General features: G+C 41.9%; 2 protein-coding genes, 1 long non-coding RNA gene and 1 other non-coding gene across 9 annotated transcripts in view; 3 read left to right on the forward strand and 1 right to left on the reverse strand.

Annotated features, from left to right (window-relative positions):
• The window catches only part of RELT (RELT TNF receptor), a 19,376-nt gene extending 1,304 nt beyond the window's left edge, over window positions 1-18,072 (forward strand). The window contains exons 1-11 of one of the 3 annotated variants that reach the window (XM_025927948.2): window positions 8,281-9,395; window positions 11,353-11,421; window positions 12,452-12,526; window positions 12,621-12,787; window positions 12,988-13,067; window positions 13,707-13,964; window positions 15,291-15,371; window positions 15,597-15,678; window positions 15,843-16,100; window positions 16,520-16,718; window positions 16,860-18,072. In XM_025927948.2, the coding sequence (XP_025783733.2) occupies window positions 9,294-9,395; window positions 11,353-11,421; window positions 12,452-12,526; window positions 12,621-12,787; window positions 12,988-13,067; window positions 13,707-13,964; window positions 15,291-15,371; window positions 15,597-15,678; window positions 15,843-16,100; window positions 16,520-16,718; window positions 16,860-16,907 (1,419 nt within the window). In that variant the 5' untranslated portion in view covers window positions 8,281-9,293 and the 3' untranslated portion in view covers window positions 16,908-18,072. Of the gene's footprint in view, window positions 1-8,276; window positions 9,396-11,352; window positions 11,422-12,451; window positions 12,527-12,620; window positions 12,788-12,987; window positions 13,068-13,706; window positions 13,965-15,290; window positions 15,372-15,596; window positions 15,679-15,842; window positions 16,101-16,519; window positions 16,719-16,859 lie in introns of those variants that run through there. The other 2 variants (XM_025927949.2, XM_086678265.1) reach the window with 2 other exon arrangements.
• A 4,179-nt stretch (window positions 18,073-22,251) lies between these two features.
• Window positions 22,252-229,158, reverse strand: FAM168A (family with sequence similarity 168 member A). 4 transcript variants are annotated; one of them, XM_086678270.1, is made up of 10 exons: window positions 229,058-229,158; window positions 214,194-214,267; window positions 89,198-89,285; window positions 49,518-49,598; window positions 44,492-44,518; window positions 39,413-39,538; window positions 32,085-32,227; window positions 30,190-30,364; window positions 28,757-28,887; window positions 22,252-28,045 (listed from the first exon to the last, which is right to left on the reverse strand). In XM_086678270.1, the coding sequence occupies exons 3-9, from the start codon at window positions 89,265-89,267 to the stop codon at window positions 28,775-28,777; spliced, it is 735 nt and encodes a 244-aa protein (XP_086534396.1). In that variant the 5' UTR covers window positions 89,268-89,285; window positions 214,194-214,267; window positions 229,058-229,158; the 3' UTR covers window positions 22,252-28,045; window positions 28,757-28,774. The 4 variants fall into 4 exon arrangements, with proteins under 4 accessions (XP_086534396.1, XP_086534395.1, XP_086534398.1 ...); XM_086678269.1 differs by lacking the exons at window positions 214,194-214,267; window positions 229,058-229,158 and adding an exon at window positions 212,768-213,011; XM_086678272.1 differs by lacking the exons at window positions 39,413-39,538; window positions 214,194-214,267; window positions 229,058-229,158 and adding an exon at window positions 212,768-213,017.
• TRNAM-CAU (transfer RNA methionine (anticodon CAU)) lies at window positions 34,603-34,675 on the forward strand. The gene has a single exon. It is a non-coding gene; the product is annotated as a tRNA-Met (tRNA).
• On the forward strand, window positions 65,441-75,671 carry LOC147576747 (uncharacterized). The gene is made up of 2 exons (XR_015241071.1): window positions 65,441-66,275; window positions 75,449-75,671. It is a non-coding gene; the product is annotated as an uncharacterized LOC147576747 (long non-coding RNA).
• Window positions 229,159-232,410: the final 3,252 nt, after the last annotated feature.

A 232,410-nucleotide genomic window follows, 5' to 3' on the forward strand; every position in this document is an offset into this window, starting at 1 on the left:
TGGCAAAGCTTTGTCCCCAGTAACCTGTATTCTCACTGGGCCTATCTTCCTCTCAGACCCTGCCCCCACTGGGCCTCAGTCTCCCTTTCTGCACACTGAGGTGTTGGGCTGTGAATGGACTGTGAATCATCACTTTGGGATCCTCTATTGTTTTTGGGTCAACCGCCTCTGTTCTCCCCTCCCTCCCTCCAGGCAGAAAGACTGCAGTGGGGGGTGGGGGCAGGTTGGCTGCTGGGGACACAATGGCCCAGGGGCTGCTGGCGACAGGGATGGAAGTACAGCTTCTCTGACAAAGCCCAGAATTCCGATCCATAGACATTGACCTCTGTGGCCCCGGTCTCCTTCATTTCCCTTTGTTGGGGGAGAGGGGGCATGGAGTTGTTCCCCACGAGTGGTCTCTGATCTGGAGAGCTGAAGCACCATCTGGGCTACCCTCTGAGGCCCCCACCCCCACAAGAGGGTCTGTTGGGTCCATGCAGGGCAGAATGGAAATTGGGCTCTCTAGACCAGGGGGGGTGAGGAGGTATCTGCTAAAGGATCTGGAAGTTCTGTCCTACTCTGAAAATGTTGGTCGCATTCTGTGTTGGGGCTGAGGGCAGGGGGACAGTACCAGGTGCTATGCTGAACACTTTGTGGTGTACTCTTGTTGAATCCTTGCAGTGGTTCTGAGATGGGACTATTTTTCAGAGAAGGAAACTGAGGCTCAGAGAAGCAAAGTGACTTGGCCAAGGTCATGCTGAGTCCGGACACTGCCAGGACTGGAATTCAGGTCTTCTGCCTCTGAAACCCTGTGAGATGCTTGGAGAGGGCCACCTATCTTTCGAATATCTGTTCATGGCTTATGTAGGCTTCCCTCTCTCAAACCCGGACTGGCAAGCATGGCCTTGCCAGAGTGTGCCTTTGTGAGTTCTGAGTGTAGTGTGTATTTGTACACGTGTCTGTGTGGGTGGGTAAGTTATGTGGTCTTCCTGTTCCTCCTCTTCCCTTCCCCCAGCTCTCACCCCTAGCGGGAGGTCACCAGAGAGGCCTGTCTCTTGCCTTTTAGAGTCTGCAGCTGGCTTTGGGAGCATCCACACAGCTACAAAAAGTGTCAGGAGTCAGCAGCACAGCCCAGGCTCCAGGGGTGGCAAGGATAACTGAGAGTCCCAGCTGACCTTCACCATACCGGAGAGGCTCTGTTTCACTATTTAGAGTTGCCCTGGGCGTATTTTCCCAAATCTACCCACAAGCTGTGGTGTGGGGGCAGGCTGGGGGTGACCTGGGGTTGCCCCACCCTCTCGGTCCTTCAGTCTCCCCATTCTTCCCAGAGGCCCCGCAGGTTCTGACCACTGCTGCCGCTGGGCCGAGGGCTGTTGCTGGGGGGTCAGGGTGTCTTTTGGTCCTCCCTGGAATGACTGGGGCTGTGCTTCTTGGGGCTGATCAGAATAGCTGTCTTGGTCTCCTGGGGCTGAGCCTGAGTTATTTCTATCCCCAGCAAACAGGGAAATAGCTCTGGGCCCAGGGCGGGAGGGAGGAAGAGGGGAAGGGATAGCCTCCTCTTCTCATCCTAGCCCTGGTGGAGGCCCTCCCAGCCCTACCCTGCGCCCTGCCCAGGCTAAAGCTTTCTGGGAACTTGGACCTCCCAGAATGACAGTGGGGCCAGGGTGGGTTTCCACATATGGTCCCAGTTGGGACTGATGTGATAGCTGCTGGAGGGAGGTACCTGTGTTTGGCCAAGGAGGGGAGACGTTGAGGGGCAGTCATCACTCCATGCCTGCTCATAGAGTCAGCCTCATTTTACAGAGGGAGAGACTGAGGTTTGAGAAGTGCTGGGACTTACCCAAGGCGTCCAGAAACCTGGTATTCTGGCTCTCACCCTCCAAACAGGGTACCTTTCTTCCTTCTGTCCTGCCACATGTTCCCCGGCAGACTGGACGTGGCCCAAGACTGGAAGCAGGCTTCAGACACACCTTCACAAAATCAGGCCTCCCTCTGTTGTTCCACTCTGGCCTTGCTGTCCTGCCCCAGACTCCCATACTGGCCTCTCTGCCTCCATTTCCAGTTCTTCCACGCACTGTCAGAACATCCTCCCTAAGGCAACTTACTTTTTTTTTGCCTGCATAACATAGTCCAGACTCCTCATCTGAGCATCAGCACTTTTCCTTCGAAGACCTTCTGAACTTATGTCTTCACCTTCATCTCTCCCTGCCGTGTGTCTTGGTTCGAGTCTGCCTTTGCTCTTGCTGTCTCCCCTTTCTGGAACCCTCCTGGCCATTCAGGGTACAACTTCCCCTCACCCAGGACGCCCTCCCAGCTCAATGTTAGCCCCTCTCCATTGTTGTGGTCCACCTGTCAGGTGTCCCCCCCTCCCGCCCCCTCACCTTTGGGAATGGGCACAGGTGTGGGACACTCATGGGCACTACATACCCGGTTGGGAAGGGCAGGCCTGGTCAGCAGCCTGCCCTGTCTTGCCATATTGGTGCCATATCGGTGCCGGCCAGGCGTCTTCCTGAGGAACGACAGCCACTGTAGGCTGAGGGCCTATTGTGTGCTGGGGGGCTTAGAGGTGTAGACCCATGACCATCCTTTTTGAAGGGGAACATCTGGTGTCTGGGCCCTCCTCAGACAAGACTCTCATTCAGGGCCAGCACATTCCCTGCTGTTTGCCAGGCCCTGGGCTCAGGTCTCAACAGTACTGACAGAGGATCTTATTCCTTCCCAGGCTGCTTACTGGGGAGCTGAAACTCAAAGGGCAGAAGGGACCAGTCCTAGTTTGAGTCACACAACCGTGGTGCTGGAGTCTGGTGCCCAAGCTCTTACCCAGCCCTGTCTCCCAAGTGGAGGCAAGGGTTGTCTGGCATCCGTTTCCACAGAAAGATCATGCTGGCTACCTGCACTGGGAGGAGGAAGTAGTGGGGCTGTTCAGCACCTGGCCTGGCTGGATAAGGCCAGACCCCCTTTGTTACGGGGCTGGCCCTTCTGCCGGTGGGTGGGAGGGGTGCACCAGAGAGGGCGGGGTTTTGCCTGAGGTCAGCCAGTGGGGCCCATCTGGCCCCACCCCCACTGAGCATTGAGTGTTGCTGGGACCAGGTCTCTGGCAGAGCTCAGTACCCATTCTTTGCGGAGGCCCTGGGTGCCTGGGCCTGGCCCTAGTGCCACTGGCTGGGGCTGGGGTTGCAAGGAGGACAGGAGGGACCCAGGGCTGCATCCCTACTGTGTGCTCAGCCCTGGGATAAGGACCCCAAGGCTCTCACATCTTTAGCTTTATGCCCTGAGGGTCAGCAGTCTCTTCTAGGTATAGGTAGGGAAAAGAGGGCCCCGAGAGGGGAAGGGACTTGCAAGACCCTAGTGTAACTGGGATCTTAACCCAGGTCTGTTTGCCTGGAAAGCCATCCTGGGAAAGATGAGAGCTCTATAAATAAACTGCCCATGTGGCTGTGAGTGTGTGCCCTGGCTACTTGGCACAGAGAGAGGGATGGAGGGGCCTCTGCAGCCAGTTAGAAGCGGGGTCTGAGTGTGTGGGTGGAGAGAAGGAAGGAGGGATCTAAACTTGGATCTGTATATTGTAGTCACTGTGAGAAGGAGCAATGAGCTCAGGGAGTGGCCTGGTGCCCCTATGTGCCCACCAGCCTGCCTGCTTGCCTGCCTGCCTTCCCTCCCTCCCTCCTTCCTTCCCTCCAGGGAGATCACAGGTGGCTGAAGGGGTCAGGAGAGGGGAGGGTCCACCCAGACAGGGAGGCTGGGAAGGCTTCCTGCAGGAGGTGGCACCTAGGCTGAAGCCTGATTGTAAGAAGAGCCACTGTTCTCCTGTGAACTCTGGATCCTCCAGCCACACCAAGAGGTCAGCTGAAGAAACACAACTATCCCAAATTACAGAGGAGGAAACTGAAGCTTGGGGTTGTGGGGCTGGGTCCTGACTGCTCAGCACCCTTCCACCTTCCTGATTGTGGCTTTAGCTGGCATGGGAGCAGGTGGATACAGGCCTGGTATAGCAGCTGGGAAATGGGCACCCACGGGCTTCCCTGGGAGGCCAAGGCTCCTTTGTCCATGCTGCTGGGACTGATGCTTGGTTCCCCAAAGCACCCTTGCTTGCTCCAAAGCCACTAGATGACCTTGGCTGGATGCTGCTTAATTCTGAGCCTGGCTCCTCCTCTGGCCCTTGTGGGTTGTGGTGAGAACTGATCCTCAGGAGAGGTTTGGTCAGGCCAGGCCCTGGTCAGCCCTGTTTACAGTGGCTCCACTTATCCCTGCAGCATCCCCAGAGACAGGAACCAGAGCCCTTGTTTGCAGAGGAGACCCCTAAAGCTCAGGGAGGGTAAGTATTTTGCCCAAGGTCACAAAGTCACTAAGTGACAAACAGCTTGAACCAGGAGTAACTGTTCTGGAACCCAACCTCCTGCCTTGTGCTGACCCCAGTCCTCAGTCTCCATGGGTTGGGGCCTGACCTAGAATTGCTGGGGAGAGGGTTCTTTTCCCCCGCACCTCAGGTCTAGAGGAGTCTGAGGACAGGGCAGGCTGGGCCTGTGGTCTGCCCTCAGTCTCTTGTGAAGCCTTGCCCAGGTCAGGGTGACGGGGGGGCCTGTGCTGAGCAGACTGTGATTGAGCACGGTACCGTGATTGGTACGGAATGTGCAGCTGGGGTTGGCGGCAAAGGTGGCTTCTCAGAGGAAGAAGTAGCAGTAGCATGAGTGAGTGGGCCATTGCCATCCTGCCTTGGGGCCAGGGAGACGGCCCAGGGCTGGCTCGGGCTCCCTGCAGGAAGCCCAGGGTGCTAAGTGGTTGGGTGTCAGGCTGGAGAGGGCCTATAGGAGCAGAAGTGCCAGGCCTGGGGTGGCAAGGACAAGGGCTGCCTGTCCTCACCACTGGGTGGGTTAACCCTGTCTCCTTTGAGACCGACTTGTTACAGGGTACTCCTTAGTCTCTCTGAGCCTCAGTTTTCTCATCTGTGAAGCCTGGGACGCCATCTTTGAGGCCTGGGATGGGATTGAGGCGCGCAGTAAGTGCTTAGGGGGTTTGGGGAGGCCCAGCTCTGCCCCAGAGATGACTGTCTGATTTAGTGCCCCCCTCCCCTAGCCCCAGACTCAGCTCAGGTAAGGGATCGGGTTTGCAGCTGAACTGCACCAGACTGGGAGGAGCGGGGCTGGCCCAGTCTGGCCACCTCAGCCCTTTTCTTAGCCTCAAGGGCCAATTAGCTCCCTCAGCCCCACCTGCCCCCATCACTTCCCTGAGCCTCTCAAGTGCAGGCCTGGGGGCAGCCTGGAGGTCTGAGGGGCAGAACCATGCCCAGCCCCCGGGGTGGGCCAGGGAGCAGCTGCTGTCTGGTGTGCCCTGGTGTGGGATTTGGGGTTCACACGCATGGAGTCCTTACCCAAGGGTTGTGCCCGGGAGACCAAGGCCCAGTATCCCAAGGCTGGGCTGGGAACGGGGGTGCCCTTCCCACTGAGTGGCCCTGACATAGCCTCTGTACAACTCTAGGCCTCAGCCTGTCAGCAGCCTGAGGAGCTGGGCTCCACCCTGGGACTTGCTCTTCAACCCCCTGGGAATTCCCAGCCTTCCCCGGGCTTCCTGCTTCTCAAAGGTGCCACTGCCTTTTCCCACAGGAGCTGGTACACAGGGCAATATGCAAGTTAGTGTGGGTGGAGGCAAACCCCAGAGACCCCCAGGAATGGGGGCAGTACCTCCTTCCCTGGGACCTGCTTGGGTGCTTTGTAATAGCCTCTCAGTGAGCCACTTCTGTATGCCACTACCTCCCTAGCCTCTGCCATCTGGTTGGTAAACACTCAGAGACTATCTGCTATATGCTGGACCCTAAGCTAGGCTCTAGGATTAAGAGGGGTCAGGAGTGAGGTAGGAGGCAGAATCAGACAGACCTGGGCCCCTGCATCACCACACACTGGCTGTGTGACCCATTCAAGTGATCTCCCGTGGCCTCAGTTTACCCAGGTGTGAAACAGGGATACTCCTTTTTTTTTTATCTTTTATAAATAGCATATGTATTTAAAGTAATGTTCTTTTTTCTACTAAATGCTATTTGCTTCAATGTTGTTTTATGTGCTACAGTGCCATTTTGTCTTTCTTTGGTTGATATATCATTTTATTTTCAGTCTGTGTCTTTTTATTTATTTATTTATTTATTTATTTTTTAATATGTGAAATTTATTGTCAAATTGGTTTCCATACAACACCCAGTGCTCATCCCAAAAGGTGCCCTCCTCAATACCCATCACCCACCCCCCCTCCCTCCCACCCCCCATCAACCCTCAGTTTGTTCTCAGTTTTTAACAGTCTCTTATGCTTTGGCTCTCTCCCACTCTAACCTCTTTTTTTTTTTTTTTCCTTCCCCTCCCCCATGGGTTTCTGTTAAGTTTCTCAGGATCCACATAAGAGTGAAATCATATGGTCTCTGTCTTTCTCTGTATGGCTTATTTCATTTAGCATCACACTCTCCAGTTCCATCCATGTTGCTACAAAGGGCCATATTTCATTCTTTCTCATTGCCACATAGTATTCCATTGTGTATATAAACCACAATTTCTTTATCCATTCATCAGTTGATGGACATTTAGGCTCTTTCCATAATTTGGCTATTGTTGAGAGTGCTGCTATAAACATTGGGGTACAAGTGCCCCTATGCATCAGTACTCCTGTATGAAACAGGGATACTCCTAAGGAGTAGGGGCAACTGAGGGCCTGGCCCGAGGGAATGAGGGCCAGTTGGCTTCCCCGTGAGGGTGGAGGATGGAAAGGAGGCATGCCTAGCTGCCCTCACCGCCACCCACTGTGGACACTGCCCTACTTCAGCCCCAGTTGCCAGGGAACCACTGGGTTCCTCACTAACCTGGATTTCTAACTATTGATGGGCGGCCTTTGTCTTGCCGCCTCGAGTGGTCAAGGAAGGTCTGTGCCCAGCTGTGTTTCCCGGCAGCTCTAGCCTCTGAAGGCTGCAGGGAGGTCCATAGGCCCTAGAGCCACCGCTGGGAAACACAAGTACCTGCCTCCCACCCTCTGCTCCAGGTGGGGACCTGCCTCTCACCTCTGTCTCCCCAGTCCAGCCTTCTTGGCAGGCAGCCCAGGAAGCCCTCTGAGAGGCAAATTGTTCCATACCTCTCCTCCGCCCACTAACCCTTCAAGTCTCCCACAGGCCCTTAAGGCAGTGCAGGCTTCTCAGTTTGCATCCAAGTCTTGGTGTGACCTGGGCTCTGCCCACCTATCTTTCCAGACCTCTCTCCCTTCTTATACCCCCTACCTCCCAGAGCCTCACCGTGGCTAATTCAGCACCTCCTGTGTACAGGCTCTGGGCCAAGCATAAATAGAGAAGAATCTCTTTTGTACCTCACACCTGCTTGTCAAGTGTGTGTCATTCCCTGCTCCATAATTTATACATGGGGAAACGGAGGCATGGCGAATGCTTACTGAGGGCTCATTCTGTGTGCCAGGCCTTGTGCTGCATATTTAAGGTGAATTCTCTTAGCCTCACAGCAGCCCTCTGTCTTGACGGGAGCAGGGGTGTCCACAGCCACAGAGCCAGTTGAGGAGCAGAGCAAGGCAGACTGATTCTCCCCAAGTTAGCCCAGGGGTTCAGATCCAGTTTCAACTCCACCCCCCCCCCCCCCCCCGCCTAACCCAGACTCTGGGCTCCTTAAGGGAGATCCTGGTTTCTGGCCCACCCAGCCTTGACAGAACCTAGGTGCTCTCCTGATCCCTGCCCCCTCCTTCAAACCCATCCCATCCCCAGTTCAGCATATATCTACCCACTTACTAGGGCCCTGGCCCTGTGCTGCGCACTGGGCACACAGGTTGTGGGGAAGGGGCCGGGTAGGTTACATGTGGATGATGACTATGTAAGGGAAGGTAGCGGTGGGGGGCTTCCAGGAGGAGGTGAGGGGCCTTGAGCTGAGCTCTGAAGGAAGAGTAGGTATTGGCCAGGTGATGGGAAGGGTTTCTGGGTAGGAGAGGCAAGTGTAGGGGAGTGAAAGAAGCTCAGAATGGCTGGGGGAAGGGGCAGGGGCCAGATCCCAGTGTAAGGATGCCTAGGCTGCAGGTGGGGCTGAACTGGAGGCCAAGGGCAAGGGCCCTTGGAGATTCAGTGGAGCTTCAGTAGGAGGCCAGGTTGAGGTTGGAGAGTGAGTAAGTGGAGAGGAGGGCCCCAGGCTGGGGCCTCATGACCCTACAAAGCTTCAGTTCTGGGAAAGGGGAAGCTGTGGAGACCTGGGTGGTGTCACAGCTTCCTCTTTCTCTGAGGCCTCCAGGGCTGCATGTCCCTGGGGCTCCGCTGCCCTGGTTAGTTGGTTTTCTTCCAGGGAATTTCTGGTTCTAATTGTTTGGGCATTTTTGGAGATGGGGGTGGGTTGCATGTTAGGAAGCTTGCTCCCCCTCAACCTGTTTTGTGGAGGCCTCCCGCTCCAGACACTGCTGGGGGAGGGCTTTGTGGTGAATGAGACAGACATCCCTGCCCTTGCTGCTGTCGGGGTGGGGTAGGGGGAGCAGCGCTGAACAAGTAAGCAAACAAATACTTAATTACAAACCTGAGCCAAGGTGCAGAGGGAAAGAAGGGAGTGATGGGGAGGAAATCACAAGACCTTCCTTAGGCTTGTTACCTCATTTAAACCTAATCATGGTCTTGCCCTGGGAGACAAATATCCCCATCTTGCAGATGAAGATACTGAGACCCAGCAAGGTGTAGCAGGGGCTCCGGTCCCACAGGGAGTTGGTGGCAATGGGGACAGGCCCAGGTTAGACTTCTGGGAGGAGTGGCCTCTAGGCTTACTTCCTCCTCTGCCCCTGGGGCCCTGTTGGGTGTTTCTCCTCTGTCTGGAGCACTGGGCCCTGAGAGGAGGCTCCCTGCTGTGGGCCTGGGTCTGCTCAGCTACCTTGACAGCCTTCTTCCAGGAGGCTCTCTGGAGGCCTTGGAAGGTCACTGACTTCCTGGCCTTAGGACTAGGCAGAGAGGTGGGGATGGAGCCTTCACGGACACTCAGCCAGCCGAGGGGCTTTGATCTGAACTTGCTTTTCAGTCAAGATTTCAGGACTCCAGGCTTAGAGATGCTGGAGTCCTGGTGGGACAGGGGGTGCCGAGGGGCAGGTCAGAGCGGCAGGTGCTGCCCTGTGTGTACACGGAGGGGGTTCTGGGTGGCCTACCATGGGCCGCCTGACCGGACAGGTTCATCGGGGGCTCAATCTAGCTGAGTGAGGGGGCTGGGAGTGCAGCTGTAAGCAGACTCCGGCGGCCAGACTGGAGTAAGTACCAGTTTGGGGTAATTAGAAGGCACGTAATTAGAAGGCGTCAGGGCGCTAGGCGGCGAGTGTCTGTGAATATGCCTGAGTGGGCCCTTGCTGGCTTTGAGTTTGGGCCTTTGGACCCCTGGAAGACTTTCCTCCTGGAAGTCTCAAGATCACGGTTCCCCATCGGCCTGGAGGTGAGCAGCTGTACAGCCCCTCACTGTGGGCTCAGGTTACCCAGCAGGTGCCAGTCAGGGCCAGGAGTGGGACTGGGGTCCTCTCTTCTGTGGCTGTTGTGCCTCTTTTCACCTCTGGTCCAGCCCCTGTGGGGTCAGCCTGAGGCCTTGGGGCTTGTGGTCAAGTCCGTGGGTTAGATCCTATGAAGAAGGATCTTCATGGTGGGGCAGGGCTTGAGTGGGAGCTCGGCCTGGGCAGGGGAAGGGACACTTTGGGCCAGAAACTGGAAAGGAAGACTTGTGACCAAATTAGAGGAGGGGACAAGTGGGGGAATGGGTCTGAGTATGCTACCTGTTGGGAACAGACAACCAGGGTGTGGCCTTTATGCTGTGGCCCGACCTCCTGTCCTAGGTTTTCCCCTTAGCTGGCCTTGGGCCAAGAGTGACTTGGAGAGTCCCGAGGATGTTGTGCCTGCCGCCCCTCCCCATCCCTTGTGATGTAATTCGAACCCCTGGCTGCTGCCACCGAGGTCTGTGTAGGGGGATCAGTTTCCTCTGGCTCCTTTTCCACGTGGGAAGGCCGGGCCACCTGTGCCCCCGAGGGGTTCTCATATGACCTGGGGTTTATGGCAGGTATTGCTTCTCCCACCAGACTTGGTATCGGGCAGCACGGGGCTCCCGGTAGGGTCCCCTCAATCTGCTGGGGGCCCTGGGCCAGTGGCTTGGCTGCCCCTTGGGGGTCAGAAGCTATATGGCCTGTGGCTGAGGCCTGACAAATCCAGCTTCCTTCACCCTCCTGAGCTGGAAGCCAGGTCTCCTGGAAAAAAGTGATGGAACTCTCTTGTTTTGCCACAGTTCCATTTGTCTAAACTGAATCCTCCTTCCTGCTCTTCCAACCTGCCCACTGGCTGGAGGCTTTTCTCCAGAGGACCCCATGCTTGGAGCCTGGGTGCTCAGCCTCAGGCCAGCAGCCATCCCACGCGGCGCCCTCACCCTGCCTCATGGTTTGTTGGCACTTCCCACTGTCTGGCAGGGGGGCATTTCCCTGTTCATCTGTAGACCATTGGTATGGTCAACAGGGATGTGAACTCTCTGAGGATGGGGACAGTGTCTGTCTTCTTCTGTTTCCTGCGCCGAGGGCAATGCCCAACACACAGTGGTAGGTGCCTGAGAGAGAGGACAGAAGGCTGAACACTGGTTGCTGTGGCAGCAGGCGGTCTGCTCTTGACCCAGAGATGCAGTCAGACCCCTCCCAGTGTTGGACATGTCCTTCCACATCCTTCGGTGGAGAAGACTGCCCACTGGGGAGTGGGACTTGTGGTGGGACTGGGACTGTGATGGGGGGCAGTGAGTAGGGAGACATGCAGGCGCTTTGATCCCGGCTGTGGGGGGAAAATGAAATCTCAAGAAGCTTCTGGACAGAGCTGCCTTCGTATTGGCTTTGATGGTTGAGGGAAAGTACCTTCCTTGGAGCAGAAACAGCAAGAGTGAAGGCAGAGAAGCCAAGGGGCTGGGCCCACAGGAGGTCCAAGTGGCAGGAGCCTGGGAGCTGGAAATGAGGTGCAGAGTCTGGGCATGGGGGGATTGTAGGCCCTCTCAGCCCCCACCCCCAGGACTGCTGCTGCACACTTCCTTCCTCCCAGGGCCCCCCTGCCCATGTCCCCATGCACATGGCTATTTATGGAAGGGAAAGGAAGCCCTTCCTCCTCTGGGAAGTCCCCCAAGCCTGGCAGAGCCCTCTGTCCCCCTCCTTTGCTGCCCTGGGAGGCCAGCCCCACACAGGGCACCCCCATCTCTACCCAGGTTTGTGGGGGGAGGGAGAGGTGCGGTGAGTGTAGGCCAAACCACCCCAGTGTTGCCTGCCCAGCAATACCTTGCAAATTCCCATCCAGTCTTGTCCTGGAAACAGTGCTGGGAGGACAGCAGCTGCCTGCCTTTTCCCATCTCCTGCTGAGCCTTCCCTCCATGTGTGTTGTAGGCTGGTGACTCCTGGGGCCCGAGGATGAAGCTGAGCCTGCCACACTGGCCCCTGTCCTGCCTTTTTGTGGTGAGTTGGGGATGGGACCTGGGAATACTGAACCCTGCACCCCAGCCCTTCTGAGTTCAGGAACGCCACGCCGGCTGCCATGCTAGGGTTGGTTACACACCTCTTCCTTTGCAAATTGAGGCAGTCCAACCCTAGGAAACACCTCCTGGCCTGTGTGGCTCTTGGTGCAGGAGTCCTCCTAGGGCTTGGCAGATGTTGGGAGCCAGGGCTGGGGCCTGGGGAGAGTCCCAGAGCCTCCTGTGTGACATTCCTTCTGCCCTCCAGGGCAGCTGGCTCTATTCTGTGCTTGTTACCCCAAGTTGGGCCAAATTGGAGGACAGGTTTGGGGGTGGGGGGAATCTGCCTGCAGCAGGAGGGATTCAGGGCAGATAGTTGATTCTTGGAGTGAGGTGCAGAGGGAGCTGTCAGTGGAATGTGCTGGCGAAGGCCAGTTGAGATCCCTTCCTTGAGGTGTATCCCGCCCCATGTGGGTGCAGGAGTGTGAGCTGGCTGGCCTTGTGTGGAGAGGTCATGGAGGAAGTTGTCCCAAACACTCTGCTGAGGGCCCAGAACAGGAAGCACTGGCTGCAGACTTGGTTGGCCCCAGGGATGATGAACAGGGCCTGGTTAACAACAGGCCCAGCCGTAGTGGCGGGGCCACAGCCACAGGAAGGGAGACAGAACTTGAGAGAGGAATTCGGAAGCATTTCCTCTTTATCGTCCTGATTAGCTGGAATGGATGTGACTCAGGGACCCAAGGGCTTGAGATCGTGATCTGGCTCCGTCTGGGGTTTTCCAGCACTTTCCAGAAGCCGATGTGGTTTTCTTTCTACCTAGGCAGTGGTGATGCACCAGGTATGGGACAGGCAGGTTTTACTCAGAACATGAGGGATTGAGGTTAGAGAAGGTCCCTGAAACCTGGTGGCTGGCCCTGTGTGGTCAGTGGTCCCCACTCCTGAGACACTAGGAAGTGGGTGGTGGATAGATGGCCCAGAGATGCCATATCCCAGCACTTTCTGCTCTCAGTGTGTCCTGCCTGCTGTTCTTCCAGCTGCTGCGCTGGCCTCTGGCCACTCCAACATCAAGGACCCTTTGGCGGTGCCCACCTGGGGAGGAGCGCAGCCTGGTGAGCTGCCCTGTCCTGGGAAGACTGTTGAGGGCCAGGGCCGGGTTCCCCAGACCTGGCTCCCGGCTTTGTTCTCATCCTTTCCCTCCCACAGGACCTGGGGCAGGGCACATTATGCAGGTCCTGTCCCCCCGGCACTTTCTCTGCTTCATGGGGCCCTGGCCCGTGCCAGCCCCACGCTCGCTGCAGCCCTCGAGGGAGGCTGGAGGCCCAGGCAGGCACAGCGACTCGAGATACCCTATGTGGAGACTGCCAGCCTGGGTGAGCCATGGGGTGGGACTTGAGGGCTCATGGCTAGGTGACCAGGACTTTGGGTCCTAGAGTCCCAGCCTCACCCACCCCCTGAGCAGGCCTGTCTTCCCATCTGTGAAATGGGAGGGGTCAGGACCAGTGAGTGTGCCTGGCAGGAGCCTCTCTTAAGGATAGTTTTTAGGCCTTAGTGATGTCTTCTCTCTTTGCAGGTGGTTTGCCGCTTCAGGGGTCCCCCTTGCCTCCTGTCAGCCGTGCTCCTGGACACCTCTGGGTACTCGCAGCTGTTATGGTGAGTGACAGATGGGGGGCAGGACTGGTGGGGGTCCAGTGAGCTTGCCTGAGCCCAGGGAAGGGTGCGCAGCCAGAGGGCGTCCGGCAACACGTGTTCAATTGTTCCGCTGGCGGTGTCTGCTCTCCTCGTTTCTGAGTGGCAGGACCCATCCGGCGGGTGGCGGCCATGGCTTGAGGCCCTGAGGAGCTAACACCCTGCCTGTCCCCTGTCCTCCTCCCATCAAAGAGAGGCACATGAAGATGCGTGTGAGCGCACACTCACACTCACACACGCACACACCTCTCGCCTGTTGTCAGTCACTTTCTGAGGAAACTAATTCATCGGCCAGTCGTGGGGGGTGGGATCCGGTGTCCACGGGCCCAGGCATGTGCTTAGGTACTGTGTTCACCCCAGAATGAGGGGTGGACAGGGGGCTGAGGGTCTGGCTGTCCTGAGGTCTGAGGAGGCCTTGCTCAGGCTGATAAGATGGCCAAGAACAAGTAGGGTGAATTGGCCTCTGCCTCCCCAGCACGGTGGAGAGTGGGCAGTAGGCAGCTCTGGACACATTCGTGCCCCCATCCCCCTCCCATTTAACCCAGGCCCTGGGCCTCTCTGCCTCCATCTTTCCTCCATGCCTCCATCCTCTGTGGTGCTCAGAGCGGGGACGACGGGCCCGACGTGGTGTGGAGGTGGCAGCAGGGGCCAGCAGCGCTGGGGATACGCGGCAGCTTGGGAATGGCACGCGGGCAGGTGGCCCTGAGGAGACAGCTGCCCAGTATGCGGTTATTGCCATCGTGCCTGTCTTCTGCCTCATGGGGCTGCTGGGCATCCTGGTGTGCAACCTGCTCAAGCGGAAAGGCTACCACTGCACGGCCCACAAGGAGGTTGGGCCCGGCCCTGGAGGTGGAGGCAGCGGTGAGGCTCAGCCTGGGGTCTTGAGTGGGGAGGCCAGAGGGTAGGGTCTAGCTCAGCCCAGCTCAGCCTGGTGGCTGCGCAAGGGAACCTGTTGGCCTAGAGGGACTGACAGGGAGGGACCTGCAGAGGGCTAACCAGGAGGGCTTCCTGGAGGTGTGCGTGCGGCTGCAGAGGAGACCGTGCGAAGTGACAGAGTGGAAGGGAAGATGAAGTGGCCTGAGGTGGTGACGGGGGCAGAGCAGAGGGCAAGTGGCTTCAGTGGAATTCTGGTCCTGGGTGAGGCCCTGTCCGGCTGTAGGGATCTGAACTCTTTGGGGACTGCAGTTGTATGTATATGGTTCAAGGGTCGGACTGCCTTCTCAGGTTGACCTCTGACCTGAGTGGCTGGCAGGGCAGCTGTCCTTGGCAGACCCCACGAGGGGCTCAGGTTTCAGTTCCAGGCCATGGTTTGAGTTAGGAGTCCTGGAACCAGAGGGAGAGATGTGTTCCCCCCATCCCCGGGTCCTGGGCCCCTTTTCTCTTCCCTGCACCGTCCCTTGAAGGCCAATAGGGCAGGGCCCCCCATGCACACACACTGCCCACAGAGCCTTGCGGCAAGTTAAGATTGAACCGGTGCTTCCCATGCCTGTGCCACAGGCTGCCCGGGACTGGCCAGAGCCCTTCCCAGCTCCTGATGCTGCAGGCTGGCAGGGACAGGAAGTGCACAGGGGCTTTAGGCAGGCAGGAAGATGGCAGCTCAGGCCATTTTGTCTGGGACTGCACTTGTTTTCTCCTAGCCTAGGTTCTCCTTCAGCTGCTGGCTGCTGCCTGGGTGCAAGTCCTAGGAGCTGTTTGCCACTGGCCCAGGATTGATTACGTGGCCTATTCTCACACTCTTGAGGTTTGGGCCCTGAGGGCCCTCAGTTAGACATATGGACAGGGTGGTGTGTGGGGAAGTGTGATAAGCCCGGAATGGCAGAGTGTGCCCGAGAACTGTCCAGGGTTCTGGGCAGGGAGACAGCCCACAGCTACCTGAGGCTGTGCAGGGGAGATGATAGGCCCCAGAAGGGGTGGCCCCCCTCACCCTCCAATTGCAGGGAGCAGTGATAATGAGCTTGTAGAGCCTAAGCTGAGGCCTGGAGTGCCACCACTGCATCAACACCCAGGCTTGCAGCACAACTCACAGGAAGGCCTGCGGTGCCCTCTGCTGCCACATCTTGGCATAGCTGTTAAATCTGGAGTCAAGTCTGGAGTGCCGCCCGGCCCTCCCCGCCCCCCGCCCCCCCCCCCCCCCCCCAATCAACCCTCCACTTCCCCAGGACCATGGCTGTTGCTTTTCTTCCACAGGGATCAACCCCGCCTACCGGGCTGAGGACGCCAATGAGGACACCATTGGGGTCCTAGTACGCCTGATCACCGAGAAGAAAGGTGAGGGGAGGTCTGACCCCATCCCCATGCCGGGAGAGGATGGTCTCCTCTCTGCTCCGCCCCTCCCACCGAGACACCTGGGGCCAGCCTGGCCCTCTCTCATCACTGTGGCTGAGGGGTGGAGGAAAAGGCACGAGGCCTGGGGTGGGGTGGGGTGGGGTGTGGGTGCACGGGGAGCACCCCTTTGTGGCCCAGAGCTGGGTTCTGACCACAGCTGCCCAACAGAGAATGCCGCGGCCCTGGAGGAGCTGCTGAAGGAGTATCACAGCAAACAGCTGGTGCAGACCAGCCACAGGCCCGTACCCAGGTGAGTGGGCAGGCGATCCAAACCCACAGATAATCAGCCTGCCTCCTTGGGGATTCACCACTTGGGTATGTTCCCTTTCATGTTCATGATTCCCCTTTATTACCTCCTGGGACCCGCTGGCGCTGGTCTGCCCTAGTGACCACCTCCCCCTGTGCCTGCTGTAGGCTGCCGCCGGGTCCCCCCAGCATGCCACACGTCTGCCCACATCGTCATCACCTCCACACCGTGCAGGGCCTGGCTTCACTCTCTGGCCCCTGCTGCTCCCGCTGCAGCCAGAAGAAGTGGCCTGAGGTGCTGCTGTCCCCTGAGGCCGCAGCTGCCACTACTCCTACTCCCAGACTCCTGCCCAACCAGGCCAGGGCACCCAAGGCTGGGGCCAAGGCAGGACGCCAGGGCGAGATCACCATCTTGTCTGTGGGCAGGTGAGGTGGGCATAGATACTGGAGGGTCGGGGAGAGACATTACAGCCAGGGTGGGAGAGACAGGGCCCCATTTGAGCCCTAAACATCCTGCTTGGTGACTGGTCCCTCTCTGGGCAGAAGGAGGGTTGTCAGAGAGAAGTCAGGTCTTCCAGCTATGCTGTGTCTCACACGAGCCCTTGGGCGCCAGGGCAGGGTCCTGGCCTCCATCACACCTTGGGCCCCTCAGGCCAAAGGATTGTTTACCTACAGCCTAGGGTTGAGAGTGGTTGGGAGCTCATCTGTGGGTGGGAGGGCATAGGAAGGGCTCAGACTCCGATCCATGAACTTGGTGTGGGATCCTGGCGGGTGTTGCCCTTTCTAGACCCGTGGTTGTCTTTAATGGAATCATCACACCACCACTCCTCACTCCACCACCACAGGTTCCGAGTGGCCCGAATTCCTGAGCAACGGTCAAGTTCAGTGGCCTCTGAAGTGAAGACTGTCACAGAGGCTGGGCCCTCAGGGGGTGCTCTCCCTGGCTCCCCACAACCTGGCCTCCCCACTGAGCAGCAGGCACTGCTGGGAAGTGGCGGAAGCCATACTAAGTGGCTGAAGCCCCCAGCAGAGAACAAGGCTGAGGTGAGGGCTAGAGGGGAAAGTGTCAGTTGGCACCTGGGCCGACCCTGACTGCAAATAGGGCGCGGGTGGAGGTCCAGGGGGCCCTGGGCAGGGAGTACAGAAGCCCCTGACTCCACTCTGACCCCTCACCTTGTCTCCCAGGAGAACCGCTATGTGGTCCGGCTAAATGAGAGCAACCTGGTCATCTGATGGTCTATCTCATCTGAGAACATGGCAGCCCTGCCCTGGGAGGTTCCGAAGGCTTCCTGGAGGAGGTAGAGCTGCAGCTGGGCGTGTGAGGACCAAGAAGCAATGGCCCAGCAGACAGAACAGCAAAGGCCAAGGCCTGGAGGTGGGAGCGTCCACCCCAGTGAGGAGGCAGGCCAGCTGGCGGGTGCTGTGTGCAGGAGCAGGTTGAGAGCCCCTCCCCTGTCCCTGCCACCCAGTTTTTTCTCTGAAGGATGCCCTGTGCCCTAGCCTGGCCAGATCCTGGGACCCTGCAGGATCCTCTGTACCACTAAGTGGCAAGGCCTTGGCCTGGTGGGGAGGGGCCCTCTGCCTGGCGCTCCTGACCCCACACCTTGGTAATTAGCTGCCCTTGCCTCTGTACGGGGCCCTAGTACGGACCTCTCCCGCCTCTTCTAGTGGGCCCTGTAAAGGGAAGGAGCAACAAAAAGCCATGGGCTGGAGACTTGAGTTCCCAGGCTCTAACCATGGGCAAGTCCCTGGCCATCACCTGGTTATAATTCTTCTGACCATCAAGTGAGAAAAGAAAGGCATCTCAGGGCTCAGGGCTTCTCCAGTTACTTGGCAGGTTCTGGCCCGGGTCATGTGAGGGGAGAGCCTGACTCCTTGCCACCCCTCCCATTAGTAGCTTTATCTGGCCCCATTTTTGCGGCTTCTAAGGCCTCTGCCCTCAGGCCCCCATGGGGCGGCCCATCCCTGGCTCTGTCTATAAGAAGGGGCTTAATGCATGTATCTGCTCCCCACCCTGCTGTTTTTATTTAAATTGGTACCAGTCTTGACCTGGGCAGGGCTGTAGTACAAGGTGCCAGCCTGCATAGCCACCCCAAGATCTCAGGAGCTTTTGGGGAGAGGCGTGGGTGAGGGGCTGGTAAGGTGCCCCTGGCCTCAGTGGTTTGTGTGTCCCTGTGGTGTTGGTGTCTGTCCTCCAGCCTGGGCAGTGCGGGCGACTGCCCAGCCCAGTCCCTATGTCCACTCTGGCTCAGCAACCTGGTTATTTATGTGGGGTCGTGCAGGCATGGGCCCCACTGCCATCCCTGTTTCTCTTATTTATTGAAACTTTGCTGTTGTCCTGTCTTTGTCTCTATTCCCATCCATTTATTGGATAATAAAAGGTGGGAAAGTCGTGTCATGAGGAGCTTCTTTCCCTGTGTCTCTTCCCAGGTCATCTGGCCATTCACCAAATAGCTGTGTGTCAGGTACTGTGTGTGGGACAGGCCATCCCTCCCCTCGCAGTGTTGGCTCTGTGGCAGGTAGGCATGGGGACAGCGGGTGAAGTGGGGCTGGAGGAGGCCCCTCACTTCATCAGATTCTCACTGAAGCCCCTAGAGGTAGTGCTGTCCAATAGATATATATAGTATGTACCACATATGTAATTTAAAATTTTCTAATAGCCGCATTTTTAAAAGCAAGAAAAAGATAAGCTTAGTATCAATAATGTATTTAAGCCAGTATAACTATTTTCATTTCAATATAAAGTCAGTATAAAAATTATGCATGAACCACTAATTTTTTTGTTTTGAAATCTGGTATTTTACACTTAAAGCACATCTTAATAAGAACTAGCATATTCAAGGGCTCGATAGCCACATGCGGCTAGTGGCTCCTATCTTGGACAGCACAGCTCTAGAGGAAGTGGAGCCTGGGAGATGGATGGGGTCAGACTGACCTGTTGGGAGCTGGCGAACGTGGGAAAGGGAAACGTGGTCTGCAGAGAGAGAACAGCATGTGCAAAGGCCCAGGGGAACTACGAGGAACTGGAGAAGCTGGAAGTTGAAGGTGCCAGGTGTGGAGACTGGATTGGGTGTGGGCAGAAGACAGCTACACGTGCTCTTGGAAGCCATCAGTCTTCTGCCAGAGATGCCAAGGAACCTCTAAGGCATTTAGGAAGGGGAGCTGGTCAGCTTGCTCTTGGTCACAGCGTGGAGGGTGGAGCAGGAATTCTGCATGGAAACTGTTGCAGCTGTCCAGGCAAGAGGTGGTGGAAGCCAGGATGTGGGGGCAGGATCTAAGAGTCCTAAGATGGAATTGCTAGGACTTGGTAATAAGATGTGGGTCAACAGATTAGGGCCAGCTGGGCAGGGAAACCGGAGGAGCAGCCCAGGAGACAACTGTGATACAGCCCCCTGGGCGTCTGGAATGTGAAGGCCTAAAGTGGTCGAGAGACCGACCTGGGCTACAGGAATATTTAGAAGCACTCAAGTAGGCATTTGCACCAGGACTGGACCAGGAGAGAGGGCTCAGGGCAGACTCTTGGGCTGCCCCAGAGGCGCTGCCAAGGAGGTGGGAAGGAGACCAGGAGACTGCAGTGTCCTGCAAGTGAGGGAAAGGGAGTGAGGGGCAGGATGGTCCACAAGGCCAGGTGCTGCCACAGGGTCAGGACTGCAGCAGTCCTTGGTTCGTGGACATGGTGACAACAGGACGAGGTCTGATTGGATTGAGCTCCCCACAGAAGCCAGATTGTGACAGGCGATACCTGGTGGGGACTTAGGCCCCAGGGAGGTAAGGTTTTTAATTCTGGGCTCTCTGGGTATTGGTATATTTTTTAAAGGTGGAAGAAGGGGACACGTTTAAATGCTAATGGGAGAGTCCCAAAGAGAGGCTGAAGAACCAGACCAGATACTGATGTTTGGTGGAGTCTGGGGAGGTGTGGAAAGGGACAGCCTGTGGGAGCCCCAGACCTGCTGGATAAAGGCGGCTGGTCAGGATGGGACTCCAGAAGGCCCAGCTCATGTTTGCTCTTGCTGCTCCCCTGGGGCCACAGGTGCCACTACTCCTACTTCCAGACCCCTGCCCAACCCGGCCAGGGCTCCCTAAGGCTGGGGCCACAGCAGGATGACAAAGTGAGATCACCATCTTGTCTGTGGGCAGAGGCCTTTCTCCTGTGCAGAAGCCATGGACCTTTGGCCCAGTTAGCAGCACAGAAAACTCCTGCCCAGAGAAGCTGGGCAGACATGCCTTGAGATTTGATCTCTCCCTGCCTCTTTCTTGCCTCTCCAGGGCACAGGCTTCTCTTTCTGAGGCTTCTGAGGTGTGTACGAAAGGGAGGGGACTTCCTAGGGCCTAGGAAACAAAGCTTTCCCTGTTCTAGGAGAGAGGAGGAAAAGAGACAGGCTGTACATCAGGAGGAATTTTCTGGAGCACCATGGGTTGCCAAAGTCTAAAACAGTTTGTTCATTGTAGGGGCCTAGTGGACATCATCCGTGCTCCCAAGGAAATGTTCCCTTGGACTACCAGGGTCCACTTGGACTACCAGGACTTGGTGTCCCTATTTGCCAACTCTTAGCTGCATGTCAAGGTTTGGCTTCTCAAACTTGGCTGTCCCCTGAGCCAACCAACCCCACTTCACCCAGGACTTGGATGACACACCAAGATGATGAGAAAGCAAGAGATGGGGTGGGAGTTGGGTCCCTCCTACTCTCCAGCCTCCTTTTCCAGTGGAAGGCTGGACTGGGGACTCTAAACGCCCTCTTGCTGTGGAGACTGAGGCTGGGTCTGGCTTCCCAGGCCAGGTAAGAGATAACCTTCACCTTGGTGCTGGGCCCTGGGGTAATAAGCACAGCTCTTCTCCAGCACTGCCTGCCACCCCCACCCCCACCCCGGCACCCCATTTTCTGCTTGCTGGAAGGTCAAAGTATGACTCTGGCCTAAATTTCTTCACCTGTCCCTAAAAGGATGGGATGCATTGCTGAGGGATCAGGTACGGGTATATCCAATGCCCTTGGCCTTCAGGGCCCCCACCCTCATCTGAAAGTTTTCCTGGCTTGTCCCTCTGAATCTTGGCAGCCCTGGGAGCCAGAGGACAGACTGGGGCACTGGGCTGAGGGAAGTTCTGAGTCTCACCTTTCCTTAGTCCACCCCTCACCCCAAGGACCAGAATTGTGAGTATGGGGCCCAGATCTCCACCTCCCTGTCTGCTCCTGGTCCTCAGCCCTGCCATTGTGACCTGGAGCTGAGTCCCTGGAAAATCCCTTTCCTGCTCTGGCGAAACTGCTGTGACACAGCCCAACAAAGTCTGTGGCCAGAGTTGCCCTCAGCTCCCACACATGATAAGAGCTTTCCACTGCAAGGGAGGGAGAAGGAGTCTCCTGTGAGGTGAGGACAGGAGGGAAACTGGGGATCATGCTGCAGAGGCACAGGGCATGGGTTGGTAGCAAGGGCTGGAGAGTTAGGAGTCTATCCTGAAGTCCAATTACAGCTCTAGTGTGAGCCAGGTCAGTGAGCCTCTTGGGGCCTCAGTTTTTTCTCTAGTTGAGGAGGCTGAAATACTTGACAGGCTATAGGAGCATCAGGATTTGGGGGCCAGGCCCTGGGAGGCAATGGTGGCTACAATGACCAGGGAAAGAAGCCTGGGCCTGGACTAGGGCTGTGGCTTTGCCCAGAGGGAGGAGGAGGCAGAGATTTAGGATGGGAAATGGACAGTAGTTGACCATTTGGGTGGAGACCACATAACCTCCCTCGACTGTCCTTCTGTGACTACAAACCTGTAAGCTCCTTCTTCCCTTGGTTTCCCAGCTGACAAACTCTCCTTTTAAGCAAACACAGACACTGCCTCCTCTGGGGTGGGCAGGAGAATGTGGGGCCTGGCCAGATGTGAGCTCCGACTCTGAATCTCACAGCTCTGTGACCTTGGCCAAGGTACTTACCCTCCTTGGCTGCCCTGTCTTGAGGGCAGGGTTAATAAATAGGGCTCGCCTCCCATCCTGCTGTGAGGATTTTGAGAACTAACAAACATAAAGCACAGCGCTGGCCACACGGTGAGCCTTGGAAGATGGCAGCCTTCATCATTTATGACCTCCTGGCCGTGTATCACACACCTCAATTAGTCCAGGTGCTGATGGTCACTTCCCAGACCCCTCAACTGAATCCCAAGGAAGCCCTGCTATGCCTGAGGGGAGATGCAGCATAGTCGTTACCTGACTGGTGAAAACAAGGTTAGCATCAGCTTGGGGAGCAACCCAGGGGACTCACTGGCCTAAGAGGTGGTGTCTCCCTGCCCCAAGAACCACCAGGCTGGTCACCCCGGACTTTTTTTTTTTTTTTTTTTGGAAACTTTTTTTTCTTTTAATAGTTATTGAATGTTCTACAGCTTACAGTAAATATCATAGTTACAAATTCTTGGCTTCAATCTTTCAGAGTGATCACTATCTGATCTTCAAAACAAAATGAAACAAAAACCCAAAAGAATCCAAAACAACAAAACAAAACCAGATTTACACTTCATACACACAAGGCGAGGCCACGGGGCTTTCCAATCTTTACACTCCAGGCTGTGTTTTGAAAACACTGATAAGTTCTTTGATCAAACTACTTGGAAGACACCGGTCAAAGGTTTATTATTATTATTTTAAATGCTTTTCTTTTTAAAATGTGAGTTCCAATAAAATTTAAAAATTAGATTCCAACCTGTAGATTAAAATGAATTAAAAAATACAAAATCATATACAATGCTCTCACAGGGATGTTACATGCCACGAGAACAGGTTTCTCTGTCACGTGATATGATATAGGGATGCAATGCCTTTAGTCAGGAGATAGACCCTTGGGCCTTTAAAGGTCATTATAGACCACTCCAAGTTGCTAGAGGCCTGGCCTTACCTCCCCTTGGGGTAAGGAGGAGCTTGAGTCCCACCATAGATCCACACGATCTGGCTGACTTGAGAAGGTGGTCTGTGGGCAATCCCACTCTTTTCCTGACTCACAGGCATGAGAGGAAGGCTAGAGCCTTGAGATGCTGGTCTTGCTGGGGTCAGGCCCAAAGAGGATTTCACCCATTTGACTCCTATGGGCTGGTACTTATCTGCAAAGCTGTTCTATAGGTTCTCTTCAGGAAGGAGAGTACCCACTCTGCCAGGAGCTGCAATGGGTCCAGGGCCTCACCGCCACAGCATGAATGCCCAGGGACTATGGATGCAGCCGCAGGGAAGCAAGAGCTCTAGTTACCCTTTCTGGTTTTGTGGCAGCCAGTCCCAACTCCTGTGTTCCTCACTTGGCCACTGGGTTGGACTCAACAGCATGCAAGATAGAAAATAACCATTGGAGAAACTGAGGGAACAGGGCCCAAGTCTGGCTCAGGCAAAGTTGGCTATGGAATGTTGAAGCTGGCCTGCCAGGCAGGAATTGTGAAGGCTGGGCCCTGGAACCATGTTAATACATAACTTCAGAAACAAGTTTTCTAGGAGAAGGGAACACAGGTAAAGGACAAACCCTGCAGCCAACCTGGCATGCCCATGGAAACTTGATCTCTGAGGCTCAGGAATGGAATTCAATGTTAGCCTGGTTGAGTTTCCTCTGCTGTTGGGCTGGGCCTGCATTCCCCTGGGGCTGTGCCCCTGCACGGAACCTGCCTCCTACCTGCTCACTCCACTGCCTAACCTGCCCCTCTCTGGACTCTGAAGCTTGGCAAGCAGCTGGGGACCGCACACTCTGTAGTGATGTGGTAGAACAGAGGGTGGAAAAACAGGGCTTCCATTTATCTTCACTCAAATGCAACTAAGAAATGCCATGGTGATACCTAAATGATTAATCCAGCCAGAGTGCTATAACCAAGACCACACAAAGACCAAGATCCATGTCCTCTAGGCCTTCCTTCTCTGGCCATGAGGCAGACCCAAGGAATCTGATATGCAGGGCTCCAGGCTTGGCTCAGCCAGGGCCTCACTGGGGCTCTTGGCTAAATCTTGTCTACACAAGGACGCCAGAACTTGGTGACTAAGGGCCTGCCTGCCTTTTATGCTCCATGTGATTCATTTCTGAATGCCACTCAGAACAGAGTAAGCCCCTCCAAAGGAGCATTCCAGCTGAGATTGGTAAACCTCAAACTTGGAACTATACAGTGTCTCTCTTGGTCCTGGTTCTCACCCATGGGAAAAGCAAGCCCAGGGATTGAAGGCATGTGCTTTTGGCCACTCAAGGCTACATCAGGTCCCCTGGGAGTGTCGACTCACTGTGTTTGGACAGTGGGCAGGCCCTCCGGGGTCAGAAAGCAAGGGGTATGCAGGCTTCCCTGGGACACGGGTCTTTCAATGGACAGAAACCTGGGGGCTGCCCTTGAATGTGTCTTAGGCTCTCGGCATCATGACCCCAAAGTGTTATGTTCAGGTTAGGCCTTCTGTTGCCAGTTTTCATCCTCCTGGTGCTGCCAGGGTCCTCGGGGCCCCTCATAAAAAATCTCAATTGGGAAGACTGAACTCCCCAGGTCTTTTGGAATCTTCCTCTGTTTGGAACAGACAGGTAGCAGCCCACCCCTTCTTAATGCCTGCCACTGAGATCCAGCAGGTGCCAGCAGAAAGAGCAGAGGATTTGAAGAGTTCAAATCTCAGCTCTTTCTCTTAACTGTATGACTTTTGGCAAATCTCTTCAGCCATTTTTTTTTTTTTTTAAAGTAAGCTCTAGGCCCAGCATAGGGCTTGAACTCACAACCGAGATCAAGAGTCACATGCTCTACCAACTGAGCCAGCCACGTGCCCCAAGTCTCCTAAGCCTTTTAAGACTTAAGTTTTTCCATCTATAAAATGAGGATTTGGCAATCAATGAATGTCAAAGCGCTTTGTACATTAAAAAAACATGTGGATAGGTTTGTGTGTCCTTCTTCGATATTTAGATAAGGGGATATACACTTTAGGGTCATTGCCAAGAGAGAAGAGCCACAGCAACTGTCCCGTCTCGTGAAGAAAAAAATGTTTTCACAAGTGGCAGAAAAGTTATGTTTCAGGCTCTCACCACTGGGGGGCACTCCAGACTCCAGATTCCTGGGCCCCAGGCTAATGAGGAAAGGGAGTCAGGTACAAGTTGGGGAAGCCAAGAGGGTTGGCTGGTGACTAAAACCACCTGTACCCCTAACCCTGGCCACCAAGCTTGTGGTACTGGGGGCAGACACTGGAGTGGAGGTGTCTGCATGCTGGTGCCAGCACTGTAGCTCACTATGTCATGTGGGAACACTCCTTGTCCTCTCTGGCTTGCTGGCCTTCCTAACAATGACAGGGCCCTTCCAGCTCTGACCTTCTGTCCAGCTTTACCAATGGGCTACCCAGTATCTTTAGATGCCTCCCAAGAGATGCCTATGATCCCGCCACGAATGTTCATTCTGCCAGAGGCACACTACTACTACCCCTGCTCTCCTGGACTTGTTCCCTTTGCGATGACTCCCCAAGCTTGGCCAGGCTTGTGGATCTCCGTCAAAGCAAGAGGGGGAGGCCAGCAGAACTGGGGCTCCACCATGCACACTGAAAAGAGGGTGCTGGACTTGGGGCTCTTCCAGACCACAGCCTTTCTGCACTTTGTTTTTGCCTTGGGGCCTGTCTTTGATCTGGAATTACATACTAGGGCAAAGAAAGGGTGCAGAGCATAGATGCTTTAGTCCTCAAGCCTGTATGTGCAGTCAGACTGGAGGGAAAGCAGACAAACTGGGATTCAGGTGGCTCTGCCACTTATGAGCAAATCACTTTGCTTTCCCAAGTCTCAGTTTCCTCATGGATCAAATAGGAGGAATAATCTATTTCACAGGGTTAAGCCACATGATGGATGTGAAATTGCTTTGTGAACTGTGAGGTACTAGATGTTAGTTTTTACTTACTGGCATAGAAAGAACAAAAGCAACAGGGCCATTCCTAGGTCTCCCCCTTTTTACTTCCTCTCTGTGGTTCTACCCAGCCCACCTAGAGGTAGCAGGGTACATGGAAACCTATTAGGATACTAGCTAGCATTCTGCTTACCTTGGCAAGCTCCCTTTTCTTCTACAATCAGTTTCCTCATTTGTTAGATGGGTGTAATAACTCTAACCCCGTCTCTCTCTCTCTCAGGGCCAGTAAATTAAAGGCTGTGAAGTGCTCTGAAATCTATGAAGCACCTGACAAATGCAAAGGTTTCCTATTATTATCATTAGTATTATTTTGGCATTTTCCACACACATATGACATAATCTATAACAACCTTCACCCACCCTTACAAAACCAGAGAGCAGGAGGAGGTATCTGCAAAAAATGGATTAACACTGGAAAACTTTGTTGTTTTAAAATGAAACCCCATCAGCACTCTAGAACAGACCATTTAGAACAGCTAGGTTTCTCCTTACTGGTCCTGCAGTTCCCTGGAAAGCCAAGAAGGTGGGTCCCCCAACTCCTGGCTCTGGGTTGGATGCTGATGGGCTTTGCCCTCCTGGGAATGCCAGACAACCTCTGAGGTCCTTCTGGCTCAAGAGTTTCCTGATTTCTTCCTCCTTTAAGGGAGACATGGGAGGTAGGGGTAAGGGGATGTCCAAGTGCATGTGAATTTAAAATGACAAGGGTTGTTTAAAAGTCCCAAATGTTATCAATGATCCCATTTTGTACAGTAAAATGTTCCTGCACCCCCACCCCCACAGGAGCTGCTGGCTCAGCCAAAATCTGGGTGCAGGGGACAATGCTGGGCAACCTGGGCTCCTGGCTGAGACTAGCCTGGACTCCTGACTTGGGGGTTCCTCTTCTCCCATGCCTCCTGGGCCTCATCCTTGTCCCCTTCTCTTTTCAGGAGGAGGGGCTTTTGTCCTAAAAGCATAGATCCTCCTTTTCAGCCAGCCCGCTTTCTCCTTCTCCTAGGGCTGGAGTCAGGTATAGAACGAAAGTTCTAGATGTCTTCACAGAATTTCCAAATGCTATTTCTTCATTTGCAATTTCTGTTCCTGCCATTTGCCCCCATGTGACCTCTGCCCAGTCTTTAACCCCGCTTTGGAATTGATGGAGAAAAAGAGCAGAAACAAGAGCCCAGAGACTGTTCCAGAGTTCACCGGGTGTGAGCGCTGCTGACTTAATTTCTACAAAACCAGGCCAATCCATCCCTAAATTTTTGTGGATAACATGCCCCTAGGTAGGAAGCCTGCATTTAATGCTAATTTACTGCAAGATCTAGGGAAGTTCTTTCATCTTCTCTGAGCCTCAGCTTCCTCATCTATCAAACAGGGGAATGGATGAGATGATTGCTAAGGTCCCGTCAGTTCCATGAGTCTATGAAATGTTTATTGCTATTGCTTTTCCTTCACTATCCTGACCTTCAGAGCTGCCAGCACCCACCTGGAATGTGGTTCCGTCACTTTGGCCGTGAATGGCACAAGATAACCAAGAGCCCCACGGACAGGCTGGTGAGCCCTGGCACTGGGAAGGGCAGAGGGAAGGGAGAGAAATGCCATAGGTTCCCACTCTAATCAGGAGGAAGCATCTCATCAGAGTGGGTCCCTGTGGGCTCAAGGGCCAAGGTCTGGATTACATAGGGCATCTGGCCTTCCAAGGCTTTGGGAGGCTGGGATACCATCACCCTGCAGCTGCTTGGCAGGACTGAGGTCAAAATTACATTTTGAGGAAGTGCCAGGTCAGTTAACAACACTGTGCAAATCAGAAGGTCCAGGCCCAGACAACTTGGCGAGAGACCTTACAAATCAAAGCCAGCAGGCAAGCACCTCTCTCCCCTCTTCCTTCCCCCAGTGCCCTCCCTCCCCCCACCCTCCCTCAAGTTCTCCCAAAGAAAGAATCTGGTTTCCCCAGGTTCTCACCTGGGGTATTAAGCTGCTATGAACACTCCTACCTAATTCAGGTGGTCCTGTTCTCGGTCTGTTGCGATGGTTCTCAGAAGACATTTCCTTTGTGTCAGGACATAGTAACGTCCTAAACTAATCTTGCTCCGGAAAAATAAAGAACAATCTCCCAGAGATGTAACCTGCTCAACAGCTTTGAGTTCCTACCCTAGACCCAAGGGCCACAAGTGTTACGCTCTTCAAAGGAAATCACACCTTCAGCTGAACCATTGCAATAAACCCTGCTCTCTGCCACTAAACTAGGATCCCCGGGGACTGGATGCTTGGGGAAGGAGAGAAGAGCAGAGAGGATGTGCTTGGTCAGGAGGAGGGGACAGAGCTGGAAGGGTAGCTGCTAAGAAGGAGACATTGGGGAGAGGCAGGAGATTAGAAAAAGCAGCTTTTACAAAAACCAAAAATAAAAACCAAAACCGTTAAAGATGCATAAAGTGACCCTTGCACTTCCGTTGTCTCTTCTTGCAAATAGAGGTGGTGCTGCTAGGGAACTGCTCCAGCACCTGTGTAAGACTTGAGTAGTTGCATACAATGTGTGACTCCAGATCTGAGGAAGGAAGAGGAGAGCCATTAGTGACCATATTCCTGTCAGGCCATTTCAGGAAGCCACTGGATCCCCTCCCCTCACTGTGGGAGCCCTAAATGGAGTCCTCTGTGCCTCCCTAGTGGAGCTGCCTGCTTCCTGTCCAGTGCCGAGAGCTCCTGGAAGACGTGGAGGGTAGGGGAGATCAGGAGGTAGGGCAGAGTTATTAAAAGTTGATGTCCCTCAGGAGCAGTCGAGGGCAGTAAGGAAGCTGGTGGGTGGGGGGGATGTTGGCCCAAGGTCTCCAGCCGCCCCCCTCCCCCACTATCATCACCAACATCTGATTAAGGTAAGATTGCATCTGAAGAATGAGGACCAGAGTTAAAGGAAGTCTAGAGACTGTAGGTAAAGAGCACAGAATTTAGCACTAGAGGGCTGGAGTTCAAGTTCCAGCTTAATTCTTACTGGTTAAGTGCTGTTGAACTGTGCATTTATCAGTAAAACAGAACTAATAATCCTCATTTCACAGAGCTGCTCTAAGGATTATGAGATAACATACGTAGAGTATCTAGAACATATGGAAAGTGACAGCTATCACTAAGGGTAATATTACTGAACTCAGAGCAGGAAAGCAACTGGTAACGGTCACTGGCTCCTACCAACACCTGTGCTTTGCTAGGGGCAGTTCTGGTATTTGGTCATCCTCCTACCTCTCCCAGCCCAGGCCCCACTCACTTGGATGGGCTGCAGGCTTTACCAGTGCGGGGGCACATAGCTGTACGCAGGGGTCCCTTGGGCCCTGTATGTTGGCATGGACACAGGGTGTGCCCCAATCGCGGTGTGCTGGGGTGCAGTCAGCAGGGTACCTGAGCATCCGGAGAGAAGAGTAAACCCAGTGAGGCTGTCCCAGGGTGCTGGGATGAAGAGGATGAAGCCATGGTCTTTCACACAACTGCTCCCCAACCTGGGCCCCCCACCTGCTCATGAACTTCCTGCCCCTCCCACCTTGCCAGGCTTCATCTCGTTAGGGAAAATTTTGCTGATACGCCAAGACAGAGTCAATCACTCATCTTCAGTGGCCTCCTTCTACTCTTCTTTGTATGCTTTTTGTAATCTACCGAGTGGAAATTGTTGGTTTATATGGTTGTATTTCCCATGGGCCCTGCTGTTCCTAAAGGCAGGGCTCTGGTCTGATCTATCAGTAACTGGTCCCCAGGACCAGAACGAAGGCTGGCACCAAGCAGATATTCGATAGCTTGCTAACCTGATTTAGGGAATGAGGCCTCAACAACCCCTTACATTAGGGGGCCACATAAAATCCCAATTCTCACCCTCTGCCCACTAGACCCCTTGTACTCTCTTCCTTCAAATGATTCTTTAAAAGTTGGGTCTCTAAAAGTTATCCACAACCCTCTTGTCATCTCACGCTCTTCTTTTGAATGTCCACACATCCAGAGACTTCCCTAAACTTACTCTCCCGGTGTCATCTCCATCCCTATCCTCAGGGTTCCTGAAGGGCAGGGCTCTGATGTGATTTCTGGAGTAAGCCAGAAATGGAAAAGGGTTCCCTCATGCCTTACAATTAATTATTGGACAGGGGCTTAAGCTTCTGCCTGCTCAATAACATTAGCCCCGTGCACTCCCTTCTAGAACCCTGCTGCTACCAGAGTATTAGTGCCATCATCTTTCCTCTAAATGACAGCCTCCCCACCGACCTACCTGCTTCCAGCCTCTCCTACATAACTGTGCCTCCACCCTGCAGCCGAGAACGTTTAAACCAAAACCATCTCTCCTCTGCTTGAACCCCTTTGCTAGCTCCCCACTTTACTTTGCTGACTACTCCAGCTGCTCTTCCAACTCCATGCCCCTTTTTTCTAAGGGCCTTGGACCATTTCCATTCTGTGAACGTGTTATGCTCATGTTTTTCCACCTGGACTGCCCTCCCTCCCCTCTTCCATCTCTCTGGTTAGCTTCTGTTCACCCTTTAAGGTCTAGCTCAGTATGTCCTCCTCGGTGAAATCTTTCTCATCTCTATGGACAAGATTCCCAGAAACCCCCAGAACAGAATTTCTCATGCTATGGGGCACTCAATTCCATGACTGTGTTCTCCAGTCTGTCATGAGTTTCTGGAGAAGGGGGATGGACACTGACATAGATGCTGCCCTCACCTGCAGACATTGCCATGGTGGTGCCGGCCACCATGCCCATGGCCACACCGTTGGTCCGGGGGGCAGCAACAGGCGCTGGGTAGATGGCGGAGGGAATGCTGTTGGGCTGGACAACCGTGGTGTGGTGGATGACGTGGGGCTGGGCAGCATACACAGGCTGTGTGTAGTAGGCTCCCTGAGGGAAAAGAGGCCGAGGTCACACAAGCTTTTGGAGATGTGGGGTAGGACATGGGGAGGAGGAAAAGGGAGGGGGAGCCTGTTCCTCCCAGACCCAATGGGATAGGGCCAGATAAGCATGGACCTAGAGATACAAGGTCTGGGCCCCAGTTGGGACTCTGTGTCTGTCTTACTACATGACTCTGGACTGTGCAGTAACAGGCTCAGCTTTTCGTTATGAATTGCGAAAAATAAGGCTCCAACCCTGTCCTGCTTTGCTCCTAGGGTTGCTATGTGATCTAATAGGTAACAGCACGAATTCTGACATTTTAAAATGGTTGGATCTTACTGCAGTGTGCTTCTATGAGCTGCCTAAAATGTAAAGGCAGGGACCACAGTCAGTGAGTGAGGATATGGATGGAGCTGGTGAATCCAGACCACTGTGTGCATGCACATGAGGAATTACCAGCGGGGCGATCACACTGGTGATCGTACTGCCGTTCTACCTACTGGGGACTGTCACAAATGCAGAGCATTTCCCCAGATGTCTCTTACTCTTTCTCTTTAGGCAAAGAGATGAGGATGGAGACAGTTGTCTTAGGTGACTTCCCACTGCCTAGATCACATGGCTGCTTCCTGCTGCCACAGCCCACAGGCCTGGTGACCTCTGTGGGGAGTAGACACAGCCCCCTGGGTCATCTTACTCCAGAGCTTTCCCAATGCCTCTACTAACTAATGACAGGAGCCTCAGAATATGGGTTTATAATCCCAGAGGTCTGAAAACATAGTGCAAAGCAGCCTACCACAAACCAGAAAAACGATCTCCAGCCCACTGTTCTATCTTTTAAAAGTTTTGCATTCTATTGAACAATGTAGCTGTTCTTTAAATCAAAAAGTGTTCTCCTCACTACTTAAAAACCTCATGTAGAACTGTCACCCCAGAAAAAATGTGCCATGTGGTATGCTGGAGCCTCATATAGTCCCTGTCATAGCCATCCCCTCAGAGTACACACATTCTCTCTAGCTGAAAGAGCCCAGATGGGGACACTAAGGCACTCAGAGAAATAACTTACTGATGGTCACACAGGGAACTGGTGACAGAGCCTGAGAACTTATCTCCTCCCTGTTCAGCTCACAGACTTTATCAAGGAAGGGTAGGTGTGGAGGTTAGGGAGAGAAGCCCAAGACACATGGGGTCTCATCCTGACTCAACCAACAACTCCCTGTGTGACCTTGGACAACTCACTCTCCTCTGGGTCTCAGCTTCCCCACTTGTATAAAAAGGAATTGAGTGGGGTGCCTGGGTGGCTCAGTCAGTTAAACATCCAACTCTTGATTTCAGCTCAGGTCATAGTCTCATGGTGGTAAGACTGAGCCCTGTATTGAGCTCCACACTGAGCGTGGAGACTACTTAAAATTCTCTTTCCCTCTCCCCCTCATTCTCTCTCTCCAGAAAAAAAAAAAAGAAGGAATTGAGCTAGATAATTTCCAGGGGCCCCTGCTCCTTTGACATTCTGGGCGCTATTCATCTCAATGGCTTCATGCATCACCCCTGAGGGGCTGAGGTGGGGTGAGGGAGTGTGTAGACTACAGGGCTACCATTTCTATGATATAATAGTGACAAGTGGCCAGAGCCATGAACTTGCCTTCCCTCTCTTCCTCACCCACCCCCAACCCTCCTAGGCTGGTCACTCCTTTACCTGCAGAAGTGGTGGGCCCAGGCTTCCACGTGCACCTACCTGGGCATACAGATTCTGCTGGGGGTAGGCACTTCTGATTGGATACATGGCCGTCTGATAGGGGTTGGGTGATGGGGAGTAGGGGGGTGGAGCAGTATTACTCTGGGTCGGTGGGACCTTGTACGGTGTCCCTGCAGTATATCCTGTACCAAGGCAATAAGAGAGACTTCCAGTTAGTGGACAGAACATTGTCAGAAGGTAGCAGGTCCCAGTCACGACTCCCCAGACAAGGATGGGCTGATTCCAGGCTGGAAACACAGATGAGAACAGTGAACAGGGCTCCACCCAGAGAGCCTTGGCCCCAGAGGCAGCTCCCTCAGTCCTGGTGCACAGGGCACACAAGTGATTCTGGCATCTTGTATTTTTCTGGGTCTCAGGGGTATGACATATAAAATAAGAGGCTGGAACCAGATGATCTCCTAAGGGACCCTTGCAGCTCAGACAGTTTGGGATTCTGTCTACATGCTGTGAGACAGGCATGTACACACAGACAGGAGACCCTCCGCCCACTTGCCCTTTATTGCACTCTGTCTTCCTGCTTTTCTGTCTCCTCACTCAGCAGCCCAGGTGTCTTCTGCTGCTGTTTCTCTTTTGTTTTCCCCCTTATTCTTTTTCTCTCCTTGTGTCTCTCTTTTTGGAATTCTCTCTCCCACATTCCCCTTCTTCCCTGAGAGGGTTAAGGTGAAAAGCCCACAGAAAACACCATTCAGAGCCAGCCTTTCCCCCCACTCCTGGGGCTTGGAGGGAACCACCTCTGCCTCAAGTCAGGGGTCATGAAAGTTCACATCAACCTGAAACCTAGGCCCCAGGGAGCTCACAATCAGCGACTTGATTAAACTGTGCTACCTTTGACTGTTCTGGAAAATAGAGTCAGATCCTATGTCCACAGGAAAAAGCTGAGACATAAATCACCCAGGAACAAGACTGTGTACTCACAGAACACAAAATGAAATGATTCTATGGAAACCAAGTGATCATCAGGTGACCCCTAACTCTCTTACTCTATACAACGGGCTCAGAAAGGGCAAGTGTTTTTACAAACTGCTCCTTCTTTCTAAGTTGAAGGGACAGTGCCAGAAGACCTTGGCTTTGGATCTCCAATGGGGTGTTGCTGATACTTCTTCCCTGGGCTTCCCATCCAGGCTCAGTCTGGTTGGTACATCACTGACCTTCTCCTGTCTCAAAGTAAGGTCTTTCACCTACAAGATGCTCACCAAGGACTGTCAGCAACGTGGTGCTGATTCTGCAAGAAGGGACTGGGGGGCAGAGCAGAGAGGGGTGCTTTATTGGAAGAAAACAGACCAAGGCTTCAGTTCAGGCTTTTTTTTTCCAATTTGGTGTGCCTATTATCAAGTGTCTGGGCTTTAGTTTCCTATTTTGTTAAATCAGAAGGCTAAGAATGAAGATCTCCTCCTGAACTAAAATCCCATTTTTCTAAAGATCCTAGGTCTCTTTTACCCTATCCCCAAGTAAAAGCAAGCTGCTGTAAGGTCACAAATCAGTCTCCATCCACAGCACTGGCCTAGCGTCCCCCCCCACCCCCCACCTCCTGGACCCTGATGAAGTACTCAGTAGGATATGAACGCTGCTATTTGGTCACCACAAAAGGCACCACCGAAAGGCATCCTTGTCCTCTTCCCTGGAATCATGTCATTTACTTTTCCATCTGCAGATCCATAGTTTATTCCACGAGAAACTGGTTTTGTGGTCAAATACATTTGGGAAATAAGTAGCAATGAAGATGGAGTGGAAAGAATACATTCAGGAGAAGGTAGCATTGTGAAAAAAGAGAAACTAGACATGGAGGTGCGAATCAGCTGAGAGAAGTCTGGAGCAGATTCCTCCAAGTTTCTAGATTGTGGCACTAATTATGATATGTGGTCAAGGCAGGTGAAGCAGATACTGCAGGGGCAGACAGAAGTCTAAGTCTGTGATATCTACAAGGAGCCATCTGAGGGGCACTTCACCTTGGAGGCACGGTTTTTTAATCTGTAAAACAAAGGTGGGGGTTCTCAAAATGGGCATGTCCCAAGACTGTGCGATGAACTATAGCATTCTGAAGGATTTTAATCACTGTTTAAAAAAAAAAGTGCAGTAATGTAGAATAGAGATAAATAGGTTTGTTTTTTATTCCATGACCCTGAGAAGTTTTATTTTTTTAAAATTTTTTTTTCAACGTTTTTATTTATTTTTGGGACAGAGAGAGACAGAGCATGAACGGGCGAGGGGCAGAGAGAGAGGGAGACACAGAATCGGAAACAGGCTCCAGGCTCTGAGCCATCAGCCCAGAGCCCGACGCGGGGCTCGAACTCACGGACCGCGAGATCGTGACCTGGCTGAAGTCGGACGCTTAACCGACTGCACCACCCAGGCGCCCCGACCCTGAGAAGTTTTAAAATGACAGGATGAACTATGAATCTCCAAGATAGGGATATGCAGGAGACTATTCACAAATTTAATTTACCACTGAATCTTTTATGCACGCTATTAACATTTAAAACAGGCAAACTATAGGGGCGCCTGGCTGGCTCAGTCGGAAGAGCATGCGACTCATGATCTTGGGGTCATGGGTTCGAGCCCCATGCTGGGTGTAGAGATTACTAAAAAATAAACCATAAAATTAAATAAATAAATGAATACATAAAACCTGAAAACTACAGTTTTTGTAATTGCAACTTATCTTGGTAAGCAAAGTTTTACTGTAACAGCCATGTCCATTCATTTACTTCTCAACTATGGCTGCTTTCCTGCTACAACGGTAGTTATGACAGAGACCATATGGCCTGAAAAGCCTACAGTATTTATTATTTGGACTTCTACAGGGATAGCTTGCTCAATCTGATTTAAAGGAATAAAATAAGGTTATCAGGAGTCCTGCCAGAGTGGAAAGCATCTCTTTTCTATGCAGAAGGGCAGGATACCCTTGAATCCTAAGATACCTGTCTCTGAAAGCTATACAGCACAGAGTAGCGGTTATGAGTAGTCTGGAGCCAGACTGACTGCCTGGGTCTGAACCCCAGCCCTGCTATTTAACAGCTGTAGAAAACAGCAGTCTCCTCATCTGTAAAATGGGGACAACAGTACCTATTTCATTGGGTTGCTGTGATAAATACATTAATTAATAATTGCAAAGCCCTCAGAATAGTGCCTGACACATTAAAAGCATTTCATAAAGGTGAGCTATTATTCTTTTCTCTCTCTCACTGTATAGAGAAACACTTAGTAAGCTTCCTGCCCTGGTAGTGTGCAAGCAGAGACTGGTCTGAAAGACTACAATAGAGAGGTTAAACTATGACTTCCATTGTGTGATCCAACTTGGAACACAGACTCCAGGATTCTAAGATTCTAAAACTGTATGGCTTAAAATACCATAACTTCACAATTCTTTCAAGTTAACAAGCCAACGATACTGGCAACTTTCCTTTATGTTCCCCAAGAATGTGCTCTGGAATTTCTATCCCTAGGCGAAGGCTGCTCTATTCCTCTATGCCACAAGGACAATCAACCACCTTACAAAGTATTGAGGTTATCTCTCTGAGGAAAATCAAAAAGCACCAAGAGTCTGCAGGAGAATTTGGTTTCCAAGTCTAAGAATAACTTTTTCTGAAAATGTTTCCCTTTCTTCATGTTATGAAATGAGATACACATATACTCAGAATACAAATCAGCAGCCAGAGTACCCTTGGCAGCCAAAAGATGATGCTGCAGAAGAAGGCCTTGCTCATTTGTCCAGACAGTTTGAGAAGGAAGAAGCAGAGCTAGAGATCATTAAGCCCCCAACACAGACATTTCACAGATGAGATGACGGACAGATGGCTGACACAGAGCAACTGCTCGCCAGGACTCAGGACCCAGTGCTCCTTCCTCCAACTACAATAGTTCTCAAGGTTTCCACCTGTGTTAAGAGGCTGCAGAAACTGCCTGGGCTCCCATCCTGGGCTTTATCAGTGAGTCAGGTCAATTCTTCTCTCAAGGAATACCCTCATTTGGACTAGATAGTATCAGAAGGCATTCTAGTGTTGATATTCTAAGTCTCTGAGTATTTCAGTGAGACTTATGAGAAAATCACTGCAGTGGACTTTCTACAACTGACTGACAGTCCTGTCCGTACCACTGAGGATTATAAAGTCCCCTGGAGCTATAGCCTCAGCTACCTTGGGTAAGGCAAAATTTAGGATTTGTTATTCTGTGCATCTAAGTAAAAGAAGGTATTGGGCTTGATGATGCAAAAACAAACAAACAAAAACAAAAAACAAAAAAACCTCACTGATTTTCCTGAAATGAACTTAGACTCAGCTCCCTCACTGGAGGTCTGGCACTTGTGAATGGACTTCTACCTAAGTCTGAAGGTCACAGGATTAGGACTTTGGAATGCTATATCTTCAGGACATTAGAGACTTGCATTCAACTTTTTACATTTCAAATGAATCTGGAGCTGAGAGGGGGGCAGCGACCTTCCCAAAATCGCACAGCAAATCAGTGCAGAGCTGGCTCAGAGTTCAGGGCTTCCCATGACCTGGGCAGTGGTTCCTTTCTGAGTTATAGGTCTCTGCAGTCCAATCTTGGACATCTGGCATTTTGGCCCTCATGTCATCATTTCATTAAAGGCAATACTGTGACAGAAAAAAGGGAATTAGATCACTAGAAGTCCCAGCTCTGCCTTATGAAAGAGGCTTTGTTTATGAGGCCCTATTCTTTCTCTCAGGTCCCTAACTATAATTTTAGGGTCCATCAAACAGGAAAATAAATAGAGTCTGCACATTAGTGAGATAAAAACTGTTTTAGCCCTCTCTTCAATCCTTCTGCACTACCATAAATCTTTTTCAGTTGGAGAGCCCCTACCACCTTCAAAGGCATTGATCCTTACATCAAGGATGCCTTTTAGACTAATCGGTTTATTGACCATCAGATTTACATGTCTGAACAAAGCTCTATGTCTGAGTCTTGCCTTGACCCCCAAGTCTCCTTGTTGATAGCCGAACAAGAGAGTGTGGAATAAGTAGGAGGGAGACCCAATTACAAACAGCCTTAGCAAGTGTTAGTAAAATTAAACTGAATTTGTTAAAGTGCCCTGAATTTTCTGTAGCAATTAGAAGCCACAAAATCTGTGTCGGAGGAAGCCTGGTGGGAGTGGGAGGGGCAGGCGAGCCAGCCTCTATTTAAAAATTCCACAGGTTCACACACTACTGGCTTTAAAGAAAAGGGGGCACATTGTGGTCCTTTCCAGCGACTGTGACAGCCTGTGAGGACAGTGGGAGGTAGCTGCAGGACATTTCAATGGGACTTCAGGAAGATTTCAACACAGGAGAAGGTGAAGCCTTCTAATATTCAGACATTCTCACTGTAGAAAGGGTTGCCTGTGGAGGGAATGAATACCCTGGAGATATATATGTGAGCAAAGGCTGGCTGGTCAACTACGGGCAGGGTAGCTAGAAAGGTCCCTGCTGGGGTGGTAGATATTGAGTACACAGCACCCTGGTGACAGAATCAGGAGTCTAACAGCTAGACAGAACTTTCAAGAGGGCCTAGTCCAGCCCCCTCATTTTACAGTTGGAAAAACCAAGGTCCAGAGCATGGACATAAATTATCCAAGGTTGTACAGAACCAAGTCTAGAATCCAACTCTTCTGGTCTCCATCCCAGGCCTCTTTCTGCTAAACTATAGTAGGTGTGTCTATATGCATGTACAATCACGTGTGGGTTTAAGAGAAAATATGTGTATGTATAAACCCATTTACATATACGTTTGCTCAATTCTACCTGAGGTACCTGAGAAAACTCCCTACTACTGCCATCCCTCTCTTAATGAGTACAATTAATCTCGTGAAAAAAGTCAATAAACTTAACCTGAAATTTAAACCTGAATGATATCTTTTTAGTTGTGCTGCTTGCTACTTGGATGACATTGGACATATTACCTTTCTGGGCCTCAGCTTTCAAACCTGAATAAAAATCCACCATAATAGGACTATAGTGTAGATTAAATGAGAGGGTGATAATGAAAGCAAATTCTCTAAGGTGAAGAGTTAGGTTGTTTAAATGTAAGTTGATGACGACATCTAGGGGCAACAGTAACTAAGGAGAAAATAACATTGGGTATTAAAAAAAAGAAAAAAATGCAGCATATTCATTTAATCCACTTAATAGATTAATAATTTACTGAACTACAAACTATGAGGCTTTATCTGCAATATCCCTCTTAAGGGTATGTCAAGCTTCTGCTGGCACAACTTAAGAAGAAAGCACTCCCCACAACCAAAGCCAGCCATTCCTCTTTGGGACAGCTCCAACAAGGCACAAAGTCTTCCTTACATGGAGTCAAAATGCCACTCAGTAACTTCTAAACACTGGTCCTCATTTTACCCACAGAGACATCTTGTATTAAAAATCAGGTGTGGGGGCACCTGGGTGGCTCAGATGGTTAGGCGTCCGACTTCAGCTCAGGTCATGATCTCGCAGTTCCTGAGTTTGAGCCCTGCATCAGGCTCTTTGCTGACAGCTCAGAGCCTGGAGCTTGCTTCAGACTGTGTGTCTCCCTCTCCCTCTGCCCCTCCCCTACTTGCACTCCGTCTCTCTCTCTCTCTCTCAAAAATAAATAAACATTAAAAAAAAGTAAACATCAGGTGTGAAGGTGAAACCATCAGTCACCCCACTGAACCTCAAGATGAACATAACCAATCTGATTGGCCAGATGGTTTCTGTCTTCCCTGAGGATTCCCTGTACATACCTTGCTCTCACAGTGTAGCTTCCACTCGGAGAACATTTCTCATGCAGGGGGCAATTCTGCCTCCCCAGAAGACACTTGGCAATGTTTAGAGATATTTTGGTTGCCATAATGAGGGTTTGCTGGCATCCGGGGATGGGGGGGAAAGAGGGCGGGGCAAGGCCAGGGATTCTGCTTAGCATCCTACAATGCACAAGTTAGCCCCCTACAATAAAGAATTTCTATCTGGTCCAGATGTCCATAATGGCAAGGTTGTGAAATCCTGTGCTAGCTAGAGGAGCCCTCTCTGTCCAAAGGTCCACAGGCCTTCAAATGTTCTTTCCTTTAAAATGTAGTAACAGTTCTTCCCTTATCAAACTTGTTGGCCAGGTGCATACTTCCTCCTCCCTCCCTCCCTGCTTTGTGTCTCCCCAAAGCCGGGTACATGATCAAAGAGGATGACCTTCCCTGTATGAGGAAGGTCAATTTTTTGTGTGGGTAGGAGAACCTCTTAAAATAAGTGTCTTACAAGGTCAGTTTTAAAAGTGCCCTTTCCTTTCTTTCTAAGAGACAAATCAGTCCCAACCAAGGGGAACAAGGAAAGGAGGAGACAGGCTGTATTTACTGAAAGCCGCAGAGGATGCTTGGTAAGTTCGGTTCTCGGTCCCGGTGTCCACTGGGAGGTGGAAGGTGCCTTCAGTACCACAGGAAGACGAGTTCTGTGGCCAGGCCTGTTTCATCAGCAGAGTTGCTTAAGGGAAGACACAAGAATGGCATTAGGCAGAAATAAGAAGTGGGCACCACCAATCACAGACACAAAGCAAGGGTCTTGTGCTGGATGGAAACATATAACCCAAGGGGCCCTGTTCAGACACACAGGATGGTTCAGCCTTTCTGAGATGGGCGAGTGGGTTGCGGGGAGTGCTGAAGTGAGCTTCCAAATGATTTGAAACCAAGGAAATCTGAGTTTACACTAAGAGAGCCAGGGTTTTCTATCCACTACCAAAACCTTATGAAGATGCCTATGAATACCACCTCCTACTGAATTCTGGCCTAAGGCTCTGGGATATTCCTTAGCCGCTTTCTTATGAATATATCACAACTTGGAGCCTTTGTGTACTGGGCCACATCAACCAAGTACTCATTTTTAATGTCTGAAATCTCACCTGGGGGGTATTTAGTAAGTTGTTTTCAAAGAGAGACCTCAAAAGAATTATCACGTGACATGAACCTTGCTGGACTGCCATCTCTTTTAAAGGGACTGAGCTGTGGCGGTTCAGGAGGCATAGGCTGTCCACAGGGGCTCTTCCCATTCCTTCTTCTTCTGTACACCCAGCTGGAGCCAGACAGATAAACATCTTGCACACCCTTTATACCTCCTATTGAGGTGCTGCTGTGCCCCACCTGAGATATCTCATGAATTAGAGATGATCTGCTGGGCCATTAAGAAATTCTATGTCAAACTTGGGATAGGTGTAAAATAGAGATGAGGCCCAGTCTGAAATCTGCAGACACTTCTCAGGTTCACCTGAAGCTTAGCCTGAGAAATTTGAAGGATGATGTTTCATATGATCTGGAAGTGGGGAATGACTCAAAAAACTTACCTTCATGGTATCCTGTGGGGAAGGAGAGAGGAAAGAGGGTTTCAAAGGGGGGAAATGCCTAACTTTTTAGAGATTTCTCTTGATATACTTTCTCCTAAAGGAGAAACCATTCTTGACCCAAATTTCTATTTAGAGTAGGAAGAACAATTTTAATAGTATCTTTTCCACTCAAATAACATCTTGGGTATGAGGGGTTTTAAAGAACAGTAGCAGGATGTGGGGGCTACACTGCCAATAGTTGGATATACTGGAAACATTTTAACAAGGGGCTAAGGTGCAGCACGGTGGCATGAGAAGTATGCCTGTCCACTCTGATTCTGCCAGGGCAAGGACAGCCCGCCTCCAGAGAGATCCCATAACCCCTCTGCCCATCCAGGTAACAGGTAATGCCTCTGGTTCCTTCGGCCTTGGGAGTACTGCGGCCAGAGGAAGAGGTCAAGGACCCTGCTGTTTTGCCAAACTAAGGCTAGAAGTGTAGCTGTTCTAGGCTGACTCTGCGCTTGCATTAATGGCCCGCAATATATACAGCAGATGCTGAGAAATGAGAAGGAAATCATGGGCAGGAAAGTGACACTAAAAGGAGAATTCTGGCAGAAGAAATGGACACCCAGCAGAATTCCATGCAGAGTCCAAAGCCTTTGCTGGACACCAAGACATGGCTCTGCAAATAATACAGGAGGAGGGCAGTCAATTTTAAACAATTACCTTGAGTTTCTTTTCCCCGGGGTGGGAGCAGGGGGTGGGGATTAATAAAGGATCCAATTAGTGTTGAAAAATCTTATCAAGATGTCTCCAAATTTAGAATCTGCCACTCAATGTGGCTGGAAAGCCCTGGTCACTCCAAACAACTTCCTAAAAAGTGAAACATGTAATTCTGAGAAGTCAGATGTCCTCAAGACCCTACAGGGTTCCATCAGGGAGCAGAAGGCCTGAATTTAGCCACATAAAATTTGGATGTCCTGTTCCAGGCCAGTTTTTTCCCCCAAGTGGTGCATACTTCACCATAATTTTCATCATAAGCCAAAAGTCTGACATCAGTCTGAAGGACTGCATGACAATTAAAGCAAATCAAGATTAACCAAAGAGTAACTGAAGCCTACACTGCACTCAGCACTGAGGGGAGCGCCACAGTGGACAGGAACACATGTGGGTCATGGTCACCGCATACAAGGTACTTATGGGCTAGCTGGGGATGCAACACAGCCACACGCCAACCAGAGAGTGAACAAGACAGCATTATGCACAATAAAATAACATTCCAGATTAACCAGGAAAGAAGCAAGTGCGACTGTGCCTTTGATTATGTCTTATCTAACTGATCAAGTGAACTAAACTGTGTATGTCCTGAAGAAGTGGTTATTTCCTTCTGGTTTCATTAAAAAAGAAAAGAAAACAAATATTGGGATTTACTATGTTTCTCTCTATATTTGAGTACTTTATAATTTAAAACTGGACAAATATGAAGACTACAAAAACCAACAAATATTAGCTGTCAACTTGACTTCCTCATTGGTCTGTTGTATTGTGCCATATGATCTTCCTCTTCCATGTAAAATTCTAAAGTAACCCATTGTGTTGGTGGTAGCAACTGAGAACTCAGTTGTGGGATAGAGACAATCCAACTGAAACTTCAGAGGCACAGTAATAGAGGAGGCTGCTCTGACAGGCATGCCCGCTCTTGGGTGCCATGAAAGGTACCAACTCCTAGAAATGTTCTACACTTTCAACTAGGTGGTAGTAAAATACAAGTGTATACATATGTCAAATATTACTGAGCTGTCTGTACATTTGAGACTAGTGCACTTTATGTACTACTGTATATGTATTCTTCAATTTAAAAAGGAGAGAGAGAGAGAGAGAAAGGGAGAAAGAGAGAGAGAACACACCCTTGGCAGTGAAGGGCCATGGCCCAGTCACAGCATGCTGCCCACATCCAGGTGCTGGGTTGTTCACTTCCCTGGATACGGGGCCCTCACGCCCTCTGACACTTTGAACAATCTGTTAAGCACACTTACAAGGAAGAGAGGCAGCAAGGGACCATCATCCTGAATAATGCAGTAGGTCAGGAAATCTGAGTTCTAACCTGGGCTGTGCCACTTACTAGCTGGAGGACCTTGGGCAAGTCACTTAATCTTTATTTTGTTGTCTCATAACACAGCAGTAATAACTTCTCTCTGATTGCTTCATATTGTTGACGTGAGGATCAAAGTGAAGTGTCATCCAGTCTTAACAGTTTCTAATTCTGGTATCTGCTCGTCTTCCATCCCCACAGTTATAGACAGCTCTAATTTAAGTTCTCATCAGCTCTTAACTACTACAACTGCTTCCTCATTGTTCTGTTTTTACACCTGCCAACTTCAATCTACAAACTGCAATCAAAAGACATTTCTAAGACCTAAACCTAATCACAAAATCTTAAGAACACTCCACGGTTCTCCACTGCCTACAGGCTAAGACTGAACTTCTTGTGTGGCATTCAAGGCCCCTCATGATCTAGCCCTGTGATCTCTCTAGTCTCTCACTGTTCTCACTTTCCAACCCTACACTATAGCCACACAAACTTTATCATTCCCAGAATATGCCAAGAAGTGTCACAGCACATCTCTGTATTTTTGCTCATGGTTCACTTTTCTTGGCCTGTCTTTCCCCAAATGCCACCTGGTAAAGATTTATTAAGCCATCAATCATGAGCTTGCCTCTACTATGAAGTCTTTTCTTTTCCCCACCCTTTGACCACAGCCCCTTCATATATCCCATATGGTTCGCTATCCCAGTTTCTGTGATTCTTAGAAACCCCTGTACTTGCTGGCTTGTCTGTCTCCCCCACTAAATCGAGTTCCTTTAAAATAGGGACCTTGTGTCACTAGTCTTTATCTCTAAAGAGCCAGTGCAGGGTCTGGCACAAAGCATTCTGTGAAGAGAAGAGCTCCGCACATACTTTTTAGTATTTCTATTTCAGATGCTATAACTAGAGGGGTGAGAAAGCATGAGAACTTCTCTCACTTTTTATGGAATCTTCTGTCCAAGTTCATAGATCCTGAGGCAAACAAAAAATGGACTCTCCATAAATGATAAGAGAGGTCTGTGACTGGCAAAAATAATAAAATTATAAGAGGATAGACTGCTAACATTAGAGGGAGCTGAGAGAACATCTGTAACAAAACACTATCTATGGCTTGGAGACATTAGCAAATTGCCCAAGATCACTCAACCCACAGCAGTGGCAAGGAGAAATTTTCACAGCTCATCTCCTGAAAGATGCGCCATACACAAATTCAATATTCAACATCCAAATAATTCAAGGTTAAAAGCTGAGAAAGTGTGCAGAGATTTTAATGAAAACATTGTCCTGAGCAGCCCAGGTGAGAGTAGTGAAAGTGGCAAGTCCCTCCCATGGTCCCTTACTGTCTGTGACAAAAAGGACCTAGTCCAGTTACACTGCTGGGACCCTCACAGGTGCCCAGAAGTTCCCGTGGTGCTTTGGGCCTGGAGTCCACACTGCCCACTTAGTTAGCACACTTGGCCCTCACCTCTCACCATCCAGTAAAATGTCCTGAAAATGAGCTAGAGCTCAAGATTTGGGCTAAGGGAACAGATTGTATCTAAAGTCAACCAGGTCTTTCAAACATGTCAGACTGCCAATGGAGATGGAAAATCTGATCCTGGGGCAGATTGTGTTTTGGGGTTCTTATAGGCATGATCCAGGTACTCCTCCACAGGAGCTGCCACAAAGCCAACAGAGAGGAGCCATACAGGCTGAAGAATTTTGTTCACTTGATTGTTTGAATTCAGCAGCCAGGTTAGGGTGAAAGTTTCTGACCTAGGTCAGATGGGACCCCGGAGGTGAGGAAGGGGAAAGACGCCTTTTAGTGCCATGATCCTTCATTGCTGCCCTAGGGGACGGTTCATGTGTGTCTCCAACCCATGATTTTGCACCATCAGACATGTTCCTGCATGCTTTAGGAACTGCTGCTGAGCCACCTGGGGGAGCCCAAGCCTAAGGGATGGGATTTGGGGAGGGAAGGAGAGGGAATCTACTGTTGTTACGAGATAACACATTCATAGGCCATAATACAGATGAGGAAAAATAGCTCTCCTACCATAAGCTGAATGCAGGAACTGAAACTCTGTTGGATAGAAATGTTAGTTGAAATTACCACTAAGAACTTGTGCAAAGTAGTATACATTGCAGTTACAAAAACAGACTGTCTTAAGATAGCAGTTTCCCCCAGGCTACATAAGAAAACAGTGAATGCACAGGGCGTGAAGTGTCTCTACCCTGGAGGGAATGACAGACTTGCCATCCAGGAAAGCCCATTCATTGAAGAGAAGCACTTCCTTGATGCCACTGCATCTTCCAGGCATCTGATCCAAGTTAGTGCTCTTTGAACTGCAGAGGGACTTCACACATGACAGAGGCTTTGTGTGTGAGAGGAAGTAAAGGTTCAGGGTTCAAAATCATCACCTTTGGCCTCTGAAGAGCTCTCTGTAAAGCCCCGGAGGGCTAGGACCAATGCAGAGGTACTTCATCACTTGAAACTTCTGGGGAAGTGAGGTGCTACAGGAGGGGCTGTAGGGTCAGACAGACTGGGTTTGAATTCTGGCTCCACTGCTTTTTAGCTGTGCAACTTTGGACAAGTTATTTAACCTCTGAGCAAAACTGGAGGCAGGAAGATTCAACTCACACAAGACTGAAGTGAAAATTAACATTTGTGCCATGACTCACACAGTGCCTGGAATATGGCAGGTATTCAGGAAGCACAAATTCCTTTCCCTTGCCCTTCTCCAGGTTTGTCACATACAAAACAGGAACAATTTGTATTTGTACTTCATAAAGTCGCTATGAAATCAAGTGAGACAGGAGGTAAAAATGGTTTATAAACACATCTCTTGTGAGGAGGTATTTCATTTCTATCTACATTAGTTATTGTTTATCCTTTTCTTTCATTTTCAGGTCAGATTACCAATAATGTGATACATCCTTTGGTTTTCAGATTCTGAGAACGAGTCTCAGTTGGCTCCTGCTTCCTGCAGAGCCAAATGGTCCTTAAATAAGATCCCCGAAGTCATTAAGAGCTTAGAAAAAAGCTCCAAGTACCCACACTGCTTTCAGAACCAATGAAAGAGTGAAATGTTTCCCTGCATCGTGAACAGATGACATCTTAGAGTACTCAGAGCTGCTAAAAATAGCTCTCTCTGAAGCAACTTCTTGGTCTCCTTGAAGAAGCTGAGAGAAATTTAAACCTGAGAGCCTGGCTCTTTGCAGGCTTCTACCCCACAGGCATCTCTCAGCATCACAAATGGCTGCTTCTAGCAGGAAGCTGAGAGTAACCTACACTGCCCTTGAGCCGGCCCTTCCTCAGCAGGAGCTCCCCTACTGCAGTCAGGAGACCTGGTGAATGCAGAGGCTGGCCTCTGAAAATATGGAACAGACCAGTGGGGTGTGTCTAACTCCAAAGGAAAGGGATCTGCTCAAGGTCACATCGAAATCAGTCCTTCCAGCTTCTAGTTAGGGGCCTTCTGATACCATGTGGAAATACCACGCTCTACAGTGGATTGTATGGGTTTCTAAGGAAATGGTCAGGTTGCTTCAGTCACAGCTTAGAAATATGGTGAAATTTTGAAAACATAAAATTGGGGAAAATCAAGTTAGAAGTGGGATGATATTTGTTTGTTTTAAAATTAAGACCTAATCAGTACTTTATACACACTGGGAGCTTTCCAATCTCTCCTCTTTTTTTCCCCACAGTCCCAGGCTCCTTCTGTCTGTTCTCTCTAGTCTGGTTGCTCTAGTCTAACTTCTCAATTTCTCTCTGGCCGGCCACAGACCACATGCAGGTGTGGTGGCAGGATGCCTGAGTTTGGATCTTTGGGCTAGTTCCTAACTCCTCTAAATTTTAGTTTTCCCACTTGGAAAATGGGAATAACAATAGTAATGACTTCAAAGGTTTGTTGTGATAGAAAACAAGTCAATATCCATAAAGAGCTTAAAATAGTCCCTGGTACATAGGAACCATTCAACAAATATTATCTATTTATTTTTATTCCCTGTCCTTCCACTTTCTTGCTAAACTAATCCTCAAACAGTTCCACAAACCAGCACCATAAATTCTGAACATTATGAGAAAATGCCCCAGTGCTGGAATTAGAGCCTCGAAGAATTCATGGCCTCCACCCTCAGTGGAGCCTCCTGTTACACGACTATGTCATCTGTTGGTGACACTTATCCTTCTCCTTCCAGTAAGGCTTTCACACATTGACCTCTCTCCTTAAGAACGCTCCCTCTATCCTTGTTCACCTCTCCAACAGCAAATCAAAGTCATTAAACAAGAACTCTCCACTTTCCACTGGACAATTTACTCTAAGCACATGCATCTGTGACCTTTCCTGTAGTCTGAGAGGAAGAGCTGCCCTCCTGTGTGAGGCAGCCACGTCCACCTGCTCCCCAAAACAAAGAAGAGAACAGAGCTCTAGATCTCCCACCTCAGCAAAGCTTCCTTGAAGGCCTGGCTCTATCTGGCAGCCTCTCTGACTTATCCTCCTCATTTGCTCCTTCCCATCAGCGCTTACATGCTCACATGCTTAATCATGCTCACATCTAAAAAAATGCCTCCTTTAACCCCACCTTCCTTGTTCTCCTTTCCCTTGTAGTCAAGTCTCTTGTAAGAGCAGGCTCTGTCTGCTAACTCTGTTTCTTCACTCCCGGGCTCCCCATTTCATTGACTCTGCTTCCGTAGGTCACTGGTGGCCTCCTGACTACACACACGCATCTTCTTCATCCTGACCTTAGCTGACCTTGTGAAATTACTCACCTCATTTTGTTTTAGACCAGATAGTTTACCAAGCCAATTCACAGATCTCACAGCATTTAAATTTAAATCATTTCTATATTGTGAGATACTTGGTAATCAAAACCACCGTAGTTTTTTTTTTTTTTTCAATGTTTGTTTATTTTTGGGACAGAGAGAGACAGAGCATGAACGGGGGAGGGGCAGAGAGAGAGGGAGACACAGAATCGGAAACAGGCTCCAGGCTCTGAGCCATCAGCCCAGAGCCCGACGCGGGGCTCGAACTCACGGACCGCGAGATCGTGACCTGGCTGAAGTCGGACGCTTAACCGACTGCGCCACCCAGGCGCCCCAAAACCACCGTAGTTTTTAAGACAGATCTTATCAAATTTGATTAAATCTTTTATCAGGGTAAATTTCTGTAGCTTTCATTGTTTCTGCCTCCTATTATACATTTTTTTGGAAATATGTATCTTGTTGATTAAAAGTGAATATAGAATAAACTATTAATGCTGAGATAGAGACGTTTTAGCTTGTGGATTACTCCTACCCTCACAAGCTCTTTGAGGTCAATGACTTCAGCTTTCTCATATCTGAATCACATGCAGTGTCTTCCAGAGTGCTTTGGGCATAGCAGGGCCAAAATAAATGTCTGTGGAATGACATACCTATGTAAAGACTTTAGGGGTTAACATCACTTATTGGCATAAAATAGTACTTTGTCTCTCAAAAAAGAGGGAGCTCACGGTATGTACATGTGTATGATTACAAAATGATCCTTACTTTAGAATGGGGCAACTGAGGTTCAGAGAGGTCAAGTGACTCTAAGGTTGTTAATTTAGGAAGTGACAGTCAGAACTCACATCTAGGTCTTCTGACATAGACCATGTTCTTCTCTTATTTAAATATTCCAGAAGAAAGGGAACGATGGTAGGATGAGTGCTGAATTGGCACAGAAAAGCATGAGACCAAGAACTCGAAGATCTGCCAAGGGTTCTAGTTCATATGCTATTGCTGCATCATTGAGTAATTTCGACAAAACACTGTTTATTTCTGGATCTCTCTTGTCAAGAGAAGGAGCTGAACTGGAGGATCTCTAAGGTCTTTTCAAGCTTTTTAACTCTAGAATAATCATTACTAAACAAGAACATGGCGGCCGGGGGGGGGGGGGGTATGATTATGGCATTTAAGGCCTTTCCAAATCTGGCCCTTGGACATCTGTAGTTCAGATTCATCTATTATCCCCACCCCTACAGTGTGCTTCAACCATTCCCACATCACCATTCCTTTGCCCAGGCTCTACTCTGTTTAGAATGTCCAATTCTTTCCTTATGTGCTTAAAAGAATGTCTCCCGCTTCTCCCTCAGGTCTCTATTGCGAGACCCCCTGTGAAGCATCCTGTACCCTTTCATCACACCGCACAGCTATGAATTTGTTTATATGCCAACTCCCAAATGAACTAGAAGTTATTTTAGGCAAAGATGGCTCTTTTTCTCTATTCTAGTGTGGAGGACATTCAACAAATAAATACTTGTTGAGTAAATGAAGAGGAACTTACTTAAAACCATCTACACCCCTGAGGTAAGTAAGTAGCACATTTCTCTGAGAGAACTATTTTGTCCAAGGCCTCACAACTAGTGAGTTGAGTAATCAGGATTCAAACCCAGGACTTTCTACATGCAGCATCCAGATTCCTTCTCCGGCCCCTTGAGTGTTAAAGCACCCACTAAGTATGAGGGTTAGTATTGGTGGTAAGACCTCTGCACTGCTCCTAGCCCAAATGAGAACAATTTTTTATTTTTTTAACATTTCATATCTGTATCAATCTCTATCCAGGAATGGATAAGATAAAGGAATGCTAGGCCTTTGTGATTTGTGAAAAACAGGTTCCTTGCCTCAGCCTGAAAACCAGTTCTTTATCCTCTGGTGGCAAGTCTCTCACACTCTTCCAAATCCACACCCAGGAAGTCTGGTGTGTGTGTGTGTTTGCATCTGTGTTTGTCTCAATGGCAGCCTTAGGGAAAACTGAGCAAAGAACTGATTTGGACATTGTTTGGGAGAGCAGAAAAGGTTCTGTGAAGAGGATGCATGTTTCAGATATTCCAGCAGAGAAAAGACGGGCCAACCTTAAATCCCAAGGAGAATGGAGGAGATTCTATTCCCACCCCAACCCTCAACTGCCCCCAGTTCCCAGAGGGGACTCCCAGGAGAATCAGGCCTGGATGGGCGGAGTCCAGAGCAATTAAGGACAGGAAAAGGCCAGCGGGTGGGTTTGTTTTTCCAAACAGAGTCCCACCTCCCACCCCAGGTACCACTGCTGTCTTCACTTTCTCCTTACCTGGAGCATAACTGGGGCTATTGGCGGGGTACAGACTGGGATTGTAGGCAGGGGCTGCTGCGGGGTAGGCTGTAGGGTAACCTGTGAAGAGACAAAAAAGCCCCAATTAATTGGACAAGAAAAGGAAACAGAATCCAAGTCCCAGGGTTGGCCTTCAGCCTCTTCATGGGCCTTTTTTTTCAGACAGTATATGTAACCAGCTTTAGCCTCTTGAGAAAAGGCACCAATACCACAATCCTAATACATGCAGATTTTTCTTTTTTAAAAAAATAGCACAAGAAATGGGGCTCCTGGTGGCTCATTTGGTTAAACATCCGACTTGGGCTCAGATCATGATCTCACAGTTCATGGGTTCGAGCTCTGCGTCTGGCTCTGTGCTGACAGCTCAGAGCCTGGAGCCTGCTTCAGATTCTGCATGTCTCTCTCTCTGCCCCTCCCCCAACTTGTGTTTTCTCTCTCTCTCTCAAAAATAAAAGTAAACATTAAAAAAACAGTATAAGAATTGTATGTCTATGTACTCATTGTAAAAAAGAAAAAAAAAAATGGAAACACCATCAAAGTGTATGTGGTAAAAAGTCTAAGTTTACTCTCACATTCCTGCTGCAACACTACTCTACTCCCCCGAGGTGGTAACAGCTATCCTTCTGGAGAGTTTTCTATACATTTTATATATTCACATATATTCAGTGGTGTTCTGGTAAATATTTAACAACTGGCTTGAGGGGATTGAAGTGGAGTTCTATTTCTAGCATTTGCCAAGTTCCATGGTAGAAATACTCCCACCGTGGCCAATTTCAAGCTACCAATGTCACTGAAGGAGTAGTTGGGAAAAGGCGCTCACAACTGGCTCTAGAGGGTGCACACAAGCTAGATCTAGCCTGCCACTGCATGTTATATATTGTTGGTGTTGTTGTTGTTTAATTTTTAAAGGATTTTTTTTTTTTTAAGTACAATCCACTCTCCAATGTGGGGCCTGAACTCACGACCCCAAGACCAAGAGTCACATGCTCTACCAACTGAGCCTGCAGGGAGCCCCTTTTTTGGAAATTTTTATTGGGACAAAATACATATAACAAAATTTGTGATTTTAACCACTTAAGTGTATAATTCAGTGTCATTAATCATGTTCACAATGTTGTACAAACATCCCCACTATCTGTTACTAAAACTTTTTAATCACTCTAAATTCTATACCCATTAAGCAATAATATCCCATTCCCTCTAACCATAGCTCCTGTTAACCTCTAATCTACTTTGTTTCTATGAATTTACCTATTCTAGATATTTTATATAAATGGAATCATATACTACCCTTTTGTGTCTAGCTTCTTTCACTTTAGCATAATGTTTTTGAGATATGCCCATGTTTAAGCATGTACTGAAACTACATTCCTTTTTAAGGCTGAATAATTATCCGCTGTATGTATATGCCACATCTATTTACCATTTATCCTTTGGTGGTTTCTGAGGAACCACCAAACTGTTTTGCATTGTGGCTATACCATTTTACATTCATATCAGCAATGTATTAGGGTTTCAATTTTCCCATAACCTCAGCAACAGTTGTTACCTTTTTTTTTTTTTAAATTATAGCCATCCTAGTAGGAATGAAGTGGTATCTTGCTGTGATTTCAATTTGCATTTCCCTAATGATTAATGATGTTGAGCATCTTTTCATGTGCTTATTGGTCATCATATACCTCTTTGGAGAAATGTCTATTCAAAATAGTTGCCCATTTAAAAAATTGGGTCACTTGGTTCTGTTGTTGAGTTTAAGGAATCTTTTATATAATCTGAATATTAAACCCTAATCAGGTATATGATTTGCAAATATTTTCTCCCATTCCATGGGTTGTCTTTTCCTTTTGACAATGCCTTTGATGCACAAAAATTTTTAATTTTGATGAAGTCCAATTTACCTATTTTTTTGTTTTGTTGCTCATGCTTTTGGTGTCATATCTAAGAATCCATTGCCAAATCCAAGGTCATGAAGATTTAACCTTATGGTTTCTTCTACAAGTTGTATGGTTTTGGCTCTTATACTTAGATTACCAATCCATTTTTGTAAATGGTGTGAGGTACGGGTATATGTAGTTTTATATTCTACTTTTTCACTTTAACATTGTAAGTATTTTTCCATATTAACTACATATTCTTCAAAAACATTATTTTAAACATCTTTATGATATTCCATTATGTAGATATCAAATCATTTAACCATGACTCTGTTTTTAGATGTTTAGGTTGTTTGCAAATTTTCATTATAGTAAATGCAGCTATGAGAACAACCTAAATAAATCTTTGGCTAAATCTCTATTTTAGGAACGATTCTAGAAGTGAGATTTCTAGGTCAAAAGATAGTGCTATTTTTAAAGCTCATCCATTCAACAAATATTTGAGTATTTACTCTGTGCCAGACACTGTGATGCCTGTACTTGTGGAACTTATATTTTAAAAAGGTAGGAGAAGGCAGTGGATAAATAGTAAATATGAATAAACACAGTCTAAAGTGCTATGGAAAAGAGAAAAATGGCAGGGTAGAGAGTGTAAGAAGTGCCAGAGTGTTGACGGAGGCACTGCCATATTGAATAGGGTAACCAATATAAGACACATTGAGAAGGTAAGATTTTCACAAAGACTTGAAGGAAATAAAGTTACCCAAGCAGATGGCTAAAGAAAGAGCATTTCAGATGAAGGAAAATGTACACAGCCCCTAAGTGGAAAGCCTATGGGATGTGTCCGAGGAACAGCAAAGAGGCCAGTACGGCTGAAGTGGAACAAATGAGGGGGACAGTAGTAGTAGAGGAAGTCAGAGAGGTAAAGGGCTGGACAGTTCACACAGGGCCTCATAGTCCTATTGAAAGGACTTCACTTTCATTCTGAGTGAAATGAGAAGACATCACAGGGGTTTGAGCAGAAGAATAATATGATCTGACTTTCGTTTGAAAAGGGTCACTCTGATCACTGTGTTGAAAGCAGAGTATAATGTGGGCAGTGTGGAGAAGCAGAGACCAGTTAGAAGGCTACTGCAAACTCCTAGCAATAGATTATGGGCCTCAGATCAGGGCAATATCAGCAGAGGTGATGAGAAGTGACGTGCTAAGAGTTTTCACATACTTTGCCAAACTGCTTCCTAGACAAACTATCAATTTGTACTTGCACTAGCAGTAGGTAAGTGCCTGTCTCACTGCTCCCTGCAGCTTTTTAATGCTCATTGGTATTTTGACTGATGATGGAAAGCTGATTTTAAAAGTCAAAGATTAAATCCCTAAATCCCTAAAAGCTTCTTTGGGATTTGTAAATATTGCACTTTAATAATGTATCTTTGTTAGTATGCCTTTCCCTAAATCTTTTCCAACTCCAAAGAAAATTCATCTCACTTTATCCCTCAATCATTTTCTAATTTCAGAACCAAGGTACATAACTTGTTGTCTCTTAATTAGCATCATGGAGATCTGCTACTTATCAAGAAGAAAGTCAGGGCTTTAATCTGAGAAGCAAAGTGACCCAGTCTCCTAGCTGAAATCTATATTCAGCTTCACGTGAGAGGACTGTGAGGCCAAGGGTAATCATACCCCTGTTTTGTCATTTCAGATGCCTTTTACTTTGGGGGGAAATTATAGGATCTCCCTTCAATGTTTCCAAGTAGAATTATTTTTCATTCACTTGTGTTTGACAGATATAAGATGGCTGAATAGAACGAACTTTATTTGATCCTCCAACCCTCTTTGTTTTATAAATGACATCCTCAGGCTGAGAGAAAGAAAAGGGACTGCTGATGCTAGAATGTACTCAAAGGCCATTTGGTCGACCCTCACATTTGGGTCTAGGGCCTCCTCTATGACACACTCATGGGATCATTCAACCTAGCCCTTACATCTCTACAGATAGCAAACTCTTTCCTTTCCTGAGACCCCTACTATACTGTGAGATTGCTCTGATGGTCTGAGACTTTTCATACTTCACTGAACTCTATTGGTAGCTTCTGCCCTTCAGAACAGAACAAATTTGAAGACACATGTATCCCCAATTACAGAACTTATCACACTGTACATCAGCGGTATGTTTATATTTCCTGTCCTGCTCACCCTCCCCAAACTGTAAGCTCCCTGAAGACACAACTATGTCTTCTTATTTGCTTGTATACAATAGCTTTCGGTCAGTTCCTCGTTCCCGCTCTATTAACACACCACTCCTCCCCTCCCCTTCCCTCAGGGTGGACAGGAAGCATCTGAGCTTCTCAAACATAAGGTGGTGGTGAATAGTCTTTGTGGCCAGTAGAGAATCTCTTCCCCACCATCAACTTTCCTTCTCTAGAAAGGGCATCAAATGTAAGCTAGTCTTCCTCCCTACAACTTTCCTGGTTTGGTTTTGTTTCCTTGTTCCCAACGATATTATTCATCTTGCTGCTTCTGTTGATGATGGTGCTGGCACCTCTAAAGCCTGGCACAGATAAGGCAGAAAATAGGTACTCAATGCAGAGATTATGGCGGGGAGGGGGGGCGGTATTCTGGAGCTAAGATAGGTTTATAAACAAGAGAAACAAATTCAGCAGGGTCCCTGGCTTTGAGAGAGTCACCAACTAATGAGGGATAAAGATGGATAAGTGGATAGTTAGAATGCCTCCTGAAAAGTGCCATGATAAAGGTTGAGAGTGGGCAGAGAAGAGGCCTTCATTAACCAATATTTTTTAGTATCTACTATCTGCCAGGGATTATGCAGGGCACTAAGTGTCCTGGATGTGGATAAGAAAGAGAAAGGAGGACATTCCAGGCAAGAGCATGGAGGGTAGCATTTTGGGGCATCCATAAGTGGCTTGATTTGTACCTTCCTTGGCTCTAAGAAGCAGGACTGATGGGGTAACCATACCTGAGAGGAAAGGTTGTCTTGGGGGCTTGAGCTCATCATTTTATCTTCTTGTAACCATGTCTCCCTTTATAGTGGATGGCTCTAACTTACCTTTTCAGCTATATCTGTCACTATGTCTGAGTTTCGTACTGTTAAACCAGACTTCTCTCCTCAACTCCTGACTCATACAGTATCTATCTGCCTACTCAACATCTCCATTTGGATGTTTGCTAGACTATCAAAGCTATCAGATAGCCTGGTCTCTGGAGCTAGACCCAGACTTAGGTATGTATTCCAGCAACACAACTATTTATGTGATCTTGGGCCACTTATTTACCCCCTCTGTGCTTGAGTTTTCATCTGTAAAATGGGACTGTTACTTACCTAACAAGTTGCCCTAAGTTTAAATTAGTTAAGACCTCAAAGCACTAGGAGCCAGGCAAATAGTTAAGACTTCAAAAAGTCAGCTATTATTATTTCAAACTTCTCCTTGAAAAGGAATTTTTACTTTCTATCCTCCTATTCCCTTCTAAACCTGTTCCTCTGCAGTTTTCTCTACACCAGTAAATGACAACTCATTCTTCCAGTTCCTCAGGCCAAAAACCTTAGATTCATCCTTGATACTATTCTTTCTCTCCTATCCACATCAGCAAATCCTTTCAGTTCCACCTTCAGAATATATTCAGAATCTGACTCTCTCTCATTGCCTACATACATCTTTCCAAATTACTGCACTAGCTTCATAATTGGTCTCCCTGCTTCTACCTTTGATTCTGTGCAGTCTATTTCCCACAGCAGCCAGAGTGATCCTGTTAAAACATTAAATCAGATCATGACACTCCTCTCTTTAGCTTCCCATGGCAATCACAAAGAAATCCTTTTAATGACCCACTTGAGCCTCAGCCACCTCTCTAAACTTCCTCTCCAACTATCTGCCCCCATGCTAATCTACTCCAGCCACATTGGCCTCCTTGCTCTTCTTAATGTGTCAAGCATTTTCCCATCTCAGCCTTTTACTCTTTGTATTCCCTCTTCTGGAACTCTGTTCAAAGGATTTTATATTCTTTCTAAAATAGTATTCTCAACTTTCATTACTATCTATGCTTCTTATCCTGCTTTGTTTTTCTTCACAGCACTTAGCCTGACATACTATATATTTACTTGCTTAGGGGAGACCATCTGTCTCCCACCACTAGAATATAAGCTTAGTCCACAGTAGCACTTGCTGGTATGCAGCTATTCCCTGCTGGAAGTCTCCTGGCACACTCCAAAGACATTCCCTTTGACTCTCAAAGACCCAAGGGAGCAGAATGCATTCCAGGTCCTGGTCCCCCAAAGCTACCTGGATCTGTGGAAGCTCATCAGGGGTAAAGATATTGAGTTCAAATAATACACCATGTACATTTCTCCCACTGCTCACACAAAGATATTTTTTACACCTGTGATTTCATTTGAGCCTCAAAACAACACTAATGTTGGGGCACCTGGCTGGCTTAGTCAGTGGAGCACATGACTCTGGATCTTGGGGTTGTGAGTTCAAACCCCACATTGGGTGTAGAGATTACTTAAAAATAGAATCTTAAAACAAAACTAAACTAATGCTATTTCCCCCATTTTGTAGAACAGGAAACAGAGGCTTGGAGAGGTGAAGTGTCTTTCTGGATAAGATTTTTCAGCAAGTCAGTGGTATTACTGGAAAGGGAATCCTGAAAGCAATAATGCCTTTTTCACACCTGTCAAATAACTATGATTTGGTCCTTGGAAGGAAGTCTGCCCCTTCTATAGTTAAATTCTTTGAAGGTCAGGAGTAAAGAGAATAAACGGAAAAAATCAGCTTTTCTCCTTTGTATCCCAAAAGCTATAGTAGTGATCAGGTTTCCTGGGATTCTGATGTGTACATTTTAATTGCTTTATGGATGTCAATATAATCTAATCCCTTCCTCTTGTTGTCACTAGGATTAGGACTGAAGAAATGTAAAGCTAGTTTTCGATTAAAATGGAAATTAGAAATTGCTTTTAAGAGAAATCAGAGGACTATTTCTGAAATGACTTGATCTTTAGGAAGTAAGAAAGCAAGAGTATCAAAAGGCTAGTGGAAAACTAACTCCCTGGCTTAGGAAGACAAAGAGGATTATGTCTTTGTGATCAGGGGACACTTATGCAATGAAGACATTTTAGGTCTGCAGCTCAAGATGAAAAAGAAAAAAACTGCCACCCGCTTCACTTCAAGGCCTGGTGACCAAAACCCAAACAAAAAATATTTAATTCTCTCAAAATAAAAAAGAGGGTAAAAGGAAGAATATAATTTTGAATCTGTATTATGTTCTGAGCATTATGTCAGGCCTTCTTTATCTAATTTAATCTTCACACTAACTCCATGAAATACCTTAGCAATCCCATTTTAGAGATAAGGATACTGAAACTTAGACTTATCTTACATATCTTAGACTTACCTTAAATAGCTTGTGAACAGAGTGGAGACAGAATCCAGGCCTGCTGAGTGAGACAAAGTCCATTTCTACCAACTTCCCTACCTCTCCTCAAAACATGAGTCTACTCAACACAAACCTTGGGATTTGGCTGCCCCCCCCCCCCCCAAGTTTTAGCTTCATAATGTGGGAAAACAAAAAATTACTCAATTTGGTCAAAGATGGTTCAGTTACCCAAAACACAACACAACACAACAGCTATTATTCCCACTCAGCATACTAATGTAAGTCATACTGGTGCTATTGAAAAGCATCAGAGGGGTGCCTGGGTGGCTCAGTCAGTTAAGCACCAGACTTTGGCTCAGGTCATGATCTCACGATTTGTGGGTTAGAGCCCCACACTGGGCTCTGTGCTGACAGCTCATAGCCTAGAACCTGCTTCGGTTTCTTTGTCTCCCTCTCTCTCTGCCCTTCCCCCACTTGTGCTGTCTCTCTCAAAAATAAATATAAAAAAAAATTTTTTTTTTTTTTTAAAGAAAAGCATCACACAGGCACTGAATTACAGTTAGAAGAGGTATTAGAGGTGATTGAGTCCAATTTGCCACCCAGTACAAGAATATCCTTTATAATGGTCCTCATAGCTGGCCACATGGCCCCTGCTGGCACACTCTTCTAATGATGGTATGCTCAGAAGCCCTTTAGGCAGTCAAAGTTCCTGCAGGAGAGCTCTGAAAGTTAAGAAATTCTTCACACTGGCTAACAACCTGGCTTATAAGGTATCTGACCCTGAAAAGCTTCCAAGCTACTGGTCCTGGTTCTCAAAGAATATGTATGTTCCTTCTGATCCAGGACAATCTTCCAGAGATTTGAAGGTATCAGATATTCTTCCTGAATCTTCTCTTGTCTAAATCCAATAGATCCAATTCCTTCAACCCTTTCTCCATCCTGATTGCCCACCTTTGGCCAGACTTCAATTTACAAATCCCCTTCCCTTAAAGCAATTCAACTTTCTTCTTGCCTTGTTCAGTCTTCTGCTGATGGGTTTTCCCCGATTTAAAAAAAAAAAAAAAAAAAAGGGCACTTAGGTAGCTAAGTTGGTTAAACATCTGACTTCAGCTCAGGTCATGATCTCACAGTTCACGAGAGAGAACAGCTGACAGCTCAGAGCCTGGAGCTTGCTTCAGATTCTGGGTTTCCCTCTCTCTCTGCCCCCCCCCCCCCAACTTGTACTCCATCTCTCTCTCTCTCTCAAAAGTAAATAAAACATTAAAAATTTTTGAAAAATAATTGACGTATTAAGATGCTGGTGATGTGCAGTCAGTGAAGGCCGAAAGTAACTTAAATCCAGATTTCTTCATCATTACCCATCAGCATAGTTAATATCTACCAAATGCTTACTCTGTGCTAACAGGATGTAAGGTTCCTTACAGAGGAACTTAAAGTTTAATAGGGAAATAATATAGCTACTTATATTAATCTACAGGTAATCTATATGACATATAATGAGAGAATGTCGGAGTGTTACCAGAATGCGGAGGAAGGAGTGAAGAACAGGTCTGGGAAAGCTGGGAATGACTTGTTAGAAGAAGGAACATTGATTAGCCTTGAACAATGAGTGGGAGCAGTTTGTCAGAGGTGTGAAAGAGTGGGGACAAAGAAATAGATACTCCCTTCATGCACGATGGCATGAAAACGTATGCCACACTAGGGAAACGGCAAATGGTTTAGTACAGTTGGAGTTTATAGTGTGTAAGGAAAAGCAACAAGAAATGAAGATAAGAAGGTAGACTGAGAACAGATTGTGAAGGGATCTGAATGCCAGGCTTAGGGAAAGAATTTATCACTCAATAATAAGAATCCACTGGAGGATTCTGAACCAAGAGTTTCAGATTTGTGTTTTGCCTACTCCAGCAGCAACTGTAAACAGGTTCAGAGTGGGTGAGATCAGAGGGAAGGACCAGATAGGAAGTTACTGCAATTGCCCAAAGGCAAAGCTAAAACAGTAGCGATGGGATAAAGAGGAAAATGGGCAACAACAAAGATGTTTAGGAGACACAGCCTACAAAATACCATCCTTAGAGCAAAACCTCACTTTTCCTGCTGTGAGGCAAAAGCCTACAAAGCAAGATGGGAAACATTCTAACTGCAAGTTTTATAGGCTTTTTGTTGCTTCTTTTAATAGGCAGAAGGAAAGAAAATAAATCAAATGGGCTCTTGAATCTCTTGGCTGAAACAGAAAACAGCTTGAATCTGATTTTCTTCCTAGCTGGGAGGCCTGGCTGCTTAGAGTGCTATCCTGGCGAGACTGCAGGTCAGTCTACACAGACAGCGGTTCTACAGGGCTAGCTCTGGACCTGCCCACCAGACTTGAATTTGAGGTAGCCTAAACACTGGCAAGGCCTACCCACCCAGACTCCCACTAGTGAGCCCCATGGAATTTTAAGGGTGGTAAGTAAGGCACTGTTCTTCCCAGTTTAGGGCAAGGCAACTCCCTCTGAGAAATATCCAGTAATCAGTTGTGCTCTGACCTGTGTTGCATCTCCAGGGAGGACTTACCCTCTAGGTAAAAAGCCAGTAACCTGTGTGGGTCATTCATCCTGGATGAGCCCTAGAAGAAGAAGGCTGCTAAAGCCAGAGCAGGTTTAACATGGCATGCCTTTAGTGCAAAAGCAGTATCATCAATGAAAAAAGATAAGAAAATAGGTTGTTAAATAGCCAAATTATGGAAAGAACCTAAATGTCCATCAACTGATGAATGGAAAAAGATGTGTTTTTTGTTTTTTTTTTTGATGTGGTTTATATATACAATGGAATACTACTTGGCAATGAGAAAGAATGAAATCTGGCCATTTGCAGCAACATGGATGGAACTGGAGAGTATTATGCTAAGTGAAATAAGTCAGGCAGAGAAAGACATACCATATGTTTTCACTCACAGGTGGATCCTGAGAAACTTAACAGAAGACCAGGGGGGAGAGGAAGGGGGAAAAAAAGTTACAGAGAGGGAAGGAGGCAAACCATAAGAGACTCTTAAATACTGAGAACAAACTGAGGGTTGATGGGGGGGGGAGGGGAAAGTGGGTGATGGGCATTGAGGAGGGCACCTGTTGGGATGAGCACTGGGTGTTGTATGGAAACCAATTTGACAATAAATTATATATATAGAGGCGGGGGGGTGGGGGAGAGAGAGAGAGAGAGAGAGAGAGAGAGAGAGAGAGAGAGAGAGAGAGAGAAAGAATAGATTGTTAAAACTAATAATAAAATTGTTCCTTAGGTAAGTACATAAGGCCAAGTGTGTGCTGTTTCTGAAGGGAAAAAAAATTCTTTTACAAATCTCGGGGCGCCTGGGTGGCTCAGTCGGTTGGGCGTCCGACTTCAGCTCGGGTCACGATCTCGCGGTCCGTGAGTTCAAGCCCCGCATCGGGCTCTGGGCTGATGGCTCAGAGCCTGGAGCCTGCTTCTGATTCTGTGTCTTCCTCTCTCTCTGTCCCTCCCCTGTTCATGCTCTGTCTCTGTCTCAAAAATAAATAAACGTTAAAAAAAAAAAATTTTTTTTAAAATTCTTTTACAAATCTAACAGTATCTCCAAAGCTCCCTCCCTGTCAGCATGGGGTATGGGAGAAATTTTAATGGAAAGCAGATGGCCTATTCTGTCTCAATCTCCACTCCAGGAGTGTGTTGCTGCCTTTTTTTTTTTTTTTTTTTTTTTTTTTTGGCATCTATGAAGGGAGGTCTCAATACTTTACAGATTGTTTGGTGAGTGATTCCCACCCTCCCTGTATTTATTTTCTAAAAAGAAATAAAAGAGCAAGATGAAATTTTGCAAATTGATGATTTAGTCCATAAATTCGTTTTCCTCCCATGTCAATTCACTTTTTTATTCTATTATGCTGTTTTAAGAGATCTGGAAAGGGAAGATCTTGTTTAAATTCAGTAAAACATAGAATACTTGCTTTTTCCATGTGAAGAAAAAATTTGATCCCCATCTCATACTTCTCCAATTCCAGAAAGACCAAAAACTTAAATATTAAAACAACAACAACAACAAAAACACTTAAAACTATTAGGGAAAATAGGAGAGTATAGTTTGAACTTGGGATTAGAAAGTATTTCTTAGATGAAATCAAAAGGAAAAACCACAAAAGGTTGATAAATTTAACTCACTAAAATTTAAACAAAGTTAAAAAACAAGTACAGAGAAAAGATATTTGTAACAAATGTATCCAGAGTAAAAAACTCATATTTAATCAACAAGGAAATGAAAATAAGCCAATAACATCTAATCACAGTATTCACAGAAGAAATCACTCAAAATGACTAGGGAAAAGGAGGAGAAAGGGAAAAGATGTTCAATCATACTAGTAATCAGCAAAATGTGAATACATGGAATAAAATATCATTTCACACCTATCAGAGTGACAAAAATTTTAAAGTCTCACAATAGCAAGTGTTGGGAAGGATCTAAAACCATGGGAATCAGTAAAAGCATTCTGAAGGGCAATTTGGCAATACCAGATAAAGATATACAACCTAGCAATTGGGAAACTGGATTTTTGAGGTGGGTCTTGTGAGGTGGCAGGATTCTGGCAGGCAAAGATAAGAGAAATGACATCCAAATAAAATAAAACCAAAAGAACAATACAAGCACAGTCAGAGACAGGAACCCATCTGAGGACTGACAAGACTGTTTTCTAAAGTGGCTACACCATTTTTTACATTCCCACCAGCAGTATGAGTTTTCACTTTCTCCACATCCTTGTCAACACTTGTTATTATCTGACTTTTTGATTACAGCCATCCTAGGGGTGTAAAGTGCTATCTGATTGTGGTTTTGATTTGCATTTCCCTGATAATTATGTAGGAACTGTTTCATGTGTTTATTAGCCATCTGTATATCTTCTTTGAAGAACTATCTACTCAGGTTCTTTGCATATTTCTTAATTGGGCTGTCTTTTTATTATTGAGTTGTTAAGAGTTCTTGATATATTCTAGGTGCAATCTATAACTAGATGTCTTATCAGACAGATGATCTGCAAATATTTTACCCCATTCTGTAGGCTGTCTTTTTGCTTTCTTGAATGTCCTTTGAAACACAAAAGTTTTCCCCTTTTTAAAAAAAATTACTTTTATTATTTTTTTTAACTTATTTTTTAAATGTTTATTTTGAGAGAAGAGTGCACACAAGCAAGGGAGGGGCAGGAGCAGAGAGAGAGGGAGAGAGAGAATCCCAAGCAGGCTCCACGCTGTCAGCACAGAGCCTGATGCAGGGCTCGTTCTCATGAACCATGAGATTATAACCTGAGCCAAAATCAAGAGCTGGATGCCTAACCGACTGAGCCACCCAGGTGCCCCCAAAACTTTTTACTTTTGATGAATTCCAATTTGTCTATTTTTTTTCTTTTGGCTGTTTGTGCTATTGGTGTTACATAGTTAAGAAACCACTGCCAAATCTTAAGCTCACAAAGACTTACCTCCAAGCTCTCCTGCATAAGTTTTATAGTATTAGCTCTTATATTTAGGGCTTTGGATCCATTTTAAGTTAATATTTGCGTATCATGTGAAGTACTTCATTCTTTCATATGTGGATATACAGTGTCCCAGCACCATTTGTTGAAATGATTATTCTTTCTCTATTGAATTGTTTTTGGTATGCTTGTTGAACATTGACCATAAATGTGACAGCTGGCTTCTGGCTACTCAATTCTATTCCACTGATGCATATGTCTACCCCTATGCCAAAATCACATTGTGGCAAAAATCACAATAAATCCACATTTATTATTGTAGCTTTCTAATAAGCTTTGAAATTGGGAAGTGTGGGTCCTCCAACTTTGTTCTTTTTCAAGATTGTTTTGGCTAATATGGGTCCTTTGAATTTCCACATGAATTTTATTAACACCTTGTCAAAATCTGCAAACAAACCAGCTAGAATTTTGATAGCGTTTATTTTGAATCTGTAGATCAATTTAGGAACTATTACCATCTTAAAAAATATTAAGTCTTTCAATCCATGAACATGGGATGTTTATCCATGTATTTAGATCCTAATTTCTTTCAACATGTTAGAGTTTTCAAAGTATAAGTTTTACACTTCTTTTGTTAAATTTATCCCTAAGTACTTTTATTCAATTCATTTGCTATAAATTCATAACGCTGTACATGGAATGGTTTTCTTAATTTTATTTTTGGGTTGTTTATTATAACTATAGAAATACAATTGATTTTTATATATTGATCCTGTATCCTATAACCTTGCTGAACTCATTTATTAGTTCAGTTTGTGGGTTCCTCAGAATTTTGTACATGCAAGATTGCATCATCTGCAAATACAAATACTTTTACTTTTCATTTCATTTTCTTACCCCATTGCCCTAGTTAGATCCTCCAATACAGTGTTCAATAGAAAGGGTAAGACTGCACATCCTTGTCTTATTCTCAGTGTCAGAAGAAAAGCATTCAGTCTTTTAAAACTAAGTGTAGTAATAGCCATGGGTTTTGCATAAATGTCCTTTGTCAGACTGAGGAAGTTCCCTTCTATTCCTAATTTGTTGGGCTGTTTCTTTGTTTTGTTTTGTTTTTTTAATCATTAAAGGGTACTGGAGTTTGGCAAATGCTTTTTCTGTGTCTACTGAGATTATGTGGGTTTTGTCATTTAACCTTTTAATATGATGCACTGCACTGATTGATTGATTTTCCTATGCTGAATGGATCTTGCACCCCTGGGATAAATCCCACTTGGTCACAGTGTATAATATAATCCTTTCTATAACTTATTGGACTCATTTTGGTAGTATTTGTTGAGGACTTCTGCATTTATATTCAAATGGGATACTGGTTCTATAGTTTTTTGTGATGTCTTTGTCTGGTTTTGGTATCAAGACAACACAAACTAGTCTCACAGGAATTAGAAAGTGTTCTATTTTTGAAGGAGTTTGTGGACAGTTAGTGTTAATTCTTGTTTAAATGTTTGTCAGAACTCACCAGTGAAACTATCTGGTTCTGGGCTTTTCTCTGGGGGAATTTTTTTTTTTTTATTACTAATTCCACTTACTTGTTATTAAGTCCATTCAGATTTTCTATTTCTTCATAAATCAGCATTGATAATTTGTGTATTTCTAGTAATATGTCCATTTCACCTAGGTATCTAATTTGTTGGCATACAACTGTCCATAGTATTCCCTTATAATCCTTATTTTTGTAAAGTCAGGAGTTAAGTCTCCTGTATCATTCCAGATTTTAATAATTTGAGTCTTTTCCCTTTTGTTCTTGATCAGTCTAGATAAAAGTTTGCCAACTTTGTTGATCTGCTGAAAAACAATAAACTTTCAGTTTATTGATTTTTTTTTCTATTTCCTCCCTCCCTCCCCTCTTTCCTTTTCTCTTTTCCTGTCCTTTTCTTTTGAAAGAGAGAGACAGCATGTGCAAGAGAGCAGGAGAGGAGAAGAGGGAGAGAGAGAATCTGCCCAGCGCAGAGCCCAACACACGGAGCTCAATCTCATGATCCTGAGATCATGACCTGAGCCAACTCAGAAGTCGACACTTAACCAATGGAGCCACCCAGACACCTTTGTTTTTCTATTTTTAAATTTCTTTTATTTCTGCTCTAATCCTTATTATTTCCTTCCTTTCCCTTATTTTAGGTTTAGTTTGCTCTTTTTTCCCCCAATATGTTAGGGTGAATTATTTGTTTTTAATGCAGGCATTTACAGCTATAAATTTCCTTCTAAGTACCACTTTAACTACACCCCATAAATTCTGGTGTGCTGTGTTTAATTCATTCCAAGTATTTTCTAATTTCCCTCATGATTTCTTCTTTGACCCACTTGTTATTTAGGAGTGTGTTAATTTTCACATAATTGTGAATTTCTTAAATTTCTTCTATTTTTAATGTCTAGTTTCACTCCATTGTGGTTGGAGAACATATTTTGTATGAGTTCAATACTTTAAATGTATTGAGAGTTGTTTTATGGCTCAGCATATGGTCTATCCTGAATGTTTCACGTGTACTTGAGAAGAATTATATTCTACTGTTGGACTGTCCTACAGATACTGGTTAGATATGATTGGTATACAATGTTGTTCAAATTTTCCATTTCTTTGTTGATCTTGTGTCTGGTTGTTCTATCTATTATTGAAAGTGAGGTACTGGAAGTCAGCAGGATGCAGTGGTCAAAGAAAGTGAGGTCAAAGAAAGTGAGGTACTGAAGTTTCCAACTATAACAGCTGAATTATCTCTTTTGCTCCTCATTTCTGTTACCTTCTGTTTTGTGTATTTTGGGGCTCTATTGTTAGGTGCATATGTAACCATTACATCTTCAGGCTGGATTGACCCTTTATCATTATAAAATATCCCTTTTTATCTCCAGTAACATTTTTTGGGGGGTTTGTTTTAAAGTCTATTCTGATGGGGCGCTTGGGTGGCGCAGTCGGTTAAGCGTCCGACTTCAGCCAGGTCCCGATCTCGCGGTCCGTGAGTTCGAGCCCCGCGTCAGGCTCTGGGCTGATGGCTCGGAGCCTGGAGCCTGTTTCCGATTCTGTGTCTCCCTCTCTCTCTGCCCCTCCCCCGTTCATGCTCTGTCTCTCTCTGTCCCAAAAATAAATAAAAACATTGGAAAAAAAATTAAAAAAAAAAAAAGTCTATTCTGTCTGATATTAGTATAACCATTTTAGCTTTCTTATGGTTGCTATTACATTATCTTTTTCCATTCTTTTACTTTCAGCATTTTTGTATCTTTGAATCTAAAGTGGTATCTCCTGTAGACGGTATACAGTTGGATCCTGATTTTTTTTTTAAATCCAGTATGGCAATATCTGCCTTTTTATTTTATATACAGCAGATTTAATGAAGGCATCAGAACAGCAGGCTGTGTTGAAAAGTGAGTAAAGATGTTGACAGTAAAGGAAAAGAGAGGAGATGACAGCCTAAGGAGGTAAGAGGATCCATAGGAATTTTTTTTTTGGAAAGGACTCATTCCTTCTGAGAATCGGTAGAAAGAATCTCCTGCTCTGGCTCTCTTATGGGAGCCATCACAGTCCAGCAGGAAGAACAGGTGCTCTGAAGGCAGGCAAACGTGGATTCAAAAGTCCAGTGTACCACTAACCAGACATGAAATCATAGGCAAGTCTCTTTACCTGAGCCTCAAGAACACAGGGCTATAATATACTACAGGGTAGAAAATTAAGACTTAGCATGCAAAATACCTAGCATAAAACTTGGTACAGAGTAGTAAGTACTCGAATAAATGTTAGTCCCCACCCCATCCCTTTCATTAAAAGTTCCCTAAATGGTCTTATTTAATGAAAATCTTCTAGATCCTCAATCACGTCCCTTACCTCCTGCCTTTCCCTCCCCCTTACATGACTCCTGGTGATTAAACCTATCATTGCTTGGCCAAACACAAACTGGACAAAAGCAAGATCCTACCTAGTTAGTGTGGCTCTTTATGCAAACATCGAACCAGTCACTATGCTTTGAATATAGGTAATTTTTTGTGTACTGTTGTGTTTATGTATACTTACAATCTTTTATACATTATAAAGCATTTTTGTCTCTTTAAAAAAATTTATAAATGAAAGTATCCCCACATTTTTGCATTTTTCTCATTCATTTTCAGTCTATTATTTCTGCTTTGTGCTACTGGTTAATAGTGAGAGTTAAAGAAACCTAAATGTCTGTCAACAGGGCATTATGAGACAAATCTAAATAACCCAACAACTCAAACTTCCTTAAATAAATTAAGGTGTTACAGGACAGTGCACAGCATATAATCTCATTTTTATTGAAAAATAATGTGTATGTGTGCTTATTTTACAAGTTCTAGGAAAAAAAAAGATATACCAAAGTGTTAACAGTGATGGTCTCTGGGTCAGATGAACTATGGATTTTTTTTTCTCATATTCAGTATTTCCTGAGTTTTCTAAAATGAGCACATTGTTTTGGAAATAAAGAAAAATAACAACAGAAACCACAAAATGTTTATATTAATGGACACTTAGGTAGGTTCCATTAATCTCCTATTGGTTAGATATTTCATCTGTTCCAAATAACTGCTACTCATCCTTCAGGCAGAGCCAGGACTAGAATTCAGATACTTATGTTTTCCAGCTTTATGTAAAAATGTCCTAACAACTCTTTTTGGGCTCTACAAATTTAAGACTGATGTTCCTAGAGACTTATGAGCTCACGAGTGAGGTCCTAAAGGAAGAAGGTAGAAGATGGTATGACATGCACACCAGGAGTGGGTTTTCAAATAAGCTGAAATATGGAACATGTCTTCAAAGATTCCCCCCAAAATGTTTCCATTTCAACATATTTTTTGTTTAGAGCTGCCACTAAAGTACTGTGTGACCCGGGTAAGACCCTTATAATCCTTATCAAATTCTGAATCTCCATTTCTGTGTCTGCAAAATAACAGCTACTGTTAAATGAAAATCTCCCCTATTTTACAGATAAGAAAACTGAGGTTCACAGTTATGCAAGTGACAAGACTGACACCAGATCTATCTAATAAAGAAGAATAAGGGTAAAGGAATAGTGGATTCTATTTTTATGAGTTATTTTATTTCTTCCTTTTAACACTAAAGAGGCATCAGTAGACCTTTCTTTGTATAATGCAAATGATATTGTACACTATTGGATTGAATTAGAAGGTGCATTGAATTATGATTAACTCATGGCCTCATTTTAACAGCTGAGTAATTAGATCAATCTAATCTTCTGAATTTTATTGCTTATTTTATTATGGCCTATAATCAGTTGAAATTACAATGGGAAGTTCAAGAGTCTCACATAAAGGCAATATGCTCTAACAGGCAACATGATGTAAGCTGAGTACCTCGGCAAGTTACTTAACTACTCTGCACCTCAGGTTCCAAATCTGTAGAACGGGAATAGCATTATCTTGCCCCATCATTACCAACACGTATTGGGTTTAGAAGTCCCAGCACTAGGAAAAAGGGGGATTCCCAAAGGGTTATGAGGAAATTACCTGAGAAATTACAAGGAAAGCTCCCAGACATATGCTAGCCCTGGTACTCCGGAGAACTCAGTGAAAGGCATAACCATGCAACCTGTCACCTAAGTCAGAGGAAGCCTGATTCTTCCTTCTCCCTCACTTCCTGAATCCAGTATCAAGTCCTAAATTATTAATTCATATTCCACAAATGCTGAATGTCTACTGTATGCCAGATAGTGTTTTCTCTAAAAATGTCTCAAGAGTGTCTTTTCCTGTCCATCCTAAATACCACCCTTAGTTCAGGTCTCTCGACTGACCTCTTTTTTTTTTTTTTAATTTTTTTTTTTTCAACGTTTATTTTATTTTTGGGACAGAGAGAGACAGAGCATGAACGGGGGAGGGGCAGAGAGAGGGAGACACAGAATCGGAAACAGGCTCCAGGCTCTGAGCCATCAGCCCAGAGCCCGACGCGGGGCTCGAACTCACGGACCGCGAGATCGTGACCTGGCTGAAGTCGGACGCTTAACCGACTGCGCCACCCAGGCGCCACCCAGGCGCCCCCTCGACTGACCTCTTTAAAGAGCTCCTAACGTGTGTTCTAACCTCCATTTTCTCTCCCTCTAATCCATTCTCTGCACATATCCAGAGAGATCTTTTGAAAATGCCAATCTATCCATCATGCCTAAACCATTCTGGTGGCCAAGAATAAAAGTTCCAAACAAATATCCAAAGAAGGATAAAGATATTGCTATGGATAAAGTTGCAAAGTTCTTAGCATGGCATAATAATCCTCCAAGTCTTCTATCCATCTAGATGTCCCATTTCCCCTCATGGCAACTCTGGCCTGGCATTTTACACTTTACCAACACCAAACCCAAAGCTGTTCTAGCATACTCCATTTGACTGTTCTGCTTCTAGGTCACTGTTCAGGACGTCTTCAATGCTTCATTGTCCTTCCCTTGCCCTTCACCTTATTTCATTCTCCAGAAAGTCTGCCTTGACCTTCCTCCCTTGAGGCTAGAGTAGGGGCCCCTTCTGACTACCCCCCACAACTGGCTTTTCTTATAGTTCTTATCAAATTATATTTCCAAATTGGTTTTCTCAAATTCTCATCCCCCAATTTGGTGGATCTAGTATCAGTCCTGTGATAACTCCCTAAGTTGTGGTTCTCTTTGTCCTTATATGTCACCGACAGGGGTTTCTGCTGGGGCTCTCACTGTCCAAATCTATTTTTTTCAGTTGCCTTCACACTCTATTCACCAAGTGTGTGCCTAGTGCCCTGGGTGTGCCAAGGCAGACTCATCAAACAACCTCCATTTCCCTGCTGACTCAACTCGCAGTGCAGAAAAAGGAAGTGTGGAATTTAGATTCAGATATAGGCTCTAAACCAGTTTTGCCATTTCAGACTCTGAATTCTGGCACGTTATTCCACTCACAGACCTTCAGCCTCCTCTTATGTAAAATGGGATAATAACAATTACTTTATGAAGCTGAAATAATATTAGTAATAAAACAATATTATTACTAATTATGTGTCAAGTATTATGCTAAGCACTTTACACTGATGTCATTTAACCCTCACAGCTCCTTCATAAGGTAGGTTCTACTACTATATTTTATAGATGAGGAAACCAGCCAGGGAAGCCATTTACTTGCTGAGGCCACTGTGGTAGACCGTGGGTGAGCTAACCCAATGCTCATTCCCAGCCCCCTCTGCTCTTTGACTCTTCAGGCTGGCAAAGCTAAAAACTCATTTTTCCAGACTTCCCAGAACTTAGAATTAGCCATGTGGCCCAATTCTGACCAACGAGATCTACACAGAAATCTCCTGAGAGAATTGTGGGAAAGCCTTTGCTTTTTTAGTAAAAGGACAAACATTACTGATGTTCCTCTATACTCCCTTTTTCCTCCCTCAATCACAGACATGATACTTACAGCTGTAGCAGCCATCTTAGATCAAAAGGGGAAAGCCAACAGGTGCAAAAAAGTGCTAAAACTCCCACTCTTGGTTTCAGTTTGGGTCATGATCTCACAGTTCGTGGGTTCGAGCCTGCACTGGTCACTGTGCTGACAATGAGGAGCCTGCTTGGGATTCTCTCTCTTCCTTCTCTCTCTCTTCCCCTACCCTGTTTGCTCTCTCCCTCAAAATAAATAAATAAACTTAAAAAAAAAAAAAAAAAAGAGGAAAGCCAAAAGAGTCACAGAATACTGGCCCTGAAATCACTGACCTAATAAATCAATGCCATCAGTCATTGACCTCCAGACTTTTTTTTATGTAAGAAAAATATACTTTGTTTAAGCTACAAATAGTCAAGTTTTCCAGTAGCATCTTCAGGTATTTATACTTCAGGCACTTATAGTTTGTATAAGTGATATAAAGTAATCAAATGATGGAGCTAAGACTCAAAATAAGCAGCCTTAAACATTAAGCTATATGAGAAACACTTAGCATTGGACTTCTTAGGGAATGGGTACTCAAATGATGAAATGATTAAAATAATATCAGTCATTCAGCATTTTTCTTCAAAGTTCCAAGCTCCTCTGGAAACTCAAGGATTGCCAGTAACCTAAAATCATAATGTAGCTGCTCAGGAAGAGGCCACCCCTTTGGACACTGTGTCCAGCCCTCTTGTCTGCATTTCTGAATTCAATTCTCCCAGCTCAGGGTCTACCCTAAGGAGGGAAAAGGGAAGGAAGGTCTGGAGCCAGGTCTTGGATGCTCATACCTACCTATCTCATGGTACCACAAAGCTTCCAGGCCGCCTACCATGCACACATAAGACGACAGAGTTCAAGGAACTCAGCATAAACTTACAATCGTGACAGCACCTGTGGTGACAGTGAAAGACGAAATCTTTGGAAGCCAGAGACCTTTGGAGGCAAGAAGTGTGGTTTTGTAGCTTAAACAAAACCACGGACTATTGATTTTTCTGCCTCTTTTCCTGCTGAGAGCAGTAATAGCAAAAATCTGATTTAGACACTTAAATTCAAGTACCTTCCCCACCAGCAGAGCAATTTTCAAGTAATCACACTTTTGACCTCACCCAACATGAGTCCTTTTAAAGCCAATTTTAGGGGCCAATTATTTAGTTTTCCTAACATGTGCAGGGAAAAAGATACGATTGCTGGCTATCATGCTGGAAGCTGTAGTTTCTATTCCCATATCCAGGGGGTTTAGACTGCCTGTTCATACACCTCCCAATCTGTCTGAGAAGGGGCCAGTCACCCCTGTCACAGACGACACATGATCTCTGTTCTAAAGCTCTTTGGAACTCAAAGGGCATTTCTCAGAGAAATTATGGAATTAATGATGGCAAGATTTCTAGATAACCTCAAAGAACTGGGAGAGAAGAGAATGTCATTTATTGAACAGTTACTAGATGGCAGATAGGAGCATCAGAATCATTTAGGGAGCTTGTGAAAATAGCTTGCTGGGAACTACCTCCTGAGTTTCTGATTCCAGAGGTCTGGGGTAGGGCCTAATAATTCTCATCTCTAACAAATTCCTACACCTGGGACTATACTTAGAAGCCACAGAGGTCACAGAGACTTTGGAAAGCCACAATTTGGTCCAAACTCTCAACCTTTTTCCACAACACAACTGTGTTCATGACAGCAATGATGAGGGATGGATAGGTACAAAGATGGAGCAGATAGGATGTGTATGAGTGTATACTGGGGAAATGGTAAGACAAATAAAAACCAGATAATTCTTAGATACCATTCATGGTAGCTCAGGAGCTGTCAATGGGTTACAGGTGAATTGAGACACTGATTCCTTAAGCACATAGGGTGTCTGGGAAGGAAGTAGGGCACAGGAACTCCCTCGTGGCCTTGTCTGTTTATCCAGAGTTCTCTACAAATACCATCATTTTCTGTGTGGAAGTACTGGCTTAGAGCTAACTGTGCATCACTGGTTTAGAGAAGAGTTAAGAGAAAAACATTTATTCTAAACTCTGCGGTCAATTTGCCAGATACTTATGGACCTCTGAAAAGGCTTCATTATTAGAGGCTTGATCATTTGCCATTTAATCATTCAACCAATCAACAGTTTACTTTGTCCTTTTTTTTTTTTTAATTTTTAAACATTTATTTATTTTTGAGAGAGAGAGAGACAGAGCATGATTTGGGACAGGGGGGGCAGAGAGAGGGAGACACAGAATTTAAAGCAGGTACCAGGCTCCGAGCTGTTAGCACAGAGCTTGACGCAGGGCTCGAACCTGCCTACTGCGAGATCATGATCTGGCCAAAGCTGGACACTTAACTGAGTCACCCAGGTGCCCCAAGAGTTTACTTTGAATTAGGCACTATGTTAAGCACTGAGGACACAGTAATTGCCTATGAGAGGAATAAGTGTTCCAGAAATATAAACAATTCTAAGGCAGTAAATAATATAGACAAGTAACTCAGTGATTAAGAGAATGGAATATCCAAACTTAGACTTGATTCTGGCTCCACTACTCTGTGATAGGGACAAGTCTTTCCATCTTCCTTAACTTGTGTCTAGATCAATAAAAACTTTGGAAAATAAAGGTTAACTAAAATAATGATGATACAGTTCTCAAACTGGGCACAGGAACCCCTGTGGGTACTCAACAGTATATACTAAAGGGTAAATGAGCAAATATAGTGTACTTTCTTGGTAAGGTAATTATACCAGAGGGTAAACAATTTAAATTATCTGTTGTACAGAAAACAACTATGACTATATAATGGTGACTTAAGACAAAATTCTTATGCAGTTTGAAGATAATGCAGGGGCTTCAAGTAATTTTTAACCTTGGAGATCCGCTCTGGGCTATATTCCCCCACTGATTCAGAGATGAATTTGTTCTCTGATGTCAAGTACACTTGGGTAGGAAAGTTTCTAAAATACTGTGCATGGCCAATAATGGATGACCAACAAACAGCAACCATTATTGGTAATAATAGATAGCTTTTAGTTATTACTAACCCTTCCACAGGAGAAACCAACTTACTCTGTAGTGTCTAGGGTAGATAAAGGTGTCCTCTCTACCCAGGTATCCCTTTTTTCCAAGCTCTGGACTTTTCCAGTTGCTCCCCAGAAACCCTGTGATTCCTTGGGAAGTAGAACTCCCAGGAAGCAGGCCAATTTTGCCCCCATACGCCAGGGAGTTCCCTTCAAAAAAGAATTTCAGCACCAGTAAAGTAGCTAGTCTCATCAACCTCCAGGCCTCCCTGGCCTCAGTCTGCCCAAGGAGTTAACCCCCAGGATAAGAACAATCATGGACCCAGCAGCTCACTCCTAATTAGCTTTGTCTCATTTAAAAAGCTCTTACTGATCAATTATCTCCTTAAAGTCTTACAAACAAGTGATAGATAAGGTAGGTATTATTATTCTTACTTTATAGAGGAGGAAACTAAGGTCCTCCAAAATAAAGTGATTTGTTTAAGTTTTCAGTTAGAGACAGAACCAGGGGTCAAACTCAGGTCTCTGACTTCTAGCAGAGACTCTCCCCACTACATTAAGCAAAAGTCATCATTCCAATGAGAATCTACGTAGCACGGCCAAAAATTCAAGTCCTTTATCGATATTTCACCAATTTTCAGCTGTAGTCACAGCCACAAAATTATATTTTCATTGACTAAGAACCATAAGTAACTAATAGAAAATGAAATTAAATTGCATGAGCTTAATCAGCAGGACAAGGGCCCTAGTGGTGACTATGGTTATATCCGACCTTTCATAGGAGGACACTTATGAAAAGGCTTTCATGGTTTCCTACTGATCTTGCCCAAGAAGGTCAGGAGCTCTGGGGCAAGAAGCCCTGAGATGATAGAAGGCACAGTCACTATAGGAGAGGGTTCTCAGCTGACTGCATCTTCCCTGTTTTTGAAATCTTCATCAACACCAGGGATTCCAAGAAGGGGCACAGAAAATTTTGTTCAAGAAGCAAAAGAAATAGTTTAAGGGAATGAGTTAGCCAGTTGTTTTAATGAAAGAAGACTAACAAAAATTTATAGATTAATGCCCAGAATGTTAGAGCTGGAAGGCAAATTGCTAAACAACATATCTAAGCCCTTCAGCCTGGATGGGAAGGGAAGGCAAGGCAAGAGAGATGGGCAGGCCTTGCTCCAGCGTCTTGAGTCATTAGCAGCAGACCTGGAACTCGGCTTCTCTTCGTGCTTCCAGACCTAGTTCCATGCCTGACTTCTCAGAAGCCTTTCCTGACACAACCTCTGCCAGAGTTGTGGCCCCTCCCACATACCCACCAAGTTTTCATAGCAATCTGTACATCTATTTATTAGGTTAGACTCTTGGAACACAATGGCACATCCCTTTGCGACAGCATTTATCTCAGTGTGCTGTAACTGTCTACTTACATGTCTGTCTTTCCCCTTCTTAATCTGTGCTGGTTAAGGTGGGGAGTCAATAGAGGGGCAATACACACAAAAGACACACTGTATGTGTTGTCTTCACAAAGCTGATAATCTCACACTTTGAAGAACAGGGTGTATAAGAGAATTAGAAGGTCAGAGTTCATCTTGAGCAGTTCATTTAGCTCCCTACTGTAGCAGCAGAACCCTTTTTGTCAAACAAAACCTCATCCAGAAGCCTAATACATAAAATGGGCATGAACAGATCTCTACCGGAGGGGAAAGGGGCACCCACTTGGCTTATCTTTCCCTTTAACAGCTCCTAAGGCAACCTCCTACTTTTTTGAATGAGGGAAGTGAGCCAAAATAAAGAAACTATTTATTCTAGGTCTTCCCCTCATTCAGCATAAGATAGAGGTCAGAGGAGGGTCTTTAAAGCCTGGCAAAACTAATGAAATCCTTTATGACCTTGGAAAAGTCATTTAAGCTCCTTGTGTCAGTTTTTTCATCTAGGGTGGGCAAGAAGGACCTTGTCCTCCAAATACAGGGTTTACGAGTTTGCCTTTGATGGCTGAGGGGCTGACAGAGGCTTGCAGCCATTGTCCAACCTCCCTGGGCTGAAGTTTATTCCAGAGGATTTAAAGAAACAGATGGATAAACAAAATGTGACAGATACATTATATGGAATATTATTCAGTGATAAAAAGGAATGAAATCTCGATACAAGCTACAACATGGATGAACCTTGAAAACATTGTGCTAAATGAAATAAACCAAATAAAAGGACAAATATTATATGATTCCATTTATGTGAAATATTTCAAATAGGCAAATTCATAGAGACAGAGATTTAGAGGTTTCCAAGGGTTGGAGGGGGGAATGGGGAATTATTATTTCATGGACACAGAGTTTCTGTTTGGGATGATGAAAAAGTCTGGAAATAGTGGAGATGGTCACACAACACTGTAAAAGTACTTAATACCAATAAATTATACACTTAAAAATGGCTAAAATGGTAATTTTTATGTATATTTTGCCACAATAAAGCAAAAAAAAATGTAAGTCTACTTATATTTCGCTTAAGGTGACACTTAAAAGCTACATGACCTTCAGCAAGTTACTTAATAAGCTGAACCTTATTCCCTCATATGTATAAGGATAACAGTTCTCCCTTGTACGGTTATTATGAGAATTGGAGACAATGTCTGTAAAGTGCGTGGCACTGCACTGACAGTCATTAATGGTAATTATTACTATAATAATTATCAACAGCAAGAGTAACATTATAATATAAACATAATGATAAATAACTTAATCCAATGAATATTTAATGAGTAACTAACTGTCTGCTCTGTTCTAGGCACAGAAGGTACAGGACTGCTGCTCAAAGAGCTGACAGTCTAGAAAGACATGAAATAAATGAACAACTACAGAAAACAGGAAGCCAAGAAGGAGCAAGGAAATAATAATCCAACACCACGACCAACACTTCTTTCTTTGGGGGAAAAGGTTGATCTTTTCTACAGAAGTGGGAAATCATTTTGTGATCCAGGAAAGTAAATCTGTCATAAGCCAACAGCAAATTAGTTTAAAGTGCATGATTCTTGCCCAGACAAGATTTAATCCATCTGCTTTTTGTGTTGACATCACACATTATGTATCAGAGGCAGACACACTCACTTCTTGTGTTCTCTCCAAAACCCAGAGAGGCTTTGCCTGACAGCTTGGTGGAATAGGAAGAGCATCGCTGCAATTTACTAACAGCATAAAGTTGCACATATTTATTAACCTGAGTCTTCACCTATAAAATGGATGTTTTAATAAAAATTTCTAGGGGCACCTGGGTGTTTTGACAGCTCAGAGCCTGGAGCCTGCTTCAGATTCTGTCTCCCTCTCTCAGCTCCTCCCCCACTCACACACTGTCTCTCTCTCTCTCTCTCTCTCTCTCTCTCTCAAAAATAAACATTAAAAAAAATAAAAAATAAAAATTTCTACCCATAGTACTGTTGTAAGGACTCAATGAAATTACAAATGGTAAAAAGTTTTCTAAGTTGTAAAGTATTGTACCTCTTATTTATTATTATCAGGAGTTTTGTGGGCCCTGTTTTTTCAAGCTTCAGAAGATATCTGTCATTGGTGAGTCAATTTTTGTTTTTTTTTAATTTTTTTGAATGTTTATTTATTTTTGACAGAGAGAGAGAGAGAGAGAGAGACAGAGCATGAGCGGAGGAGGGGCAGAGAGAAAGGGAGACACAGAATCCGAAGCAGGCTCTAGGCTCTGAGCTGTTAGCACAGAGCCCAAAGCGGGGCTTGAACTCACAGACCGCAAGATCATGACCTGAGCCAAACTTGGACACTCAACCGATTGAGCCACTCAGGTGCCCCCAATTTTTGTTTTTAAAAGTCAAATGTGGCTTTGTTACCAAAGAAGCCAAGACCCAAAATGAGCCTGTCCAAGGCTGACTACATAGTTAACATTAGGAGGTTTGAGGACAGCTCTTCCTTGCTAAGAAGCTCAAAGGAATCATCAGACTTCAACTATCATTGTTTGAAAAAAGAAAATTTGCTATAAACCAAGTTTGTTTCCTCTGAAGATCTGTGCTATCTATACAAAACTCATAAGTAGAAAAATCTCCCTATTCCATTTAGTCCATACAGAGGGGTTGACCAGTCACAATAGATGATCCAAATTAAATGTTCTGGGCCTCAGTTCATTCACCTACAAAGCAAGAACTATCTCTTCCACATTGGCTACCTGTCCCAGACTCTCCTTGCCATGACAGAGGGCTACTAACTTCTCTCTTTCTTCTCGTCTTCCCTTCCTTCTTTCAAAATTCACTAAGTCTATTCTGCACTAAGTCACTGTGCCAGGTGCTGGTGATATACACGCACACCTTGGAGATACTGCAGGTTCAGTTCCAGACCACTCCAATAAAGTGAACATTGCAATGAAGTGAGCCAAACGAACTTTTCTGTTTCCCAGTGCATATAAAAGTAATGCTTACACTATAGTGTGGTCTATTAAGTGTGCAATAGCATTATGTCTTAAAAAACAATGTACAAACCTTAATTAAAAACAGTTTATGGCTAAAAAATATAAACCATCATCTAAGCTTTCAGCAAGCTGTAATCACTGATCACAGATCACCATAACAATATAGTAATGGAAAGGTTCGAAATATTTTAAGAATTACCAAAATGTGACACAGAAACGTGAAACAAGCAAATGCTAATGGGAAAATGGTGTCAAGACTTGCTTGTCTCAGTGTTGCCACAAACTTTCAGTTTGTAAAAAATGCACTATTTGCGATGCACAATAAAATAAGGTATGCCCATAATGATGACTAATAACAATGGCTACTAATGTTTTACTACCTAATAAGAGCATAACTGTATGCCAGATGTTTTACACATAAGTGCCTTGGAAATTAAAAAGCAGCATAAGGTGAATAGAAAGAAAACTAGTTTAGCTGTCAAAGTTTTGGGTTCTACTTCCAATTTTGGTATCGGTTAGTTCATCTATCTGACTAAAAAATACTTAGTCAATATTCATGGCATGCCAGGGGCTGAGTACTAGGAAGAGAGAGGTAAATCAGATATTGAATTCATGGTGAACTGTAATAGGTGTTGTCCTTAGGCACTTATGAAACCTCAGGTTCCTCACCTGAGAAGAGGATTGGCCCTGATGATCTCTAGTGAAATTATAGCTCTAAATAAAAACATAATACCAGCCACCACTTGGAAAATACAGATACATAAGATGAGCAGGAAATGGGCTGGAGGGATGTGAATGGTCAGGTCATAAAAACCTTCTCTTGCAAACTAAGGAGTTTTCAATTCAACCAAAGGACAATGAAGTATCATTAAAGGGTTGTAAGTACTAGAGAACCCCGCGTCTGTACTGAGTGCAGGGCCTGCTTCCAATTCTCTCTCTGCTCCTTCCCTGTTCATGCTCTCTAAACAAATAAACAAACAAACAAACTTGGGGGGGGTAAAAAAGAAGAAGAAATGGGCAAAAGACATGAATAGACATCTTTCCAAAGAAGACAAACAGATGGCTAACAGGCACATGAAAAGATGCTCAACATCACTCATCATCAGGGAAATACAAATCAAAATGACAATGAGATACCACCTCACACCTGTCAGAATGGTTAAAATTAACAACACAGGAAACAACAGATGTTGGAAAGATGAGAAGAAAGGGGAACACTCTTACACTACTGGGAATGCAAGTGGTGCAGCCACTCTGGAAAATGGTATGGAGGTTCCTCAAAAAGTTACAAATAGAACTAATCTATGATCCAACAATTGCATTACTAGGCATTTACCCAAAGGATACAAAAATACAAATTCGACAGGGTGCCTGGGTGGCTCAGTTGGTTAAGTGTCCAACGTCAGCTCAGGTCATGATCTCACAGTTCCTGAGTTCAAGTCCTGCATCGGGCTCTCTGCTGTCAGCACAGTGCCCGCTTCAGATCCTCTGTCACCCTCTCTCTGTTCCCCAACTTGTTCTCACTCTCTCCCTCTCAAAATAAACTTAAAAAAAAAAAAGAAAAATACAGATTCAAAGGGGTACATGCACTCCAATGTTTATAGCAGCATTATCAACAATAGCCGAATTATGGAAAGAGCCCAAGTGTCCATCGACTGATGAATGGATAAAGAAGATGTGGTATAGGAGGCGCCTGGGTGGCTCAGCAGGTTAAGTGTCCGACCTCCACGGTTTGTGAGTTCAAGCCCCATGTCGGGCTCTGTGCTGACAGCTCAGAGCCTGGAGCCTGCTTTGGATTCTGTGTGTGTGTGTGTGTGTGTGTGTGTGTGTGTGTGTGTGTGTCTGCCCCTGCTCCACTCATGTCCTCTCTCTCAAAAATAAACATTAAATTTTTTTTTAAAAAGATGTGGTATATACAGATATATGTGTGTGCGTGTGTGTGTGTGTGTGTATATATATATATATATACACACACACACACACACCCCCTCTCACACAAATAATGGAATATTACTCAGTCATCAAAAAGAATGAAATCTTGCCATTTGCAATGACATGGATGGAGCTACAGAATATTATGCTAAGCAAATAAGTCAGTAAGAGAAAGACAAATACCATGATTTCACTCATATGGGAAGGCAGGGGAAAAGGGGGCTACAAAAGACAGAGAACAAACTGAGGGTTGATGGAGGAAGGTGGGTGGGAGATGGGCTAGATGGGTGATGGGTATTAAGGAGGGCATTTGTGACGAACACTGGGTATTACACGTAAATGATGAATCACTAAATTCTACTCCTGAAACTAATACTATACTATATGTTAACCAACTAGAATTTAAATAATTTTGAGAAAAAAAAAATGAAAAGAGTTCTATGTATGGATGGTGGGGATGCTTGCACAATAATCTGAATGTATTTAATGCCACTGAACTGTACACTTTAAAATGTTTAAGATGTCAAATAATTTTATGTTATGTGTATTTTACCACAATTAAAAAAAAAAGACAGGACTTAGTAACTGACTTTAGAAGGCAAAAGAAAAAGCAGTATTAAGAAGGACTCCTATGTTTCTGATTTGAGGGAATAGGTGAATGATGGTACTGATTACAAACTGATAAAAGGAAAAATGCATTATAAGGTAATAGGCTCAGTTTTAGACATGATGCATCTAAACAAAATAGGAGACATTCATGGAGAAGAGGTTCTGAAGACAGCTAGATAATAAACTGGTCTGAAGCTCAGAAGAGAGGTTTGCTGTAGAGCTAGAGTTTATGAATCATCAGCCTACAGACAGTAGCTGGAACTAAGATGAAAGAGAAAGTGGGCTCTTGGGCAACACCAACTTTTACTGGGTGAGTGGGGAAAGAAAAACTGGAAAGCAGACAGATTCAGGAACAGCCAGAGAGGAAAAAAGGAAAAACAAACAAAAATAAACAGAAAGACTATGTTGTAATCAATGAAAAGCAAGGAATGAGAAAACTTCCAGAAGGGAGGGATCTGGAGTTTCAAATGATATAGAAGTGTCAAATTAGAAGAAAGGCTGACAAGGGTCCACTGGATTTAACAACAAGGAGATTACTAGTAACCAAAGGGAGAAGAGTTAGTAAGAATTCTTCTTAGAGACCTATTTCAGTCATAGGTGAAAGTAATTAATTGACCTGAAGTCTTTCCTGAGTAGACATTCAGTCTGAACATCAGAAGGGAGTTTTGTGGAGTAGTTTTCACCATTTCCTGGGCTCATCTAAGATCCTAATCACTATGGTGTCCAAAAGATAGCCAAGTTGGCTAGAGCAGTAAAAGCACTTGCTTTGTAATGCAGAAAATCTGGGGTTTGGGTTCTGCTATACAATGTGACCTTGGGAAGCCTGATCCCATCATTTCATCTGGAAAATAAGGGCTATCTCCCTAGACTTGTTATAAGAAATAAATGTGAGGGGGAAAAACCCCACAAAAGGTTCTTTGCAAAGAACAAACTAGTTATAGTTAGTCTTAAAACCTCCATCAGGTGATCCTCACAAAGGAGGGTGAAGGGTGCAGGCCGGGGTCATTGAAGAGAAAGATACTCTTTTTTAGTCTCACTGACATTACAATGATTATTCACTGTATCTGCACACTGTCAGCTTAATTATCAAGGTCTTCCACCTGAAAAACTGTGTCAAATACAAATATACTTCTTAAATCCACTGTTTTTTTTTTTTAAGCATAAAAAGCACTCTAGGAAAAGAAAACTGAAAAATGACAACGAAGTCTTTGAACAGATCAATTTCCTAGTTTTCCAACCTTGAGAGTCATGTGTTTTGTTGGGGTATTTGAAGTATTTCAATGGTAATTGCTGTGAGCTGAAAGCACGAAATTCATTTAGGGCCCAGCACAGGAGTGGGGGAAAGGATATGAGCTGGTATGGACCAGCAGAGGATTGAGAAGTAGCCAGGAGAGGATGTAAGATGAAACCTTGATGTTGCTCTGTGGTAAAGAGACAATGAATACACAAACCCGAAACAGGGGGACCCAGTTCCAACATTTCTGCAAAACACTTCTCCATCTTCTCACCTATAAGATTATGGATTACTTTAAGAGGTCCATCTATTCTCACATTTCAGAATTCTTTCCAATTGGGTTTTGGAAACTTCACTCCAAATCAATGGCTGGCCCTGTTACATTTATTACTTTCTGCTGTCTTGTGAAGAATAAATTCCTAACGGTTTCCCCCCACCCCCATTGCTTTTTTCTTTTTCTTTCAGATGATGTACTGAGGCCTAGAAAGTTTAATAATTTATCTGACATCACACAGTTTTTAAATGGTAGAATCAGGTCTAAATCTAAGTCACTCATTCTTTACCCCACATTCTTTCCCCAGTAGAGATATACTTAGTGTTGTGCATTGTAACAACTGTTAACTGAACACCACATTTGAGCCAGCCATGGTGCCTTAGACTTCATAAACATTTTCATGGGCCTGTGAACCAACCATCTGTATAGATCATGACTCTATTTTAGAGTTGAAGAAAATGAGACTGAGAAAAATTAAAGAACTCACCCAAGGTCCTACAGCTAATTAGTGGCAGAGCTTGGAGTCCACCCCAGATCTGATAGATTCCAATATCTGTCTTCTTTTCAGCATCTATTCTAGATCTCTGGTGATGCTTGGACACTCTCAGCATCAGAACATTTTAAGGAAAAGGGAAGGGAAGGGGAGGGAAGGGAAGGAGAGGGGAAGGGGAGGGGAAGGAAAGAGAGGGAGGGGAGGGGAGAAGGGAAGAGAAGGGAAGGGAAGGGAAGGGAAGGGAAGGGAAGGGAAGGGAAGGGAAGGGAAGGGAAGGGAGGGGAGAGAAGAGGGGAAAGGAAAGGAAAGGAAAGGAAAGGAAAGGAAAGGAAAGGAAAGGAAAGGAAAGGAAAGGAAAGGAAAGGAAAGGAAAGGAAAGGAAAGGAAAGGAAAGGGGTATGGAGAATTATTTAGGTCTTGTCTACATTGCAAACTTCTGGCAGAGAAATGTTTCTGAGGCCTTTCAGAAAAAGAAATGCCCCATTCTTTAAAGAGCCCCCTGGTATGGTAAATCTATGTGAAGGGTATTTAAGTGTTCACTGTACTTACTATCTTTATTAACTGGCTCAGGCTGCCATAATATAATACCACAAACTGAGTGGCTTTGACATTGATTTCTCGCTCTCTGGAGGATGGAAATATGAGATCAGAATGCCAGCCCAACTGGGTTCTAGTGAAGGTTCTTTTCCTGCCTTGCTAATGACAGCCTTCTTGCTGTGTCCTCACATGGCAGAGAGAGAGTTCTGGTGTCTCTCTTCCTATGAGAGCACTAATCCCATCATGAGGGCCCCATCCTCAGGACTTCAACTAAATCTAATTATCTTGCAAAGGCCCGAACTCCAAATAATATCACATTGAGAATTAGAGTGTCAACATATGAATTTGAGGAGACACAAATATTCAGTCTATAACACTATGTTTTAAGTGTTTTAAAGTATATGGACATAGTATATTCTCTGAATTCTCTTTTCCAAGATGCACAAGGAGCTAATTATAATCACTTCACAGGACTGTTGCAAGTATAGAAATATTGTCTGTAAAACACTGAGATCAATTTTTGGCACACAGTAAGTGCTCAGTAAAGGAGTTTAAAAAGGACGTGAAAATACTGTCATTTGACTAGCAGACAGCTGTTCACTGAAATATACTGTATTGCTGTATACCATGATTTACAATAGGAAATAAATATCTGGTCTTCATCTTTATTCCTAGTGCAAAGCTCCTAAAACCACTGGAATTTCCTAAGTGATAAGAGCCATAAAGGTATCTTGACATTCAAAATAAACTCCTTTCAACCACATCTGTTTATGTTAATGAGTGACATCTGGAAAGCAATGGGGACAGGTTTGCCAGGGGAACCAAACATGTGATTGGAGAGTTGGAACTTTCAGTCCCACCACCCTGACCTCTGGGGAGAGGAGAGGGGCTGCAGCTTGAATCAATTGCCCATGGCCAATGGTTTAATCAATCATGTCTATGTAATGAAGTCCCCATAGAAGGCAAAAAGGACAAGATCTGGAGAGCTTCCAGGCTGGTGAACACATGGAGGTGCAGGGAGAGTGGCACACTCTGGAGCTTCCGTGCTCGTTTCTACATTCCTTGCCCTATGCATCTCTTCCATCGGCCTGTTCCTGAGTTATATTCTTTTACCATAAACCAATAATCTAGTGAGTAAACTGGTTTCCTGCGTTCTTGAGCTGCTCTACCAGATTAAATGAACCCAAGGCAGTGGTTGTGGGAACCTCTGATTTACAGGCTATCAGTCAGAAGTACAAGTAACAACTTGGGCGTGCGATTAGCATCTGAAATAAAGACAGTGTTGTGGGATTGAGCCCTCAATCTGTGGAATCTGACACTAACTCCAAGTAGATAGTATCAGAATTGAGTTGAACTGTAGGATACCTGACTGGTACTGGAGAACTGCATGGTGTGAGGAAAAAACCCACACATTAGAACTGATGTCAGAATCATAATTGTGTAGTTATATTTTATTTCCGTCTCAGATTCCACAGAGAATTTCAAATCCGTTTTTCCAACCTCTGTTCCATGTGGCCACTACCCCATTACCTCTGAGGCAGATGAGACCACAATGAACTTGACCTTCCACTTTTGCTTCTACTGCCCTTCACTAGCCTATTCCAAACTGCTGGCCAGGAGCAGGCTTCTAGCCCCTCCAAGGTAAGGCTCCCTAGTCCTAGAAACTGAAAAAACAACCCTCTCATCTAGCTTATCACTGGGAACAGTAAAAGGAGTACATATTTTAAAACATATCAGCTTACTATAACAGGAAGCACATATACTTTGAAATCATAAAGACCTGATATTTCCTCATCTTTTAGAAGCTATATACACTGGCCAAGTTTTATGACCTGAATTAAACCACCAATTAAACCACCATTAAAAGATGATCCTATGGGGTTTGTGATTAGTAAGATTAATTATAGAAAGTACTCAGCATGTGTTTGCCAAATGGTAATACTCTTTAACATAACCATTACTGTTATTAACAATAACAAATGTTTACTCTAATGCATTACATTTGGCATTTGCTTATAAATTATCTTACTTGGGTTTTCTATTTCCAGCACTATGGAGAAGATAACCTGAAAATCTACTTACTACATAACATCTTGAAAAGCTGGATAACAAACACTTCATGTCATATAATAAACATAAGCAGAGTTGAGATTTTAAGAAAGAAAAAGAGATCCCCAGGAGTGAAAAACTGAAGAGGAAACTACCTCTCATAGCTGATGTTGGTCTGGGCAATTACAGGGCTTGCTTTATTTCGCCACTGGAGGTGGGAGATGAGGCGTTGGGCTCTGGGAAGGACAACGGAACTCGAATTCCCTTCTAAAAAGCTGGGATCTTGGAAGAATCATATTGTCAGTTCAAAAAAAAGGGGGAGTGCCTGGGTGTCTCAGTTGGTTAAGCATTCAACTTCAGCTCTGCTCATGATCTCACGGTTCATGGTTTGTGCCCCATGTCCGGCTCTGTGCTGACAGCTCAGAGTCTAGAGCCTGCTTCAGATTCTGTCTCTCTCTGCCCCTCCCCTGCTCGCACTCTGTCTCTCCCTCAAAAATAAACATTTAAAAAAATTTAAAAAAAAAAACGGACTCAAAAATACAGAGACAATGGAAACTTAGCTTAAAAAAGAAAGTTTCCTGAAGAATTTGAAACCTTGGCCTATGTGAAGTCTGAACTTACTCTATTTGTGTGGAGTTTATTCTTCCTAAGTGGCCTTAGAATCTGCAGCAGAGAAATTAACTTAAAACATAGTTTCAGGCTTAGAAACAAAGACACTCCTCCCTCTTTCCCTCGGGAGGAATACTAATTATTTCACTTAATTTTCACAACTGTCCTATGGAGTAAGTAATATTTTCTCAGTTTATAAAAGAAATTTAAGTTAAGGGAGATTAAGCAAGGTTAAGCTAGGTTAAAGTCACCTAGCTATTATCTAACAGAGCTGGGATCTGAATCTTGTTGTTCATTCAAAAAAAAAAATTTTTTTTTAATGTTTATTTATTTTTGAGAGAGACAGAGACAGAATGTGAGTGGGTTAGGGGCAGAGAGAGAGGGAGACACAGAATCCAAAGCAGACTCCAGGCTCTGAGCTGACAGCACAGAGCCCAACGCAGGGCTTGAACTCACGAGCTGTAAGATCATGACCTGAGCCGAAGTCAGACGCTCAACCAACTGAGCCACCCAGGCGCCCCTGGTTGTTGTTCATTCAATCAAAATACATTTACCAAGTTCTATACTACGTGCCAAGCAGAAACAAGGTCCACTTCCTTCCCAATATATCACACAGCCTAATCTTTTTTGAGCAAATCAATAGATAAATGCAACTGTTTTCTTCTTTCTCAAGTTTAGCAATTCAGTGAGAATGAATGCAGCCAGAATCACAGGAAACCCACAGGATTCCCCTGGGCTCTGTCTGCCAAAGTGGTTCAGTCCTCTCTGCCAAAGGGACTTGGGTTGCTGAGACACTAAACTGGGAAGAAAAAGAGCAACTACTGCTCGGTAGGTCCTGGTTTTGGCATTAATTTCTTAGAGTAAACACACAACAATTTTAGTATATCGTAAATATTTTCAAACAGAAATTTCAAAATATTTACTATTAATGTTAAGTAGGGACAATAAGGCTGTTGTGATAAACATAAACATATGAAATTGAAAGTAATAACAGCTATAGTTATATCAGGCTCAACATCCAACATATTTGAATGTTTTTTTGAGTTGCCTCGCATTAAGAAAATCCTGATTTACAGACACAAGTAGCTACGACTATTTGTGTTTTTTAAAAAATTAACATGCATTCTTAGAAGCTTAACACACTGATCATCTTATTTGTATACATACTTCATAAAAATAGTTCTAAATATTTTTAATAAATCAAATCACATTACTTGAGGAATTTCTGAAGCACCTTCCTAGTGTTTTTACAGAGCAAAGTATGGAACAATTAGACAAAGGACACTTAGAGAACCCTCAAGTTTCTGTCTAGGAAGTTAGGATACACAGTAAAGTGCAAAGTTATAAGAAGGAACCAATACATTCCAAAATTCACTGCCAATGACTCTCTTCTGGGACAAAACTCTCTACTCCCTCTTTCACTTCCAATCCTGCCATGAAGACCATTATTAATCTACTTTTTGAGTGTCATTTCCCACTTTTCCCCTTTTCTTTTTTTTAATAAAGATTTTATTTCTTTTTTTAAGTAATCTCCTTCCCAGTGTGGGGCTCTAACTCATGACTCTCAGACCAAGAGTTGCATGTTCTTTTGACTGAGCCAGCCAGGCGTTCCCCCACGTTTCCCCTTTCCTGCTCTTTTCTCCAACTAATCTCAAGTAATGACTGTATGTAATCTGACCATACCTTCTTACTTCCCCATGTGTTTATTCATATTGTTACCTTCACCTTGGATCTATAATCACTGTATTCTTTTTTTTTTTTAATTTTTTTTTCAACGTTTATTTATTTTTGGGACAGAGAGAGACAGAGCATGAACAGGGGAGGGGCAGAGAGAGAGGGAGACACAGAATCGGAAACAGGCTCCAGGCTCTGAGCCATCAGCCCAGAGCCCGACGCGGGGCTCGAACTCACGGACCGCGAGATCGTGACCTGGCTGAAGTCGGACGCTTAACCGACTGCGCCACCCAGGCGCCCCTATAATCACTGTATTCTTGAAGGCCCATGCTATGCTAAGCACCATGCTGGGCAATCTAAATACATTTTCTTATTTATTTCTATTACCATATGTTTTACCCATCTTTATTTATTTGTAAATAATAACATTTTTAAGTGCTTACTTTATGCCAGATATTATATGCTCAGTGCCTTACACTAGTTCATTTAATCCTTATGACAGCCCTAAATCAAAATAGTATCATACTGACACAAAAGTACACACACAGATCAATGGAATGGAATAGACAGTCCAGAAATAAACCCATGTTTATATGGTTAATTAATCTATGACAACGGAGGTAAGAATATACAATGGAGAAAAGACAGTCTCTTTAATAAATGTAGCTGGGAAAACTGGACAGCTACATGCAAAGGAATAAAAGTGGACCACTTTCTTAAGCCATACACAGAAATAAACTCAAAACAGATTAAAGACCTCAATGTGAGACAGGAAACCATAAAATTCTTAAAAGAAAACATCTCTCTGACACTGGCCATTGCAACATTTTTCTAGGTATGTCTCTTAAGGCAAGGGAAACAAAAGCAAAAATAAATTACTGGGACTACATCAAAACACAAAGCTTTTGCATAGTAAACCATCAACAAAATGGAAAGGCAATCTACTGACTGGAAGAAAATACTTGCAAATGATATACCCAAGAAGGGGTTAATATCCAAACTATATAAAGAACTTACATAACCCAACACCAAAAAACCCCCAAATAATCCAATTAAAAATGGGCAAGGGATCTGCATAGACGTTTTTCCAAAGAAGACATATAAATGGCAAAGAGACACATGAAAAGATGCTCAGCATCACTCATCATCAGGGAAATGCAAGTCAAAACCACAATGAGATATCACCTCATGCTAAAATCAAAAACACAAAAAAGAACAAGTGTTGGTGGAAAAAAAAGACCCCTTGTGTACTGCTGATGAGAATGCAAACTGGTGCCATCACTATGGAAAACAGTACAGAGGTTCCTCAAAAAATTAAAAACAGAAATAACATATGATGCAATAATTCCACTACTGTGTATTTACCCAAAGAACACTAATTTGAAAAGATATATGCATCTGTATGTTTACTGGAGCATTTTTTTCCAATAGCCAAATTATAGAAGCAACCTAAGTGTCCACTGACAGATGAATGGATAAAAAAGATGTGGGGCGTGTGTGTGTGTGTGTGTGTGTGTGTGTGTGTGTGAATGGAGTATCACTCAACCATAAAAAAGAAGATCTTGTCATTTGCAACAACACAGATGGACCTAGAGGGTATTACACTAAAGTGAAGTAAGACAGAGAAAGACAAATACCCCATGGTTTCACTTATATGTGGAATCTAAAAAATAATTAAACAAACACAACACAAACAGACCTATAAATACAGAGAACAGACTAATGGTTATGGTTGCCAGAGGGGCGTTGGATGGGGGATGCAAAATGAAGGGGAGTGGGAGATACAGGTTCTATATAAAAAATGAATTAAGTCACAAGGATAAAAGGGACAGCATAGGGATAGTCAATGATAATGTAATAGTGTAGTATGGTGACAGATGGTAAGTACATTTGTGGTAAGCACAGCACAACAGATAGACTTGTCCAATCAGTATGTTGCATACCTGAAACTGAAGTAATACTGTGTGTCAACTATACTTCAATTTAAAAAAACAAACACCTAAAACAAAGAATAAGTGTGAGGAACAAAGAAAAAAAAAAAAAAGAAAGGAAGGAAGGCAGAAGGTAATATTATAACGGGAATACAAAGGCTCTGGAAGGTTAAAAAAATTTGCCTAAGGCCAAGTATGGGAGAGAATGATTCCAGGAAGAGTGCTCTCTGAGCTCAGAGCGGAGCTCTTAAAGAACAAGGTGATGCTATCAGGGGACAATGGCAGTCCAGACAGAGGGACAACATACACAAAGAGTGAAGTAGGAAACAGCTTGGTATGCAGTTAAGGAAAAAGATCAGCTTTCAGGATCAGCAGACCTGGGCTCAAATATCTATTTTTGGTTTTGTTTTATGGCCTCTTACTGTGACTATGGCTTTCTCAACTGTCAAATGGTGATAAGAAGCTGTACCATGAAAAACTGGTTTAAAATTAAACATGATATGTGAAACTGTGCATCACAGGGCTAGGTCCATGGTAGGTATTCAATAAATGTTACCTCCCTTCCTTTCCCCTAGATGACAATTCAACAATCCTTAGTTGTAAGAATGTCATTTCCATCTCCATTGAACCCCAGACATATCTCTCTTCTACAAGTTCCCAAGCTTTACCAGGGCTTTTGGAGGCACAGTATACCAAAAGTCATTCAGCAAGTTATTTGGTAATGCCCTTAACCACCGTTTTTCAAAATGAGAACTATTTTCACACCACTTACCTGTGTAGGCCATGTTCTTAGGGTTGCCATAAGGAGCCCCAGGCTGCACGGGGCTATAAACAGGGTTCATTGTGGAAGACTGAGGATCCTATACAGAAACAAAGAAAATAGCACTGATTATTGATTGTTCATTTTCCCTGACATCAGTTTCCCTTCTATAATCTTCAACTTATACTCACAGAGAACAACATGGTATAGCAGAAAGAAGCAAAAAGCCATTTGTTTGTACTTGGCCCTATGCTATACACTTTTCTCCTTATACAAATGAAGATACTGAGAAGCAGAGAGGTGATACAACTTGCCTAATGTCAACCCAGACCTTTTGGCTTTTAGTTCAGAACCAGACCCACTATCCCACAGATGACTCTGCCACTGGTATACTGTGTGGCATTGGCCAAGTCACTTCCCCTCTCCAGACTCTAACATCGTGATGTCAAATCAATTAGTTTAGACTCTCTGAGGTCTTTTCCAATGCTAAGGATGCCAGTCCGGGAGTTGGGAAAGGATGCACTTCTACTGTTCATCAGGGGAGTGTAAGAGCCAAACAACAAATACACAGACTATTAGGAAGAGCAGCAAGTGTCTCACCAACCCTTTGCACCTGCAGAGGACAAGATACCAGTTACTAATAGATTTGGGAAAAATGGAAATTTATCACCACTGAGAATTTTAATGCAAAACACAGTCAAGATCTCTTTCAAAATTTGTTCAACAGAAAGAAACCTGGAAATTTGTGTGCAGTAAGTATCACCTGCACAAGTGCTCTGTTAATTACCTTAATGAAGCACATTCTCCATTCTGATTAATGGAAAAATCTGTCATTAAACTCTGTTTTACAGCCCATTTGTCCCATCTTGTTTAGAGAACCATCTCTGACACATAGGCCAGTACATGTTTGAAAAACTTGTCTCTACAAATATATTACTTACACTTCATAAAAATCAAACAATTCTCTCCTAACTAGGCTCACATGATGGATGGGCAATTTTTTAGGTCATTAACTTCTCTTATAGCACCTCAGGACAGGAAACAAGTCAAATGTCAAGACAGGCAGTCAACAACTGGCTTGATGACAATTGCTCTGAGTTAATTAAGTCTCTCCAGGCTTCTGGAATGAGAGGTGGTGTAAAGATGGGTTCCCAAGGAGAGGAAGGCAGGGTGGTCAAACAGGCAAAAAGGAAAATGCTACTGGTTAATTCCAGAGGCTAGAACTTCCTGAAAGGTAGCCAATGGGCAGCCCTGGCAAATGACCCCAAGGCAACAGGCTAGATTAAACTACTACCAGTAAATGAACTGAAAACTTGAGGATGAAGGTTACAGGATATATACATATTTCGGCACAATTTAAGGAGAAAATACCCCTTGCATCCAGAGTTATCTAAGAATATGGCCAGGTTAACATTCTCTCTCTAAATATAAGCACTCTCCTTAACAGATACTGGGAGAATTAAAAAAGATCTCAGAATGTCAAAATACACCACCAACCGTCAGGTGGTGCACACATGTAAATGATGATGGTGATGATGTGATGGCAGCAACAACACAGAAGACAACTTGTACACTTTTCCTGCCTTAGGTCTCTCTTCTACCCAACTAGTTCTTTGCTAAATAATGTGGCGTAAGCAAGACTGTTAAAGTGCTAAGCAGCACAACTGGCCCTGTAAACATCTAGTCACGCTCCTAATAAGAAGGTAATCCATGTTGCTGATTGGGCAAGGTATGAAAATGTTTTTCATAACCAAAGAAACTCAAAAACTTTGGAAATGGTTTCCTCCTGCTCCAAAATGAGGGCCTCAGCCTCAAAAGGATATCTTGACTGGGGGAGCACTCCACAACAGCATTGATTCCAAGCCCTACTGATGACTGACAGAAATGAGATATTCCATGGGTTCAAAATTTGGATTAAGAATGTGACAGCCACTTCTGGGGAAGCTGCTTGCAGGAAGAGACGGTCCCTGGCTTTCAAGGGTAAGTCAACCCTTTACGAGAGAATCCACATACTCTTAATAGTTTCAGGGACAGACTAAACATGAGTAGGAAGATCACAAGCTCTTTGATCAGACAGATTTAGGTTCAAATCCTAGCACTGCCACCTACCAAATGTGGGACCACAGGCCACTAACCTTTCTGAGCTTCAGTTTCCTCTAGCCTCAAAACGGAAAATATTACATACTTTATAAAGGTGTTGTAAGGTTTTCTTAAAACAGATTTATTGAGGTATAATTTACATATAGTAAAACTTACCCCTTTGGGGTATATAGTTCTATGACCCCTGAAAATGTGTAGTCATACAAACACCACCACAAGTAAAATATAAAGCATTTTCATCACCCCAAAAAGTTCTCTCATCTTTGTATTCAATACCCTCCCACTGATTCCCAGCCTGTGACAACCACTGATCTGTTTTCTGTTGCTCTATATATACACACATAACAACTTTTACTTTATAGATGAAGTAAGTGAAGCTGGAAAAAGGTAATGAACAGCCCAAGGTCACAAAGCAAGTTAAGGGCAGGGTCAAGACTAGCACCCCAAATGGATCAAAGACCTAAATGAAAGAGCTGAAATACAAAACTCATACAAGAAGGAAGAAAATATAGGCATAAACCTTTGTAACCTTGGATTGGCAATGGTTTCTTAAATATACCAAGAGTACAAACAACCAAAGGAAACAAAAATACACTGGATTAATCAAAACTAAAAACTTTTGTGCTTTAAAGACACCATTAAGAAAGTGAAAGACAACCCAGAGAAGGAGAGAAATTTGCTGACCATATACAGTTGACCCTTGAACAATGCAGGGGTTAGGGGTGCCAAACCCCTGTGCAGTCCAAAATCTGTAGGTAACTTTGACTCTCCCAAAACTTAACTACTAAGAACCTACTGCTGACTGGAGAATATAAACATTTGAATAACACGTATTTTGTCTATGTATTACATACTGTATTTTTGTAATAAAGCTAGAAAAAGAAAATGTTATTAAGGAAATCATAAGGAAAATACATTTACAGTATTATTGTACGGTAAAAAAAAATCCACGCGTAAGTGGACCCACACAGTTCAAACCCATGTTGTTCAAGGGTCAACTGTATAGGATAGGGGATTAGGGTTTTTTTAAGGTGTTGTTGTTGTTGTTGTTGTTGTTTTAATTCTGAGAGAGCAAGAGCACAAGTGGGGAAGGCGCAGAGAGAAAGGGGGACAGAGAAAATTCCAAGCAGGCTCTGCACAGACAGTGCAGAGATCGACATGGGGCTAGAACCCATGAACTCTGAGATCATGACCTGAGGCAACATCAAGAATCAGATGCTTGGGGCGCCTGGGTGGCGCAGTCGGTTAAGCGTCCGACTTCAGCCAGGTCACGATCTCGCGGTCCGTGAGTTCGAGCCCCGCGTCAGGCTCTGGGCTGATGGCTCGGAGCCTGGAGCCTGTTTCCGATTCTGTGTCTCCCTCTCTCTCTGCCCCTCCCCCGTTCATGCTCTGTCTCTCTCTGTCCCAAAAATAAATAAAAAACGTTGAAAAAAAATTTTTTTTAAAAAAGAATCAGATGCTTAACTGAGTCACCCAAGTGCCCCGGGTATTGTATTTGTATATAAATATAAATATCTGTATTTAAAAAATATAAAGAACTCTTATCTTGGGGTGCCTGGGTGGCTCAGTCAGTTAAGTGTCCGACTTCCACTCAGGTCATGATCTTGCGGTTCATGAGTTTGAGCCCTGCATTGGGCTCTGTGCTGACAGTCCATAGCCTGGAGCCTGTTTCGAATTCTGTCTCCCTCTCTCTCTCTGCCCTTCCCCCGTCTCTGTCTTTCTCAAAAATAAATAAACATTAAAAAAATTTTTTTGGGGGAAAAAAAAAACTCTTATCTTTACTCAATAATAAAAAGGCCAATAACTCAATTAAAAAATGGGCAAAGGATCTGAACACACATTTCTTCAAAGAAGTTATATAAATGATATAATGAGATACTACTTCTATACACTAAATGGCTAAAATAAAAAGATAACAAAAAGTGTTGACAAGAGTGTGAGGAAAATGGAACCCTCATACAAAGCTGGTGGGAATGTAAAATGACACAGTCACTTTAGAAATAAATCTGATAGTTCCTCAAATAATTAAACAGAGTTACAATATAATCCAGCAATGCCACTCCTAGGTATATAACACAGAGAAATGAAAACACATGTCCACATGAATGTTCACAGCAGCATTATTCATGATAGTCAAAAGATGGAAACAGGGGTGGCTTAGTCAGTGAAGCATGCAACTTTTTTTTTTTTTTTTTTTTTTACATTTATTTATTGTTGAGAGACAGAGAGACAGAACACAAGTGGGGAGGGGCAGAGACAGAAGGAGACAGAATCCGAAGCAGGCTCCAGGCTCTGAGCTGTCAGCACAGAACCTGACGTGGGGCTCGAACTCACAAACTGTGAGATCATGACCTAAGCCAAAGTTGGACCCTCGACCAACTGAGCCATCCAGGTGCCCCGAAGCATGTAACTCTTCATTTCAGCTCAGGATGATCTCATGGTCAGTCAGGGATCAAGCTCTGCATGAAGCCTTCTTGGGAGTCTCTCTCTGCCCCTCCCCCACCTCACTCTCTCTCTCAAAACAAAAACAAAAGAGGGAAACAACTTAAATGTTCAACTGGTGAATGGATAAATGGAATGTGATACATCCATACAATGAAATATTTGGCAATAAAAAGAAATGGAGTATTGATACATGATACAACATAAATGAATCTTGAAAACATTACATTAAGTGAAAGAAACCAGTCACAAAAGGTCACATATTACATGATTCCATTTATATGAAATTTCCAGAATAGGCAAACCTATACAAAGGTAGATTAATGGTTGCCTAGATTAGTTCATGACACATGAAACCTAGTAACTTCCAAATCCACATTTTCTCACAATAATTATTATAACGTAACATTCAACCACACATCCACACCCACACACACCCTACTTTCGTAACATTTCTTCCTGATCACACCTTAAGCAATTCAAACCCACCATACCCAAAAGTAAACTCAGAATCTTTTCCCAGCCCCATTCTTTCATCCTGTATTGCCTGTCTCAGAGTTACTGACAATCCATCCACCTAGCACCTAAGATAACCTGGAAGTTATCCTAAATGCCACCCACTCTTTCACACCTGATCATGAGCTCCCAAAAAACCCTACTGCCCCTGTTTTAAGTTTCATCATCTCTTGTCTAAACTACTACAACAGTGCCAAGAAGTCTATTTTTCCACAATCTAACCCAGTCTACCTCATCCTTGATATTCATTATTAAAACAAAGGTTGGATGGGTTACTCTCCTCAAAGGCTTTGGGAATAAAATCCAAATTCTTTCACATGGTGTACAATATTCTCTATGCTCTATGGGATAGGGCTTAGGAATCTATGCATTTATGTTTCCAAGGAGATTTTGAAGCCCAAATAGTTTGAAGACAATGCCTGAGACTCTCTTTCCCAAATGTCATTTGTCCCACATAAACTTGATAGAGGAACAACAAATATTCCTACCTACACTTGAGCTGGGAGAGGAGGAGAGACAAAATTTTCTAAAAAGTAAAATATATTGTATATCAGATAGTGGTAAATGCAGTAGAGAAATCCACTGAGGGTAGACAAGGAGTGCTGGTGGGGGGAGGGGAGGTGCAATTTTTTAAATGGCTAGAGAAAGTGTCATTGAGTGACATCTAAGCAATGAATAAGTTGAAGAAGCCAGCCATACAGCTGAGAGGAAACTGTCCAAGTAGAGGAAACAGCAAATGCAAATGCCCTGAAGTGGAACTATGTCTGAGAAACACCATGGAGGCCACTTTAGCTAGAAAGCAGCGAATGAAAGGGAAAAGAGTAGACAGTGACATCAGACAAGTAATAAGGGCCAAATCATGCAGAGCTTGTAGACCAGTATAAGGAATTTGTTTTTTATTTGAAATAAGAAGCCACTGGAGTATTTTGCGCAGAAGAGTGACATGATTTGACTTCATTTTAAGACTACTTTGGCTGCTGAGCTGAGATCAGATGGCAGGAAGGCAAATGGAAAAGAAGGGAAATTAGTCAGGATGCTATTTGAAATAATCCATATGAAGAATAATGGTGGCCTGAAATAGGGTGGTAGCAGTGGTGATAGTGGTGGTGGAAAGTAGTCATATTTTGGATATATTTTGAAGAACAGGCTGACAGCTATTACCAATGGATTGAATATGGAGTATGAGAAGGAGAAAGACATTAAGGATGACTCCAAAGCTAACTTGAGAAATTGGAATAATAAAAATAACCACTTACTGGGATGAGAACTATGAAGAGAGCATGTTTGGGAGTGAAAAACAAATTTGGATTTGGACTTAAATTTGTGATACCTAAGAATACTACTATTGATTGATAGTATAATCTATCAATGATTGATAGTACATTACTACAATGATTGATACACAATAGGTATTGTGTAGGGATTAACCATTACCAATATTATAAATATTACCTCTATTACCGGCAGCTACTATTTACTGAACATCTACCAGGTGACAGGCACTGCGCTAGAGACTTACCTTATTAAGTCCCTATAAGTCTTAAAAGGTCACAAGTGATCTTGCAATATAGGTATTATTTTCACTGTATTATAGATAAATAAACTTAAGTCTAGAGAAATAAAGCAAACTATCCAAAGTCTCATTACTAAGAATTGAGAAAGGTCAGTTTCATAACCAGGTCTGTCTGATTCCAATGTCTAAGCTACTTCCACCATGCTAGATGAAGTTCCTAGTCTCCCAAACCCAGCACTCGATTCTCCTCTGGAATGGCAGGCCCTGAGCCCTTCCCTTTAACTCAGGATCCCTTGTGACCTCGACAGATTCCTCTCATGGAGGCAGTTCATATCTACCTGCTGGGTCCCAGCGGGGCACACACAGTCAGTTACAAGAGAATAAAAGCACTGCCTGCCTGACGTCTACAATCCCAGCTGCCATACACTCACTACCCATCCGACCTGATTTCACTTCTTTAGTAAGAAAAGTAAGGGGCGCCTGGGTGGCGCAGTCGGTTAAGCCTCCGACTTCAGCCAGGTCACGATCTCGCGGTCCGTGAGTTCGAGCCCCGCGTCAGGCTCTGGGTTGATGGCTCGGAGCCTGGAGCCTGTTTCCGATGTTGTGTCTCCCTCTCTCTCTGCCCCTCCCCCGTTCATGCTCTGTTTCTCTCTGTCCCAAAAATAAATAAAAAACGTTGAAAAAAAAAATTTAAAAAAAAGAAAAAAAAAAAAAAAAGAAAAGTAAGTGCCCACTGTGCACATCCTTCCTAGCTATCTCTCCAGAGTCAAGTATGGAGTTGCCCCTGCTTCCTGGGGCTGAACCACAGCAAGTCTACATTTCTTGTGCCAGCGAACACAACTGTGTAATAGCTTCCTTCTCATCTTATTCAGAATAAAATCCAAAATCCTTTTAAAAGTCTACAAGGCCTTCTATGATCTGACCTCACATGCCCACATCTCTGATTGCAACTCCTACTATTACTGCCTTGCTTTCTCCACTCCAATCACAATGACCTCCTTGTTCTCTGAACACAGCATGCATGCTTACATCTCAGGATCTTTGCACTTGCTCTTCCCTCCACCCAGAATGCCCTTCCCCCAGATATCCAAATAGTATACTCCCTCACTTCAATCAGGTCTCATCTCTTACCAGAAATGACTTCTTTACCTTAACCCACCTACCTAAAATACTTCCTCCAAAGATGTTATTCTCTGTCCCATCATCCTGTTTTACCTTTCCTATTGATACCTATCACTACCTTATATATTTTCTTACCTATTTATTTTCTCCCCAACTAGAGTAAGTTCCATAACAATATGGATTCTGTTTGTCTTGTATCCCCAGCACCCAAAATATTACCCAGCACAGAATGGATACTAAATACATAGTAGTTGAATGAATAATGAATCATCCTTCATATTCTCCAAAAGACAACTCAGAAAAAAGCGTCAAAGTGCTTGCCACTTCTTGGCATATCCCAGTGAACTACTTGACTCCACATCTCCCCAGTATTTATTTCTATTGTCCACACTAGCCTCCATTGGTAGTTCACCTTTCTAATTGAAGAATAAGCAGTGGTGAGCCAGAATAACATGTGAGAGAGAAAACAGGTCCTAAAAACTTCCCTCCTGGTGCAGCTAGCAGCTTTCATACCCAGACCATTCTGCAAGTGACCTGTTGCTGCTCCCCCAAAAAACACGTGAACTATTTCTTTCAAACCAACAGTAAAACCTATGAACATAAAATGACAAGGAAAAAAAAAAAAGCCCATGGATTCAGGATGAATACTTCCAAGTATTCATGCACAACAGGTTGCAGCATTAAAAATTAAAAATTAGGGGCGCCTGGGTGGCGCAGTCGGTTAAGCGTCCGACTTCAGCCAGGTCACGATCTCACGGTCCGTGAGTTCGAGCCCCGCGTCGGGCTCTGGGCTGATGGCTCAGAGCCTGGAGCCTGTTTCCGATTCTGTGTCTCCCTCTCTCTCTGCCCCTCCCCTGTTCATGCTCTGTCTCTCTCTGTCCCAAAAATAAAAAAAACGTTGAAAAAAAAAAAAATTTAAAAAAAAATTAAAAATTAAAAATTAGTGTTGTAGCTTGCAAACTACTTTAAAATTTTCAAAGAATTTTACCATTTACAAAGTGTTTTACAGTTTATGAAAATTTTAACTACTATTTCACTTGATACTTTGAGGTAAGCAATGCAAATTAACTTCATTTGACAGATAAAGGAATGAAAGCTCAAATGTTTATTGCACTTTGGATGGGTACTGTACAGAAAAGAGAAAGATGGTGTCTGCCCAAAGAAGGTTATGGTCTAGCTGGGGAATTTTTAAAGTTCAATAAAAATAAAGATGCCAAAAATAATACAAGGAGACAGAAATTCTGGAATGCTTAAATTGCTCAGCAAACCTTCTCCCTAAAAAGCAACAAAACTGGATAAAATTGTCAAAAACAACCAATTCAGGCCTCTGAAAATTAACCAAAGGCATACATACATCAAATTGAGAAAGGATTATTCAGGAAAAATTATTGAACCATACTAAGAACGTGAGAATCTCTGGCATTTTAGCCTAGAGCTGCCCTTATCTCCCAACCCCCAGCTTCCTGGGAGTAATTCCGTCAGAGCAGGCCAGGCCAGGCCAAGAGGATGACTGGAGCCAGAGTGGGCTGATTTAATCTGAAGCTGAGCATAGAAAATCAGCTCTAGATACTGCCCAGCATCACAATAGGGTGACAAGCTGGGGAACAATAGTAAACAATCCAGGAAGGCCACTACTGGAGCTAGACTAAGGTCATACTATTAGTATTAGGTAGGGCAGGCAACAGAGCAGATAAACCAGAAATTTAAAAGGGCATACTAGGGAACCAAACAGCCATAATGGGTCTTGGTAAAACCTACTATGGGATCCCTGGTGGTAAAACTTCACAGTTGCTAAGGAGAAACTGGAGAGGGTCCTAGCTATCTACTGACTCTATGTGAATGTAAGGCCTTGAACACACTGAAACTAAAGGCTGATGAAGAATTGTAAGTTGTCTGAAATTTGAATGCATTCCCCAAATGACAAACAGATCCTATAGCAAAGAGTATAAAATTTCCTGGCCTAGGGGTTAAGCCAATCATTGACCACTAATCTACACTGACCCAGGGATGACTTTTAAGAAGCCAAGTTTAAAAATTAAAACAATAGTTTTAAAGTGTGACCAGAATAAACTACATTCATGTTAAATAAATAACTAAATATTCATGTTTAAAAAAAAGACATCAGTAGTCACACACTGCAGAAGAGATAGTCACTACAGAATAGTCTAAGCAAGTTACTAAATAAACAAAAACACTCAGCAACAATATCCCCCAACCTCCAAGGCGGAAGAATCTGAATCAAGAGTTGCTACAATATATTATCTAGAACATGTAGTTTTCAACCAAAAAAAAAAAAAAAAAAATGAATCATGCAAAGAAACAGTGAAGTGTGCCCCTTTACTAAGGAAAAATAAAAGACCATAGATACTGACTCAAGGGAGCCCAGATATTGGAATCAGCAGAAAAATATTTTAAAACAGCTATTATAAATTAATAAAAGGAAACCATATTTAAAGAATTAAATGAAAGTATGATCATAATAACTCATCAAATAGAGAATATCAACATATAGAAATTATAAAAATAAAAGAACCAAATGGAAACTGTATTCTGAAAAAAAATATTCAAGGATTCAACAACAAATCTGAGCTGACAGAGAAAAAAAATCATCAAATCCAAAGACAGATCAATATAGATTATACAATCTGAAAAACAAAAATGAAAATAAACCGAGTGAGTGACCTGTGGGAAATATCAATCAAACCAACATGTATGTAATGGGAGTTCCAGAAAGAGGAAAGAAAAAAAATGAGCAGAAAATATTTGAAGACATAATGGCTAAAAGCTTCCCAAATTTGATTTTAAAAACAAATAGGGGTGCCTGGGTGGCTCAGTGGTTGAGGGTCCAACTCGATTTCGGCTCAGGTCATGATTTCAGCTCAGGGTCAAGTCCTGTTTTTGGCTCCACACTGGGCATGGAGCCTGCCTGAAATTTTCTCTCTCTCTTCCTCTGCTCCTCTGCCCTGCTCTGCTCATGCTCTCTCTCTCTCCCTCTCAAATTAAAAAAACAAGAAAGAAAACATTAAACTACACATGTAAGATAGATAATGAACTCCAAGTTGGCTAAACACAAAAAATATCCATACCTGTGTACATCACAGTAAAAACTGCAGAAAGCCAAAGAGAAATTTTTGAAAGTGGCAAGAGAAAACAATCTGTCAGATAAAAGGGAACAAGATTAACAGCTCACTTCTCATCAGAAATAACGGAGGCTAGAGGCAGTGGAATGATATATAAAATGTGCTAAAACAAAAAAAGTAAACATATTAATCAAGATTTATAACCCCTTTGGAACCACAGAAGAGCTTGAAAAGCCAAAGCAATCCTGAGAAAGAACAAAGCTGGAGGTATCACAATTCCAGATTTCAAGATATACTATAAAGCTGTAGTAATCAAAACAAGTATGGTATTGGCACAAAAAACAGATACACAGATCAATGGAACAGAATAAAGACCCCAGAAATAAACCCACATTTCATGGTCAATTAATCTATGATAAAGGAGACAAGAATATACAATGGCTAAAAGACAGTCTTTTCAATAAATGGTGCTGGAAAGACTGGACAGCTACATATAAGAGAATGAAACTGGACCACTTCTGAACACCATACACAAAAATAAACTCAAAACAATAAAGACGTAAATATGAGACTTAAAACCATAAAAATCCTAGAGAACACAGTTATCTCTCTAATATCAGCCATAGCAACATTTTTCTAGATATGTTTCCTAAGGCAAGGGAAACAAAAGCAAAAATAAACTATTGGGACTACATCAAAATAAAAAGCTTTTGCACAGTGAAGGAAACCATCAACAAATGAAAAGACAACACACTGAATGGGAGAAGATAGTTGCAAATGATGTATCTGATCAGGATCTGATACCCAAAATATATAAAGAACTTATACAACTTGGGACGCCTGGGTGGCTCACTGGGTTAAGCAACTGACTTCAGCTCAAGTCATGATATCACAGTTCATCAGTTTGGGCCCCACATCAGGTTCTGTGCTGACAGGTCAGAGCCTGGAGCCTGTTTCAGATTCTGTGTCCCCCTCTCTGTCTCTGCCCCTCCCCCACTTGTGCCCTGTCTCTCTCTCTCTCTCAAAAATAAACATTAAAAAATTTTTTAAAAAGAACTTATACAACACCAAAAAAGCAAAAAAAAAAAAAAAAAAAAATTACAAACAAACAAACAACAATCTGATTAAAAAATGGGAAGGGGCGCCTGGGTGGCGCAGTCGGTTGGGCGTCCGACTTCAGCCAGGTCACGATCTCGCGGTCCGGGAGTTCGAGTCCTGCGTCGGGCTCTGGGCTGATGGCTCAAAGCCTGGAGCCTGTTTCCGATTCTGTGTCTCCCTCTCTCTCTGCCCCTCCCCCGTTCATGCTCTGTCTCTCTCTGTCCCAAAAGTAAATAAAACGTTGAAAAAAAAAATTTTAAAAAAAAAAATAAAAAAATAAAAATAAAAATAAAAAAAAATGGGAAGAGGACCTGAACAGACATTTTCCAAAGACATAAAGATGGCCAACAGATACATGAAAAGCTCAGTATCAGTCACTGACAGGGAAATGCAAATCAAAACCACAATGAGATACGATCTCATGCCTGTATGAATGGCTAAAATCAGGAATACAAGAAACAACAAATGTTGGTAAGCATGTGGAGAAAAAGGAACCCCCATGCACTGCTGGTGGTAATGCAAATTGATATAGTCACTGTGGAAAACAGTATGGAGGTTCCTCAAAAAATTAAAGATATATGATCCAATAATTCCACTATTGGGTATTTACCCAAGAAAAATGAAAACACTAATTCAAAAAGATATATGCACCCCTATGTTTATTGTAGCATTATTTACAATAGCCAAGACATGAAAACAACCTAAATGTCCATAAATAGACAAATGGATAAAGAAAACATATATATACACACACACATACAATGGAATACTACCCAGCCATAAAAAAGGATGAGATCATGCCATTTGATACAACATGGATGGACCTAGAGGGTATTATGCTAAGTGAAATAAGGCAGACTGAGAAAGACAAATATCATTATGATTCCATTCATAAATGGAATCTATAAAAAATAAATAAAACAGAAAGCAGAATCAGGACTATAAACAAAAAACAAACTGATAGTTGTCAGAGGGGAGGGTGTTGGAAGGGCTGGGCAAAAGGGTGTGGAGAGGAGAGGGAGATACAGGCCTCCAGTTATAGTATGAGTGAGTCATGGGAATATAAAGCAGAGCGTGAGGAATACAGTCAGTGACAATGTAATAGCATTATAATGGGACAGATGATAGCTATACTTGGGTGAACATAGTATAATGTATAAACTTATCAAACCACTAAGTTGTATACTTAAAATATCTAACACTGTGTCAACTTTACTCAAAAAATAAAATAAAAATAAAAAATAGAGGCAGCTGGGTGGCTAAGTGGGTTAAGCATCCATCTTCAGCTCAGGTCATGATTTAGCAGTTCGTGGGTTTGAACTCCACATTGGGCTCTGTGCTGACAGCTCAGAGCCTGGAGCCTGCTTCAGATTCTGTGTCTCCCTCTCTCTCTGTCCCTCCCCCGCTTGCACTCTCCCTCTCTCTCTCTCTCAAAAATAAACATTAAAAAAATAAATTAAAAATTAAATATCCTCCTTAAAAAAAGATTTATAACCCCAGCAAAACTATATTCAAAACTGAAGGCAAAAATAAAGGCATTTCCAGGGGGCGCCTGGGTGGCGCAGTCGGTTAAGCGTCCGACTTCAGCCAGGTCACGATCTCGCGGTCCGTGAGTTCGAGCCCCGCGTCAGGCTCTGGGCTGATGGCTCAGAGCCTGGAGCCTGTTTCCGATTCTGTGTCTCCCTCTCTCTCTGCCCCTCCCCCATTCATGCTCTGTCTCTCTCTGTCCCAAAAAATAAATAAACGTTGAAAAAAAAAATTTTTTTTTAAAAATAAAGGCATTCCCATATAATGACTGAGATAATTCACTGGCAGCAACCTGCCTTTCTAAAAATACTAAAGATGGCACAAAAACAGACACTCAGATCAATGGAACAGAATAGAGAACCCAGAAATGGACCCACAGACGTATGGCCAACTAATCTTTGACAAAGCAGGAAAGAATATCCAATGGAATAAAGACCGTCTCTTCAGCACATGGTGCTGGGAAAACTGGATAGCGACATGCAGAAAAATGAACCTGGACCACTTTCTCACACCATACACAAAAAGAAACTCAAAATGGATGAAACACCTAAATGTAAGATAGGAAGCCATCAAAATCCTCTAGGAGAAAGCAGGCAAAAAACTCTTTGCTCTTGGCCGCAGCAAATTCTTCCTCAACACGTCTCCAGAGGCAAGGGAAACAAAAGCAAAATGAATTATTGGGACCTCATCAAAATAAAAAGCTTCTGCACAGCGAAGGAAACAATCAGCAAAACTAAAAGGCAACCAACAGAATGGGAGAAGATATCTGCAAATGACATATCAGATAAAGGGTTAGTATCCAAAAATCTATGAAGAACTTATCAAACTCTATACCCAAAAAACAAATAATCCAGTGAAGAAATGGGCAAAAGATATGAATAGACACTTCTCCAAGAAGACATCCAGATGGCCAACTGACACATTAAAAATGCTCCACATCACTCATCATCAGGCAAATACAAATCAAAACCACAATGAGATACCACCTCACACCTGTCAGAATGGCTAACATGAGCAACTCAGGCAACAACAGATGTTGGCGAGGATGCAGAGAAAGACAATCTCTTTCGCACTGCTGGTGGAATGCAAACTGGTGCAGCCACTCTGGAAAACAGTATGGAGGTTCCTCAAAAAATTAGAAATAGAACTACCCTACGACCCAGCAATTACACTACTAGGTATTTATCCAAGGGATACAGGTATGCTGTTTCGAAGGGGCACATGCACCCCAATGTTTATAGCAGCACTATCAACAATAGCCAAAGTATGGAAAGAGCCCAAATGTCCATTGATGGATGAATGGATAAAGAAGATGTGGTGTGTGTGTGTGTGTGTGTGTATATATATATAATGGAGTATTACTCGGCAATCAAAAAGAATGAAATCTTGCCATTTGCAGCTACGTGGATGGAACTAGAGGGTATTAAGCTATGTGAAATTAGTCAGAGAAAGACAAATATATGACTTCACTCACATGAGGGCTTTAAGACACAAAACAGATGAACACAAGGGAAGGGAAGCAAAAATAATATAAAAACAGGGAGGGGGACAAAACAGAAGAGACTCTTGGGGCGCCTGGGTGGCTTGGTCGGTTAAGCATCCGACTTTGGCTCAGGTCATGATCTCACGGTCCCTGAGTTTGAGCCCTACGTCGGGCTCTGGGCAGATGGCTTAGAGCCTGGAGACTGTTTCAGATTCTGTGTCTCCCTCTCTCTCTGCCCCTCCCCTGTTCATGCTCTGCCTCTCTCTCTGTCTCAAAAATAAATAAACATTAAAAAAAAAAATTTAAAAAAAAGAGTCTTAAATATGGAGAACAAACAAAGGATTACTGGAGGGGCTGTGGGAGCGGGGATGGGCTAAATGGGTAAGGAGCATTAAGGAATCTACTCTTGAAATCACTATTGTACTAAATGCTAACTAACTTGGATGTAAATTTAAAAAATAAAATAAAAAATAAAACAAACAAACAAATAAATAAAAATACTAAAGAAATACTGAGGCTATCAGGCTGAAAGGAAACGGTACCAGAGAGTAATTCAAATCCACGTGAAAAAATAAAGAACACCTGTAGAGGTGATTATGTAGGTAAAGAGTATAAATATTTTTCTCTTATATACTGTCTTTTAAATTTATGAAAACAATAACTCCAAAACTGTATTATTGGGCATATTATATATAAAGATTTGACTTATATAAAAACAAGTAAAGGAGAGGGGGGAATGGAATTATATTGAGACAAAGTTTCTATATTTTACTGAAATTTATTTAGTTTCTATCTGAGTAGATTATATGTGAAGCAGACTGTAATAAATACAATTTGTAATAAATTAAGATATACATTTAATTCCCAAAACAACAAAGAAAATATCAGCAAGAAAAAGGAAAAAACCAATGATACATATCACAACATGAATTAACCTTGAAAATATCATGCAATAAAAGCAGATGGAGCAAAAGACCACATACTATATGATTCTATTTATATGAAATGTTCAGAAAAGGCAAATTTATAGAGGCAGACAGATCTTTGGTTACCTGGGATTTGGAGTAGGAATGGGGATTGATAGCACACGGGAGCAAGAGATCTCTATAGGGTAATAAAAATGGTCTAAAACTGGATTTTAGCGATAATTGCACAATTCTGTAAATTTACTAAAATCACTGAATTGTATATTGATGGGTGAATATTATCATATATAAGTTATATCTCAATAAAGTGGTTTAAAAATACAAAAAGAAATAGTTCCAGATTTTTTATAAGCTAAAAGTATTCTCATTTAGTTCAACAGCTTCATTTTATACACATGAAGATACCTCCTGTGCCAGGCTCTGTGCAAAGTGTTACAGAGATAACAGGACACAATTTCTATTCCTGAGGTATGTATAAGAAAGAAACAGACATAGAAATTGACAACTAAAAGCAATACAGTACTGTTATTATATTGAGTGTTTAGAATTTATAACTAACTAAAGGATGGTAGTCAGGGAAAGAACGCTATAACTACCACTAGGTGGCAAAACACTCAGTTAAAGGATTCTAATTCCTAGTGCCTCCTGTAGTTAGGTGTGGCTACGTAATTAGTTTTGCTCAATGAGACACAATTCAAATATCGTTAGCCTTCTATTAAAGGCTACTTAAAGGGAACAGTGTTATCTGGAGGCCCAGCTTTCTCCACTTACTCCTTCCTGCTATCTAGAATTAGGACACAATGGATTGGAATTCATCAGCCTTCTCTTCCATGATGTAACCTTGAGAATAGAAGTCTCAAATCAAGGATGGTAGAAGGAGCCTGTGTCCTTGATGATTTCATGGAACAATCAGGTCAGGCCTGGACTGCCTACCTCTGAACTTCTTTTACATGAGAGAATAAAACCTTATATTTCCAACCCACTGTTATTTTAGACTGTGGTAGCTGAACCTGGTTCTATTTGAGGGAGAGATGTTGAAGATTTAAAAAACTGTCATTCGATCTGTTTTGAATGATGATGGGAATTCTACAGAAGGCAACGGAAAGGGCATTCATGAAACTAAGTCATGAGCGAGCAAGGCAGGATGTCAAGCAGCTCTGAACAACTGGAGCACAGAATCTAAGTGAAAACATGATAGGGATGTTATCACCCTATACTCATTTCTCAGTTGTGTCTACACAGTTCTTATGAAGAATCTCAGAAGGCCAGACAGGGCATGACTACAGGCCATTTTATGATCCCAGAGCTCTCTGAACTTCTGTTATAAATACTCGTTGCAGCTGTAATTTGCTTGAGCAACTCTTTTCTTCCTGCTACATTTGAAGCACCATGAGGTTAAGGGACCATATGTTTTATCCACTCCTAAATTTCTAGAAAAGGGCCTGGTATAAAGCAGGGTGCTCAGTAAACATCTGTTGATTAGGCAAGATGAATGAATTAATGGGTAAATAAAAATAAACCTTTATTGGAATTCAACAGTTTCATATCACATTAACTTCTTCTGAGCAAACAAATTTAAGAAAAGTCCATTTCAGTGGGGTTTTCCCCTTAATTTTATCAGTATGATGATACACAAGGAAGGCCAGTTTTTATAATAGATGTCTGCTTCTTTATACGTCTGCCAAATGTAATCAAACTGCCCATTAGATTTCCACATTTTACAGCTCTGTATATATCATTTCATCTTAGAAAAGGTTTCAATTTAAAGGTGAAAATGGAGGGGAACTCTGATTTCTAGGATCTGCTAAGAGGATCTCAATATCAAAAAGGTTTCCACTGTTAACAGAAAGCTCTTTTCATGTAAAACTTCAACAACCACCTCTTGTGCCTGCCTGCCTGTAAATGATATGCTCATCTGCAAAATGTCACATTCTAACCACCAGAGCATTCAGTCCACCGAAACAGCTTTAAGAAAATGGCTTTTCTTTTTTAATATAAGCGATGAATCATAGGAATCTACCCCCAAAACCAAGAGCACACTGTATACACTGTATGTTAGTCAACTTGACAATAAATTATATTAAAAAAAAAAGAAAATGGCTTTTTTGCTAATCAAAAACACAACAAAATTGTCTCTCCAGTCACATGTTTGCAAATAATACAAGATTTCTTCTCAGGGTTTTTTTTTCTAAGGGCAAACAAATTTCAGAAGGAAACTCCCTTAATATACAATCCAAGTATCCATTAAACCTCGCAAGTAGTTGGGACTTACATTGTCATTTCTCTGCCCTTAAAAGAACTCACCTTTTAATGGGGAAACACCTGCATATAAAAATTACTATAATAAAAGTGCTATACTAAAAGTGTTTAAACAGAGCAAGGATGTCATTCTGCTTTGCAGAAGAATTAAGAAAAGCTTTCACAGTGTAGCAGTTTTACAGCTTAAAAGGATGGTGCAAGAGTTAACAATTACTAAGAATCAGAGAAGTTAAATAATTTGTTCAAGATCCCATAGATAGCTAGTGGCAAGCCAAGGACTAAAACCTGGGTCTTTAGATCCCAAGTCTAGTCTTTTCTATGACATCATGCTATTTCCCAATCCAGAAGGGATACCTAAAATGGCTGTAATCTTAAAATAGCCCTTTCCTGCCTTCACACTTTATAATCCAGCAGGTATTATCTTTTTTGAGTTCCCCTGAACACGCCATACTTTCCTGCCTCTGAGTCTTTCCAACACTGCTGTTTGCTGTGCCTGACTGAAATACCATCCTTCATCATTCAGGGGTTCTCCCTGATCTACCCTATCTCTTAATCTGGATAATTCCTCCTCTTCTCTTCAGGGCTCAATTAGATGTCACTTTCACTGGGAAGCTTCTGTAGTATTTATCACACTCTTGACATAATTATATCACACTCCCAACTCCTGCCAAGTCCATGAAAGCAGAGATGTGTCTTGTCAGACTTTTATTCCTAATACCTAGCACAAAGTCAGGAACACAGTGTGTGCCTGGGAACTATTCACTGAACAAACTGATTGCATACCACAGTTTCACAACCGCATAATACAATGATCTTAAATTATCACATACCTCTGAAGCAAAGTTATAATTTGCTAGAAATGGTTTGCTATAGGCAGACTTGCTATATAACATCCCAAGCTATAGGAAATAGTCAACACGCATTTCTAGAGAAGCTATAAATCAGAGCCTCTCTTTAATGGTTACTGACAAGAGGCTAGATTTGCAATGCAAATATATAAGCCAGATTTTATCTTCTTAGAAGAGGCCTGTAATATAATATAAAAGTACCAGTGCTACTTTTCAAAAGTACAACTGCCATATTACCTATGACATCCAGCTGCAGAGAGCTAGTTGGAAGAGGCCTATGGTCATGGCATCCAAATACCTTTATTTATTTATTTTTTTGAAGGAAAACAAAAACAAAAACTGAGGCACAGAGAAAGGAAGGGACTACCCCAGAAATACATGGCAAGTTAGGGTCATGATTGGGTCCTTAACAAAACCCAGGTCTCCAACTTTACACTGGAGGCTTTCTACCATCTCTCCTTGATATCATTCTCTGCATGGACAGATGAACAGATGATTAGATGGGAAGACAGACAAATGAACAAGATAGCTATATGAAAACACAGTCCCAATAAAGCCCCTCTTCCCCCTTTTGCTGGTAATAAGTCTTACGTGGCATTTTAGATTGATCTGTCATGAGACACAGGATACTAAGGAAATCTAAAGAAATAAAGGTATTCATTGAAGTACCTATTCAGTCAAAGTGTTCTACCAGAATATGTTAGTTCTCTGAAGCAAACCCACAAAGCCTACTAGACTGGCAATTCTCAACAGCAAGTTTATAGCACACAAAGTTATGATCCTTCCTAGGGAAGCAACATGTGCAAAGTGCTACCTAGAAACTTCATATAATAGTTAAGAACATAGGTTTTTAAGTCATAGCACATGTGAGGCCTTGTATGCCACACTTAATTTCAGTTTCCTCTTCTGTAGAGTGGAAATACTAGTGTTAACTATATCCTAGGATTGTTGGGAGGACTAAATAAGACAATACATGTTTTGCCAGAGTACAAACACGTAACAAATGTTGATTTTTATCATTATTGCATCTGGGGAAACATCCTCATCACATATGATTTTCAATGCCTTGGACCCACAATTTCTATAGGGACAGGACTGTTAGACTTTAGACTTTAGACTGTTCTCTTCCTGGGTCTGAGGTTTTAGAAGGGTAATTAGCCTCAAAAGGCTAAGAGGAGTATTAATTTCACCTTGAGGCCATCTGTTCCAGGAATGCAATTATCTCCTCATCTATAACACGGAAATTGAGCCCTACCATATAATCTAAAGAAATGCTATGAAGATAAATAGGGAGTGACAAAAAATTAAATTAATAAAGTGACATATTTGTGTTTTAGAATGACATTTCATGAGAAGTTGGAGGATGAACTGACAGAAAAGAAATAAGAACTAAAAAGGAAGAGTGGAAATACAAAAGAAGGAAAGAACACAGAAATTATTTTAGAGTCATAACTGATACGTTTTAGAAACTCTATACAGGGCTCAATGAGGAGAAAGTAAGGAGTTTCTAGGTAAGCAGTGAAATATGGCATTCATTTTTGAACAAGCAGAGGCAAAGATGTCCAGTGAACAACTGGAAATCAGTATGATCTGAGATGACGACTGCTGTGAACTAACTACCCACCAACCATTAGTTCATTTGCTTAGAGGTCAGTAGTAGTCCAACAAGGGTATAAAGGCAGTAAGGAATGAAGGAACATGGAGGAAGAGTAACAGGACAGCAAGCAGAACATGCTGTCAGATGTAATTCAGAGCCAAGTAGGGCTCCCAGAAAGCATGTCTTTAGAACCTTCTCAGCTGTTAAAGGAGCAAGCCTGCTTGGCTCCCAGTATGCTTGCTTGCTTTCTTCCTTTAGTCAACAAACCTTCACTGGGTGTTTATGTTATACTAGGCCCAGTACCAGCATTAAGGATATAGAGATGAAGGGCGCCTGGGTGGCTCAGTCGGTTAAGTGTCCAACTTCGGCTCAGGTCGTGATCTTGCGGTTCATGGGTTTGAGCCCCGCATCAGGCTCTGTGCTGACAGCTCAGAGCCTGGAGCCTGCTTTAGATTCTGTGTCTCCCTCTCTCTCTCTCTCTCTGCCCCACCTCCACTCATGCTCTGTGTCTCTCAAAAATACATTAAAATGTTTCAGACAATTAACAAAAAAGGATACAGAGATGAGTATAAGTTATGATACATGCCCTTAAGGACCTTGGAGCTAGCAGACAAGGGAAACATCAAGAGTCAAATAAGGACACCCACACGCTTTGGTAGGGACAAACACAGGGATATAAAGAGCCTAAGTCCATGCACTCTTTTCTCCAGGATGTCTTCCCTAAATATTATTATTAGCTAGTATTTGTGGAATGCTTCCTATGAGCCAGGCATTTTTCTTAGAGCTTTACAGATATTAACTCTTTTAATTTTCACAACCACCCTATGAAGTAGGTACTATTATTCCCTTTTTACCATTGGGGAAACTGAACAGCCTGGCCTAAGATGAACTCTCTCCTCTGAGCTCCCATAATCCTCACAAAGCATTTTATATCTTCACATAGTGCTTTGTATCATTAGCTTTTTAAAAATACTCCTTGAAGATAAAGCCATAATTTATGTCTTTATTTTTCAAAGAGCCCAGCACAGGACCAAGTATCTAAGTATTCAGTATTTGCTGAACATCAAAATGACTGTCCATTGTCCAAGTTTTACATCAGATCCTAAAAAGAGCAATCATTTCTTATTCATTCATCAAGTCCATAATAATTATTCAGTCTGAGCCAATCGCTGGTGCCAGGTATAAGCTAAATAGAAATAAACCAGACAAAGAGCTTACCATCAAGTTTACTGTGGCAACCACTAATGACAGCCATTGTTTAAAATGAGCTCTATTTTCTTCAGACATTAGAGCCAGAGATACATGTGTGTCTTCTGAGAATAAACTATCAGTTGAAAGAATAGATGAGCGAATGACAGACACTGTGAATCTTGGACCAGACCTTGCTGTGGCCACCAGGAAGCTCAGAGTTGAATTTGCTACCAAATCTTAGCAAAAAAAAAAAAAAAAAAAAAAACCTCCTGGTACTAAATTTATCTTGGCTTCATTTATTCTGTTTTCCTTATTTTTCCCCTTCATTGTGAATCTCTTTATTTACTTTTGATCCTATTATGTTATGATATTTGAAAAACTAATTCCCTTCAGGGGGAAAAAAAAAAAGATGAGCATATAGAATTTAACTGGTCAAACTGCAGATGGTATGATCAGTCTCCCAGGTCCAAATCTCTGCTGAAGAACTGGATACAAACCAGGCAGTGCGTGCAAGTCAGGAGTGCAGATCTCAACTGTTCTGGCTCTGTGCTCTAATAAAGGGAGGAGGTCTCTGCTGAAGGAACTATATTGCTTCAGGAAAAGCCCCCACTTATAAGTTTCAAACTCCCTCATTTATGGCTAGGAAGGTTCTGAAGCTAGACCATGTTGAACCAGACACTCCCTCTGACTTAACAGGAGCAAGTCTCTTAGAATCAATTTCCTTATCTATTCCTATCTACCTACTTCTCAAGGCTGTTCTGAATGAGATATGAAAACATTTAACTGTACAGTAGTACACAAATGTAAGGTATTAGGGAGAAGGGGGTTCATTATTTGTAATTCAATATGAGAATGGGGTACCTAGGTGGTTCAGTTGGTTAAGCATCTGACTCTTGATTTTGGCTCAGGTTATGATCCCAGGGTTGAGGGACTGAGCCCTGAGTTGGGTTCCACACTGAGCGTGGAGCCTGCTTAAGATTCTCTCTCTCTTTTTCCTCTGCCTCCATCCCCACCTTGCACTCTTTATTTCTAAAATAAATAAAAAAAAAAAATAAAATAAAATAAAATAAAATAAAATAAAATAAAATAATAAAATAAAATAGAATAGAATAAAATGTGAGAATCGTCAACTCGTTTAGGCAAGCAATCTTGTAGGCACTGGACACTCAAAACACTGGAGGATTTTTTGTTTGTGGTGGTAAAATATGTATCACAAAATTTACCAATTTAACCATTTGTAAGTGTATAGTTCTGAGGCACAAAGTACATTCACACTATTGTGCAACTATCACCACCATCCATCTCCAGAATTTTTTCATCTTCCCTAACTGAAACTCTGTACTAATTAAAGACTAACTCTCCCCATTCTCTCCTCCCCCAACAACCACCATTCCACTTTCTATCTCTATGAATTTAATTATTCTAAGAACCTTGTATAAGAGGAATTACACACGTCCCTTATGACTGACTTATTTCACTTAGCATAACATTGCCAAGGTTTATCTGTTGTAACATGAAGACATTGATTTTTAAAACGTTCCAGACTTCCTGTTTTAGATAAAGATGATCACAAACTAGAAGTCTGTCCACCACTTACTAGCTTTTCAAGATAAAATCAAAAGCTCACTGCAGGATTTTTTTTTCCCCCTCAAGTGCCACTGGGATTTCCAAATTGATTTGTAATCTGGAACAACTATTTCTGAATAGATCCCTCAGATGAAGCAACCTGAAAATAAATTCCAGCATGTTCATTAGGAAGCAAAATGACCCTCAGTAAAAAAGACAAAGTGGTATCAATGTTTGAATATATAAATTAATGCTTCGAACAAGATCCAATCTACTTTGGAACTGCCAAGCATATTTTCTTGCAGGAGAATAATGTGCATCTGTCTGCTTTTTGTACACCTATAAATGTTTCTTATTCCAAAGCAGTATGTTTTTAATATTTGCAAATAAATTTATATTATCCACATGGATTATTATTTTGAACGTTTATTTATTTTGAGGGGTGGTAGGGTGGTTCAGTAAGTTAGGCATCCGATTTTGGCTCAGGTCATGATCTCATGGATCCTGGGTTCAAATCCCGCATGAGGCGCTCTGCTGTCATTGTGGAGCCTGCTTCGGATCCTCTGTCCCTCCCCGACTCTCACGTGTGTACACTCAGGCGCACACTCTCTCTCAAAAGTGAATAAACATTAAAAAAATAAAAAATAAAAATAGGGGTGCCTGAGTGGCTCAGTCGGTTAAGCGTCTGACTTCAGCTCAGGTCACAATCTCATGGTTTGTGAGTTTGAGCCCCTTGTCGGGCTCTGTGCTGACAGCTTGGAGGCTGTTTCAGATTCTGTGTCTCCCTCTCTCTCTCTGCCCCTCCCCTGCTCACGTTCTGTCTCCGTCTCAAAAATAAACATTAAAAAAAAATTTTTTTTTAATAAAAATAAATGTTAGAGCACTCATGTGGGCCGGGGGAGCGGCAGAGAAAGGGGAGAAAGATCCCAAGCAGACCCCATGCAGTCAGCACAGAGCCCAAAGCAGGGCTTGATCCCACAGTCCATGAGATCATGACCTGAGGTGAAATCAAGAGTCGGAAGCTTAACGGACTGAGCCCCCAGGGCGCCCACAAGTGGATAATTTTTTAACCAGCAAATCATATCTTATTCCAAATGTCATTGGAAAACCAATTTAAATAATCTTACTACAAACAATTAGAAAAGACCACCTCCTTCTCAGTTGGGAATGTCATTAGCTGCTGCACCCAACCCCACCCCTGGACCCCCAGGCTGTTTCTCATCTTCCAGACTTCACTCCTATGTGGCTTGTACATTGAATTTTCTGACTCTTACCTCTCTCCCCTCTTCATCTCCTGACCTTTTCCACTGTTCCTTCTGGATCTCAAGGTTAGCAAATCTCTGTATATTCAATCTCTTCTGTGAATGTCCCCCCGTGCCTTCTTGCTCTCAGTGAAATCTAGCCGTCCCTGACAATGTTTCCTTTGCAGCCCTAGCAAATGGGGCTTTTTCTCTCATTCCCCATCTACCACTGGGCCTTGAACTTGTAGCCCAAGTTATTTCCACTTATGTCTTAAAGGTTATGGTTCCTAGCAAATGGTTTTTCTCCCCAATACCATTCTTGCCATAATTCTTGGTAATTTCAGTAACTATATAAATAATGGCTACAGAATACTGCCCTCCCAGTTACTTGACCTCCTCTTCTTTGTTGATCTTGAATTCCACTCTACCTCAGCCTCTCATTCCATGGTTTTACACCTTGTCATTACCAATAACTGTCAATTTTCTATAACCTAATTCCAAACATCTCGTTCTCCAGTCACTATCTCCTTTCTTTCCAGTTTACTCACTATAGTTACCCCAATTCTAACAACCCTTCAGCCTATCAGGACATTTAATCTACTGATCCTACCTACATTTAATTTCTATCACATTCCTCACATCCTTACTTCCCTCCTAATCCTGGCTAGTTTAAATTCCTTGGTCAATTTTTATAATCACTCCCTTGGCCCTCTATCTTAACACAAGTTTGATTAAACCACAGCTCTGGTTAAATGCAATTCACCATCTACTCTCTGCCTACATTGGCACAGGTCTTGGGAGAAAAAAATATACACAACTATGTCCACCAAATTTAAACTTTAAACTTATGATCATTATTTTCATGTAGGCTCTAAATGCAACCCAATCATTCTGTATTTGCCAAGACAATTTACTTTTCCTACACTATTTCATGCTTTCTCTAGTGCTAACCTCACTAGTTATTTTATCACCTAGTGATTTTGCTTATCTGTCTAAATAAACTCAATCACAAAAGAGAATTGTCACATGCTCCCACATTTACCTACCTAAGTGCATCTGTGCACGTATACTCTGATTTCTCCCCTCTGACCATGGATACCACTCCATATCCAACCCTCCAAAGACAGATAAACCAGATTCCATCCCCTCACCAAACAAATGACATTACTCTGGTTATTTCTCCTCTTTCTCCCACATTATCAGGTTTTTCCCTTTCTTCGGGATTATTCCTGTTAGCCTCCTGCTGCTTTTGTCTTATCTAAAAAAATAAATTAAAAAAAAAAATAACAAAACCCCCATTCTTTATTCTATTGAACATGCCAGTTATCAATCCATTTCTCTACTTCCCTTCACAACAAAGCTTCTAGAAAGAGCTATTTATATTTGCTTTCTCTTGTCTTTCGTCTCATTCTTTTAAACCCTTGCCAATCAGATTTTTCATTCCCACCATACATACCACAACTGCTGTTCTTATCAAAGTCACCAATGACCTCCACCATGCTAAAACTAGTGATCAGTTTTCAGCTCTCATCTTCCTTGATATGTCAGCAGAATGTGACCCAGCTGATCACTTTCTCCCCTCTTTTAAGCACTTTCTGCACTTGGCTTCCAGACACTATACTCACTGAGTTTTGGTGGAGGTTTTTTGTTTTGTTTTGTTTTTCTACATTATTCTGGCAGTTTTTTCTCAGTATCTAAACTTTGTGGTGACCTAGGCTCAAGTCTTGGGCCTCTTTTCTCTTTTCCATCTTCATGCATTCCCAAGGTCACTTCATCTAATATTGTGAATGTAAATACCATCTCTATTTTTATATTCACTCACCCTCTCCCCTGAAATCTGTTTCTCCTCAAGTCTTTTCCCAGTTCAGTTAATGGCAACTCCATCCTTTTTTTTTTTTAATTTTTTTTAATGTTTATTTAGTTTTGAGAGAGAAAGAGAATGAGAGAGCATGAGTGGGGGAGGGAAGAGAGACAGGGAGACACAGAATCTGAAACAGGCTCCAGGCTCTGAGCTGTCCACACAGAGCCCAACACAGGGCTCGAATGAACTCTCGAACCGTGAGATCATGACCTGAGCCAAAGTTGGAAGCTTAACCGACTGAGCCACCCAGGCGCCCAGTCAACTCCATCCTTTCAACTGCAAAGGTCAAAATTTTGGTGTCTCTCTTCACTTCTCTTTTTCTTATACCTCACAACTACTTCAACAGCAAATTTTTTTCAGCTCTACCTGAAAATCAAGTCTCACTACCCCCACTTCATTCATCTTAATCTAAACCACCAACATCTCTCACCAGGATTGATGCAACTGCCTAACTGGTCTCTCTGCTTTAGGATCTATCCTTTCTTCCCTCTATTCTCAACAGAGTAGTCAGAATGAGTCTATGAAAACATATGAATAACTTATATCAGGTAACTCTTCCGTCAATGACTTCCCATCTTACTCTGTGGAGAAGCTAAGTCTTTCCTAGGATCTAGAAGACCCGACAAGGTCTACTCCCATTAAAACCTTCCAACCTCTTCTATTATTCTCCCCTTTGATCACTTCACTTCAGCCACCCTGTCCTCGTGCCATTCCTTGAAACATACCAGGTCTGGCTTTGGAGCCTTGGCACTTGCTGTTCTCTGCCTGGAATGTTCTTCCTCCAACTCATTCTCTCATCTTCTTCAAATCTTAATCGAAAGTTACCTTCTCAAGTGAGGCATTCCTTGGCTCCTTATTTAAAAGTTCAGTGGTACCTGGGTGGCTCAGTTGGTTAAGCATCTGACTTCAGCACAGGTCATGATCTCACGGTTTGTGAGTTTGAGCCCCACATCAGGCTCTGTGCTGACAGCTCAGAGCCTGGACCTTGCTTCCGATTCTGTGTCTCCCTCTCTCTCTGCCCCTCCCTCACTCATGCTCTGTCTCTCTCTCAAAAATAAACTTAAAGGGGCGCCTGGGTGGCGCAGTCGGTTAAGCGTCTGACTTCAGCCAGGTCACGATCTCGCGCTCCGTGAGTTCGAGCCCCGCGTCGGGCTCTGGGCTGATGGCTCAGAGCCTGGAGCCTGTTTCCGATTCTGTGTCTCCCTCTCTCTCTGCCCCTCCCCCGTTCATGCTCTGTCTCTCTCTGTCCCAAAAATAAATAAACGTTGAAAAAAAAAATAAATAAATAAACTTAAAAAAAATTTTTTTTAAGTTTAAACCTTCACCCCCAACACTATAGTTCTCCCTCCTTTGCTTTATTTTTTCCTCTTTCCCACTTGTCTACCATACTTAATATTTTACTTTTTATCTTGTTGGTTATTTGTCTTCCCCACAAAAATATAAGCTCCATTATGATAAATATTTGCATCTATTTTTGTTCACTGTTGTACCCCTAATCCCTAGAACAGTGCCCAGAACATGGCAGTTAATTTGAGAGACTCTCCTTGTTCTGTGACTCAGATGAAGCACAGATTAGGGATAACGAAAGCTTCCATTAGTCACTACCTACTGTGTGTCAGATGCTAACTCCAGTTGACCTGACTATTATCACATTTATTCCTTGTAATAATCTTGAGCTTTCAGGAACCAGCTGTTAATAAAGAAAACACACACACACACACACACACACACACACACACACACACACACAAACTCCCAAAAACAAAAAGGAGATATGATAAGACACTGCTTATGGTAATACTGTTCTAGTGGGAAGCAGCTCTATGAATGGTCATCTATGGCAGAAGCCTTCATGTTTAAATTTTTTTTTTTAAACGTTTATTTATTTTTGAGACAGGGAGAGACAAAGCATGAACAGGGGAGGGCCAGAGAGAGGGAGACACAGAATATGAAGCAGGCTCCAGGCTCTGAGCTGTCAGCACAGAGCCCGACGCAGGGCTAGAACTCACGGAACGCAAGATCATGACCTGAGCCGAAGTTGGCCGCCTAACCGACTGAGCCACCCAGGCGCCCCGAAGCCTTCATGTTTATATAGCACTTATAATCATGGGATGCTCTTATTACATAGCTTCTATCTCACATTCTTACATGATACAATTCTTCCCACTAGATTGAGAGTTCTTGGGAAATTGTCCTTTCACTTCTGCAACCTCAGAATCCAGCTAGCACAAAGTAGACTCCCGTAAATGTTTATCAAATTGAACTGAATAATTATGTGAGGCATTTATTCTCTCATTTTTATTAACAAAACTAATCTTTCAGCAACATTATGTAACATGTTCAAGGATGAATACACTTTAAGTGAAGACCAGAGATTTGAACTCAAGTTCCCTATTCTTTCTCCTATGCAACGCTGCTGTTATACAAAAATGGTAACTGACTGAACACTGACTCTCTGATCTCATATTGTATGTGAGATGCAGATCCTTCACCCTAGCTGTACTCTGAGAAAAGACAGCATAGGACCTTCACAAGGCAAGTCAAGTTCCCAAAATGAACCCCATAAAACCTGACAAGTCTCACATTCAAGCACTTTTCCCCAATTCTTTTCCCTCCCCACCCCCTTTGTTCACTTCCTTTATTCCTTTGTGTTCATACCTGCCTGCCAAGTTAGCATGTAAAGTACTTGGAGGCCAAAGGCTATATCTTACTCTTCCTTCTATTTCTCTAGCACAGGATTTGGCACACATTAAGTACTTTGTGAGTATTTGTTAAATTACAAATGCTAAAAGCCAAAAAAAAAAATTCAAAGATCCATTTTTTACTTTCCAAAGCATTTCTGCAATCATCTAATAACTCAATGGGGAATGAGAGGTGGGATTAGTCTCTACTTACAAAGTTGCCCAGACTCTACCTTGACTCCTCACACTCTAAACCCAGTGTTCTTTCCTTCATGTAACAACAGGTTTACTATCCTTCTTAGAGCCAAGAAGATGGTTGAGGCAAGAAAGAAGGATCAAATTGACAAACAAAACAAAACAACAACAACAACAAAAACCTGTTACACATTTGGGGTGCCTGGGTGGCTCAGCTGGTTAAACCTCTGACTGTTGGTTTTGGCTCAGGTCATGATCTCCCGGTTCATGGGATCTAGCCCTACATGGGGCTCTGTGCTGACAGTGTGGAGCCTACTTGGGATTCTCTCTGTGCCCCTCCCGCACATGAATGCGTGCGCACACGCACGCACTCTCTCTCAAAATAAATAAACTTAAAAAAAAAAAAAACCTGTTACATGTTTAAATTTATCACTTAATATAAACACCACATCTTGAATAAATAAGCAAGTGTGACATCCGTATCAGAGCCAAGAGACTCAGTTTAAAATAAGCCCACATCTAATGACTCTCTACTCAGGGCTATTTGTTACGAAAATCACTTGGAAGAGGTACAGATGACCAAAGAATAAGATCTATTGTTTGCCCTATGGAGGTCATAGTGTAGTTGCAAAACTGAGACTCAAACCCTCAGCTTAAAATCCTCATAGCAGACAAAATGAGAGAAGCTAACTGAACTCCTGGTTCCAAATACTAAAAACTAGAGGAGCTTTACATGTAACCTGTACACCTATACAACTACTGCAAGAGTTTGGACAAGGGAGGAAGGGATTTCTATGTGCGTATGTGTTTTAGGTTTGTGTGTGTGTGTGTGTGTGTGTGTGTGTGTGTGTGTGTGTGTGTGTTTAAGGAGTAACATGATTTACCATGAAAACTGTGGCAAAGTTTGAGAAGGGAATGGGCCTGGAGACTATGGAGATGGGAGAAGGAAGAACACCAGAAGACAGGACCAAAGGCTCAAACCCCCTCTCCTACTTGAAACTTCACAGATCCTTCCAGCAGGAACTAATCGCTGTGCTCTGTTCAAACACACCAAGTGATAGTCCCATTCTAGACCTGCTTCAAGTTAGACCTGATTGTTCATGTGAGTGCTTCCCTCCTGGGCTATGAGCTTTGTGAAAGCAGAGGCTATCTTGCTAACCTATGGAGTTCCCCACTGGCTGATACAGAGCTGAGCACACCATTAATTAATGGAAAGCGACCAAAGAATGTATAGCTTAGTAGGACCTCAAAGATCATTTAATCCAAGCCCTTCATTTTCCAACAGAGAAAACAGAGACCAAGTGACTTCCTCAAAGTCACAAGGCAAATCAGTAACAGATCCAGGACTGGACCGCAGGTTTCTAAGACTCCCCAAACCAGAAGAATGGCAGTGAGGCTGCTTTTCCACCTGAAGCACAAGAGACCTCCTCTGCTTACTGTGTAGTTCAAAGACTACTGGGCCGTTGCAGTGGGAGGTCCAAGACTCTGAATCAGGAACTGCTGCATTCCAGACAGTTGAGACTCTGAGTATCAGGCCAAGTCCTTTGTCTCAGGACAGAAAGGCTCAGAAAAACCAGGCAAAACCATCCTTGTTTGATGCAAAGGCCCCAGGAAGCCCTAGGCTACAGGCCTTGGCACAAGATCAGGAAGAGTTTGGTTGTGATGAAGCTGAAGAAATGGGGAAGAAATTTAAGATAGGACCAATGGAGAGATTGCTGCCCAGCAGCACCAACACTGAGAAAGCACGACTGCTGAAAAGGAAAGATACTGTATTAGAACAAGCTAAAGGCTCAGAAAATGGAAGAGAGGGTAATTTCAGGACACAGTGAAGACTCCTCAGGGAAGCACCTGTCTAATTTGAGGCTTAATGATATAGACATAACAAAAAAATCAAACTGGAGACAGCATGTAATGCCAAGAATAACCCAATTGAGAATAATGTAGCTTGAATGAGCCAAGCTTCCTCACTCTCCATCACAGCTGCTGGCCCACTCACCACCATCCTCCATCAGAATTACTCAGGGTACTTATTTAAAACAGTTTTATAAATACATAATTTGATTTAAAACTTGGCAGAGAACTTGAATAGACATTTCTCCAAATGGCCAACACTCATACAAAAAGATGCTCAACATCACTAATTATCAAGGAAGTGCAAATCAAAACCACGATGAGCTACTACCTCACATCTGTTAGGATAGCCAGTATTAAAAAAAAAAAAATTAAATTAAAAAAAAAACAGAAAATAACAAGAGTTGGCAAAGATGCAGAGAAACTGGAACCCTTGTGCAATTTGTGGGAATGTAAAATGGTATAGCTGCTGTGGAAAACAGTATGGAAGTTCCTCAAAAAGTTAAAAATAGAATTATTATATGATCTAGCAATTCCACTTCTGGGCCTAAATCCAAAAGAACTAAGAACAGGATATTAAAGAGATATTTGCATAACTATGTTCACTGCAGCATTATTCATAACAGCCAAGAAGCAGAAGCAACCTAAATGTCCACTGACAGTGAATGAATAAAGAAAATATGGTGTATATTTGCAATATATTATTAAGTCTTTAAAAAGAAGAAAGGGGCGCCTGGGTGGCTCAGTCGGTCAAGCGTCTGACTTTGGCTCAAGTCATGATCTCACAGTCCGTGGGTTTAAGCCCCACATCGGGCCCTGTGCTGACAGCTCAGAGCCTGGAGTCTGCTTCTGATTCTGTGTCTCCCTCTCTCTCTGCCCCTCTCGCACTCGTGCTCTGTCTCTCTCACTCTCAAAAATGAATAAATGTTAAAAAAAATTTTTTTAAATAAATAAAAAATAAAAAGAAGAAAATCCTGGGGGCGCCTGGGTGGCTCAGTCAGTTAAGTGTCCAACTCTTGATTTCAGCTCAGGTTATGATCTCACAGTTCATGGGCTGGAGCCCTGCATCGGGCTCTACGATGACAGCATGGAGCCTGCTTGGGATTCCCTGTCTCTCTGACCCTCCCCTGCTTGAACTCACATTCTCTCTCTCAAAATAAATATTTAAAAACTAAAACAAAAATAAAATAATAAAAAGAAGAAAATCTTATCATATGCTACAACATGGATAATCCTTGAGGATGTTATGCTAAGTAAAATAAGCCAGTCACAAAAAGACAAATACTGCATAATTCTACTTACATGAAATATCTTAAGTAGTCAAACTCTTAGAAAGTAGAATGGTAGTTGCCAGGGACTCTGTGGGATAGGAAGTTGTTGTTTATTGGGTATAATTTCAGTTGTGCAAAAGGAAAAGTACTAGAGATCTGTTGTACAAGGTACGTATAGTTAACACTACTGTACTACACTACACACTTAAAAATAGTTTAGACAGTGACGTTTATGTCATGTGTTATTTTACACACACACACACACACACACACACACACAGATTTTTAGGTCCCACACCAAAACTACTAACTCAGACCACCTGAGAATCAGAATGCTAAACAAGCTTCCCCCAGGTATTTCTGATATATGGTCAAATTCAGAAACCTCTGGCTTAAAAATAAAGGCCAAACTTTATTTCAGCATTCAAGGCCCTCCATGAGCCCATCACTCTCCCTCTCTCCCTCTCTCCCTCTCTCTCTCTCCTTTCTCACTACTAGCTCCTCCACCTCCTCCTCCTTTTTGCTCTAGCCTGGATACCCAGGAGGTGCTAGAGAAGTGCTGTTCAAACTGAACTTTCTACAGGGATAAAAATGTTCTACATCTGCAGTGTCCAATATAGTAGCTATGAGCCACATGTGGCTACTGAGCACCTAAAATGTGGCTGTTGGCTACCATATTGAACCAGCACGGGACTAGGACAACTGTTAGGACCTTAGAAGATAAAAGAGGCCACAGTAAATAAAATAGCTCCATTTAACTTTTTCTCGCACAAATATTATCAATGCACATTCATTCATTTAACAAATAGTCATTGTTTACTATGTACCAAACTACTACTCTAGGTGCTAAGGAAACAGCACTGTCTTCAAGAAGCTTATGTTCTAATGAGGCGGTGTAGTACTGTGGTTAAAAGCAAGGACTGGAGCCAGAGATCTCAGGTTCAGATTATCACTCCACTGCTAACTAGTTATGTGTTCTTTGAAAATCACTTAATGTCCTCATGCCTCAATTTTTTAATCTATAAAATGGGGATAATAATACTACCACCTAACAGGATTTTTATAAGGATTAAATTAGTTAACATATGTTAAGTGCTAAGAACAGTGCCCAACATATAAGAACTAACTGTTACTATTATTGCTGTATTTTGTTGTTATTATGAGTGGGGAGCAACAAGATTAACAAATAAAAAATATGAACAATTAGCAGTACAGCAGAAAAATAAAGCAGGATAAGGGAACAGGGAGTGTCAGGATAGGAATTACAATTGTTAAGAGGATAGTTAGGGAAGTCTTACTGAGAGGGTGATATCTGAGAAATGATCTGGAAGAGTAGGAAAATAAACAAGCCATTCAGTATCTCAGGAAGAATTTAATACCCCTGTGAGGTGCTTAGTATTACTAACACCACTTTATAGATGGGAGAACTGAGCTTAGACTAAGGAACCCATCCAAGGTCATATGGCTTATAAATGACTGAGCCTAGAATCAAATCCAGAACTGCTGGATTCTAATTCCTTCTCCACTACTGGACTCTGTTTGACCTCCATTCCTTTCTGCAGCGAAACAATACCAATGCATACTTTTCACATCAGTTTCCCCTTCTGGTACTGAGATTTACAGATTCATTCAGACTAGACAAGCTCTCTGAGTTAATGCATTGCTTGTGGGCACAGGCCATTAACCCACCCTGCCCACTTCACTTGCAGTCTCACCCACCGCTTCCCTAAGCAGCTCCACACCAGGAGCTCCCCATGTTAACTGCAGGCTGTGCATAGAAAACAGGCATTTATCAAGACCAACAAGCCTCAAACACCAGGAAGGAGAGGTAAATTATACATCAGAGATAAAGGCCACTGCTTCCAGCCAGGCCTTTGAGGGAAAAAACTCTGCTAGATGTGCCCTGTGGGAAAACTATGATCAAAAGTTAGGTTTAACCTATGGAACCTTTCTAATCTAAACTAGGTACACAAGATCTGTAGAACTGAGAAAAAACCAAACCTCCACATCCTCACTTTACTGTAAAAAGTCAGTAATTCAAAATACTTTCAATATTTTCTCTGTATGTTCTACCCATACTCAGGAAATCTGTGGAAACATTGGCAACTTATTACAGAAACTCATTAGTGCTGCCAGGAGCTGTGGATTCCAGTCCTTCTCTACAACTTATTAGAAGTCACTTCCCCTTTCTGTGCCCCAGTTCCCTCATCAGTTAGAAGTAGAGGCTAGACTAGACATTCTTTAAAGGTTCCACTTTTAGGGGCGCCTGGGTGGCGCAGTCGGTTAAGCGTCCGACTTCAGCCAGGTCACGATCTCGCGGTCCGTGAGTTCGAGCTCCGCGTCGGGCTCTGGGCTGATGGCTCAGAGCCTGGAGCCTGTTTCCGATTCTGTGTCTCCCTCTCTCTCTGCCCCTCCCCCGTTCATGCTCTGTCTCTCTCTGTCCCAAAAATAAATAAACGAAAAAAAAAAAAATTTAAAGGTTCCACTTTTAGCACTTTATTGCACATTATGTCATAATAATGACACAGTACCTCTGTATCTTCACAATCAGACCCAAAATTCATTCATTCAATAAACATTTATGTAAGCAAGGCATAGAAAACACAAATATATTAAATGACCCCACTCACATATATAAGTACTTCAGAACTGTGTTCCTACTAAAAACAAAACTTGGCTCCAGAATTCTGTAGTTTTGTTTTTTTCTAATCACACTTAACTAGGGCTGTGGAATTTTTATTATCATATGCTATATTAACAACCCTTCCCAAAATAACAATGACAACAACAACAACAACAAAATTCTCCCTATTAAATCGTAGCTCACACTTCTTAAAAAAATTTTTTTAACGTTTTTATTTATTTTTGAGACAGAGACAGAGCATGAGCAGGGGAGGGAGACACAGAATCTGAAGCAGGCTCTGAGCTGTCAGCACAGAGGCCGACGCGGGGCTTGAACTCACAGACTGTGAGATCATGACCTGAGTTGAAGTCGGACACCCAACCGACTGAGCCACCCAGGTGCCCCTTGTAGCTCACACTTCTATTCCTCTCCTTTAAATCACTCATAGCCTGAACTCATTAGGGGTTTTCCCTCTACTTACTAACTAGTGGGAGCACTACTGCTTCTGAATGTATCTTTTCCTTGCAACAAACCATTAGTTCCTTAAGAACAGACCCAACATCTTATTTTTCTTAGCATCCCCAGTAAGACCTTTTTGTAATTTATTTATAATCCAGAGCAAGACTAATCCAAAAGAATGTGAAACGGTTCATCTTATTATGATATAAAAATAAGACAGTTTAAAGTGAAAATGAATAAAAACCAGCTGGGACACACATTCCAAACCAATCAAAATTCAGGTCCTGTATCTACCATATATCTGCCATGTGATTACTGGCAATTTACAACCTCTCTAGTCAGCTTGTTCATCTATAAATGAAGATACAATGCCATATCTCACAGAGACAGTAAACCACAGAAGTTAACAGAACTGATTGTCCAGCCAGGCACTACTGGCTGGATTCCAGTCTGAGCTCCATCACATATTAACTGTGTGATCTTGGGCATCTTGTTTATCTTCTTTGGGTCTTACTGTCTTCATCTGTTTCAAATTGTGATAACACCACTTTTACAGCTGATAGAAGAGTTGAGTGAAATGATACATGGAAAGTATTTATCACATTGTCAGGCACACAGTAAGTACTCAATAAAAAGTAAATACTCATAGTAGGCATTATCTCTAGGTTGTTTATAAAGGTATGTTATATAAAGGCAAAAAAAAAAGGCTCTACACTTTAAGTGCCATGAAATGTTTGGAATGCCTTATTACAATTACTCATATCCAAAACTATGGAGCAAATTAACAAAAATGAGGAGAAAACAGGGGCGCCTGGGTGGCTCAGTCGGTTAAGCGGCCGACTTCAGCTCAGGTCATGATCTAGTGGTCCGTGGGTTCGAGCCCCGCGTCGGGCTCTGTGCTGACCGCTCAGAGCCTGGAGCCTGTTTCGGATTCTGTGTCTCCCTCTCTCTCTGACCCACCCCATTCATGCTCTGTCTCTCTCTGTCTCAGAAATAAATAAACGTTAAAAAAAAAATAAAAATAAATTCTTAAAAAAAAAAAAATGAGGAGAAAACAAAAAATTGTCCAAAGACAGGTGTCTTAAACCACATTTTGTATATATAGTTCCTTACAGTTCCCTCTTTTGCATTTTTGGCCTCTTTCCACAAATCTTTAACACCGCAGTAAAGCAGAAGTGGAGTGTAAGCTACACACTTGCAACCAACAGAAAAGGTGAGGCCTAAGGTTTTTCCATCAAGTTGGGACAAAATTGCCACGTCTCCTCCTCCTGGCCCTGCAGGCTGCCTGAGCAGAAATTGATAATCTGTAGATACCAGGAAGGCCAGTTTAAACTGAAGCAGCGGGTTCAATTTAAAATGTGATTTTTGTTGTTTTTTCCCAAATACTACTAAAATGCAGTGGTGTCTTTGGATCTATGACCTGCTCTGCAGGATGACACAAGGCAAAGCCAAAATATGAAGGCAGCAGAGGGCATAAAAGGACAGAATACAACAAAAACACTCAAAAAGCCAGCGTAGCATGATTATCAATGTTTCATGTACATGTATTGATTAGACCAATATGTGTACAGTCACTATGGTACAATTATGTTTTAATGCATTATGATCTGTGTATAAGAAGAGTGCCAAAGAAAAGGCTGATCTGTGTTCCATATACAGAGTCCTAAAGTATCAGAACCAGAAAAATTGTTAGAGGTCTCCAGCTCAGCATCACTGTTACTGTGGATGCAGGAACTAAAGGAAAGAGGCTTATCCATGGCCACACAGGCAAGTCAAGGACTAGAGTTGGGATCAGAACCCAAGACTAGGCTGATTATGGACTTGAGTTTAAAGTGTAGGAAGGGAATATATTAAAAACCTTGTCATTTGTAGAGAAATCTCCAGAGACAGTTTAAGAATCCTCATATTTACATATGTCACTATCCATAAGTGGGAGAGATTCCTTAGCTAAGTAAACCACTCTCATCTACCATTGCCTCATCAAATGCTTTTCAAATGCTCTTCTCAGGAAAATGGGAATTACAAATGTCATGGACCTCTGAGGCTGCTCCAGAATAGCCAAAGCTGCATATGGTAAGTTCATCCAAGTGAAATGTCTAAAATAAAACCCCAGAATAGTAAGGCAGAGTTCATTACCCAGTTGCTGTCCAAGGTTCCTACAACTCATCTTTGAAGAGGGAGCACATCTGCAGTGGTATCAATAGAAATAAAAATTAAATCCTCAAATCCAGAATTCTATGCTTTTTAAAAACTAGCCCCAACCTCCACTTTCCAGTACTCCCCTCCTCAAAAACACTCTAGGCAAATCAGCAAGATGCTTGGCTTTCCAACTTTGTTTAAAGAGGAAAAGAAGTATGTCCTCACTTCTCCACAAATCCTGTGCCTTCCCTGTGAGTTCAAATCCTAACCATCCTTCAGGCCCAACTCAAGACTCCCAACTCCAGGAGGCTTTCTTTAAAAAGTGCACATTAAAGTGATCTGCCCTACTCAAGGGGCTTTAGTGTCACTCAACCTAATTTGCTGAGCCAAATCTGGAGAACCCCTGAGTTAAGTGCCCCAGAGGACTGTCCCCAAGTGGGAGGCAGGGGAGAGAAAATGGTAGCCATTCCTACATTGTTTGTATAGTATTTATTGATTCAGGAAACAAACACAAAATTCTGAATAAAATGACTTGAAAACTGAAAATAAAATAAAAATAAAGTGATCTGTCCTCTTTGGCTCCACACCTTTTTCACCTTTTTCCCCCAATGTTTCTGGCTGCCTGAGTCCTACCTCCCCTCACTTAATCCAACCTATGCTCTAGCCACATCAGTCTAGTTGCTTCTCTCCATGTACAGCCAACACTCACTGCCTCTGGAGCTTGGCTTTGTCTGGATCACTTTTCCCCTGTTAAAAGCATACCAATCCAGTAAAAGTTTACTAGAAAAAAGACTGCACAACTTGGACTCAGAATACCTGAGTTAGAACCCCAACTCCATTGACTCATAGCCAAGATTTCCATCCAGGCCTACCTATCTCTTTCTTTCTTTTTTTTTTTTAATAATTTTTTTAATGTTTATTTGTATTTGAGAGAGAGACAGAGACAGAGCATTAGTGGTGGAGGGGCAGAGAGACGGAGACACAGAATCTGAAGCAGGCTCCAGGCTCTGAACTGCCAGCACAGAGCCTGACGTGGGGCTCACACTTACCAGCCGTGAGATCATGACTTGAGCTGAAGTCGGACACTTAACTGACTGAGCCACCCAGGTGCCCCTACCTATCTCTTTCTACTAGGCAATACATTCTCCATATGTAAAATCAGATAATAACAAATCTGAGCATATCTAATAACTTGGGCTCTCTGAAGGATATAAAGGTATAAAAGGCATGATCTCTGCCTTCTAAGAGCTTATGATTTTATATGAGTGAGAAAAAAGGAGGTAGCAGGGTCTAGTAGGTAGAAAAAGTGACCTGGAGTTAAGGCATCAGAGTCCTAGTCTCACCTATGGAACAAACTCTGTGGAATCTGGGTACTTTCCATTTATTGGGTCTCAGCTTACTTGCTCTGCAAAATGAGCAGGGGTTAACCAGGGTTTTTTAGGGTCCTCCCAGCTTGGATATTCTGTGAAAAATAACCACAGTACTAGCCCACTCATGAGGTGAGCCAAAGGGCAGTACAGATAATGCCTAATGTAATCAGAAACAAGCTGCTGAATTCAATGGAAGCTGCTTTGTGCCTGGTAGATCCAGTGGAATCTTTTGCAAAGGAGAAGTGGGAAAGCTGAAGCCAAATGATGAAAGTATCTGCTGCTAAGAGGTCATGGCTAATCACAGGAACACTTCTCATTCACAGGAAGCTCTGCACAAACTCTCCATTCAGGTCCCAAGGTCCCTGCCCACACAAAGGAGCCTGGTTGCCCAGAGAAGAGGTACCAGTCAGAAGACTCTCCGGATAGACAATGGATAAAGTTAAATGGGACACAGCCCATCTTGCCCAAAGCTGAGGCATCTTGAGCTTTCCCAGTCATCAAGTTTTTCCTTGCCAGACCAGGTAACAGGAGCAATAGAACAGCAGGGCTCCAGATGCTGAATTTTTCAAAATATGTACTGAATCTCAAATCCTTTCAGCCAAAAACATAGTTTTGCTTTGCTTTGTAGGACTTATAAATTTCAAACAGCAGCAAAGTATTTTTGTAAGCACCAAAAATAGTAAAAAAGGTTTTATAATTGGTCAGATTCACGTTTAAGTCCCCAAAACTACTTACTATCTACATGACCCTGGGCAAGAAATTTAATGCCATTAAGTATTAGTTTCCTCATCCATAATGATATGACTAAGAATCTCCAACTCACAGAGCTGTCCTGAGAATTCAATGAGGTAAATGATAAAAACATTGCAGTCATTCAGTGTGAATTTCTCCTTCCTTCCTGCTCCCATATCATACTGTATTTACTTCTAGTATAACATTATTATTATCCTTATATATCTCTTTATATATATATATATACACACATGTGCTGTGAGTATATATGTAGATGTATACGTATATTTGTATATTTACATACTGTTTACATATCTATCTCTGCCATGAGATTGTGAACAGCTTCAGAGCAGGGACAGTATTTTAATCCACATTTAACATCTCCTAAAACAGTGCCTGGCATATAGTAGAGGCCTCAGGAAATTGGATGAATGTGTCTATTATGTGTCCAGTCCTACGCTAGGTGCTATAAGGGGAACAAAACAATGATCACAATAATGTTAAACATAATAAGACATAACAGCAACAAACACATAGCATTTACTGTGTTTCAAACACAATTCTAAAGCCTTTAAATTAATTCTTTTCCTGCTCCTGTATCACACTTTCAACAACCTGATGATGTAGGTATTGTTTTCCCCACTTTGTGATGAGAAAACTGAGGCACAAGAAGGTTAAATAACTTGCCCAAGTCCAGAACAGGCAAATCCAAAGAGAAAGAAAGTAGTTTTTCGTTTGCCAGGGGCAATTAATGTATCAGTGGGCCTCTGCTACTTTAAAATGTTTTTATTTATTTTTGAGAGAGAGACAGAGACAGAGAGAGCACACATGAATGCAAACAGGGGAGGGGCAGAGAGAGAGAGAGGGAGACACAGAAGCAGGCTCCAGGCTCCAAGCTGTCCAGCACAGAGCCTGACACAGGGCTCAAACCCACAGACCACTAGATCATGACCAGAACCACAATCCAACGCTCAACCAACTGAGCCACCTACGCGCCCCAAGGGCCTCTGCTACTTTAAAGAGTAAGAATGTCTGCATGGTAGGGGCACCTGGGTGGCTCAGTCAGTTAAATGTCTGACTTTGGCTCAGGTCATGATCTCAGTTTGTGAGTTCTAGCCCAACATCAGGCTCTGTGTGGTCAGGGAGGAGCCTGCTTTTGATTCTATCTCCCTCTCTCTTTGCCCCTCCCCCACTTGTACTCTCTTAAAAGTAGAACACATGGTAGAAAGCCCTTCATTCGTTCATCCAGAAATATTTATTAAATGCCTTTTTTGTTTAATGTTTGTTTATTTTTGAGAGACAGAGAAAGAAAGAGCGTGAGCAGGGAAGGGGCAGAGAGAGAGAGGGAGACACAGAATCCAAAGCAGGCTTCAGGCTCCTAGCTGGCAGCACAGAACCCAACGTGGGGCTCGAACCCACAGACCGTGAGATCATGACCTGAGCCGAAGTCAGACGCTTAACTGACTGAGGCACCCAGGTGCCCCTTAAGTGCCTTCTATGTACTTGGAATGGATAAAACAGACATGATTCCTGCCCCCATGGAGTTTATTGCCCAGTGGGGAAGACCAATATGAAACAAATAATTACAAGTATACTAATAAATTATTTTTTAAAAAATACAGATTGCCATGGGAACTCAGAAGACACAAGAGCATGTTGGCATAGAAAATTTAGATTGTAAAGCACCTTCAGGGTCACTGAGTCCACATACTTTTCTGTTTTAAGCAAGTGAATAATAAACAGTCTTTCGCCATCCTAGTCTCTGCACCGTCACCTCTCATGCAGGTAGTCTAGAATCCAGGTCACCTGATTACTACAGGGTATTGCTCTTTTTGCTATTTTAATTCATAGATTTGTAAATCCAACAGAAATAGATGTTATCTACTAACAGTTAAAGAACACTACTTAGGGAGGAAAAAGTCTGTATAGGTCATGATGGATTGTGCTTGCCCATTAATTCTCTGAGGGTGCACTTCTTCAGAAATAAGTATTTCTGTCCCTCAAAAAGATCAGGGAAAAACAACAAATCATAAGTATCTTAAATACTGTATAAGCCTGGTTTTGGTTCAGGGACACCAATAATTTTTTTGAAATACCTAATATGACCTTGAGTGTTTTTGAACATGAAGGCAGATACTAATACTACAACATAAGATAGGAAGCATAAGCCATTCATGTTAAGGTCAGTTACAGAAGTGGAGATCAGGAATCATTCCTTTCAGCACAGGCCATAACTTAATAGTAAATGCCTACATGGTACCTGCTTGGCTCAGATGGTTAAGCCTCCAACTCCTGGTTTTGGCTCAGGTTATGATCTCACCATGCATGGGACAGACCCCCTGCATCAGGCTATGTGCTGACAGCATGGAGCCTGCTTGGGATTCTCTCTCCATCTCTCTGCCCCTCCTCCACTCACTTGCACTCTCTCTTTCTTTCAAAATAAATAAATGAACTTAAAAAATAGTAAATGCCTATAAAAAAGGGCCTTAAGAAACTAGAAGAAGAGCAAATTAAATCCAAAATAAGCAGAAGAAAAGAAATAATAAGAGAGCAAGATCATTGAAATTGAAAACAGAAAATCAATAAAGAAAATCAATGAAACCAACAGCCTGTTCTCTGAAAAGATCAATAAAATGGATACTAAGAAAAAAAGAGAGAGGACACAAAAGACGAGTATCAGAAATGCAGACATCACTATAGATCCCATGGAAATTCAAAGGATAATGAAAGAATACTATAGACAACTCTAAATGAAACAGATCAATTCCTTGAAAGACACCATCTGCCAAAACTCACACAAGAAGAAACAGATGATCTGAATAGACATCTATTAAAGAAATCAAATCAATAATCAATAATCTTCTAAACAGAAAGCACCAGGCCAGGATGGGTTCACAGGATGGGGTGAATTCTACCACTTAAGGAAACAATTATACCAATTCTCTACAATGTCTTCCAGAGAACAGAAGCAGAGGGAATACTTCCTAACTCATTCTGTGAGGCCAGCATTACCCTAATACCAAAACTAGACAAAGGCATTACAAGAAAACTACAGACCAATCTCTCTCATAACCATAGATGCAAAAATACTCAACAAAAGATTAGCACACGTATTCTTAAAGAACGTAAAATGAATTATACACCATGACCAAGAGGGATTTGTCCTAAGTATGTGAGGCTGGTTCAACATTCAAAAATCCATTAAGGTAATCCATCATATCAACAGACTAAAAAGAAAAATTATACAATCATATCAACAGATGCAGAAAAGTTTCTGACAAAATCCAACACCGACTCATAAAAATTTTTAGTAAACTAGTAAGAGAGGGGAACTGTCTCAACTTAATAAAGACCATCTACAAAAAACTACAGCTAACATACTTCATAGTGAGAAATTCCAACTATTCCCACTAATATCAGTAACAAGGTAAGGATGTCACCTCTCACCACCCTTTTTTAAAAAATCATACTAGAAGTCCTTGCCAATGCAACAGGCAAGAAAGGGAAATCAAAGGTACACAGATTGGGAAGGAAGACATAAAATTGTCATTTTTCACAGATGAAATTATCATCTATGTAGAAAATCCCAAAGAATTGACCAAAAAACCCTCCTGCAACTAATATGTAATTACAGCAAGACTGCAGGATACAACGTTATTATATAAAAGTAAATTTACTTTTACTCACCCAACCAGTAGTATGCAGCAGAAGTAAAATGTTACGTGACTTCCGAAGCTTAGTCAAAAATGGCGATTCAGAAAAAATTTTTAAATGGCCATTCAGCTTTTGTCTGGTTCTCTTGGATACTCCCTAGAACACATCCTTTATTCATTCAAACTTTCAACAAATATTTGTTACAAATCCCTACTATGTGTCAAACCCTAGACATTGTTTTAGGTAGTGAGAATGCAACAATGAACCATTCAGCTACTGCCCCTGTCTTCAGAGTTTATACTCTAGAGGAGGAAGATGATGAAGGGCAGACAGGACAGACTAAATACATCATATAATTACAACTTGTAAGAGATGCTCATAAAAAAGCAAATAGAGATTTTCTTGTGAATAGCAAGTCAAGAAAGGACACTCCAAGGTAGTGACATTTAAACAAGCCATAACAGAGGAGTAGTTAGTCATAATGGAGGAAGGTTCAGGGAAACATTTTAGGGAAAGGAATAGCATGGGCAAAGGCACCGAGGCAGAAAGGAACTTGATATGCTCTTAGAGGAACTGAGAGAGTGTGGCTGGAACAGAGTGAACATGGTGGAGAACACACAGGAACAGAAGATAGATTTTTGAAGCAATACTGTTAAGTTCATCATAGATCAGTGAGAGTAGCATATCAGCAAACTCACCTCTTATAATTTATTCTTTTAAAGCCAGGTTATATAACTTCAGATATAAAACAAAAGAACTCAAGTAATAAGTGCTGATACTCAATGCTGTATGACTAGATGCAGTCACATAAGCAAGCACATTATGCAAAAATGGGAATGTTTCCAAGACAAAGGAACATATGGTTTGAAGGCCTTCCTGTAATTAACCTCTTTAGAATTTCAGGATACAGAAAGACAGAACTGACTTTCTCATTGCCTCATTAATGGTGCATTTCATAAATCATACCTAATTTGACCTAGTTTCTTTAGCAATCTTCTCAAAATGTTTCTCTGAAATTATAATTCATAAATGGGGAGGATGATCAAGCTTGTCACCAAAGGATGCCCTGTCTAAAAAGAAACAGCCCCTTTACAGAATTCAGAACATCAAAGGGGCTCCCTACATATCCTGCCCAAAGGCTTTGTCCTCTTATCAGGTGTCAAGCCCTTGAAAAAGAAGAAATGGGCTTACACATTATTTCACACTACTGTCAAACATCTGTTTTTGCACCCAAAGACAACTGAAATAATGAGCTGAAAAAACCATTACTGGCAATGGCTCCCAGAAAACCACCTCACAAGCCTGAGACCTCCCAGCAAACACTACCTTAACAGCAAGGTCCTTTGGTCTAAAAGACTCTCTTACACTGGTTGAAACCGGTAAGTTCCAAGTTACAAATGAGCTGATAAAATTGTATTATGGTACAGCAGTTTCAGGAAGTATGTTACTATTTTTATAATAAGATGGATTTTAGTTTTATAATTTAAAAGGATTGGTGGCTTTTTCTGCATATGCAACCTAGCCTATTATTGTGGCTCTTGGTACGAGCCATAAAAGAAGGAGCCCATTGGCCCCCTCTCCCGGAATAGTCTAAATAACAGGACAACGACTCTATACTCTTGTCTGCACTGTTGTTGCAACACCTGTGGAACTCTCTGAAGGCATTGCTCCTCAGGGACAAGAAAACTGAGACACACCTACCCCTACCTACATTGGGACCCTCTTTTCCTCTCCACTGAGCCCAGGGCTGGCAGGAGATAAACACAAAGTTCTGCTCTTGTTTTTGCTCACATCCGGTCATGAAGTTTGCTCTGCTGGTGAATAACAGCTCTTACCTTCATCTTCAGAACTTAGAAATCAGTGTTTAACAACCACAAAGCAAAGAAAACCAAAGGAACATGCAGTTAATGCCTGTGGACAAGAACAGTTTAATGGTAATAACAATGAAAAGGGGATAACCTAGTATTTGAAGTAAACCACAAGGGCACTGACTCATACTGAGGCCTTCACCCTGGGTTGAATCTTGTTCAAGAGTTAACACATGAGGGCAAAGAATGAATCTCTAGCACTAGACAATGGGATTCCTTGCTGAGAATAAAATTCTCACGCATGATAGGAGAGCAATAAATCATTTGCAGAAGTGACTCAAAGAAATATCTGGAGCACAGGAAATTCAGGAGCACTATAGTCCAATGAAGAGGTCAGAGAGGGAATTCTCAAGGAAGTTGAAATTGGAGCTTAGAAAAGAAGGAAACGTACCTTGCTAAAGGGGGTAGGGGACACAAAAAATGTAGTAGGACAAAAGCTTGCATTCAAACTGTCTGACTCCCAAGCCTAAGCTATGACTTCCCTCTCTTACAATAGGAATATTTTGTCAGGTGCCAATGAGTGATTTTTAAACGTGTGTGTGTGTGTGTGTGTGTGTGTGTGTGTGTGTATAAAAACATTATTATAGATTATGTATTTATTTATATATAATATGTATTTGTACATATTTATTATATATAAATACACATACACACACACACACACACACACACACACACACACACACACACACACGTAATTCCTGTAAAAGAGCTATCCCTAGTCCATCAAAAGGGAAAACAGAACTGCCAAGTTGGCATTCACAAATCAGTTCTATAGTAATTTATTACCCCAGCATCAGCTACTCAGGAACTGGGTCATTGGGACTCTTGTTTGCTAGGTCAGGCACTTTGCAGTGTCCTAGATGCAGAAGCTGTAATGACCAACATAAAAAATATTGAGAAGGCTCTGTTGGAAGCACAAGCATTCATTTGTATGATCACCTCAAGGCAGGCTGGAGGATAAAGCACACTGGTAAGAATCAGAGAGCCAAAGGTGGAATCTCAGCTTCTCTAGATATTCACTCTAAAACCTTGGACCCCTTAACTCTCTGGGCCTTATTTCTTTTTTTTTTTTTTTTTTTTTTAAAGAATTTTTTTTTCAACGTTTATTTATTTTTGGGACAGAGAGAGACAGAGCATGAACGGGGGAGGGGCAGAGAGAGAGGGAGACACAGAATCGGAAACAGGCTCCAGGCTCTGAGCCATCAGCCCAGAGCCTGACGCGGGGCTTGAACTCACGGACCGCGAGATCGTGACCTGGCTGAAGTCGGACGCTTAACCGACTGCGCCACCCAGGCGCCCCTCTGGGCCTTATTTCTATGTAGGTAATAGCCCTTTACTTCCTATGTATGTAGTACTATAAAACTTATAACAAAAAAGTGGCAGTCCCCTGCCTTACTCCTGATTTCTGCTTCCCAAAGGCAACTAGTTTTAACTTTGGCTCTTTCTCTTGGCATTTACCTCTTTATTTCCAAAAAAACCATGCTTGTCCTGGTTATTATTGATTTAATTTTTTGGTCAATTTTAGTTACCATTTATCTTTCTGTATAACATAATCATCACCCCCACACCTATCCATACACATATATGCACACTATTCTTCCACTAACATAGGCACATCACAGTTTTTAGTTAAACTAGTATTTAAGATATACCCATATGATAGAATATTACTCAGAAATCAAAAGGAATGAACTACTGATGTACATAATGACTTGTATGGATCTCAAGGGCATTATGCTGAGTGAAAAAAAGGCTATTTAGTGTATTATTCCATTTATATACTTATCTTGAAATGATAAAATTATAGAGATGAAAAACAAATTAGTAGTTACCAGGATTTGTGGTGGGGGGTAGGAGTATGACTATAAAGGGATAGCATGAGGGAAATCTCTGCAGTAATGGGATATTCTCTATCTTCATTGCAGTGGTGGTTACACAAATCTACACATGTGATAAAATGGCACAAAACTATACACACACATTGCACCAATGTCATTTTCCCGGTTTTGATACTGTACTATGGTTATACAAGATCTAACCATTGGGGGAAATTGGGTAGAGGGTATATAAGACCTCTCTATACTATCTTTGCAACTCCCTGTAAATCTATAATTATTTCAAAAATGTTTTTAAAAATTAATATTCAGAGTTCACATTATTATAATGTTTTTCACAACTAAGCCACGTAATGTATTATGACTGCATTGCCCTTCTTGGACAACTAGAATTCTAATTTCTCCTTGAATTAACAGTTGCCTCAGTTTTAATTTACTGAATTTTAAGTCCTTTTCCCCACTTCACCTCCAAAGTCTCCAAAATAATACTAAGGCTCCTTTTAATATCGTCAAAAAAATCAGACAAAGTATTGGTTTCATTTTACCTTTTCTTTAAAACACCCCTCTAGGAGATCTCCACCGTCTTGTTCCAATCTGGTAACTCTCTCTTGTCTCAAGACCTGCATAGCTGTGGTCTTGGAATACTTCTTTCCCACCACTCTCAGGTTTCTACTCACTTTTCTATATTGGAATCCCTTGTTCCTAGATCCACGCCTTCCTCTTTCTCTTCCATCTCATTATGATGTATCAAACTACCAAGTTTCCTGAGATAGCATACATGGGAAATAAATCTTTTGCGATGCTGCATTTTTTTTTTAATTTTTTTTTTCAACGTTTTTTATTTATTTTTGGGACAGAGAGAGACAGAGCATGAACGGGGGAGGGGCAGAGAGAGAGGGAGACACAGAATCGGAAACAGGCTCCAGGCCCTGAGCCATCAGCCCAGAGCCTGATGCGGGGCTCGAACTCACGAACCGCGAGATCGTGACCTGGCTGAAGTCGGAATGCGATGCTGCATTTCTAAAAACCTTTTTCTTTTTTCTACCTTCATATCGGATAGTTACTTTTGACTGGGTATAGAATTCTAGGTTGGAAATCATTTCCTCTCAGAATGTAAGGTAATTCCTCCAATTTCTTCTAGCTTCCCATATTGCTAGGATGTGTACGACCTGTTAATTCTCTCTGGAAGCTTTTACAATATTCTCATTCTACCCAGTGTTTTGAAATTTCATGATGATATATACATAATTTTTTTTTATTCATTGTATGGAACATACTTGATTGGGTTTTCAGTCTCTACCTATGTGTACTTAACTTCTGAGAAATTATATTATTTGTTTGATGATTTCCTTCACCCTGTGATCCAACACCTAATTATGAGGAAACTCAGAGATCTAAAGGGAAGAAATAGAGAAAATGGACAAGGAAATGATAAAAAAAAAAAAATCAATCAATTCTTTTGAATTTAAAAACCTTTTACATTTAAATAAATTTCTTTTTTTTTTTTAAAGTTCATTTATTTATTTTGAGAGAGACAGAGTGCAAGCCGGGGAGGCGCAGAGAGTGAGGAGGACAGAGGATCTGAAGTGGGTTCTGTGCTGACAGCAGAAAGCCCCATATGGGGTTTGAATTCAAGAACCGTGAGATCATGACCTAAGCCTAAGTCAGCCACTTAACTGACTAAGCCACCCAGGCACCCCTACATTTAAATAAATTTTAAACTGATCTTCTAACTTCTTTCATCTCCTACCTTCTACTTATTTGTTTTTATTCTTTCTTAAGTTCTAATACATTTTAAAAAAATTTTTTTAAGTTATTTATTTATTTTTGGGGCGCCTGGGTGGCGCAGTCGGTTAAGCGGCCGACTTCAGCCAGGTCACGATCTCGCGGTCCGGGAGTTCAAGCCCCGCGTCGGGCTCTGGGCTGATGGCTCAGAGCCTGGAGCCTGTTTCCGATTCTGTGTCTCCCTCTCTCTCTGCCCCTCCCCCGTTCATGCTCTGTCTCTCTCTGTCCCAAAAATAAAATAAATAAACGTTGAAAAAAAAATTAAAAAAAAAAAAAAAAAGTTATTTATTTATTTTTTTTGAGACAGATTCAGCACAAGTCAGGGAGGGGCAGAGGAAGAAGGAGAGAGAGGATCCCAAGCAGGCTCTGCACTGCTAGCACAGAGACTGATACAGGGCTCAAACTCACAAAACCACAAGATCATGACTTGAGCCGAAACCAAGAGTTGGACACTTAACCGACTGAGCCACCCAGATGCCCCAGACTTCCAATACATTTTTAAGGGTCGAAGATTCTTTCTTGTTCTCTGACTATTCCTTCTTTTTAACAGGACCTTATCCTTATTTCATAGAGACAGTATCTCCTTTGATGAGTTTTTTTCAAATTTTCTTTTGCTCCCTACATTGTCTCTCTTGTGCTCTCCACCCACCCCTCTCTTTTGGAGGTAGAGTTCGTTTCATCCATTTCTTTTCATTCTGTCATTCATGTTAGAGGGTTTTTTTCAAATATTAGGTGATCTTTGCCTATTCTCTCATATTTAAGAGTAAGGCACTTGCAGATACACTGTATGAACAATAGGGCATGTTAACTTCTAGGCTTCCTTGTGACAAGAGAAAGTGACAAACCAGTTTTTTACTGGGGAGGCCCTCAACTTCTGTGAGTCAGTTACTCAGAGAGGAATCCTCCAGTCTCCCACCTCAGGAGAAAAAGCGGCCTCCCAGCTTTTACTTACCTAGAGAATAAACCTCCAATGTTCTGAAATAGTGAAAAGATCTGGGTTTTTAACTGTTCCTTATAACCAATGAACCCGTTTTCAGCTCCACCTCTCAGTCTAACATTCAAGATGCCAAGAACCTCTGCTATCCAGAGCTTTCTAGAGTTCCATACCACAAATGGCTTTCTTTGTTCATATCCACACTCCCTCTGCAGCCTCAGCATTCTGCCTTCCCTAAATCATCCATCACTTATGGCTCTTTTCCATATTCTCCCATTCTCTTAGCCTTTGTAAGTTAATACTAGTTATTTCAATGGAGTTTTTTTTTTTTAATTTTTTTTCAACGTTTTTTATTTATTTTTGGGACAGAGAGAGACAGAGCATGAACGGGGGAGGGGCAGAGAGAGAGGGAGACACAGAATCGGAAACAGGCTCCAGGCTCCGAGCCATCAGCCCAGAGCCTGACGCGGGGCTCGAACTCACGGACCGCGAGATCGTGACCTGGCTGAAGTTGGACGCTTAACCGACTGAGCCACCCAGGCGCCCCTCAATGGAGTTTTTAAAAGGAGGTAAGATGTATATTCTCAATCCACTTTATTTTCATCATAAGCCCTCTTGAAATTCTTGAGAGAACAAAAGATAGAAAGAATTTGAAAGTTCTTGTTAAATTTGTGAGTGTTCAGTAGTAGTGTTAGTGGTAAGAGATGTTATTTTTAAACAGTTATGCCAGGGGTGCTTGGGTAGCTCAGCTGGTTAAGCACCTGACTCTTGGGTTTCGGCTCAGGTCATGATCTCATGGTTTGGGAGTTCGATCCCAGCATTGGGCTCTGCACTGACAGCATAGAGCCTGCTTGAGATTCTCTCTCTGTCCCTCCCCTGTTTGCACTCTCTCTATCAAAATAAATAAAATTTAAAAAATAAATAAATAGCTATTCCAATACAAAGGGCTTTTTTCTCTCTGGTGTTCTAAGGAAGCATCAAGTTTTGTAAATAAAATGTCAAAAGTATTTGCAGTCTATATATCAAAAGATGAATACCTTTAGTATACAAAAGAGCACTCCCTCACCAAGTTGATTAGAGACAAAGAACCTAGCAGGGACTATGCAATAAATGACACAAAATTCACAGAACTACAAATGGCCAATAAACATGAAAACATATTTAGCTTGTCCAGTAATTAGGAAGATGAAAATTAAAACAATGAGGTCTTTTTCTCTCATGAGTATAGCAAAAGCTGTAGAAAGTAATAATATCCAGTGTTGACAAGGTATGACAATGTTCCCAGTGATAATCAAAATTCAATAACAAAAGGGCCTTCTTGCTCCTCAGTTCTAATTCTAACCCTCACTATGTGACTCTAAACAAGTCACCCTCCCCTCCTTGGGCCTCAATTTCCTTTTGTTATTGTTGTCTAAACAAGAACAAAACCCAGGGTCCCTGTGTGGCTCAGTCAGTTAAGCATTTGGCTCTTGGTTTTGGCTTAGGTCATTGAGCTCATGATTTGTGAGATGAAGCCCCGCTTAGGGTTCTGTTCTGACAGTGTGGAGCCTACTTGGGATTCTCTCTCCTTCCCCCCCCCCTTCCCTCTCTCTCTCAAAATAAATAAATAAACTTAAAAAAAAAATCATCAAGAGTATCTGACTTGCTTATCTCAAGGAGTGCTGCAAAGAAAAAAGCAACACTGGCCATGAAAGAACTGTAATCTTTATACCTCAGAACAATCCTGTAGCATTTATGAGAAGGAAAAGGAGAGCATATTCTTAAAAATAAGCTGCTTATTGTTAGCTAAACATCCTATGAAAGAAAGTGAATTTTCCCAAAGAACTACAGAAAGAGAATTAAAAAGAAATCTAGGTTCTGCTTTTGCCATAAGACTTTAAACAAGTCCTCTAATCTCTGTGCTTCAGCTTTGAACATCTCTAAAAATCTATACCTCTGTGACACAGAGAGAAATGAAACCCTTGAACTGAAACAGTTGGAATTCAAACTAGCCCAAGTCTCTTGCCTAAAGAGGCTAAGGAGATCAGAGGCCAGCTTTGTAGAGACATCCAGTTTACTGTCCTATAAAACATTTTTTACTGGCCAGCCCTCCTTCTTGGCTCATACCAAAGAAATAGCAAAATAATGGCATGATCATACCTCATTAAAGGCCTCTAACAAACCCTCCTCAGTCTTGTGTACAAAGCAATGAACCCAGAAATACAAGCTAGTGGAAGTTTTGAACCACAACTCAGTCTTTGTACTCCACTTTCTCTATAGAGAGCAACTTGGAATAGCAATGTCAGGACGACAGCTTGGGAAGGAAACTTTCAGGGGAAATAGTTGTCTGGAGACACGGTAGAAAAAGAAATACCAACAGATCAAGTAAAACGGTTCCTAAAGGAAATGACAAGACCTCCCCACTGAAAGAATTAATCAGTGAGTATTTATTAAGCCCTGATCCATCCCACAGCAACTATTACACCCTCAGGGATCTTTTCCTTCAGATCTCCTAAGAGCAGTCATTGCCACTATTTAGCACTTAGCATACTCAAATACTATGTGCCAGGCACTGCAACAGATATTTTCATTTACATTAGCCAGTTTCTTTCTCAAACTAAACCTATTATTAGGGAATTACTAGCTCCATTTTACAGATAAATAAATTCAGGCTCAGAGAAATTAACAGATTTACCCAAAATTATGGACCATTATTATTGTCATTATTATTTATCATTATTCTCATTTTAGTGAAAAGGAAACTGAAGCTCATACAGGATAAATAACTATTAAGTTGCTAAGTAGCAGAATGGGATTTTGCCCAGGTGATTGTGCTATTATAGCCCATACTAATTCCACTATATGGCTTTTCCTGTTCAATGCTAACCCACAAAATGAAACTAAGATTTCAACTCTAATGAGCATGCAGTTAAAAATAAATGACATGTGCAGGCTTTCTTCAGTTCCTTCCAAAGAATAAATGTCATTACTTCTGAAATGCAGTTAAGCAGCAGCATTTATGGCCAAGAAAATCAAAGGGGAAGGTAACTATCCTAAGATTCCCTAGTCAATGATAGTATCAAAAGAAATGAAGGAAAGGTGACATTGGCCCAAGGGCTTCTCACTGTCATGTTGAAATCACACTCCCATGTCAGCAATCAGTGGTCATCCCAGTGGATATTCACAAAATAACTAGCTGAATAATCTGATTAGCAAATCCTGACATTATTGGTCTCTTCCAATGCTTTCAATGAAAAGCTTTTCTTATTAACACTATCTCTCTCAGGCCACATGCAATACTCTGACCCCTCAAGCAATAAGACAGGCATCTGGGTCCCCAGCATTGCCTGGCTGACAACCAAAGAAAGGAGTAACTGACTCTCAAACCTAATTTACCTAAAGCGTCTACATGTGCTGGCTCAGAAGCAACAAAACACACTAGCCTCATAAATTTTGTGTCCTAACAATAATTAAGTGGACTATCTAATTTCAGGTCCCAGAAAAGGAAAGAACTGTGTAGGAGCAAGAGAAAAGAAGTTTAATGTAGGGAATGCATCACAACTCTTTTGTGAGCTGCTAGTGTGGGATTTGGAGAAAGAACACCCTGCTGCCAGACAGCAACTGCTCCACAAATCAGATATCTGAAGCTCAGGCTCAAACTGGCTTACTTGAAAGGCCAGCTATTAGCAAACACCATCACTGCAGCCTTGCAAGTACTGCTATTTGCTTTGTTGTTACTTGTCCAGCCCCAAACGACCAGAAAGAGAAAATCAATTCCACACATTTATATTGCCATCAGCTAATAGAAACTCTGTGCTTGTATGCTTGTAAGCTGGGAGAAAGGGATAGAGTATTGTCCTGTTCAAAATTTTACAACAGCCAAACCTGAGCTCATTATCCCACTTTTGCAACTTACAGGCTGTATAACTTTGGTCAAGTACCTCAACAGTCCTGAGCCTCAGTTTCTCCATCTGTAAAATGGGTATAATACAATGGGCTCTAGGGATGAAATGAACTAAACTGCACATGACACATAATACATTAATCTCTTTGTTCTTCTGAGGAATATACTTATGTGCACACTAACTACCTCAGATTTCAGAGCATCACCCTTTTAGGAAAGGGGATATGTTTAATTTCATATTAAATATATGAACAGGAAAATGTTCTCACTGTAGCATCTGATGCAAGGTATGCACATGACAGGCACAAGACAAATGGCATTCAATAAGGTTTTAACTGCTAGGGAGGATGCTCAGTTCCAATTTCTTCCAAGATAATCAGACTTACACCAACCTAGAGAAACACCTAATTTTCTCTTACAGAGTCTTTCCTTCATTCAAACAGTATTTACTGAGCAATTCTTTAGTGCTAGGCTCCTTCTGGGGCAATGTAGATACAGAGACAAATATGACACTGTTCTAGCCACTATCAAGCTCATGGTGCAATGAGGAAAATAAGTATCAAGATAGATTAGTACAAAATGGAATGTATTACTTGCTTTAAGGTTCCAAACAAATTCTTCATTGCCCTGCTCTGTGATACTGGACTGGACTCTACAGGCTACATGTTTCCATTCCCAGGGGATTCATGTCTACTTTGCCAACAGAGCGTGTTGGAAAGAGATTACAAAGCTGAGAGAAAGAAGGGACTTTTACAGTGCTTGGTTTTTTCTACAAATCAGCAAGTAGATCAGCATGCAGGGGATCATGGCAGATTTCAGCACAGTGGCTTTCCAGGTTTTGAGGCGAGCACTCTCCAGCCAGTTTCTTCTTCACCACAGCAGAAAGCAACACATTCCTACAGCAGCCATACACTCTCCTCAGAGGCCTGAATTTCAGCCTTGTGGAGCTCTCTTTTCTTAAGCTTGTAAGTTCCTTCCTCATTTACCTTTCCTTCAGCCCTAGGGATGGTACCAGTTTTCTGCAGTTACTACCTCTTTTACACCTTAGAGTTTCTTTTTATCTCTTTTGTAGTTAACTACTTTTTATCTAGTTAACAATTCTTCATATTAAATTTTACCTGTTCAAATTATTAGTGTGGTTTCTAACTTTTCAAGTGGACCTTGACTGCTGTAAGTAGAATAAATGATGTGATACTGGTCATGGAGTCCAACCTTCATATTTTACAGATAAGAAACTGAGGTTTGAAAGATTGGAAGTGACCTACCTGCCCAAGGTCACATGATGGTAGAATTGGAATTAGAATTCCTGCATTCTGGTTCTCAATAAACAATAAACATGTACCAAGCACCTATTCTGTGTCCAGGCTCTACACTGGCTGTTGAAAACACAACAAAATGAACTATACCAAAATCCCTGCCCTCAGGGAGCTCACTACCTAATTGTGGAGACAGACACTAAAAAAGAGAGAGTTGTAGGCAGAGTGACAAGCCCTAAGACAAAAAGAAAAGGAATTATTAGCTCTAGGAGGGTCAGCAAAGGCTTCTTAAAGGGTCTCACTGCACCATGTTTTATTCCCTAAACTGAAGGATTCCTGAGCTGATTAGAAGGTTAAACAACCTCAAAACAAACCTATACCCAAGGCTTAAGAAATATAAGTAACCGAACGATAAACCTCCACTCCGACCATAATCAGAAACATCATTAATAGCAAATCCTTCTAGAATAGAAAGCAATATAGAAACAAATCATGGATGAACACTTGTCAGTATTAACTTAGGAGGCAACTACACTGGCTTACAAAGGGCGACAGGAGTTGGGATAAGACAACAATCAGCTATCAGCCTGGAAAGCTTTATAGAAGAGTGTGTAATTGTACTAAGCTCTGAAGAAAGGCTAGCAAGATTGGAGAGATGCAGCCTATCTCAGAGAACACCCACATGTGAAGAAGAATACACCTAGTGAGTTGACACAGCATAGTAAGAAGGGGCCTTGACAGTCCTAGATCAGAGAGGAGGCCTACTTTACCTTACTCTCCAGTTCTAGCTGAATCAAGCTTTCCACTGCTTCCCTCAAACAATAAGCTCTTTCATATTTCTAAGATTCTGCATATACTGTTCCCTCTGCCTACAATGCCCTTCATTCCCTTTCTGTCTAAAGATGTGACCCATCTTGCAAGGTACAAATCAAACATCATCTGCATTGTAAATTTTTTTCCAGTCACTCCTCTCACTCTTGGTCTGGTCAGAATTGATCATTCCCTCTTCAGTGCTCTTTGTGTATCTCTCAATTATAGTGCTTTCTTAAACTACAATATAATTATTTGTCTGTGTGTGCCTTCTCAACCAGACCATAAAATTCCTAAGCAGTGTCGATTACTATTCCTAGTAAACAGCAGGAGCTCAATAAAGGTATACAGAATTGTTCTACTGAACTGTCTAGACAAACTCAGCCTTTAAGCCTCAGAATGAATGGATTTCAGAGCTCTAACATTCCCTGATTCATGATTAATCCCTCCTGAGGTCTAGAACGTTGGCTGTACTAGAAACTCAGTAAGTTATTTCTACTTGAGAGCTTAAATATTTCCTTTTGCCAAACTGGCAATGCAACTGTGTATCTTTAGTGTTTCCACTAAGGGAATTAAAGTTTGTTGCAAGTCCAAACATTACAGTTCTTTATCCTCCTTCCTTACATAAACTGGAAAAACAGACTAAGAATTCCAATCAGCTGAAACCTTCCCAGGGAAGAGGACTTGGCTGTTTACTAGTACTTCAAACCATTGCTGTTAATATGCACATGGCTGGCGTATTTTCTCTTTTGGCAGTTCATTCAGAGTGAGGAAGTATCATGCACTAAAATCAGAGAGCAAGATTTGGAGTCAAAAGAAGAGAATGAGTCCCAGCTGTGCTGCTCTTTATTTTGCCAGGTGACCTTGAACAAGTCATTTAATCTAAGCTTCAAACTCCCCAGAGAGGAAATAGAAAAAATATTACCTGTTCCCTGGGTTACCATAAAGATCAAATGAGGACTATTCCTTATTGTGCTGAATTCTAATCTTATGAACTTGACCTTCTCTGTAGAAGGCCACTTACAGAGAAGACAGAGAACACAAGGGTTTAAGTCAGACAACCTGAGATTGCTCTTCCACTCAATTATGTGATATGAACACATCATTTAATCTCTCTGAAACTCAAACTGCCCTATACATACAACCGGAATAATCCTACCTGCCCTACTACCTTGTAGAATTACTATGAAGCTTAAAATAATGAGATGATATGGATGAAAGCAATTTATTTGACAAGCTATGAAGCTTCATTGCAATACTTCACTTGTATGGAATTCAGTGATCCAAGAACCTTGTCTTCTGGATCACAGAGAGAACTAGAAAGTAAGCAAAAACACCTCTTCAAAGCCAAAATAACTGTCTTTATTTTAATTCTTCACACTTTACAGGCAGTAGAATCCCTAAGGCCTCACTTTTCCTTTACAAACACATCTAATAAACTCAGTAATTTCAGAGCACCACATACAGTATGTGAGAAGTGACAAAGAAGAAAAGGCAGAAAAATAATTCCAAAACAACCACAAGATATATAAAGCACAGTACTCACCAAAAAAGAGGTCCTTAGCTTTTTGTTTTTGTTCTCAAGTACAGCATCAGATAGGTTAGTATAGAATACAATAGCTCCCATGGCCATCAGTGCAACACAAAAAGGCAGAATAACTGATGTTCACAATAATGAACCTGAATCTCAAGAAAGATTAAATAATATTGTCTATTCTGAAGAGGGGAGTATATAATTTAGACCCCACCTTTGGACTTTTTATAAGGCATAAAATCATAAAAACAAAGAGAAATGAGAAGAGCAACAGCCACCAAATATTGAAAGCTAGAAAGCAGCAATAATCAGTAACTGACATCAGATCCAAGAAGGATAATACTGAGCCAGCAGTGGAGGGGGAGCGGGGGGGGGGGGGGGGGCAGAGACAAAAAGTAACCTGATTTGCTATTTCTGTGGAGGTTTTGTAGAAGTCCCACAAGTTTCAGAAACTGGTAGCACTATGTTCAGGGTTTCTTTTTCCTCTGAAAAGGATGACAGAGGGTCTCTAGATAAGGGAATAGCAGGTACAGTTGAAGGCAGGGTTACAATAGTGAAAATAAGAATGTTAAGTAAAATCAGAGCCTTCCTCTCCCAGTCAACTTCCAGACCACTAGAGCCAGGCCAAGAACATCTAGGAAGAAGACTAGAACAATCTGACCAGCCCTAGTGGAAAGACCTACTGATGCTGACATTGTAGGTGCCTCACCCAATATCCCAGGCAGATCACCATATAGTGAGGTCCACAATCAGTAAGCCCCACCAAAATATTTAAAATTTCCAATCAGCTTTTTAGTATCCCATTTTAATATGAACAAACAACCAAGGATCACCAGATATCTGGGGGAAAGCTCCAACATGAAAAACAGAATTCAGATCTTATTCATATCAAATTTGAGAATCCAAATGAAAAGTTACATGAAAAAAAAGCCTAAGTATAATAATGATGCTCTGTCAATGATTTATCATTGATTAAACAATTTAAAAATTGATTTAATCATTGACTAAATATCACAAAATTAGATCAGATGGACCTACATCACCAACCTGATAATAAATAGCTCTTTCAAAACCTAGTGATTCATTTTACTGATGACTATTCATTTCATCAGGGATAAGAGGTATAATAAAATACAATTTGCTAAGTCTTGGCAAAGGCTGTATTAGATCTGTGTTTATTTTTCTAATTCTAAAGATATCTGTTGTAAATGGATCTACATATGAATGGAGTGTCCCAGTGAAGGCACTAAAATAAGTCAATGGGTCATGAATAAAAGCATTAAGAAACATAATTGTGTCTACTAATCACTAATGCTAAACATGTAGATTTTTGTAAATACAAAATTCTAGATGAACCTAGAGGAGGGAAGTCTCTCATCCCATGGCACCTCACTTTCAGAAGTCAGGGAGAACTTCACAGAAAACATGGTTTTTGAGAAAAGTTAAAAAAAAAAATTTTTTTAATGTTTATTGATTTTTTGAGACAGAGAGAGACAGAGCATGAACGGGGGAGGGTCAGAGAGAGGGAGACACAGAATCTGAAAGGGGCTCCAGGCTCTGGGCCGTCAGCACAGGGCCCGACGCGGGGCTCGAACTCACAGACCGCGAGATCATGACCTGAGCCGAAGTCGGATGCCCAACCGACTGAGCCACCCAGGCGCCCCAAAGAAAAGTTTTAAAGAAAGAAGTCTGTCAAGTAAAACAGAGGAATAAGAAAGAGGGGAAATACAGACAGCAGAAAGACTATCAGGGGCCAAATACATGAGGACTGAGGGATTGAGAAGCATCACTGGAGCACAGGCAGGAGCAGTGGGAAACAAGACTAAAAGTGTAGGTCAAGACCAGACTGAGGAAGACCTCATATGTCATAGAAGGAATCTGGACTCTAACCTAGAGGCAACTGAGAGCCAATGGAGAGCCAATTAAGATGACCAGATGTGAAATCTTGGAAAAGCTCATTCTGAGGATATTACAGATTTGGGGGATGGGAAAGGAAAAGGTGGTGGCTACAATCTTCCAAGCTATACACTTACTGCTCCCAAAAGGCAGGTCTCATACTTACAAACCCCAGGTTCTGCTCTCACCTTACCACGAAACAGATTATTCTATCTCTAAGAAACCAGTAGCTACCAGACACACTCTAATGGTCTCCTGAGGAAACCAACATCCGAAGGCCTCCACTGCCAAGTTCTTTATTCTTCCCTCCTAAGGTCTTCTTTAAAGGCACAAAGATTATGTTATGTCACCTTACCAGAGTATACCTCTCTGCCTGGTTTCAATGAGTGTGGCAAATTCCAGCCACTTCTCAAAGCTATGTTAAACTAACACACACATGTATATGTGTCTGATTTCTCCATGTACATTCCTTAAGGATGACGGGAAGAAAGATGGGAAGAAAGATAGAAAGGAATATTTAATAAGCACCCATTTAATGCTTGATTCTTTCCTATAAATTCTCATTTAATCCTCATCACAACCTTAAACAAGGTAGATATTTATATTCCTACTTTTAGAGATGAAGAAATTACCATGCAAAGAGATTAAATGATATACCCAAGATCACAGAACCAGTGCAAAGCAAAGCTGAAATTTAAAGCCACGATATGCCTATACATTTACCAAGGCTTTTCTACTACCTCACACTAGTTTCCCTGTATCTTATTTTATTCATTACTTAATCTCCACTTTACTCTGTCTATTGAATTGCATTATACTGAGCCCCTCACAGAATAGATCAACAACCTGGAAAAACAACCAAACAACAACAGCAACAAAAAGTACACGTGGAAAACTTGGGACAATAGATGTAAGTAGTAGTAAGAATAGTAGAAGCAGCAGCAGCAATCCCAACAAGCTCTGTGGAGCCCTAGCTGATACCGGCAAGGACAGAAATAGCCAAAATCCATGCTGACAGACCTCCATTCCAAAATTTTATCTCTTCTTCAGCCAGCCCCAGCACAGTCCTTGGTAAAATACTGCCTAAAGTACTGCACACATCACAAATGAATTCCAATAAGCAGATGCAATCTCTCCCTGAGGCATTCTCACTCTCACAAAACCACTAGGAACTGGAGAAAGCTTTTGTTCTCCATCTGAACAACTGCCTGCAAGCACTTGGTGGTAAAGGGAAATTGGGTTTGAGAAGCAGATGGCTTGTCAAAGAGCCTAAAACCTAAGGTGAAGAGGAAGCAATTTACTAAAACCAAACATTCCAAAAGAGAAACCAAGGTATCTCTGAGGTGACAAAGAATATCATCATAGTCATGATTTGCCCTCCAGAGGGTCCCCAAAGCACCCTGTAGAAACAGAAGCCAAGTCTTACAGACTAGCTCTAGATGCACTGGTCCCAGAGTTATCACCACAGGTTAATATTAACATTCTGAATTTTTCTAAAGTAAGCATCACTTGTTTACAACAACTGTGTTTAGTTATGAAGATCTGACTATGGAAGGACTCTGACAAGAGAAAGTACTATTATACCAATTATACCAATAACTATTATTATAGTACTATTACACTTGGCACAAGACAGATGCTTAATTACTGTTTGCTCAATTGACCTGAAAAAGAGGAGAAATTAACATTTAATACCTTCTGATTATCAAAAATGACCTTACCAGTTTCCATATACGTTATCTCATTTAACCCTCAAAACAATCCAGAACAAGTGTTAATCATCCTAATTTTATATATAAGAAGAGAAGTTCAAAAAAAAATTAAGCTACTTGCGTGGTTATTTAGTTATTAAGAGGGAAAAAGTTGTGATTTATTAACAGTATCAGCAAATTATATGGATACTGGAATACCTGAGTTCTAGTGTTAACTATGCCAAACTGTTTGCAACTTAAGCTAAGTCCCTTCCTCTCTCTGGATTTTAAATTTCTCCCCTAACTCAACAGTGATACAACATTTAACTTAAAGACTAAATTATCTTGAAACTCCAGGAATATAGGACACACAATCAAGACCCTACTGGACAAGAAACTCTCCCTTGTTGCCTAGTGTTCACTCTGCTCTGCTCTTTCTCTAGCTACACTCAATACTAACAGCTTACCTCCACCTGTCCATCAGCCATTTCTAAGCCGGAAGCATCCTTTCCAGGGCAGCTCACCACCTGTGCTGGATGCTTCATTAAGTGTAAAGCTGATACTGTACTTTGCTGGAAGCCTGGTGCACAAATGTTACCTGGAGATGAATAAATCATTCCAGTTGTGTTGGGTTGCAATTGTAAGGGCAGCAGCTGTGGGTCTAAAAACAGATGGTCTTCTAAGGATAGAAGACTTCTCTCCTATCTGATTTTCCTAAGGCAAGCAGGTTTGGGTCAGCAGGAAGCCTGGCTGGGAAGTGGCTGAGTAGAGCTAGTATCCAGTGATGAGGAAAGATGACAGAAATGCACATGCAGTTTCTTTCCATAATAAATGAATATATCAGAGGCTGCAATTACCAGAATCCCAACCCATATTTTTATACTTACTCATCAACTTCTAAATCATTTTCTTTTCAGTCCAACACTTCTTTCTTTGATTTTAATACAAAGGTGAGCTCAGGGAGACTGCCTAGCCTGAGCACAAAAACAGAACTTTAAGATCTGCTGACTAAAACAAATTGAAAAGAAAAGAAAAGAAAAGAAAAGAAAAGAAAAGAAAAGAAAAGAAAAGAAAAGAAAAGAAAAGAAAAGAAAAGAAAAAAGAAAAGAAAAGAAAAAGAAAGAAAAAAGAAAAACAGACTAAACTTACTGGATGACAGTGGAATGAGTGCCTAGGACATGGTCAATAATAATAGTGTGCAGTAAACATATGTTTAATAAAGTAATATTCCAGGCACCATCCTAGATGTTTTACATACATTCTCTCATTTCATTTTCAAGATACCTTTATTTTATTATCTCCATTTTAGAGATAAGGTAATTAAAACTCAAGAAAGTCAGGTACTCTGTCCAGAGTCACACAGCAAATCAAATGAAGGGAGTCATAACTGACCCTCCAGGGCTAAATGACTCCAAAGCTCTCTGCATCTTGTCAACCTCCTGTCCTACCAATGGCTTCCTTGCTGTTCCTCAAACACATCTAGCTCATTCGTACCTCTGGACCTTTATGTTTCTTGTTTCCCCCATCATGTCTCATGGCTTTCTACTTTAGATCATTCAGGTCTCTGCTAAAATGTCTTCACTTTAGAAAGGTTTTTTTTTTTTTAACTTTTTTTTTTTAATGTTTACTTATTTTTGAAAGAGAGACAGAGCATGAGCAGGGGAGAGGTAGACAGAGGGAGAGACAAAATCCAAAGCAGGCTCCAGGCTCTGAGCCGTCAGCACAGAGACTGATGCAGAGCTCGAACCCACGAACCACGAGATCATGACCTGAGCTGAAGTCAGACACTTATCCCCAGGCACACCAGAAAGGCTTTTCTTTTCTTGATCATTCCCCCAACATATCCTGTTCCCTCACCTGGATTTTTTTTTTTTTAATTATGGCACTAACATTATTAGTTAATTTGTTTGTTTACTATCAGTCTTACCCACTGGAATGAAAGATCAAAGAACAAAAAGGACTTTGGTTTGGTCACAACTGTATCCCCAGCACTTAGAACAGTGACTAGTACATTGCAGGCGCTCAATAAATAATCAATAAATGAATTCCATATGCTCAAAATCACAGAGCTCTAGAATATTAGCGTAAAAATATAGTTGTTATACAGTACAAAGTGCACATGCTTTGAGATCAGGCAGATCTGGGCTCAAGTCTCTGACTATGACTATGTGCCTTTGACAAGTCTCTGAACTCCTCTATTCTTCTCATCTTTAAAATGGGCATAAAAATAGAAGTCCCATAAATTTGTTATAAAGATTAATGTGCTATAAAGTATTATATACATACGTTTATTATGATGATGAGGAAAGTTTCAAGACAATTTAATCAAGCCTTTCACTTTAGGGATCACCCACGGCCCAAAAAAGTAACATGAACTGTCCAATGTCCCACGGTTACTTAGAACCAAACCAGGCAACCAATTTGGGACACTTGCAATTATCCTCCACAAGTTACTTGGACTCTGGTACTTCGCTTTCCCTTGATTCTTCTTTTACCTCACTGGCCCTTCCTTTGATCTTCTCAGCCTCCCCAGGGCTCCAACATCAAATCTCCTCTGCTCCATCTACACACATTTCTTAGGTGATCACAGCTACTTTATGGTTTTACATATGCTAATGACTCCCAGAATTAGATCTCTAACCAGAACTTCTCTGAATTCTAGACTTGTAAATCCAACTGCCTACATGACATCTCCTTTTGGTTGTCTAACAGCCATCTATTATGTAGTATGTGTAAAACCAAACACCTGATCCCCTCCTACAAATCTGCTCTTCTCAGTCTTTCCCATTCATATAAATGGTAAATCCAATCCTATAGTTGCTCAAAGCAAAAAACTTCCTGTGACTACTTTCTTACTCCCATAGTCCTCATCCAATTGATCAGCAAATTCTGTCAGCTCTACTTTCAAAGCATACCCTGATTCCAACAATTTCTTACCACCTCTACTGCTAACACACTGGCTCAAACTTTCATTATCTCATTCCCTAACTCTTGTTAATGGCTTCCTATCTGATACCACTGCTTCTATCTGATACCCCTTGCCATCTATCTATCCCCTGACCCTTTCTCCTCAGAAGCCAAAATGATCCTTTAGATTCAATTCAGATCATGTCACTCCACTGTGTTCAATACCCTGCAATGGCTTCTCATCTCACTCAGAATAAAATACAAAGTCATCATCATGGCCTACAAGACACTGTGTAATCTGGCTCTCTTCAAACTATCTATCTTACTCCCTACCATTGTCCTCTTTGTTCGTTACACTTCAGCTACACTGCAATAAAGCTAAATTGGCACACCAACATTCATGTTGTTTAGAAACCACTCTGAGGTGGCCAAAAACACATACCAAGAAGAACATGCAAGCCTCAGATTCCTTTTTCCTTTTTAATGTTTATTTATTTTTGAGAGAGAGAGAGAGAGAGAGAGAGAGAGAGAGAGAAAGAGAGGAAGAGGGAAGGGGGGAGAGAGAGGGAGAGAGAATCCTAAGCAGGCTCTGTGCTATCAGTGCAGAGCCTGATGTGGGAATCGATCTCATGAACCATGAGATCATGACCTGGGCTGAAATCAAGAGTCAGACTGAGCCACCCAAGACCTCAGATTCCTTAATGTGAACAGTAGGGACATTCTTTATTCTTTCCCTTCTTATTGTTCACTGATAAGCCTAGCACAACCCCATCTCAGGAATTTAGCATTTATAGCTCTCTCTGCCCATTCTGCCACTGAATTATTAATATGATTTGTTCCCTCATTTCGTTAAGATCTCTACTCAAATTTCACCTCACCAGAGAGGCCTAGGTTAACCAATCATATCTAAAATAGTCCCTCCCTTTCAATAACCCCCTTTCCCCATATATTGCCTAATTTTTCCTGTCTCTGCTCAGTAGAGTGCAACTGAAAGCAAGGGCTTTAATTTATTCACTGCTGTATCCACAGTGCCAAGATCAAATTTTAAGTGCTGTATAATCAACACTAGTAATCAATTCAGGTATTAACTGTTCTTTAATTAATATCTTATATTGTCAGTCTGGTCTGGCCATAAAAAGACTGAATATTATTTTAAAATTTCTCTTTTTTGGATCTCCTTCCTAAGGATTTTCAGTGCTAGTAGTAACTAAAAAAAGTAAAGAATAAAACATTAAAAAAAAAATTGGCACCTGTGTGGCCTAGTCATTTAAGCGTCCAATATTGGTTCAGCTCATGATCTCACAGTTCGTGAGTTTGAGCCCCGCATTGGACTCTGGGCTGACAGCTCAGAGGCCAGAGCCTGTTTCAGATTCTGTGTCTCCCTCTTTCTCTGCCCCTCCCCCTCCCCCACTCACTCACGCGCTCACTCTTGCTCTCTCTCTCGCCCTCTCTCAAAAATGAATGTGGAAGATGTGGAGAAACTGGAACATTTATTTTTTTTTTTAATATTTAAGTAATCTCTACACCCAACATGAGGCTCAAACTCATGATCCCAAGATCAAGGGTTGCATGCTCCACTGAGTGAGCCGGTCAGGCATCCCCCAAATTGAAATCTTTATATTTCAGTATATTTCAGTATATTTATACACTGGTGGGAATGTAAAATGGTACAGCCACTTTTGGAGCTCCTCAAAAGGTTAAACATAAAGTTACCACATGATCCAGCAATTCCACACCTAGAATGCATTTTCCTCCACTTGAAAATGAAAACATATGTCCACACAAAAACTTATATATGAATGTTCATAGCAGCATTATTCATAATAGCTAAAAAGCAGAAACCACCCAAATGTCTATTAATGATATGATGAATAGATTAATAAATGTGGTATATCCATAAAAGGGAACATTAGGAAATGAAAAGGAATGAAATACTGATACATGCTACAACATGGATGAACCTTGAAAACATTACACTAAATGAAAAGAAGCCCAGGGGCGTCTGGGTGGCTCAGTCGGTTGAGTGTCTGACTCTTGATTTCAGTTCAGGTCATGATCTTGCAGTTTTTGGGACTAGGTGCTGCACTGGGCTCTGTGCTGACAGTGCAAACCTGCTTGGGATTCTCTCTCTTCTCTCTCTGTCCCTCCCCTGCCAATGCTTGTATGTGTGCGCAGGCTCTCTCACACAAGCTCTCAAAGATAAATAAACTTTTTTTTTTTTTTTTTTTTTAAAGTATTTAGAGGGCACCTGGGTGGCTCAGTCAGTTAAGTGTCCGACTTCAGCTTGGGTCTTGATCTCATGGTTCATGAGTTTGAGCCCTGCATCAGGCTCTGTGCTGACAGCTCAGAGCCTGGAGCCGGCTTGGGATTGTGTCTCCCTCTCTCTCTGCCCCACCCCCACTTGCACTCTGCTTCTCTGTCTCTCAAAAATGAATAAACATTTAAAAAAAAATTTTTTTAATAAAAAATAAATAAAGTATTTAGGATTGGGGCACTCAGTCTGTTAAGCGTCCAACTTTGGCTCAGGTCATGATCTCATGGGTCATGAGTTCAAGCCCCGCATCAGGCTCTATGCTGACAGCTCAGAGCCTGGAACCGGCTTTGGTTTCTGTGTCTCCCTCTCTCTCTGCCCCTCTCCCACTCAGTCTTTCTCTCTCTCTCTCTCTCTCAAAATGGAATAAACATTAAAAAATTTAAGTGTTTAGGATTAAGTGTTTAATGGGTATGTGATTTCTTTAAAATACATACATACACAGGAGCACCTGGATGGCTCAGTTGGTTAAGCATACAGCTCTAGATTTCAGCTCAGGTCATGAACTCGCAATTCCTGAGTTTGAGCCCCACACTGGGCTCCATGTTGGCAGTGTGGAGCCTGCTTGGGACACTCTCTCTCTCTCTCTCTCTCTCTCTCTCTCTCTCTCTCTCTGCTCCTCCCCAGCTCTAAGTAAATAAATAAACAGTAAATAAATAAACACAGCCTAGGGCTGGTGGATATGAAAGAAGTATGAAGTGACTGCTAAAGGATATATATTTCTCTTTGGGATAAGAACATGAAAATTAATTATGATGATGGTTGCACAATTCTGTGAATATACTAAAAGCCACTAAATCATACTCTCTAAACAGTTGAACTATATAGCATGTAGGATTATTGCTCAATACAGCGATTATTTTTAAAAAAACTTTAAAATGTAATCTGGAATTTATTTTAGGTTCCACTTATCAACATACTTAACATTCACATTCAACTTAACATTTACTGAATGCTAAATAACTCACCTTCTTTATTTTACTTAATATTTACAACTAAAAATGCTATGAGATAGGGGTTAACAGTTCACCCATTTTTCAGGTAAAAAACATACAGCTCATAGAAATTAAATGATTTAAGATATATAGAAGTTATCAGAGCCAAGAGTCGGCCCTGCATTCACTGTCTCCAAATTTAGGGCTCTTTCTCACCTCTCTTACCCCACTTCTTACTAGTGAGCATAACTAAGACCCAGCTATAGCACTTACTCATCAAAGCTATGAATTAATAAACCAAGGACGAAGAGATCATCAGAACACAGATTTATAACCAAAGACTGAGAGAATGATTATCAAAACTGTGTATCATAAAATCCAATATCCTTGCATTAATTACTTGGTCAGCAGTGCTCTGCTACATGAAAAGAAGGGGGTAGGTTTGATTTCCAAGGTCACCTAAGGGGGGAAATAAAGGAAAGAGAAAGAAAAAAAAGTATACAGTATCCTCCAGCAAACCAATTAAGAGCCATAAGCACTTCAGACTGGTTTGCAGCTGATCTTGCCCATTCTTGAAATAAGACAGTTTGTCAATAACACCACCAAAAAGCACTTATTAAAAAGCTAGCTTTCGGGGCACCTGGGTGGCTCAGTCGGTTAAGCCTCCAACTTCAGCTCAGGTCATGATCTCGCAGCTCATGAGTTCAAGTCCTGCATCCGGCTCTGTGCTAACAGCTCAGAGCCTAGAGCCTGCTTTGGATTCTGTGCCTCCCTCTCTCTGCCCCTTCCCCCGCTCGCACTCTGTTTGTCTCTCTCTCAAAAATAAACAAACATTAAGAAAAAATTTTTTTAAAAACTAGCTGTGGTGAGGAAGTTTTTCTGAGTGCTCTTGACTGTGGTGGTGCTGGTTACACAATCTATGTATGTGTCAAAATTCATTGAATTTTATGACAAAAAAATAGCAATTTTATTGTTGCTAATTTAAAAGTAAAATTTAAGAAAAACCACATTTTAAAAATATGCTTTGTGCATCAAGACATAATCAACAAAGTAAAAACACCCACAGAATGGGAGAAATTATTTACAAATCATATATTGAAAAGGAATCAACATCCAGAATATAGACAGAACTCCCAAAACTCAACAACAAAAACCTGATTCAAAAATGAGCAGGGGCACCTGGGTGGCTCAGTTGGTTGAGCGTCCAAACTTCGGCTCAGGTCATGATCTCACAGTTTGTGAGTTCAAGCCCCACATCAGGGTTGCTGCTGTCAACGCAGAGCCTACTTCAGATCTTCTGTTCCCCTCTCTCCCTCCCCCACTTGCGCTCTCTCTCAAAAATAAAACACTGAAAAAAATGGGCAAAGAACTTGAATAGACAATTCTCCAAAGAAGATATACAAATGTCCAATAAGCACATGAAAAGATACTGAGTATCACTAATCATCAGGAAAATGCACATCAAAACCACAATGAGCTACCACCTCAAGCCCATTAGGATAGCTTCTACCAAAAAATTAAAAAACAAGAAGTTCCAGTAAGGATATGCAGAAATTTGAACCCTTGTGCACTGTTGGTAGGAATGTAAAATGGTACCGCCACTGTGAAAAACACTATGGAGTTTCCTCAAAAAATTAAACACAGAATTATCATATGATCCAGCAATTCCACTTACAGGTATATACTCAGAAGAATCAAAAGCAGGGTCTCAGATATCTGTACACCCGTGTTCAGAGCAGCATTATTAACAACAGCCAAATGTGGAAGGAACCCAAGTATCCACCAAAAGATGAATGGATAAAAGCAAAATGTGGTGTTTATATACAATGAAGTATCATTCAGCCTTAAAAAGGAAGAAAATTCAGGGGCGCCTGGGTGGTGCAGTCGGTTAAACGTCCGACTTCAGCCAGGTCACGATCTCGCGGTCCGTGAGTTCGAGCCCTGCGTCGGGCTCTGGGCTGATGGCTCAGAGCCTGGAGCCTGTTTCCGATTCTGTGTCTCCCTCTCTCTCTGCCCCTCCCCCGTTCATGCTCTGTCTCTCTCTGTCCCAAAAATAAATAAACGTTGAAAAAAAATTAAAAAAAAAAAAAAAAAAAAGGAAGAAAATTCTGACATGTGCTACAAACACACGAATCTTGAGGACATTATAAGTGAAATAAGCCAGTCACAAAAAGACAAATACTGTAAGATTCCACTTATATGAGGTACTTACAGTAATCAAAATCAGAGAAAGTACAACAGTGGTTGCCAGGGGCTGGTGGGAGGGGCAATGGGGAGTTGTTCAATGAGTATAGAGTATCAGTCTTACAAGCCCGAAAGAGTTCTGGAGATGCATAGTGGGAAGGTTGCATAAGAATATGAATGTACTTAATGTCACTGAATTGTACACTTAAAAATGATTATGATGGTAATGTATTATATGTATTTTTTACCACAATTTATTTAAAAATAGATGAGCTGGGCATTACCTGAGGTAAAATGATAATAGTAGCTAATGCTTATTGAATACTGACTATGAGTGAGCACATTATCTCACCCAACTCTGACCATAATCCTATAAAGTGGGGACCATTATGATCTCTCACAAATGAGATGTCTGAATGTAGTAAGATCAAGTCAGTTGTTCAAGACAACATAGCTAGTAACTGAAATTAAATTCAAATTCAGGCAGTCTGACTCCAAAGCCTAGGACCTTAACTGCTGTACTACAACATAAAATACTATATAAAATACCACAGATAGAAGTTCACAAAGATAACTATTCCAGCCAGTCCTGATAACCTAAACTATCAACTGAAGAGACCCACGGTAGAAGCAGACATACTGTACAACCAATATAGCAGATCAAAAGCATTGTGGAAACATCAAGATTATTCTTATAAAAAATGTACATACATAAGTTTAGTGAGCTACACAGTCTCTCTCTTTAGAACCATGCCCGGGGCGCCTGGGTGGCTCAGTCGGTTAAGCGACCGACTTCGGCCCAGGTCATGATCTCGCGGTCCATGAGTTCAAGCCCTGCGTCGGGCTCTGTGCTGACAGCTCAGAGCCTGGAGCCTGTTTCAGATTCTGTGTCTCCCTCTCTCTGGCCCTCCCCCCATTCATGCTTTGTTTCTCTCTGTCTCAAAAATAAATAAACGCTAAAAAAAAAAAAAAAAAAATTAAAAAAAAAAAAAAAAAAGAACCATGCCCCAAATCAGTCCATAAAAGAAAGAGCAAAATAATGACAGTTCCAAATCACAGGTGGGACGGAGGGACGGACACACACACACACACACACACACACACACACACACACACACACGCAATCTAAGACCCCAGCCTTCAGCATCCCAATTTTAATACTGCCCCCCCACCCCAAACCTCATAGGGTAAGATTCAAGCGTCACCTTCTTCCTTTGCAGGCACTTGGAAATTCTGAGTCGTTTTGGTATTTGCTCTACGCAAAAGACTCCCTTTAGCCTAAGGCTTTGCAGAACAAACATCACCCTCTGTATCTTCACCAGATAAATGAGTGCTAGAACTCAATCTATGCCCAATGCTAAGCAGATTTCCCATTGCTACTTAAATTCTTTATTCTCTCATACCTCACAGTTTACGAGGTTTATTGATATAAAGGCAGAAACTTAAAAAAAAAAAAAAGTACAATAAGCCAAACAAAAGTGTCAACAGCAGGAATGGGGGGCTAAGGAGGAACCTGAGCATGGAAGAGAGACAAGGAACTAACTTTTTGTATAACCAGTCCCTATTATTCAAGGAAAGGCAATGAAGGCTCCTCAGCACGAGTTCCCTTCTCTCCTGTAGCTTCTATCAAATAAACACATATACAATAAATATACTTATTAGCTACATTTATTAAACCCTAGGCCATACTTCTTAATTCTGCATATTTCTTTGTAAAATTTTCTTAGTCTTTCCAGGAATTGTAATCCTTTCCTTAAAAGGAATCCTGATTAAACAGAGAAAGGTGCCTGGGTGCATCAGTCCTTAAGTATCTGACTTCAGCTCAGGTCATGATCTCAGGTTTGTGAGTCTGAGTCCCACATTGGGTGAACTCGAGCCCGGCCTCAGGTGAGCTTGTGCCCCACTTCGGGTAAGCCCCACTTCTCTCTCTCTCTTTCTCTCTGTCCCTCGCTCACTTGCGCCTTCTCTCTCTCTCTCAAAAAAACAAAACAAAAAACAAAAAAAACAGAGGAACAACAGTCTTACTTTCAACCAAACTTAACTGAGCATATGCTATGTTTCTGAATTAGATTTTTTTCATAAGCTTCTCACTTAATTCTCAAAAAGAATCCTTTGACTAAAGCATTATTGGATGCCACCCTTTCTCTTTTTATTTAAACCACCAAGTAAATTGAGAATCATACAGTTAAACTTACAAACATCTTACAACTAAAAAGCAAAGGGAAAAAAAAAAAAATAAAGGAGCCAGGATTCAAACCTAAACCTTCGCTCTCACCTCTCTGGATCTTGAATTCTTCATCTGCCAAATGGAAATAATATTATCCATGCTCAAAGGCTGATGTAGGGAAACAAGTGTTGGCAAGGATATGGAGAAAAAGGAACCCTTATGCATTGTTGGTGGGAATGTAAACTGGTGCAGCCTCTGTGGAACACAGTACAGAGGTTCCTCAAAAAATTAAAAATAGAATTGCCATATGATCCAGTAATTGCACTACTGGGCATTTACCCAAAGAAGACAAAGACACTAATTCAAAAAGATATACACCCCTATGTTTATTGTAGCATTACTTATAATAAATAGCAAAGCTATGGAAGCAGCCCAAATGTCCATCAATAGACGAATGGATAAAGATGTAGTGTGTGTATATATACACACACAACAGAATATTACTCAGCCATTAAAAAAAAAAAAACAACAATGAAACCTTGCCATTTGCAACAACATGGATAGATCTAGAGGGTATAATGCTAAGTGAAATAAGTCAGTCAGAAAAAGATCAATACCACAGGATTTCATTCATATGTTAAATTTAATAAACAAAACAAAGAAAAAAGGAGACAAACCAAAAAACCAGACCCTTAACTATAAAGAACAAACTGATGGTCACCAGAGGGGAGGTGGGTGGGGGGATGGGTGAAATATGTGAAGGAGATTAAGAGTACACTTAATCATGAGCACCAAGTAAGGTATAGAATGGCTGAATCACTATCATGTACCCTAAAACCAATATAACACTGTACTTATTTAACTATACTGGAATTAAAAAAAAAAAAGTTGAGGTAGGAATTACTACATGCAAAGCACTCAGATCAGTACCTGCTCCTCAATAAACATTAGTTCTTTTCCTTTTTTCTTTCATGCTTGAATTGTCTGGTTTGTTGGCTTATTCCAAACAAATAGCATTTTCAATGTTGACTATGCTTTTCTTTTTTCTTTTATTTTTTCAAGATTTCACTTTTTTACCTTTTTTTTTTACCTTTTTTTAAAACTTTTTTTTTTAATGTTTATTTATTTTTGAGACAGAGAGAGACAGAGCATGAACGGGGGAGGGTAAGAGAGAGGGAGACACTGAATCTGAAGCAGGCTCCAGGCTCTGAACTGTCAACACAGAGCCCGATGTGGGGCTTGAACTCAGACTGTGAGATCATGACCCGACCCGAACTTAGACGCTTAACCGACTGAACCACCCAGGTGCCCCTTTTTACTTTTTTTTTTTTTTTTTTTTAACATTTATTCATTTTTGAGAGAGCAAGCAAGCGAGCGAGCCAGCCAGGGCGGGGACAGGCAGAGAGAGAGACAGACAGACAGAATCTGAAGCAGGCTCCAGGTTCCTAGCTGTAAACAGAGCCCAGCATGGGGCTAGAACCCACGAACCGTGAGATCAAGACCTGAGTCAAAGTCAAAGCTTAACCAACTGAGCTACCCAGGCGCCCCTTACCTTTTTTTTTTTTTTTTTACAAAGTTCATTCGTTTATTATTTCTGAGAGAGAGAGTGCACACAAGCGAGGGAGGGGCAAAGAGAGAGAGGGAGACAGAAACTGAAGCAGCCTCCAGGCTCTGATCTGTCAGCACAAAGCCTGACATGGGGCTCAAACTTATAAACCATGAGATCATGACCTGAGCCAAGTTGGACGCTTAACCAACTGAGCCACCCAGGCGCCCCAGAGATTTTACTTTTAAGTAATCTCTACACCCAACATGGGGCTCAAACTCACAAATCTCGAAGATCAAGAGTCACAGGCTCCACTGACTGAGCCAGCCAGGAGCCCCAAAGTTGACTGTTTTTCTAAGCTAATTTATTAACTACTTTGTCTTGGTCCCCACAACGATGTTCATCACATGATGTGACTCTGAGACACTCAGGAGCATTTCTGGCTCACCTGGCAACTAGGATGCCTGCAACAGAGCACTTACTTTATGCTCAGAGACTTGCATAAGGATTACTTCCTCTCCTCTATTCTCCCTTAGACAAACAGACGTACACGCAGGTAGAAAAAATTTTAAAGCCATAATTAACTTAATTAACATAGAGTGACAGAAATAGAAAAAGCCACAGTGTTCTGGCCAGGCAGTAGGCTTCAGGGGAAACAAAAATTCTCTGGCTGGCAAAGTGAGGGGAGTAATAAGCATCCACTAGGGAGGAAAAGAGTCATGGCCAAGTGGCAGGAACTAGGGAATGTCTAAAATGAAAGGTCAACATCATCCATCAGAGCCCTTACTCCTGATCCCCAGAATAGATTAGGTGTCCTGATCTATCAAACAAGAACTTACATCAGAGAAAATTCTGATTATGAGCTCCCTAAGGGATAAAACTATAACTTAAAGTGAGATCCCTGGGGCACAGAACAGTATAGACAGGCATTCATATTTGTTGAGATATAATGAATAGATAAGTGAATAAAGTCAGATTGAAAGGTTTTCTCCATCTTTTCCACATTGCACTAATACTACACAAGGAGAGTTCCTACCATCGTCTATCATCCAATCCATAACTGTTTTATTATATCTGTTTTGTTTTGGTTTATATGTTTTATATGTTTATATTTTCCAGCTTTATTGAGATATAATTGACATATAACATTATATAAGTTTAAGGTGTACAACATATTGATTTGATACACTTATATATTGCAATGATTACTACCACACCATTAGCTAACACCTCCATCATATAATTACCATTTTTTGTGTGGGGAGAACATTTAAGACCTACTCTCTTAACTTCCAAGTACATAATACAGTTTTGTTAACTATATTCACAATGCTGTGTATTAGATCCCCACTACTTATTCATCTTCTAACCAGAAGTCTGTATCTTACTATATTTTCATTCTTAAAAAACTGGTAACCTAAGTTCTAAGAGAGTGGTGACTGGTTTCTTGTTTGTTTTGTTTTTGAGAGAGAGAGAGAGAGAATCTTAAACAGGGAGTGGAGTCCAATGCAAGCTCAATCTCACAACCCTGAGATCAAGACCTGAGCCAAAATAAAGAGTCAGCCCCTTAACCAACTGAGCCACCTAGGTGCTCCAATTTTTTTTTTTTAATTATTTTTTTTTTTAGTAATCTGTACACCCAATGTGGGACTCAAACTCATGACCCCAAGATCAAGAGTCACACGTTCCACTGACGGAGCCAGCCAGGTGCCCCAACAGTGGTAATTCTTTTAAGCTAGGATATGTGACAATCAGGTATAGCCACTCATCTTTTAAGATTAAGATTCTTAAAAGCCTTAACCTTTTCTTGATTTCCTCTCCCCATTCCCAGAAATGCCTAATCTGTTTCTTTCGTTGGGTTCACTTTACCCCAGATGTATCTGACCTATTCCTGGCTAGAACCCTAGATATACTTCTATCATAGCACCTATTAAACTTACTTGTACTTCCTTATTTACATATCTGTCTTGTTACTGATTTGCCCCTCCAGACCTGTGCTTTGCCACACAGTAGCCACTAGCCACGTGTAGCTACTTAAATTCAAATACATTACTTAAAACTAAATAAAATTTAAAATTCAGTTCCTCTGTCTCACCAGCCACCTTTCAAACACGCAAGGGCCACATGTGGCTGGCTGGTGACTACCATATTGGATAACACAGATATAAAACATTTCCATTACTGCAGAAAGTTCTATTGGACAGCACTGTGTCTACATCATATATGTTCCCTAAGGCACACACAGTCTAGCAGGCAATCTGGCAGGAGTTATGCTTGATTCATTGTGGTAACCTAGCCCTTGGTAAATTCCTAGTAAGTCTCTTAGGAATGACTAACAGCTTGTTCTACCTTTCTTATTATTACACACCACCAGGGCCTTGGTTTCATAAGTTCAATGTCCCCTATAGGCTAGAATCAGTGTAATAACTCACCATCATACCAACTTGTGAAAAAAGGTTGGAACCACAATAGTTAGGATTAATCAGAAGCCTAAGTTTGGTCTGTCTCCTCAAACCAAAGCTCCACTACTTAATGTGAGACTTGGTGAAGAATAGGGCTTATTTCTTATTTCCGTTTTAGCATGTAATTAAACTCTAGGTAATTCTAAAAGGATTTTTTTTTCAAATATTGGAACAATCTGACAACTCAGCAGAAATAAAAACAAGGAGACACTGAAATTTATCACACTTTTTGGACTTAGTATGCTCTTTATATACACATATAGTCTAATCTCAATCTCTCTCTCTCTCTCTCTCTCTCTCTCTCTATAGTCATTTGGCACACATTTTCTGAGGCCTTATTAAGGGCTGAGGGCTAAAAAAGAAAAATAAATTCTAGTGGCAGATAGAAACAAATTAGAATAATACAAAGGGGTAAGTACTCTATGATAAAGGGCAGTACCAGGAACAAAGGAAAGGCTGAGCACAAAGGAAAGGCTGAGAACCCAATGGTGAAATGCGACAGAGGGTGGGGGAACTACAGGGAGGCTGCTCAAAAATATGCCCAAGGTAAGTTTTAAAGGGTAATTAAGAGGCTGGTAAATGAAAAAAGGGTGGAAGGTGTCATACACAGAGACAATGGCATTGAAGAAGGTACAGGCAGGCATGTGACTTGGACAGTAAATGTCAAGTAGTTCAATCTGGCTGGAGCAACACGAAAAAGAAATAAGATTTGAGGCTAATGAGGCAGGCAGAGCCAAATCATGAAAAAGCTTTGCAGAATAAACTAACCTATGATGGTTTTTAAAGTAGGAAAAAGGAGTGCAATCTATATTCAACAAAGCTCACACAGAAGCAGCATGGAAGATGATTTGGAGGAGGTAGGATAGGAGCAGGGAAGTTGCTGGAAAAACCTGATGAGATGGTGTATTTTACCACCACCACCACCACCACCACCACAACAACAACAACAAACTGGGGGAAAAAAGTGATGAGATAAGGGCCATCTGATGCAAACAGTTTTAAACACAACCTATTTTAAATGGGTCTGTCTGATACCATATGGTTTCACTCTTATGTGGATCCTGAGAAACTTAACAGGAACCCATGGGGGAGGGGAAGGAAAAAAAAAAAAAAAAAAGAGGTTAGAGTGGGAGAGAGCCAAAGCATAAGAGACTGTTGAGAACTGAGAACAAACTAAGGGTTGATGGGGGGTGGGAGGGAGGAGAGGGTGGGTGATGGGTATTGAGGAGGGCACCTTTTGGGATGAGCACTGGGTGTTGTATGGAAACCAATTTGACAATAAATTTCAGATATAAATAAAAAATAAATAAATAAATAAATAAATAAATAAATAAATGGGTCTGTCTTCATTAGTCTATGCCTATCAAAGCTGTAACACCACGATTCAATTATACAGCACAACTACAAAAGCCAACTGTTAAAGTCAATTAAATAAACTAAAAAAATTACACTGCACTCTTATTCAACGTTCTTTGAACTAAAGCTGCACATTTTTCTCTATTCCACCGCACACAATTTTGGAAAAACACTTCAGCCAGCTGAGCACATCTGTGCAGTGTGCAACAAGTGTAAACAATTTAACAGGAGTTTAATGAAACATTTCCTATTCTTATTAGAGAAAAAAATTAGAAAATTCTAACATGGCAACATCAGGTTGCAAATTGACATTTTTAAATTAGTCTTTTTTTTTTTTTTAAATGAACATGCCAATTTTAAATCCCATCTGGTTGCCTAGTGCAGCTGTCTTGAATGAATACAGCACTTTCAGTTATTAGGCACTTGGCTAAAGCATTCAGAACTGCCATGTGCTATCTACAGCCACAGCCACAAGTATATATAGTACTGAAGAAGTACCTACATACTCTTACTGGTATGAGAGAAATTCTTAGTCTATCCTGAAGTAGAGGGGACATGTGGGAAAATGAAAGAAACAATCTCACAACTTTAACAACATATCTTTTTTCCCTTAAAAGGGAATGGAGTCTTGGGGCCCTGGCCAGCTCAGTTGGTGGAGCATGTGACTCTTGCTTGTAAGTTCAAGCCCCACATTGGGTGTGGAGCCTACAGAAAGAAAAGAAAAGAAAAGAAAAGAAAAGAGAAGAGAAGAGAAGAGAAGAGAAGAGAAGAGAAGAGAAGAGAAGAGAAGAGAAGAGAAAGGCAATGGACTCTGATAACTTTGATCCCATAGTTCCTTTGCCTAGAGAGTTTTACCTACCCTCCTGCCTTGTACCAACAAAATCTTAAGAACGAAGGCTTTGTAATTAAACTAAAACCAGGTTCAATTCCAACTCTACCTATTATACACTATATGAACTGAACACAATTCTTGATCTTCCAGAGACCAATTTCCTCATGTGGATAACGATAACACCTAACCTGGCAGAGTTTGGTGAAGATGATAGAAAATGTACATCAAGTATCTATAGAACATCTGGCTCATATGGGCATTCAATAAAGGGTAACTATTTTTACACTCTCCTTTGCACCTCACTGTAATTTGTATATAACAGTAATTATGCACCTACCTTAAAAGTTTATTTTGAGGATTAAATGAATTAATACAGGTAAAGGGCTTAGAACAGTGCCTGGCACTTAGTAAGCAACCGTTAATTGCCGGTTGCTATTGTTGTTATTACTATTACACACCATTATCATAGCATGTTTCACACTGAATTGTAATTTCTTTATTCGCTGTCTTCCTCCCTAGTACTTAGCAGAAAACCTTGTAAATAAGCTGTTGACCAGTTGAATAAATAATGGCTGAAGGCATGAACTGAAGAGATCACAGTTCTGTGATAAGGGGGAAAACCTTTCAGAATTTATTACACAACTGTCATATAGTAGCCATTCAATAAGAATGTGTTGTTGGGGCCCCAGGGTGGCTCAGTCAGTTAAGGGTTCGACTTAGGCTCAGGTCATGATTTCACCATTCAGGAGTTCAAGCCCCACATTGGGCTCTGTGCTGACAGCTCAAAGCCGGGAGCCTGTTTCAGATTGTGTGTCTCCCTCTCTCTCTGCCCCTCCCCTGCTCACGTTCTCTCTAAACATTAAAAAATGTTTAAAAAACCAAACTGATATTTAACAAAAGATTTTAATGACACTTGAAAATGCTTATAACCTAATGTTAAACTAAGGGTTGATGGGGGGTGGGAGGGAGGAGAGGGTGGGTGATGGGTATTGAGGAGGGCACCTTTTGGGATGAGCACTGGGTGTTGTATGGAAACCAATTTGACAATAAATTTCATATATAAATAAAAAATAAATAAATAAATAAATAAAAAATAAAAAGCACTCTGGGGCTCCTGGGTAGCTCAGTGGGTTGAGCATACAACTTTGGCTCAGGTCATGATCTCGCAGTCCATGAGTTTAAGCCCTGTGTCAGGCTCTGTGCTGACAGCTCAGAGCCTGGAACCTGCTTCACATTCTGTGTCTCCCTCTCTCTCAGCCCCTCCCCCATTCACATTCTATCCCTCCCTCTCAAAAATAAACATTAAAAAAAATAATTTAAAAAAAGCACTCCGCAAAACTGTTTCTATAGTATGATCTTTATATGAAATAAATAGGAGGGACACCTGGCTGGCTCAGTCACAGGACCATGCAACTCTTGATCTCTGGGTCATGAGGTCAAGCCCCATAATGGGTGTAAACATTACTTACATAAATAAGTAAGGTTTAAAATAAATAGGCGGAAAAAAATGCTGAAAGTTTTAAAAGTTAATCTCTGCCTAGTAGAATACAGGGAGGACAGGATATAGAGAGAGTTTTGTCAAGTTTTCAAATTTCCCGTAACAGGCATTTTTCAAAAAACCACAGAGGTTTTTTGAAGAAGAAGAAGAAAAATGAGGATGTTAAATGCCATCAGGACTAATCAAAATCTTTGGAATCTCTGCTAGGTGAGGATATAAAAGGCGTATTATTTTTATACAAAAGGATTACATTAATTCTAGTGACAAGTGACACAACTACACGGGTGAAACACAATAGGACAGCAATAAAGAGGAAATCCAATCAGATTCCCTGGCGGTCACTTTCATTCTGGAATGTCTGTCAGCAGCAAAGTCAAGTTCAACGAGTGAGGTGAGGAATGACGCCTGATGGGTGAAGGTAACAGAAATATAGCTAAAACCTAGTGCTAAAATTTGTAAGTTACTTAAAAGCACAGAACCTGTCAATTACCATATGGCATGATATAGACCATGATGGAAGGCAACAGCAAGAATGTGGCACAATAGTATCCAGAAGGTCCAAGAAGGCTTCATATGCAAGAAGACTACTTTGCTTTTTTTTTGTATTCTTTTTTTTCAACCTATGAAATTTATTGTCAAATTGGTTTCCATACAACACCCAGTGCTCATCCCAAAAGGTGCCCTCCTCAATACCCATCACCCACCCCCCCTCCCTCCCACCCCCCATCAACCCTCAGTTTGTTCTGTTTTTTTTTAATATATGAAATTTATTGTCAAATTGGTTTCCATACAACACCCAGTGCTCATCCCAAAAGGTGCCCTCCTCAATACCCATCACCCACCCTCCCCTCCCTCCCACCCCCCATCAACCCTCAGTTTGTTCTCAGTTTTTAACAGTCTCTTATGCTTTGTCTCTCTCCCACTCTAACCTCTTTTTTTTTTTTTCTTCCCCTCCCCCATGGGTTTCTGTTAAGTTTCTTAGGATCCACATAAGAGTGAAACCATATGGTATCTGTCCTTCTCTGTATGGCTTATTTCACTTAGCATCACACTCTCCAGTTCCATCCACGTTGCTACAAAGGGCCATATTTCATTCTTTCTCATTGCCCTGTAGTACTCCATTGTATATATAAACCACAATTTCTTTATCCATTCATCAGTTGATGGACATTTAGGCTCTTTCCATAATTTGGCTATTGTTGAGAGTGCTGCTATAAACATTGGGGTACAAGTGCTCCTATGCATCAGTACTCCTGTATCCCTTGGGTAAATTCCTGGCAGTGCTATTGCTGGGTCATAGGGTAGGTCTATTTTTAATTTTTTGAGGAACCTCCACACTGTTTTCCAGAGTGGCTGCACCAATTTGCATTCCCACCAACAGTGCAAGAGGGTTCCCGTTTCTCCACATCCTCTCCAGCATCTATAGTCTCCTGATTTGTTCATTTTGGCCACTCTGACTGGTGTGAGGTGATATCTGAGTGTGGTTTTGATTTGTATTTCCCTGATAAGGAGCGACGTTGAGCATCTTTTCATGTGCCTGTTGGCCATCCGGATGGCAAGAAGACTACTTTAAAAGATAAAGACTTAAACCTGGAAAAAGGGGAGAAGGCCATTCTAGGAAAAAGGGGCAGCCCAGAGAAGAGAAACAATTTAACATGCCTGAGAAAAGGACATTCATTTCTGTGTTGCCAGAGTACAAAGTGCAAGGCAGGCAGAGGTGAAAGATGTGGGTGCAGAAGCCATCAGACGCAGGTCTCAGAGGACCTAAATGCCTGGTCTGTTAGCCAAGCAGCTTTACATTAATCAATCAACAAGGGTACCAGTCCAAAAGAAGTTTATTCCAGGAAAAGACACTGGCCGCGTTGTGGTAAAGATAAGTGAAATCAGGTAGCATAGAAAAGAGTAACCAACCCAGTCTGGGGGCTCATAAAGTTGAGAGAAGGTGCCAAATTTGAGACATGAAGGAAAAATGGAGCTAAGGGCAGCAACATACAAGATGATAGCACACTGTTGATACCTGGGGTCTGATACAAATTCTGCAAATCAGGGAACCAGTCCTTCCTGCAATGCTTCCAAAGAGGCAACCATTCTCATCACCAGAATGTAAGCTCCAAAGACCTCATTTGTCTTGTTCACTGCCATGTTTCCAATACTAAAAATATCAAGCACAAAGAAGCTGCTCTATAAATATTTGTGAAGAAAAAGACATAAGGGTGCTTGCTGTTATATTAAAAAGCAATGGGAATTCACAGTAGCCAAAAGGTAGAAGCAACCGATGCATTCATTGACAGATAAATGGATAAAAAATAAATGTGGTATATACATACAATGAAAAATTATTCGACTTCAAAAAGGAAGTAAATTCTGACATATACTACAACCTTGACATTATGCTAAGTGAAAAAAACAGTCATAAAAGGACAAATGCTGTATAATTTCACTCATATTGATGAGGGAAACAAAGGCAAGAGAAATGTAGCTTAAATTAAACCTCCTTACAGTTTGCAGCTCACTGATAGATACCTGAAACATGTAGAGCGTGACCTTCCTCAAGAAACTCATGGCTTCCTGAGTGCTTTAATGTTTATGTTTATTAAAGACTAAAAGTAACATTATCCTAAGAGCAGTTAGCCTGGCAAGGTCCTGAAAATCTTGCTTCAAAATTCCTTAGAAACTTACTTTAACTCTATCCCCCTCCCTCCACAAACTTAAAAGTATATTATCAGTCACTCTTCACAATCCCAGTGCAGCTCTTTCTGCCAACAGGTCTTGTTCCCGTGCTATAATAAAATCACCTTTGTGCACCAAAAACATCTCAAGAATACTTTCTTAGCCATTGCTCACAAACCCCACTTCAAACTGCATCAATATGAAATTTGAATAGAGTAATCGAATTCATAGTGACAGAAAGTTTAATAGTGGCTGCTAGGGGCTGGAAGGAGAAGGAAATGTAGAGTTACTGTTTAATGATTATAAAGTTTCAGTTGTGCAACATGAAAAAAGTTCTGGAGATGGAAGGTGGGATGGTTGCACAACAATGTGAATGTACTTAATGTCATTGAACTACACATTATAAAATGGTTAAAATGGCAAATTTTATATATATTTTAATTCCAAAACCCAGGGGAGCCTGGGTGGTTCAGTCAGTTAAGCATCCAACTCTTGATTTTGGCTCAGGTCATGATCTCATGGTTTTGTGAGTTTGAGCCCCAGGTCGGGCTCTGTGCTGGCAGTGCAGAGCCTGCTTGGGATTCTCTCTCCCCCTCTCTCTCTGCCCCTCTCCCACTCAGGCTGTCTCTGTCTCTCTCAAAATAAATAAATACAAACTTTGAAAAAATAAAATAGGGTACCTGGGTGGCTCAGTCGGTTGAACATCCGACTTCAGCTCAGGTCACAACCTCATGGTTCGTGGGTTCAAGCCCCGTGTCAGGCTCTGTGCTGACAGCTCGGAGCCTGGTGCGTGCTTCAGATTCTGTGTCTCCCTCTCCCTCTCTGCCTCTCTCAAAAATAAACGTTAACAAAAAATTTTTAATAAATAAAAATAAAACAAAATAAAATTACAAAACCCACCCAAAAAAATGTTACTTAAAAAGGAAGCAACAGGGAAAACAAAAGAAATGTAAAAAAGGTTAAAGTAGTATAGGAACACCTGGGTGGCTCAGCTGGTTGAGCATCTGACTTTTGATTTTGGTTCTGTTCATGATCTCACAGTTTGTAGGATAGAGCCCTGCATCGGGCTCTGTACTGACAGCAGGGAGCCTGCTTCTCTTTCTCTTTCTCCCTGTCTCTCTCTCTCTCTCTTTCCCTGCTCTGGCCCACCCCCCCCCCCCCCACTCGCACATATGCTCTCTCTTTCTCAAAATAAATAAGTAAACATTTAAAAAATATGTAAAGCAGTACAATTATAACTAAAGACTAAGGCCAACCCTTAGGAGTTTGGAGCCAAAGGCAAATAGCAGTGTCTCCTCAATCCCTCCCTTCAACTGTCATTTCCATCCATATCCAATTTAGTAATTTTACATGCATTGAGTACCAATTAAAACAAATACTAAGTGTGGAATCCCCAAGGAGTCACAAACAAGCAAATCCATGGGCAACCTGAGAGACGCAGTATGAAAAACCAGTCTCATTGAATTTACCTTTTGTTTACCTTTGTTGGTAACAGAAAACAAAGGTCATTTACTTGAACACCTAATATATGTGGGGCACTGTGGCTGGAGTTTTATGAACATTATCTCTAATTGTAACGGTAACCTTGAAAGCTAAATGTTAAAATTCTATTTTTATACTGAATTATCTAGGATGAGTTACCTACCTCTCTGTGCTACTACAGGGGCTTAGGCCCCCAACTTGTCCTGCCCTCTAGCTCTGCAGAAGCTTTAAACTGGGAGTACCTAGATTAAGTACCAAATACTTTTCTGGGCAATCCCCAATGGCCAGAGAGGCGGATGCTCTGCATACTGAGCCACTGGAGGAAGAAAAGAGGAGGGGATTAGCTCACCAAAGGTCTTTCAAACCCCAAACAGACCAAGCAGGACAAAAATACAACGTTTGTAACAATGTTTCCTCCAGGAGGGCAAATGTGCCACTGGCAATACCTAAAATATTAGTGCGGCTTAACAAAAGCTTCAATGACTAACAGCCCTCACTCCTTTTCCTCCCCTAGATCAGCCCCAGAAACCATTACCAGGCTCTCATCTCCTTCTGGCCCATTTGCCTCAGGCTCTCACACTCCCATCTGTGCCACCCCCAACACCACCAAGTTTAAGACTAATCTAAGGAAGCTCTTTTCTACTTCCATACACCTTTCAGTCCTGCTCATTCCTTTACCTACCTCTGCTAGGTGACATCTACTATCAAATAAACTAACTGTACAATTTTCACTTTTTTTTAATGTTTATTTATTTTTGATAGAGGGGAGAGAGCATGAATAGGGGAGGGGCAGAGAGATAGGGAGAGAGAGGATCCGAAGCTGGCTCTGTGCTGAGCCTGATGTGGAGCTCGAACTCACAAACCATGAAATCATGACCTGAGCCAAAGCCAGATGCTCAATCGACTGAGCCACCCAGGCACCCCAGTTCTCAGACACTTCCAAACACATTAAATCACTTACTCCTTGCAACAACTCACAGAGATCAGTATTAGTATTTCCACTCGGCCAAACTGACTCAGTTTAATCTAAATAAATAAGTGCAAAATATCCACCGGAAAGGCCACCTTTCTCTTATCTTTTTTTTTTTTTAAGCCTTTCTTCAAAGCTTCCCATAGCATGGTGTCATGTCTCACTGGCCAGATTTTGGGCATATACCCATTCCTAAATCATTCACTGGCAAGGGGCATGGGATTACCATGACAACTGACTTAAACTAACTCCCTGGGGTGGAATGGGACCTGGCAAACACACAACAACCACAGTGCCCATCACCTCTAGAACACAAACAGGAAATAATGAGAGAAGCAGATTGCCTTCATACTCCTTAGTATATTTCCTTCATGTCACAGTGACCCCAAAGACTCTGTGAGTAAGAACTATTGGCCTGGGGAAGAGGGAAAGAAGCACTCTATCGAGTTGAGAGTCTGTGGAGATCATTCTGGAAGAAAATCTAAAGACCTTAGTTTTAGTAATAGTACTACGCTAATTCTAAACCTAAGCCTGCCATGCAGGCCTTGCTAAGAGACTGCCTCTCCCTAGCCTTCAGTTTCCCTCTCAGGATTAAGAGACCACTTAGATCAGTGTTTTCAAACTGGTCTTCAGAGAGCTAAGGGTTATGAAAAGGTGTCCAGGACCAGAAGTAAAAAGAAGGGGGATACAAAGGAGTAGAGTCATAAGCCCCACTCCAACCAGAGCAGCTTTCCTTTGATCTCCTCATGTAACATTTGGTAGAAAGAGTTCTAGCACTTAAAAAAAAATTTTTTTTATCCACTACACTAGATGATCAATAACATCCTTTACAGATTAACATTCTATTTCTCAATGAAACACATATCAGCTGAACAATCCCCCAATCATCACTTCATAGTTCACTAAAGTTATGAATGACCTTCACATTGATGAATCCAACAGAAATCGTCTTTATTTTTATTTGATCTTTCAGCATCATTTAGCATTGTTGTTCATCTCCTCCTTATTGAATCCCTTGGCTTTTGAACATTACATTCTCCTAGATTTCTCCCTGTCTCTATGTCCGCCCCTTCTCTGCTCTCCAAGGTTATCCTCTTCTACCCAGTGATGAAATGTTTAAGACTGTACCATTCCCTTTTCTTTTCTCCCTCTGTTCTCCCTCCCTAGACAATCTAATCCATGTCCATGACTTTATTTACTATCTAAGTGCCAAAAACATAACCAATGTTTCTCTAGACTGTTACCTTTCTCTAAGTTCCAGTCATGCTTATTTGACTATTCAATATCATTCTTTGGATGTCTTAAAGTCACCTTAAATTCAACATGTCCAAAACTGAATTCATAATATTCTATCCCAAAGTGGTCCTTTCCAGTGTCCCCATTTTAGCTAAAGACACCACCATCTACCTCGGAGTTATTAAGCCAACAACTTGGAAACATTCTCATCACTTCCTTCTCCTTTATCCCCAATATAATTTATCACACAGATCTATAAATTTCACGTACTACATCTCTCTTGCATTCCCCATTTCTACCTATCATCCTCTTCATCCAACCTACCATCTTGTGTCTCACATGGACCACATCTGTGCAAGAGCAGCCTTCCATTGACTGGTACTACTCTATAATCATTTTGGCAATGGATTCTAGGATATTACATCAAAAGCATGAGCAACAAAAGAAAAAAATAAATTGGAATAAACTGGACTTCATCAAAATTTAAAAATTTGCATATCAAAGACATTATCCAGAAAGTGAAAAGACAACCTACAGAATAAGAGAAAATATTTGGAAATCATATATGTAACAAAGCTCTGATATCCATACTATGGAAAGAATTCTCATCATTCAACAACCAAAAGGCAAAAGCTAACTGAAAAATATGCAAAGGGGGCGCCTGTGTGGCTCAGTTGGTTGAGTGTGTGACTCTTCATTTCAGCTCATGTCATGACCCCAGGGTTGTGGTATCGAGCCCCATGCTCAGCATTGGGACTGCTTTAGATTCTCTCTCTCCATCTGCCCCTCACCCCAACTCACGCATGTACACACACTCTCCCTCTCTTTCGAAAGAAAGAAAGAAAGAAAGAAAGAAAGAAAGAAAGAAAGAAAGAAAGAAAGAAAGAAAGAAAAAAAAAATTAAATTAAAATGGGCAAAGGATTTGAATATTTTTCCAAAGATATACAAATGACCAATAAGCACATGAAAAGATGCTTAACATTTGTCCTTAGAGAAATGCAAATCAGAGCTATAATAAAATACCATATTATACCCACTAAAATGGCCATTTTGGAGGGGGGAAAAAAGGAAGACATAACAAGGAATGTTGGGAATGATGTGAAAAAATTTGAACCCTCATACATTGCTGGTGGGAATGTAAAGTGGCACAGCTGTTATGGAAAACAGCTTGGCAGTTCTTCAACAACTTACACAATTATTGTATGACCCAGCGAGTCCACTCTTAGGTATAGATCCAAAAGAAATGAAAGGAGGTACTCAGATAATACATGTGCCCACATGTTCATATTAAGTATTATTCACAATGAACAAAAGGCAGAAACAATCCAAATGTCCACCATCACATGAATAAACAAATTGTGATATATACAGTGTAATATTCAGCTATAAAAAGGAATGAAGTACTGATACATACGACAATATGAACCTCAAAAACATTATTCTAGGGGCGCCTGGGTGGCTCAATTGGTTGAGCATCCAACTCTTGATTTTGGCTCAGGTGATCCCAGGGTCGTGGGATCAAGTGCCACATCAGGCTCTGCACTGAGCATGGAGCCTGCTTAAGATTCTTTCTCTCTCCCCCTCTGCACCTCTGCACACACACGTGCTCTAAAATTTAAAAAAAAAAAAAATCATTCTAAGTGAAAGAAACCAGACACAAAAGTCCACATACTGTATGATTTTATTTATATGAAAATATCCAGAACAGGTAAATCCAATGAGACAGAAGTAGACTGAGGCTGACACTGGATGAGGGTAGGGAGGAACAGAGAATGACCACTTTACATATGGGGTTTCCTTTTGGGGTAATGGAAATGTTTTGGAACTAGATAGAGGTGGTTGCACAACAACGTAAATGTACTAAATATCACTGGATTTTCACTCTAAGATGGTTAATTTCATGTTATGTGAATTTCACCTGAATCAGTCAGTCAATCAATTGGATAAGAGAACTCTCTCATAAGTCCACCCCCAAAATTCAGTTATTGTCTTTTCTTCTCATGACCCAAGTTGTAACACCAGACAGTGTATTTCTTGATTCTCATCAGGAAAGAAAACAAGAGCTCCAGGGAGTTGTTTTCACAAATGAAAAGAACATAAACAAAATCCTCAATAGCCCTACTACAACATTAAATGAGTCCAAGTGGCTAGGTCTCACTTCAGGAAAGCCCAATGAAGGCACTTTTCCTAAGACACCTGTTGCTGGGATTCAGGATACATGTATAGAGACAAAGAGAACACTTACCCGAAAGAAGTTTTAAGTAGCTTTTAAGTAGCTTCGAAAACCAAAATAATAATAATAATAATAATAATAATAATAATAATAATAATGCAATGGATACAAACAGCAAGTGTGGAAGGCTATCAACCTGCCATGTGCTAAAAACAAATGTAGCTTAGGGGCGCCTGGGCAGTTCAGTCAGTTAAGCATATGGCTCTTCATTTCAGCTCAGGTCATGATCTCCCGGTTTGTGGGTTCAAGCCCTGCGTCAGGCTCTGTGCTGACAAAGCAGGGCCTGCTTGGGATTTTCTCTCTCCCTCTCTCTCTGCCCCTCCCCTGCTTGCACTCTATCAAAATAAATATATAAACATTAAAAAATGTAGCTTAATCAAAGAAAAACTGAAAGAAGTGAAAGAAGTATGTATTTAGTAAGATGGCCAAAATAAAATAGAGTGATAATACTAAACACTGGCAAGGATGCAGAGAAACTGGATTTCTTATACATTGATGGTAAGAATGTAAAAATGGTACAGCCACCCTAGAAAATAGTTTGGCAATTTCTTACACAACTAAAATGGACTTCCTATATAACCTAGCAATTGCACTGTTGGGCATTTATCCCAAAGAAATAAAAACACAAAAACCTGTACACAAATGCTCATAAGGACTTTCTTTGTAATAGCAAAAAACCTGGAAGCAACCCAAATGTCCTTCAAGAGAAGAATGGTTAAATAAACTCTGGTACATCCACATGATGGACTTCTATTCAGCAACAAAAGAGAAAATAAAGATGGATACAATAATCCAGATAAATCTCAAGGGCATTATGTATGGTGAAGTCAATCTCAAAAGGTTATATCCTATATGACTCCACTTATTTATCACTCAAAATGACAAAAGTATACAGATGGAGAACAGATTAGTAACTGCCAGGGGACAATGATAAGAATAGGCTGAGGGAGAAAGGGAAGTAAATGCGCAAATATAAAGGGGACAATACGAGTGAGTTTCTCTGTAGTGAAGGAACCACCTCTGTATCTTCATTGTTGTGGTAGCTGTACAAATCTCAACATGGTATAAAATTGCAGAGAGCTCTATACAAACGCATACACACACACACACAAATACATGTAAAAAATAGTGAAAAATGAATGAAAAAGGTTTGTAATCTAGTTAACATATTGTACCAAGATCAATTACCTGGTTTTGATATTGTTACATTATATAAGATGTGACCACTGAGGAAAGTTGGAAGGATACACAGGACTTTGTGTCTATTTGTGCAATTTCCTGTGAGTCTATATTTCATAATAAAAAAAATTGGGTTTTTTTTAAAGCAATACAATTGAACAAACATTAATTGAATATCTGTAACATGTCAGGTTCTGTGTACGGTGTTACATTCTGTAACAAAATGTTATTCATCAAAAAGTTACATAGTATAGGGGCACCCGGGTGACTCAGTCAGTTAAACCTCCAGCTCTTGATTTAGACTCAGGTCATGATCTCTTGGTTTGTGGGATCAAGCCCTGCTTTGTGAGTGCAGAGAATGCTTGGGATTCTCTCTCTCCCTCTTTCTCTGCCCCTCCCCGCCCCCTCTCTCTCTCTCAAAAAATAAAATAAAATAAACACTTTAAAAAAATTACACAGTACAATGTTGTCTAAAACAAATTTTTTTTAAATTTTGATAGCCCTAATTTTACACTTAATTTTTAAAAATTGTTTTTAAATGTTTATTTATTTTGAGAGAAAGAAAAAGTCAGAAAAGCGTGAGTGGAGGAGAGACAGACAGAGAGAGACACAGAATTGGAAGCGGGCTCCAGGCTCTGGGCTGTCAGCACAGAGCCCGACGTGGGGCTCAAACTCACGAACCATGAGATCATGACCTGAGGTGAAGTCGGACGCTCAACCAACTGAGGCACCCAGGTGCCCCCTGACCTATCCACTTCAAAAATTAAAACACTTTTTTCTGAAACTAATATATTTACTATTTTCTCTAATACAGCAACTATTACAACATTAATTTACTATTAACATACTTAAGAAATACATTATTACTACTGTATGCCAAAGCACATTTTTTATACCATTAACAAATATATCAGGAGCTCAAAAACACATCACTAGCTCTCCTTTTTCAAACAAAAAAAAGCCTGGAAGGTGCAGAAACATGTGAGCTGGAGAGAAAAAAAAAAAAGTTGTTTAAACTGAAAGAGTAACTACATTTGAACATATACTGGGATAGGAGGAAAAAGTAGCTTCTCGGGAGTATATCTATCCTAAGAAATGGGAGTGAACCAGAGCACAAACGTGGCCCATGGCAGAAGATATAACTGGTATAAAAAAATGAGAAGCGTCTTGAGTCCCGAGGAGAGGCAAGAGGATAAAATCTAACAATGCCAACAGTGTTTGGATGGTCTGGGATCCTACCTTAAGCCCCCATACCAGCCAAACAGATCTACCTGCTGGACTTCCAATGTATCTGTTGCTCTGCCGGGAAGTCTTTCCTGGTTACGCAAGCTAAAAATGGTCTCTGAACTTCGACTTTCACAAAAGTATAAATTAAGTACCACCTCTAGGAACTTACTCTATACTACTATAAACTGTAGTTTATAGTACATTTTAAATTTTTTTTTTCAACGTTTACTTATTTTTGGGACAGAGAGAGACAGAGCATGAACGGGGGAGGGGCAGAGAGAGCGGGAGACACAGAATTGGAAACAGGCTCCAGGCTCTGAGCCATCAGCCCAGAGCCCGACGTGGGGCTCGAACTCACGGACCGCGAGATCGTGACCTGGCTGAAGTCAGACGCTTAACCGACTGCGCCACCCAGGCGCCCCAATACATTTTAATCCATCTCCCACATGAGTAGGACCTTACAAAAATGCAATGCATTAACATGGAATAAAATATGTAAATCAAGAGCATTTAGTTCAGGTTTCATGCCAATATGGCCACGTCCATGCTATTCCCTATGCCTGAATGATAAACCCGTAAATGTTAAACTGCTTTCCCAGAGGAAATGTCTTATTTTCTCCTTGTAAGTCACCTTTCTTTCCTAGGCTTCCAGCAAATTCGGAGGTAAACTTGTAACTCACCTACAGCAAGTGGCAAGACCCATATATTATTCTACTTTCATTAGTACTGAATAATTTTCTTTTTTATAGTATTTTACTAAGTTACTATTATAAACTACCTTAAATTCTTTGTGGAATAAATACACTAAAGACCACACAAATTGGTAAACCCTACTATATCCTTATAAATGTATTAAAATTATGGCATACAGGACTCAAAATGGCATAGCCATTCACTTAAAAAAAATCCATAAACCAAGATCCTTATCAGGCCTCCTCCCATTAACTGAAATGGCTTTATTTTTATATCTGCATCATTTAACTAAGGGGCAAAAAGTGACACTTCACTCACTTTGGACAATAAAAAAAACTTTGGGTAATTTAAGTATCCCCTTACCCTATATGATTCTTGTTCTTGAGGTATAATGCTGCAATCTTAGGAAGGATTGTGATTCAAAGCATTATAGGGGAATATTTACAGCTATATACCCTCTTTTTTTTTTTTTTTTTTTAAGATTTTATTTTTAAATAATCTTGACACCCAACATGACGCCCAAACTTAAAACCTTCAGATGAAGAGTTGCATGACCAGGGCACCTGAGTGGCTCAGTCAGTTGGGCATCCGACTCTTAATCTCAGCTCAGGTCTTGACCTCAGGGTCATGGGTTCAGGCCCCACATTAGGCTCCAGACTGGGAGTGAAGCCTACTTTTTCAAATAAAAAAAGGTGCCAGTCAGGTGCCTCAATTCATCTCTCTGACCCTTATCATAGATGGGAATAATACTTAACCCTGATGGGCTCCTTTGGAGATTATAAAAGACAATATATGCAAATCATCAAGCAGGTCCTCAGTAACTCGTATCATTTGATTCAGACTTCAGTCCACAATCCAGATTTCCTGCTTCAAGGTGAAAGTGTTTTCCATTATAGAATGAAGTCTACAATGTTAGTTATACTTTTTCCATTTGATTTCTTGCTTAATCTGGTTTCAAACTTTAAATCTCAATAAAGAACTAAAGATCACCTATTAATAGAGTAGTTCTGCTGAACATGGACAAAACATTCCCTGGGCACCAATGAAGCATATTTAGCAAGGAAATAACTCACTGGGGACCCAAGGAGGGAGCATTTACTAAACTATTCAATGGGATATCACTATATTATACACTACCCTTGTGACCAGAATTTCTAATACCACTACTCTCCGTATCCTTTATTATTTAATACTGACGTGATTGATTGGTGAAATCAATGAAAATGTGCAAAGACAAAATGCGCAGGTGGCCTTTCAAGCAATTCCAGACTGACGCTTCATCCCTATCAGGTATTTCATTTCTCTCATTTCATCTCTCTCATTCACCTATGCCAAGCCACTCAAACATTCCTAGTATGTGCTCTGGAAGGCTCAATCACTCTATTTTCCATCATAAAACAACTGACAAGATCAGCTCTCTTACCTGTTAACTGAAAACCTAACCGCTGAAGACAACACTACTTACATAATAGCTATCTAACAGGTAGTACTATTAGCTAAGTGTGGTTTAGAGATAATTTATGTAGAATGCCTACACAATGTGCAGCCTAAAGAAAGTATACAGTAAATGGTAGCTGCTATTGTCATCATTAATAACTATTCATGAATGCTCACTATTCTACCAATGTTATGCTGAGCACTAGGGGGAAACAATAGGTCTGGATGCAGTCTCACTCTTAGAGAGTATACAATCTAGTTGAGAGAAAACAAGGTAACTGTTATATAAAATTTTATAATTAAATGGTGAATTGTGTGCCATAAATAAAGTGCTGGAGGAGACTAGAAAGCTTTTCCTTCCATTAACTCACAAAAACTCTAAGGCAGAACAGAAATTATTATTCTCATTTTATAGAAAAAGAAACTGAGACCAAGAAAGAAAAACAATCGTGTAAATGTTCATGGAGACCAATCATTTATGCATTTAACAAATTCTAGGCCATGCACTATGCTAGGGGCAGAAAAGAAACATATCAGTTAGGACTCTTTCCATTGCAGATGACAGAAAACTTACTCCAAACTAGTTTAAATGAAAAGTTTATTGGTTCAATTAACTGAAGCCCAGCATTATGGAAGACTAGGGAGGATCCTTGATTCAGAACTCAAAGTCACCATCTCCATCTCTTTAGCCTCCCTTCCTTGGTGTCGGTTTTATCACAAGCCAGACTCTCCTCTTATAGTGGCAAAATAGCTTAACAGCTAACTAGTCCTTCTAGAAACTAATATCCTTCTATTCCAACAAGACTGGGAGAGGGTCTTTTGTAGTGGCTCCCACAAGTGTCCTAAAAAATCCAGTTCAGACCAGCTTAGAACATATATTCATCCTAAACCAATCACTGCGGCCAGAGGAATGTTATGTACTAGTTAGCTTGGGCCTGGCTCAGATACACCAGAGCTAAGAAGTTCCTACCCAAACCACACAGGGCAAAACAGGGAGGAAGTGTGGTTCCTAAAGTCAACGTCTGAGGTCATTACCAAGATAAGGGAGAAGGTAAGGAAGCAAACTACAAATGCCCACTACAAGGAACCCTGTGACTGTGCTCATGGAATACAGAGTTTAGGGCAATGATTTGCAAGCACAGATGTCTGGTTTTAAAGAGTCAAAGGTATGGTTCTAGTGAGAAATAAATATAATTGCAGTACAACGTGATAAGTACCACAGTGGATATGTGAACAAAATGTCACAGCACTTAGAAACAAAAAGGCGCTAAGGCCACTTGGGATACTCAGGGAAGTCTTCATAGAGGTGATATATTGACCAACCTCAGCCCTAAAGAGAACATGGCAGGAAACAAATCACCCAGCTACAACAGTAGAACCAAGATTTCCTGATTCCCCTCAGGAATCTTCCCACCACTAGGTCCTAATGGTATGAGAGGAAGATGGTAGTGGGGTATCAATGGGGGTGACTGCCACAGAAGCTCATTTAAACCAGCTACTGTAACTGCTCAGTATTTAAATACACTGAAAAGGCCCTGTCTGCACAAGCAGCAAAACCACAAAGACCCTGCCAACCCTACTGAAAGACGTTCAGTTAGATGCAGTCATGACCCAAACCCAGAGCTAGACAGTCTGTCATTTCCCAGCACTTTAGCTTTGCCACCTCCTACCATGCCGCCTCTTTTCCACTGCATGTTTACGTAAGGATCGAAAGTTCAAAGACAGAAGTACCAAACACACTAAGCTGAGGCCACATTATCATATGACAAAACAAGATAAAAGCCCCACAAAACTGACATCTCCACACATACAGTTTATGTTTATTGAGACAGCATGATGGACCAGAAAGGAGGCAGGGTTTGGGATCTGCTTCGATCTCCATCACTTACTAATTGTGTAACCTTGGGGCAAGCCACTTTTCTGACCCTCGGTTTCCTCACCTGTCAAACGGGAAATATGAGTGTACCATCTCCCTTCATGGAGCTATCATAGGAAAAAAAATATATAAAGCAAGGGAAAGCACTTGGTCAATTGAAAAGCACTGTGTAAATGTCGGTTATTATGTTCTTTAATTCTTTGTGGAAAATGTTTCAAAGTCTTATATAACTCTTACTTTTATAAAGAGCAAAAGCCTCAATGCTTCAAAACATAGGGACTCAGGGGCACCCAATTGGTTCAGTGGGTGGTGCATGTGACTCGATCTCCAGGCTATAAGTTTGAGCTCCATGATGGGTGTAGAGTTTAAAAATAAAATCGTACCAAAAACATTTTTTTAATTAAAACAAAAAAGTTTAAACAAAACATATGAACTTGAAAAAGACAAAACTGTTTCCAGGGAAGGCTTATAAAAACAATGCCACACTAAACATTGGTGATTTGTTTTAAGAGCTGGTATGCAATTAACAGGATTCCACTGTTTCACCAGGCTCTTGTGGCATCCAATTAAGTAATAATATGAGGGAGAAGCTCTTAATTACGGAGGAAAACTTCCACAAGCCAGTGACAGGTGTGCAGGGCTCAAGCTGAGATCAAAATAGTTGACTACAGCATTAATCCCCACTTTCCTTTTTCCAAAGATACTTAGTTTGCATGCAATTAGTTGAAAAGTAAACCAGACCAAATGACTGCCATACTTCAAGCTTTATTGCCCTTTATCACATTAACATCCACCGAGTTTTAAAGGATTAACACCAAAACAGATGGTTTAAATCCACAATAAGGGAGTTTCAGTGATCAGAAATGATAATGACCAAGCTAAATTTACACTCATCACTAAGATGTCACCAAGTTTCCCTACATTGTACCTATTGTAAATTGAAGCTATTCCTTTTTCATTTTCATGTACTTTGTAAATAACCTACAGAACAGAACCATCTTCAAGGGGGTACATTTTTTTTCTAGTTTGCCTACCTTTTCTCCAAAATGAATAGTAAACCTCTTTTGTCCCTTGATTTGATCAATAAAAGCTAAAGTCAAACATCCAACATTTATTTTGCACATTACACAGAAAGCTTTTAACAGCACCTGCATAAAAGCCAAATTAAGCACATGCCCAAAATCCAAACAGAAAAATAATTTTCTCACAACTTTGATTATTCCAAGATCCAAGTGTGACCTTTCAAAGAGATCGACTCTTACAAATTAAACCATTTATGTAAATTCTTAACACATGACAGGGTAATGAGGCTACCACAAAAGCACCCATTTGTTGAAACAGCCCTTTTCTAGCAGGGTTACTCTTGACTGCCAAAGAAAAGAGTTCCCTGAAGGTCAGATCTCCAAATGTGGTGTTGGGAAACAACTCCCGAGAAATATGTACACACATTGAATGAGTCATTATGATCAGAAAAACACAGGATTTGGATTCAAGTACCAGTCTGTCACATACTCCATTCATTCAAACAATTATTGAGTAGCTGCTCTCAACCAGTCAGAATATTGAGTGCTGATGGTATAAGAAGACAAATTATAAATTAGTACAATAAAGCATTACAGTAAGTTTTACGACAGGCATCAACGAGGGAGAAGCATGAAGAGAAAACAGTCAATTCCACCTAGAAAAGAGAGCAACAGCTTTATAGAGGAAGTGATGCTGGTACTAGATTTTTAAAAATAAAACTAGGCTGTGTTTGCCAAGTTGAGAAAAGAAGGACCATTTGAGCAGAACAAACAGAATGAGTAAAGCTTTGGCAATATAACAGTATATGGTAAACCCTGGGAAGGCCAAGTGGTTTGGCAGAGTGAGGCTGAGAGGAGGGAGGTCACTGAAGGTGACCCTGACAGTAGAGGAAAAAATAGACACTACTATCTGGGCAAGAGATGCTAAAAGTCTGAACTGAGGAAACAGCTTTGGAAATGGAGAGAAAGGTATAAATTTGAGAAATGTAAAGGTGATACTACCCACAAAGCTTAGTGTAGATATGGGAAGTACAGGAAGATAAGGAAATCCAAAATTTCTAGTTTGGGTGACTGAATGGCGATGTCATTCACTAAGATAAACACAAGGGAAAAGCGTTTGGGCACCAAGGCAGTTAAGTCCAGTTTCAAGCCAATCATGTGATTTTAAGCCCATCACTTAATACTTCAAAATCAGTTTCCCAATTAACAAAATGGTTATAATACGAAATACCTCAAAGGCTGTAGTGAGGATTAAATAGAATAATGGATGGGGAAAGGGCACAATTATTATTACCTTCTACTTTGACTCTGTGGAAGAGACTGCTAATAGTATCCATCTTTTCTTTCTTGCTAAAAGCAAGACACTCCCTTACCTCCACTTTATGCCAAGATTTAGTAGAGGCATGCAACTAAATGGAAACTAAATGGAAACATTTCTCAATGTTACTTACAACTGGGTATACCATGCTTCTAAGTACAATGAATGAGATGCCAGTAGAAGTGATGTATGCAACTTCCAGCTCTTTTTTAAAGGCAGCTATGTGCCCTCTTTTCTCTCTTCTCATGAGCTAGAAGGTGGAAGTGCTAATAAGCTGTCTTAAGCTTGCCCTCTGATGAAGACATCATCTTGGAAGTACAACAAGATGAAAGTATTCTGGGGTGCCCAGCTGGCTCAGTCAGTAGAGCACACAACTCTTGGTCTCAGAGTTTCAAGTTCAAGCCCCACGTTGAGTGTAGAGATTACTTAAAAATAAATCTTTAAAAAAATAACTTAAAAACATAGATAAAAGTATTCTGGATCCCTGGATGATTTCATGGAGGAGAACTTCTGCCCTTCCTGGTCATAACAAACCTATCTCTTAACTATTATATAATAGGTAAATGTCTATCTTGTTTGACCCACTCAATATTTGAGTCTGTTTCAGCAACTACCTATACTCTATATACCCTCCTGAGCTTGTAAAACCTATAAGAAAACTATGCAAGACAAATTTCAAGGCCCTAAAAATCTACTCAGATATCGGTAGTACCTTCAACACTGGAAAGAGGAACATTCCTGAGTACATATGCATATGTGCACTCATGACATAAAGTGAGAAAAGAGCTGATGTATGCCAAGTGACAGAGCAATACCAGGCCTGTAGCCAACTAATCAAGACTGACAGTTCTAGTTTTTGATCTCATACAGTTTCTACATTAAAACGACTCTTAAAAAAATCCAGTAATATGCAGATTATTATCTGACTCTCAGATCTACAATCTGGAACGATGGAGTCAATTATGACATTCCTAGGTGAGGGTTAACTTAAATGAACATAACAACCACATCAGACAAAAAGAAGAGAGACTTAGGAATTCTCAAACATTCTGAACTACAATCATACCTAAAAATAATTCAGGGCAATGTACCTGGGAAACCAAGTAGCTAGGCTATGACATGACTATTTGAATGTGATATTGCCTAGAAGCTAAATGAAACAAAACCGGTTTCTTCCCAAGGACCTGGAAGGAGGCTATTCATGGAACTAGTTCCTTGATCTGTTTGTTACTATTAGGATGTTCATATCAAAAGCCACACTATTTATTTGCAGGACACATGAGCCCAAACACTTTAGCTTGTAACTGTGGCCATGTGACATCACCTTTAGGGCAATATCTGACTTCAAAACTGCCAAAGTAAGAAAATAGCTTTCAAAGGAAAAAGAGCGTGCTGTGCAAAAGTACAGAAACCTAGGTTCTAGCTAGCCTCATGTTCTCCGCTGTCAAACTATATGACCTTAAACAAATCAACAGACTTCCCTGGGCTTCCAGTTCCTTATCTATAATATAGGAGAGAGGGAGAGTGGGCAGATGATGATCTCTTCCAGCCCTAGGAAGTTCTGGAGTTTTTAAATCTTCTAATGATATACTACTGAGTTAGCCTACTATTATTTTAATGTCTATATTTCAAGGTAAAAAAAGAGAAGTCACAATATAGCATCACTTCAATTTAAGATGCAAACTTAAAAAAAATATACTGGAAACTAATTTGACACTGTCACATCCTCTTCATAGAAATACAAGAGAAAAGGAAAAGAAAAAAAAAACCAAAAAAACCTGACAAGCCAATCAAGGGTCCAGCACAATTAAGTTCACACAACACCAGAAAAATTGCTTCTTTAAGGATTTACAAATGCGTAACTGGAATCTCTCTCTCATGTGAAGACTTTATTATAGACAGGTAACTTATACTGGCTCAACTATATTAAATGCCACTATAATTAGTGTTACTGTAATTCTCAAACACAATCAAATAGTGACCAAGAATGAACCAATCAGGAGAAAGCATATAAGATACAAAAGTAAAGTAGCAATTTTAGCATCATCACTCTTTAATAATACTGTGGATTAGCATAAACTCTTGCAATCATGCATTCAGCAACCTTTACAGAAAATATGTTCTGTGCCAGCTACTAGGAAAACAAAGGCCTTCTCTCTCTCTGTCTCTCTCTCTCCCCTCCCTCCGTCTCTCTTTCTCTCTCTCTCTCTCTCACACACACACACACACACACACACACACACACACACACACACAGAATTGTCTAGGTCAGAATTGTCTATGTCTATCCAGAATTGTCAAGGAGCTCTAACAGTCTATCTACCAGGGAATTTTGCTCCTTGGATTTAAAAAAGAAAAGCACACAGAAAGTTTTTTTTTTTTTTTAAGGCTGCCTCTTATCTTCCATGAGTCTAGGTAAAAGAATCTATTTTCCCTATCTAAAAAGATTACTGTGCATTCCTAAGAAAACAGATGTGTAGCTATAACCAACAGCAACAGAATGATTGAGGGGAAAAAATATAGGAGTTGGGAGTCAGGAGACATGGGATCTGGAGTCCAGATTCTGACACTCAACAAATGTATGACCTATATTAACTGATTCACTTCACTTTTCCCTACCTATAAAATGGATGCAGCATCATACCCACTTCACAGAGTTTTAAGGCTCAAATAAGATAGAGAATATATTTTACATATACCCATATATCCTTACAAGCTGTTTCTGAGAAGATATAGTACAGGGGTTAAGTATGTAGACTCTGAAGTCAGACTGCTTGACTTCTAATCACAGATGCATCCCTTTGTTAGTTGTGAGACTGAGTAAATTACTTGAGTCTTAGTTTTCCCTTCAATAAAATGGGGATAATGAGGATTAAAAAAATATTGCACTTGGCACAATGCCTGACATACATATAGCACAGTGTTAGCTACCATCATCATCATTATTAGATCTGCGGACACAGTGAATACAAGATGAAGAAATACATGGTCCTGCCCGAAAAGAGCTACCAGTTTAGTGCAAGAAACAGGTAAGTAAAAAGAAAAATATTAAATAACAGAAACTACAAACATAATTATGCAAATATCAGTTGACATTATTATATATGAAGTTAATATGATAAAGCAAATCACACTGATTCTGAGTGTTGGGGGGCCTATGGAGATCCACCTCCTGCCTAATCACTGCAACATCTGCATACTAGCAGACAAAGAGGACAGAAGAAAGAAGTCTAAACGTGTTATCATCAAATAAAATGGAGACTTTGAAACTATCCTATATAACAGTCTATCCCAATACCCAACAAAAAAGGCAATGCTCCAGACAACATAACGCAATCATTTGTAGCAAAGAAAACTGGCATGCCCCTGAAAGAAAAATGAATAAAACTGGTGCAGCACCAAAATCCAGGGCCAAAAGGCTTTCTTCATATGAAAAAATCTTTAACCAACACACTGCAGCATTCAGATACATCAATAATTAAACACATTAAAAATTTTGGTTGATGTTCCACTTAGGAAAAATATCATCTGCATTACTGAAATGCTGTAAACAGAACCAATTTTCAGGGAAGAGATAACCTGAATATGACTGCATAAAATTAAGCTTTCTAGTCTGTGAAAGCAGATCCCCCACTTGCCAGCCACCTGCACCTCTTTAAATGAAAATATGCCAATGTGCTCACCTGAGAGCCACCAACTGATTTATGTAATAAGCACAAGATTCACTTGGAACTTGCCCTCCAAACATGGACACACTTAGCTGTTGGGAGGTAGGGAGAGCTGGAAATGAAACAAAATCTTCTGTACATATTCCTAGAAGACATAAAACTGGGATTTCAACTTGAGTGTCCTCAGGAGAGAGGCTACAGCTGTTACCACCATCCTTACTCTTTCAATCGATTCTCCACACAATGCCTAGCATTCTAAGATTTTCTAATCAAGGAGCCTCCCTCTTCCTTGCTCTAGGGATCAAGATTAGACCAAGATCTGAACCTCATAACTAAGTTCTTCCCTAAATACTCTTGGCTGGCCATAAGCTGTACTCCTACTCCCACCCCATTCTTACATTCATTCACCCAATACTTCCTGCCCAAGGACCTCATTCTGGCCTCTTCTCTTCAATTGTCCCAAGAGCTAACACAAAACTCATCAAAACATTTCCTTTATACAGTTCAAGTGAAATTTAAAATTTCTCTTAAACTCTTAACAATAAAGAGCAAACCGCAATAAAGAGCAAACTGAGGGATGAAGGAGGGAGGTGGGTGGGAGATGGGCTAGATGGGTGATGGGTATTAAGGAGGGCATTTGTGATGAGCAATGGGTGTTGTATGTAAGTGATGAATCACTGAATTCTACTCTTAAAACCAATATTGCACTATATGTTAACTAAAATTTAAATTTAAAAAATAATTAAATAAATTAAATTTATCTCTTAAAATGGTGGTGAATTCTCACTAAGCCCCACCTAATCTACCTATGAAAGTCACATAATTACTATCTCACCTAGCATTTTTTAATTTAAAAGACTTTTTCACATCTATTATCTCATTTGATCCTCACAACATATGAGAAGGTCAGCTATTATTATCCCTATCCCAAGTCATAGCCAGAGAAAGTCAGCTGTCCTAAGAAACGCAGCTAGTAAGCAGCAAAGCTGGAACTTCAACAAGTTTGTATGATCACAAATCCAATGCCTTTACCATATATGCACTCACCCTCTGGACCAAGAGAGTATAAATAGTGAGCCAGCTGTCTGTATGTCCCTTAAACAAATTACCTAGTTTGGGCAGCAAGTTCCTTGAGAAAAATGAACTCTGTCAATTTAACAGTTTCAACAAGAAATGTAACACAGTGGCACTAGAAGTTGGCCATCCTTTAATAACTCTTATGGCCAATGATAAAAGAAACATCAAATTATTCTAGTAGTTCGATACTACTAGAGTTAAGTCTAAAGAAAGAAAACCAATGTTTATTTAGCCTCTACTATGTCAAAGGCATATACTGGGCACTATCACATACATTAACACCAGTATTCCTAGTAAATGGGTATCATATCCCTATTTTGCAAATGAGCAAAATGAGCCCTTACCCAAGGGCTAAGGGTTAGCCAATGAGGGTTAAGAGCTTTATCCAAGATCACCCAATAAGTGGTAGTGCCAAGACTTAAAAGCCCAGTCCCCAAACTCCAAGTGTGAGGTTATTTGAAACCAGAGATTATTATATACTTTGGTACCTTTTAAAGCATTCTTAAAACAGTGTATGTTTGGAGGGCCTTTAATTTTGGTAAGATAATCAAAATACTCCATGTACCTTACTTATATAATACAAGATTAGATGACAAGGATGTGCCTGGGTGGCTCAGTCTGTTGAGTGTCTGACTCTTGGTTTCAGCTCAGGTCACGATCTCAGTTCATGAGATTGAGCCCCACGTTGGACTCTATGCTGACAACATGGAGCCTGCTTGGGATTCTCTCCCTCCCTTTCTCTCTCTCTACCCCTCCCCCGCTTGTGTGCACATACACACACTCTCTCTCAAAATAAATAAACAAATTAAAAAAAAAAAAAAGATTGGAAGGGCGCATGGGCGTCCAGTCGATTAAGCATCTGACTTCGGCTCAGATCATGATCTTGCAGTTCATGGTTTCAACCCCTAAAACAGGTTCTGTGCTGACAATTCAGAGCCTGGAGCCTGCTTTGGATTCTGTCTCTATCAGTAGCTCTTTCAAAATTAAATAAACATTAAAATTTTTTTTAAAAAAAGATTAGATGACAGGAAGAACAATCATATATGTATATCTGATGGTAGGTACTAATTCATGTAATACTGAGCCAATCGCTGTAATATCTAAGAGTTTAATACAAACTTTAATGTCTCTTCAGAATGTCTTCTACTACAATTAAAAACCTTGCAGGAGTTTTGAATGTGATAAACTGCCTGCCACATATGAGCTGAAATACCTTAATTTGATTACTTCTCTGAATTTAACTTTCTGCATATGTGAAACAGAAACAATACCTACCTCTCAGTATTCTAATTAAGATTTAGAGATAATGTATTTAAAACATCTAGGGGCAATGTCTAGCATGCAGTAGCTATTATCATCCTTTGCCCTCTGTGGATGTATTTCCAGCAAAAACGTGTAGATGAAAATTAAAAACTCAAACGTACGATTTTTCCAAAAATAATGGAATGTTTGGTAGCATGGAAAATAAACATTCAGATGATTTAAATTTTTTATTTTCATCTAGATATTTTGTTATTAAATACACAAAACCTTCAAAAACAAATCCCAGATGACAATCAAAATCAAATTCAGCTATTTTTCCCTTGAATCCCTAAGCAGAATTTCTTCCCTGCTCAGAAGATCCTCTAGTTACCTAGTAACCACCTGCCAGCCCCAAACTAAAGAAAATTGGCTCTGCACTGGGCTAATTACCCAACCAGCCTGAACAATCTAAAACGAAGTCTGGAATAAAGGGAATTGTCAGCCAGAATGTTAGTGAAATTATCCACAACAGGAGACCTGAAAATCCAAATACCACCGGGCAGTTATTTCCATGAGAATAAAATCACAATTTATGAGCCCTGCAAATTATACCATTATTAAAACAAACATCCCATTGAGGCTACAGCTATCAGATAAATGGCTTTATTGTCCCCATTGTTTCATCCACTGCAGCAAAGAGGTGCAAACTGAATGAGCGGTTACCAGAAGCAGCAATTTCTAGGAAATTACAATGCAGACCTCCATCTTAAAGCTCCCTTTGTGTTGGGCTATAAACGCTCGGAAGGGGAAGAGGGGAACAGAGAATCAACTCTTTTCTCCACTGCCCCAAACTCAAAGACCATGACAACTTTACAAGCAGAACTCACCAGTTATCCACATATTTTCCTATTTGTTTTTGCCCCAGTAGGTCATTCCTGGGCTCGCCCAGGAGGAAGAATCTGAACTAAGCAAATGCACTTTTTTCACTAAGAAACGTTTAGACAATTCTCCAACCCAAATAAACACAAACAGAAGAAACAAGAAAATAGCCCCTGGTTTCCCTGGCTCCCACAACACAAAGCATCTCCAGCAACAGCAATGAGAATTAATGAGAAAGTACAAAAGTATAGAATTGGCTCCTCCCATTATTAGAAAAAAAATCCCTTTATAATAACCGCTAGCATCATAAACTTCAAACTTCATTTTAATACTTAAATGAAAAATCTGAGATGCTAGCTAACACCTATCCTGAGCCAAACTGCAGCAGAGAATGAGGAAGGCAAAGTAATCCTTTCAGTAATAGCTCACTTAAACTCCACAAATCTACCAATTTTGGAAACGGAAGGAACTAGCATCACAAGGTATCTGCTATATGCCAACCACTGCACACATTACTTATAATCCTCACAACAACCCTCTGAGGCAGACTAGATATCCCTTATTGACAGGTGAGAATTTGAAGCTTAGAGAAATTAAATAACTTGCCCAAGGTCACAAAGCTACTAATGGAAAATTTGAACTTAAGGTTCTCTGACTTTATTTTTTTTTATTTTTTTTTTTTAATTTTTTTTTTTTCAACGTTTATTTATTTTTGGGACAGAGAGAGACAGAGCATGAACGGGGGAGGGGCAGAGAGAGAGGGAGACACAGAATCAGAAACAGGCTCCAGGCTCCGAGCCATCAGCCCGGAGCCTGACGCGGGGCTCGAACTCACGGACCGCGAGATCGTGACCTGGCTGAAGTCGGACGCTTAACCGACTGCGCCACCCAGGCGCCCCAGGGTTCTCTGACTTTAAATCGACTTTAAATTCTAAGCACTTTCAAACCTTTGGTTTTTGCTTTTTTGTGCTACCTGTAGAACCTTATAAAATACACTTTTTGGAAAAAAGGAGTGTTAAGACATCACATTTAAGTGCTACCTGAGGCTTTTACAAAGTTCTAACGATACAAGGTAGTCATGGGACAATGCATATGAACCAAGACTTCATCATACAATTCACTTTCAAAATTCTCCTCTAATCCTCTCAACAAATTTGTGTGATATGATCCTTCCCAACTTTACATGTGACAAAATTTTATATGTGAGGCTCAGAAAGATTTTATGATTTGCCCAAAGCAGCATGGAAACTAGAACTCAGAACTCTTGACTACAAGCTCATTGCTCATACAACTTACCACAATGCCAGACTTAAACACAGGCATCAAGAACTCAAAAATCTGCTGTGGCATTCTTTGCTTATTTATGAAGAACATCTGTTCATAATAATATGTGGAACACTGGGCATGGAGGAGGGAAGGACAGAGTATCAAAAGCCCTTTAGGGCCTCAAGTTACATAAATCCAAACGTTCCTGTTAAAAGCTCATTCAGTGGGAAAGGACAACAAGATTTAAGGTGATATTAAAGCATTTTGGAACTCTGAACTCCTAAATGTACTCTGGACCACTAACTGAAAGCTGGGCTGATAATACTGACTTCCAGTGACTGAAGGCTGCTGTGTGTCAGGCACCATGCTAGGCTCTTTCTACACACTATTCCTAGCTTCCTCATGGTCCTTTGGACAGGTGATAGAATTCCTGTTTTACAGATGAGTAAACTAGGCTGAGAGATGATATGACATCTCCAAAGATGACCAAATAGTACAGTGGCAGATGAGGGATCTGAACCGTGATCAGGTCTGACTTCAAGAGCATGTTTAAACTATAGTAACAGAAAGCAGATCAACGGGTGCTTGGATGGGGGATCAGGGAAAGCAAGAGGAAGGGATTACACAAGGGTGCCAGGAAACTTTTGGGAGGTGATGGATATATTCACTATCTGAATTATGATGATGGTTTCACAGGTATATATATGTCAAAACTTAGCAGAATGTATTAAATTTCTGTCATTCACTGTCAATTTTACCTCAATAAAGGTGTTTAGGAAGGAAAAAATACACTGTTCTTTTTACTAACCACTGATCAAGTTTTACTAACCAGAGTATCTACCCTTAAATTGTGTCTGATCTCAGGGAAGTCAGGCCAAGGAATTCTTTCCCTAACCAATTTAGTTTGGAGTTTATATAAACTATTAGTAAAACATCACTGAAAAACAGTTTTAAGAGTAACAGGTTTTTTCCAAACACTCGACGACACTCCATAATACATTTCTTTTTTTTTTTTTTTTAATTTTTTTTTTCAACGTTTATTTATTTTTGGGACAGAGAGAGACAGAGCATGAACGGGGGAGGGGCAGAGAGAGAGGAAGACACAGAATCGGAAACAGGCTCCAGGCTCTGAGCCATCAGCCCAGAGCCTGACGCGGGGCTCGAACTTATGGACCGCGAGATCGTGACCTGGCTGAAGTTGGACGCTTAACCGACTGCGCCACCCAGGCGCCCCATACATTTCTATATAAATAAAATATTAATTACAAAATACAGCCTGATAAAAGGATAAAGAGTGAAGGCTTTGGCGTTACCCAACCTGGACTAACTCCCATCTCTGGTTCTTACAAGTGAATCTAGTCAGGTTGCTAAATCTCCACCCAGTTCCTCACTTACAAAATGAAAGTAATAATAACAATACTATAATTTATTGAAATTGTTAATTATATGCCAAACACCCAACTAAGCACTTTATCTAATTATCTCATTTAATCCTAAAACCTGTATACTGTAAATACCACTATGTTTCCATCTCAAAGATTGATGAAACAAGTTATAGAAAGATTAAGTAACTCTGAAGGTCACAAAGCCAGTAAGTGCCAGAGCTGGGATTTAAACCTTAAAAATTACTCGAGGTAGGGGCGCCTGGGTGGCGCAGTCAGTTAAGCGTCCGACTTCAGCCAGGTCACGATCTCGTGGTCCGTGAGTTCGAGCCCCACGTCAGGCTCTGGGCTGATGGCTCGGAGCCTGGAGCCTGTTTCCGATTCTGTGTCTCCCTCTCTCTCTGCCCCTCCCCCGTTTATGCTCTGTCTCTCTCTGTCCCAAAAATAAAAAAAAATAAAAAAAAAATTACTCGAGGTAATAAACTTGAAAAAGGAATAAAATACTATTAGTGTTAGCATACTTTAAATGATAGAAAGCCCCCTCTATTCTTTAAAGGTTTTCTAAAAAAGTATTATATTAAAAGGAAAATTTTTTTAATGTTTATTTATTTTTGAAAGAGAGAGAGAGCACACAGAGGAGGGGCAGAAAGAAAGGGAGAGAGAGAATCTCAAGCAGGACCCATGCTGATAATGCAGACAGAGCTCGATGTAGGGCTCAATCCCAGGAACCATAAGATCATGACCTGAGGAGAAACCAAGAATCAGGCACTCAACTGACTGAGCCACCCAGGAGCCCCAAAAAGAAATTTAAAAACATATTCTACAAATTAAACTTTTAACTGATTAAGGCTAGTGTTTACTTTATTCAACTTATCCCTAATTCTGCAAGTAACTAAGTCTGCAAGTAACTACTATTTTTCTCTGCTTTACTGATGAGGAAAATGCAATTCTGAAATTTAAATAAACTCCAAAGGTAACACAGACATAAGTCTTCTGACAAGAAATAGAACTCTTTCCACTTTGGCTTGTTGCCATCCACGCCATTCAGAACCACATTCAATATTTTTTCAGACACCACTCCTTAAACATCTTAAGGGCATCTTCCATAATATCACAGAACCCCAGTTTCATGGACTAGACTTAAAACTCTTTGCTCTACTGATGGCTCAGAGCCTGGAGCCTGCTTCCAATTCTGTGTCTCCCTCTCTCTCTGCCCCTCCCCCGTTCATGCTCTGTCTCTCTCTGTCTCAAAAATAAACGTTAAAAAAAAAAATTAAAAAAAAAAAAAAACTCTTTGCCCTAATTCATGATGCCAATAGTGTTAGTACTTCAAAAATGACACACTAATATATGCAGTCTTTTTCTTACTTATTTCTGGACTAGGTAAGAAAATTGATGCTCCAATCTGCCAAAATACTATTATCATTGAATAAAAAACAAAAACCAGGATATAATATTTGTATAGAACATTTATGAAGTTCTTTCACATGTATTAAATCCTTGCAACTTTCAAAAGTAGATATGGATGTGATTATTCTCATTTTACAGGGGAAAAAACTGAAATTCAGAGTACTTAAACAACTTTCTCCAAATCAGAGAGCTAGTAAGTGGCTAAGCTGGAGTTCAAACCTAGGTCTTCTGACTCTACATCCAGAATCTTCCACACACCAGACCCAGTCTTCTTTCAGAAATAAGCTCATGTGTTTACTCCTCCAAGAACTCTTCCCTGAAAAAGGTATTAACACCCCCCCTCTCTGGTTGTTATTTTACAGCATCTATGAGACACTGAATGTAATGTATTTGTTTATACCTGCTTCCTTGTACCCGGGAGCTCCTTGGAGACAGAGACCACATCCTACTCATCTCTGTATCATCAGAACCAACCTAACACAGAGCGTGACATCCATGTTAACTAAGTGAACACATACATAAATGATTATTTTTATGTGCTACTAAGACTCTAGCAAAACCTTTTTTGGAAGCCGTAATTTAAATAACCTGTCAGGGACCACTAAGTGCTTAACAGGGTAGACAAAAAAAACCCACATTTCCTAAAGTCTCTACCACCAAAACTAATAAGTCAAATCCAATATTTAGGGTCAAAAAATCAAATGCACAAGTTAAGTACTGATCAAATTTAGTTTTATAGCATTCATTCTATGTTATCTGAAAGTTAAAATTGACCAAAAACTTAATAAAAGAAGGGGGCACCTGGGTGGCTCAGTCGGTTAAGTGTCAACTCTTGATCATGATCAAGCATCACGATCTCATGACTTCCTCCTTCCCAACTCATGAGTGCTCGCTCACATTCTCTCTCTCTCTCTCAAAATAAACTTTTTTAAAAAGTTAAAGAAAGAAAACTTGGAAGTAGAGAATAGAACCAACAGAAAAGCAAACAAAAGGTCCAAACTTCTTCATTTACCAATATAATCTTCATTCATTCCAAGTGAGATTCTAAGATCTGTCACAAATCAAGTTCTGAGTATCTACAGGTCTACTGCATATACAGCTCCACTACCCCAACTATGAGCAAAAATAGATGAAAGCTGCGTCAGAGTGGACTGAAGTGTAGCAGAGGTAACATGGGGGAGGGGGGCGGAGGACAACAGAAAACAACAGAAAAGCCATTCCACAAAAACTCAGTCTAGAACAATATGGAGTAACTGTGGCTGGTTGTGAAAGTACAGCTGCTAACAGATTAGCCTGACACTAGGGATTCAATCAACAAGACCTTACTGATGCCCTTTTCCTCAAGGGCCAAAAATAGGCCCTTGGGAAAAAGGGTGATCAGATACAATCTCTGCTCCCTGCAAGTGGTGGAAATCAATAAACAATAAATAAACAGATCATTACAATCAGGGCACCCCAGAGATGGGGCACCCAATCCCAATCTGAGAAAAGCCAAGGAAAGTTTTCCAGAAAAGGTTAACTCCTAAGCTGAGTCTCAAAGGCCAAGTAGGAGTTACACCAATTAAGATGTCCAGGCCCAGAGAGGAGGATGTGCAAAGACATTGAAACAAGAGGCATGGCGCATCTGGAGAAATGCAAACACAGTACAATGTATACTTTATTAGTACTAGAGATGAAATATATAAGGTGGGAGGAGAGGCAAACAATGAGTGGTTCAGTTGGTTAAGCATCCGACTTCGGCTCAGGTCACGATCTCAGTTTGTGGGTTTGAGCCCTGCGTTGGCTTCTGTGGTGACGGCTCAGGGCCTGGAGCCTGCTTCGGATTCTAGGTGTCCCTCTCTCTCTGCCCCTCCCCTACTCGCACTCTCTCTCTCTCAAAAATAAATAAACATTAAAAAAAAGTTTTTAATCCCATACTTCATTCTAGAAAGATATGAATAATGGCTAGCATTTCTTAATATATGCTAAACACTGTGTTAAGTTCTTCATATGAATTATTTCATTCAATCCTCACAACTATCCAGGAATTATGTACTATTATTACTGCCCTTCCCCTTTTAAAGATTAAAAAAATGAGGCACAGAAAAGTGAAGTAACTTGTCCCAGGTGTCATAGCTAATAAGGGGGAAAACAAGGGCAAAAAAGATGTATTACCTTATTTCTGAAGAGATCATTAACAATGTAACGAAAATTCATCCCATTAGATCTCTTTAATTCCTAAATATCCAAATTACTTAAATAGTTTCATAGTTTATCACTAAGAAGGTTGACCGTTTCCCCCACAGCAAATGGTGATGAGAATCTAGTGTGCAAACTTTGTAGCACTAATCTACACAGTAGCCCAGAGGAGCTAGGTTATGTCCTACTCTGTAAAAACTGGTTCACGCATTTATCACAGATTCATTTATTAAACAAAAATGTACTAAGCTCCACTAGGTTCCAGGTATCAAGGATACACAAATAATCACGGAGACATTGCCCATGGAAGACAGAACAGCATGTAGGAAAGAGCTCTCATAGGCCATGGAGACAGAAAAGTCTGGGGCTAAATTCCACCCTAGTTACCTACCGGCTGGTGGGTCTGAGCAGACTCTACATCTCTCAGCCTAAGTTTTCTCTTGTATAAAATAACCGTGACCATCCTACAGGATAACTGTGAGTATAAATAAGATTAAAAAACATAAAGGACTAGCACAACGTAGACACACAATGAATGTTCATTCTCCTCCCTTCGGAACTGAGGCTCCAGGCAGTTTAAGTGTGCTGGCAGAAAGGTTAAATGATGCTCAGTACTACAACTTGTCTAACCCACCTCCTCTGTTCTCCACTGCCCAATCACAGTGAAAAACCAGTCATTATGCAACAAAACTACTTGGCAGTGGCTTCAACTACATCTTTTTTCTTTTTCTACTGTAAATGCTCCAGAGGTTAAGGGTACGAGGACTAAATACCTAGAGAACCACTTTTATACACAGTTATGCACAGTTCTCTAAAGGCTATTTCATACCTTCCCTTCACCACAAGGTGGTGAATAATAAGCACCAACCCCAGGGATTTTCTAACATCCTGACAAACCTGTGAAACTGTTCAACTCTAAAGTATTTTGGTTCTACTAAACCAAGTAAAAACCAACTGCATTCATGCTGGCTTTTTTTTTTTTTTAAGTTTTACATTATTTAAGTAATCTCTACACACCTCACATGGGGCTTGAACTCAGGACCCCAAGATCAAGAATCATATATTCTTCCAACTAAGCCAGTGAGTTGCCCTAGTGCTAGCTTTCAAAACATTATTGTTAGTAAAGGTTTAATAAAACCACCTATTCTTCTGATGAGAAATAAGTAAAGCCTGGAAACACAATCATCATCCAAATAAATGAAAATATACCATCCTGTATTGAGTGAAGGCAGTGACACCAGACTGTAATAGTATCTTTCCATTCTTCATAACCATGCCAAAAAAGAGAACCAATTTCAGTTTCACTAAAGAATGCTCTTGATAAAGCCACAAAAATGATTAACTTTATTAATCTCAATCATTAACTGCACATCTTTTTAATATTCTGTGATGAAATTGGAAGTATAAAGTACTTCTCCTGCATACCAAAGTACAAGAATTGTCTCAAAGAAAAACATTAAAGCATTCGTGCAATTAAGTTTCAAGCTGAACTAGCAGCTTTTTTCATGAAACACCGTTTTTACTTGAAAGAACAACTGGCAGATGAACTATGATTATTCAGACTTGGATGTTCAGCATTTTTTCAAAAATGAATGATGTGAGACTCACTTCATGGAAAACAACTGTCACTATTTGTTGCCATTGCTAAAATTTGAGCTTACAAGCAAAAAATAGAAAAGAATTGACTGATAAGATTGGTGGTAACATTAACTAATGTGATTTTTTGACATTACATAATAGAATACAACATTTAGAAGATCTATGTAACTCAGTAAACCAATATTTTGCAAATGACCAATATATGATGCTACAAAATCATGCCTGGGTAGAAGATCCATTCAAAGTACAAAACAGACCAACAGATTTTAAGGTAACACAATACAAAAAGCTCACCAATATAGTTTCATTTTCTATAATGTAATGGACCTTTAAGAAACTAAGAGTCGTCGGGGCACCTGGGTGGCTCAGTTGGTTAAGTGCCCAACTCCTGATTTCATCTCAGGTCATGATTTTACAGTTCGTGAGATCCAGCCCCAAGTCAGGCTCCATACTGACAGCACAGCACGGAACCTGTTTGATATTCTCTCTCTCACCTCTCTCTCTGCCCTTCCCCTGCTGGCACATGACTCCCTCTCTCTCAAAATAAACAAATAAACTTTAAAAAATGAAACTAAGAGTTGTCAGGCACTTGGTTGGCTCAGTCAATAGAGCATGAGACTCTTGGTCTTGGGGTCATGAATTCAAGCCCCACATTAGGCGTAGAGGTTACTTTAAAAAAAAATTTTTTTTTAAAGAAAAAGAAACTAACAGTTGTCAAGTTTTGGTATTGATATTCAAAAAAGAATATCCACAATTATCTAAAAAGGCAATTAAAACATTCCTTCCTTTCCTAGCCACATATCTATGTGGGACTGGATTTTTTTTTTTTTAAGGTTATTTATTTTGAGAGAGAGAACACACATGCACACACGCATGCAGAAACAGGAGAAGGTCAGAGAGGAGAAAAAGAATCCCAAGCAGGCTCCATGCCATCAGCCCAGAGCCGGATATGGGGCTCAAACTCACTAACTGTGAGATCGTAACCTGAGCCAAGATGAAGAGTCCAACGCTTAACCAACTGAGCCACCCAGGCACCCCAGATCAGGTTTTTAATACAAGCTGCTTTTATTAGCTATGTAACCAAATGCAAGCTACTTAATCCCTACAAACCTCAGTTGCTTTAGTTTCCTCTTCTGTAAAATAGGCACAATACCCTACACAAGGTAAATGTGATCATTAAATTATATAAGAGAGAAAAAATACCCAGCATATTACCTGATATACAACTTATTAGGTCCCTTTTGTCTTTCTATCCTCATCCCCTACTAGTTCTCAGACCTGAGACAAATTACCCTCTTGAGTCTTGATTTCTTCATTCTTAAAATAATGCAACATGACACACCTATGCACTATAGGTCAAATAAAATAGTATAATTCTGTTTACAGAAGTATAGTGTAACAATACTTATAGAGATTTTTGCTATAAATTCAAAATAAAACAAGGATGACACATTAGAAAACTGGGATATGTTAAAAAATTCTAAAACAAAGGCTAGAAAATATGAGCATCAGCAGAAACTGTCAACCTTGAAGGACATGATCACAAGGCAAATCAAGATCATAATCTTCAGTCAGCCAAGAATTGAAGTTTACTATAAAAAATATATCAGCCACAGTTCTTTCAAAATGTGCATATCTAAGAAAAAGCACAATCTATACCATTATGAAAACAGGCATATTCTAAAAGGACCCAGATAACTGCTTAAATGGAGGAAGGAGAGGGAGTTGTATTGGAGCTTTATAAACCAAAGCGTTCTTACAGCATCTTCATACAGAGATCAATGGTCCATTTATTAAAACATTAAACTCTTAGATAAAAAGAGTAACAGTTTGACAAAAAAGATTCTGTATAATTGTTCTCTACACTAAAGATATGCATAATTGCCCACGACACTAAATTTTATAATAAATAAAATAAGAAATATGAACTTGCTTTAGTCTCTTTTATCTTCAATATTCTACAACCTAAAGTTTGATTTTTGATACCCTATGGGTTAAGAATGAAACGAAGATGGGGCACCTGGGTGTCTCAGCTGGTTGAGCATCTGACTTTGGCTCAGGTCCTGAACTCATGGTTTGTGAGTTCGAGCCCCACACTGGGCTCGATGCTGTCAGCACAGAGCCTGCTTCGGATCCTCTGTCCCTCTCTCTGCCCCTACCCCACTTGCACTCTCTCAAAAATAAACATTTTTTTAAAAATTGAATGAAACATAAGAGGAGAAAAGAGGAGGAGCTTCAGGAAGAAGATGGGGAGGGAAAGGAAGAACAGGAGGAAAAGGAAAAGAAGAAATTATAGAGACTGCATGTGACCTGCAAACCTAAAATATTTTTTATTGAAATCATTTGCCAACTCCTGAATATAACCTCTTGCTGCTTCTACTTCTGAATCTTAAGCTATACACCAACATCATCACCAAAGCCTTTATCAATCCAATTAAATTCTAAATTCCATTCTAAAAAAATTTTAAAAACAACATAGTATCTTACTCCTTATTAGAGTATCATACTCCTGGCTTGTCCTCTATCCTTACTAGATTCAGTTCAAAAACTAATCACTCACTACTTGTACCCTCCAAAAACTAAAACTATAAAGATGACTAGGATACAGTCCCTGCCACCAAAAAACTTACAGGAGCAGACAAAAACAGTCAATTTACCTAAAACAGAGTATTATGACATAAGCATGTATTGGATGACCGAGGGAACAAATTGGGGGCACTTACAGCAACCTTTAAGGTTTTGAAAGGTTTCTTAGGGGAGATGGACCCAACCCAGAGGGATGAATAAAAGGAAAAACGGCGTCAACAAAGGTGTGAAATTGCAAGATATCTGTAAGAACTACATGCTACTCAGTATTCCCAGTCATAGGAAGAGTTACAAGCAGAAGTACATAGGCACAGGTCACAGAAGGCCTAACAGTTATGGTAAGGAGCCTAGACTTTAGAGCCAATAAAGGGATTTAAGCAAGAGAACAATGTGGACATATACACCTACTGGATAGATGTCGTAGCTGCTGAGTAAGACAGGTTTACTAGATGGGTGATACAGAAACCAGTTGTCCAGGTGAGATCAGGGTCTGAACTAAGGCGGTAATAGTAGGAATGGGGAGATGAATTCCAGAAATATTTAGAAACATTTAATTGGGGCTATGAAGGATAAGGGAGAAGAAATGACTAAGGGCACAAGAATATGCAATGGCAAAAAGACGGTCTCTTCAACAAATGGTATTAGGAAAACCAGACAGCTACATGCTAAAGAATGAAACTGAACCACTTTTTTACACCATACACAAAAATAAACTTAAAATGGATTAAAGATTTAAATGTAAGACCTGAAACCATAAAAGTCCTAGAAGACAGGACAGGTAGAACTTTCTCTGACATCAGCCATAGCAACATTTTTCTAGATATGTCTCCTGAGGCAAGGGAAATAAAAGCAAAAATAAACTATTAGCACTACATCAAAACAAAAAGCTTCTGCACAGCAGAGGAAACAAAACTAAAAGACAACCTACTGAATGGGGTATTTCCAAAGACCTAGTCAATAAAGGGTCAGTATACAAAATGTATAAAGAACTTACACAATGCAAGACCAAAAAAACCCCAAGTAATCCAATTAAAAAACAGAACATTCTGCAAAGAAGACACAGAGATGGCCAACAGACACCTGAAAAGATGCTCGACATCACTGATCATCAGGGAAATGTAGATCATAACCACAATTAGATATCAACTCACATCTATCAGAATGGCTAAATCAAAAACACAAGAAACAAGTGTTGGTAAGGATGTGGAGTAAAAGGTGGGAATGCAAACTGGTGCACCTCTGTGAGAAACAGTATGGAGGTTCTTCAAAAAATTAAAAACCGAATTACCATATGATCCAGTAATTCCACTACTGAGTATTTACCCAAAGAATACAGAAACACTAACCCAAAAGGATACACACACCACTATGTTTATTGCAGCATTATGTAAAATAGCCAAATTATCAAGTGTCCACTGATAGATGAATGGATAAAGAAGATGTGGTTTAGGGGCGCCTGGGTGGCGCAGTCGGTTAAACGTCCGACTTCAGCCAGGTCACGATCTCGCGGTCCGTGAGTTTGAGCCCCGCGTCAGGCTCTGGGCTGATGGCTCAGAGCCTGGAGCCTGTTTCCGATTCTGTGTCTCCCTCTCTCTCTGCCCCTCCCCCGTTCATGCTCTGTCTCTCTCTGTCCCAAAAAAAATAAATAAACGTTGAAAAAAAGAAGATGTGGTACATATACACGATAGAATATTAGCCATAAAAAAAGAATAAAATCTTGCCATATGCAACACGGACAGATCTAGAGGGTATAAATGCTAAGTGAAATAAGTCAGAGAAAGACAAATACCATATGATTTCACTCATATGTGGAATTCAAGAAATGAAACAAAGAAAAACAAAAGAGACAAACCAAAAACAGACTATTAGCTATAGAGAACAAACCGATAATTACCAGAGGGGAGGTTAGAGGCAAGACGGGTAAAACTGGTGAAGAGGATTAAGAGCACACTTATCATGGGGCACCTGGCTGGCTCAGTCGGTTGAGCATCCAACTTCAGCCCAGGTCATGATCTCACAGTTTCATAAGTTCAAGTCCCGTGTCGGGCTCTGTGCTGACGGCTCAGAGCCCGGAGCCTGCTTCAGATTCTGTCTCCCTCTCTCTCTTCCCTTCCCCTGCTCACGCTCTCTCTCTCTCAAAAATAAACATTAAAAATTAAAAAAAAAAAAAAAACAGTGCTCAGTCATGAGCACGGAATAACATACAGAATAGTTTGAATCACTGAACTGTACACCTGAAACTAAGGTAACACTGTATATTAACTATACTGGAATTAAAATTAAAAAAAAACAAAAAAAGAAAGAAAAAAAGAAGGGCACCTGGGTGGCTCAGTCAATGAAGTGTTCAACTCTTGGTTTCGGCTCAAGCCATGATCTCACGGCTTCATGGGTTCAAGCCCCACATGGGGTTCTGTGCTGGCAGCAGGGAGCCTGCTTGGGATTCTCTCTCTGTCTCTCTCTCTCTCTCTGCCCCTCCCCCACTCGCACTGTCTCTGTCTCTCTCAAAATAAATAAATAAACTTTTATAAACAAATAAAATTTTTAAAAAGAGAAAGAAAAGACTAACGGCACATATTCATTAGCCAGTATGACTGGATATATGGTAGTACATTTGTTACAAGACTACAAGAAGAGATGATTTTAACTTTGTGTGGAAGAGGACACAGAATGGAAGAGGTTAGAAGTATATGGGGAAAATGGGTTCTGTTTTGGACCTTTTGAATGTGAGGAAAATCTAAATGTAGAAAATCTGTAGGTAGATGGCCAGTAGCTAGTCAGATTTACAAGTCTGGAACTCACAAGAGAGCTTCATGCTGGAGATATTTCAGAGTCATCAGCATATAGGTAACAATTTAAGCCAATAGAGTGGGCAAGACTACTTAAGGAAAGAATCTTAGAAAGTTCAGTAAGTCAAGGAGCCAACCCTAAGGAATACCAACAGTCACTGAGAAAGCAGAAACAATAAAGATTTCATCTTAAATATCAGCTGATTTCCATAGCTTCCAAAATCTCTTCCAGCTGAACAACTGGGAAGAACAAAAAAACCACAAAACGTGTTCATTAATACACCTTATCTAATGAACAAAGTAAAAATTAAGAAATTCAGTAGAAGAGGACTTTCCAGGAGGAGGCATAGCATATCAAAAAAACAGGAGCAAGACAGTACAGTATGTTTGGGGATTTGTTCATTTGGTCTTACAGTAGGTATACATGCTAGAAAGGCCTTAAAAAGAGGTATGAAACTAAGGCCTACAAGAACACTGGGAGGGAACAATCAAGGAAGACTGTGCTTTTGACATCATGAACCATTTTTAAGCTCTCCTTCCACAACACATCCACATGTCCTTTAGGTCTCAGCTCAAGCATTAATTCCTCCAAGAATCTGTCTCTTGCCAGTTCCCCTACGCAGATCAGGCCACACCAACCTCCATCCTCCCCATGCCCCTTGTTCATGCCCCACTGTGGCATTTATCCTACCATGCTATGGCAATGTGTGGCATGTCTGTCTCCCAAATGTATCGACTCTAAACTCCTTAAGAGCAGGGAATTTTAATTTTTGTAGCCCATACTTACAGCACCCCCTCACCGCCACCTAATAATCACTCAATATGTATTTTGGTGGTTTTTTTAAGTTTATTTATTTTATTTTGAGAGAGAGAGGGAGGGAGGGAGGGGGGGGATCCCAAGCAGGCTCCATGTTTATCAGCCCAGGGCCAAATGCCAGGCTCCATCCCATGAACCATGAGATCATGACCTAAGCCGAAACCAAGAGTCAGACACTGAGCCACCCAAGTGGCCCTGTATTTGTTGAACAAATGTCTTAAACCTATCTGAAGCAGACAGGACTACTAGCTCTTTGGCCTTGGAATGTGTTGCAGTTGTGGATTTATGTTCTTTGTTTTGCTTTACTTATGATAATATTACATAAATTTCTTTTTTTTTTTATATATGAAATTTATTGTCAAATTGGTTTCCATACAACACCCAGTGCTCATCCCAAAAGGTGCCCTCCTCAGTACCCATCACCCACCCTCTCCTCCCTCCCACCCCCCATCAACCCTTAGTTTGTTCATAAATTTCTATTCCAAATGTAAAATGAGTGTGAGGAGATACAGCTCAGAAAAATACTGCATAACAAAAGAACAGCATACAGGAAAAATTTGCTCTAAACAATTCATAAGTAAAATAAAAATAATAGTAGTCACGGCTGTCATATTAAGCACCAATTATATATGTGCCAGTGAGTGTTCCAGGTTCTTTGTCCTTTTTATCTCATTTAACCCATACAACAAATCAACAATGGAGTATTATCACCCTTTTACATATGTGCACATCATTTATCTCACTTCTACTCTGTCTTGGTTATAAGTTACAGGTGGAAAACTGAGTTTTGTCAGAATAATGAAAAGCAAACACTGTATACTGCATTCTCTACTTCAATATAGCCTCGTTTCATTTTGAGCTAGCCAGCACAGTTACTGTGGGACCAAGTCTCATAAATTCACTAGGAGAAAGTCCTCTAGCACATTCTCTGTCCCACTATATCCAACAATCTTCAAGTTTCAAGGGAGAAATTGTGAACTGTCCATATAACCCTCCTCCAAGAGCAACTCTTCAGAAAAGCAATAAATCAAATATGACAAGCTTTTTACCTCTGTGTGGGGATTTCAATTTTGTAAACTAGGATGGTAAAAACCCTAACATTTATATAATACTTTCCAGTTTAAAAAGTATTTCCACATTTATTATCTCATTTGAGACCCATTTTACAGACAAGCAAACTGAAGCTCCAACAGATTTTAATGAATCTGGATTTCACATCTCTTAGACAAAAAAATTCTTGATGTCTAGGTTGTTAAATTCTGATATGTATAACTGAGGACTTCCTATCCATGGTACTCTCTGTACATCAGATGACAGACCCTCCTGTACAACCAGGAAAGGATCAACGTACTAGGCAGACTACCTGCAAAAAGACACACACAAATTCTGACGAAAAGAATGAAGTGACCTATCAAAACAGGAAATGAAGTTCTACGTTGGTATAACAAAGAATTAGTATCTAATAAATACAGAGCTAGCAATGAGGAAAAAGCTCTAAGAAAGTGCTGTTCCAAAGCTCACAAAGGCTGCTATTACCCCCTCCCATTCCTATTTCCAAGTACGATTGATCCACATCTGGATAATCTCATCAGCCATAAATGCAAGCTGGCTTCTTGCTATCTAGACTACCCTGTGTGTGTGTACACATGCTCATCTACTGAGGTATACATATAATTTTACTTACGTATACATATAAGTAAAAAATATAGCCAGATAATGGGATTATAGACAATAATTTTGCTTCCTTTTACTTTTTGTAATTTCCAATTTCTACCACATGCATGTTATTTTAATGGTAGAAAAAAAATAAGAATGATAAGAATACGGCCAGAGAATACTTACACTATGATTCTATTTACATAAAATTGCAACAGTAAAAAAATAAATTGTTTAAAGATATGCACTTGTTTGCTAAAACTATAAAGACAAGAAAGCGATCCACACAAAATTCAGGAAAGCAGTTACTTATGAGGAATAGACAAGGAGAGAGATTCAATCAGGCAGGGAATAACAAAAGGCTTTAAAGGTACTAAAAATTTCCTTTTTCAGCTAAGTAGGAAAAAGATAGGTCTTCAATTTGTTACCATACTTTAAAATAAAGATGTATATTATACGCACCTTTATACATACGATTTATTCTGCAATGTAAAAAGAAGATACAAACAGGGTTGGAAAATCAGAATTTGGGGGCTGTAACCCAGACTTTTCCATTTACTGTGACCTTAAACAATTCATTTAAACCCTCAGAGCAGTTTTTCTTCTTACTTTATAGACGAGGAAGCTACAGCTAACCTATGTTTAGCACTTTACTGATTAAAGTTCCTAGACTACAGTACAAACATGTAAATAGACAAACTGTGAGATGATAATACAAAGTAATCCCTCTTTATTAAATTATAGAACATCATTATACCAAGAACTCAATGGTAGGACACACAAGGCTATTTACATTCTAATATCTTCTTGTCTCATAATAATGGCAACAATTAATGTTTTTTAATTATGTACTATATAATCAACCCACTATGTTAAATACTTTCCATGGATTATTTTGTTTAATCCTCAAAACAACCCTATGAAATTAAAATTAGTTCTCTCATGCCCACTTTACAGATAAGACTATTGTGCCCAAGGTCACACAGCTAGCAGTATATGGTGGACTCAATTCAGAAGCCACACCTTTCACCACACCAAGTTATGCCTCACTTTTCTCAATTTAAGATTATTTATTTAGAGAGAGAGAGAGAGCACAAACGGGAGGGGCAGAAGGGGAGACAGAGAATCCCAAGCAAACTCCGTGCTGTCAACGCAGTGCCCAACATGGGGCTCAATCCCACAAACCAGGAGATCATGACATGAGTAGAAACCAGGAGTTGGGCATTAACTGACTGAGACACCCAGGCTCCCCTCTCACTATATTTAATTCATCTATCTCTCCCAACAACGAAAGACTCCTTCACAACTGTTTTTTGTTCATTTTTATTTCCCTGGCACTTAGCAGGCAATAAATAAATAAACATTGAACAAATAGTTCATATACATACGGTGTTTTCAAGGCATAACGTTATTTCAGGACATGAACTGATTTGTTTCCCTTGATGGCCTTGCCAAACATAAAAGTGTTTGTTTTTACTATTTTAACCATTTTTAAGTGTGCAATTCAGGAGAAGTACATTCACAATGTTGTGCAACCATTACCACTAAGTATGAAAGGTTTTTAATGACTTTACTGAAATCAATCGCTCAGCTATCAATAGCTAGAATGGGGATTTGAACCCAGGACTCTGCACCCCTAAATTCACAGACTATTCATTCTACCGAGGGGCCTATCAATACTTCCATCTGCTCTCTCCTTCTTACCAGAATATCAGAAGAATTAAACACACACTTTATATACATTTCTACTGCACAGGTGCCCACAGCTGTGAGGGGGGAAAAATTCACCAAGACGCTTCTCCCAGGTGATTACTTTTCATTTTGAGCTTTCAAAAGCTAGAGCTTTAACATAAATATCTCACCTCTAGCTCAAGCCTGCAGATCCGCAAAAGCAATGTCTGCACCCCAAAGTTATGAGAAGAAATGCTTGCATTAGATTACACTCTCACTGAATTACAGGTAACTGCTCAAACCTGGTTTTTATTGTAATACAGCTTCCTTATAACAAAACACTTTCAATCCCAAGGATAAGTCAAATCTTCCATCATTCTACCTATTTTGGAACAACAACAACAAAAAAAGATTCTAAGTATTGGGCATTTTTACATGCTCAACTGTGAAAGCCAAGGAAAATGGATTGTTTACGAGCCGAAGTCTGAAGCTTGAACAAGCAAACAAAAAATCATTTTGATCCTGTTGATGCCAATTTTATCCTCTTTACATCCCTCCTCATGTTTTCTCAGTCTGAGCTCTAATCAACAGCTACTTCCTATTTAACATATCATAGTTAATGCAATTAAGTGCAGAAAATTGTTTCCCTAAAACTGTTTCCCCCCAATCACACCCCTCTCTACCTTCCAGGATCACTATTCTGCCATAAGAATGAGCATATCATGAAGCTTTAAATAAAATTGCTGATGAATAGATGGAGACACTGCTTCTGCAGTTAATGCAATGTTCCTATATCAACACCAACTCCTAAAAAAAACACAAAAATGATTCTATATGCTTTACCTAGCCACATCAGACAGAATTCTGACCATATGAATTCCTTTAGAAGAAAATTCAATCTATAGAAATATAGTCCAATTATTTTAAATCTTATCAAGTAATGTCAAAAGAGAATCAAATGAAAAACTCCATCAATACCAAACCATTTCACCAATGAATATTTATGACATTTCTGTATTTCCTGTCTTCTCTCTGTTTACATAAAGCAGTGGTGCCAAGATTCATCTCAGGATTATTAGCCTGCAATACAATGATGGGCCTAATTGCCTTGCAAACCAGGACACCAATAAATGGAGTCTTCAGACAATCAATTTTAAGAGGAGAGAAAAAAAAAAAAAAAGGCCTAAGCTCTTTCTACATACATGCACTTTGCCTAAGAAATAAATTCAGCCTCATATTTTTCAGTCTCATTTATGGGTTCTCAAGCAAGAAATGCTCCCTTAAATATCTCAACTCATCAAATCTATTTAATTCCAAATTCCAGGACTAATTTTCAAATGCACCAAGGAGAGGGTGGGAAGAAGCAGGCAGAGACATCATATAGAAAGATATCTATCACATTTCAGATTTATCTTCTCCATCTTTAGTTTGGGAGGTTTTTTCCTCAAAGTTTCTTTTTATGATAAATGAATAGAAAACACCCTCCCGTCGCCCCTCCCCCCCTTAATTCTACTTTAACTGAAGCCCCTCTTAACTTCACCTTTCGGGTTGATTTACTTCCAAATATGATACTAATACAAATGAAACAAAAAGATCGAACTAACAGCTTAAGACATCCTCTAGGAAAGAAAGTCTTTAATGTACCTTCTCTGTCCCCTGCAAAGTCCCCTCTGATTACTGTCCCTCCCCTAACCACAGCCTCCAAAGCTGTCCATTTAAGTACAACCCCTTACCCTCTTGTGTCTCTTGGAGGACATAAGAATCTTTCCTCTCTAGAATCATCCAACCCACTTCTTCCCAGCCCTGCTCACCGCCCCACTCCATCCTCCCTGCCCCATCCGCACCTGCAACTCCAGGTTTCCCACTCCTTAAATAGCTTCTTTGCCACCTCACCATCAGCAACCACCCCTCCAGTCCTACCAGTTCATCTCAGACACTCCTTTTCCAAAACTCTCTCCACCACCTTGGAAAGGGGCATTTTCTTCAAGATACCATCCCCCAACCTTGTGCACCACCTGCCACTATTCTTTCACTGTGTCTAGCCCAGCAGCGTCTTCTGAGCCCTCTGACTCAACCCCACACCCAGGGAGCCACCATGCCTTTTCCAGTGGCTCTAAAATCACCCTAAATCCCATCCCCTGTGTCCCCCTCCAATTTCAATCTCTGCCTGCCCATTTTGGGCCTAACTTCTAATTTACCCTCCTCCTGCCAGCTCACCATCATACTCCTCTCATTGAAAGTCCCACCCCCACCAAGCTCCTATTCCAACCTCCATAAGCACTCCCCAGAAAAACCCCCAATTCTACCTCCTCTGCTCTCCTAACCCACGCTATTCCATAAGTCTCCACAAATTACACCACCCCCAGAGGGCAAACGCCCACTTCAAGCTCAGGTCTCAACACATGCCAAGCCCCTTACTCCCAGCCCCTACCACCTACTTTAGTCTGCCTTAGGTCCATCCCAAATTCCACCCTCCTGAATTAACACCCCTCCCCCAGGGTCCTAGCCAACCCTGCAATCCCACTGTCTATTGAAATCATCTCCCCACCTTGCACCCCGGCTGGATCCCAAGCTGTCAACTGCTCCAAGCCAACCCCAAATCCATCACCCTCATTCAGTCCCCTCCCCCATTAAAAGCCATCCCACTCCAGTCTCATCATCCATGTCGCCCAAAAACATCCCAAATTCCACCCCGACCTCCCAAGCTCACGCTCCTGTCCCATATCGGGTCAATCGCTATTAAAAGTCCCCTTCCCTCGTCGCCGCCCCCCCCCCCCCCCGAACCTGCTTGGGTCCCACCCTCACCCCACCCCCAGCCCGCGCCTGGACAAGTCTCCCCTGCCAACCCGCCGTTCCATCGCGATCTCAACCCCCTTCCCCCAACCCGCGCGGGGGCTCCGCAGCCCCCACTCTCGTTCTCCGTAAGTACCACCGGCCCAGGCTCCTAGAGAGCGGACCAGGAGGGGGGGGGAGGTCTCCTCACCGGCGAGCCGCTGCAGGCGAAAACGGCGGCGGAGGCGGCGATGCCCTTGTCTTCTCTGGAGGCTACAGCGACGACGCTCTCACTCCCTCGCCTGTGTCCAGTAAGGTGGCGGATGGCGCGCAGGGACCGAGAGCCTCCTCCTCAGATTCGGCTCTGAATCCTCTGCAGTAGCCGACGAAGAGCCCGACGGGTGGGGGGAGGGGACGCTCGGCTGCGGGCGAAGGAGGAGGAGGCGGAGGGAGGGGGCGGGGGACCGCTAAGAAGGGCGGGGAAGGAGGAGCCTGCGCGGCGCCGCGACACGTCCCACAGCCTCAGCGCGCCGGGACCACAATTCCCGGCATGCCCTGCTCCGGCTCGCGCCTGGCCTGCGCGGCCTGCGCCTGCAGCCGCGCGCCCTATGCAGAGTGGCCGCGCCCGCCCTGGTCACGGACAATGGAGTAAAGTCAACCATCCCTTAGCGTACTTTGTAAACTCAGAAACCATTTGTGAGGAAAGTTAGGTCTCCCCGAGCCCTCTTCTCAAAGTAGCGATGTTTGCAACGTCTCCAATCTCTTTACACACACATACGCCCGCTGCCGCCCCCTGCTGGACTACACTTCCCAGCATGCTCCCACAGTCTCCCGCCCTCCTTCCGGACCCTTCTCAGACGCGGTACTAGAGTTCCCAGGGGGTGGTGCCTGCGAAATGCTGGGAGATGCAGTTCTCGTTTCTTCCTCCATGTTAAGAAAAAGAAGTGAAAGAGAGGAAAAAAGGAAGGAATAAGCCAACCCACTGAGGATAGGCCTAGATGGGTTAGATCACCTGTGAGTCTGTACTCTCATCGTCAGCCCCGTTGCCACTGTCACACTAGAGCTAATTCAGCAGCTCCCTCCTGGTCTCCCTGCAAATCAGAGGACGATTTGGCAACTTAAATGCAAATGTGAAAAGAGGTTGCTTTTCGACCGGGCTCCATTACTTTAATTTTTTTTACCTTAAAAAGAGAATGAAACATTTTGAAAAAGATGAATGCACAAGGTACATTGAGGTTTTTGATTATTGGGGTATTGTAAATGTCCATTTGTATATACAAACAATACAGTAGTAAGCAGCTATTTGAAATGATGATGTAGATCTATTTATTGACACGAAAAGCTATTCACCATTTATTCTGGAGGGAAACACATTGATTACAGAACAGCATGTTTAAATGGTCCAATTTACGTGAAGTTTGAGACGATAGTCTATAAAAGCATAGTGAGACTTAAGCAAAGAGGTTCCCCAAATACTATCAGTGATTATCTTGGAGGAAAGGGTGTCAGATTTCAAGTAATTCTTATTTTCTTATTGCCTGAACTGTTTAAAAAAGAGCATCTAATTTTTTAAGTTATAAGACTTTTCAAAAAATTTCCAAAATCCAACAACAATTCTTTGCTGTCTAAAAGCTTACCACGGCTTCCTGTTGCCCTCTGTGGTGCTCCGGGATGAGGCCTGTCTGGTTTTTCTGTGAGCTCAACAGTTCCACTATTAAAACAAATAATGGTGGTTATTTACAATTAATAAAAAACCATTAAATTAGTAGAATGTTTTCTATTCTCATTACCTATTCTCAAATTTTTACTTCTTCCGGTCTTTCCAAAGCCATTTCCTCCTTTTCTCCTCATTCTTGAAATTCAAACCAAAATCCTACCTTCCCTAGAATGAATTTTAGGCACATTAATTTTCTTTCTATCTGAATTCTTATAGCACGGGTTTTTAATCTCTGGGCCAGAGATCTCTGTGGAGATGGGGAGTGAGGAGGGAGGAACAGAGTTACTGTAAAGGGTCTGCAAAGCTCTCCTTAAACAAAACATTGTCTATTGACTGAATAAGTCTTATACTTAAAAAAATAATTTTTCTTCTGTGTCCAACTCTCCTAGCATATGGAACATGGCATCAGATGATTCCCCTATTTAGCATAAATCCTGTTATGGTATTTTAGATTTAGGATATTGTTATTCCTTGATGTTCTGAACACTAGAACATTCAAGCTCCACTAGCCAGCCCACTGGAGAACCTCAAGCGTACGTGAGAAAGGCCAGGTTCCTTGTATCAGAGGTTAATGTGGTCTACAGCCCTGCTGCAATCAGTCTCTTCAGCTTCACCCCACCTAACTCTAGTTACACTTCTGTTCCTTATGACTCACTCTGCCCAAATATATCGGGTACTGTCATTTTCTTTTGTTTTTTTTTAAGATTTTTTTTTTCAGTAATCTCTACACCTAATGTAAGGCTCAAACTCAAAACCCTGAGATCAAAAGTTGCACATTCCACCAACTGAACCAGCCAAGTGCCGCGGGCACTATCATTTTCAAACTGCCTATCTCATTTTCATCCTTTTTGCCCAGCCTTAAAAGCCCAGTCCCATACATACATTTCCCCAAATATCATAGCCCCTCTGCTCCCTTTTTTTAAATTTTTAAAAAAATTTTTAGTGTTTATTTTTGAGAGAGAGACAGAGCACGATTGGGGGAGGGGCAGAGAGAGGGGGAGACACAGAATCCAAAGCAGGCTCTAGGCTCTGAGCTGTCAGCACAGAGCCTAACATGGGTCTCTAACCTGTGAATCGCAAGATCATGACCAGAGCCAAAGTCGGACACTTAAACAACTGAGCCACCCAAGTGCCCCTCTCTTTTCTGAGCTGAGTAAGAAAAGTGCCTGTGACATGTTTGCTATGTGACAGGGAAGTCCCTTCCCCTCCCTAAGTGTTGCATTGCCCAGGCCCTCTTCTAAACCCTCTTTACTCCCCTCCTCCTTCTTCTTCCCATTTGTCCTACTGGAAGAAAGAGGGGGGCTGGGTGAAGATCAGAATTAGAAGGGATCTGGTCTGGCCAGGAAGTAAAGCATTATCAGGTTTAGGGTCACAGGGATGAGAAAGTTTACCAGACTATCCTAAATTAGACCTTGCCTTAAACATGCTGGGTGACCTTTAGTAAGTCTCTTAACTGTCCTGAATCTCAGTGTTTACATCTGTAAAATGGAAGGAATGAATCCTGCCCTGTCCCCTCAAAACGTTATTAGGAGAATCCAATAAAGCGATGAGTATGAGAGTATTTGGAGACTAAAGTAACACTTACAGTGCAAACCCTTCATCTAATTTGAGAATTCTCTCTCCGAATCCCTGCCAACTGTTGGTATGTAAACTTTTTACTCAGAATTAGACCATTATTAATGGATTTATTAAAGTATTTAAGGAATCAACTCCATGAAGCCAATTTAATTCCTTGATAAATTTTCTGTATAGCACAGTTAAACAATTTCTAACTTTTCTAGATCTTTTTCTATATTGAATTTTCATCAAGATATATTCTTTTCTCCATCAATTTTACAAGAAAGTTCAGATTCTTCGGTTATCTTTTATCTTTACCAATTTTTACTGATTTTTGCTTCAGTTATTATGACGTTTCTAGTCATTATTTCCACCAATTCCACCTTTTCCTGGAAGCAGTTTGAGCCATTGTCAGTTTTATTTTGTGTTGATTATGTCTACCAAGTGGAATCTTCCCAGGGGTCAACTTTGCAATGTTTAATGTTACCAACAAAGATGGGATCATTCAGTTTGCTTTTCCATCCATAATAAATGTTTACCACATGTAGTTTTAGCCATTGTCAGTTTTATTTTGTGTTGATTATTTCTACCACATCTAATTTTTTTTTTTGTTTTCTGCAACCCAAGCAAAACACACTGAAGGACAAAATGACAGTGTCAAAACACTATCCGTTGCCTGTTATTATCTGATTAACTGGGACTGTGAGATGGTTTTGTCTCCACTGTGTTAATGAGTTTGTTTGAGCTCCTCTTTCTCTCAAAGCATCTCTTTAAGAGCATTGGCACACATGTGTGGGCTGGACTCTTACTTAAGAATTGCTTGCAAAAAAAAAAAAAAAAAAGTATTGCATTAGAATTGCAAGAAAATGGACATTACAGACCATGTTAGGAGAACCAATTTTCATTGAGCCAGCTGCTGGGCTGGCATTTAAGATCCATTATGTCATTTAATCCTTCAGCCTAAACTTCCTTTACATGCCCATTTTATAGCAGAGAAAATTGAGGCCCAGAGAGAGGAAGAGATGGCCGAATTAGGATCAGAAACCAGGCCCTGGTTTAACACTTGGTGCAATTTGAATGTTTACAAGTTCCAAAAATTATGTAACTTAATTTTTAAACTTTTGCAATCATCTTAATGGAAAATTAAATTATAATTTTAGAGTTTAGCTAAGATAAACAAGAAAAATGCATGAATATAAACGAAGCATTCTCAAAGAGCTTTTTGTAAATTAAAAATAGAATTACCATATGATCCAGTAATTCCACTGTTGGGTATTTACCCAAAGAAAACAAAAACACTAATTCAAAAAGATATATGCCCCCCTATGTTTATTTCAGCATTTATAATAACCAAAATGGAAGCAGCCCAAGTTTCCATCAATAGATGAATAAAGAAGATATGGTGTGTGTGTGTGTGTGTGTGTGTGTGTGTGTGTGTGTGTATAATGGAATATTAGTCATAAAAAAAAGAATGAAATCTTGCCATTTACAACCACATGGCTCTGGAGAGTATTATGCTAAGTGAAATAAGTCAGTCAGAGAAAGACAAATACCATATGATTTTACTCATATGTGGAATTTAAGAAACAAAATAAAAAAAGAGGCAAACAAAAAAGAAAACCAGATGCTTAACTATAGAGAACAAATTGATAGTTACGGGGGGGAGGGGTGGAGACATGAGTGAAACAGGTAAGGGGATTAAGAGTACTAAGTGATGAGCACTGAGTAATGTATAGAATTGTTGAATCACTATATCATATACCTGAAACACTGTATACTAATTATCCTGGAATTAAATTGTTAAATGTTTATTTAGTTTTGAGAGAGAGACAGACAGAACATGAGCTGGGGAGGGACAGAGAGAGGGAGACACAGAATCCAACGCAGGCTCCAGGCTCTGAGCTGTCAGCACAGCAGGGCTCGAACCCACGAACTACAAGATCATGACCTGAGCTGAAGTCGGCCGCTTCACCGACTAAGCCACCTAGACACCCCTTGAATTAAAATGTTTTAAATATATTTAAATTTTTTTTAATGTTTATTTTTATTTTTGAGACAGAGAGAGCATGAGTGGGAGAGGGGCAGAGAGAGAGGGAGACACAGAATCTGAAGCAGGCTCCAGGCTCCGAGCTGTCAGCACAGAGCCTGACATGGGGCTCGAACATACATACCGTGAGATCATGACCTGAGCCGAAGCCGGATGCCCAACCGACTGAGCCACCCAGGCACCCCTAAATATATTTTAAAAAGAGATTTTTTTGTGTGATAGCAAATGAGATAAGGAGTATGAAAATGTTTTGTAAATGACCAAACACTGGACAAATGGAAGTTACTACCATTTGTGATGAAGGCTGTTATATCAACCTGTTAGGCCACCTTCCCAGAGTGCTAGAAAACTAATAACATAATAACATTCAGTAGATGGGTATCAAATGCCCATCCTAATATTTAATTCTAACAACCAATAATAAAGAATAGGATTGCATCCTATATATTTATCCTTTAAGACCCAATTCCGACATCAGGAAGCCTCTCCTCACCTTTGGTTAGGTTAGAAGCCCACTGTGCTCCCATGGACTGCTCACACTATATGTTCACTGTCTATTTACTGTCCTCAAGGACAAGGAGCAAGGTGGTCTGGTTCATCTCTGTGACCCACCTAAATCAGTTCAGCCTGGGGCTTCTCACAGCGTAAGCCTTCAGTAAATAGTGGTTGAATTAATGAACAAATCAGGGGCGCCTGGGTGGCTCAGTTGGTTGGGCGTCAGACGGGCTCAGGTTGTGATCTCAGGGTTTGTGAGTTTGAGCCCCACGTCGGGCTCTGTGCTGCCAGCTCAGAGCCTAGAGCCTGCTTCAGATTCTGTGTCTCTCTCTTTCTCTGCCCCCCCCCCCCCACTCACACTCTGTCTCTCCTTCAAAAATAAATAAACATTAAAAAAGAATAAATCAATCCATTAGGGGCTGCTAGCTGGCTCAGTCAGTGGAGCACGGGACTCTGGATCTTTGGCTTGAGGGTTCAAGGCCAACAATGGGCATAGAGATCACTTAAAAATAAAATATTTTTTTAAAAATCTAAGGAAGTTTATTTTTTAATTAACATGACAAGTATATAGACCATACAATCAACAAGGGAAATAACAATAAAGCTGGGGGAAGAGTTTTTTAAATGACAATGGAAAGATAAATTAAGGGCAAAGGTAAATCATAAATGAATCTGCACAAACATAACAGCTATGGAAGCTTCCATGCAGCAGCAGGCAATTGGAGGAAAGAGGCTTGACATCCCAGGTTCAAATCCTAACTCAACTAGGAATGCGTGTTTAGTCACTTCCCCTCCTACACCTGATCCTTATGCATAAAATTGCTGACCATATAGAACCCCAGGGCAGATAAAAGAATTAATCAAAGTACCAGATGTTTTGCATGCTCTGAAAAGCTGACAGAAGTGAGGGATGTTACTGATGAAAGTCAGGAGAGACTTTGCTGGGAAGTTTACGTTTAGGAAGATCCTTTACATAAAGCTGCTCAGTTCATAAACTTGAAAAAAAAAAAGCAGTCTGATTATAGTGGGTTAAATTGTGTCTCCCAGAAAGTCCCAGTTTTAACCCTCGTACATGTGAATGTGATCTTATTAGAAAGTAGAATCTTGGCTATTAAAAATCTTAGGATGAGATCCATCCTGGATTTAGGTGGGCCCTAAATCCAGTGAGTGGAGGTGTCTTTATTAGGAAAAAGAGAAGAGATTTGAGACACAGAGGCAATAAATGGGAAGGCCATGTGAAGATAAAGGCAGAGATGAGTCATGCAGCCCCAAGCTAAGGAACACCAAGGACTATTGGAAGCCACTAGAAGCTGGGAGGGAGGCATAGATGGATTCTCCTGAAGCCTCCAGGAAGAACCAAGCCTGCTAACATCTTGATTTCAGTCACCTGGCCTCTCAACTCTGCAAGGATACATTTCTGTTGTTTTAAGCCACGAGTTTGTAGTAATTTGTTAAGGCAGTCCTAGGAGACCAATATACCATTAAGCTGGAAACCCAAGTAATCAACTAATTAGCAAATATTTTAAGACCCCCCCCAAAAAGATTCAGAAGAGTATATTTTGGGAAATGTTTATCAGTTCCACTTAATCTCTAAAAGCAGCTATGGAAAATTTGTCTTAACATCCATTGTCTTCAAATCCATGCCTTTTCTCTTTTTAACTAGTAGTTCTTGACCTGTCTCCTGGGGTGGCCCATACTTTGAATGAGTAGAAAGAACTCTGGTATCATACAAATTGCACAGACTCAGGACACCAGATCTGGGTTCATATCCCAGCTCAGCCACCTAGAGGCTACCACATTGAGAAAATCATTTGTCCTTATTGAACCTCCATGTCCTCCATTGTAAGATGTGACTAATATTATCTGCTTCGTAGGGTGAAATGAATTAATTCATGTCAAGTACAGTGCCTGACCCAGGAGATACATAACTTTGCCTTGTCCAGAGAGCAATAGAGATCTTCTCTTTTTATTTGGATGATGTTTGGCTGGTGGAGGAAGGGAAAGGAAGGAGCCACCAATTTTCATTTCAACTAGAAGGTGGGAAAGCATTCCAGAAAAAGAGAAAGAACAAGTGCTTTTATTTCCAGAAGAGCTGAGGTTCCTCTGGGTGGGATCTATGAACCCCCATAGAAGAAGATGGACAGCGTTGGATACTTATGTATTATTCATTCAGCATAAGGTACTGACCCCAGGCACAGTAACTCCTGCATTGGCTGCCTGGGATTTGGGTGGAATTGGGGCCAAGAGAGAGAGGTCACTGGTACTGTAGTTATCAAATTCCATTCTGGACTGAGCTCCTTTGGGAAAGTTTACTGAAGTGGAAACCCTTGAAGTATACTCTGAAGGATGAGGAGGAACTCATCAGACAGTGAAGGAACCTGTAGAGGGCAGAGGAAGCGTCCCTGAGTTCAGGAAAACTCAGATCAGGGGTTCTCAACCCTTTTCGTGCCATGGACCCTTTAGGTAGGCTGCTAAGGCCTATGAAGCCCCTCTCAAAATAATGATTGTAAGTGCATAACATAAAATACCAGAATTATCAAAGAAACCATTTATACTGAAATACAGTGATCAAATATGAATATATATTCATTCACAAATTAAAGATCTCACTACCTAATAACCACACAGTTTCAAAGTAGTGATGAACACAAAATATGTCAGCATATTTTCAAGATATTTCAAAATATTTCAAGATATTTTGCAACAACTGTAATGTGATAGGGAAACATCTGTGATTTCTGTTGGTGACAAAATTGGAAGGTACTGCTAAGTCTACTTGTGGCTTGTCACCTATATTCAAAATGGAAAGAAAAACCAGATTTCTGTAAAGATTAATGAATATAAAAATGTAGCTCTCCCATCCAAGATCACAGCCCTCTGGACTCTCAGGCCCCAGGTTAAGAATCTCTCTTCCAAGTAGTTGGACTAGAGCATAAAAATTATGTAGGAAGGGACGACAGAGACTGGGGGCTTGTGTCTGTGACAGGAATTTTAATTTTTAAAAAATTTTGTAATGTTTATTCATTTTTGAGAGACACAGAGTGTGAGTGGGGGAGGGGCAGAGAGAGAGGGAGACACAGAATCCAAAGCAGGCTCCAGGCTCTGAGCTGTCAGCACAGAGCCCAATGTGGGGCTCAAACCCACGAATCATGAGACCATGACCTGAGCCAAAGTCAGATGCTTAAGTGACTGAGCCACCCAGGTGCCCCAGGAAAGGAATTTTTTTTAAATATAATTAATTGTCAAGTTAGTTAACATGCAGTGTATACAGTGCACTCTTGGTTTCGGGGGTAGATTCCCATGATTCATCGTTTACATACAACACCCAGTGCTCATCCCAACAAGTGCCCTCCTCAATGCCCATCACCCATTTTCCCCTCTCCCCCACCCCCTTATTAACCCTCAGTTTTTTCCCTGTATTTAAGAGTCTCTTATGGGTTTGCTCCCCTCTCTGTTTGAAACTATTTTTTACCCCTCCCTACCCCCATCATCTTCTGTTAAGTTTCTCAAGTTCCACATATGAGTGAAAACATATGATATCTGTCTTTCTCTGACTTATTTCACTTAGCATAATACCCTCCAGTTCCATCCACCTTGTTGCAAATGGCAGGATTTCATTCTTTCTCATTGCCAAGTAGTATTCCATTGTATATATAAACCACATCTTCTTTATCCATTCATCAGTTGATGGACATTTGGGTTCTTTCCATGATTTGGCTATTGTTGAAAGTGCTGCTATAAACACTGGGGTACATGTGCCCCTATGAATCAGCACTCCTGTATCCTTTGCAGAAATTCCTAGTAGTGCTATTGCTAGGTCATAGGGTAGTTCTATTTTTAATTTTTTGAGGAAACTTCACACTGTTTTCCAGAGCAGCTGCACCAGTTTGCAAGAGGGTTCCTGTTTCTCCACATCCTCGCCAACATCTGTTGTTTCCTGAGTTGTTCATTTTAGCCACTCTGACCAGTGTGAGGTGGTATCTCAATGTGGTTTTGATTTGTATTTCCCTGATGATGAGTGATGTTGAGCATCTTTCTATGTGTCTGTTGGCCATGTGATAGGAATTTTTAATGGAGTGTGGGGTTGAGAAGGTAGTGCCATGGAGTTGGCAGAGACTAAGGAGCCAGCCAGAATTGAACTCCAATCCTCCTTCCTATCTCCATCCTCACAAGCTGTGTGACCTTTGGGCAAGTCACTCCATCTTTCTGCAAAATGTGGATATTCACACATACCTCCCAGGGCTATTATGAGTGTCTAATGTAAATTTCTCTTCAACCCTACAACTCTGTAAAGAGACAAGGATTTTGCATTTTGTTTTGTTGTATTTGTTTACAACTGTATTGTTTTGGTTGTTTATGAAGGAGGAAAGCTTTAGAAAGGTTGGCAGGAGGCACTTGGGGATGGCAGGAATGAATAGAGCAAAGCGGACAAGATCAGGCAGACGAGAAGTTGTCTTTGGATGGACTGATCTTAGGTCTCAGAGAATACACTTGAGGTAAGCAAAACAGTGTAGAGAGAACAAGACTGAGGCAGGAAATCCCCCAGAGGGAAGAGCCTAGAAGTCAGAGCCTCTGTCCAAATACCTATGGCCTGCCATGTTGCTGTTCTGCAAGAGATGGAAAAGTTCTGAGAATAGAATAACCACCTGCGTACCCACTAGTTTGCTCTCATTGTAGTCTTAAGGGGGGGGGGGCTGTTCCTTTTTTCTCCAATTTTAGGAAGTCTTTATCTATTGTGAACAATCACCTTTTGACAGTCAAAACTGATTTCAAAGAGGAAAATTTGCACAAATTTATCAAAGGATGCACCAAACCCATCCTTTCCAACTCTCACATTTTCTTGTAGGCTTTTTGTTTTCTCCTAAACTTCTCTTGAAACATTCTAATCCTAACCTGGATGAATTAAGGGGAAAAGAAATGTGTCTGCATCTCACCCAAGAGAGCCTGGGAGGCTGTTTTCTGCAAAGGCCATTCAGGAGCCAATGCCTTTGAGGGTAGTGAGAAGAGATTACCAGAAGTAGGAAGGTCTGGGGCTTGGACATATGTGTGGCCTGCTGTCTGGAGGGACAGCGCATGGTAGATAGAAGGACATTGGTATCCATTAACCAAAATATTTTTCTCTACAAAAGACCAGATCCTTTGCAGGGGAAGGAGCCCATATAATGTAAGCTCTGAATTGGATTTAATTTGATTTAAATTGAATAAAGTAATATGTCATTTCTTACTTCCCTAACTTTGTGGAGTAAGATTCATACCCGCTATATAATCAACAGAAAAAAATAAAACTGACAACATCTAAATTGCACACAGTGAAATTACTCATTGACTAAAATGGATGGAAAAATCAAGGAAGCCTTCTTGACAAAATGTAGATCTGGAAAATTCATCCCAGGAAAAGTGAACTCCATAGAAAATAGAAATAATGACCACAAAAGATAACTTACAATGGCAGAAGCTATAATTATTAAGCTGTGATATGGATTTTTTAAATTGACTGGTAACACAAATCATCATTATGAAATTTATACCGAAAATTATTTTTCAGATAAAGATAATTATAGTTCAATTTAAGCAAAAATGAGTAAGTTGGAAATAGATTTAATGACTGTGTAGAAAAATCAAAGGTATTGAACTGACTTAATGGGATTTGTTCTGGGAAATATTTTCTCAGTGAAAAGTAATCAATATGATATAATTCCATTAAAAATTTGTATTCATAACTACAAGACAAAAACATCCTCAGGGTCAGGTAGACTCAGCCGGTAGAGCATGCAACCTATGATCTCAAGGTTGTGAGTTTGAGCCCCACGTTTGGTGTAGCGATTACTTAAAAATAAAAATCTTTAAGGGCGCATGGGTTGCTCAGTCGGTTAAGCGTCCGACTCTTGAATTTGGCTCAGGTCATGGTCTCACAGTTTTGTGGGTTCTGCGCTGACGGTGCAGAGCCTGCTTGGGATTCTCTCTCTCTCCCCTTCTCTCTGCCCCTCCCCTGCTCATGTGCTATCTCTGTCTCTCTCAATATAAACAAATAAACTTTAAAAAATAAAAATAAAAATCTTTAAAAAAAAATTTTAATCTTTAGGGTCCAAGTGGGGGCCAAATATCTTGACTCTCTACTAAAGCTCCTAGAGAGAGAAAAGAAATGAAGACGGTGGCCAAACCTTTGCTGATCTACACTTTATCAAGAAGATTTCCCTGATCCTTTTATAAATTTTTCATCAATAAAAAGTTTCAGGGATGCCTGGGTGGCTCAATGGGTTACGCGACCCACTCTTGATTTCGGCTCAGGTCATGATCTCATGCTACATGAGATCAAGCCCCGCATTGGGCTCTGTGCTGACAGTGCAGAGCCTGCTTGGGATTCTCTCTCTCCTTCTCTCTCTGTCCCTCCCCTGCTTGCACTCTCTCTCTTTGTCTCTCTCTCTCTCTCTCTCAAAATAAATCAGTAAATATTAAAAAAAATTTTTCACTGTGTGTAATTTCACTGTTGTTTTATTTTTTCTGTTGATTAGGTAGTCATCAGTGCCCTACAAGATAGGCCCCTGCCTTGGGGCCCTACTACTTAACATTCTCTTTGTCCATCCATTTCTCCATCTGTCCACTTAATAGTTACCCACCAGAAAGAACATCCAATGGAAAAAAGACAGTCTCTTTAACAAATGGTGCTGGGAGAACTGGACAGCAACATGCAGAAACCAGACCACTTTCTCACACCATTCACAAAAATAAACTCAAAATGGATAAAGGACCTGAATGTGAGACGGAAACCATCAAAACCTTAGAGGAGAAAGCAGGAAAGGACCTCTCTGACCTCAGCCGTAGCAATCTCTTACTCGACACATCCCCAAAGGCAAGGGAATTAAAAGCAAAAGTGAATTACTGGGACCTTATGAAGATAAAAAGCTTCTGCACAGCAAAGGAAACAACCAACAAAACTAAAAGGCAACCAACGGAATGGGAAAAGATATTTGCAAATGACATATCGGACAAAGGGCTAGTATCCAAAATCTATAAAGAGCTCACCAAACTTCACACCCGAAAAACAAATAACCCAGTGAAGAAATGGGCAGAAAACATGAATAGACACTTCTCTAAAGAAGACATCCGGATGGCCAACAGGCACATGAAAAGATGCTCAACGTCGCTCCTTATCAGGGAAATACAAATCAAAACCATACTCAGATATCACCTCACGCCAGTCAGAGTGGCCAAAATGAACAAATCAGGAGACTATAGATGCTGGAGAGGATGTGGAGAAACGGGAACCCTCTTGCACTGTTGGTGGGAATGCAAATTGGTGCAGCCACTCTGGAAAACAGTGTGGAGGTTCCTCAAAAAATTAAAAATAGACCTACCCTATGACCCAGCAATAGCACTGCTAGGAATTTATCCAAGGGATACAGGAGTACTGATGCATAGGGGCACTTGTACCCCAATGTTTATAGCAGCACTCTCAACAATAGCCAAATTATGGAAAGAGCCTAAATGTCCATCAACTGATGAATGGATAAAGAAATTGTGGTTTATATACACAATGGAATACTATGTGGCAATGAGAAAAAAATGAAATATGGCCTTTTGTAGCAACGTGGATGGAACTGGAGAGTGTGATGCTAAGTGAAATAAGCCATACAGAGAAAGACAGATACCATATGGTTTCACTCTTATGTGGATCCTGAGAAACTTAACAGAAACCCATGGGGGAGGGGAAGGAAAAAAAAAAAAGAGGTTAGAGTGGGAGAGAGCCAAAGCATAAGAGACTGTTAAAAACTGAGAACAAACTGAGGGTTGATGGGGGGTGGGAGGGAGGGGAGGGTGGGTGATGGGTATTGAGGAGGGCACCTTTTGGGATGAGCACTGGGTGATGTATGGAAACCAATTTGACAATAAATTTCATATATTAAAAAAAATAAATAAAAAATTTAAAAAAATTAAAAAATAAATAAATAAAATAAAAAAATAGTTACCCACCAAACAAACACCTACTCTGTGCCAGGCCCCGGCAAAGGAATCAGGCCAGGCCCCTGCCCTCAAATAATTATAATTTTAATTATTTTTTTCTAACTCTACACTCTTTCTTGTTACTTCATAGGAGAGGACCTCCAGTACAATGTTGACTAGAAGGGATGATACTGGGCACCCTTTCCTTATTCCCATTTCAGGAGAAAAGCTTTTTCTATTTTATCAGCAAGTATGATGTTAGATGTAGGTTTTTTGTGCATGCCCCTTATCAGATGAAGGAAGTTCCCTTCTATTCTTAGTTTGAAAGGATTTTATTATAAATGATTGGTGGCTTTTATCAAATTAATTTTCCACATCTCTTGAGATGATCCTATGATTTTCTTAAGTTTATTCTGTTAAATTGGTGCGTTATATTAATTTTCAAATGTCAGATCAACTTTGTATCTCTGGAGTTAACACAATTTGGTTGTGTAGTATTATCCTACTTATTGATCTTTGGGTTTGGCTTGCTGATAACTTGCTTAGAATTTTCACATCTTTGTTTAGCCTATAATTTTCCTTCCTGATAATGTCCTCGCTAGGTTTTTGTACCTAGGTAATGCTCATCCCATAAAATAAGTTGAGAAGTACTTCTATTTTTTCTGTCCTCTGGAAGAATCTGGACTTGGAGTTTTCTTTGTGGGAAGATTTTTTTTAATAAAAAATTCAATTTCTTTAATAGAAAAAATTTTAATAGAAACTACTCAGTTCTTGTCTCCTCTTGTGTCAGTTTTAGTAGGCTGTGTTTCTCTAGTTATCTGTTCACGTCATCTGAATTTCAAGTGTGTTGGGATATAGTTACTCACCATTTCCTCTCACAATCTTTTTGATTCATGTAGGATCTGTAGGGATGACACTCTTTTCATTTCTAAATTGAGAATTTTGTCTTCTCTTTTTATCCTTCACCTATCTGGCCAAAACTTCATCAACTTTACTAGTCTTATCAGAGAATTAACTTTTGGTTCTTTGAATCCTCCCTTCATATCTTTGTTTTCTATTTTATTAACTTCTTCTGTCAACTTTATTATTTTCTTCTTTCTACTTCATTTGGATTTAATTTCTGGGTGTTTTTTCCTGACTAGTTGAAATAGATATTTAGATAATTTATTTTTAGCCATTGTTTTCTTTTCCATCTATTCACTTGAAGCCACAAATTTCCCTCTAAACATGGCTTTAGCTACATTCCACATGTTTTGACATATTATATTTTCATTATCATTTGAATCAAATACTTTGTAATTTCTATTGTGATTTCTTTTTTGACCTTTGCATTATTTGGGGATTTTCTAGTTTTCTTTGTGTTTTTGATTACTAGCATAATCCAACTGTGGTCATTGAACATACTCTATATGATCTTAACTCTTAGAAATTCAGTTAGACTTACATTATGGCTCAGCATATCAATAAATATTCGTGTGCACTTGAAAAGAATATGTATTCTATTGTTATTGGATCCAGTGTTCTATTATGTCAATTATGTCAAAATTCTGAAGCATGTCATTCAAATTTCATTTGTCTTTATTGATATTTTTATTTGCATATTCTATCAGTTACTGAGAGAGTTGTATTAAAATATCCCAGCATATGGGCGCCTGGGTGGCGCAGTTGGTTAAGCGTCCGACTTCAGCCAGGTCACGATCTTGTGGTCCGTGAGTTCGAGCCCCGTGTCAGGCTCTGGGCTGATGGCTCAGAGCCTGGAGCCTGTTTCCGATTCTGTGTCTCCCTCTCTCTCTGCCCCTCCCCTGTTCATGCTCTGTCTCTCTCTGTCCCAAAAATAAATAAACGTTGAAAAAAAAATTTTTTTTAATATCCCAGCATAATAATGGATTTGTCTATTTGTCCTTGAGAAATAGGCCCTGCCCTAGAGGTTATCACAGTCAGATATGAGGGCTGACACAAGTAAGTAATAATTGTGAGTATATGTTTAAACATTCTAGCAAAGAGAAACCCAGGGAACACCCAATGTTTTGGTCATATAGAACTCATGGAAGTTCCCTAAATATGGATTTTGTTTTTCCCTACAAGACCTTTGTCTAAACCATGTGTCACAAACTCAAATGCCTATATTTGAAAGGAACAGGGACAACATAAAATGAAAAGAAAACTTTAGATTTCTAAACTTGTATAACAGTTGAGGAAATGGGCTGAAAAAATTACTCAGCTGCAAACAAGGTCAATCTTTCATGAGAAAAGAAGGATAACTCCAAGGTCAGAACCAAGACCCACAAGGAAGTATTCCCAAGTTTGGTCTGAATCATGGAAGTGCTTGATTTCAGAAGCAATGTGTGCCCTGCTTGATTTCAGAATCGCTATGGACCAGTGACTGCTGTGTACCTGTTTCCTCTCTATTTGAGCAGGAAGGTCGATAGCAGTTACCTTGGTCCTGCTTGGATGTTGGGCAGGTAGAGAGAAGACAACTTGTCTCTCATTTGCAGGTGTTTGGATAAAGCAGAACTGTACTTGATGAGACTACTTGAGGAACTACTCCCAAGGAGACTTGTTTTCCTCTGAATTTGACTAAAATGACAAAATTCAGGATTTCAAGTTGATACTGTGATGGGATGAGACTTTCAGGGCCTTACAGGAAGGTGAGAGTATTTTGCATGTAGGAGAGACACAAGTCATTGGGGTTAAGAAGGCAGATTATGTTATCCAGCCTCGAAGATGGCCTCCATAATTCTTACCTGTGATAGAGGGTAACTTCTAAGATGAGGTCATAAAAAGCATTGTGGCTTCTGCCTCACTCTGTCTTGGATCTTAGAAGGTGGCTGCCATGTCATGAGAACAGATCCACATTCTGAGGAACTGAGACCTCCTGCCAGTAACCAAGCTTCCCATAGAGCCTTCAGATGACTGCAGCCCTGGCTGATGTCTTGACAGCAACTTCATGAGAACCTAGAGCCAGAACTAGTTAGTTAAGCCATTTCCAATCCTTGACACAGAAAATATGTGAGACAATACACATCTATAGTTTCAGGCCACTACATTTGGGTGTAATTTCTTATGCAGAAATAGATAATTTATACTCCCACTTGGACGGCTCACACTTGAACTTTAAAGAACTACATCTATTTACAGCATAGAGGATGATTGTTATGGCAATTGAACTTACATCATCACTAGTACACTAATACATCATCACTGATACAAAGCTGTCCCTCTGAATGAACCATTTCTTGAGCCTCATCGCACACCCCATCCTTCACCTGCTATCTCCCACTCATCCTCCAGGATTTATCTCAACTATTTCCATCTCTAAGAAGCCTCCTATTCCCAGGGACAGAGACCCTATGTTTTCCTCTGCAGCAGCACTGGTCACTCTAAGCAGAAACTGACTAGGTTCAGGTCTGCCTTGTGTAGCAGATGTCAAGCAACTTGAAGGCAGGACCCTAGGCACGGGGCCAGGCACGGGACAAGTAGGGAGAGTCAGTGAGTGCTTACTAAATGATTTAATGAGTTTGGAAGCAGTTTCTCACCCCTGGGGGCCTTGGTGAATTTTTAGGGCCTCTGTGAAATGGAATTCCTGTACTCTTGAGGTCTTCAGGTACCTTAAGGGAAGACTCAGTGGACCCCTGGGGAACTCCTTTGTACTCCTTTGTTAGGCCCACAACCAACTCAAAAGACAGACACCTCTTAAGGAGATTTTCAGGAAAGGCTCAGGGATTCATGGTTGTAAGGAACAAAACCATGACAAAAATTTCTGGCTGATTTAAGAGAAGGAATTTATTAAAGGAATATGGGACTAGGAGTGCCAGGGTAGCTCAACTGGTTGAGCACCCGACTCTTGATCTAGGCTGAGGTCATGATCTCATGTTCATATGGGTTCAAGCCCCACATGAGGCTCTGTGCTGACAGTGTGGAGCCTTCTTAGGATTCTCTCTCTCCCTCTCTCTCTCTCTGCCCCTTGCCTGATCTGTCTCTCTCCCTCAAAATAAATAAACTTAAAGAAAAGAATATGGGAATAGCACATAAAAAGATGCTCAACATCTTTAGTTGTTAGGGAAATGCAAATCAAAACCACAATGAAATCCTTCAAATTCACTGGAATGACTAACAATTTAAAAGACGGATAATAACAAGTGTTGGCAAAGATGTGGAGAAATTGGAAACTCCATACATTGTTGGTAGGAATGTAAAATGGTGTAGCTTCTGTGGAAAACAGACTGGCAGGTCCTCATAGTTAAACATGGAGTTATCATATGACCCAGCAATTCCACTCCTAGGTATATATCCAAGAGAAATTAAAACATATGTCCATACAAGAATGTGTACAAGAATGTTCACAGCAGCACTATTCATAATAGTCAAAGAACAGAAACAACCCAAATGTCCATCAATTAATGAGTGAGTAGACAAAATACAGTATATCTATATAATGGAATGTTATTTCACATAAAAAGTAATGGAGTACTAATACAACATGCCACAACATGGATGAACCTTGAAAACACTATGCTACATGAAAGAAACTAGTCACAAAAGACTACATATTGTATAATTATATTTATATGAAATGCCCAGAGTAGGTAAATCCATAAGTCCACATAGTAGCTTCGTGGTTGCCTAGGGATTAGAGGGTGCTGTGGGTTGAATTGTGTCCCCCCAAAAGATATGTTAAGGTCCTAGCCCCTGGTACCTATGAATGTGACCTTATTTGGAAATAGGGTCTTTGAAAACATAATTAAGATGTAAACTAAGAGGGGCACCTGGGTGGCTCAGTTGGTTGAGCCTCCAACTTCGGCTCATGTCATGATCTCATAGCTCGTGAGTTCGAGCCCCGCGTCGGATTCTGTGCTGACAGCTCAGAGCCTGGAGCCTGCCTCGAATTCTGTGTCTCCCTCTCTCTCTGCCCCTAACCCACTCACATTCTGTCTCTGTCTCTCTCAAAAATAAATAAACATTTAAAAAAAGATGTAAACTAAGATAAGGACTATCGAGTAGGGTATGTTCTTTTTTTTATGTTTATTTATGTTTGAGAGAGAGTGGGTGTGCACACGTGAGTGTGGTAGGGGCAGAGAGGTGGGGACAGAGGATTTGAAGCAGGCTCTGCACTGACAGCAGAGAGCCCAGTGTGGGGCTCGAACTCACAAACCATGAGATTATGACCTGAGCTGAAGTCAGATGCTTACCAAATGAGCCATCCAGCCCCCCCAGGGTATGTTCTTAATCTAATATAAGTGATGTCTTTTTTTTTTTTTTTTAATTTTTTTTTTTTCAACGTTTATTTATTTTTGGGACAGAGAGAGACAGAGCATGAACGGGGGAGGGGCAGAGAGAGAGGGAGACACAGAATCGGAAACAGGCTCCAGGCTCTGAGCCATCAGCCCAGAGCCCGACGCGGGGCTCGAACTCACGGACCGCGAGATCGTGACCTGGCTGAAGTCGGACGCTTAACCGACTGCGCCACCCAGGCGCCCCAAGTGATGTCTTTATAAGAAGAGAACAGACACACAGAGAGACGCACAGAGAGATGAATGCCACATGAAAACATAAGACACAGAGGAGAATGTCACTTGGTAACAGAGACAGCAATTGCAGTGATGTACCTGCAAGCCAAGGAGCACTGGGGATTGCTGGCAACAGCAGAAGCTAACCGAAAGGCTGGAACAGATTCTCCCCTAGAGCCTGCAGAGAGAGCCTGGTCCTACCAGCACCTTGATTTTGGACTAGACTCCAGAACTATGAGAGAATACATTTCTGTTGCTTTAGGCCACCCAGATACTTTGTGTTATGGCAGCCTTAGCAAAGTAGTACAGGTGACTAGGGAGAAATGGGGAGTGATTCCAAGGTGTATGGCCTTTTTTTGGGGGGGGGGGGGGTGATGAAATGAAATGTTCTAAAATTCATTGTGGTGGGACACCTGGGTGGCTCAGTCGGTTAAGCATCCAATTTTAGCTCAGGTCATTATCTCATGGTTCATGAGTTCGAGCCCGGTGTCAGGCTCTGCACTGACAGTGTAGAGCCTGCTTGAGATTCTCTCTCTCCCTCCCTCTCTCTCTGTCCCTCCCCTACTCACTCCATCTTTCTCCAAATAAAT

This window comes from Puma concolor, chromosome D1, assembly GCF_028749965.1.
Source record: "Puma concolor isolate L17-30 chromosome D1, mPumCon1.1.hap2, whole genome shotgun sequence".
Taxonomy (NCBI): Eukaryota; Metazoa; Chordata; class Mammalia; order Carnivora; family Felidae; genus Puma; species Puma concolor.

Bases quoted from the DNA above. Each gene is read 5' to 3' on its own strand.
- FAM168A (XM_086678270.1), bottom strand. From the start codon at position 89,267: ATGAACCCTGTTTATAGCCCCGTGCAGCCTGGGGCTCCTTATGGCAAC. The intron at 39,539-44,491 runs GTAGGAGAGCTA...TCTTCCCTTAAG, and splicing joins GTTCCTGCATTCAGCTTATG to CAACTCTGCTGATGAAACAG. The intron at 30,365-32,084 runs GTAGGTGCACGT...CTTTTCCCTCAG, and splicing joins AGCAGAATCTGTATGCCCAG to GGAGCCTACTACACACAGCC.